We start from the raw sequence: 286,429 nt of genomic DNA on the forward strand, positions 1-286,429 counted from the left end.
AGGAAGGTAGGAAAATGCTTATTTTTTTAAAAGATATTTCTGACGTGGATCACTTTTAAAGTCTTTATTGAATTTGTTACAATATTGATTCTGTTTTTTTTTTTTGTATATATATATATATATATATATATATGCACGAAGTGAAGTGAAGTGAAATTCGCTAGTCATGTCCGACTCTTTGCGACCCCATACAGCCCATGGCATTCTCCAGGCCAGACTACTGGAGTGGGTAGCCTTTCCCTTCTCCTGGGGATCTTCCCAACCCAGGGGTTGAGCCCAGGTCTCCCGCATTGCAGGCAGATTCTTTATCAGCTGAGCCACAAGAGAAGCCCATATGTGTGTGTGTGTGTGTTTTCTTGGCCACGAGGCATGTGGGATTTTAGCTCCCCAACCAGGGATCAAACCTGCATCCCCTGCAGGGTGGAAGGTGAAGTGCTAACCACTGGACCACTAGGCAAGTCCCCAATTCTTATTTTTTTAATGCATTAATAACATAGCCTAAAATATTTAAGGCCAGAATAGAGAGATATAGCAGGGAATATGAAAGTCCAACATGATATGGGACAGTTAAAATTATTGCCTACAATAATCAATAAATCAAGTAGATAAAAATCAGAAAGTATTTAAAAGATTTAATGGTATATATCACAAACTTGGTCAAGAAGATATGCAGAGAACATTGTATCAAATACCCAACCAGAGGGGAATATTTATATTTTTCAAGGCACATGAATATTTATGAAAAATGACCACACGTTAGTTCATAAAGCTAGCTTCAACACATTTCAAAGGATGTGTATTGTAAGACTGTTCTAGAACCACAGTAAAATTAACTTACCAATAATAATAAGTAGATAATGAGAAAACTAGTATGCTTGAAAAAAAATTTTTTTAATGTCTTCAATTCATGTCAGTCAAAAATATCTATATTCATGGAATAAGATACTATGGGGAATAAAAACAAAGTAAATATAGTTACATAGGGGATTCCCCGATGGCTCAGCGGTAGAAAAACCACCTATCAGTGCAGGAGACTTGCATGCTATCTCTGGGTCGGGACTATCCCCTGGAGGAGGAAGCAGCAATCCAATTGAGTATTCTTTGCCTGGAAAAAGTCCATGGACAGAGGAGCCTGGCGGGCTACAGTCCATGGGGTTGCAAAGAGTTGGACATAACAGCGCACACATAGTTACACACATCAGTGTAAATAAAACTCTAAGCAATATTTGGCAAAAGAAGAAAGTCATAGAAACATGTATGCAGTACGAGTTCATTTAAGGTCATGGGCAAGCAAAATAAAAAACATACTATTTAGGGATACAGGTAGATGGTTTTGGCCTACATGTATCCCCTTGGCCACCTGATGCAAAGAACTGACTCACTGGAAAAGACCCTGATGCTGGGAAAGATTGGAGGCAGGAGGAGAAGAGGATGACAGAGGATGAGATGGGTGGATGGAATCACCGACTCAGTGGACATGAGTTTGAGTAAACTCCAAGCATTGGGGATGGATAGGGAAGCCTGGCATGCTGAAGTCTATGGGGTCGCAAAAAGTCAGACATGACTGAGCAACTGAACTGAACTGAACTGTAGGTGTTTTTAAAGGAAAGCAAGGGAGTAATTAAATGGAGGTTTAGAACAGTAGTTGCCCTCAAAGTCACACAGGGGGCTTCTAAGGTTCTTGTAATATTCTAGCTCTTAATCCAAGGAATAGGTACTTGGGTGTCAAGATCATGTTTATCATATAAACCATACCTATACATTTAATTTACTCTGTGTGAGCTGATACATTTCACAAGAAACGTCATTTAACCAAAAAGCCTTAGACGTGGAACTTCTCTGTGGTCATGAGCCCTCGTCTGGCTAAAGGACGGTCCAGCTCCTGGAAAGAAAGAGCTTCTTTCTAAACAGATAAATTGGAATGGGCACAAAACTTGACTTAGTTCATTAGTGGGGGGAAGAAATGAGTCCTGTTGAATTTGGTATTTTTTTCCCAGATGGTATTCATTTCAGAAGACAGCCTGGTCACCATCACTGTCTCTCATTTGCTGAAACAAACTCCCCACAAAGAAGGGCATGTTTCCATCTTGAGCTGCTGTTCCAGCAGCTGCTATTGCGGCATCTCCTTTCTTGCCTTGGGCCCTGTTTTGCTCTACCTTCCTTCACGTTGCTCCTGTCCTTCATCTCCTTTTCTTAGAATTTCAGGACTGGAGGATTCTCATCCCATGCAGGAATCCTGCCAACACCATCCCAGCTGGGTGGAGGCGCAGTCTCTACTTATACACCTCCCCTGTGGGGAACTCACTCCATCAAGTGGCTTCCTTATTTGAATACAACTCTGACCCATTGCTGCTGGCTCAGCCATCTGAGGTCCCAGACCAGTCAGACGACTTCTCTTTCTTGGGCATCTTCTGCAGACGTGTGCTGACAGCGGCCTGGTCTTCCCTGCCCTCCACCCCCATCTTCTCCTTCCAGGAAAACTTCTTGAGTGTCTCAGTTCATTCCCAGCATCATTGCTGATCTGTCTGAAAATCAGATCCACTCCCTTCTGTGCACATACCACTGTGGAAAGTGAAAGTGCTAATCACTCAGTTCAGTTCAGTTCAGTCGCTCAGTCATGTCCAACTCTTTGCAACCCCATGAATTGCAGCACGCCAGGCTTCCCTGTCCATCACCAACTCCTGGAGTTCACTCAGACTCACGTCCATTGAGTCTTCGGCGCTCAGCCTTCACAGTCCAACTCACATCCATACATGACCACTGGAAAAACCATAGCCTTGACTGGGCGGACCTTAGTCGGCAAAGTAATGTCTCTGCTTTTGAATATGTTATCTAGGTTGGTCATAACTTTTCTTCCAAGGAGTAAGCGTCTTTTAATTTCATGGCTGCAGTCACCATCTGCAGTGATTTTGGAGCCCCCAAAAATAAAGTCTGACACTCTTTCCACTGTTTCCCCATCTATTTCCCATGAAGTGATGGGACTGGATGCCATGATCTTCATTTTCTGAATGTTGAGCTTTAAGCCAACTTTTTCGTTCTCCTCTTTCACTTTCATCAAGAGGCTTTTTAGTTCCTCTTCACTTTCTGCCATAGGGGTGGTGTCATCTGCATATCTGAGGTTATTGATATTTCTCCCGGCAATCTTGATTCCAGCTTGTGTTTCTTCCAGTCCATCAGTCCTGTCCAATTCTTTGTGACCCCTTGCTCTGTAGCCCACCAGGTTCCTCTGTCCGTGGAATTTTCCAAGCAAGAATACTGTAATAGGTAGCCTTTCCCTTCTCCAGGAGGTCTTCCCGACCCAGGGATCAAACCCAGGTCTCCTGCATTGCACACAGATTCTTTACTATCTGAGTCAGCAGGGATGTGGGGCTGCAGATAAATGAGATCGCACAGTATCATAGTATGCCTGGTTCCTTTGCACTTGCATGACTGTGAGAGTCATCTGTGTGGTGCTGGGAACTGCTGGGCCATCCTTCCCAGTCTGGACGGGGAGTTCTCAGCCAGCGTGAACAGCCAAGACACCAGCACCCAGACAGAGGATGCATCCCCAGTGCCTCCAGGGATCACTGATTCACTGACTCTTCCCTGGTTTGTGATCTGTGTTATGCACCTGCTGTATGCCCTGCTCATGCTGGCCCCTGCAGAGGATATAAAGAATGGGTCGGTTGGGATTGGGTGGGGATTGGAACACAGAGAAAGGGCTAGTGGTCAGCTGGTGGTGGGATGATACATGACAAAGAACAGGTAAACCTTAGGCCACATCCTACAACATGGGACACATCCACGGGGGGAGGGAGCCATGTGGGCAAAGATAGGGCTTGGGTGCTGTGGCTCGGGGCTGGGAGCAGACAGGGGCTGTAGCTGCAGCGATGGCATACTGGGTCTTTTTCCTCTCTCTCTCTATGCCATTCATACCTAGGTGTGATGCCTTAGCCCGCAGCATCAATAGCAGTGGCTCTCACACTGGAAAGAGTTATCAGTCTGGGCCCCATTCCCAGTGTCTCTGATTCAGCAGATTGGGGTGGAGCCCGAGAATCGGCTTTTCTAGTAAGTTCCCAGTGCTGCCGATGCTGCTGGTCCAGGGAGGGCCCCACACCTCCCACAGTTCTGGGTCCAAGGCTTTGTGAAAAGACGTCAGGGTACTAGGATAGGGCCCTCGTTACCTCCTCTCCACGCCTTTGCTCAGGCTGTTTCTGCCATAAGGGATGCCTTTCCCAGCTTCTTCCTCTAATTCACGTGCTCTAATTCACATCTCTCCTCTAAGCCCCAGTGTAGTGCTTCCTCCTCTAGGAAGCCTGCCAAGGCTACCTCACCCATTGTGATTTTTCCTGCTTGAACTCTTTAAACATTTTTTTTGATGTGGACCATTTCTAAAGTATTGAATTATTCCTGCTTTGTGTTTTGGTTTTTTGGCCACGAGGCATGTGGGATTTTAGCTCCCTGACCAGGGGTCGAACATGTACCCCCCTGCATTAGAAGGCAAAGTCTTAAACACACTGGACCACCAAGGAAGGCCCCCTGACTGCCCTTTCTATCACTTATCCTCAGATTCACTGAAAACCCCTCTGGGCTGCTCCTTTCTCTTCTTTGATGAATCGAATCACCCAGGAGAATTGGAAACAGGCATCCACACAAAAACGTGTGCCCATACATTCACAGCAGCGTGATTCATAATAGTCCCAAAGCAGAAACAACTCAAATGTCCATCAGTGGGTGAATGGATAAGCTAAACATGGTGTATCCATACAATGGGGTTTTATGCAGCCATAAAAAGTAATGAAGTGCTGTTCAATACTACAACAGGGATGAACCTCAGAAACATCACGCCAAGTGAATGAAGGCAGTCGAAGACCAAGTACTGTAAGATTTCTTTTACATGAAATGTCCAGAGTTGGCAAATCCATAGGGACAGAAAATAGATTAGCAATTGGCAAGGGCTGGGGAAGGCTCAGGCAACCACGGGGAGGGCTTGAAGGGTAACTGCTAAAAAGTACAGAGTTTCTTTTGGGGGTGATAGAAATGATCTAAATTCAACTGTAGCAATGGTTGCCCAACAATGTGAATATACTGAAAGCCCTTGAATTTTACACTTTTTTAATGGGTGAATTGTATGGTATGTGAATTGTATCTCAATAAAGCTGTTACTTGGCCACCTGATGCGAAGAACCAACTCATTGGAAAAGAGCCTGATGCTGGGGAAGATTGAAGGCAACAGGAGAAGTGGGTAGCAGAGGATGGGATGGTTAGATAGCATCACTGACTCAGTGGACATGAATCTGAGCAAACTCCAGGAGATAGTGAAGGACAGAGGAGCTGGTGTGCTGCAGTCCATGGCAACTGAACAATAGCAACCAAAGCTGTTTTAAAAAAGGGATAGGATGTTGGATGGCATGAGCTGTGTCTCCCAGGCCCGCCCCACCCCCCACTCCCCTCAGAAAGTCCTGCTGTGGTCCAGCATCTCCCACAACCTTGATCTTAAAGAGCAAGTGGAAGCTCAGAGAAGGAGCCCTGGACCAGGAGTCAGCAACTTGCTGTGCATGCTGGGGTGAGCCTGTGGCATCTCTGAGCCTCACTCACTCCCCTGGTTCCTTGAAGAGTGATACAGGAGGCAGCAGGGGACAGAGGAGCCAGCGGTCCCCGTGGAAGAATTCTGTCTGAGGTCTGTAGCCCAGACCCTGGCAGGAATAGGGGTGGTGGTCGGACGCCCCACTCTCCCTGCCCTGAGGGATGGAGGCCACCCCACCACACTCTGTCTTTTAACATCCTAGAGCCCAGGTGTTTCGGTTCTGAGACTGCAGAACATGAGAGCAAATTACCGACAATGAAAAGCCCCAGGTTGTGGGTGGTAAGCAGGGCGTTCAGCTGTAACTTGTATCCAGAGCGATTTTACCAGTCTAAGATGGTGTTTTCCTAACAACCTACAGACCTTCAGTCTCCTCCCCTTCTAATCCCCTGCTTTGTACAAACATAAAATTAATCTTCTGAATACCCAAAGCAGTCCCCAAAAGAAGTGAGCAACGAGAAAGTGTGGGGGGTGGGCTGGGGCAGTGTGAGCCCCACCCTCCCATCCTCAGAGATCCCTCTCTTGTTTGACTCATAGCCCAGGAGGGGCAGATAGCTGAAAGGCCACCTGACGCTTCATAATATCCCCTGTACCAGACTCTCTAAGCATCCTTCTGGCCCTGCTTGCATATCTCCACTGACAGGGGCCTCATCACCTGTAAAAGCAGCTAGTTATATCTGAAATAGCTTTGCCTAGGGCAGAATTCTCCCTTAGAGTAAGCTCCCCTCGGCCCACTTTTGTGCCTCTTCCTCTGGCATAGCTCAGTTCCCTGGGGATTTAGGATGATTGTCTTATGCCCCATACCTATTATTGATTAGTCCAATCATTAACAGGAAAGCTGCATGCCCGGCCGTTAAAGGAAAATGGTCCTTTCCTCAGCACTGGCTACAGATGGGGAAGGCCATCCCTACAGGTACCTAGATACTCCTCACCCGACCTGGAATATATCTTCTTTCCCTACGCCCTGCCCAGCCTCCAAGAGCATCTTACATAAATTGGAAAAAGATGCCTCTGAATCCAGGTAAGTGCAGCTCCATGCTAGGGTCAGGGGTTCAGCCCCCATTGATCTCTCAGCCAAGCGCTCTTGAGCAGTGAGCAACAAGCACAGTCGCACCACGTGACCCTCCTGGAAGCCAGGTCTTAGCAAATGGTTCTGTCATTCCCTCGAGGTGGCTCATGCCAGGTCAGGTGGGTGGGAACCTTGTTTCCTGGAATCCTCTCCTCTCTAGTCAGCCTGAAGAGAAACGTGTGCTCTGAGACCATCAAGGCTGGAGTTGGGAATGCAAGCAGGTTCCAGTTCATCCCTGTCCCTTCTTCCGTCCTCCTCTTGTGGACTGCTGGCCCTTCTGGCTCACAACGACCTTGACCTTCCACCAGATGCTTGGCTATGACCTCAGAGCGGAGGCTGTGAAGACACTTCCATCAGTGTCTACACTGGCTCTGGCCTCCTACTCCAGCAGCCAGATGCACTTGGCTTCCAACTTTTTCTACAAGCTCCACCTGCACCCCTGCTTAAGGAGGGCTGGTTGGGGACAGTCCCCAGTCCCCATATAGCTCCCTACTTTGGACTTTCCTTCCAAGACCCTCCCCAGGGGTATGGAGGCTAGTTCCTACACTACAATACTCACCAGGGTTCTGCTTCCCTGACTGAGCTCAAATGGCACCCACCCCCTTACCCACATCAAAGAAAGTGGGGGACATCCCAGAGGCCCCTCCTCTTACATCAGGACCTCCATGAAGTGCTCTCTGGCCCCCAAGATGCCCAGAGCACCTGGTCAGGCCAAGGGGATGCTGAGTGACAGGGGTGACCAGGCTGTGCTGGAATCAGAAGCTGGCATCTCAGCCTTTTCTCTAAATTTAGTTCTCCTGCCATCTCTCTAGGGGAGCTGGGCAAGTCCCTTTTTTCCCCTGGGTCTCAGTCTCCCCCTTCACAAAATGGGAATAACAAAGCACAGCTCTGGGGTTTGCCAAGCGACCCACATAGGCAGTGACTGTGGGGTCACTTTGCATCTGTGCATCCACGTACTCGGGAAAGGATGGTGTTCCAGGCTGATGGATGGACACAAGGCTCTCTGTGGCTTCGTTTGGCTGGAATGCCCTCGCCTTCTCCCTCCCAGGAGCTATAGGAAGCCCCTGTGTGGGTAAACAGGATTCTCACAGGTGACCTGTCATGCTCATGTAGGGAGCCCTTTGCCCTGAGAAGCAAAGGAGTGAGGTGGACATTAGCTGTGGGGTGGGTGGGTGGGTGGTGGTGGTGGTAGGGGTCCTGGATTGCAGGGAGCATAGCCTGGCCTGTGGTGCCAGGGATGGGTGGCCAGAGCTGGAGGAGGATCCCGTGCACAGAGGGTGAGAGGAACAGACTGTAGCCAGACTGTTCTGCCTCACCCAGGCTCCTCCATGTCCTGGGCTATATGCCTCTACTTACCCCTCTGTGCAATGGGGTAATAGCAGCACCTCCTTCCAAGAGCCGCATGAGGATTACTTGAGTTTATATACTACAACCTCAGATCCACATTAGATATTATTCCTACAGGCTGCTGACCCTGGGACAGCAGAAATCCCCCCAGGAGGTTCTGGGGAGGGACTCTGCGTTCTGCAGTCCCGGCCTCCATGCAGCATCTTCTCTGGTCATGCAGGATGGGTTCCTGCTCTCGGAGCCTCAAGTTCCCATTTCAGGTAGCCACATGGGCTCACTGGGACCCTACCCACCAAGGTGCTTGGTGGCTGGAAGCCCCGTTCTGATAAAGCCAGTGGCAGAAGCAGATTCCGGACCATCTGACGCTTGACTCAGGGCTGTCATACGGGCTTTTATCAGAATAAACAGGTTTTGTTGTGCATTTCACAATCTTAGCATCTTTAATTTATCGTACAACAAATTGGAGAAGATTTAGCATGTATTTAATTAATTTGACGAAAATAGTTCAACAACTGTAAACAAGGCTGCAGAAACACGCTTGCGGGTAAGCAATGCCCCAACTCCTCCGAGGCTTAGGGAGCGCGGTGGCTTGAGGCCGTGCTGATGCTGCAGGAAGGAGAGTGACACAGCCTTGGCACCAGGGTGAGGGCTGTGCGCCAGGTGGAGGAGCTGAGTGGAGGCAAGCGGCCTGAGGGCAGCGTGGTCACAGACCCACTGGGAGCCTTGGTTTCTCGTGCTTATGAAAGGACAGTAACCCCTGCCCTGCTTCCCGCTCAGGGGATCTGAGGAGGATTTCCTAAAATGGGAATCAAAGAAAGTGAGAGCTTGTTATGGAGTCTTTGATGTGAAACTCCCAGTAGCAGGATGCTTGGGGTGTGTGTGGGTGTGTGTACATATGCATGTGTGTGTGTGTACACGTGAGCACAACCTTCTGGATACCTGACCGGTGACAACCCCACTGGGCTGGGGAGTGTCCCTCATCCTTCCTGGGGCACATCGGGCAAAGACTCTCCTATGACTCTCAATGATTTCCTCCTCCCGTTGTTCACCCTTTTGTGTAATCCCTTCCCCTGCGTGGGTCTCAGCAAATGGTTCTGTCATTCCTTTTTTTTGGTAACTTTTTTCTGTAACTTCCTTTTTTTAAAAAAAAAAAACATTTTGTTTTATATATTTATTCATTTTGACTGTGTTGGGTCTTAGTTGCAGAGAGCTAGGGCTCTCTATTTGTGCGTACGTACTTCAGACCACACAGGCTCAGTAGCACAGGCTTAGTTGTTCTGTGACATGGGGGATCTTAGTTCTCCGACCAGGGATCGAACTCACGTCTCCTGCATTGCAAGGCGGATTCTTAACCACTGGACTACCAAGGAAGTCCCTGTACTTAACTTTTCACAAGAACAGCAAAAAATACGGCAAACATGTTGAGACGTCACTCCCATGATTATGTTACGTTATGGAGGACGCCCTCTGAGCGGACTGGAGAGAGGGTCCCATTACTGGGCTCCTGAAGGAGTTACGCTGGAGAAGGCCAGGTATCAGGGAATGGCATGGAGCCACCAGAAGACAGCCTCAGTCAAAGACTCAGACAAAGTCCTCATACAGATGCCAAGAAATGCAATGAATTCTGCAACAACCAGAATAAGCGTGGGAGCAGATCCTTCCCCAGTCGAGCCTCCAGATGAGAACACGGCCAGGCTGACCGCTTGACTGTAAGGTGCTGAGCAGGTGACTCGGCCGGCTGTACCCAGACTCCTGTCCCAGGGAAACTGTCAGATAACAAATGTGTGTGCTATCTTAGGTCACTAACTCTCCAGTTATGTGTTTATGTAGCAACAGGAAACTAATCCAGGAGGCATCGTGGAAGGAGCTGCTCTTCAATGTAGCAGTCCCTGCCCCCTGGCAGGACTTATACTCCTTGAGGGTCAAGCCCCTCATCTGTGGGGACGGGTTGTTGGAGACACCTTGGGGTAGCTAAGATCTGAGATCCACTCAGCACAGAGTAGCTGTCGGGTCACTTTGTGAAACGCTGAATACCATCATCTCCAAGCAGCATGTGCTTTTGGGAAATAGTTTTACGTGTACATTTGACCTGAGTGTTGTAAGACTTGCTTCCATTATTAGGGGCCTTATAATTTACAAAGAACTTTCCCCATGGGCAGGGGGGCAGGAATTAGCCATCGGCCAATGGGAACCAGGGTGCGTGGGAAAAGGAGCCGAGTCTCTTTGTGGGTCTGCTCTGGGCTGCTGGGTCCTGGCTCCCCGGTTCCACTTGGCCCATCAGAGACATGAAGCCTCTGCTCTCTGTGTGCTGATGGAATGTGGAGAGTGGGGGGGCAGGGGGAGTCAGAACTGGTCCCAGCTCGCTGGCTTGGAAGTGTGAATGGATGGGTGTCAGTGATGGGGAAGCAGTCAGTGTGGCTGTGTGGTGGGAGTGCCAGACTCCCAGTTTCGGCTTTGAGGGGCTTCCAGGAAAGAGGGTGGGCTGGGGGTCTGCAGGGCGAGACTGCCCATCAGGAGATGGCTGCCAGCCTGTTTACCGACCTTCCACCTGCAGGCAGGGCAGATGCCCAGGAGACGGGACGGGTGCTGCAGTGGTTACAGCTCAGATCCTGGAGCTTCTCACTCTCTAGCCAGGTGACCTCAGGAAGTCACTTGGCCTCATCTGTAAATGGGGATCCTAACAGAACACTTTCTAGGGTCAGGTTGAAGGTGAAAAGAACCAGCCCCTAAAGCACTCGGCAGAGTGGTCTGGTCTGTGGTAAGCACCAGTGAGGTGTGGCCGCTAGGACGTATGCCCTAGGATGGCTGGTGTGCTTGTCTCCCCCCAGGAAGCCAGCATCACACAGGAGGCCTTCATCAGGGGCTTGTCAATTAATGGAAAGAAGTTCCAGGGACTTCTCCAGCCGTCCAGTGGTTAAGACTCTGCACATCCACTGTCGTGGGGTGTGGGTTGGATCCCTGGTCAGGAAACTAAGATCACATACCATGTGGCATGGCCAAAAAAATAAAAGAAGGAAAGAAAGGCAGCTCCAGGGTCCTCTTCCCCGTGCTGGTGCCTTCATCGAGGTTACATCCCGCAGAGGTCAGGATGCCCCTGCGTTTGGTGGAGGTGCCCCACCATCTGGGCAGGGCTAGTAATTCCTCCATTCCTGCCAGGCAGGGTGGAGAGTCCTGGGGTGGGGCCCCTCCTGCCGCCCCAGAGTGGGGTGGGGGTCCTGCCAGTATATCTCTGCTGACTTCTCACCCTCGGGGTTCGGGGGAGGGAACTCTGGCCTCCCTTGACCCCGCACTCTGACTCACACTGGCTTTGGAGCCCACCCAGAATGACTTTCCCAGGCTGGGCCCGCCCCCACTATTTACTCTTGGCAAATGGGACCTTCCTGTTTCTAAGAAAATGGTTTTAATTGGTAATTATCTCATGTCTTCAGATAGCATCTTTCATCCAGGTGCCTGCAGCACCCAGCTCATTAAACTGAATCCTTAGAAGGTACCGGGACTTCAAACAGTGCCCCTGGGTCACTCGGGCGCCTTGCAGGCTCCCCAGAGAATGAGCACCCCGGGGTCAGTGCCAGGCGTTTGCTGCCCTGCTGCGCCCCAGGGTTGGGTGACAGCCAGAGGGTGGCCCCGGGTGACTTCCCCAAGGACCTCGTTGTGCCCAGCCCTGCATGGGCTGCAGCAGGCCCAAGGCAGCCCTGCTCCCCACCCCATTCCCCTGAGGGTCCCCCGGGCCCCCGAGACTGGGGAGACCGAGGCCTACTCAACAGTACACACACACACACACACACACACACACACACACCATTTCCCACCCACCATCCTCCCAGTATCTCTGCGCTCCATTTCATCTAAGATGCTGACGCTTCCTTGATCTTTCCAGACTGTCTCTAAGAACAGTTGCCATACAGCTGGTGTGAGTTCAAAGCTACTCTGAGTCTAGAAGAGTGGAGAATGCAAGCCTGGCCTGTGGTCAAGCCAGCATTCATGGAAGGAATCAACGCAAATCCCAGTCCACAGCTGCCGAGAATAAAATGCCCAGTGAGTTCTGGGTCCCCTGCTTCGGGCTGGGGTACAAGTTAGTGTTGGGGTGATGCAGACACAGCCAATGTTCCCCTGCAAGTCCCCAGGGGACTGCAGGTACAGTGACATAACAGCTGGCATATATGCTGAGCTGGAGGACGATTAGACCACGCAGCCTTGAAATTGGGGGATCTCGTCACCAAGAGCCGTGTCTTCTGCTGTTGACCAGAGAGCCCCCATTGATGTGCGCCGATAATGTTCCAGCTTCAATGCTTTAATCCTCATAACAAGCTTTCCAGGTGGTGCTAGTGGTAAAGAACCCACTTGCCGAGGGAGGAGACATAAGAGATGCAAGTTCGATTCCTGGGTCAGAAAGATCCCCTCTGGAGGCGGGCACAGCAACCCACTCCAGTATTCTTGCCTGGAGAATCCCATGGACAGAGGAGCCTGGCAGGCTACGGTCCATAGGATTGCAGAGCTGGACACGACTGAAGCACCTGGGCATAAACATAACTAATTTCGTTAGCAGATGCAAATTCTCAAGTGTAGGATGGATAAGCAGCAAGGTCCTATTGTATAGCACAGGGAACTCTATTCAATATCCTGTGATAAACCATAATGGAAAAGAATATGATAAAGATTATGTATAGGTATAACTGAGTCACTTTGTTGTACAGCAGAAATTAACACAACATTGTAAATCAACTATATTTCAGTAAACTTTAAAAAATACAAACAATCTCAGGTTACAGGCAAAGAAACATAGACGTCAGTGTTAGTCGCTGAGTCATGTCCGACTCTTTGTGACCCCAAGGGTTATAGCCCACCAGGCTCCTCTGTCCATGGGATTTTCCAGGCTAGAATACTGGAGTGGGTAGCTAATTTCCTTCCCCAGGGGATCTTCCCAACACAGGGATCAAACTGAATCACAGGCAGATTCTTTACCGTCTGAGCTAGCAGGGAAGCCTGCTGGTAAGTGATGTGCCAGGGTTAGAGAGACGTCAGGTCCAGCAGGACCCAAACCCAAATTCAAGCTCTAGTCTGTCAGCCCCCAGACCCTGAGGAGATCATGGCTGTTCTGCCGGTCCCCCTGCAGGTCAACCACAAGCTGGGGCGCCGGGGAAGGGAGGGGACATCTTCCAAGGAGGGCTCTGCTCTACACTGTCTTCTCCACTGGCGGTGCTCCAACCAGTGGGGTTGGGAGCTGCCCTGTCTGAGATCTCTTTCATGGGAGAAGGAAGCCCCATTTTCAGGCTCTTTTCCTCGGGCAGGGGAGGGAGCGAGAGGGAGCATGAAAAAGTGGCCCACCCCACCCTCCCTGTCCCAGCTTCTGATTCACCCCATCCAGAGCCAGGCGGGGGTGGAAGCCGCTGGGTGCTCCACTGGGTGCTGGGCCACTTGGCTAATTGCTGAGCCAGGGCAGCAGGGCGTGGCCTGACATAATTATAGCTCATTCTGTTGCCTCTGGCTCGGCTCACAGGAGAGGGTGTGAGGAGGCCCCCAAGCAGCAGAAAGCACACATTAGTACAGCAAATTGGCCTGTTTGGCAGCCTCCAGGCCCCTGGGAGGGCCCCAAGTCCAAGCATCCCCTATGCCACCAGCTGCTGCCAGGATGCCCTGCATCTTGAAGAGTGTTAAAGTGTGGTAGTCACTCAGTCGAGTCTGACTCTTTGCGATCCCATGGACTATAGTCTGCCAGGCTTCTCTGTCTGTGGGATCCTCCAGGCAAGAATACTGGAGTGGGTTGCCATTCCTTTCTCCAGGGGATCTTCCCCACCCAGGGACAAAATACGGGTCTCCTGCATTGCAGGCAGATTCTGTAGCATCTGAGCCACCACGGAAGCCTGCATCTTGAAGAGGGGAGCACCCATCTGGACCTCCCCAGCTCGGCTCCCAGGTATCCCTTCCGAGGTGGGGAAAAAGTCTTCCAGTGGCACTCGAGCCAGCCCTTCTCTGCCCCAGGCCTCAGTTTTCTCAGCTGTCTGATGGGATGAGGCCTGTGGTTTGTGAACCTGGGCGCTGATCCCCACCATTCACCACTCGTCCCCCTCACCCTTTCCCGGCCCAGACTCCAAACCCACGCATGGTTAAACCTTCAGATATTTCCAATGCTAGCCATCCAGCCACCCCCAAACTTATTCCTAGACATTATAGAGACAAGCCTTCCTTGTTACTATGCCTTTTCTGAATTTCTGACCCATAGAAACTGTGAACACACCACTGTGATCGGAGTGATTCTTTACATAGCACTAGCTAATAATTCACGGAGAAGGCAATGGCACCCCACTCCAGTACTCTTGCCTGGAAAATCCCATGGACAGAGGAGCCTGGCAGGCTGCAGTCCAAGGGGTCGCTGAGGGTCGGACACAACTGAGCGACTTCACTTTCACCTTTCACTTTCATGCATTGGAGAAGGAAATGGCAGCCCACTCCAGTGTTCTTGCCTGGAGAATCTTAGGGATGGGGGAGCCTGGTGGGCTGCCGTCTATGGGGTCGCACAGAGTCGGACACGACTGAAGTGACTTAGCAGCAGCAGCAGCTAATAATTCAAATGGTGGAATTAAAATGGGACAATGGAAAGTTCTTTCTAAGGCACTGAACCTGGGGAAGGCCTATGAGACTGACTGCAAATACCAGGGGGAAAAAAGATAGAGGCCGGAGAACTGAGGCATGATTCCCATTGAGAGGGTATGGGCCATGCATGGCCAAGCTGATAAATTGCCACAATCATGTAACCCACCAGCTAACGCTGTTCCTCTCCAGCTAAGAGTTTCCAGCCCCTCAGCTACAATTCACGTGGCTCTTCAAAAATCCCTCCCCGCAAAGTACAGTACTAGGGCCAAACCTAAATCATCTATTGTTTGTGTGGATCAGCAGAGGGTGGCACTGTCATCTCCCTGGCTTGAGGACCTAGACCTCTGTTAATGCGCTCAAGAGGACAAAGTTCTGTATAGTCAAAGCTATGGTTTTTCCAGTAGTCATGTACAGATGTGAGAGTTGGACCATAAAGAAGGCTGAGCACAGAAGAATGGATGCTTTTGAACTGTGGAGAAGACTCTTGAGAGTCCCTTGGACTGCAAGGAGATCCAACCAGTCAGTCTAAAGGAAATCTGTTCTGAATATTCATTGGAAGGACTGATGCTGAAGCTGAAGCTCCAATTACTTTGGCCACCTGATGTGAAGAGCTGACTCAATGGAAAAAAAAAAAAAAAGAACCTGATGCTGGAAAAGACTGAGGGCAAGAGGGAAAGGGGACGACAGAGGATGAGATGGTCGGGTGGCATCATTGACTCAAGGGACATGAGTTTGAGCAAACTCCAGGCGATGGTAGAGGAGAAGGAAGCCTGGCGTGCTGTAGCTCATGGGGTTGCAAAGAGTCAGACACAACTTAGCAACTGAATAACAACAACAAAAAATAGTTGCACTTTTACACCCACGTGTCTGAATTGAACTGACTGTGAGCTACAATCCCTGGGTTGCTCCTATGCTGCTTTCAGTTCAGTTCAGTTCAGTCGCTCAGTCGTGTCTGACTCTGCGACCCTATGAATCGCAGCACGCCAGGCCTCCCTGTCCCTCACCAACTCCCGGAGTTCACTCAAACTCATGTCCATCGAGTCAGTGATGCCATCCAGCCATCTCATCCTCTGTCGTCCCCTTCTCCTCCTGCCCCCAATCCCTCCCAGCATCAGAGTCTTTTCCAATGAGTCAACTCTTCGCATGAGGTGGCCAAAGTACTGGAGTTTCAGCTTCAGCATCATTCCTTCCAAAGAAATCCCAGGGCTGATCTCCTTTAGGATGGACTGGTTGGATCTCCTTGTAGTCCAAGGGACTCTCAAGAGTCTTCTCCAACACCACAGTTCAAAAGCATCAATTCTTCGGTGCTCAGCTTTCTTCACAGTCCAACTCTCACAGCCATACATGACCACTGGAAAAACCATTGCCTTGACTAGACGGACCTTGGTTGGCAAAGTAATGTCTCTGCTTTTCAATATGCTATCTAGGTTGGTCATAACTTTTCTTCCAAGGAGTAAGCGTCTTCTAATTTCATGGCTGCACTCACCATCTGCAGTGATTTTGGAGCCCCCCAAAATAAAGTCTGACACTCTTTCCACTGTTTCCCCATCTATTTCCCATGAAGTGATGGGACCAGATGCCATGATCTTCATTTTCTGAATGTTGAGCTTTAAGCCAACTTTTTCGTTCTCCTCTTTCACTTTCATCAAGAGGCTTTTTAGTTCCTCTTCACTTTCTGCCATAGGGGTGGTGTCATCTGCATATCTGAGGTTATTGATATTTCTCCCAGCAATCTTGATTCCAGCTTGTGCTTCTTCCAGCCCAGCATTTCTCCTGATGTACTCTGCATATAAGTTAAATAAGCAGGGTGACAATATACAGCCTTGACGCACTCCTTTTCCTATTTGGAACCAATCTGTTGTTCCATGTCCAGTTCTAACTGTTGCTTCCTGACCTGCATACAGGTTTCTCAAGAGGCAGGTCAGGTGGTCTGGTATTCCCATCTCTCTCAGAATTATGCTGCTATGCGTCCCTGCAACTCCGCAGCACAAGTCAGAGCTAGGTCTGGCCTGCCTTGTTGCTGCTGCGGCTGGAAAGGTCAGTTACCCTCACTCTCAGCGGTGAGAGGCCCTGCCTTCCACCCGCAGATGCCTGGACCCTCCTGGCTGTGACCTGGCCACTAAGCTGCTGTCCACCCCTGCTGCCACTTAGCAATGTGAGCATGTGAGAAGGACCTTCCCTGGGAGCCCCAGAGGTGGGGTGACCAAGACGTCAGGACGTCTGGGTTCCTCTACCTGCTTTTCACAATCCCGCACCTCTCCATCCCATTCCCAGTCGTGAGATCAGAGATTGGGCAAAGGGGACGGTCCTCTACTCCAAGGTTGCTGCTGCTGCTACTGCTGCTAAGTCGCTTCAGTCATGTCCGACTCTGTGCGACCCTATAGACAGCAGCCCACCAGGCTCCCCTGTCCCTTGGATTCTCTAGGCAAGAATACTGGAGTGGGTTGCCATTTCTACTCCCAGGAGGCTCCCCTAATTATCTCTGGGAGGGAGGGCCCTAATACCAGGGAGCTGCATGCTTCCTGAGGACCACATTCCCCACTTAGGGTCCAGACCAGCAAATCCTGCCTTGGCCGAAGGACAGCCAACCCATGCTGCAGGCACAGTAGTCCCTGTGCAAATGCTTGAGGCATCCCAACGCCCCCACCAAGTGACCAGGGGCCAGACTCGGGCCACCATCCTGCAGTTCATATTTCAAGCAGAACCCAGACTTATAGCCAATTTCCCTTTGCCCCTTTTTATTTAGTTGCTAAGTTGTGTCCAATTCTTTGTGACCCCATAGACCATAGCCTGCCAGGCTCCTCTGTCCATGGGACTTCCCAGGCATGAATACTGGAGTGGGTTGCCATTTCTTTCTCCAGAGGATCTTCCCAACCCAGGGATTGAACCCCTGTCTCCTGCATTGGCAGGCGGGTTCTTGGCCACTGAGCCACCAGGGAAGCCCCCTTGCCCTTTCTTGCCCCTTCTTACCCCAAAGGAAGTTGCCTTGCACCTCCATCAGCTCTCTAATTACCAGACCGGAGACTAAGATCTTGAGGACAATTAGGGGAGGCCTGTCTTTTCCCAAACTCCCTGCTGTCCCCTCCTCCCCAGACCCACCCCTGTCTGGAGCCTTCCTCTCATTTGGAGCCACTTAGAAAAGACTAGGAAGCCTTCAAAGCAAAGAAGAATGTCTCCCGGGATGCCTCCTGCCTGTTTTATAGCTGTGGCCGAGAAGGCAGGCGAGCATGCTTGGTCTCCAGAAGCACGGGAGAGGCGCCCCATTCAAGGGGCCTGTGGCCACAGCATCCTGCTATAAAAATACCGAGGATTTGAAGGCTGCTGGAGGAGAAGGGGCAGGACTCCTCTGCTAAGTCAGCCAAGAGTCTCCCTAAACCAAGAGAGGAGGGAGCCCCAAGCCAGGTCTGGGGAGACTCTTTGCTGAGTTCTGCTTGGGCCCTGGAGGTCACCTCTTAATGGCTGGGATGTCACCACTGAGCAGCCCTGCCCCTTCTCCTCCCCTCTCCCACCGGACTCTGGCCCCTCCCACCGGACTCTGGCCCCTCCCACTCAGCGCCTTCATATCTGAGCTGCTCTGTGGGTGCCCTGAGACATCCACACCTTTATCTGCCCTCCTCCCAGAGCAATGCCCTCTGCCACTTTGCCCTCCTCATCCTTCATGGCCCAATTCACTGGGTTCCAGCCCAAAATGTCCCCTCTGAATGCATGGCTGGTGCCACTTTTTTTTTTTTTGGCCTCGTCTCCAACATCCACTCTGCAGAGCAAGAACCACCTGCCTCTGCCTCACCATGACTGCCCCCACCGAGAGGCTTCTAACCACCTGGCCTATCATAGCAGACGGGGGATCCATCAGTCCTCTGAGGCCAGCCCTGCTGGATGCTGAGCATCTTTTGTAACTTTCCCATTAAGTGGCTGCGACTTGCATACCACCTGTGATGGGGAACTCATCCCCCCACCAAGCAAAGGCAACTCAAATTGACAATCTCAATCTGACAACTAAAATCCCATATGCGGAATCCTAAAGCTTCCCTGGTGGCTCAGATGGTAAAGAATCTGCCTGCAGTGCAGGAGACCCGGATTCAATCCCTGGGTGGGGATGATCCCCTGGAGAAGGATTCCAGTATTCTTGCCTGGAGAATTCCATGGACAGAGGAGCCTGGTGGGCTACAGACCAGGGATCAAACTGGTGCCCCTTGAAGTGGAAGTGCAGAATCCCAACATACTGGCCCCCCAGGAAAGTATCAGTGGTGGCACTTTTTGTCTGGGTCCCCTCACTCTGGGAGCCACACATGTTTTGTTCAGTACTGTGCCCAGCACCCACTAAATAATTGATGAGTGAATGAATAAACTCAAGCATACACTGTCTGATTGGGTTACTACAAGTGCAGGGATTGTCAAAGACAAGTTCTTACTCCCCCGGAACATGCAGTGGAGGGCTACAGTAGACAGTCGATGAGTGTTTGTCAATTTGAGTTGCCTTTGCTTGGCGGTGGGAGATGAGTTCCCCATCACAGGTGGTATGCAAGTAACAGCCACTTGATGGGAAAGTTACAAAAGATGTTCAGGATCTGGCAGGGCTGGACTCAGAGGGCTGATGGATCCCCCTCATGCTCCGATAGGCCAGGTGGGCAGTCATGGTGAGGGAAATGCAGGTGGTCCTTCCTCTGCAGAGTGGAGGTTGGAGACAGTGATTCCATTGGGGGAGGGGAGATGTAACTTGGGCAAAGACAGAGGAAGAGAATGAAAGAAACATTTGGAAAACATCGGAAGTCAAGGCGATGGTCTGGAGCAGTGGGGGGTGGTGTCCTAGGGCTGTGGGCCTGGGAGGGCAGGGGACAGCCTGTTGATCATGGGGAGTTGGTGGCAAGAAGTTAGGGGTGAGGGTGACTGGTAAAGTTACCTGCTCCAGCTTGCTCTCATGTGGTCTTGGTGACAGCTGTCACCCTGCAGGACGGCGGGGTGGCAGGGGGTGGGGGTGGCGGGGTGCTGTGTTTTAAGGCAATTGGTCTCTTTCAATTTCCCATCCTGGCTTGGTTACCCTGGAGACCTCAGGGTAGATCTCTGGAAAGTGGGCTGCTCTTCACAAGTGGCTAAGTCCTCTGACTCCCTGGGGCCAAGCTGGAATTCCAGTTCCAAGGCTCATTGCCCCAGGAGGCACCAAGCCCCTCAGGGGTCTCTCTGACCCCAGCAACTGGCCATCTCCTGTGGTCAGCTGAGCTGAACAATGTGAGCCAGCAGTGGTCACAGACTGGCCCTGGCCCCATCAGGCTGAAGGGGGACTGAGACGGTGAGTTTCATCAACAATTCCACCCATGGCGAGGGGGAGGGGGAGGGCGAGCACTCTGCCAGCAACTCCAGAGCCACCGCCTTCCCATGGCACTGGACTGCCTGACGGCTGCTTCCAGGCGGCCAGGTTGCTGGCACCATTTCTCAGATGGGGAAAACTGAGGGTCTGTGTGTTGCTGAGTGAGGGTCCGCAGCTCGGGCAGAACTCAGAGCTTCTCTTACTCAGGACCGATGCATGCTCCTCACTTCTCCCGCTACTCCCCTACCCCGGGGACAAGTTTTTCCTGACCATCTGTCCCAAGGGTTTCCACGGTCTCCACCAGACTTCTGATCAGCTCTTCCTGCTTTCTTAATATGAAGGAGAAGGAGGCCGGGGGGGGGGGAAACTGTGGGGACTTGTTTGCTAAGCACTTGTAAGCTCTGCCGTCACTCCACTCCGCCTTTCATCACGATCCCCTCTTGGATGTCCCCCGTCCCGGCAGGCTGGGCGGCTCTCTGTGTGCTCAGGAGCTGTCCTGCGCCCTCAGGAGCCCCTGCGTGGTCCTGCGCAGTGACCCTTGGAGGCAGGAGCCCAGAGACATCCATAAAGACACCTCCGGCCAGCAGGAAGCAGGGGTGGTAGCCCCGGATGGCATCATCTCTGCGCTCAGCAAGTCCCGAGCCAGCAGCCTCCAGGGCAAGGCTCAGGGATGGGTCAGGAAGGGCTGCTCCCCTGAGGCTGGCACAAACAGTGGTCACCTGCCCCTCTGCTCAGGCCCAGAGAGGGACGGGCACCTGCCATGCTCACACCGCTCATCTCTCAGTGGGTCAAGGTGGGGCAGGGACTGGAATCCCACCTTCTGCGTCCAGAGCCGGTTTCCTTTCACCCTGACCTTCTGAACACCTGTGGCCTGTCTGGTTGGTCCCTGTCCAACCAGGGGACCAATATGGCAGTATGGCAGGGTCTGGCCTCAGCTCAGAGCAACAAATTCCATCAGAGGTGATGGAGAGGTCAAGGGTCTGGTCAGGCAGCCAGTCCGGGTCACTCAGGGAGGGGAGCACTGAGATCAGCCTGGGATGAGTGATTTAACTCCTGTGAGCCCATTTCCTCACCTGGAAAGTGGGGTAAAGGAGGCAGGGTGAACATACAGGCTTTTGAACGCAGCATGATTGTCGGTGTTTTACAAGTGTTAGCTTCTTGTTTTCTCTGTCATCACAGTCCCCCCCACCCCCAGGACGGGGGATCAGCCGTACCCGGGCCTGGCGGCCTACGGCCAGCTCTGGGGACAGTTAAGCTGTCCTGTGCCTGAGGGTGGGTGGGCTCACGGCCCGAGCCCAGCACTCCCGGGCCTGGCAGCTCATCAGACGTGGCGGTCCTGGGCGGGGGCCGACTTGGCAGGATGGACTGGGTAGCCGGGCGGCACTGGACACACGGGAGGCCTGCCAGGGGCAGGTGCAGGCTTGGCTTGGCACACAAACTGGAGAATTCTTGGACTGGCCCAGGCCTGGTGGGGACGGGCCCCATCCCAGTTTGTGCGTGTGGCCGGATGGATGGGGATGTGATTTCTCCGTTGTCCCTCTCCAGAGTCACCTCCATTCTTCTGGTTTGTCTCTTTCCTTTCTCAACTCCCTGGTAATGGTGGTGGTGGTCCTATTGGTTGAGGGGTCCCTGGGGGCCATGCTGATGCAGAAACCCCCCCACGGGCTGACCGGCGGGGGTGGGGCGTCACGTTCTCCCCACTTCTCATATAAGAGGACCGAGCCTTCTGGAGGGTGGTGTCCCACCCAGAGTCACACGGCTCAAGGGGTCGGCTCCCCAGTTGGCGTGGGTGGCCCTGCCTTGGGAGCTGTCCCGAACTTGCATGGTCCAAGGCCAAGTCTTCCCAGCTGGTTCCAGGCCTCACCTTACTGTGTGTCCTCGGCCAGGAGCCCCTTCTTGGGCCTTGGGCCCTTGGCTGCAGAGATCCGGTTGGCCCCCCACTGGTAGAGATCCTGTGGCTTGGATGGTCTCCGGAAGCCACAGTCCCACCCGCTCTGAATGGCCCCAACAGGTGCCTGGCAGGGCTGCCCCCGCCGTGTCCTCTGTCACCTTCCAAACTGTGGTCCGGCCCTGGAGCACTATTTAAAGAGCCGTCGCCGAGCTCCCCCAGCCCTGCCGGAGCTCGAGGGAGCCCTCCAGACCATGGTAGGCTGGCGCTGCCCTGCCTGCTGACCCTGACCTCATCCTGTGACCTTGACTTCATTTGTGATACTGACCTTCACCTCATTGCCTGAATTCACCCTGACCCTGAGCTTGTCCCTCTCACTGACATCCTTGACCTTTTCTTCTCCCTTGATGAGATCCTTGCTCCCAGCCAGTCCACCCATGGGTCTCTGCTTTCCTGGACTCAGTGGGGCCTGCTGACGAGGTGAAAGATGGGGAGGCAAGGAAGAGGAGGGTGGAGGGGGCCAGGGTGGGCCAGGTTCGGAGGTTTCAGGACAGAAGAGGGGCTCTGATCTCACTGAGAGAACATGCTTCTTAGTGGGGGTTGGGGTCGCTATTCTAGGACAGCTGGGGTCCTATGGAGCTTGGTATGGGGGCTGCTGGCCTTGCTGTGGGGTCCTTCAGGCCATGTGGGGCCTGCCCTGCCGCCCTCCCCTTGTCCCTGGGCTCCAGTCCCTTGGGGCTTCCTGTGGGCCTTCACTGGGGCTGTCCTTTCATGCTTCCATTTCACACACTCTCATCAGTCCTTCTTGACCTCAAAATGCTAACTCAGCCAAGCCTCAGTCTGAAAGTCACCCCCTCCAGGAGGTCTGCCCTTAGCACCCGGGAGTACAGTGGCTTCTCTGAAATCTCAGCATCTTCCCTCCCTCCATCACCCTCTACCAGTTGTCTGTCTCCTAGCTGGACTGTGAGCTCCTTGGGCACAAGAACCAGGTCTGATTTGGCTCCGGGTCCTGGGACTGGGCGCCGGGTCAGTGGATACCTGATAAATGTCCAGATGCTCTGAAAGCGGAAGTCTCTCAGTCATGCCCGACTCTTTGTGACGCCATGGACTGTAGCCTGCCGGACTCCTCTGTCCATGGGATTCTCCAGGCCATAATAATGCAGTGGGTAGCTGGTTCCTTCTCCAGGGGATCTTCCCAACCCAGGGATCGAACCCAGGTCTCTTGCATTGCCAGTGGATTCGTCACCATCTGAGCCACCAGGGAAGCCCAAGAATACTGGAGTGGGTAGCCTATCCCTCTTCCAGGGGAACTTTCCAGCTCAGGAATCGAGCGAGGGTCTCCTGCACGGCAGGCTGATTCTTTACCAGATGAGCTACCAGGGAAACTGCCCAGATGCTCTGAGGGAGGCGTGATATCCATTTTATAAAGGAGACTTGGGACAGAAAACTGATTTTCTTAATATCATAGAGGCTGTGAGCAGCAAAGCTGGGATTAGAATTCAGGTCTGGGTGACCCACCTTCTGCTCTGAGATATTTCCTTCAGAAACACATTATAAAAGGGAATTTCTAAGACAGCTGGGCTGGAAGAGGGGTCCCAGCTAGGAGATCAGAAAGCCGGTCAGGGCTCTGGGTCTCAGTTTTGTCTGTGCAATAGCAGAAAAACAACCTCTTCCTTCCTTCCGGGGTTCTAGAACAGGGTCTGGGACACAATAGGGTGACGTTTCCCCAGATGACACGAAAGGCTGGGGATAGACGGGCAGAACATGCCCTGGCCGATGGGGGAGGTCTGAGGAGAGCGAGGGCAAAATATGCCCCCCAGACGGAAGTGATCGCTTTTATTAATCAGAAGGAAATGTATCTGTAATTATGTGAGATGAATTCTGCAGGGAGGTTCCTTTCTTTATGATGTCTGAAGGGATTTATAAATATTACAGGGGTTTTACGGCATCAGAACGTCCTGGCTGCCCCTGCCAGCCCCCTTTCAAAGGATTAGTGGAGACAAAAGACCGAGTAAAAGCTAATTATAAGTCAGCCAGGCGCTGCGGCTCCTCAAGTGAGCCTGGGGACCCAGGGAGATGGAGGTGAGGGTGGGGGTGGGGACGTAGGGTGGGAGGACAGGAATGAGCTAGGGGAGGGAGGGGGGACCACACAGGCACTGAGGAGGGTACCAGTGAAGCTCTGGGGTGGGGTAGCAGGGGCTGGACACAGAGGGTGGTACAGGCCGGATGGAGTGGGCATGGGGGTTCTGTGAGGGCTCCCCTTCCACCTCCCCCTTTTGTGTGAAGTCCCGGCTGTCCTTTCCCCCATCGTGAGCCGAGTCTGGGGCTCCTTTGCACATGGGGGCCCTAGTGATGGCTGCTGAGGGAAAGGTGCCATGGAGGGCTTTGGGAACAGAGAGCAAAGGCCCAAGAGTGGACTCTCCAGCACCATGACATCGGAGAGAAACATGTGAAGACAGGAAGTCCAGCCAGAGACCCTCCACAAGGATGGTCACCTGCTCTACCCGCTGCCCTAAGATAGGCCCTGAGCTCCGGGGCCGTAGTTTCCAAACCGGCCCCCACTCGGAGCCAGACCCTGGGTGGGGGAAGGCAGCCCACGACTCCCTTCAATGGGACAGACCCAGGGAGGTGTGGCAGGACGGTGTGCTCTGGGTATGTGGTGTGGAAGCCCAAGACCGGTGGGAAGGCGAGCTGGGGAAGGCAGGAGCTCTTAGTTGGCCTGGGGTTGAGGTTGATCAGGGAAGGCTTCTCGGAGGCGGTGGTGGAGGAGTTGGGCCTGAAGGATGAAGCTACTTGCTGATGGAAGGCAGGGAAGGTGCCCCATGGAGTGGGAAGGGCAGGAGCAAATGATGGGAGAGCAGGGCACGCAGAGCAGGTGTGGGGGACCCAGGTCGGGGGGTGATGCTCTGGGAGGGGGGCAAGGGACAGACCTCACGGGACAGAGGGACCTGGGTGTTACCCTGAACACTGGGGAGGGTGGCAGGAAAGGAGGGGCCCTCCACGTGGGGGCTGGTGCTAGAAAAGACATTCCTCTCTGCTCCACATCCTGGGTGCTGACCACTTGCCTTCCAGATTTGGGGGCGGGGGTGGGGCGAGAAGTGGCAGGGTGACCCTGCAGGGTGGGCGCTCTGCAGGCTTCATGCTCTGCAGGCTTCTTGCTGGGGGCTGGGAAACACCCTGCTTCCCTGCAAGGCTTCAGGAGCCTGGTGTCTCTGCTGGGGTCCTGGCAGGGGCAGGGGGCAGTGTTGTTCAGGAGATGAGGCCTGAGGGTTGGGTGCCACGAACAGGGTACCTCCCGACAAAGGGTTGCTGCCTCACAGGCACCCAGAAGAGCCCGGAGAAAAGCAGAAGGAGGAGCCAGCTCCAACGTCTTCTCCATGTTCGATCAGTCCCAGATCCAGGAGTTTAAAGAGGTTGGTCAGCTGCCCCTGGGGCTTTGGGAGGTTACTGGGATGCACGGAAAGCCTTTAGATGTGGGGTCAGCCCTCAGTCCCTGGGGGGTGGTGATGTCACTCTTAGAGGCTGCCAGGCTGCAGCTTAGCCCCAGATGTGATGAGCTGTCCTCAGGCAGCCCCGCCCCTGAGTCTTTGCTGTGTGACCTCCAGCAAGCCTTTCCCCTCTCTTTGCCTCAGTTTCACTCTCTGTAAAATGAGGTTGCAGGGAGCATGAAATGAGGGATGGGCACGAAGCCCCAGGGGGTGCTGGTGCACAGTAGGAGCCCAGCTCCAGGTAGCCATCACTCTCATGATGGGATGGCCAGGTCCTGCACTGAGGTTGCTGAGATAACAATGGGCGGGAGGACCACCCCTCCCAGGGAGCAGGGACCTCTGGGGAGGGGTTGGGGCGGGGGGGCGGGAGGGCGGGTGGCTGCTCAGTGCCCGTGTCTCCGCCAGGCCTTCACCATCATGGACCAGAACAGGGACGGCTTCATTGACAAGGAGGACCTGAGGGATACCTTTGCTGCCCTGGGTGGGTGACCAGCAGCCAGAGGCCTGGGGCTTGGGGTGGAGCCAAGTCCAGGCCTTTCTGAAAGAATGGGCGGCTGCGGGCAGGTCAGGGTGGTTGGCGCAAGGGTGTGCTCTGGAGGCTGGTGTGCTCTGGGGGCTCCCAAGAGGGGCGGGCTCTGCCTGGAAGGTCAAGAGAGGACTCCCCAGTGCTAGAAGAGGACTGGTCAGGGGAGGGAAGTGGGTATTTCAGGGACAAGAGTGGCCCCTGCAGAGGCCTGGAGTGGGAGGGTTGGGGAGGAGTCAGCAGGGCAGTGGGGTTGGGGAAATGCTGGGGGTGAGGAAGAGGCTGGAGACATTCAGAGGTGGGACTCAGGGAATCCCAGAGTCCTTGCCTCTAGGCAGCCAGTGGATCCCTCCTGCAGCACATGAGCCCCTAGGACCCAGGTCTTCCACTCCAATGTGCTACAGCTTCTTTGGGCCTCAGTGGCCTCATCTGTAAAATGGGGATAACCACCAACTTGCTCTCATTTCCAGGGAGGCTGAGGTGGTGGCAGGGGGATGGTGAGGCTGGACGCAGCCCATGGCTAAATGTGCCCCCATCCTGAGACCACCCCCACCAAAAGTTGGGCAGGGCCTTAGGGCTGAGTGGAGGGATGGAAGAGACAGTAGAGTTGAGAGATTTTGCAAGACGCTGGGGTCCTGAGCTCTGGGCTCCTGGACTGCCTGCAGGCAGGGTCCCCTCTGACCCTCACTGTATGTGTGGGTGTCTCCACCCCTCCCCTCCCCCAGGCCGCATCAATGTAAAGAATGAGGAGCTGGAGGCCATGGTGAAGGAGGCCCCTGGGCCCATCAACTTCACCGTCTTCCTGACCATGTTTGGGGAGAAGCTGAAGGGTGAGTGAGGCCCCGGTGGGGGTTGCCAAGGAGGGGATGGGCGAGTGGGCATGGGTAGGTGCGGTCCCATGTGCCCACATGCCCCGCACCGACGCACACCCCAGCTGGGGGCATGGTGTAGCCCTGGACACCAACCCCCAGGGGCACACACCAGATCCTGCCTCAGTTTCCACCTCTACAGCACAGAGCAGGGTAATTGTCATGACTTCCGATTTGTGGGGCTGTGAGGGGCCCAAGGCTATGGTTCTTCCTGTGGTCATGTATGGATGTGAAAGTTGGACTGTGAAGAAGGCTGAGCGCTGAAGAATTGAATTGAACTGTGGTGTTGGAGAAGACTCTTGAGAGTCCCTTGGACTGCAAGGAGATCCAACCAGTCCATTCTGAAGGAAATCAGCCCTGGGATTTCTTTGGAAGGAACGATGGTAAAGCTGAAACTCCAGTACTTTGGCCACCTCATGTGAAGAGTTGACTCATTGGAAAAGACTCTGATGCTGGGAGGGGTTGGGGGCAGCAGCAGAAGGAGACGACAGAGGATGAGATGGCTGGATGGCATCATGGACTCGATGGACGTGAGTCTGAGTGAACTCTGGGAGTTGGTGATGGACAGGGAGGCCTGGCGTGCTGCGATTCATGGGGTCGCAAAGAGTCGGACACGACTGAGTGACTGAACTGAACTGAACTGAGGGGCCCAGGGGGACAGTTTGCAAGAAAGCCCTTTGCAGGACAGTGCTCCCGCCCTGGTCTCACCTTCCTGGCCCTGGGTTCATCTTGCATGTTCTGTCTTACCACCTGTGGCCAACAGGAGGCGGTGGTACTGGGGGTGGGTGGGCTGGGGGTCCCGGAAGCTGTCATGGCCCACCCCAGAGCAGGCTGTGCTTCTCCTCTGGGGAAGGATTCATAGGTGGGGAGGTCAAGGCTCAGATGGGCCACACCCCTGCCCAGGTGCCCCAGCATCGAAGTGGCAGGAATGGAGCCCTGACCCGTCTCCAGCTCTAACCACTGCGCTCCCCTGAGATGTGGCATCAGGCCCGGGCTGGGATTCTGTGGTCAGAAGGAAGGGCCAGCCGGGTCTGGGGCTGCCCTGAGGGGTGGGTCTTATCATCATCCCACTCTCAGGCTGTCCATGCCTGATACCCTCCCTGGGCCTCAGCTCCATCTGGGTTTAAGCCCAGGCCTCCTCGGACTTCCCCGGTGGTCCAGTAGTTAGGACTCTGCCCTTCCAAGGGGCGCAGGTTTGATCCTTGGTTGGGGTGCTAGGATCCCACACACTCTGTGGCATGGCCAAAAAATTGTAAAAATGTTTTTTAAATATAGAAAAAAAAGAAGAGCTGGCCCCCCGCTGGCCCTGAGAGTGGCCTTGGGCAAGGTTTATCTGCGTTTTGCACCGTGGTTCCCCGACTGTAAGACGTGCTTTGTGTTAGTTTCCTGAGGCCACGGAAACAGATGACCATGAACTTGAAGGCTCAAACACCAGCCGTGTGTTCCCTCAGTTCTGCAATCTGGAAGTCCGCAATCTGACAGGTCGCACTCCACTGAGTAGCTCCAGGAGAGAACGCCTTCCTATTCTTTTCTGGCTTCCGGTGGCCACTTTGCTCTCATCTCTGCCTCTGGGGGTCACACCGCCCCCTCCTCTTCTGGCTGTCTCTGTCTGTCTCACTCTCGTAAGGACACTTGTCACTGGTTTTACGGCCCATCTCGATGAACCAGGATGGTCACTCCATCTCGAGACCCTTTCTTTACATCTGCAAAGGCCCTTTTTCCAAGTGACATTTCCAGGTTCTTGGCATGAGGACCTGGGGGCCACTGCTGAACCCACGGCCACCTGGTGCTGTCCAATCGGCAGAGGAGTGCCACCGGGCCCCCCTCTGGCCAGCTGTGAGGGGTTATTCCTGGGACCACGGCCACCTCCTCGAGGGGTGCAGAAGTCCAGGGGGTGGGACTGGGGGCTCAGTCCCAGGGAAAGATGTGCGTGACTCCAGCCAGTGACTTCAAAGTGAGTCCCGGAACGCGTGTCGGTCTATGACTGAGCTAAGCGCTCTGACCCTAGACTGCACCTTTTTCTCATTTTCACAGGGGCGCCACGGCTGGGGCTCCAGCTGAGCCTGTCATGCAAACTTGGCCAAGCCTGCAGTAGGGACAGGGGCTGGGGGGCTGGGCAGGCACCGCTTCGTCCCTCTAATCGGGATGAGGACATTTTGCCACGAAGTGACCAGGGGAGGTGGCCTATCTGCCACCCACTGGATGAGGTTTGCAGTCGGCAGAGGGGAGGCCCTCTCTGAGAGGAGGGGAGGACTAGCAGGTGGTAAACGTCCAGCCATGGGGCCTGAACCCAGGGCAACGAGTTCACATACAGCTGGCCCTCAGGAAGGTGGGCTAGAGCCAGCCTGCCCCAGCAGAGAGGCCCCTCCAGAGACCCAGGGAGACCGAGACCAAATAGCAGGCCCCTTACCACAACCCCTTGGCCAGCCCCTCCTCCTGCAAGGCCAGGCTCCGATGCACCCTAGGCTGAGCCTGTGGCCTGGGCACACTGGCTTTCTGTCACCCTGCCTAGGAGAGGCCCACACCTCTGCTTCCAGGAGCTCCCAGGCCACCAGGCCAGCACTAAGCCCAGCCCAGTCACTCAGGGCCAGTCTCAGAAATGTTGAGAGACTCAGACATTGTCCTGTCCTGGACAATCCTAAAGAGGAGGCACAGACAGCCCTGACCCGGTCTGATGGGGGAGTCACGGATGACCTGACCCACTCTGAGAATCAGGAACACAAAGGGGCAGAACAAATAGGGGGACTTCGGAGGTTCAAACAGTTGTCTTCAAACCTCCCTCCCCTTACAACTGGAGACCTCAGGCCAGCAACAGAACCTCTCTGAGCCTCAGTGTCCTCTTTGACAAACTGGAGACATCAATATCTACCACATGTGGTGTGCTGGGGTTGCACAGGGTTACATGGTGACGCTGCAGGATGGACTTGGCACAGAGTACCTAGATATGTTTGCGGTCACGATAGAGTAATGTTTGGCAAGCCCTTTACCATTAAATGGCAACCCACTCTGGTACTCTTGCCTGGAAAATCCTATGGAAGGAGAAGCCTGGTAGGCTATAGTCCATGGGGTCGCAAAGAGTCAGACACGACTGAGAGACTTCACTTTACCATCAAGGACATGTTATCTTAACCAGTCCTGGGAGACAGGCAGCAAACCCCACCTTGGTCTCCATTTCAGCGATGATACAGCTGAGCCTTAAGAAGGAAGGGGACAGCCCTTGGTTCCCAGTGAACAGGGAGGGCAGTGTGACAGAGGGGAAAGAGCGCCAGGTAAGGGTTACCAGATCACCCGCTGCCATTCACACAGTCCCTGAGGCCTTGGATGAGACGCTTCCTCCCTCTGGGCCTCAGTTTCCCCATCTGTACCACCAGGGGGCTGGGTATTCAATCCCACTGTGTTAGCAGAACCAGGTCTTCTAATGACATCTGTCCCCAAAGCCCACACTATAAACGTGAGAAAACCAGAACTGCTCTGGTTGCCCTCTGCCTCTCCCAGTGCCCACCTCCACCCCACCTACCCTGTTGACCCACCTGCCCCCCCTCTGGCCTAAACAACCTCTCAGACTCCTCCAATGTCGCTGCCAGAGCCTACAGCCCCCAAGTAAGAGCTCTTTCTCCTTTACCCACAGCCTAATCACAGGGCATCAGTTATGAGAACTTGGACAAGTCACTTAACCTCCCTGAGCCTCAGTTTTTTCATCTGTAAAATGGGGCCAGTGGTCAGGAGGGTTAAGCAGGTAGTAAATGCCTAGTAAATGAACTTGGGCAAACTGCGGGAGATAGTGAAGGACAGGGAGGCCTGCTGCAGTCCATGGGGTTGTAAAGAGTCAGCCATGACTGAGCGGCTGAACGACAACCAGCGCTTAGCTGGGGACTCCAGGTAGAGTGCAGGCTGATTGGCTCTCAGCACAGCGTCCTTGGTGACTATTACTATTCCTTGGTTCTCAGAGAACTCCCTTCTCTCTGGCCTCACTGTGGACCAGAAGCTGGGGAAGAAGCTCCCTGAACCCTTGGCCTCTACAGGGGCCCTGGGACCCAGTGCCAACTGCTGACTGCCCTCTTTATCCTGTGTCTGCTGCTTCTAGGTACGGACCCCGAGGAGACCATTCTCCACGCCTTCAAGGTGTTCGACGCTGAAGGGAAAGGTTTCGTCAAGGCTGACTTGTAAGTTGTTCCGCCCTCTGCTTTGGCTGTTCTCTTCCCAGAGGCTCAGGGGAGAGATGGACTCGGGTAGGGACGTGGGGGTGGTGGCCCAGGCTCCTCTCCCGCCCAGAACTCAGGTAGGTTCCAGCCGGGAGCCAGGAGGCCGCTGCCCTGCCCAGGTTAGCCATCCCTCGATCTCCCTTCCACTTCCTGGGCCTCGGGGTCTCCGTTTGTGGGGAAGTGTGCCAGGAATGTGGGGTCCCCAGGGGATGGCTTCCCGGTGGCAAGGGAGGAAGTGGTGGGGGCAGAGGTGGGTGGTCCCTGAAGGATGACTGAGGATCGTCATGGCTGGAGCAGAGAACATTCTAGATGCAGGAATACAGCAAGAGAAGAGCCAGGCCTCGGCCTGTTTAGGAGGAGAGGGCTGTGTGTGCTGGGGGCTGGGTGGGTGGTAGGCAGGGCCCGTGTGCGGCAGCCCTGGACCCTGGGCGGCAGGGGCCAGTGGGGCACGGGAGAGCCTAAGAAGAGTTAGGCAGGAGCAACACGGAGGCCAGCCTGGAGGAGGAGAAAAGAGGGCTGCAGCTGCGCAAGGGTCTTGATTGACAGGGATAGAGAGAGGAGAGCAGCTGGGTGAATGAAATACAAGAGGCCAGCACTGATGGGATCCAGGGTGTTGGAAGAGGAATGGGCCAGATTTTGGCTCGAGTGGAGGCAGGGATGGAGGTGGAGCCACAGGAAGGACCCAACTCCTCTGGGGCTGCAGAGAGAGCAAGGAGGCCATCGTGGGCAGCTGTCCGGCCGTCGCTGGTCTGGCATCCTTGAACGTGGGAGCACTGATGCTTGCTATGCCCGGGAGCCTCAGCCTGGCGGGAGTACAGGGCAGAGAGCCAAGACTTGGGGGCAAGGCGGGCTGGGCAGAGGCAGCCTGTCCAGGGGCTGACACACTGAGCTGACCTCTGAGCCACCCCTTCAGGCCTCCACGGACTCTGTGGGCCTGTGGGTGGCCCTGGGCAGGCAAGATTTCTTCCTCAGTCACAGGCTTCCTGACCAATTACCAGGTTGCTTCAGGCATCGGCTAGAGGCTAATTGTGCTTTCTGTTAGCGTCAGCACGTGATGGAGGTGGGGCAGGAGAGGGCAGGGGGCCAGGGAGGAAGTGGGGAACAATGTCTTGTCCCCCAGACATTCTTACAGTCCCCCCGCCCCCCTAAGTTTTGAGTCACCCTCTCCTCAGGGGTGGGGGAGGTATTCCTGAGGGCTTCAGGCTGCAGCCCTCCCGTTACCCAGCTCTGAGAGTCCACGTTCCCACCCCAATCTTGGAGACCTCAGGAGGCACTGAGGGTACCGCTTGGAGTGGCCTCCACCCACCCCTCTCCTGTCACCCACCTTCACTCCCACCAGAGCAAAGTCAGGGCTGGGAGGAACCCTTGGGGGACCCCGTTTTTGGACCCAAAGCCACCATCCTCAGGCTATGGGGCCTGAAAGACATGGCTGCCCGCCAGGCAGGCCACAGAGAAGGCTCTGGTTGAGACAGAGTCTGTGAAAAATCCCCGGCGTGCAGAGCTGGAAACTGTGACTGTCCTGTACTAACATAAATAATGGAAAATGTGCGTCGGTCCTCAGGGGGAACGAGGCTGTGGCATCGCGGAGCACGTGGATCCCCACAGCCCAGGTCAGCCCTCTGGCCCTGCCCCTGCGCACTGCGGCCCTGCCCACCACGCCCCCCAACCCCAAGCTCCTGGGGGCACCAGGCCCTCCCCCACAGCTTCAAACATCCCACGTCGGGCCACTTCACCAGTTCCCCCGCCCCCCTCCCCCGGGCAGGCCTGACCCACCGTGGGCAGCTGCTCTCCCTAACCACTCAAGAGGACAGGGCCCCACCACTGCAAATCAGTACCCACCCTGAACCTCCGCTGACCTCTCTGCAAAAGCGGCATAAAAGTGCTCACTTCCCAGGGCTGGGAGGAGCAAAGGAGACTTGGGCTGGCCCAGGAAGACACGGAGCTGGGTCACCTTCCTGCCCCTTGGCTGAGTGCAAGCACCATCACGCTCCAAAGCACCTTACGGATGTCAGCAAAAATCACAAGCTGAAGAAGCAGTGTGTCTAGAACCAGGGCAAAGAGGCTCTCCTCTGTAACCTGGGAAGATCCCCTGGAGGAGGAAACGGCAACTGACCCGCTCCAGTATTCTTGCCTGGAGAATCCCATGGACAGAGGAGACTGGTGGGCTACTCGGTCCACAGGGCCGCAAAGAGTCAGACACGATGCGGCAGCCGCACACACAATCTGTACCTGCAGAGTGCACAGTGCAACATCGGAGTGGCCACCATGTCATGCTGGGGCCCCCAGGTTATTTCACTGGGCCCTCCCCCGATGCAAAGAGGAGAGTCCAGGTTACAGAGGAAGCTGCGCGCTGCAGTGGTCGCCTGAGGCCACACAGCCAGCTGGGGGCTGCAGGGCTGGCCCTGGCTGGTGTCCTCCTGGGCTGCCCCCTCAGGGTCTGTGTGTCCACACACAGAGTGGCCCTTTCCCTCCTTCCCCTGAAGGTGACCCTTTCTCTCCCTTGAGCAGCATCAAAGAGAAGCTCATGACGCAGGCAGACCGGTTCAGTGAGGAGGAGGTAAGAGCAAGCTTTTCAGGGCACTGCCCGCCCCTGCCAACCGAGCATTCCTGGGAAGTGTCCTGTTTTCAGGGGCCTGCTGACAGGGTTTCCCCTGACTCCTTGGAAGGGAACAAGGATGGGTGGGGGTGGCTGCCGGCCTGGCCTTAGTGCTCACCCCCCCACATCTGCTAAAAGGGGAGGGACATTCTGCATGACGCCCTTGGGTGACCCCTGGCTCTGTCCCCCATTCGGCCCTGGTCCAGGCTGACTCCCGGCCCCTTCCCCAGGTCAAGCAGATGTTTGCCGCTTTCCCGCCAGATGTGTGTGGCAATCTGGACTACAGGAACCTGTGTTACGTCATCACGCATGGCGAAGAGAAGGACTAGACGGAGACCACGGACCCTCCCCCCCGAAACCCCCCACACATTCAGACGGGAGGGGTGGCCTTTGAGGAGCCCCTGTGGTCAACATGTGCGAAGAGAAGACTCCCTGGCTTGTGGGTCAGGGGCAAAAGCAAGAATAAATAATGCTAACAAGGTCTGAGTTCTCGTGATTAATGCTCCAGTTGGGGAGAAAGCGAAACATTCCTATGCTGTTGGTTTTTCCAAAACTTTTTACTTCCTGGCTTTGCTCAAATGTTCCTGATGAGCTGATGTTTAGAACTAATTGACAGTTTTAATGATCCGCAGCTGGGGCCCAGGACACTGCCTTCATTTATGAAGCTTTTATTGAGCACCTAGTGCGGTGCCAGCCCTGGTACCAGTCCTGGGGACACGGAGAGGAGCCAGCCCTGTCCCGGGGCGGGAATATCGTGCAGTGAGGAGGACAAGAATTGGGGTGGGGACACAGTGGGGAGGAGGTGGGACTGGGCCAGCAGAGACCTGGCAGCTAGGAGCCAGACAGAGGCAGAGAAGGCGGAGAGGAGGAGGCGGCCTCCAGGGATGCTTAAGTGGGGGGCAAAGATTTCTTAAACATGGCATACATAGCACCCACCAAATAATAAAAGGGCAGAAATTGGACCTCCACCTGAAAACTTCCGTTCAGCAAAGGACACCGTGAAGAGCCTGTAAAGGCAAGGCCCACGCTGGAGAAGATACTGGCAAGAGACATCAATAAGGACTTCCCCGGTGGTCCAGTGGTTAAGACTCCTCGCTCCCAGTGCAGGAGGCCCAGGTTCCACTCCTGGTCAGAGAACTGGAGCCCACTTGCCTCTACTAAGAGTTCACATGCCGTAACTAAAATATCCCGAGTGCGGCAACTAAGACCCAGTTCAACCAAATACGTAAATAGAGAAATAAATAAATGTCCCCCAAAATAGATATCGACAAAGATCTTAAATCCCGAATATACTTGAAAAAAACATCCTACACGTCAATAAGGGAACGATAACAACCAAAACTGAGCTTCTCGGGTGGTTCGGGGTAAAGAATCCACCTGCCAATGCAGGAGACCTGGGTTCCATCCCTGGGTCAGGAAGATCCCCTGGAGGAAGAAATGGCAACCTACTCCAGTGTTCTTGCCTGGGAAATCCCACGGAGAGAGGAGCCTGGTGGGCTACAATCCATGGGGTCGCAAAAAATCAGATGCGACTTAGCGACTAAACGACAACAACCAAAATGGAAAACAAAAAGGAGGTAAGTGACAAGATCAGCGGCAGAGCTGGGGCCCGGACAGCATGGCTCCGAGCCTGCACCCGTAAGCTCTACCCCACCCTGCTACCCCATGCAGCAGGACATGGGGGCAGGGACTGAATTCGGGGTCTCAACAAGGAGGTCCTTTTCTTCGACCCTCCCCCACCTTCCCCCTGGGGGAGGTGGGCAGAGAGGTGACCCCCTATTAGCCTGGGACTCCCAGGAGCTGGACCCAAGGGGCAATGTCTGGGAGCACGAGTGGGGATGGCCCAGCTGGAGGGGGAGGAACATTCCAGAAAGTGCCCTTCTTCCACCAGGCCTTGCTCCCTCTGCTCTCGAAGAGTCTGACTTTCCTGGAAACCAAGGACTCAGCTGCCGCCACTGCCTGCCGAGGAACTCGTCAGACCTGTTTGTGTCCCCAGGAAGCAGGTCAGAGCCAAGCTTTGGGAGGGAGTGGGAGCCCTGGGCACCTGCTCTCCAGCCTGGCAGGCGCGGCTGCCCTGCTCCGTCACAGCAGGCCTGCGGGGCGCTGCACCGCCGGGTCTCCACGAGGATGTGGGGCGGCCACTGGGGAGGCCAGAGGGGCTCCACGCAGCTGGGGATGGGAGACTGGGAGCCACTGCTTTGCTCATCCATTCCTCCACCCTTCAGATAGCTGTCCACTTACACCCACTCTGTTCCAGGGCCCAGAGATGGGATTAGCAGCACCTGTAACACCCACCGGGGTTCAAGTGGAGGACCCACATAAAGCGGGGGGCTCCAGTGGCTTAGGGCAAAGAAGGTGGGAGGGACCAGTTGTGAGGCTGCTGGTGGCCCCAAGGCCCTGGTCTCTGCTTCCCTGGGCGTTTTCTCATGTTGCTTCCTCAGGGCCCCTCTCCCTCTAGCTGTGGGTCATTGGTGGTCTTGGCCACCCCTGACCTGGGCCCACCACCAGCTGCGTTCAGTCCCCACGACTCTCTATCTAGCTCCCAGGGGACCCCTGGCTTGGCTCTCCATGACCCCTTGATGGATTCCTCGAGGTCCTCCCATGGTCCAGGCCGTTGGGCTGATCTACAGAGCTGCCCCTTCCAAAGGTGGGGCCTGAGGTTGCTGAAAGCCAGAGACAAACGGACTCATCCCTCCCCAGTCATATCTGGGAATATTTTAAAGACACAAGAGGGGACTTTCCTAGTGGTCCAGTGGTTGAGAGTCTGCCATTCAATGTGGGGGATGTGGGTTCAATTCCTGGTCAGGGAACTAAGAGCCCATGAGCCGTGGGGGCAACTAACCCAGTGGCTGCCAACTATTGAGCCTGTGCACTCTTGGAGCTTGTGCTCCACAATGGAGAAAGGTCTCACGCCACGGCAAAGGTCCTGCATGCCACAACGGGGACCGGACGCAGCCAAACAAATAAATAAGTCATTGGTAAAAAATGTTAAAAAAAAAAAAAAGGCACAAGAACTACTTGTGGGGCTTCCCTGGTGGCTCAGGGGTAAAGAATCTGCCTGCCAGTGCAGGCGACACAGGTTCCATGCTGGGTCCGGGAAGATCCCACATGCTGAGGAGCAGCTAAGCCCATGCACCACGGCTGTTGCTCCAGAGACCAGGAACTGCAAATACTGAGCCCACGCACCGCAACGACCGAAGCCCTCAAGCCCAAAGCCCGCACTCTGCACCAAGAGAAGCCAGCTCAGTGAGAAGCTTGTGCACCCCAAAATAGAGATGAGCCCTGTTCTCCACCACTAGAGAAAAGCCTGTGCAGCAACAAAGACCCAGCAGAGCCAAAAATAAATAAATAGCTTTTTAAAAAGAAGATCACCTGTGACCTCCCCCACCTGCCCCTTCACTTGGATCTTCTTGGCCCTGTGCTTCCCCGGCACAGCTTCATCCAGTTCCTGGAGTACTTGCCCTTCCCTGCCACCATAGTGCCTTTGCACATGCAGCTTCTGTTACCTGGGACACATACCCACTCATTCTCCTGCTGGTGAAGCGCCCAGTTAGCCAAACTCAGCCTTCAGCTAGCTCTCAGCTCGTACCACATCCCCAGCCCTTGATCCCCTTCTGTATACTTTCATGGCCCCAAGCACTTCTACTGGGGAGATGGACACGTGTTTATCTTCCCCAACAGAGGGCTAAAACCCTGGGGGTGGGGTCGGATTTTGCCCATCGCTGTACCCCCAGCAACTTGCACTGGGCTGGCACAAAGCAGACTCTTGGGAGACATTTAACCAACTCCAGAAGGCCAGACAGCTGATCTCAAGCTGCATGAAGCCTCTGGAGGCAGCTTCCGGGGCCAGCACTGAGGTCTGGGCCTCCAGGATGGTACCATCGGCCAGAGGCTGTGGCCAGGGCCTGCAGCCGGGCCAGAGTCATGCCCGAGGCTCCACAGGACGTGCCCTAAGCTGTCTGGGCCTTAGTCTCCGCCCAAGCAGAATGGGACCCTGCGGCTCTCTGAGTCTCAGGGATCACCACCTCCTGGGCAGTAGCAAACCCTGAAGCTGTGGCCATCCCCAAAGGGGACTTGTCTCATCAGCTGGCCAGCCTGGCTCTCCTGGAACTCTCAGTGGCCTGAACGATGATGGGCAGCAAGCCCAGACCAGGCCATGGCAGGCCTCCGTGTCCCCCAGGAGCTGGGTGCAGGGATCCCGCCCTGCCCTCGACCCGCTGGCTCCCTGAGCCAGCTGGGTCTCATTGAGGGTAATTAGCCCAGTGAGACGCCTGGGTCTTGGCATTTCATTTTCCACTGTGATCCGTTAACCAGGGCCCTCGGACAGTGGCCCCCATATAAATCACAAGGGGGTCGCTGTTAAGAGAAACGGCAAATTCCTTCCACCCGTGTGGCTGGCTAAATTGACTCTGAGAGCAGATTCCTCCTGGCGTTCACTCAAGAATGGCCTTTGAAGGTCTTTCCAGGGTGGACCCGGGGCTTGGAGCCGGCGGGTGGGTAATCTCCCAGGAGCCTCTGCTGACCGCGGGAGAAGGGGGGGGGGCCCTCTAGGGCCTGGTGGCTGCTGGAGAGACCCTGCCTGACGTCTCTCCATCACCACTCAGCATCTCCGTGGCAACCCTGGGGGTGACTCTGCACCTTTCCACAGCCGGGAAGTGGCTGGGGCCGGGGCTGGGTGAGCCGATGTTGTCCTCAGCCAGGGATGCTCAGCCCTGGAGCACTAATGAAACATCCCGATGGAATTTTAGACCTCAGGGGTGGGAAGGCTGGCAGAGAGGTTCTGAGGGGGTGCCCAAGTAGCCATAGAGTCTGTCTGGTGGGAAAACTACTCGTTCCCATTGTGAGCTGAGCCCTGGGCTGGGCCAAGATTTCAGTCTGGCTGAGGGTTCGTTAGGGCCTCCAGGGCCTCCTGTCTGTCTCACACATTCAGCCCTCACGTCTCCCTTGACAAAGGCGAAGGGAAGCTGGAGGCAGGGAGGCCAGGATGGGGAGGTGAGGGAGTTGAGGAGTGTCCTTTGAGCCTGTGCCGGCAGGGGAGGAACCTTATCTTCAAGGCCCTGTGCCGGGGCAGAAGGTGAAACTGGCTTGGGTGTCCTGCAAGGCAAAACCGGGTAGGCATCTTGGAGCAACAGGGACCCAGCCCCCGGGATGGCTCTAGCTTTCTGAACCATCCCAGGGACAGGTGTGTTGGTAGGGAGTGAGCTACCCATGGCTGGAAGTATGCAAGCCAGAGACAGTTACACTGCAGGGTTGGGGCTGGCTAGCTCTTAGAACCTGAGTCACTCCTCAGGGCAGAAGGCTAGGGGTGCATAAATCAGCTACCTCACTGCCTGGTGCACAGTGGGGTAACCCTCCCCTTCACTTCTACCTGGCTTCAGTGTGGCCCCACCCAAACCACAGAACCCAGGGCAGACTGAGCCGGAAGGTGGGACCCTTGGTGAAGAGATGAGGGCACCGAGGCCCAGAGGGCGCACCCCCTTCCCAGCTCCAGGCTTCCAGGTTCATTCCCCCCTTTCACAAGCCTGAGCATGGTCAGCATCAAACTCCTGTCCACTACCTGCTATTAGGGTGACAGGTGCTGACCCGTGGGTGTCAGTGGGGCAGAGCTGGGGGGCCCGTTAACATGCAGACTCTCGGGTGATGATGGGGGCCATGAGTTGGGATTTGGGGCTGGTGGCAGGTCACGGGGGACTTGGGGCTCCTTGGTGAACAGGAAGAGGGTGTCCGGGAAGGGGCTGTGTCTTGCTGAGGAGGTCCTTCAGTCTCTGGGCCCCAGTCCTTTCAGTACCTCGAGGACACTGGACTGGGCTGGGGAGGCCAGTGGCGTGGGACCCGCAATGGGGCCGGGAGGAAGGCCAGCCTGGAGCCGCCGTAATCTGGGGCTTAGCTCTGACTTCAAAGCAGGAGGCTTCAGCTTCACTGGAATGTCCAGCCATGCTGGGGGTGGAGAGGGGACGCCTGGTTCCCATCAAGCTCCAGAGGCCCCCTGAAAGGGTGGGGTGCGTGGCGTGAGGACAGGGCTGAAAATCCCAACTGGGGCCTGTCGGGCAGGAGAGCCCCAGCTCCTTATGGCTGTGTGACCTCGGGCCAGCTCCTTATGGCTGTGTGACCTCGGGCCAAGGGCTTAACCACTCTGGGCCCTGTATTGCTCATCAGAGAAACAAGGCGAGTGGTACCTCCCTCTGAGGGTAGCACCTGGCGTAGGATCTGGCCACCGGTGGGGACGCAGTCTGCAAGACTTGGTGTGTGAACGCGCACTCCGGCTACAAGGGCGGCCCTTATGGCTCCACAGCGCCATCTACCGACGGCTGAGCAGCCTCACCCGGCTCCGTCTTCCCCAAGACTTTTGGGACTGGCATATTTTTGGGCAGCCCTGGATGCAAGGTTAAAATCACGATTTGGGAACAGACAAGCTTTTATGTGAGTCCTGGCTGCCTCACCTTAGTTTCTGGCTGAAAGCTCAACAACCGAGAGAAGTGGACCCACTTCTATCCCCTTTTACAGATAGGGAAGCTGAGACCAGAGTGGGTAAGACCCTGGCCCTAGGCTGTGCCGTAAGTAGCAGAGCTAGGATTTGAACCCAGGCAGTCCGGGTCTTCATCTTCTCCTTGTCACCACAGGCTAAGACATGCAGCATGCCTTGTGAGACCGCGAATAAGAATCGGTGCTGGGAACTGCCCGGCTGAGACTCCTGAGCTCAGGTGGTTCGTCACGGGGACTCCAGCACAGGAGTGGAGGTCACTCTGGGTTCTCTGGCCTGTCTCTGTTGTTCACTCACTGAGTCATGTCCAACTCTCTGCGACTCCGTGGATTGCCACACACCAGGCTTCCCTGTGGTGAAGGTTTAGTCGCTAAGTCGTATCCGACTCTTGTGACCCCATGGACTATAGCCCACCAGGCTCCTCTGTCCATGGGATTCTCCAGGCAAGAATACTGGAGTGAGCTGCTATTTCCTTGTCCAGGGCATCTTCCTGACCCCGGGAAAGCATCTGCATTGCAAGCAAGTTCTTTACGAACTGAGATACAACGGAAGCCCAGGCTTCCCTATCCTTCACTGTCTCCTGGAGTTTGTTCAGATTCATGTCCATTGAATCAGTGATGCTGTCTAACCATCTCATCCTCTGCCACCCTCTTCTCCTTTTGCCTTCAGTCTTTCCTAGCATCGGGGGTCTATGCCCATACCACCCTAAGTGTGCCCGAATTTGGGAATGCATCTGATCTTGGGAGGAGCCTGTCTCTGTGCAAACCTGAGGGGGTGAGCTCCCTGTCCCTGAGTGCTGAGGGGATGCTGAGTCTCCAAAACACTTGGACCCCTACTCTGAGGTTTAGGCCTGCCACCACCTGGAAGATGGGCCAGGCAGGCAGGAGAGCCCATTTTACAGATGAGAAAGCTGAGGCCCAGAGAGGAAAAGCAAACTTCCTTTGGATATGCAGGCAGGAAGTGGCAGAATAAACCCTAGAAGTCAGGACTCTGGGCCTAGTGCTCTCCCGATTTCCTGCCCAGGGGTCTAGCTGCTCCTCTGGGCTGCTTCCTGGGGGTCCCCAAAGAGTGCTCAGGGTTGGGACTGTCAAAGCATGGGAATGGGGCAGGTCCTGAGGCAGACAACAGGGAAAAGGTGAAGGTCGGAGAGGAAGGGGTGTTTTATTTGTATTTGTTTATTTTGGCCACACTGCTGCGTGTGTTATCTCAGCTCCCCAACCAGGGACCGAATCTGCCTTCCTGTGGTGGAAGCGTGGACTGTTAACCACTGGACCTCCAGGGAAGTCCCAGAAGGGCTGTTTTTGATGGTCCGGGGATGAAGCAAAGAGACGGGCTCTGAGAGGCAGGTGCCTGAGGAGGGAAAGGAACTAACACGTTTTGAACAGCTGGGTGCCAGGCCTGTGCCTTGGGCTCCACATGGTTAATGTCTCTGAACCTTTCATCAGCCCTGTGATAACGGACAATAGATCTTGATAAAGACATTACCTCCCAAATGCACTTAAAAAAAAATACTGCACGTTAATAATGGAAAGATAACCCCCAATTTACCAAAAACCCAGGTAGGTGACCAAAAAAAAAAAAAAAAAAGCCAAATGGTAAATAAAGATAAGATGCTCAATCATTCCTCATTAGGAAAATTCACATTAAAGTGTCAATAAGGTGCACACCTACCAGAAGGGCTGAAACGAAAAAGGTGGGTGTTAGTATCCCCATCCTGCTGCTGAGGAAACAGACTCAGAGACGCTGACACCTGTCCGACAGCCAGTGATGCTTGGGGCCGCCTGCCCTCCAAGCCCACCGTCTTCCTACGCTTGTGGGTGTCATCAGACTGCCTTCCGCTGACCGGAGACTTCCTGAAGGCATCAGGCACTTTGCAAACCATCAGGTTCTCTGGCCAAGTCTGTGCTCGGGGACTGGGAGGCGGGGCTGGCTCACCCAGGTCTTTGTTCTGGAGCAGCAGCGTCCAGGGAGCAGTGGGTGCAGCCAGAAACTGCTCACACATGGGCTGCACAGAGTCCTGGGGGGCCCAGAAGGGGGAGCAGCCAGGGCCAGGGGCAGAAGCCTGGGCACCACTGGGCCTGGCCTGCCAGAACAGGAGGAGCTTCCGGGGAGGGGCGGCCAGGGCAGCAGACGGCCAAGTTCCTGGGTGGTTGGAAGGCAGGCCCTGAGGCCCTCGGGGTCAGACAGCAGGGCCTTGGGCCTCCAGCCAGAGCTGGACACTTAGCCTGAGGGTGCGGGCACCACCCTCCAGGGCTTGGGGACCCGCATGGACACTGCGGCCTGGCCTTCCTTCTAAGGAATGGATGTCAGGCCGTGCTGCCGTCCACAAAGGTGGTGACAGAAGCCGCTGCTGCTCACGAGGCTGGGCTCAGGGACTGGTGTGCCTGCCCTGTCCTGGCCTCCTGCCCTGCAGGCACTGGGAGAAGCCGGAGGCAAGTAGGGGCCAAGTAGGCACGCCAGGAGGGCTGAGGGCTGTGGCTTCTTGGGCCATCTGAGTTCCATTTCTTCTGGGAGCGTTTTGGCTCCTGGGCCAGGCCCTGTGAGCTCACAGAAATGTAGGGCCTCCCGTAAGCTGCTGGCCCGGAAATTCTGGCAGATTCCCTCCAAGATGGAGTCAGCTGCTCTCCTTGGCTGGTCCCTCCCCTGCAGAGAGGTGGTGGCCATCAGGGGACAAAACCTAGATCCAAAATCCCTTTAGCTCCAGCCCTGAGCTGCGCTCAGTGTTTTGGGGCCACTGGTCCAGGGTGGTGTGTGTCTGCCTCGTGTTACCGGTCAGCTTTGTCAAAGTCAGCCAAACAGCAAACCGGCTGCCATGTCCCAGGGGGCAGTGCCCGGGGAGCTCGGCAGGGCTGAGCCCTGATGTGGCCTGGGCTTAGCGTCCAGAGGGGACGCCCTGCTGCCTGCTACACAGCCCATGGCCCCACCCGTCTGTGCCCCTTTCTGGACTGGAATGTGAGTCCATGGAGCGAGGTGTTGGCCAGGCCTAGAGGCCTGGGGGCCTGTGATTTGTGTCCTGCACATGGGTCATCAAAGGCTTTACGAGGCCCGCTGGCAGGCCTGCTGGGTTTCCGAGAGCTGAGATCATGCACCTGAAAGCAAGCCCGCCCGGCCCTGCGCCCTGAATGGGCTTCTTGTTCTCCAGATCCCGGTTGTCAGTCCCAGCTTGTGAATGGGAGGTGGTTCTGACGGCCGCTCCTGCCTGGCCTGAGGCCCTGCCAGAGGCCAGGCGAGGGTGGGTCAGGGCAGGTATGACCCTGAATGTGCCCGCCATTTGAAGGGCCCTTTTCTCTCTGTATCCTGGTCCCCGCAGGCTGGGGGTGGGGAGGCAGTACCTTCACTGTCTGGCCCTTTTAGCATCCTTGGGGCTTCTGATCCTCAGTGCTCAGTGAGGGCTCAGCAGAGTTCCTTTGTTCACCGGCTGGGCCCTGATGCCTCCCCTGGGATCCAGCCATTTGCCCTTGAGAGCTCCCAGCCCAAGAAGCAGAAGGACAAGTAAGTGGGTCTCAACAGTATGACCTGGCAAATGGGATCTTCAAGGGATAAGCTCAGAGAAGGGGGTGAAGCTGGCCTGTGGGTGGTGGAAGTCTTCATGGCTGAAGAGTAACTGTGGGGGCAGGTTTGCTGGCTGACTCAAAGGCCCACAGGGGCACCAGTGAAGGGCATGGAGGCAAGCTGGGGACAAGGAGGGGGACACCGCCTGTTGTGACCCTCCCAGAGAGAGATGTGAGTCCTGGAACACTGGCCTGGGTAGAATGCTGGGGGCAGGTGGGGAGAGGAGATGGAGGACACAGGCTGCCTCCATGTTTCAAAGGCCTTAAGGGGTGACCCTGTCCAGCTGGGCCCCCTTTTCAATTTTAATCTCTCTTCAAAATCCCCTGTCCCTCCCCATCATCAGAAAGTTTCATTTTGATCTTTCCTTGAATGCTTTCTCAGCATTCCACCCATAATTTGTTAAATTTTTGCACACTCTTTCACCATTTTTAGACTTCTTCAAGCTTTAAAATAAATAAATAAGCCCAAAAGTCCACTTTTTTTTTTTTTCTTAGCGGACTAAGGAAATAAATGCTTAGAAACACAGAGAAATCTTTTGATGCTGTGTTTTAAGTTCAAAATGGTGATGCATATTTAATGTTCTACAGCAGGGGTTGGTAAACTTCCTGTAAAGGGCCAGACAGTAAATCTTTTAGGCTTTGCCGCCACATGGTCTCTGCTGCACCACACAAGCTGGCCCTTGTCGTGCAAAAACAGCCATGGATGATACGCAGACAAATGAACCGTGCCTGTGCTCCAGTCACACTTTATTTATGGGCTGAAATTTGAATTTCATAGGACTTTCATGTACTGGTCACCGAATAATATTCTTCTTTTCATTTTCCAGCATTTAAAAATGTAAAACAAACAAACAAACCATTCTTTCCTTGCAGGCGGAACAAAAATAGGCAGCTGGCTGTTTTCTGTAGTTTTCCAACTCCTGTTCGAGAGTGTAGAATGGTTAATCTTCTGAAAAATAGTAGATAAATACTTAGACATGCATACCCATCTGGTCTACTATATGTTTTCGTTACCTATTGCTGCAACAGAGTGCCCCAAAACTCAGTCTCTTAAAACAGGAATGATCTTGGTAAAGCGTGATCCTGTGGATTGACTGTGTTCAGCTCAGAGGTTCTTCTGCAAGTGAGGTTCATTTGGGCTGCAGCCACCCAGGGGCTCTTGACTGGGCTGGAACATCCAGTGGCTCATTCAGTGACAGGCAGCTGATGTTGGATGTTGGCTGGTACTTTGGCTGGAGCTGTCCACCAGAGTGCCTGAAGGTGGCTTCTCCACCTGCTCAGCAGATGACGGCTAGATTCCAAGAGTGGGTGTACTACAAGGGAGGAAACAGAAGCAGCTAGTCTCTGTAAAGGCCGGGACTGGAACTAGCTCAGTGTCTCTTCCAGGCCATCCTATGGGTTAAGCATAACCCATCCATTCAAGCAGAAGCTGGCTGCCGCCCATTTAAGGCTGAAGCAAACCTGCTCCCTGGATTCGAGGAGTTCCTAGGGCAGCCAGCCCTTGAACAGTTTGACAGGATCAGGGCAGAAGTCTGGGTGGAGGGTGGAGGCCCCAGACATCCTGGGAGGTAGACTTTCTCTGGGTCAGGATTTCAGAGGCGGTGAGACAGGGATGAACCTCAAAGAAGGTGCTGGGGCTGGCCAGACAGAGAAAGAAAAGGTGGTTGATTCCAGGCCCAGGCTATTGCAGGGGACCCCAGGCCACAGCAGGTCTCCTGGGCAGCTGCAGAACTTCATGGGGTTTTGAACTCGGGCTGCAGAGCTGGGACCTTCTCCGAGGGACTGGGGAGATGCTGAAGGATGCGGATGTGAGGGGGTGTTGGCCTTCACCCAGATGGCCTCTAGGCCCCTCCCCGCCCTGGGTTCACCCTCAGCACCATGCCACTCCTGGACACCGTGACTTTGGCCAGGCCTGGACCCCAGAGCCACCTGCCTCGGGCAGCAGAAAAGCAAGCCAGCCAGGGGCCCACCCACGACTGCCCACCTGGAAGTGTGGCCTGGGCCGCCCAGGGGCCGCCAGCCGCACTGGGAGACCCCAGGGCTGGGTCTCGGAAGCTCAGCTCCTCCGAAACCGCCTCCAAGGGTGAGACTGCAACGCCAGGTGGGCCCGGCGCTCATTAGGCCCCGGTGTGCGGCCCAGGCTCTCAGCCTCTTTCTGAGAATCCCTGAAGAAGAAAGAAATCAAAGGCTGGGGATTGAAAAACAAGGATGAGAAGATATAAAACAAGATTTCTATCGAAATAATTTCCTCTAATTGCTGGTAAGAGACATTCATTTTCCTTTTGAAGCTCCCCGCGGCCCCAGGCGCCCCAGGACTTGCCAAGGTGGCAGCTCGTCTAGCCGGATTATCTCAGCGCCCGCCCGCAGGGCTGGCACGGCGCCCACCGCGGGGGCAGGCTGGGTGCTGCTCAGCTCGGGGGGTGGTAGAGGGTGGGGTGGGGGGGGGTAGGCAGGCAGGAAAGAAGCCCTTGACCTGGGGACTGAAGAACAAGGGGCAGAGGTTTCTGTATCTGGGGCAGGCTCCCTGGCCTGGCTCCAGCCTGGATGGACACAGAGATGTTGGGCCCCGGGAGGCCCGGGAAACTCTTCTTTGCTGTGGAACCACTGGGCTTTGGACAAAGGGCATCGGCAGGGTGGCAGCCTGAGAAACTACTTGCTCACTTCTTGTGCCCTTGACTTTCGCCCCCCAGAGGACAGGCGAGGCCACCAAGGGTGAGGCCAGGGTAACAGAGGCCCTAGCGAGGACCTGCCCGTCCACGGCTCTGCACAGCTCCCTTGGGGCAGGTGGGCCTCATGATTGTACCCATTTGACAGAGAAGAACACTGAGGTTCTAGGTCAGGGACAGGTCCCACTGGAAGAGGGAGGCTGAACAGAGCTTCTGTCCCTCAGAAGCTCCAGTGCTTTTCCCATCACAGCTGGGTCCTCAGAAAGCTGTGGGGGAAAGTGCAGGGAACAATCCAGACTCTTTGGCAGTGTGTTCAACGCAGTCCTTATCTGCCCCCGCCTCGCCCCCCGCCATCTGTTCTCTCGGTGTCCCTTCTCCTGTTCCCTCCGTCAACTGGGCTGGAGGCCTCCTCTGGGTCCCCCCTCCCCGCAGTGCCAGGTTTCCACCCCCATCACTGAGCACACACAGCCGCTAGCCGGCGGGTGCTCCCTCCCACCTGGAGCATCTCGGACCGTGTCTGGGCTGCGTCTGCGGTCCCTCCGCGTCCGCGCTTCCTCCGCGCCCCCGCCTTGGGGGTGCACCGGGGGACGCCCGGTGGAAGGAAGGCCCCGGGCTGCATGGCAGTGGTGTGGACGGTTTCAGCGGGTGGTGGATCTCATGTCGTCTTTTACCCTGAGAGATTTTTCCTTCCCTTTTGATCCCTCGCAATTTATGAAAAATAGAACGCATGTGTTCCTGATTAATTTCTACAAAATCACGGAAATGTTGACTTTTTTAAGAGAGTCATTTTATGTGGAGGCTCCTTTGAGATTCTTTCAAGACTGGTCTCTGCCAGGGAAGTCGAGTCTGGGGAGAAGAGTCACCCTGCCACCCCTACGCCCCCCAAACTTCCACCGACACAAGAAGTGACTGTGGCATAAAGACTGGCCCTGGTGGCCAGCTGTCCTGAAGTGTCCCCACCCCTCTCACATTCTTCCTCGGCTCCTCGTGGCCCTCAAAGTAAAGTCCAGGCTCCTTAGCCTGGCATTCAAGGCCTGTACAATGCAGCCCTCTCCGCCTCTCTTCCCTTGGGCACCCTAATATCTAGCCTCACTGAACTTCCACTCCCTTCCAGAACATTCCATTCCATTCCTCTCTCTATCCTTTCCCATATACTGTTCCCTCTGCTGGGAATGCTCTCCCTCATCTTTCTCCCCTTGATAAACTTCTGCTCATCCTTCAAAACCCAGGCTCCAAGTCTCCTCATCTGTTCGGCATTGGCTGCCTCACCCAGGCGGCCCCCGTGCTTACCCAAGCATTCTAAGAATTGAGTCCTCATTTGACCAAAGAGGCCCAGACACACCCCCCTTGGCCTGCCTCTCAGGGTGACCAACCTGGGCACACAAAGATGAAAGGCTTGAGTGTCATGGTAAGAAGTAATAAAAGGGGACAGACAAACCCTTCCCAAATGAAAGCCAGGCACAATGTTTATTTTTGGTGTTTTATGGGGTGCTTTTGGGAATGGGAGATGGAAAAAGAGGATTCCACTGGGAATAAGCAACAGATTTCACCCTTGGGCTGGGTGGAGGGAGAGAGGAGAAACAGCCCCCGCTCTACCTGGGTTTCAGAAGAGCTGATTCCAGCCCAGAGCTGGTCACAGGCAGGATTTTACATCCCAACAGAGGGTCCCCTGGCTCCCACACTCTCCATCCCAAGCTCACCCTCACTCTGAACCTCCATTTGCAAGTGCTTTGTAGCTGATTTTGTAAAGTGGGTAGAATGAATATGGATCCCCATTTTATAGATGAGCAAGCTGAGGCCCAGGAATGAAAGCGTTGGCTTGGGCTGCATGCTCAATTAGTAGCCAGGCAAGGATTAGGACACAGAATATCTGCCCCTACAGTTTAGCCTGATTCTTTCTAGCCCATCTGTCTCCAGTCTCAGGAGAGACAGCCTTGGGGGGGTCTCCAACCTCCTATCCTGATAGTGAAGGTCAGCAAATCAGTCTGTTTCCTGTAGCCACACCAGGCCCTGCCCTCCTGGACTTCTTCCTCTCAAGTCTTACAATGACCCACTGCTTCTATGCTTAAAGAAGGGGGACAGAAGGCTGAGGAGTTCCAGCTGTGAAACCACATGGCCCAGCTGTGGGAGGCTGTTCAGTGGGCAGGCAGGCTCTGAGACAAGGGGGACCCTCATATGTCTGGTCGCCTCCTTCCTAGCCAGTCAAACTCCAGAGGACCGCCCAGCCTCTCCCCAAACACAAGAGCCTGAGAAATCACAGAAGGCTGCCTGCAGGCGGGGCCCAGCTCTGGGTGGGAGCCAACCTCTCATCCTCTCGAGCAATGGGAGCCTGAAGCCACAGCGGAGGCTGGGAGGAAGCAGGGGTTAGGAGAGGAGTTGTTAAGTGCTGCTAGGAGGAGTGGGTGGTGGGAATGTGAGGGGAGAGAGCATGCAATATATCCCAGAAAACCATGTGACCTGGGGGAGCCCCACTTCCTGAGCACCTACAAGAAACCTGGCTCTGGGCCCTTCACAACCAAGCCCCAAGGGAGGTGTGATGGCAAAGGCTCTCCCCATGAGCAGGGACCACCACACACCATTTTGCAAGAGGGCTGGGTGTAAATCCTGCACCAGCCAAAACTGATCTAGGGTCATCTCTAACATCTTTTTTTTTTTTTTAATATTCATTTATGTGGCTGTGCTGGTGGGTCTTAGTTGTGGTAATGGGGATTCTCCATCATTGTTGCAGCATTCAGGATCTAGTTCCCTGAACAGGGATCCAACCCTGAGCCCTCTGTGTTGGGAGCATCTTAACCACTGGGCCACCAGGGAAGTCTCCGTCTCTGACATTTTGAGGTTCTACTAGAGCCCTTCCTTGCTCTCTCTAGTGAACTGCATTGAATTAAATATTCACAGGCCCTCTGGCAAGAAAGTAGATGCTCACCTATCAGCCACGTGCTTCTCCATTTCCCAGCATCCTCTGTGATTAGCCTGGGGCCACGTGACTGGTCCCGGCCAATAGGATGCGAGTGGAAGTGACCATGTCACTTCTGGGGCTGAAGCTATTATGAGCCAGTGAAGTCTCTCCATTTCTCTCTTCTCCATCTCTTGGAGGACCTCACATTCCAGATAATAAAGCTATGAGATGGACGAAGGCCTCCACGTTGGACTTTGCAGGGGGCAAAAGTTAAACTTTTGTATTGGGTTCAGCAAAAACCGAGGTTTGAGGCTTTCTCAAACGTTGGTTACCTGCATATTATTATCCTGAATAATACAGTCGTGGGAAATAAGGATTACTGTCCCCATCCTGCAGATGAGCACACTGAGGCCCAGATTCAGGGACTTGGCTGAATCTCTGTCAATAGAACCACTGTCAGCCCACTGAGTCTAACTCCAGACCCTGTGAGGTGTTCCCTGCCCCTGCATTGTCTGCTTGTTGACCGTAACCCGCAGAGAAGCTCAAGCCCAGGAGAGGGGAGAGGCGGAGAACAGCTACAGCCTGCTTTTAAAAAATTGCATGTTGTTAAACTCCATCAGGCTTGTGTAAACCACGATGTGCAGGGTGGCTCCTGTTCAGAAAAGCATAAAGGAAGCCTAAGACGCCTGGGTCCCTCAGGAGAGCGGCAGGATGCATGCGGGGCATGAGGGCAGTGTGTGGGGCCAGCTGCCAGACGCTCCACCTGCAGTGTGATGCATGGCAGGTAGGGGCTTCCAGGGTGACAGAGACGGAGGCAGAGATAGGGCCTGATTTACGGGCACCAGGGAAGAAAATGCAGCCAAGATTTATAGGGGCTCAAGTGACTCGTTGGAGTCGAGTTTATTATCCATCACGTGCATCTGAATGTGTATTTATGGCTTTCCAAATGATCCTGTCTCGCAGAAAATTATGTGCAAAGAACATCAACAGCAGTTCATCCGCACTGAGAAGAGCTGATCCAGAGTAGAGTTCAAGGCCTCTCCTAGTCGGCCAGGGAGGCTGGGGGCTGGTCTCCTTTGTGTCTGCACAGGTTCCTGAAGCAATGGATGCTCTGAACCTGGCCTTGCGCTGGCTCATCTCACAGGGCACTGCCCGCCCCGTGCTGTGCCAGGCACTGGGCCAGTGCTGGAGCTCACAGTTACACTAAGGAGGCCGAGGGAGGGAGAAAACACTAACTCTGTCACTTCAGTCCTGGGTGACCCTGGGTGCACTACTTAACCTCGCTGAGCCTCAGTTTCCTCACCAAGAAAATGGGACGAACAGGGCTACCCGTCCCACCCAACCCAGGCAATAAATTAGGAGGAAACAAGATATTGCCAGTGAAGAGCCCAGGTTTTCTAATCAGAGAGAAATTATTTTCTCTCAGAGATTTAAGGTGCATCTAGGTTTGCTGGCAGCCCAGGAATGCAGATTCAAAACTGGGGCTTGTTTCAGGGTAGAGACAGTTGAAAGGAAAAAAATATTGAGCGGCTTCCTTGATGGCTCAGTGGTAAAGAATCTGCCTGCCAATGCAGGAGAGATGAGTTCGACTCCTGATCTGGAAGATCCTACAGGCCAAGGAGCAACTAAACCCATGTGCCATGACAACTGAGACCGGGGTGGGGTGCAACTACAGAGCCCATGCGCCCTAGAGCCTGTGCTCTGCAACAAGAGAAGCCCCCACCACGAGGAGCCTAGCATGCTACTAGAGAGTAACCCCCACTCGCCACTAGAGAAACACCCACACAGCACTGAAGACCCAGTGCAGCCAAAATAAATAAATAAAATTATTTAAAAATAATAATGGTGCGACTGTTTATTAAAAAAAAAAAAACAGATCCCCACTCCCACCCCCCACCACTCCCCAGGCTCTCAGTCTTGCAAGATGTCCTGTTCCTAGTTGTCCTGTCAGAAGAAGAGGTTTTTCTTAGAACTTACTCCGTTTTCATTGACTTGACTGTTCTAAGACTTGTGTTGTACTAAAGTTTAAGCCAGGAGAGGTGGAGAAGTACAAACACACCAGACAACTCACAGCCATTTCGGTCATTCTTTGCGTTTGGATTTCCCTCTCCAGTCCACATCCTGTGATTTATTTTCCAGAGTCCGCAGACAGCTGCTCTATGGATTCTGTCCAAGCTTTTCAACTCTGATCAGTGGGAGAGGTGAGGTGGAGTGTGCCTACACTCTCTCAGCTGGATCCAGAAGTCCTAAAACTGGGTTTTGTTTAATACATTTGATGACCTCATTAAACTCACTTGTTTATGCTAACAGATTGTTCATAGATTTTAAAAAGCAATTTTTAAATTGGTACCTTCTACTTTATTTATTTTAAAAATTTATTTATCTGTGACTGAGTTGCAGCACGCAGGACCTTTCATTGTGGAATGCAGGCTTCTATAGTTGACGCATACGAGTTTAGTTGCTCCTCAGCGTGTGAGATCTTAGTTCCCTGACCAGGGATCAAATCCACTTCCCCTGCATTGGAAGGTGGATTCTTAACCACTGGACCACCAGGGAAATTCCCAAAATGGGACTTTGGGGACTAGACCCGTTACTAGACCTAGACACATTACGACATCAAGAGACCATTAGGGCAAAGGGGGTGCTGTTTCAAGGCTCCTTAGCATGTCCTTTGCAGGGGGAAGAAGCCCTTTGGTACCGCAGCACCAAGAGCAAAATGATTTTTAATGCAAAAAAGCAGCAATTTGCTTCCTCCAATCTTTATATAATTTTCTTGCCTTACCATAAGGGTTGGCAAACTTTTTCTGTAAGGGCCAGATAGTACACATTTTAGGCTTTGCTGGCCATATGGGTTCTGTTGCAACTATTCAGCTCTTCCATTGCAGTGTGAAAGCAGCTATAGATAATATAAATAAATGGGCGCGGCTGGGTTCCAATACAATTTTCTGTACACAAACAGGTGGAAAGGAAGCACTTCCAGGACAATAGAGTAAGGACTTCCAAAAATATGCTTCTTCATAGCAGCAATGACAGTGCTGGTAAAAATGGTCAAAATCAACTTTTCCGTGACTGGAAATTAAAGCTTTTAAAAACTTGAGGACTGTTTGTGTTTATTTATTTATTTTTTTTAATATATAGCCAAGGGACTTCCCCAGTGGTCCAGTGGTTAAGAGTCTGCCTTCCAACAAAGGCAACGTGGGTTCGATCCTTTCTAAAGGAACTGTAAGATCCTGCGTGTCAGGGCAACTAAACCTGAACACTGCAACTAGAGAAAGCCACACTCCCCAAAAAAGACCCAGTGCAGCCAAAAAGAAAATTAAGAATATATGGCTGAATTACAATCAGAATGGCAAGCTTTGTGAAGTTTTAACTTGCCTTATTCCCATTTCCCTTTCCACAATTCCATTGCAGATTTGAAAAGCAATAGCTCACAACTATGGTGGTTGTGAAACCCAGTAGCCCAGCAGCTATTAGAAGGGAAAGAACAGATTTGGAGCTGCCCCAAAAGCCCCATCCCCAGAGAACTGTCACTCTTTGACCTGTCTGGCAGCTCCCCCGGAAAAGCTGCATTCTCAGGGAGACAACTTTGAAAAGCTCCCACATATTCTCGTGATCCTAGAAGTCCATATGCATAGCTTTGCACATGCCCAGGAAAGTCTCATAATGGATCTGTTTTTTCTCACCTCTGGCTGACCTTTAGGCATTGCACAAGCAGGAAGTAAAAGTTAAAGCTATCAAATTGAAGGTATGCCCCATCACATATACAGAACCCCTTAACAAATCTGGGAGACGTAATGGTTTAAACAATTTAAGGAAATCTCTATCCAATCCTTAACTGACCACTAAGCTAACTGGGCAGAAGCTTCAGTGGCCAAAAACAACAAAGAACATAGATTTTTCAGAATTAGTCCAGGAAAGTCACTAAAGAAATAAACAGTAGCAGCAACAATACCAATAACAGCAAACCTTTGGGGAATGGTGGTGCATGGGAGAGAGGAGATCTGATTTCCAGATTTGCCTCATTATATTATTTTAAATATTCAGTTTTCAACAAAAATTTATGAGATATGCAAAGACACAAGAAAGAATGGCTCATTCACAGGAAACTGTCCCTGAGGAAGCCTAACACTGGACTTACTAGACAAAGACTTTAACTACACTCTCATAAATATTGCAAAGAACTAAAGGAAATCAGGTCTAAAGAATTAAAGGAACAACACTAGAAACCTTCTGAACCTAAACAGACAACTACAGAGCACTCCAAGCAACAGCAGAATAAGTATTCTTCTCAAATGCATATAGAACTTTCTGCAGTATAAATCATGTTATGCCATAAAATAAGACTCAATAAATTTAAAAGGATTGAAATCATATAGGATGTGTTCTCTTGTCTCAACAGAATGAAATTAGAAATCAATGGCAGAAGAATATTTGCCAATAGGTGGGAATTAAATAACATACTCTGAAATAACTAACAGGCCAAAGAAGAAATCACAAGGAAATTAGAAAGTATTTTGAGATGAACAAAAATAAAAACACAATATGCCCAAACTTGTAAGCTGCAGCTAAAACAGTGGTGATAGCTCTAATTGCCTATATTAAAAAAGAATAAAGATTTCAAACTAATAACCTAAATTTCTACCTTATAACAACACAATAGAGAAAAAACAAAACACAAAATTTGATTCTGTGAAAAGATCAGAAAATTTGACAAACTTTTATGTAGACTGATCAAGAAAAAAAGAGAGAAGACTCAGATTACTAAAATTAGAAGGTGGGAATATTATTACTGACTTTACAGAAATAACAAGGATTGTAAGAATACCAGGAAAAACTGTACGCCAAAAATTATCTAACCTAGATAAAATGGACAAATTCCTATCACCAATCTAGGTGACTTTATTTATTTTCTTGCCTAGTTACTCTGGGTATAATCTCCAGTAAAATGTTTAATATAAGTGGTCAGAGAGAGGAAAATATCATTGGTATTTCACTGGGCATTTCTTTGATTATCAGTGAAGCTGAATATTTTAAAATATGTTTATTGTTTATTTTAATCCCTTTTTTGTACATTTCTTTTTGGAAATTTCTATTGGAATGCTCATTTTTATTGATTGGTAATTACTTTTTATATATTAGAGGTGTTAATTCTTTGTCATATTTATTGCAACTATTTGAACCTTATTTGTAGTTGCCCAATAAATTTAATTAAATGATTGTTTAAAACACCAAGAGATTGATATTTTATGTATTAAATTCTACCTATCTTATTCTTTGTTACTTTTCCCCCACTACTTTTATGTTTAAGAGTCTTTAGCCACCCCAAGATCAAATATTTGTCTATAGTTTCTTCAAAGATTAAAAAAATAATAATAATTTCCCTTTTTACATCTAATTATTTAAATCCTCTGGAATATTTATTGAAGTATGATGTGAAGGAAAGAGCTAATTTTATTTCTTTCCAAATAGCTAAGCAAATATCCCAGCATCATTTATTGAATAATCTGTTCTTTCCCCACAGGTCTGCAATGCCACCTCAGTAAGCTGAGATGCAGTGATCACCATGGCAACAGGGCTGTGTTAAAAACATTTGTTCTCACCAAGAGGAGGGCTTGTGCCCAGCAGGGCTCAGTCTGGCCTCACTGCACATCTTCCCTAACTGCAATGCACCTTTTGGTTTTGTCTTTTTTTTTTTAAGTTCTTTTATAGTCATGATGCTGAAGAAAAGTTAAGGGCAAGTCCTTTCAAACCCAATCTGTTATGAGCTGAACCTGCCAGGGTGGTTGGAGCATGGAGGGCAGTGGGTGGTGGGGTGAGAAAGCAGACAGCGATGTGCTCCTGACGCGTCCTGAGGACCTGGATGGATGCAATCAAGGTCCTTGAACAGCTGGAGAGCAGGGCTGGAGTGGTCATGTTTGAGAATACAGCTCTGATGGAAATCAGAGACTGTTGTCCCACAGGAGCCCCGCTTAGGGCCCTAAGCATTCCTTCTCCTCTGGGATGGCAGCTTCTGCCACCAACAGGCAGCAAAGCCCACACTGCAGGTTCTCCAGGGCTTCCGGCCTAAGGTTCCCAGAGTCCTCCTTCCCTGCCAAGTACCTGTGTCCAGCCTGGAAGGCACAATACCTGGGCCTGAGTTCATCTTCCAAGAGCAGGAGTCCTCCTCCTTTAGGGAGGTGCCAGGGAGTCTGAGAGCTGTCAGGAAGATAGTGAAGATGTCTGACAACCACCTTGAATGTTGGGTGACTGCTAAGCCACCTACAGTGAGAGGAGAGTGAGCAAGGGGTCATGGCAAGCCATGGGGGGAAGAGGCAGGGACCAGCAGCAGGCAGAAGCCGTGAGGCCGGAGACAGAACAGTGGATCTCGAGGAGAGGAGGGATGGACACGCGACAGAGCCATGGGAATCAGCAACCTCCTCCTGCCGCAGAGGTCCCGGGGGCTGACTCAGATCCAGTGCTATTCCCTTGGGACCTGCCCTCTCCCACCCCTATCCCAGGGGTCCACTGTGTTTCCTGGAGCCTTGCGATTAGCCCTGTGACTCTTGGAAGCACTCGGCATGGGTTCATCTTGCTTACGACGAAAGCAACCTCATTGCAGTCAGCGTGAGGGGCCCCAGAGTGGTGCCCTTGACCTTTCACTTAGCATGGCTGAGGCAGTGCTGGTGGCCCTGGGTCTCCAGCCTTAACCACCCACCCCCTCCCTCTTCTCCCTGAGGACCCGGGTACCAAGGCCCGTAGAGGCCTGGTCCAGCCATCTCTCCTCTCATGCCCTCCCTCCCCCTCCTCAACCATTGACAGAGGGTGGTCTGAAGACCTGGCTGGTGAAGAGCCAGCACCTCCTCCTGCCTCCTACCCAGGAGGAGCATCCCTTGGGTGCAAGCCCTGACACCCGAGGTCAGAGCTTCCCAGGCCTGGACTGCAGCTGGGTTCTAGATAAGCTCAGATGGCAGTCCTTGGAGGCTACCAGGCAGGGGCTGGAGCAGCCAGACACCCCAAGCCGGGCACATTGCAGAGGGCAGCTCTGGCTGTTTACCCTGAGTGCCGTGCAATCGTATCCGGTGTTCTGTGAGCCGTGTCGTGGGAAAGACTAGGAAGGGCTGACCCAGGTGGGGTCAGAACAGGTGCACTTGGGGAGTGACCGGGCCTGATGGCTGGCATTCTGGCTCACCCACCACCCTCGCCAAGGTTCTCACTGTGCCAGGAATCCAGTCAAGAGAGAGGGCAGTGCCATGGGCAGAGGGGTGACAGAGTCCATGCCCCCAGTCCTACAGAATCTTGACAGATCAAACCTCAGGGTTGGACTGAGATTTCTGGATTGTGTCCATCTTACAGAGAAGTTTTCAGAGTGGCCAGGAACCTTACAAGTCATTGTAGTGGTTAATTGTATAGGCTCTTATTTGGCCACAAACTAAAATGAATCCCTGATGCACCCACGACATGGATGAACCTTGAAATCACCATAATGAAAGAAGCCAGATGCCAAAGTGTCTGATTCCATTTCTATGAGATGTCCAGAGCAGGTAACTTCATAGAGACAGAAAAAGCAGATTAGCGGTTGCCCAGGAATGGGAGAAATGGGAGATTGGGGGGTATTACTAAATGGTAAGGAGTTTCTTTCAGAGGGATGAAAATGTTTTAAAATTGATTGTGGTGATGGTTGTACAACTCTGAACACAGTAAAACCCCCTGAGTTGCACATTTGAAATGGGGGAGTTGAATGGTATGTGACCTATTGCTTAATTTTATAAAGCTCAATTACAAAAAAAGAGTGGGGGCTGTAGGTTATAGGGTGAGGTGAAAAAAGTGAAAGCGTTAGTCGATCAGTCGTGTCCGACGCTTTTGCAACCGCATGGACTTTTGTAACCCACCAGGCTCCTCTGTCCATGGAATTCTCCAGGCAAGAATACTGGAGTGGGTAGCCATTCCCTTCTCCAAGGGACCTTCCCGACCCAGGGATCGAACCCAGATCTCCTGCACTGCAGGCAGATTCTCTACCATCTGAGCCACAAGGGAAGCCCCACTTTCATCGTCAGGCTGCAGGGTGAGGTGGCCTGGTTCAAATCATGGCCCCACAACTTGGTACCTGGGGTGAGTCGCTATAACATCCTGGTGCCTGAATCTGCTCACCAGAAAAACGAAGATGCTAAAGCACCTGTTTCCTGAGGTTTGTGTGAAGATTAAATAAGTCAGTGCATGTGATGGGCTCAGAACGGTGCCTGACACGGAGTAGAAGCTGCTCTTACTAGTTCACTGAAGCAGCACTTTATTGGAAAAGGTGGGAATGGAAGCCCCAAGAGGTTACATGACTTGCCCAAGGTCACCATCATAGGCTGAAGAACACTCCCCTCCTCCTGCAAAATATATGTCCGAGTCCTAAACCTGGAGCCTCTGAGCATGACATTGTTTGGAAAAGAGGGTCTTTGTGGATGGGATTAAGTCAAGGATCTTGAGATGAAGAGGTCATTCTGGATGGCCCAGAGACAAGTGTCCTTATGAGAGAAACAGAGGACAAAACAGACACAGGAGAGAAGGTCGTGAAGACAGCGACAAAGGTTGGAGCAAGGCAAGCATGAGCCAAAGGGATGCCTGGGGCTTCTAGAAACTGGAAAAGGCAAGGAACGGATTCTCCCCTGGATAGAGCCTTCAGAGGGAGCATGACCCTGCCCACACCTTGATTTCATCTCCAGAAATTTGGGGGAAAGTTTTTGGCCATTTGTTACCCCAGCCTCGGGAGACTGGTACAGTCACTCAGCCCATGGGAGCAAAGAGTCAGACTGGTGGTTTTGTTTTTTCAGTATGTATTTATTTAGTGGTACCAGTCTTAGTTCTAAGTGACTTAGCAGCATTAGCAGCAGCAGCAGCAGCAGCAGCAGCAGGCTTAGTTGCGGCAAGTGGGATCTTCAATGTTCTTTGCAGTATATGCTATGGGCTCTTTAGTTGCGGCATGTGAACTCTTAGTTGTGACACGTGGAATCTAGTTTCCTGACCAGGGATCGAACCCGGGGCCCCCTGCATTGGAAGCATGGAGTCTTAGCCACTGGACCACCAGGGAATTCCCAGAGCCGGACTTTTAACTCCAATTATCACTTGAATCCCCTTCAGGTTGCATTTATGTGAATAGAAACCAGCTTCAACCTCAGATACCATGAGTTTTGGAGGCAGCTTCTATGATCACCTTTTACAATGACACTGAAGCCAGGTTGTCACTTGCTATCAAAATGTCACACATCCATCAGTATGGAGGAGGCGGGGACTGGCACATGTAAGCCTGGCTGTCTCCTTTGGGACACGTCGGCTCATTAGATGTACCAGTCCCCGCCTGAGAAAGCATTTAATTTGCCTTTTACAATGCACCCATTGCATGTTAATTAACTGGCAATTGAAAGTTATAGATGACGTTAGAATTTATTAATCACATTGGAAATAAATCTCCCTGTAATTCAAGTAATTGCAAATCTCGTGAAATTCTCTTTTTTATAATCCATAAACCAGGTCTGGAGGAGAGGTTCCAGAAACCTCAGGGTAGCTGGGATTGTGGGTGCAGGTTACTCAGAGTGAGGAGGGGGCTTTGGGTCTGACCGAGGCCCCCCTGCCACTACCTCGGTCACTGCCTCTGGAATCTGGGAGGGAGTCTCTCTTCTTTGTGACTCACTGCGGTGATCAGAGCTGGACACAAGTGTGACCCTCCCCACGAGAAGACCACAGCTGAATGACATGGGACGGGGCGGGGGGCTGGAGAACCTGAGGGTAACGTTTTGATCCAGGCAGGTGAGAGGTTGGGCTGGGGACCCCAGTGGCACCTGGACCACTTCTGGCTGGGGCTGAGCCAGAGTTGGGCGGTTCCCGGCCTGCAGGCAGAATAATTCCACAGCCCCTCTTGTGTCTCTGGGACACACCAAGTGCAGGATGAGAAGGAAGTGCCCCCCAGGCGCCCTTCCCACCCAGCCTGGGGGGGGCCAGCCTCACCCGGTGCATTCTGGGAAAGGAGATGCTCAGCGGTGACCCCTGAACCCCCGGGGGCAGGGATCAGGCGAATGTCTGATTAATTTCCAGCCTCACCCTGATTCCCTTCTGGTCCCAGAAAACAGGTCACCGTGTTCTCTTGAGTTCAAGTCCCAAGGGGGTGCCCCAGAAAATAGGGGTCCTATTGGCATGCCCCAAGTACCCTAGCGTGGGCTCACTGGGGCTTCTGGCCCACTTCCGGGTTTCTGACCATCCAAGCCCTCCTTCCAACTGCCCGTCCCAAGGCAGCATATGTGTGCGTGCTAAGTCACTCCATTCTGACTCTGTGTGACCCTATAGACAGCAACCCGCCAGGCTCCTCTGTCCATGGGATTCTCCAGGCAAGAATACTGAGGTGGGTTGCCATGCCCTCCTCCAGAGGATCTTCCCAACCCAGGGATCGAACCTGCATCTCTTGTCTCCTGCCTTGGCAGGCGAGTTCTTTACCATCCAAGCTACCAGGGAAGCCCCAAGGCAGCACATCAGCAATGAATTTCTGCCTGAGGCCATCATGTTCCCCCAGGCAGAGGCAAAAGTACCCTCTGGCCCCTAGCTCTGCCATCAGCTTCTCATTGCCTGTGTCAGGAGAGACACTAAAAATATTTTATGATCAGTGTAGCAGAGGAGTCCATGCATCACCATAGGTTCTGTCCCTGGCGCTGGAGCCAGGTCCTAGATTCCAGGGAGGCTAGAGGAGAGGTCGGGATGGCGGGGGCATGCGGGGAGCTGTGGTCAGTCAGCACAGGGGCCTTTGGATGTTTTAACCACAGGTGCCGCTGACCCGGTGGGAGCCGCTGAAGGTCAGCACAGCTGGAGTCCCTCCCACACTGTGGCCACCACATCCAGGCACTTGCCAAGAGTCACTGTCTGACCTGAAAGTGAAAGTGTTAGTTGTTCAGGCGTGTCTGACTCTTTGTGACCCCATGCACTGGAGCCCGCCAGGCTCCTCTGCCCATGGGATTCTCCAGGCAAGAATACTGGAGTGGCTTGCCGTGCCCTCCTCTGGGGGATCTTCCCAACCCAGGGATCGAACCCAGGTGTCAGATTCTTTACCAGCTGAGCCACCGTCTGACCTAGGGCATCCTGAATTTCTGCTTTGGCTGCTGGCTGACTAAGGTAGGGCTGGCAGGGATTCCTGGCTGTGAGTGGGGGAACTGCGTCCAGGCCCAGACTCCCAGCCCCACACCTGCCCTGCCCAGGAGACCCAGGGAGAGGGGGGTCCAAGTCAGGGCCCTGAGTCTGCGTCCTTCGGTGACTTGCTCCCCCAGGCTCAGCCAGGCTGGGGGGTGGGGAGAAGAGGGTCCCACCGACTAGGGCTGCTCAGGACCCTGCGGGAGTGGGCCTGGAAGGGAAGGTGTTAGTGAAGAGCTGTCCGCCCCATTCTGATTTGATCTGGACACCAGGGCACAGGAGGCAGTGCCTGGAGAGAGGGCGGGTGTGCCCTTAGGGTGGCAGGGATATGGCGAGCTGAGCCGGGGGAGAGGCTGAGCCAATTCTCCCTCCTTATCCCCCTGGGTGGACCCTGCAGGCAGGGGGGTGGGGTGGGGGCTCAGGGATGCCTGCCCCCTGCACTGGGCTGACCCTTAGGAACCCCCTCTCCAGGGGCTGTGGGGAGATGGGCAGAGGAAGGGGGCCTGCCCTGGAAGCCCCATCCCAGATCCCAGGGGCACTCCAGGTGACATGCCTCACTGTTCAAATCCATCGCGGGACCTGCAGGCTGAGCAGGTTAGGGCCTCCACACATCAGCATGGACACTCATGGTCACGACAGAACCAAGGACTAGAGGGACTGAGCCAGCTGAGGGGCAAGGGTGTCAGAGGAGGCGATGCGTCTGCGGCTCTCGCCCGAAGCCAAGAGCTGTGATCCCCATGGGTTGTGAGCCCCAGACACCCTGACCCCCTGTGTCCTGTTCTCTCCCACTCCCTGCAGGCACAAAGCTCCTTGCGGGGCACTTGCAACCACAGGCGTTACAGAGACAAGACCAGGTGGTGCTTCCGTGCGGCTAGCAGCCAGGAGGATGCAGGCTTGGATGACAGTGACAGCTCGTGAAGCAGGAACAAGGGGCCACCACTATTCATGAGTAAAGGGGTTGCTGCCCGCGTGCTCTTCAGAAAGGTCATGCCACCATCCAGGTGGAAGGGGGAGGCCGGAGTGACAGTGAGAAGCGGCCACAGCCGCCCGTCCCCTCTGGGTTGGCATCTCCCCCTCCAGTGTTTAGGGTCTTCCCAGACCGGGTCCCTGGCTCCTGCTTCAGCCGGACACTTCCAGCTGGAAACACACAGTCTTGCTGTGGGAAGGGGGCTGCCGTCAGAGCGTGTGCGGGGGCGGTGGGCCCAGCAAGGCCCTGAGTTCTGGTGGGACAGGGCCTGCAGGAAGCCCTGGGCAGCATTCAGCCAGTCCCCGACCTCGGCTGAGGACTCAGGGGACGGACCCAGGGCCACCACCTGAACTTGGGCCCAGGCAAAAAAGTCCAGGACCCCAGGCCCGAGGCAGGAGCGTGGCAGGTATGGGTCTCTCTGCCCAGGGCCCAGCACCCTCCCCACCTCACTCTCCCACTAGCAGAGCTGGCCCAGGGCCCAGCCTAGACTGGAGGGTGGGGTGGCCTCTGAAGAGCGCCCCTCGCTTTCCTAGCCCGCCTCATGGGGCTCCCAGGGGGCAGAGCCAGGCCACCCTGTCTCGGGGCCTTGTGTTCCCCTCGACTCCCAGGGGCTCCCGTCAGACCCCCCGGGGCTGGGCCTGGCCGAAGCTGGCCCGGCCTCCCCAACGGCCAGCTACCACGTGACACCGGACCACAGGGTGAGAGCACCTTTATTGTCAGAGGGTTGCCGCCCCTCCGTGAAGACAGGCTTGTGAGAAGCCACATCCTGGCCCCACCCAGCCAGCCCTGCCTCCCGAGGGGCAGTCCAGGCCTCGAGGGCAGGGAGAGGTTACCAGGACCCAGAGGGAGGGGGCACAGCCTCCCAGTAGCACCAAGGGCGGTGGGGACAAGTCACTCCTGCCACAAGGAGAGACCCCGGGGCGGCGCCAGCACCTGGGAATGTCTGCGTTTGCTGCTGAGGCCGATGGCAAGGGAGGAGCACCGGGGCGGGTCCAGGGCAGCGAGGACCCGACGCCCGGGAGGCCTCGAGGGCTGTGGTCTGAGCTGCTCTGGGGCACCGGGACCCGGGACCGGAGCCAGGCTGGGCCCGCAGGACCAAGTATGGAGTGTCTGGGGACCAGGTGGCAACCCCTCCTTCTCCTTGGGACACAGGACTTGCCTTGTAACTCAAAGAGGCCACTCTACCCCTAACCCTGCTGGTTCTCAGCAAGTCTGGGAGAGGCCGGGGCTGGAGGAACGCCCCCAGCGTGCACCGTCCCATTCAACCCTCCTCCTCGCTTCTCAGTGATGGGAGGCCCTGGCCGGGTGGGTGGGGTCAGAGGGATTAGGATGCGGCGGGGGGGGGGAGGGGGGGGGCGATGTCAGTTCAGTCTGAGGATCCTGGCACCCCCAACGCTCCTCTCTCATGGTCTCCAAGTCCGCTGACTGTCAGGGGTTTATTCAAGGTTTCCCTGGCCTCCAAGAGCAGCTACAGGCCAAGCTGCCCACCTCCCCACCTGTGAAGCAGACCCCCGAGCTCAGGGAGGGGTGTCAAGGAAGGAGGTCGGAGGGTCCCCAGGGTCTCGAGCAGGGCAGGGCCTGCCCTCCTTCCCGGCTGGAGCCTCCGGGACCGGCCGGCCCAGCGCCTGCCCCGTCTGAGTGTCCCCGTGAAGAGGGGAGCTGGCAGGTAGAGAGAACACAGGTTCAAATCCTGCCCCGGTCCTCCACAGTCCAGGGGCCTTGGGCAGGTGATCCTCTCCCAGCCTCTGCCCCCATGTAAAGTGGGGGGAACAAGCCTACGTCCTAAGGGTTAAATGAGACAATGTAGGGAAGTTCCTCGGATGGGCCCAGACGGCTCAGGGACCCAGTAAATGAGTATTATGACGATTCCTGCACCCCACCCAGCCACCAGACCCCGTCTCCAGCAGGGAGTGGGGGTGGGGAGGGCAGGGACCAGGGCAGGGCTCGGCCGGGGGCGCTGGGCCCCTCTGGCCCCCGCCTCTGGCGTTGCCATATGTCCCCAAGGCCCCCGGGAGCCAGTGTCCCTGACAGGCACCCAGGCCTGGAGCCCAGTCCCACTCGGGGCGTCCTCAGTGCCGACAGCAGCATCGGCCTCGGGGCGGGGTCTCTGGCGGAGCCGGGGCTCCTCTGGGAGAGCTGGCTTCTTACTTCCCGCCACTGGCCCGGCCAGCGCTCCTCTGCCCGGGGTTGGGCCCGAGCAGGGTGGCCAGGGAGCCATCGGGTGGGGGGCCTCCGCGCTTCATCTTGAGGTTGGCTCTCAGGGCAGCGTCCTGGCCAGAGCCCCCCTCAGGGGTGGCCTGGGGATCTGGAAGGAAAGCAGGAGGGTGGGCTCATGCAGGGCCTCCGGAGCCCGCGAAGCCCCTTCACTTCCAGTCCTGCCAGCCAGGGAAGCTCTGTGCCCAGTGAGGGCAGACAAAGCGGCTGCCAGCATCTAGTCTTCATGCATTCAATCCCTCACTCATTTATTCATCCATTCACTCATTCCTCCATTCATTCACCCATTCATTCACCCATTCATCCACTCATTCATCCATTCATCCATTCATTCACTCATCCATTCACCCATTCATTCACCCATTCGTTCACCCATTCATTCATTCATTCACCCATTCATTCATTCATTTACCCATTCATTCACCCATTCATTCACCCATTCACCCATTCATTCACCCATTCATCCATTCATTCACCCATTCATTCAGTCTCCCACTCACCTGTCTACTTATTCACCATTTACTCATTCATTCATTCTTCAAACAATGCTGACCAGGGCCAGGTTCCAGGCACTGCAGAGGTGCCAGAGATATAGACACCCCACCCCATAAGGAAACAGAAGGCTCAGCGGAGCACAGGGAGAAGACAGGAGGGCGGCTTCCCAGAGGAAGAAATCCTAGAGCAGGCCCTGAGGCTGGAGCTGGTGTTCAGGAGGCGGAGGGACCAGTCTGAGCAGAGGTGTGGAGGTGGGAGGGGCCCGGAGCGCCTGGATGAAGGCTGAGTCACCGGACACCAGGCTGTGCTAGGGAAGGGACTTTGGAGCTGTATGTTGGTCTCGGGCAGCAGGGAGCCACGGAGGGTTCTTGAGCAGGGGTGGGACAGGGGCAGACTGGCAGCCAAGTGCGGGGCCATCAGGGCAGGGAGAGAGGGGACCAGAGGCAGCACAGCGAGGGCAGCAGGGGAGGCGGGGCGGAGGGAGATGCTGGACTCGGCGGCCCGGGTCACCGCTCACCGTGGATCCCAATCATGTGTTCCAGGATGAGCACTCTCTCGGCCAAAATCTTCAGGGCCTCCCGCAGCTGCTGCACCCCCTCGCCCTGGGGTGGAGGAAGCCGTGGGGTCATGGCCGCCCTGCTCCAGAGTCCCAGCCCTCCACTTCCCTCTTGTCACCATCGTCAACACAACAGCCACCACAGATAAGAGACACCCCGGCACCAGGGCTGAGGTTCGAACTCTAGTTCACAGACGGAACTTGAAGCCCAGACAGGGTGACCAGAGTCCTGCGGCCCCACAGCCTGGAAGCGGACAAGCCGGAAATGGCCAAGCCCGGGGCTTCACACAGGCCTGTCTGCCTCCAGCCTGAGTTCGCCTGCTCCTGTGGCCGCCAGCTACCTCCCTGTGTGCCCTTCTTTCCAGAACATATCCTGCTGTGGGCAGAGCACCTCATACGGGCCCATGGTGGGAGGCGCTTTGCTGGTCTCCTTCCCGGTCCCACCCACCCGAGGGCAGAGCCCAGGCTTCCGGAAGGCCCGTGGGAGGGCACAAAGGTGGCGCCTCTGCGTTCCTGGGACCCGGCCTACACATGGCGAAGGGCCTCGTGTGTCAGGACACGTGAATAGGCTGATTAATGGAGGAGACAAGATGACAAGGTCACTTTGAAAAAAAAAAAAAAAAAGCGATGGTTGAGAGGCAAAGCCCCGCCCTGGCGTCAGCAGCAAACAGGAACCTTTTTGGCTGGTGGAGCAGGACAGCTCTGTCATGACACTCGGATTAATTGAGCTTAAAGCCGAAGAAAACCGGAGAGCGTGCTACTGTTACACAAGAGCGCTCTTCCCGTCAAAGACCACAAGAAGCTGGGCTCTGCGTAGTGTCTGGGATGGGGGTGTCCCCAGTGAGGAGCAGTGGCCACAGGAGGCACGCTGATGAAACTGGGCAGGGGGAAGTCGTGGGTACCCTCTCAGCCTTCCATCACAAGTGACCCCAGCATTCATTCCTCCCACTGCCTCTTGTGCCCACCATGGCTGCCATGGTTCCAGCCTCTTCCCCCTTCTCTAATCCCATAAGGACCTAATGTGTCAGGACACATTTTTTTCAAAGTGACCTTGTCATCTTGTCTCCTCCATTAATCTAATCCCATAAGGATCAGGAAGGTCCTCTGATCCCAGCTTCACCTGCTCCAGCTCAGCCTGCCTCAAACAGCTGCCCAACTCCAATGCCCACTGCCCGTCTCTCCAGACACCCCAACTCCCGGCTTAGCATCTCCCCAAGCTCACTCAGGGGGTGCTGCATGCTTGCTGTGCTGGATGTCTGGCTGAGCCCTGTCACACCAGGTGACTCATTCTCAGCTTGCCCCACCGGCCTCGCTCCCTTCTCATCATCCTGAGAAGGATGGGTAGCCAGCCATCCTGGGAAGCCAGCCTCCCCTCTGCTTCCCAGAAGGTATGGTCCCTACAGCCACGCTTGTGCTCCATCCATGCCCCCACCCTGCCCTGTCTTGCTCTGGCCGCTGTGTGCTCCCAACCTTCCTCTTCCATCCATCCTCTCCCACATCCACCAGCCAGCTCTCCACCTGCCCACACACCCTTCAGTCCACCAGCACTGTGACGCTGGGCACGTCCGTGCGCCAGGCACTGTCATGGGAGGGTCCTATCCCTGGAGAGAGACCCCACAGCCTGAGGCCTCCTTCAAACAGAGGGTCTCATCAGCAGGTCCGTGGCTCCTCCACCCTCTCCAGCGGGGTCACCCCCACCCTCAGGGCCTGGGCCAGTCATCCCATCTATGCTCCCCAACTGCAGCTGACTTTACTCCGGGCTGCAGTCACTATTCACTCCACTGCCTTCCCCGCCGGGTGGGCCCCCACACGTCCTGTGGCTGATGCCCCGCTCAGGAAGAGGTGTTGGTCTAGCCCTACTGGACTGTCCTGCAAGGACACAGCCAGGGGGCAGGAGGGAAGCACGGACCCAGGGGCACAGTTACCTCAGCGGCGGCTTTCTCCTCCTCTTCCCCCTTCCCGCCAGGTTCCCCCTGGGAAGAAAGTCACGCAGTCAATGATGGGTGCCCAGCTTCTCTACCCGGGACCTCTGCACAGGCCAGCATGGGCTTGACTTTAGGGGCTTAATTCTATTTCTAGGGAGGGAGGAGTCAGGTTGGAATTCAGGTTCTGGCCCTTTCAGGGATCAAGTGCCCTGCCCTTCCCCTCTGTTTCCCTGACTCTAAAATTGGGGCCAGGGACTTCCCTGGTTGGTCCAGTGGTTGAGAATCCACCTTCCAGTGCAGGAGGACGTGGGTTCAGTTCCTGGTCAAGGAACTAAGATCTCACAGGCCGCACTGCAATTAGAGAACTTATGCATTGCAGCAAAGACCCAGAGCAGCCAAAATAAATAAATAAAATGTAAAAAATTAAAATTTAAATAAATAAATAAAACGGGGCCAGTAATATCAGCCTCACAATAACACCTAGGAGGCCAGTTACTCTTATGTGACTTTACCTCTCTGTGCCTTAGTTTTTCCGTCTCCAAAATGGGGATAATAACAGTGCCTGCCTCACAGAGCTATTAGGAGGATTAAATAAATCACTCTCAATAACAAGGTTGGGGAAGGCCTGCCTTTGGAGGCTAACACTCCTGGGTTTAAATCTTGGCTCTACTTTGGTCTAGCTGTATGACCTTGGGCAAGCTGGTTAACCTCTCTGGGCCTCAGCTGCCAGTTCTGGCAAAGAGGGAAAATAAAGCACCACCTCGTGGGGGCACTGTGAAGCTTAAACCCACTATGGATGAAGAGGGCCTCCACATAGAAGACGCTCAGCAAAGAACTCACCTTCTCCCCCAGCCTCGTGCCTCTGACATAAGACTTGGGCACGTGCCCACTTCCTTGGCCCTGGAGTTAGGGGCTGAGTCTTATGACTTCTTATTTTTAAGATGGGAATTGAGTGGTCAGCTGTCTATATCTATTCCTGGGAAGTTCAGAGAAAGCAAGGGACTCTACCGGTCACAAAGCACATTAACCCAGGGGCCTGGGCTCCCCAGAAGAACCTCAGGACTCTCATCCGAGCCCTTCAACAGGAGGCTATTTCAGTCCTTACTTCATATGTCCGGGGGGGTGTTCCACTTCCCAAAGTCACCCCTTCCCAACTTGGGCAGCCAGCACTGCACCCAGGTTGCCCAATTCTCTCCCTCTGCTCCACCCTGGCTGGGCTGGATCTGGCCATGCCCGGGGAGGCTGGAGGCCTGAGCTCAGCCAGGCTGCCTGGGGCAGACACCCACCCAGTTGGTACCCTGCGCCTGCACCCAAGCCCATCACCCTGGGGGTGGCCCACACACACGGCCCCACACTTACAGACGGTCCCGTGGGACCCCGCTCTCCAGCCAGGCCCTGCAGAAAATCAGACAAAGCAAGTTAGGCTTTGCCCCTCACAACCCCTTAGTCCTCTGCATGCCCCCTCCCTGCAATGGGCTCCAGACAGCTGAAAAACAGGACAGGAGGAAGGTGGGCGGGAGAGGAAATGAGGGGTGCCACAGCGGGGGCCCGTCTGCTCCTGGAGCCCCCGCCACTGGCCAGTGGATGACCGTGGGCTTCCACCGAGTCCTCTGTCTTCTCGTCTGTGAAATGGGCCAATGCCAAGTATGGTCATCACTTGGAGAAGGCACGTGTGCGCGTGCATGCTCAGTCATGTCCGACTCTCTGCGAGAGAGCCCCCAGGCTCTGGACTGCAGCCCCCCAGGCTCCCCTGTCCATGGGATTCTCCAGGCAAGAACACTAGACGGGGTTGCCATCACCTTCTCCAGGGATCAGACTCAAGTCTCCTGTGTCTCCTGCACTGGCAGGCAGGTTCTTCACAGTTGGAGCCACCAGGGAGGCCCCTGGAGAAAGGGAGTGGATGGCCACGCACACAGCCCCCCAGCACTCGGAAAGGGCCTCCGCGAATGAGTGACAGCAGTGGGGTCTCAGGCTTCCCTGGTGGCTCAGACGGTAAAGAACCCACCTGCCAATGCAGGAGACCTGGGTTCAATCCCTGGGTCAGGAAGATCCCCTGGAGAAGGGAATGGCAACCCACTCCAGAATTCTTGCCTGGGAAGTCCCAGGGACAGAGGAGCCTGGAGGAGCCAGGCAGGCTACAGTCTATGGGGTTGCAAAGAATCAGACACAACTGAGCCACCAACGCTACTCCTACTAGTGGTGAAGGCGAGGGTCCCGGCGTGGGCTCCCGGTCAGCACTGAGGCCCAGTCAGAAAGCTCCCTGGAGCCCCAGACCTGCGCATCGAGCCGTCCTCCAGCACCCCGACCTGGCCGGCCAAGAGGCACCCCCACTCAACCTCTCCAGAGTGGAACTCCTGGTCTCCCCCGCGCCCAGCTGTGCGGCCCCCACCCTGCAGTCTCTCTTTTCCATGAAATGGCTCTGCGGTCCACAGCTGCTCCTGTAAGCACCTCGCAGTTAACCTTCCGCTTCCCGCCCTCACTGGATTTATTCCATCAGCCAGACCTGTCAGGCCCACTTTCTAGATACGTCTGTTTCCTCTGCGCTGCCCCAGCCTCCTCCCAGGTCTCCCTGCTCCACTCCCCCGCCCCCGCCTTCCACTCCTCAAGCCACAGCCAGAGGGGCCCTGGAAAGATTAAAATGGGGTCCTGGACGCTCCCTCCCTGACACTCGATAAGCCCCCCTTTCACTGTGACCCAGGGCCACGCATCAGCTCTGCAGGTATCCCCCTGCCCACTTCCCTCCCACCTCACCTCCCCCGACATGCGCCTTCGCTCAGGACCTGCCTGGCGTTTCCTGGCCCCAGGACCTTTGCACTTACGCTTCCCTTTACCTGCAATGCTCTTGGCATCTTTGCGTGACTGCTCCTTTCTGGTTCCTCGGGTCTCAGTCGAAGCCTCACGTTCTCCTGTCTGTCACCCCGCTCTGGCCACCCCTCTCCTGTCTCTGTAGGTCCCGCCCCAGTTACTCTCTATCACATCTGCCTCCGCTGTCAACTACCTGCTAGCAGAGGGCAGGGACCCCGAGAAAGCCAGAGTGGGACCTGGAGTGACCCCGGCCCTGCCGGGCCTCCGCTCTGCTCCCCTGCTGGGTGACTCTGGCAAACGACAGAACCTCTCTGAGCCTCCACGTCCCCGTCACTGCTGGAATAACATGATGGGGACCCTGAAAGGAGTTGGCACGAGCAGGTAGGTGGGGGAAGGGTCGGGCACACCATCCTCTCTGACCTTGCCTGTCGCTGTGGGCTTGGGCCTCTGGAGGGGGTCCTGCTGCCCCCAGCCCTTCTCACGAGAGCCTCTGTCAGCCTCACACCTGCTCCTGCCCTTTTGTCAGGGGTGAGCTGTCTAGCCTTGCAGTGGGAACCCCGCTTCTCAGTCACCCCCGCCCCGCAAGGAACCTGAAGCCCTCGGTCTGGATGAGCTGCCAGAAGCTCTGTGCAGACACCCCCAAACACAACCCTTCCTGCCTTGGTGTCCAAAGTCCCCGCCTCCTCTGTGTGACGCCCCCCCAGACCGCTGGGGCCCTGCAGCACAAAACACTCCCCCTGGCACTTCATTTCCCTTTCACTCCCTGTAACAACCCACCAGGGAGGCCCCTTCTTAGCAGCCAAGGAGCCGGAGCCCAGAGAGGCTGTCTTTCTGTCCACGGTCACACAGCTGAGGAGGCAAAGCAAGCTGAGGGTTGGGACTGCACCATCAGGCTTCAGAGTGCCCCCCTGACCACAGGCAATTCTCACTGAAGATTGGCCTTGGCTGTGATCCTGGCCCAGCTCCACACACTGCCTGCATGGCCTCAGGTTAGCTCATCTATGAAATGGGAATGATGCTAACTTCTCTGGAGCTCAGGTAGGGTGGGCAGCAAAGGGCTGTTGTTGCTAAGAAAACCATGATCCCATGCCTGCCTTCCCCTGGGGCCCACCTGGACCCAGGTAGGGACCAGTCAGGTGGGCTGGTTCCTTCCTGAGCAACTGTGCTGGTAAGAAGCCCGGTTACTCCCTTCCTGGGGAAACAGTGCCCTCACCCTCGCCAGAGGGCGAGACCTTACCTGGGATCCAGGCGCACCCGGGGGTCCAGGGGGGCCGTGTGGTCCAGGAGGCCCTGCCGGCAGAGTCACAGATGGTCACCTGGAGCCGGAGACGTCCCCTGCCCCCTCATCAGCTCTGGAGAGGGGCCCTCCCACCCTCCCACCCCGGGCCCCGCCCTGGGTCTGTCTCCTTGGGCAGCACAGAAAGGGGAGGTGAATAAATGGTGAGGGAGGGGGCGTGGCTTCCCCGGCCCCCTGCCCAACCCCAGAGCAAAGAGCCCACTGCAAGCCCCTCTCCCCACCAGCAACCCCTACACCACAACCTGCTCCTGTTCCCACAGCTTCATCCACGCGGTGGGGGCGGGGGCTCCCTGCAGCCCCTCCCCAGCCGGTCAGTCCTCAGGCCAATCTCCCTCGAGGCTGCTCCGCCTCGGGACCTCAGACCTCACCTCCCTGAGCCTGTCCTTGCCTGGGTTACTACAACTGCTGCCTGTCATCCAGAGTGGTGGTCACCCATCCACACAGCAGCCCCCACCAAGTGGCTTTTCAGACAGGTCTCTCTCAGCCCAGCCTCCTCCACCTTCATCAGTCAAACACTTTCCTGGAAAGTCCCTCTGGGTCCATGCCTTTGTGGTGGCTGTTCCTTCCTCCTGGAGTGTCCCCATCCCCTCCACATCCCAGCAAACTCCCACGAGTCTCAGGCTGAGCGTCACCTCTTCCAGGAAGCCTTCCAGGCACCTACCCCTGCCTCTTCTTTAGGCAAATCCCTGACAGTGACCAGCCGCTGCCTCTGGCCACTACTGGTTTGAACGGCAGCCTCCCCTCTGGGCCAGGGAGCCCCCAGAGGATCGGGTGCAGTACAGGATGTGGTGTTCGTGACTAAATGCCCCGAATATTTGGAAGAGTGAGGTCTCTGTGCCCCCTGGGCTGCTAGCCTGTACCAGAGTGCCCCCTGGCATGCCTAGGGAGGACCTACAGGAAAGTGACCCCTGGGTGGGGTGGTGGCCTGGACGCGGTCTAAGGCAAACCCCCTCCCAGTGCCCTCCTCAATGCTGCCTTTGACATGGGGCCACCCTGGCCCAGCCGTGATCCCAGCCCTGCTTTCTGGGACTCTACGGGATTCACTGAGGGTACCGCCACCTTCTCCACTAGAATGTAAGTACCATGAGGACAGAAATCTTTTGTTTATCTAAGGATCCCAGGAACCCAGAACATGGGCCAGCTCGTAGGAGGTGCTCAGTGGGTATTTCCTGACTGCGTGAGACACTGAACCACTGGAATGAGTGCCCGGCCTGGAGCCGAATCAAGGGCGCCCCCACCCCCGTGGGTGCCCAGGACCTCTGTTGCTCATTCATTCAGGGGTAGAACCTGTCAGAGGAGATGGCCACATATCTGGGCTCTGGCTCTGCCCCAACACCCCACCTCCCCCAGTGAGGGTCCCATCCCCTCTCCCAGGACCCTGCTTTCTGCCTGAAGGCCCGGGGCCTCTTGTCTCTCCCAGGCACCTGCGCCACCAGCTCCCTCAGTCTCCCCACCCACCATCACCTGTGCAGACCTCCTGGACCTAGGCCTCCGGCACCCAGAGACCCCTGCTCTGGCTCACTCGAGGGCGGCCCGGGGCTGCTTCATGTGGGTGTCAGGCCACCCAGAAACATGGTGCCCAGCCCCAGGGGAGCTGCCACTGACGAGCAGCAGGCCCCCCCACTCAAGCCACTGCTGGCTGGAGCAGACCCAATGCCCTGCCAAGGCCGAGAGCCCCCAACCGGCCCCCTCAAGACCGCCGGCCCAGGTGAAGCCCAGGAGTGGGTACCAGTGGAGAACAGCTGCTGCTGCTGCCCTCTGCACTCACCTGGGGGGCCAGGGGGACCCCGGGGCCCTGGGACACCCGCCAACACTGTGTCCACAGCCGCGGAGGCCAGCTGCACGTCTCCACCTGCGGGAAGGGCAGAGTGGCCTGTGACCCACGGGACAGGGCCGGCAGGGCTGGGGGGCTAGAGCTGAGTCCCCCAGAGTCTGGAAGAGCAGCCCCGACCCTGCTGGGCCTCACGCAGCTACTGCTCCCTCGGCTCAGAGGAGATCCCTCGTGTGTAGTCACTCAGCCGTGTCCGACTCTTTGTGACCCCCAGAGACTGGGGCCCGCCAGGTTCCTCTGTCCATGGGATTCTCCAGGCAAAAGTGTTGGAACGGGTTGCCATTTCCTTCGCCAGGCGATCTTCCCGACCCAGGGATAGAACCCGGGTCTCCTGCATTGCAGGCAGATTCTTTACTGTCAAGCCATCAACACGGAGGCCAAATCAGAGCGCGGGGGAAACTCTGTGGGCTCTGTTTAGAGTACAAACCTCTTCCTGAAAATTCCAGGTCCTGAGACTCCCACCCCGCCTTGCTCACCTCTCCGCCGTCCAGGCCAGACTCTGTTCCTGGCTTCACTCCACGTGCCCATCCTGAAACACCTGACTAGCTCACTCTTGTGGGGCCTCCTCCAGGAAGTCCTCCCTGACCACTTGTCTGAGCTGCGGGGCCCTGGGGCCAGGTGGGGTCTGTCTTGTGGCCTGGGTCCCTCCAGGGTGAGCCCCATGTGACCTCAGACCCAGAAGCAGACAGCCAGGCTTGGAAACATCTGGGCTGGGGGTGGCTGCCTCTGCCTTTTCCCCGCCTACCCCCATCACAGAAGCCTGGGCAGCCCTTCCATAGGCCTCCTGGCCGGTGGGCCTGCTACAGCTGCTCAGTGCTGGCTAACCAGGTGCCTCCACCGGGTCACCACCTCCCCACCCCACCCCCCCACTCTTCCTAAACGTTCACATCTGCGCCCTCCAGGCAGTCTGCCCTCTCTTGGGGACCCCTCCGTCAGGATGTGTTACCACTCTTGCTCTAGGGATGGGGAGACGGAGGCTCGGAGCGGGCCCCTGTGATCCAGACGTAGGTCTAACTGCGGCGCTGCCCGGGGAGCGGGGCGGACGGGGCGGAGGGGGGCGGGGGACGCGGAGCGGGAGAGGGGGAGGGTTTCTCTGACGGCTGACCAAGAGGCCCCTGTGCCCCCGCGGTGCCCGGGATGCCACCCACTCAGAACCCCAAGTCAATCTCATCACCCGCTTCTTAAAACCTTTCTCTTTTCCCAGGGCCCTTAAACAAAGCCACGCCCTTCATGGGCCGCAGGCCCCACCCCCGCCCCATCTCTGGGTGCCCTCCCTGGACCCGCCCTTCCCCCATGCTCAGGCGGCGGGTTCTGTGTGTGCTCAAGGGCGCCCTCTTGTGCTAGACTGTGGCCCCGGCAGGCAGGAGACTCGTTTTGCTCACTGCTGTATCCCGGAGGTTAAAACACACAGTCCCACACGTGGGAGGTGCTCCATCCATCAGCGCCTGTTCAGGACATCAGGGGGTCAGACCCCAGGGGCAGGAGCTGAGCACAGAGGCAGGGACAGGCCCCTGGGGCCAACCTGGGGTTGGGGAGGACCACCCCCCACCTAGGCTACCCTGTCCCCCCGCCTGGCAAAGCCGAGGCCCCACTCACGGACAGTCTGCTTCACGGGGTTCTTTTGGGGCAGTGGACCCTCCCAACTCTGGCCCTCCTTCCCACCCCAGCCCTCAAGCGTGACACTCACTGTCCTTGTCCGTCGGTGGCTGCAGGGAGTAGAGGACGCCTTGGGGGCTGTTTGGAGGGAGCCCCGGGCTGCCTGCTGGGCCAGGGGGGCCGGGGGGTCCAGGGCGCCCCATCTCTCCAGGAAGCCCACGGGGCCCTGGCGGCCCCAAGAGGCCTGTGGGGGGAAAAGAGGAGTCACAGGAGGGCCGGGCCTCATGACTGACATTACAGAGATGAGAAATAGACCCGGGAGGGCAAGGTGGTGGCCCCTAGTCCCAGAGCCTCCCTGGAGGGCTCTCCTGGGATGTAATGAAATGACTTCCCCTCCACAGCCAGTGCAGAGGGGACTCGGGGCAGCCAGGCGGCAGGTCAGGGAGGTCAGGTCAGGTCAGTGAAGTCAGCGGGCGCTGTGGCCAGATGACCTCAGCCCTGGGGTAGGGGCAGCTAGGGTGGTTGCCAGCCTGGCCCAGCCCCGTACCTGACCCCGACAGCGTCCAGGAGCAGCTGCGTGACCTCTCGGCGTTGTTTACATGTCGGAGCACAACCTCCAGCCCTCAGCAGCCCCACCCCCGCAGCTGGAGCCTTCTCTTCCCATAGCCCCTGGTGAGACCAGGCCCCAAAGTGCTTGGAAGGAGGCTGCCCTGGGAGGTGGCGGTGGGAGGAAGGGAACCTGGAGCCCTGCTAGATGGCAGTCATCAGCCCCAACAAGAAAGAGGCTGTCTGGGATGCCTCACCTGCTTGGACAGGGGAGAAACCCCAACCCCCTTCCCCCACTGGACGAAGTCACATCAGGGTATGTGTGTGGGTGGGTGTCCTTACCAGGAGGCCCCGCTGGGCCCTTTTCTCCTGCCTGACCCCGGTCACCTTTGGATCCTGGGGGACCCGCAGGCCCTGGTGGTCCCGTCTGTCCAGGGGGCCCTGTGGATAGAATGAAATGAGGCCTGAGAACACTGTGGGCTGAGCTGCCTCCACTGGCTCCAGGCTAGATGACATTGCTGTCTGGTCAGACCTGCCCCCTCACCTGCCATGGGCAAAGGGACCACATCATTCATCACAGTATACAAACCAGTTTTGCTCCTGTTCACTTCTATGATCTCAAGAGCTACTTGTGTTCCCATTTGACAGGTGGGGTAAACTGAGGCTCAAAAAGACATGGCCCCTTGCTCAAGGTAGCAGCACCAGGCTGTAAACGAGTCAGAACCCTCTCTCCACGTCCTGCTGTCTCTTTGCTCAGGCTCGGGGACTGGGATTCAGGCAAAGATCATCCCAATAAGGCCTCCTGAGAGACCCCAGGAAGTCCTGGAGGGGTCGCCTGACCCCTGGGGATCTCCAGGTCCCAAGGGTGGGCAAGAGTAGATGGAGAGACAGGAGGCCCACTGTGTGGTCTGCAGACAGCCCCTTCTCCCTAAGGAAGGCCTAGGCCTGGGGAGGATGCTCAAAAATTGCTTCCTGAACAGATGAAGGGCTCTTTGGGGACCCCCCTGGGGCTGCCAGTTTCCAGAGATTCCCACTTGGTCTCTAGGATTCCAGGATGCACCCAGGTGTAACCATTTGTAGGGTTTGTGCTCCACCTGGTGGCCATATTGGGAACTACATGCCCCCCATAGGAAGAAAGTTGCCTTGGGAGAACAGAAGCCCCTCCCAGCTTCCTCGCTCCCCTCCAGGGGGCACTGAGGCCTGGGTCCTTCAGAAGAGGAGAAACCCCCTTACTTCCCCCTGACTTCTGCTCCCTCTTCAGTCCCAGAAGAAGGATTTAAAGAAGACAGGCATAGGATTTGAAGAAGACAGGCCTTCTGGGAGTGAGACTTTGGGGAGAGTGGCTAGACAGGTGGACCCAGGGCAAGTAAGATGCCCCCTCCTCCCATAGCAGCCCGAGCTCCCCCTCCACACAGCCTCCAGGCCCTTCAGAAGCCTGCAGAGTATCTGCTGCCTCCCTGGCCTTGGGACTGGCCAATGACGGTCAGTTCTCCCATTGCTGGGGGTCTGCAGGCAGGGGAGGGGTCAGAGTTGGGTCTGGGCAGGATTGCTAAGAAACTGGGGGCTCAACTGGGGGACAGCAGGAGGAACGGCGTCCCCTGCAAAGAGCTCCGGTGAGGCTGTGAATTATTGAGTCAAAACGGCACTGGATCGCTGGGTGACCACAGGGGTCACTTCTCTGAGCCTCAGTTCTCCTGTAACCTGAGCTTTACGAGCTCACTGGAATGATTAGCCATGATATCTGTACAGACTAGAGTGATATAAAAATCCTGAATAACTGGCACAGCACAGATCCTGACCAGTCAGATGAGACCTCAGCCTTAAACCCTGGAGTTCAGCCACATGGACGGTGGCGGCTACACCGCCACTCAGGGTAAAGTCCCAGCACAGTGCCTGGCATGCAGCAGGCATTCAACAATCCTGACTATGGTATTACAGTTACTATTACTGTTCTGCAGTCCCAGAGAGCAGAGCTCAGTCCAGTGGAGAGAGACTGCAGAGAGACTTCACAATGTGGTGGGAAGAGTGAGAGCAATAGGCCAGTGGGTGTCCTCCAACTCTGGCCAGAGAATTCTGGGCCAGAGGGGGTCCCCCAGAAGGCTGGGGGAGGCAGTAAGCCCCCACCGCTGGTGGTGTGCAGACAGGGGCTGCTGTAAAATTGAGCCAGTCAAGGATGAGCTGGGCTGGGGGCCTACGTGTAGATGCTAAGCGGCAGCAGGGCAGCCAGTGCAGACAGTAGCTGGACTGCGAGACAGTAGGGAGTGGTGAGAACTGTGGCAGACTGCAGAGTTTGAATGAGATCTGTGGGGGCAGCCATGACTTAGCTGCAGCCAACTGTTCCTTTTTTTTTTTCCATTATTTTTTGGCCACATCACAAGGCATGTGGGATCTTAGGGACTGAATCTTATCCCTTGCACTCGAAACACCAGGTAAGTCCCAGCCAATTGTTTCTGTAAGGGACTGCCAACCCCAATGGCCAGCTCTTCCATTTTTCTAAGAGAAATGAGAAATCCTGACTTTCCTGTGAAACCCCCCAGGTTTTAAACGTTAGCTCAGTTTTCTAAAATGCCCTTTGGGTGTGTATGACCCACTGGTGGAGACCCTGGGAGGCCTTCCCCCCAGCCAACTCCTTGCCCCCTGCAGGCCTCACTCACCGGCCGGGCCTGTGGGCCTTCTCTGGGGCCCAGGGTGGGCAAGCGGGATGGCGTCAGGGAGGAGACCCTCGTTCCAGGGCGGTGGGGTGTTCTGGGGCGTCGGCAGGTCATTGTCTGGGCCCAAGGGCCGCTCCGCTGCTTCCAGAAGGAGAACCTGGGCCGGAGAAGGGCAGAAGGTCAGGCCCGGGGCACGGGTAAGCAGGGACGTGAGCGCCAGGGGACCAGCACCGCCCGCTGCTCGTGCGACCACCAACCCCCTACTGGGATGTCCTCCCGCCCCCACCTCAGGAAGCCCTCCGGCCCTCCAGCTCAGGCAGGGCCCCTGCGGACACGTTCAGAGCCACCATACTTTTCTCCTGGAGTTGCCGCCACTGGGATTAGACTGTGCTTGTCTGAATAAAGACCATGGTCACTCCCACTTCACTGGTTCTTCCCTAGAGAGGGGCCGGGCAGGCTTGTCCCCCACACTGTCTGGTTCAGGGCGCAAACAGTGTGGTCAGGGAATGTTTGTGGCTGGCTGGATGGGTGCGAGCAGGGAGAGATGGACAGAGGCAAAGAAAGAAAAGAAAAAGAAGGAAAGAAGAGGAGAAAAGAAAAAAAAAAGAGGAGAAAGAAAGAATAAGTGGGCCCTGCTCAGGGCCTGAGTTTAGCAGGAGCTCCAGGGAAACAAAGATGGCCACAGTCACTCAGGGTCCACCTGGAAAGCAGCCCATCTTCTCCCCAAGAGGAAAGCAGAGGTTAAAACCCAAAAGGACACAGAGCCTCAGTAGGGAGACACTTCCTAATTCACAGCACCTGGGAGCCAGGAGGGCTTCCCTGGTAGCTCAGCTGGTAAAGACTCTGCCTGCAGTGCAGGAGACCACAGCTCGATTCCTGGGTCAGGAAGATCCCCTGGAGAAGGGATAGGCTACCCACTCCAGTCCTCTTGGGCTTCCCTTGTGGCTCAAACGGTAAAGAATCTGCCTGCAGTGCAGGAGCCACAGGAGATGTGTGTTCAATCCCTGTGTGGGGAAGATCCCCTAGAGGAGGGCATGGCAACCGACTCTCCAGTATTCTTGCCTGGAGAACCCCACGGACAGAGGAGCCTGGCGGGCTACAGTCCACGGGGTCGCAAAGAGTCAGACATGACTGAGTGACTAACACTTTCACTTATCAAAATTGTACTTGGGGCTTCCCAGGCGGCACAGTGGTAAAGAATCCACCTGCCAATGCAGGAGAGGTGAGTTCGATCTCTGGATTGGGAAGATTCCCTGGAGAAAGAAATAACCCACTCCAGTATTCTTTCCTGAAGAATCCCATGGACACAGGAACCTGGTGGGCTCCAGTCCATGGGGTCACAAAAAGCTGGATAGGACCGGAGCCGCTTAGCGCACGGCACAGCGCAGGGAGCCAGGAGGTCCGGCTGTTCCCAATGAGGCCAGCAGGGGGCGCCGCACACCGGGATCCGCGCAGGGCCGGCGGGCAGGTGGTAACCCACGTGGACCCACCCACCCCAGAAAAGGGGGGCACTGGGGTTCCCCCGCCATATCAGATGGAGCCTGGTTTCCCGTCCCGATCTGCCAGACAGGAAGGAAGAAATCCAGTGTCTCATGTCTCCCCCAACCCCGCCCCCCGCCTTAGAAATCCGAACCCCACATCTAGCTAGATTCTCAGACTCAGCGCCGCCGGGAGATGAAAGCGCTCCGAGCCTGTCTGGGGGCCGCTGGGAGTGGAATCGCTGGCGTCTAATTCTGCAGATGCTGCTGCCTGAAGGCGTCCAAGCTCCAGCCCCGGTTTATACCCCACCCAACCCTACCTGCACCCACCCCAACCACCAGAGTCCTGGGGCACCTTAATTCCAGGAGGACCCGATGGGCCCCCGGGGCTCTCCCAGGGGCCTTCGGCCTGTCTGTGGTCCTCGCTAGCCCGCCTGCCTAGAGCCCGCTGCCCCTCCCCTCCACCTGCCCCCGTCCCCTCCTGCAGCCCTCCACAACGGCCGTGGGTGAGGACCTCATGCAAGGTAAACCCGGCCGAGCTCCCCCCGCAAAAACCACCAGAGACGCCACACAGTGCGTTCACAGGTGGCCACTTCGGCCTCCACCGGCCTCCCCCGCGTCTCCTCCACCGGCTGCGCTCCAGCCGCCCTGAAGGCGCCAAGCCGCTGAGACCGAGACCTCCCCACCCCTCCAAGCCGGGGCTCCAGCAGCACCCTCCAGCAGCGCTGTCCCTGCCCCCAGCCCCTGGAGGATTCTGAGACTCCGGAGAGCTGTCCCCTCCTCCCTGAGTCTGTATGACTCTCTGGAGGAAGCGGTGTACCCCCAGCCCCTGTACAGTCATCCTGGAGCAACACCACCGGCCCTGCCTTTGGGTGTCAGGACCACCTGGGGAGGGGCGCCCTCCTCGCTCTCGGTCCCCAGGCCCCTGCACACATTAAGTACCATGTGATGGGGGAGGAGGCTCAGGCCCTGCCACCAGCCAGGCTGGTTCGAATTCTGCCTCTCCCACTAGATAGCCATGATATGCAAGCATCGTGACCTTTGTGGGCCTCAGTTTTCCCGTCAGCAAAATGGGGGTGATAACACTGACCCTGCAGGGCCACAGAAGATCAGGGGCACAGCACGTGGGCACCCAGTTACTCCTGCTGATGCTGGGGTGGTGTGCGGGGGCGAGTCACGGGAACAAATGGCTGCCTTCACAGCGCCCAGGCCTGGGCTGGGCTGTGGTTTCCTGGGCGCACAGAAAGGGTCCTTCTGAGCATCTCCTCCCTCCAGCTCTGCAGCGTCCCCGGGGCCTGGGTGATGAAGTTCCCCGAGACCCTTGGGAACAAAGTGGCACCCCAGATCTCAGGCCCCCATCTGTATTGGGTGGGTGGGCTCCTGCCCCATGAGGCTCTGGCAACCCCCAGGGCCCCTGTCTCTCAGCCCCTCCCCCTCCTGGTCCTTACAAGGGCTCATGACACAGAAAGGCCACTGCAGCCACGCCAGAGGCGAGGTGGAAAGAGAGGCTCAGAGACCGCAAGGGACTTGCCCAAGGTCACCCAGCCAGTCGGCGGTGGGGCCAGGACCCCGTGTGGTGCCTCGTCCACCTCTCCACAGCTGGGCTGCAGCCCTGGCCTCAGTGGAGCTTCACGGAGGCCCTGAGAAGTGGAGCGGCGGGCTCAGGCCATACAGTGGCTTCGGGGTGGAACCTCCTCGTGGAGGGGAAGGTTACAATTCCTGGCCCAGCCCCCGAGCGGACGTCCACTGGGAAGCTGACCGGCCGTGGCCAAGGGGTGGAGCTGGGGGGATAGGCCAAGGAGACTTGGCTGTCGGTGTGTGGGATGGGGGCCCCGGGGCCATGCGCGAGAGGCTGGGGGTGGAAACTGTCAGGACCTGGTGGCCAGGACTTGGGGGCAGGACGTCAAGGCAGGGGTGGCCCTGTCTCTAGCCTGGCTCGGGGGATGGTAGGGTCGCCACCATTCAAACAGCGGCACAGGAGAGGCCAGGTTTGGGGGTGAAGGTCACCAGTCGGGGGGACGAGTTGGATACAGCATCTTGGTGGGTTGGGGAGGACTCCTCCAGGTGAACAAATGTAACGGGAAGGAGCCAGGAGCAAGGGGAGTGTGACTTGGAGGGATCAGGGTGGGGGGCACCCAGACTGGGCTCCTGGGCTCCTTTCGTGGTAGGGCTCCCGGGCCCCCCGAAGGGACCCTCTGCCTGCAACCTCGCCCCTGCAAAAAAGACCAAGCTCACTTCTTCCTGGGGCACCTCCCTCACAGACACCAAGGCCCACAGAGCCCGTGGACCCAGGCAGAGGAGCCACGGGCACCATCAAGTTAGAAGCAGCCTACTCCGGAGTTCAAGCCCCCATGGTCTGGCCATGGCGAACCTCCTGGAGAAACTGAGCTGTCTCTGCTGGGCTGAGCTCACCGGGGAGGGCAGCAGTGGGCGGTGTGGGGACTCAGCTGAGAAAACCAGACTCCAGCCAGCCTTCCATCTCAGGGGCTCTGATGACGTCACTGTGGCCTGGCTGATTGGCCAGGACACCACCCTCCTGCACCAGACACCAGTCCTCACCCAGGGAAATCCCCTCGGGCTCCCTCCCACTCGGTCTGGTCCTTGGAGTCAGAGTGTAAACTGAGGAGGAGGGGAGGAAGGAAGGCAGGAAACTTTTTTTCTGCTGGCTTTCTACCCCACGATCCCCAACAGCTGCTCTAGCCTATCCCAGGAAGGGGGTGGGAGGAATCTAGATCAGATCCTAGGTTAGGATCCTTAGGCAACTTGGGCGCTGCAGGGAGTGAAGATGGAGCAGTCATTTGCGGTTGCCTGGCCTCCAGCCATTTTCTCTTCCTTGGCTCTAGAACCCTTACTGTGAGCCAGTAAGTATGCCCCAGAGAAGGAATCATCACTGGCCAATTACTCATTTTCCCAGCTCCCTTGTACCTAGGAGGTGGGCACATAGCCTAGTGTTGGCCAATGAGACATAGTGAATTTCTTGAGATACTTAGCTTCACCCTCTACTTCCTGCCTTTGAACAATGTATAAGGATGGAGGCTTTGAGCTGCAGCAGCCACTTTGTAACCATGAGGCACTGACCATGAGGCACTCTGGTGGCTCAGATAGTAAAGAGTCTGTCTGCAGTGCAGGAGACCAGGGTTCAATCCCTGGGTCAGGAAGATCCCCTGGAGAAGGACATGGCAACCTACTCCAGTATTCTTGCCTGGAGAATTCCATGGACAGAGGAGCCTGGCAGGCTACAGTTCTTGGGGTCGCAAAGAGTTGGACATGACTGAGTGACTAACCCTTTAGTACTGACTGACAAGAGGACAAAAGCCAATTCACTAAGAAGGTGGAGAGGAAGGCTGTGGAGGGAGTCTGGTTTCTTGAGTCACCAAGCCAATCCCAAGACCACTAAGTCTGGACTTCTTATTGAACTAACAATAAATGCTAAGAAATAAGCTGCCAATGGCTGGGTTCACATTGCTTGCCACTGAATGTATCCCTCTTGATATGTCAAAACAGGGTCTTGAGGAAGCAGAAGTCAAAGTTTCCAGGCCTTGGACTTATTGCTAGCTGCCCAGGTTCTAACTCCCCGTCGAGGATCTGCCTGCCCGCTTCTGCCTTCACCCACCTGACCCCAGCCCCCGACCCCAGCTCCATGCTCTCTCTGACCCCTGTGGGCTCCCCTGACCTCACCCACCCCTGAGGCTACGGGGCTGGCCTGGCTGCTAGCCTGGCCTGTGTCCCCCGCCCTCTCCAGGCTGCTGCCCCTCAGGGCCCTCTGATGGGGCGGGTGAAGCTCCCAGGGGCCCTGCTTCTCCAGGGGACACGGGCACAAAGCAGGCAGGTGGGCAGCTGGAAGGTGACCCAAAGAGGACACGGGCTGAGACAGGAGTCTCCCATCACCGTTTGGAAATCCAGAAGGGACCCCACAGCTGCCACCTCTCTGGACACCTGTCTCAAGCTACCTTGTCTATCTCCCCACCCAAGAGCCACCTGAGGTCATCTCTGTGTATGAGCCAGGGAGGGGCTGGGAAGTGACCCCTTCCGTTTCCACCTTACAGGGCAGCAGGCTGAGGCCCAGAGCTGAGAAGGGCCCTGTTATCACTGGGTTATTACTGGGACAGCCTGACCCCCACAGAGTCTGCGGAGGAGACCCCCTGAGGTCTGCAGAGGAGTCACGACCCTCACCCTCAGGGCCAGAGTAAGCCCACCTCCAGCCTGCTGCTCTGGCCAGGCTGGGGTGCTGCATCCCCAGGCAGAGGGCGGCGCAGGGTGGGGGCATCAAGGGAGGGGTTGCTCATGGCAGGAGGGCACGGGTGAGGGCCAGGGGGCGGGGGGCAGTTGGCATGGTGTTGGTCCTGCCTCAGAGCTGTGACTTGTAACACCCCGAGGTGCTGGGCCAGGGCCAGGCCAGGCCGTCAGCCAACGCTCTGCCAAACCACGCAGAGGTTTCAGGTGCCTGGAAAATGTCCGTCAGGCCAGTGAGCCTGAGGAGCCTGCCTTTTCTAGAGTCTCGGGTGCCACGAGTTCCTTCTAGCATCTTCCCCAGCATCTCTCATCCCTGCCAGGGCTGCCCCAGCCCCAGCTTGGCTCATGTGGCAGCATCTGCTCCCCGAAGCCTTCTGCCCCCACCCCGCAGAGCCGTGACCCAGGGAGCACACGGGTCTCCACCCCCGGCCTGTGCCCAGGTACCTGGGCTGCTGGGGGGACCCTCCTGCCTGCCGGGACAAGGGAGGCCATTCACGCTTCTGCCATGGGGCTTCTCCCATGTACCTGTACCTCCATCAGGAAGATGCCACAGCGACAAGGCATAAATGATAACAGAGCCTCACACCTGTCCAGCATGGGTTCCCCCACTGTGTCACCTGAGGCCCCGAGCGGTCCTGTGAGGCTGGCACCTCAGCTCACTCCACAGAGGAGGAGGAAGTGGGGTTCAGTGAGTCACCCCGCTGGTGGGGGGTGGTCCCACACGTGGGGGGTGGTCCCACACGTGCCTGCCTCCAGCTGCCGGTCACCACAGCCCCCATCGTGCCGGGCTGGTGTCCCCACAGTCAGGCTTCCAAGGCAGGCGGCCCGGCCGAAGAGTGATACAGCGTTGGCCAGGGCAGCGAGTGTCTGTGTGCGTCTGTATGTAAGTATGTGTGTCTCTGTGATTTCGTGTGTGTTTATACGTGTGTTCATGTATGTGTCTCTGTGTGTGTGCTTACAGGGAGGCCCTTCCTGTCAGGCTCCCCTGGGCTGGGGTCCAACCTCTGGGTCTGCTCCGTGTTCTCGCAGTGGGGGTCTCGCAGCCCACCTCGGCACTCTGTCCTCACTCTGGCCTCCCTGCCAGCCGGCCATGCTCACAGCGCCCTCCCAGGCAGCACCCAGCGCCGGATGTTGTAGTCTGCCCTTGAGAGAGTGCTGCCTCCGCTCGGGTCAGTCCAGCCTCCTGGTGCTGGCTCTGCCCTGGGCCAGGAGCCCTGGCAGTCCCGCTGCCCCCAGAGGCTCCTTGGAGGTTGGAAGTACAGCAGCCTCAGCCCTAAGCTTGCCTCCACCAGACCCAGACCTTCCAGCCAATTGCTCTGCTCCTGCTTTCCAGGTGAAGGAGGTGGGGCTTGCCCGCAGGGCACGTGGTGACGGGGAGCGCGGCGCAGAAGCACGTCCCAGCGAGGGCCAGGCCGGCTCTGAGGTGGGCTCTGCACTGTCTCCCGGGCGCCAGGTGGGACAGAGCCCCAGGTGCCCCCACGGGGCAGCTTCCCCGACACACCTGCACCTCACACATCCTCCCCTTCTCTGAGTCCTGTCCTCGCCGCTGCTGCCTGGGGCCACTCCCAGATAAATGACCAGGCTTTTACTGAGCCCCTCTGCCTCTGGGGTGAGCTGCTCCACCCCTCTGCCCCCTGATGTAGACGATGCCAGGCAGCTCCTCCTCCATCAGCTCCTGAGCCCAGCTCCGAGCAAGACCAGGAAGGAGGAGCCCGAGTTGGGGCCAGCAGCCCTAGGGGGACAGCGACTTCCCTCCTCTTTCCACCGAGGGGTCAGCATCTGGGCTTCCGCTCTCCCAGACATCGAGGCCCACACCCACACCAGCCTGCTGTCTGGGATCTTCAGGTTTCTTACTCATCCCACTCCCCTCTCCCACCCCAGGAGGCTGGCCCAGCCTACAGAAAATTACCCAGAGCCACTGAGGCCCCAAACAGCACACAACCCCGGGGACCAGGCTGCTCAGGCCTGCTGGGCTCCCTGGGGCTGACACCAGCTCCTCCCTCTCCAACTCCCTAGGCCCAGGATCCCCAGACCATCTGACCTTGGCCTCCAGCGTGGTCAGCCGCTCACTCATGTCACTGAGCCGGGTACAGTTCATGCATTCTGAAAGAGAAGAGGTGAGAGTGGTGTGGATGCTGGGGAGAGAGCAGCCCGGCCAGGCAGGATAGCCTCTGCTCAGGCAGGCAGGGCAATCTCTGAGTTGCTGCCTGGAGAACTCGAGCCTTATCTTTAGTGCCCCCTCCTCCAGGCAGCCTGCCTGACCTCCGAGCCTCCTTTCTGGGCATCCACAGCACAGAGTATTGCGGATCGTCTGAGCCAGCACCTGGGGTGCCTCGTCAGCCTGCGAGTGTCATATGCGCGGGGTCGTTATCTATTTTGTTTGTTCATGAATTTCGCTGCCTGGCCACAGAGTAGAGGGTCAAAAAATATCTGAAGACTTCCCTGGTGGTGCAGTGGATGGGACTCCCCTTGACAGTACAGGGGGCCTGGTTTGATCCCTGTTCTGGGAGGACTCCACATGCCACGAGCAACTAAGCCTGCAGGCCCCAACTACTGAAGCCTGCACGCTCTAAGGCCCTCAAGCTGTAACTAATGTGCTCCTGTGCTAAAGCTACCGAAGCCCGTGCCCTGGGGCCGGCAAGTCGCAACTACTGAGCCTGCGTGCTGCAGCTGCTGAAACCCACACGCCTAGAGCGTGTGCTCCACAACAAGAGAAGCCGCTGCAATGCGAGGCCCGTGCACCGCCACTAGAGTAGACCCTGCTTGCCACAACTAGAGACAAGCCCGCGCAGCAGCAAAAACCCAGAGCAGCCAAGGATAAATAGTAAATAAATAAATATAGCAGTGTACACACGTCAAAATTTTTTTTAATAAACTCTGCCATTAAAAAAAAATCTGATAGTTAATGACTGGGTAGTAAATGAGACACAATCCTTGACTTTGAGAACTACAGTCTGAGGAAGGGGACAGGCAAAAAGACACAGGTTGGTAAGGGCTGTAAGACCAGAACATGCAAAAGAGCAACAGAAAAAAGTGAAAGTGAGAGTCACTCAGTTGTGTCTGACTCTTTGAGACCCCGTGGATATATAGTCCATGGGATTCTCCAGGCCAGAATACTGGAGTGGGTAGCCTTTCCCCTCTCCAAGGGATCTTTCCAACGCAAGGATCGAACCCAGGTGCCCCGCATTGCAGGGGGATTCTTAACCAGCTGAGCCACCAGGGGAGTCCAAGAATACTGCAGTGAGTAGCCTATCTGGGGTTGCCAAAGCCCATCTCGGCTGGGGGTGGCCCAGGAGGGCTTCCTGGAGGCAGTGGCATCTAAGGTGAGGACTGCGGGATGCACAGTGATTGGTCAGATTCCACAGAAGGAAGAATTAGTGCTGACGCCAGAGGAGAACAGAACCGGGGACAGTCTTCCAGCAGCCTAGTGGACAGGTGCACACCTGGGGACCACCAAGGCTGGAGCAGGAAGCCTACGGGGAGGAGCCTGGCAGTGTCCTGAGACCAATGGGCAGCTGTTGGAGGGGGTAAAAGCCAAGGTCAGATTTTCATTTTTAAAAGCACACTCTGGCAGCAGAGTGTATCGTGGGAGGCTGCGGGAGGGCCCCGGAGCCGGAAGGCCAATTAGGAGACCAGTAATGTTTAACCTCCCAGGCACATATCTCCCTGGGCTGTAATCATCTATTTATGTCTGTCTCCTCCAGAGACCCGGAGCTTTAATGAGGAAATAGATGGTTCAAAGCTGTTCCTAAGAGCTTTTATTGCTCTGGAAGTCAAGAGATGCTTAGATTCCTCCCTCGGTTCAAAGCCTGACCCCACAGGCACCCCATTCTGGTCAAGCAGACACACGAGAGGTATTAGGGTAACTTGGCACAACCCATTTGGTGTTCAGAGGCCCCCTGGCTGCAGCAAGGCCCCCATGCTCACCAGCGGGGTCCCCGTCCCCCATCATCAGCCTTGTCTGTCTTTGGAGAAGTCCTGCATCTTTGTCACTGAACGCAAACCACCTTGGAAACGTCCCTGTTTTAAAATAATGACTGTCCTGTGAGAGATGCAACGAGACTCCCAGCATCTTGGGACCTTGGGAACAGGTGGTTCAGGCTGTGATTTCCCCAGGGGTGCCCAGCCTTGGGGCCACGGGGGCTGACAGCCCCTTACTTTCTGCTCACCAGCCCTACCTGGGTTTCTGTGGGCTGGCAGGGGCCCCCTCATCCTCATCGCCTTCCCCATCCACCCTGGGCTGTGCCCAGTCTGTGGCTTATAAGCCTTTTTTTTTTAGAAACAGAATTCTTTTTCTTCCCCCAATAAAACCTTCTCAGTAACCCTGATACATAAAAGAGATTAAAGACTGAGGTATAAACACTGAAACTTTAAAACAACTAGAAGAATGTATACAGTTGTCTGACTCGGGGATGGGGCAGGACTTCACAAAGGACCGGCAGGAAAGGAGGTGGTTTTCTGGTTAGACGCGGGGGATTGAACACACATGTTTCCCTCCAACTCCTCCCAGCAAAAGGGACGGTAAACAAAGAAAGAGGTACAAAGCACAGAGTGGAGAGACGGGCAGGGAGGCTTCTCAGGGATGAGTCACCAGGGGAAAGGCACAGCGTGACCACGTCCCAGGAGACCCTGGAGGGCTTGGAGAGCAACGAGGGCTGATGGTCCTCTCTGGGTTCCGGGATCCACCCGAGGGGGAAAGCCCATGGGGACTGAGATCTGGGGAGGCCCCCTGAACAATTTGGCATGGAAAGGGCGGCTCTCTGGAATGGCTCTGCGGGTAAAGAATCCACCTGCCCTGCAAGCAGGCATTGCAGGAGACGCAGGCTCAATCCTAGGTTGGGAAGGTGCCCTGCAGGAGGAAGTGGCAACTCGCTATAGTATTCTTGCCTAAAACATCCCATGGACAGAGAAGCCTGGTGAGCTAGAGTCCAAAGGGTCGCAAAGAGTCGGATACAACTGAGCGCGCATGCGTACCCTATAGAATGGCCAGGCACCCAAAGGCCCCCAGTCAACAAGGCCAGACACACGGGAGGACTCCCAGGGGCCACTCACTGCCCCTTCCTAAATACTGCAGGATCCTGGTGCCTCTGAAAGCGGCCTTTCGTGGGAAAGACAGACAGTGAAACAAAACAAGGGTCCCATGTGTCATGCCACCCACCCCACCTCTCCCCATCTACCCACCCACTCATCCGTCCTCCACCCGACATTCACACCCCACCCCGTCCCCTACCCACCCCTGGCCACCCCCTCCTCCACCTGGAGGCCCGGTGGGTGCCCGTGAGCCCCTTGGTGACCCTGTGCTCGTATAGTTTTGTTTTAGATGTGGACTATTTTTTAAAGTCTTCATCAAATCTGTTACAACATTTCTTCGCTTTTCATATCTTGCTTGGCATTTCGGCCACGAGGCATGTGGGATCTTAGCCCCTCCACCAGGGATCGAACCGGCACCCCCTGCATGGGAAAACAAAGTCTTAACCAACCACCAGATCGCCAAGGGAGCCCCACCCTGTGCCAATACTGATGGGCAAGGGGTAGGGTAGTGGGAATGGGGTGACTGCCCTTGCAGCAGAGGCCCAAGAGCATCTTATGGGGCAAAAAGGGAGTTGACTCTGGAAGCGGGCTGGCCTGGAGAACTTTCCAGCTTGAGCTTCATCACCTGCACACGCAAGAGGGCATCTCCCCACCCTGGGGACCCCCCTCCCGAAGGAAGAAGGTGGGGCAGGATGGCCATGGGTGAGGTGTCAGTCGGGCCTCAAATCCACGCAGTGAACGTTCCCAAGGTGTTCGTGGGCCATGAACATATTTCCAGGATCTGAGGCAACACACAGGATGCCCTGCAGGGGGGACGGTCAGCAGAGCGAGGGGCGAGCCTGGGCTTGCACGGGAACCTGTTTCTGGAAAGCGGGCAGGGCCCCGGGCCTAGTCTGCGCTGGCACTGGGCATCCTGGTCGGCCGGCAGGGAGCGGCTTGGCTGTCAGCCGGTATGGGGAGGGCTGGGAAGGGGTCCGGCGCCCCAGCCGCAGAGAGAGGCCCAACCAGTGGGCAGGGCCCTAGGCTGCCAGCCCGGCCTCCCGTGCCACCTGCCTGGGCAGGCACTCTGAGGCTGGGCGGGTTTTATGGCTCCCCTGGCATCCTGTCATCGACAAGCAATTAAATTATGCATGTTTAACTTTCTCTAATTATTCCTCGGGGCAGTGGAACTATGGAAACGGGCCTGGCAGGGCAATGCTGGCTGTGTGACCAGCCAAGGCCCTGCCCGCCTGGCTCCGGGCCTTGGTTTCCCCTCCCTGAGAGGCAGACTCTTCACTTTCTGGGGTTCTGAGGATTCCCACGTTCCTAACACACGCGGGCCTGCGAGCGTTTCCTTGCAGCTAGGACACAGGCAGAACTTGAGCTTGGAGATCTTTGCCAGTCTATGTGGATTGGAAGTGAGGGGGTGTGTGGGTGAGAGAGAGACAGAGGAACTGACTGCTCACTGTGGTCAGTAGAGAGAGAGCTAGAGAGGCGGCTAACTCACTGTGTGGCTTGAGGCCCGCTTTCTCTCTGTACCTCAGTTTCTCCATCTGTAAAAGAGGTCTATATTTTTTAAGTTAGTTTTATTTCTGTATTTATTTTTGACTGTGCGGGGGTCTTCGTTGCTGCATGAGGGCTTTCTCCAGTCGCAGGAAGCGGGAGCTACTCTCACTGCAGTGCACGGGCTTCCCCTCACGGTGGCTTTTCTCATCGTGGAGCACAGGCTCTAGGATGAGGGGGCTTCAGTAGCTGTGGTTCCCGGGCTTTCAAGCACAGGCTCACTAGTTGTAAGGCACGGGCTTAGTTGCTCCGAGGCATGTGGGATCTTCCTGGACCAGGGATCGAACCCGTGTCTCCTGCATCAGCAAGCAGATTCTTTACCACTGAGCCACCAGGGAAGCCCCAAAGGGATTTACACTGACCAGCTCCAGGGGTCTTAGGCTCTTTGCTCCTGCCCTCTGCCCCCTTGGCCTCAGACTACCCACTGCAGAGCGTGATTGCCAGTCTACCCACCACGTGCCTTTGGCCAGCACTGCTTCCGGTCATGGCTCTGAATCTTGAAGTCAGGACCCTCCCCCTGAATGAGATCAGACTCCCAAGGTCTGGGCTTTGCTGACAGGGCAGGAATTGGCTGCTGCAGAGACTCCTGAAGAGGCAGAGTCGGTCCACTGTGCAGCTGAGATGCCGATAGCGGCAGCCAGGGTGGCCCTCCCCCAGAGGCCCATCTACCCTCTCAGAGGTGGTCTGCAGGCAGGGGGCATACACAGGGTGGGTGTCACCCGCAGCCCATCCAGTGGGGCCCGGCTGGAGGAGACCCCCACATCCCCTGGGAGACCCTTGACCCTAGCCAAGACTCCAAGGGGAAGACGGTTCCAAGGAGGTCAATAGGGTAAGATGCTGCGGGGACAGGGGTGGGGCAGGCCAGCTAGACTAACCATGAGTACCCACAGGGCACCGCAGGAAAAGAGGGTCCTGAGCTGCCTCAATTTCCCTAATGTGATGAGAACAATGGAGGTAAGCTTTCCACTCCCACCCAAAAAAGCCTGACTATAGGGAATGAAAGCTGGTGGTAAAGAGGGGTACTGAGAACGCTTTCTCATGGTAAGCCTTGAAGGGCTATTGGCCTTTTCAAAACAATATACATATTGAATATATTGAATACATGCGTGCATTCTCGTCACTTCAGTCGTGTCCGACTCTTTGCAAACCTATAGGTTGTAGCCCGCCAGCCTCCTCCGTCCCTGGGATTCTCCAGGCAAGAATACTGGAGGGGGTTGCCCTGCCCTTCTCTAGGGGATCTTTAATTTAAATGTTTAACTGGGTAAAAACACAGAAGGTGCTTAAGATGGTGCGTGGAAAATATACAAAATTGTATCTCTTCATGAGCCGGCGGGAAACAAGCCAGCTGCAGGCTGGAGTTCCAGGGTCTCTAGGGACCCCCAGACTCCTGGGGCCACCAAGACATGATCATTCTAGATTTTTCCAATCCTGATGTTTCCAATTCAGCCTGAAGCTCTTAACCGCCCTCTGGTGCTCTGAGCCTAGCCTCGTGGGGAGCAGAGAGGCCCTGATGGGAATTTTGTAAAATATCAATACCTCCCCTGGGCCTGGGAAGTCACCTCTCCAGTTAACTTGTAGAGAGCTGCTTGCCCAGGTAACTGCAGACAGATGGGACTTTTCTAAGACACAGACCCCAAAAGGAAGGGTGAAAAGGGCAAGGCCAGGCTGAAGTTGGGGCCCTGCCCTAGGTCTCCCCTGTGTTCCCTCACACATGCCAGAGCAATGAACCCCAGCGGGGGTGGGGAGCCTGCTGGTCGGACAGAGCAGTGGCTGCATGCCAGGCCCAGCCATGGGGCTCGTGGACAGGACAGAATAATTAAATTCCATCCTTTTCTATATCAGGGATCACAGAGAAGGCCAGAGTTTTTCAGGAACTTCTGCCAAGAGTTTTTATTGAAAAGTAATTTGAGTTCCTTCTTGAAGAGGGGCAGCCTTACATGGGTGTCCTTGCCATGGAAATAAAAATCCCCAAAGGACCAGCTGCACTGAAGCTGCTCAGAGCACAGTGGGAGCTGGCCACCTACCCCACCCCCCACCCTCCCACACACACCAGCATCCTCTGGACTGCAGAAATTTCCAGCAATGTTCAGAAAACCCCCATGGGGAAAAGAGACAACACAGGTGAGTGAAAACTATTCACCAAGGTTCATCAGTCACCTATGAGGTGAGAGGCAGAAATACCCCGGCATGCGTCCCTCCTTTTGTGAGTGAGGAAGATGAGACTCAAGAGAGGTTTAACAACGTAGTCAAGGTCCCCCAGCTTGTTGATTAAAGGCGGCCTTCCCTTCCCATACGGCCATGGTGGGCTAGGCTAGGTGCCCTGGCTGGGGAAGAACTCTCCATGCGATGTGCCAACAGCACCTGGACCGCGACTAGACATGGGGGAAGTCAGTGGTCTTTGCATCCCCCCAGCTTTCCAGGCAAGAGACATAAAAGACATGGGTTTGATCCTTGGGAAGATCCCCTGGAGGAGGGCAAGGCAACCCACTTCAGCATTCTTCCCTGGACAATGCCACGGACAGAGGAGCCTGGCGGGCTCACCATAGGGTCACAAAGAGTCAGACACGACTGGAGCGACTTAGCACGCGTGCATGGCCCTACAGACTCTGCCAATCTGACTGGTCAAGTCCATCTTCTTCTCTCTCAACCTCCAAATCCAGCCCAGAGTTCAAGATTGTTGGGTCTTATACCACGGCTGGACCACACCCCAAAACATCTTTGCCCTAGAAAAATCTAAAGAGGAATTATTGGAATTACTAAATTAATTTAGCAAGGATTATAGAGTTTTCAAAAATCAACCATATTCCTATACATTGACAATAACTATGTAGAAAGTGAAATTTTAAAATACCAGTCACACAGCATCAAATTATCTAGGAATAAGCCTACTAAAAATTATAAAACATCACTGAGAGAAATTAAAGCAGATTCAAATAAATGAAAAGATATACTATACTCATGGCTTGGAAGGTGCCATACTATGTACGTTAAGTCTCTCCCAATTGATCTATCCATTCAATGCAATCCCATTCAAAATCTCAGAAGGCTTTTTTGTATGTTGTGTGTGTGAATTCTCAGGTTCTTTCTAAAATATATACAAAAACGCAAAGGTCCAAGAACAGCCAAATGCGAAGATGAAATAGAACAGAAGTGGAAGACTTATACAACCAGAACTGAGATCTATTATAAAACTACAGTAATTAAGATGCGGCATTATTGGTGCAAAGACAGACAAATAGATTCACACTTACCGCAGTCACCTGGTTTATAAAAAAGGTATATATGAGTACAAGAAAGGAAGGACTTCAGTAAAGAGTACTGGGTCAATTGGATATCAAAATGGAAAAGTAAAATAAAAGAATCTGATCCCCCAACCTACGCCACACACGAAAGTCGATTCCAGATACATTGTAGATCTAACTGTTAAAAGAGAAACAACAGTTTTTTTTGGAAATTCCCTGGTGGTCCAGCGGTTAGGACTCCTTGCTTTCACTGTGGAGGGCACAGGTTCAATCCCTGGTTGGGGAAATAAGATCTCGCACACCATGCAGCCAAAACAAAAACACAAAACAGACAAAATAACACCCGACACAGTTTTTATAAAATATAGGTAACTTACCTTCATGACCTCAGAATAGACAAAGATTTCTTCTAATACAAAAAGCACTAACATTAAGGAAAGCTTTGATAAGATGAACTGCATTAAATGTAAGAATTTCTTTTCATTAGAAGACAGCATTAAGAGAATGAAAAAGCCTATCATCAAGTAGAAAGGTCCTTGGAAAACATAAAACCACAAAATAAGATGCCAAATGGCTGAGTCATATGTAGAGGGGCGCAACTCCTTAGCTCTATCAGGAAACGCAAATTAAACTACACCCACCAGGACAGCTGAAAAGGCAAGACTAACAATGCAAGTATCTAAGTATCCAAGAGGGTGTGGCCCACTGGAACTCTAAGACAGTATCCATGCAATGTCCATGGAATAACCACATCTTAAAAATGTGGCTGTTTCTAATAGGGATGAGCAATTTCATCTAATAGGAGCAATTCTATCTCTAGGTACAAAAATAATAAATAATTTCACCAAAAGCCTTGTGTAAGAATAAGCAGTGTTGCTCAAAATAACCAAAAATTTTAATTCCCATTGGTGGCTGACGGGATAAACTAAATATTCACAAAATGGAATACTACACAGAAACCATATGCCACCCAGTGGATGAGCTCACAGAGATGACAGACCCCAAAGAGCACACACGCATGTGAGTCCATTTCTTGAAAGTTCCATCACAGGCAGGACAGCTCGAAGGCAGTGGCCTGTCCGTCAGTGGTTACCTTGAGGAGGGCAGTTATCAGAAGAGGCAGGGGGAGGACTTCTAAGATGATGAAAATGGTCTCTTTCTTGACGATGATGCTGGTACACAGGCGTGGTCTGTGTAAAACATGTCTAACCCTGACCTTGCTCACCCTAAACCACCAATCTGACATGTCACCCTCCGTGCTCCCCATCGCCCTGAGGAAAGCCCCCGTCCCCCCGAATGGGCTGCTTGCCATGATCTGAGAACCCCTCACTCTTCTAGTTTTTTGGCCTTTGCCTGTCTTGTTATCGTATCCAGAAATAGATTCTAACCCACTCCAATGATTAGTAAATTCCTACTGAAGCGCCACTTCCTCCAGGGAGCCTTCCTTGACCACTCCAGGTGGACCCAGGCAGCCACCTTCCTATTCATTGCCAAGAGTGCAATATACACCTTGCTTAGAGCACTCAGCAGCCTGGCTGGGGAACATCTTGTGCATCCCTCTTCCCTGTGGGTCCATGTCTCATCCATTCTTGTATTCTGAAAAGTGGGGCAGCCATATCCCTCTGTCACATGGGGCTGCAAAGAAGCTCATGCATCCTCTCGGACAGAGGCAGTGCACCTTGGGGGAGGGGGTGAGCCTAAAAGGAGACCCTCAGCTCATTGTCCACATGGCCCACCTTGGAGGATCTCAGGGAACTTGGGCAGGGGAGGGAAGGGACCGTCCTCCTCCTTCAGGGGGCAGGGGTCATGTGTCCCAAGCGAGCCCTGGCAACTCTGTCCCTGGAGCTTCCTTCCTGCCCCCGCAAACAGCTGGTTTCCATTTCCACCAAGGCCAGGAGAAGTGGAAGGGGCTTAAGGTAGAGATAAGAAAGCCGTTTGGACGCTGAAGTTCATTACCTTCTGGCTCATGTCTCGGTGGGAGGGGAAGAAGGGAGGAAACGCTCTCTTCCGATTTCACAATAGCAGAGAGGGTCGGGCCCGTGTGGAGCCACGCAGGCCATAATAATGATCAAAAGAAGAAAAAGCAACTCGCATTCATGGAGCACTCACTCTGTGCCAGATGCTAACAGAAAGGCGAGACCCAATATACCACTTTTCACGTATACTTGTCTAATTCTTACAACAACCCAATGAGGGAAGAACCTTTATTATCTGTTTTGCAGATGAAGCAACCCAGGCTTCCTGACAGAGAGGCTTACCTAACAGAGAGGTTAGGTAATTTGCCCCAAAGTCACACAGCTACTAAGTGCCAGCGGCTGGATTCAAAGCAGGTGGTCGGGTGACGGCGGTGGGGGTGGGGGTACCGCTGGCTCTTAGCCAGCTTAGTTGCTCCTCGCGTTCTGGATCTAAGTTCCCCAACCAGGGACTGAACCCACGTTTGTTTGATGCAATGTCTTTCTCATCAGCACTGTTTCCAGTCACTGCGGAGTGACTTCCCTTCAGACTGACTGGCACAGCTGGGAGAAGTCTCCAGAAATCCATGAGTATGCAGCAGCCAGAATTCTCCAAGGTCAAGGACTTCTTGGTCCTTCTCAGAATTCTCCTGGAGTGGGGGTCCCCACAGTTGGGGGTACTTGGATTAAAGGGGTTGTGTGCCCGTTTGCTCAGTGGAGGGATCTCCAGACTCCTAGGACTGTCCCACAGGACTCGAGAGGGGGTTTATCCAGAAATAAGAGAGTCAGAGGCTATCTTGATGGCTCAATGGTAAAGAATCTGCCTGCCAGTGTGGAGACATGGGTTCGATCCCTGATCTGGGAAGATCCCCTACGCCTCGGAGCGACTAAGCCCGTGCCCCACTACTGAGCCTGTGCTCTGGAGTCCGGGAGCCACAGCCACTGAGCCCACGTGCCCTGGAGCTTGTGCTCCGAAAAAAGAGAAGCCGCTGCAATGAGAAGCCCCCACACTGCAAATTCAGAGCAGCCCTGACTCGCCGCGACTAGAGAAAATCCCGCTCGGCGACGAAGACCCAGGGCAGCCAAATAAATTTAAAACAAATTTTTAAAGAAGTAAGAGATCTAGTCTCTGCAGTCATTTGGGGGGTTGAGAAAGGGGAGGACACCCCTGCATACGTTTTATTTTTCAGGGTTCACCGATCCGGTTGCTTCTCTTGGGTGGATTTCTGAGCTTTGCGTTGTTAATCTGAAGTTATTGTTTGAAGTGCTGTCTCTCTTTTTTCCTCATCCAGAAAGAAATCATAAATATCTCCAGGGTCCCAGGACGCTGGCAGGCGGCCCTGCCTGGGTCTGAAAGATGACACCAGGCGCAGCCCAGGGAGACCAGCTCTGACTCCCCACCCCCTGGACATGTGGTGTCACTGTTGCCACTATCGTCCTGTGTCAGTGGGAAAGGATCCTTTTTAACAGGGTTCCGAGCTCCAGGTCAACGTTCAGGAGCCCTAAAGCAAAGCGGGCTGAACAAGGGCCTCCAGAATATGGGAGAGGCTGCCTGATTCTGCTGGGCAGATCACCCATGGCACTGGACCCGAGGCAGGGCCTCCCCATCCTGCATCACTGGTCCAGGCTCAGGCAGGTGCTGAGCTCTAATCTTAGGGAAACGGACGAGGTGCCCCAAAGACAGCCAGAAGTGGGCAGAGTCACTTGGGTTTGGAGCTTTCGGAGGAAAACGGTGGTAGAGTTCAAAGTCTCCGGGCGGGAGGTCTGGGGGACCCCCAGGCATCGGAGGACCTCCTGGGAGCAGCTCTGATCTTTCCCTGCGTGCACTTGGGCAGACCCCTTCCCCTCTCAGGGTCTCTACTCCTCCAAAGGTACGGGAAGGCCCAAGGTGGCTTCAGCTTTAATTCATGGATCAGCTGGGCTCCAGGAAAGCCCTTGGTCTCTTAACAGCATCATCTACCTCTTGAACGTTGTTCAGGGGAGCTGGGATGTGAGTGTGGGGTGCTTCCTCTAACCCCAGTCTCCCAAGCTCTCTCTCTCTCTTTCTTTCGGTTGCACCACATGGCTCGTGGGATCTTAGTTCCCCAACCAAGGACTGAACCTGCACCCTCGGCAGTGAAAGCACGGAGTCCTAACCACTGGACCACCAAGGACGTCCCAAAGGCTCCCAAGTACTTTATCAGAGGAAGAATCCCAGGCTGGAGAGATCACAGGCCTGACATCCTACCAAAGAAGGGCTCAGAGCAGCAGTTTTCAAATGCTCTTTTTATAAAATAATAATAATAATTTTCTTTAGTTTGACTGTGCCAGGTCTTAGTTGCGGCATGTGGGATCTAGTTCCCTGACCAGGGATCGAACCCACACCCCCTGCATTGGGAGTGTGGAGTCTTAGCCACTGGACCACCAGGGAAGTCCCTCAAATACCTTTTTAAAAAGAAGAGGTGGTTTTCTTCCCCTATACACATGGCTTCTGGGGCCGTCAAAGGATAACAAGTCAAAGAGACGCTGCTCTGACTGCATGGGGTGGGAGCCCAGAACCCCAATGTCAGGCACCACCTACCCCGGGGCTCAAGGTGGACAAGAGGGAGACGCGTCTTGGTGCCCACACCCCCAATTCTCAGCCACTCAAGGGAACAGCACGTGATGAGGCCCATCCCATGTCCAGTGGGGGATATAGTGACCACACAGAAGTTTCCTGCCTCGTGACATGGGGCAGTCTGGGCTCAGCTCCCCTAGGCAATGTCTGGGGTTTATGTTCTTTCAGGTCTGACTTGCTTGCTCCCTGCATACCCATCTCTCAGGGACCACCTTGCACTAGCCAGCTACCCCCCCTCCTAGCCCAGGCCACCTGGCCTCCTGTCGAGACAGGGGGTGAGGGAAACCAGGAAGGAGGAGGAGTGGGCAGGTGACAAAACTCCAGATTCCCAGGGTCACACCTGGACTACATCCTTCCCCACTGGAGGAGGTTGTCATGGCAACTAAAGGACCACTTGACGGAGCCAGTCCCCACATCAGACACAGACCTTCACTGAGGGTGGATTTTTCTGCTAATTGCCTGTATTTTTCAGCCTGGACAATCACTCGAACACAATCTGGCTCTTTCTTAGAGACATTTCCCCTCCCCCTACTGACCCGATAGTTTAAAACACATTTGAACAACAGAGAGGCATCTGTTCAGGATTTACAGTGTCTGCCTAATAGCTCAAGGCTTAGTCTTCTCTCTGGGCCCTCCACCTCAACAAGCTGTGTGACCTTGGGGAAGTGACTTAACTCTCTGAACTTCAGCTGCTTTGGCCCAGAGGATGAGGGTAATCAAGGCCACCTCCTCGGGCAGAGAAGGGGCAGATATATTTATACCCATACTAGAAAACAAACCTCCCATACAATTGTAAAGACCAGAAGGGTCTCAGGCCTACCTCAATGGGCCTTTTCTTTTAACAGGTGAGAAAATAGATCTGAGGTGGTATGTCGTTTGTGGCCACAGTCACACATTTGAGGTGATGGTCCACCCAGGGCTAAAACTCAGTCCTGGGTATGCACCTTCTCACCATCCCAGGGCAGGCACCCCATTACTCCCCCTTAGTCATTTACACTATAGTAAGAGTGAATCCATACAGCACTATTGGAAGCCCAATACCTTACAGAGTTCTGCTGTCCCTTTCTCCTGCCAGGAGAGCCTCCCAGGGAGATAATGTTATCCCCATAATTAAGAAGGGGCGAGAGATGGTTCAGCCCCCAAAGGTAAAACGTGGCCCAAGATCTGGAAATGCCAAGCCCCATGGTCACCTGCTCCACATGCGTGCAGATTAGAGGAAGGGGCAAGAAACCTTCTGCTCAGGCACCAAGGGTGGTCCCTGGATCGGGCTCCTACTGGCCCCACATCCAGATGCTAGGCTAGAGCCGCGGGAGAAGCTTCTGTTCCATGAGCAGGGCTCTCATCCACACCGGTCCTACCCCAGGCTCCTGGGAGCCCAGCTGGACTCACCAAGTGGCAGATGCAAGAAGGCTCGGGCCACTGCAGGGGAGGTGAGGGGACAGCCCCAGGAGGGCCTCGGAGTCTGATGCTTGCTCCCTGCTCTCAGCTGGGCTGCCCTGTGAGGGGGAAGGAGAGCCCCGCCCTCCTCCCTCCAGCCCCTCCGAGCTTTAGAGATGCGGTGGTGGGGTCTGGGGCGCAGATTCCCTCAGCGGAGGGGTCAGTCCAAGTGCCGGGGAGGGGCGGTCTAACCCAGTTACCCCCAGTTCCCTTCTCCCTCTCTTCTTCCACTCAGCTCTGCACGCCAGACTCGGGCGCTGCAGCCAGAGACACATCTGGCTGCCTGGGAAGGGGCCTTGATGCCAGCAGAGTCCAAGGAAACAGTCTTGGAGACCCCAAGGGCCTGGGGTGGGGGGATGAGCTGGGGTAGGACCCAAACAGCTAGGGACCCCTTGGTGGCACAGCCTCAGCCAAGTCCTGAAGGACAACAGGAGTCCAGAAATGAGCCTCCCTATTAGTGGGGGCATTCGGTCCCCCTTCCTGCAACACCACCCTCTCAGCCCTGCACCCCGGAGCCCCGAGAGGCAGCGATCCAAGACTACAGAAGTCTGCCAGTCCGGTGGGCGTGCAACACCCTCGCGCTGTGGTTTGGATCTGCATTTTCCACACTGCTAATGAGGCTGAACATCTTTTCATAAGTTTTTAAGCCATTTGTCCCCACCACCTCCCCTCCAGCCTGTGAAAGTCCTGTCCATGTTCTTGAACCATTTCTCTATTGGCTGTTTCTTATTGATTCAGGGGAGTTCTTTATTTCTGATGCCAACGTGTTGCCAGTTTTCTGCACTACAAATATCTCCTCCTAGTCGTGGCTTGTGAGGCTTTTTTTTTTTTTGCATTTGGTAACACTGCCTTTTCTCAGACAGAAGTTTCCCAAACCATTTGCTTTTAATTCCTTTAAAGGTATGGTGTGGAGTTGTGATAGGTACCTCTGTATCCCACTCACAACTTTCAAAGGGGGGCAAGTCTACTGACACTCACACCAGCACGTGATGTTGGCCGTCGAATCGGTGGCGGAGGTCTATGCAGTCCTAAGTTCCTTCCTCTGTCTTGTTTGCCAGGAGTTTCCATCATGAAGAGGTGTTGAATTGTATCCTTAAACTGTTTGTGAGCTGAATCACATGAATAGATTTTCTAAATTCTCCTTGGTCACGATCTATTTCTTTTCGTGCATGGCTGGATTTAAAATAACTAATATTTGGGATTTTTCACTTGACTCATCTATAGTTCCAACCAACCTGGTGGTCCCAGATGGAGGGTAAATTTCAGTCTTGAATTTGGGGGAGCTTGAGGCCCAAGGCTTTGATTTCTCAGGCTTATTTTTTCCTTTCCTGAGTCCAGACATGCAAGCTTCCTTGTTGTCATGAGCCAGGGGTAGACTTTTCCGGTCTCCTCTTTCACCACGTCTCAGCTATCACTTAACACAGGAGCCCACCCATCGCCCTCTTCTGGTTCAGGTATAAACCTTGGTCCACATCCCCACCTACCAAATGGCAACCACAGCCATAGGGTCAGAACCCTCTGCTTCTTTGGCTTACTGGCCACTGGAACTTCAGGGGGGTTACAGAGCCTGGGTAAGTCCTGGGGGCCCCCACTTGGTCCCTGCCCTGGAGGGGAGGTACAGAAGGATTGACAACTTCTTCCCTGATTTTTTTCCAAGTTGAAGTTCAATTTAAAATGTAAAAGAAATGGTTTTTGAACATGCTGATGAAAAAGGCAAAAGGATACCATCTTCCTACTGGTCCAAGCACTGCTGCTGCTGCTGCTAAGTCGCTTCAGTCGTGTCCGACTCTGTGCGACCCCATAGACGGCAGCCCACCAGGCTCCCCTGTCCCTGGGATTCTCCAGGCAAGAACACTGGAGTGGGTTGCCATTTCCTTCTCCAGTGCATGAAAGTGAAAAGTGAAAGTGAAGTCGCTCAGTCGTGTCTGACTCTTCGAGACCCCATGGACTGCAGCCCACCAGGCTCCGTGGGATTTTCCAGGCAAGAGTACTGGAGTGGGCTGCCATTGCCTTCTCCAGATCCAAGCACAGGGTAATAATAATACATGGTGCGTAAGTGCTGGTGGAACTCATAGTGTTCTAAGGCCAAGAGATCATCTGGGGGGCTTCCTCAGCTGTTCAGTGGTTATGACTACACCTTGCAGTGAAGGGAGCACAGGTTCGATCCCCAGTCGGGGAACTAGATCCTGCATGCATGCAAAGGAGTCGCAGGCTGCAACTGAGACTTAGCACAGCCAAAATTGATTAACTATTTTTAAAAAAGATAGAGTCCCACAAAAAGACCCTCAGAGTGGCCTCTGGACCCTCCAGTCCGTCTCCCTCACCTCTCCCCTCTCCACAGCCTCCCTCTGCACCACATCACATGGCCTGTGGTCCCCCAAACAGACCTTGCCCTTCTCTGGCTCCTGAACTGTGCACATCATCTCTGTGACAGGGGCCTCCTTGTCCCCACTGACAGACTCCTCCATCGCAGCCAAGCAATGGGCAAGGAAGGACTGGGGGCCCATGTGGGGAGGTTGGAGGCCCCGGGGGACTTCGAGGAATCCATTGTTCCTTGATGCTCTGGGCAGGGCTGGACTGTGCCCATATTTAGCACCACTGTTCATGAGCCAACTGCAGCCCCACCCTGGGACAGGATATGGAGACTGCAGGTTTGATCAAAGGCTACAGAACCCAGTGAGTGAGTGAAGTCACTCAGTCATGTCCAACTCTTTGCGACCCCATGGACTGTAGCCTACAAGGCTCCTCTGTCCATGGAATTTTCCGGGCAAGAGTACTGGAGTGGGTTGCCATTTCCTTTTCCAGGGGATCTTCCTAACCCAGGGATCAAACCCGGGTCTCCCGTATTGCAGGCAGACGCTTTACCATCTGAGGCACCCCAGCCAAGTGCAAATGCCAGGAGGGAGCAAAGCATCCTTTCCTTTGTGAAAAAGGACTGTTTATCTTGAATAAAGATAAAGAGATGGACTCAGATAGAAGGTGTAAACTATTATATATATATATGATGGATAAACAACAAGGTCCCACTGCATAGCCCTGGCTTCCCCAGTGGCTCAGCAGGTAAAGAATCCGCTTGCAATGCAAGAGACAGAGGAGACTTGGGTTTGATTCTTAGGTTGGGAGGATCCCTTGGAGGAGGAAATGGCAGCCCACTCCAGTATTCTTGCCTGGAGAATCCCATGGACAGAGGAGCCTGGTAGGCTGCAGTCCAAAGAGTCACAAAGAGTCGGACATGACTGAATGACTAAGCATGCACTGTTTAGCCCAGGGAATGATATTCAATATCCTGTGATAAACCATAATGGAAAAGAATATGAAAAGGAATACATATTCACGTATGTGTACCCGAATCACTTTGCTGTACAGCAGACATTCACGCAACATCATAAATCAACTATATTTTAATAAAATAAGATTTAAAGAAAGAAATGGACACAGAGACTCAGACAGGAGATGGGAGTTAGACAAGATCACCTAAAAGGAGCCAGGGCAGGGTGGCCAAAAATAAATGAACTCATTTTTTAAAAGTTGCTGTTGGAAGGTGGTGCCGGGCTGAGTATGGGAGGTGGACGGGGTCCATTTTCTTAGAAGAGGATCCTGCCTGCTTTTTCTGGACCCACAGTAGGGTATTCTGGGAAAGCTTGCTAATGGAGTGAGAACTGCCCCTTCCCTTTGGGAAAACCTTTCCTGGCCTGCCCTGAGTGGGTTCCAAATGCTGAGGGCACTTCCTATGGAGAAGCAAGACTCCCATCACTTGTAGCCTCAGCACCACTTGTGGCTGGTGACCCTGACATCTCCCAGGCCCACACAGGACCCCCCTGGGACGGGGCAGCTGCAGGGAGCTAGTGGCAGAGCCCGGCCTGGGAAGACCAATGGCATCTAATATTCAATCTGACATCATCTGGCCATGGTTTCCAGATACTAAAATTAGGCCGAGGAAATTTAGGATGCTGCTTCGAATTTCCAAAAAAAACAGGGGTGGGGGCCAGAAAATGGATCATAAAAGAATTTTTGTGACTCAGTCCCAGCTAGGGAAAACAGACATGAGCTCCACTTATGGGAAGAGGCAGAGGAACCTTTGATCCATTCACTATAAAGGGAGACCCAAACTCTCTGAGCTAGTACGCTCCCAGTAGGGGTTTCCTGGTTTAGCCCCCTTTCATCAATGGCCTCCTAAGTGGCTCAGATGGTAAAGAATCTGCCTGCAATGCAGGAGACCTGGGTTCGATCCCTGGATTGGGACTATCCCCTGGAGAAGGGAATGGCTACCCATTCCAGTATTCTTGCCTGGAGAATCCATCCTATGGACAGAGAAGCCTAGCAGGCCACAGTCCATGGGGTCACAAAGCGTCGGATACAACTGAGACTACATTTCCACCTTTTCATTAATGGATCAGACAGACGCCAGGCCCTGTCCCAGGTCACCCAGCAGCTGGCGGGGCTCCATCTTGAGCCCAACTCCTTGATACAATTCTCTGTCCCCCAAGGACATTCGGTTTCTTCCCCAGTTATGAGGGATGAGGAGGGTCCCCAAAGTCCTACTGCTCCATTAGAATAAAGTCTTTATGCCCAAGGATCCGCTGAGAAAGGTGCAGGCCACTCTGGACCTGAGAAAATGACTCCCGTCCCATGTGGAATGGGATCTGGCAAGGATTAGGGGGTGTCTCCTCGTTTTTCCACTGAAGCTGAAGGACCTTGGATACAGGTTTCTTACTGAGAGATCAGGGAACCCTTGGAAACTAGAAGCAGGATGATCGTCCTGAGCATGTTTTAGGAGAAACTGTCTGAAGTTTTGTCCAGTTCTTAGAGTTGGGGATCCATGACTCCTCTAAATGTCAAGACCACTGTCTTGACTGGGCAGTTCAGTTCCACCCCTGACAGATGAGGAGCGAGGGAAGAGTGGCTGGAGATGCTGACACATACACGCAGTGCAGCAAGTCAGAAATGGGGGGAGAGATGGAGGAGGGGAAATTCTTGGGCAGAAAGGCCAAGAAACCAGAGATAGGCTTCTGTGATGGTCCAGAATCCACCTTGATGGTTAAGAATCCACCTGCCAGTGTGGGGGACTAGGGTTCAATCCCTGGTCCAGGAAGATCCCACATGCCTCAGGGTCACTAAGCCTGTGCACCACAATTCCTGAGCCCATGCTCTGCAACAAGGGAAGCCACCTCCATGCAAAGCCCACTCACCACAACTAGAGAGTAGCCCCTGCTCAGCTACCGAGTGCAGCCAAAAAAAGAGAGAGAGAGAGAGAAAGCAGGGGTGAGTGAGCGGATGAAGAAATGGAACTGGGAAGATTGCCACAACTGCCAAACATCCGATACAAATGGGGCGCTAGGCTTTTTAAAAGGAGAGGCAGAGAATCACATCCTTAGAATAGAAACCACTAGCTGCTGGAGGAAAAATGGAACTTGTGCTTCTGGCAAAAGTCTGAGGAGCTCCTTCAGGGGCCTCCTAAAAAGAAGGGTAAGTGGAAACGTGATGTTCCCAACACCTCCACAGCAGAAAACCACATCAGCGCACAAGGAGCCTCTCCTAGGGACTTCCCGGGGCTTCCAAGAGCAAGCCTGGGAGAGGCAGCGCCCTTACCTGTCGTGTGGGCCATTATACTGCCCTCACATGGCTGTGGTGGGAATTACAGGAGCAAGCTGGCATGAACCCCTGCTCCACCCTACACAGAGCCAGGCCTAGAGTAGGCAGGAACTCTACACAGATGTGAATTTTCTTCCTTGAAATGAAAAGAACAGGACAGTGACCTGAAGGGATAGGAAATCCAAAAAAGAGGGGATATATGTACACGGATAGTTGATTCACTTTGCTGTACAGTAGAAACACAATGCTATAAAGCAACTATACTGCAATAAAAATTAACTTAAAAAAAGAAAGAAAATAACAGGACAAGTCACCATTAAGAACTGTTGAGAGGGAGGGAGATGCTGGGTGGGCATCGGTCACGAATTTTCTTGTATCTTCAGGATCGCGGTATTCTGAGTGTACCCCTGGCAACACAGCAAAGACTTGGGTCTGGTTTGGGGATTTCATTTCTGACGTGCTGGGCAAATGCTTTCAGAGTTGCAGAATAAATAAACAGGAATCTGGATGAGAAAACTAGCATCTCCCAGTCACTACCCGCCCCCCCAAATAGAAGGTTGAAAGCCTGACTCCAACTCGAGGGTGCTGGGAGGCTGTGCAGACCAGGAAGATTTGCAGCAGCTCCACCCACAGGAAAGAGAAGCCACAGAGAGATTGGCAAGGCATGGGGGCCAGGAGAGGGAGACCCCTGTGTGGCACAGGCAGAGCCAGCCCAGAACTGGCCTGCCCACGGCGATTACGACTCAGAACACGGAGCCCTTGGGGCTGCCAGGCCACCTCAGGGCTGAGCAAACCCAAGGATTCATCTCACAAACAAGGAAACAGAGGCTCAGAGAGCGACAGGCCTTCCCCACAGCACGCACCAGGAAGTGGCAGAGCCAAGGAAGGAACCCAGGCTTTTAAAAATGCCAGAACTGGGACTTCCCTGTGGTCCAGTGGCTGAGCCTCTGCACTCCCAATGCAGGGGTAGGGGCGAGGTTCAATCCCTGGCCAGGGAACTAGATCCCACGTGCTGCAATGAAGAATTTGTGTGCCACACCAAAGCCTCCGCATGCAGTGACTGAGACCAGGTGCCGCCAAATAAATAATTTTTTTTTTTAAAGTCTGATGATCATTCAATGGAGAGAGAAGAGTCTTTTCCACAAATGGTGCTGGGAACACTGGATATCTATATGCAAAGAATGAAGTTAGACCCCTACCTCACACTATATACAAAAGTTAACCTGAAATGGGTCAACAACCTAAATGTAAAGCTGAAATCATAAAACTCATAGAAGAAAACACAGGATAAGCCTTTGTGACCTTCAGTTCAGTTTACTTCATTTCAGTTGTTCAGTCGTGTCCGACTCTTTGCGACCCCGTGGACTATACAGTCCATGGAATTCTCCAGGCCAGAATACTGGAGTGGGTAGCGTTTCCCTTCTCGAGGTGATCTTCCCAACCCGGGGATCGAACTCCAGTCTCCCACATTGCAGGTGGATTCTTTACCAGCTGAGCCACAAAGGAAGTCCCTTGTGACCTTAGATTTGGCAATTAATTAGAAAGTACACCAAGAGCATAAACAGCAGAAGAAAAATAGATAAATTGGATTTCATCACAATTAAAACAGTTTGTGCATCAAAGGGCATTATCAAGAAAATGAAAAGGCTACCGACAGAATGGGGAAAATATTTGCAAATCCCGAAAAGGGTCTAATGTCCAACATATCTTACAGAACGACAACAGAAAGACAAACAACTCAATTTGAAAAGAGCAAAGAACTTGAATAGATAATTCTCTATTCTGTGTATAGAGAATTGCTACAAAGGAAGCCCAAGAATACTGGAGTGGGGTGCCTATCCCTTCTGTAGTGTATCTTCTCGAGCCAGGAATCAAACCAGGGTCTCCCGCATTGCAGGCGGATTCTTTACCAACTGAGCCATCAGGGCAGCCTATTTTCTGTATAAGAATGGCCAACAAGCACACGAAAAGATTCTCAGCATCACGAGTTGTTAGGAAAATGTGCATCAGAACCGCAGGGAGCTGCCTCTGCACACCCTCTATGACAGTTAACAAAAATGATTTTTTTGGAAAAAAAAAAAGAAAAGAGCAAGTATGTATGAGGATGTGGAGAAATATGGAACCCTTGTATATTGCTGCTGGGACTGAACAAATGGTCCAGTTGCTATGGAAAACAGTTTGGTGGTTATTCACTAAGGTAAACATTGAACTACCCTATGACTTCGCAATTCTACCCTTAGATAATGCCGAGAACCGAAAACAGGTCCTCAAACAACCACGCATACATACTGGCGATTCATAGCAGCACTACTTCCAAAAGGTAGAAATAGCTTAAATATTCATCAACAGATGTGTGGATAAACAAAGGATGGAATACTATTCAGCAATAAAAAGGCTGGAATAATGTGGACAAACTCCAAAACATTATGCTAAGTGAAAGAAGCCAGATAGAAAAGGTTACATATTATGTGATTCTATTTATAGGAATAAATATGATAAATCCTCAGAGACAAAACATAGATTGGTGGTTGCCAGAGGCAGGTAGAAGGGGGCGGTGCAAGGCAGAAAATAATTGGTTAAGGGGGCACAGGTTCAATCCCTGATCAGCGAACTAAGATCTCACATCCCACATGCTACAGGGCACGGCCAAAAAACAATACACGCACACACACACAAAAAAACCCAGTATGGAACAGCAAAATGCTCAAAATGAGCTGGAAGTGATTTTCAGGAAAAACTCCGGGAAGTTCCTGCTCTGAAGCCAACACTGAGCCGGGACCTCAACATTCATGGCCTAGGAAGACCTCATTCCTGCTGGCAAGGAGCTCACAGCTCAAGGACATCTAAGGGATAAGGGTTATGCCTGAGGGTCACTCAGGGGCTGGGGGAGCCTGAAGCAGGGAAGGGAGGGGGCTTGCCTGGCCTTGCTCAGGAAAGGCTTTCTAAGCCTTGAAGGATGAGTAGCTGAATGAAGGATAAGTAGCTGACCAAGCAAAGAAGGGCATAGTGCGGTGGGAGAGAGGCCCTCTCCCAGCAGAAGAATGCATGCGAGGGACAGAGATGTGAGACAACCATGATGCTGGGGATGATGATGACAAACAATACTAATAGAACATTTCCATGCACCAAGCCTTATTGTAAACATTTTACAAATATTAACTCACTTAATCCTCCCCAAAACCCAATGATGACGGTCTTCCTCTTATCCCCATTTTCCAGACAAGGAAACTGATTGGATGCAGAGGTTAAGGAACTTTACAGCAGGTGCGTGGTTGAGCTGTATCCTGTCTGCCTAATTATCTTTAACCACCTTGCATTTGGAGCCTCAGACAGCTCAATCTCCTTGGAGGGTAAGATGTGAGAGGGTCAGAGGCACGGGACATAGGAAGGCCCTTAGATGTCTGGATTCGGGACACTGTGCGTGCACAACCCTAGGGGGTGCCATCACTACCCAGTCAGCCGAGATTTGTATATTCATTACCACCATTTCCCAGCAGATGGCGGACAAGTGCCTTGAGAAAGAAGCACCTTTTCCTAAGCTGCACAAAGACACGTCTAGTGGTGGTGCCATTTGGCTTCTGTCCAGAAGGATTTCAAACAGGGAAGAGGGGAATGTTCAGTTTCCAGCTTGGACTGGAAGCTGCTGGGGCGGTCCAGGTGATAGGTGGGTGAGGTCTAACCAGGGGCCAGAGAAGATGGGTTCAAGGGCTGTGAATACACAGGACTTGGGGATCCCTGGAACTGTTGCAAAGGAAAGTATTGGGGTTTTGAGGTTTCTGGACTCAACAGTCAATAGAGTAACATTCACCCTTAAGCAAGAAGAATCTGGGATTTCCCTGGTGGTCCAGTGGTTGAGCCTCTGAGCTTCCAATCCAAGGGGGTTGGGTTTGATCCCTGGTTAGGAAACGAAGATCCCTCGTGCTGTGCAGTGCAGCCAAGAAATTACATTTAAAAAAAAAAAAAGAGGAGAGAGAACTTGAAGTGGTTCTAGGGAGTGTTGATGAGTTGGGTTTTGGACATGTAGGGGATGAGGGGATCGTGTGAATCTAAGCAGGACGTCCAGAGGGTGGTTGGACGAAAAGGAGTGAATCTCAGCGCTGCTGCTGCTGCTAAATCACTTCAGTCGTGTCCAACTCTGTGCGACCCCATAGACGGCAGCCCACCAGGCTCCCCCGTCCCTGGGATTCTCCAGGCAGGAACACTGGAGTGGGTTGCCATTTCCTTCTCCAATGCATGAAAGTGAAAAGTGAAAGTGAAGTCGCTCAGTCGTGTCCGACTCCTAGCGACCCCATGGACTGCAGCCTACCAAGCTCCTCCATCCATAGGATTTTCCAGGCAAGAGTAATGGAGTGGGGTGCCATCGCCTTCTCTGAATCTCAGCACATGACCCATCAATTTGAGATGCTAGCCCTCTGGCTGGAAATCCCATCTGGTCTTAACCATCTTGCAGAGTTATCGCGGGTAACCTGGGAGGGAGCGGGATCTTTCTAGGGTCTTGGAGCAAGTCAAGGTAAAGCCAGGGTTACACTTCTGTCCCACCCGAGTGGGACCCTGGGTCATTATCACCCCTCCTGTGCCAAGAAGATCCTTAAACATACTCTCTCGATGAGGGCTGCAGAACCCACTTACTAATAGGAAGGAGTCCGTGTTTCTGGGAACACACAGAGTCCAGACACCCCTGCTGCAGCTGAACCGAAAGAACAAAGCGATCCAGAGACCCACAGCCTGGATGCAGCAGACACAGGCTGGCACCGAGGACCCACCCCCAACGCCTGGCCTGCCCGAGGTCTGGGGTCCCCTTCTCAGGTCCCTCGAGCCTGACCCACTGTCACTGTCTGTGGGGGCCGGGAGGGCAGATCTGGCCTGGGATGGGTTTGGTTTCTGCTAAGAGGCCCCCACAGCTCTTTGATTAGCAGCCAAGACATGCTTCTTTCCAAGTCAAAAATAAAATAAAAGAAAGCATGTTACAAAGTGACTCCCTCGCCCAGGCTCATTTTAATGTGGTTTTCGGCATTGGCTTATTAGGGAACATGTGTGTGCAATATGGCTGTCACAGCCGGGATCCCGGGAGGCCGCCGGGCCGCACAATCAGGACCGGCAGGAAGGAAGTCGAAGGCATGTCTTTGAGGATCAGGTAATTGGTGACCCTCAACTATTTGTCCTCGAGGCTCTGAACGGGTCCGCCTTCACCGTGTCCTTTCCCCTTATAAAACCAAGGCTTTCTGGAGCCTGGCAGAGGGGAGGGGAAAGACAGGGAGGTGGGGGCATGGTCCCGGGTCTGGCTCCTCCTGTCTTCGGGTCCTCAGACGTGGACAAGGTGGGGAGGGAAGAGCGCTCCAGCAGGTGATCAGGAGACGGAAGGTGTAGCCTCTAACGACACTGTGTTATCTTGGACGAGTGCCTGTTCGACTCTGGGCTCCGCTGGGCCTCGGTCTCCTCATCCACTAAGAGAAGGCGGGACTTCCTGGTGGTCCAGTGGTTAAGAATCCGCCTGCTAATGCAGGGGACACAGGTTCGATCCCTGGTTTGGGAACTAAAATCCCACATGCCGAGAGGCAACCAAGCCTGAGCGTCACAACTCCTGAGACTGCACTCTAGAGCCCAGGAGCCTCTACTGAAGCCCATGTGCCCTAGAGCCAGTGCTCTGCAGCAGGAGAAGCCCGCACGCGCAACGAGAGAGTAGCCCCCACTCGCCGCAGAGAGAGGAAGCCCGAGCGCAGCAACAAAGACCCACAGCAGCCACAAGGAAATGTTATCAAGAGAAGGTGCCTGACCTAGATGTCAAAAGGTGACTTCCATCTCTGACGTTCCCCGGGTTCTCTTGGTTTGAAGGGGATGCAGGGAGGGAGGAGGGTGAAGCAGAGCTGGAGGTGTGGCCCCATCCTGATTGGACCTTGGCGGGGGCGGGGGCGGGGGGAGTCCCTGCAATTCTGTAGAGTCAGAAGGTGACTTAAATACAATGGAACCCACCCTGTTGTGGCACATGACTCTTGCCTCAGTGTCCCTCCACCAAGAGGAAGTCCACTGCCTCTCTGGGAACCTACCAGCGGGTCATCCCTCCCTCTCTGCCCCCTGGTCCCGGCTGTGCTCTCTGGTCCTCCTTCCCGATCCATGACGCAGCCCTTCCGATGTCAGGCGAGCAAGGACGAGTCTCCCCTGAACCCGTATCCTTGGCCCAGCAGCCCCCTCTCTCTGCCCTCCACCTGCAGGTCTGGTGCCCACCTGGGGCAGGCTCATGCAGACAACAGCCTGTTCTGCTAACAGCCGCCCCACCTAGTGGGCGCATCTAGAGAGATGAGGCGGTGGAGGGCAGCGCATCCCTCGAGCACCTGGGATGTGCCAGGCACCCTTCCGGGCCCCTGTTTTATAGTCTCGTGACTTGCCCAAAGTCACCTGATCCATCTGTAGCACTCAGAAGTCTCAGGCGGCAGTGGAGCCTAGTGGTTAGAACCCAAGTCCAAGTCTGGCCTCACCTCTATTCAGCTGGGTGAGTCCAGGCAGGTCGCTTAGCTTCTCTGAGCCTCAGTGGCCTCACGTGTAAGAAAGGAGCCACTTCCTTGGGCTGTGGTGGGATCCAGTTCATGTAAAGCATAGCATTGCACAGGGCATGTCAGCGCCATGCTGAGGCACCACGTGACCCCGGCTCCATCGGACTCGACTAGATCGCTGGGGGACCCCCAGCCACCTTGCAAAAGACCCCTCTGGGGGAGGGGGTGAAAGTTGCATTTGCTTCTCTGAGAAATGACAGATCCCTACAGATTCTAGAAGGCTTCCAAGAATCGGAAGCACGGATTCATCATCAGAGCCCCTGTTCCCCCGGCTCTCAGCCACGCCCCACACTCCCCACCTGGGAGGCTCAGCCCAGCAGTGGGGTGGGCCCCAGTCACAGGTCCGGTCCTTTCTCCTTGCTCGCCTCTTCTTTGTTCTCCCGACGCCCTGCCCCAGCTTAGAGACCCTTTGGAGGCCTGGCTCCAAGGGAGCCGCACTTGCCGTGGCTGTCAAAAGGGTTCCAGGGTGGGATGCAAGTAAAAAGAAAAGCAAATAGTGCACAGTTGGTGGCGTTCTCGTGATTACCTCCTGTCCCCGGGCCATTTCTTCATGGCCGGGGAAGGACAATGCCACACACGCGCTGTGTACAAACACTCACACATACATGCACACACACACACGCACTCAGACACACACACGCACTCAGGCACACACACAGCAGGCTCACACGCACGGCCACTTCCAGACCCACTCAGGCCCATCCACACGAGATTGGACACACAAGTACACACACAGGCCACACACACACACACACACACACACACACACACAGTGGGCAGGGCTGGAGTCAGAGAATCTGAACAACAATTAAGAGCCCAGTCTGTGCCACTTGGTGGAGGGGGCTGTGCACCAGTCGCTGAATTCCTCAGAGCTCCGGTGCCTCATGGGTGTAACATAAAAGATCGTAAAACCCCTCTGTGCCCTGATGGCTTCTCAGGACCCAGGGAGAAGGTAGCAGACGGGGACGTTTTATGAATCACAGATTCCAGCACACACAGCAGCGCCCAGCATCGACGTCGCCCAGACAGACAGACAGACAGAAACACTGGCATCTCAGACGTGGAGGGGAGCGTGGTGGAACCCCCCCTCCTCCACCAAACGAAGGAGGGCACACAGCCTGGATTCCTAAATCTTAAAGCGTGATGAGGGGCCAGATGGAAACAAGGAGGGGGCCCTGGCTCAGTCGGGCTTCCCTGGTGGCTCAGACAGTAAAGAATCTGCCTGCAATGCAGGAGACCTGGGTTCGACCCCTGGGTCGAGAAGATCTGGTTCACGCCTGATTTTCCAGCCGCGGTTTCTGAGATTAAAAAAACCAGGAACAGGGAGACATCAGGGTGGTGACAGCTGTGCCGCCACCAATGCCCTGCATCCCCGAGGCTGCAGGAAGGAAAGCGTTGCAGGAACAAAGCAGAAGGGGAGCCCCGCAGAGCCTCTGCTCCTAGGACCCTGGGCCCTGGGATGAAGTCCCATCGCTGATGAGAGAAGAAGAAATAAAATAGGTGCATGACAGGAAGGACCGAGGACATATAACCCAGGCCTGATTCTTTGGGGCTGATGGGCAAATTTGGGTAGTTCTAGAGGGGAGCAGGCAAGCGGGGTCCTAGGGAGCACCGGGCCAGTTCACCCTGGGGGAACGAGACGGCACGGGCCAGCAGATGGATGCTGGGGACAACCAGAGTGAGTGTGCAGACACCATGCAGGGTCCCAGCCCCATCGAGGAGATGCGCCCCGCAGAGGGCTGGGGCTGTGCCAGGAGGGAGGGGGGAGTGCCCATCCCTAGAAGTGCCCGGGAAGAGGGTAGACAGCCATTGGAGGGCATGCCCAGGGGAGGACTGTTTTCCCAAGAATGCATGGGCTGAGCCACACCCCCACAGGAGGCCAGGGAAGAGGGCTTCCAGCCAAGCCACCCTCCCAGGCTGCAGCTGCCAGGCCCTGTTCATGGGTCCCCATGGATGGTGGGGCTCCTGCTCAACTCCTTCCCAAACCCCATCTCCTCCCTGGCAGCCTCCAGCCCATTAGAAGGCTCAGCCTCCAGTTTTGAAGGCGTTTTGGAATCAGGGCCAGTTCATGTGGAATGCCCAACCACCTCCTCTGAACCTCAGTTTCTCCACCTGAACACAAAGTAGGTTGGGCCAAATGACCTCTGAGGCTTTTCAGGGATAATACGTCCCACGTGTATTTTTCTAAAGAGCTGTTTGAACTAAGATTGCAGAACCAGGTACACAGCTCACACACAAGCTCACACAGAGCTTGTATGTGTACACACATCCCAAGGTCACACACCTCCCAAGCAGGCATACACTAGGCACACAGCCCAGGCTTGCACAAGAGGCACAGGTACACACCTGGCTTATGCACACACATCTGCACACACACCTAGAATCTGAGTACCAGTGTGGACCAGGGCCTGTGGCAGGCCCTGTGGGGATGAACCCAAGGAAATACAAGATGTGCCAAAATGGAGCATGTGGCTGAGCAGGGATCCAGACCTGGGTCAGAAATAACAGGCAGAGAGTGAAAGAGCCAAAAAGACAACTGCTAGAGAGAGCTGGGCTTCCACCTGGAGAGACCCAGGTAGGTGTCTTGCAGGAGGTACCCAGTGAATGTGAAAGAAAGAGGGGATGATCTGGGGCCCAAAGAGATGGGCTATCTCCAAGGGGAGTCACCTCTGAGCTCACAGCCCCTCCTGGCCTCACCCCCACTGCCACTGCCACCTCCAGACCCAATGGGGCAGCAGTGAGGGATGGAGCAGGGCCGGCCAGGAGGGCCGCAGCTCCAACGGCCACCAACCCATTTCCTCCCTAATACTGCAGGCTTATTTCAGTTGGCAAGTCCCTGCGTGATATTTAACGGCCGTGTTTAAATGATCGGGGTGATTTTCTTTTTAATAAGAATAAAAATAAAACACCTCTGGATACGAGCCCCAACTCCCGAGCCCTGCAGTGAGGATCTGGTTCTAATGAAGCTGATGGCCCCACCCCAGAGGCCTGGCTTCATCCCAGAACCGATGCTGCTGGACCAGTGTGAGCAGATGGTCGGCTGACACGGAGGATGTTAAAGATGCATGTCAGTGACACGGGATGACCCTGGACGCCTGTCATCGTAGGGTTTGTCTGAAGACCCCCTTCTACCCCGGATCAGGGGGTGTCTGCATAAGACCCGGTGCAGCACACTCCTTGGGCCTCACTGTGATCTGGAAGAGATGCCACCAGCTCACCAGGCCCGGTTCCATGCCCACGGGGCTGTCTATCTACTACGTGGTTCTCAGAACCTCTGATACCTAAGCCCTGACACCGGGCATGTCAGCCAGTGGAAAGAAAGCCCCCACTGGGCATTTTATTTTTGTACCCAAATGCTCACAACGGCTTCATTCACAATGACCAAAACCTGGAAATAACCCAAAGGTAAATGTTCATCATAGATAAACCGTGGTTCCTTCATACAATGGAATGTCACTCAGTAAGAACAAAAATAAACTTCTAAATGCATGCAGCAACATGGACACAGACACCGAATGAATTAAGTCCTATATGAAAGACGACATATTGTAAAATTCCAATTATGTATGATAGTTTAGAAACTGCAATGGCAACCCACTCCCGTATTCTTGCCTGCAGAATCCCCGGGACAGCAGAGCCCGGCAGGTTGTGGTCCATAGTGTCGCAAAGAGTTGGACACGACCGAAGCGACTTAGCACTAGAACTTGCAAAGTCAATCTGTAGTTTTAGAAGTCAGGATAGTGATTCCCTTTGTGGGGTAGTGAGTGGAGAGGAGCACACAGAGATCTTGTGGGAGGACCGGAAGCATCTTATCAATATTTCTCGAAGTGTTGTTGATTTGTCTGTCCTTTTATGTAAGCGTGCGTGCCCAGTCACTCAGTCCTGTCAGACTTTTTGCGACCCCATGGACGTAGCCCGCCAGGCTCCTCTGTCCATGGGATTCTCCAGGCAATAATATTGGAGTGGGTTGCCATTTCCTACTTCACCCACTGGGCATTTTTACACACCAACTTCCAGCAGAGCCTGAGATGCTCAGATACTAAGGAGGGAAGAGAGAGGCTTGCAAGAACAGCCCTGCTCCTTCTGGCAAGGTGCAGGTCAGCCGCTCAGCTGTGCTAGTATCTCCAGGCTGCCTCATGGGCATGAGCGGGTTCCTGCGTGTGAACTATGGAAAGAGGCAGATTTCCTCCTGGCCCTCACACCTGGATCGAGGCAGACAAGCCCGGTGGGTAAACAAAGGCCTGGCAGCGACTGGCCACGTGCTAGCTGTGTAGACTGTGGCAAGTTACTTGATTTCTCTGAGTCTCAGTTTTGTCATCAATAAATGGGGATAACAATTATATGATAGGGACTTCCCTGGCAGTCCAATGGTTAAGACTCTGTGCTTCCAATACAGAGGGCATGGGTTTGATCCCTGGTTGGGAAACTAATGCCATATGCTGTGCGGCCTGGCCAAAAATCAATAGGCAAATAAAATGAAAGGTTTAAAAAAATTTATTAATAAATAATAATATATATTGTTATGTTGGGGCTTCCCTGCTGGCTCAGATGGTAAAGAATCTGTCTGCAATGCAGGAGGTTCAGGTTCGACCCCTGGGTTGGGAAGATCTCCTGGAGAAGGGAATGACTATGCACTCCAGCATTCTTGCCTGGAGAATTCCATGGACAAAGGAGCCTGGCAGGCTACAGCCCATGGGGTCGCAAAGAGTCGGACAAGATTGAGCAACTAACACTTTCATTGTTAGGTTATGTAATTACACATATATTAATGGGATGAAATGATATAACATACATAAGATAGAATGGCCTGCTTCATGGAATTGTTGGGAGGGTTTCGTGAGAGAATCTCAGCAGAGTGCTTTGCACGGTGGCTGGCAGTGAGAAAGAATTCACTCACTGTGGTGATGTTTCCACTGTGAATATTCCCACTGGAAGTCCCACTAAACCCCCAAGCTGTCAAACACCAAAGTGAATTTACAAACAATCATGTACAACGCTCAAAGCGGGTGATGGAGAGCTTCTCAGCAAGGGTTGAGAAGGTTTTTGAAGTTTCATTCAGAGAAGATGGGATGTGCGGGGGGCACCCAGAGGTGCTCACCTCTCACTCAAGACTGGTGAGTAGGCTTCCACAGGACCGCTGGTTTGGCCATGTGAAGAGTTCAAGGGGGGGGTTCCCTGTCACCACAGGACGCTGAGGCTGTTGGACAGTCTTTGCCCTGGAAATCTAGAAGGCTGGTTGGCTGGCTGGTTGCTTTGGTGGCGGCACCACCAGGAATTGTATCAGCCTGTGTGGGCATCATTTCAGCTCTTATCCATCCATCGTGGATGACCAAACCTCAGCAGAAGTCAGAAGTGGCTTCCGAATGCCTGGCCTTTGCAAAAGGCAGCAGCAGCTGCCAGCAGAGAGTGGATCTGTCCAGGTGATGGAATGGGGGCACGCCCCTCCAAAGAGAGAGGCCACTCCAAGCATGGTGACCCCACACAAAGAAGCCACAAGGAGTATCCCACAGGGAGCCACTCTCCTGCCCTTCTGGCTTTGCCTCCACCCTGCACCCCTGTTTCTGCCCCACCCTGGAGAGGCTGAGAGAGGTTGGGGCGTGGCAATGAGGCAGAGAAGGTGAGAATGCCTAATTCACTCTGAGCTGCTCAAGAGACCGGACAGAACTCTCACTTTGAATACATTCTAAAGGGAGTATGGGGACTTCCCTGCAGTCTACCAGCTAAGACTTTACGCTTCCAATGTAGGGGAGGTGGGATCCATCCCTGGTCGGAGTACTAAGATCCCACGTGCCTCGCTGTGTGGCCAATAAAATAAAAACAGCAAAAACAAACAAAAAATTGTTATCTGTAAAAAACTTGAAAACATCAATGATGGAGCATGCATGCACGCTCAGTTGCTCAGTTGTGTCCAACTCTTTGCAACCCTATAGACTGTGTAGCCCTCCAGGCTCCTCAGTCCATGGGATTCTCCAGGCAAGAATACTGGAGTGAGTTGCCAGGCCCTCCTCCAGGGATCTTCCTGACCCAGGAATCAATCTGGCATCTCCTATGTCTCTTGCTTTACAGGCAGATTCTTTACCACTGAGTTCCCGGGGAAACCCAGGATGGAGCATGGGAGACAATAATCAAGGCGCTCCCTGACCCAGAAGTCCCGCTTCTCACACCTTCCAGGATAAAGGCGTCTGCCCCACGGGAGGGCATGTCCACCGCTTGTTTTCCAGCATCCCTAGAGGGATGATCAACATTCCAGTGGAGAAAGAGAATTAGCAAGATAATTAATTACTACTTAATAATAGTCAATTATGTGGCACACAACATATGTTGGGGGGTGATACACACCACGGGGAGAAATAAAGCAGAGTGAAAGAGAAGGTGAGCTGGGGCAGAGGCCACTCTCATTAGATAGCTTAGATGCGAGAGTGTCCTGGCTAGAAGTAACTGTAAGTGCAAAGGCCCTGAGGTGGAAGTAGGCTTGTGGTGTTAAGGTAAAACCAGGGGGTCAGTGGGGCTGAGATGGAGGGAGCAAGGCGGGCTGAGAGGTGGGGTGGGGAGTAGGAGGCAGATGCCAGAAGTTGCCCTGTTCCATGGCTGATTCCCAGGGTAGGCGGAGGCCAATTGGAGAAAGGCCTCCACGTACCTGACAACAGATCACACAAGAGTTGGGCTCTGCGAGGCATTTCCTGAAGCATTCCTAGGGCCAGAAGTGAGGGGCCCGGGAGGAGACAGGAGCCCCCAGTCTGTCACCACTCAGTCTGTGACCCAGACCCCCGCAAGGTCCATCACCGCCATGGCTCAGCCATAAACCCAGTCCTAAATAAAGCCCACCTTCCAGGATGGCTGGGAGGGCGCAGAGACCACAGCTGGGGATGCCAGGTCTTGGGGTCAACCAGTGGCCCTGCATCCATGCAGGGAGAGGGGCTCCCCCTCCCCAGCCCAACCTTCCCAGAAACAAGCATACCTCTGCTCCCCCAATCTGGAAAGCATTGAGACCTATGGCTCCATTTCAAGTGCAATTATTGCAAACCCTTCAGGGAATGTGAGTTCCAAAATGAAATCTCTCTGTCAAAACTTTCATTAATGCAACGTCGCTGTGTGCAGATCAGCTTACACCCGTGCCTGCGAGCGCTCGATGGAGACCAGATCCTCGGGGGTGCCACGTGCAGGGAGCCAGCGCCCGGCCTCTCAGTCCCCCTTGAGTTTGCAAACCCCAGAGAATCCATCTCCAGTCTGTGTCTCTTAAATAGCCTTCGCCCTGGGAACATGTCCACTGGGGATCTCACCAAAGCCGGTGACAAGCAAGTCAAAGAAAACACGCTACTGCTCATTAGCCTCCAAGAGCCCTCGGTGAACTCAAACTGGCATCAGGAGGGAACTCCTGGGTGGGCAGTGTGTGGAGGACACCATGCATGTTGCAGACACACACGTGAAGCTTCATGGCGTAGGATGCTTCCCAAGGCACGCCAGGTCCCTCAGAGCCAGTGTGAGAATCCAGAGCTCCCAACCCCATGCCCAGTTCTCACACCTGGATTTCTTCTCTCCATCACTCTGATGCAACTTGGATGGTCCCCGAGGATGGATGTCCTGGGAAGCACCAGGGAACCCAGCCCAGGAGACAGCCCCGGGGTTTAGTTTTCCTATAAATCAATCTGAGGGCTTTAGTTTGCAGCAATTTCTAGACTAGAAGCTTTCTTCCACTACATGGCTCTTTTCACATGGATGTGCTAAGGGAGGAAAAGAGCAGAGCAGTGACTCCCACTCTCCCTGAATCCCCTCCCCCATCTGGAATCCTCCTCTTGGAACTCCATGGCTTCTTTCTGAAACGTGGGTCTGAGTTCCGCTCAGTCCCTGCTCATTGGTCTTGAATGGCTCCCCATCTCCGACAGTGCAAGTCAGCCTGGGCAGGCGGCATGCCAGTGTGTGGCCATGCCCTCCACACACCCAGAGAACCACTCACTTCTCCCGGAATCTGCGTCCATATTTCTGCATTCACTGTCCCCCCACCAAGAGGACTTTCCCAAAGCATCTCACCTGGCCAATTCCTCCCCAGCTTTCCAGGTCCACCTCCTCAAGGAACCCCTGTCAGGTCCCTGGGGAAGCTGGCCGCCCCACCCCACGGCCTGTGTCCTCCTCTGTTACTGTACCTATAAAGCTATAAAGGGCTTCTGTGATGGCTCAAGACGTAAAGAATCCGCTCCTGCAAAGCAGGAGACATAGTTTCGATGCCTGATTCGGGAAGATCCCCTGGAGAAGGAAATGGCAACCCACTCCAGTATTTTTGCCAGGGAAATCTCACGGACAGATGAGCCTGGTGGGCCACAGTCCACGGGGTCACAAGGAGTCGCACACGACTGGGCATTCACGCACGGAAAGCCGTGTGTAGTTTACCCGTTTCTGTGCCTGTCTCCTTACTGACTGCCTTGAGCTCCCCAAGGACAGGGACTGAGTCTTATTTTCCTAATTTCCTACTTACTACCTTCGTGCTTTGGGCCATATAGATCATGACAGGTTATGAGTTCAGGTCCTGGCCCTGGCGCTTAGGTGCTGGGTGAGCTCAAGCAAAACTATTCAACTTCTCTCGGCCTTGAGAGATGAGCTTCCCTGGCTACAAAGTGGTGTCAGCCTCTCACGGTAGCTGCAGGGATTCAGTGAAGATTCAATGTCTTTATAAGGCTGAGCCCGGTTCCTCGCATGCGAGGTGCTCGGCACAGGACAGCCGGAATGAGAGGAACCTGAAATAGGATGAACTTTCCGCCGCCCTTGCCACAGAGCGCAGCTCGAAACCCTGGGAGTGCGGAGCGATCACCTGTCTTGCCAGCCAGCAGCCACACTGTCAATCCCCAACTTTGCTTCCCAAATGCTGCAGACCCATTTTGGTAACAAACTAGATCAAGAAGAAGAGAGAGAGAGAGAGAGAAAATGAAAGCTAAAGATGATGAAAATTTTCCAGACAGCCAAACAGCATGCTGTGAGCCATGAGTACCGACCCCTTGGGGGCATCTTACTCTGATGAGGCCACACTGCTTCTGGTACCCAGCAGGTATACGTTGTGTGTGTGTGTGCTTACCCACTCAGTCATGTCTGATTGTGACCCCGTAGAGTGTAGTCTGCCAGGCGCCTTTGTCCTTGGGGATTCTCCAGGCAAGAATGCTGGAGTGGGTTGCCATGCCCTCCTCCAGGGGATCTTCCCAACCCAGGGACTGAACCCAGGTCTCCTGCATTACAGGTGGATTCTTTACCGTCTGAGTCACCAGGGAAGCCCAAGAATACTGGAGTGGGTAGCCTATCCCTTCTCTAGGGGAACTTGCTGACCCAGGAGTTGACCTGGGTCTCCTGGATCGTAGGTGGGCTCTTTACCAGCTGAGCTACCAGTGTATACGTTCCTTCCCGCTATCCCCTGACAGAAGTCAACAGCCGAAGCCACTCTGCTCCTGAGACCTGAATGGCTCCTGCCAGACGGGACGTGGCCTGCCATGAGACCCATGGCCCTGGTTACAGCCTACGGGTCCAGGAGTCAGCTGGTTTAAGACCCTGCTCCATTCCAGACAGTAGCAAATGATCTTGGAAAGTGTAATGTCAATTCTGCCCAGAGACACAGGGCTGATGGGAGCCGGGTCACATCAAGGGACGTCGAGCCACTTCTGGTTTATGCAGGGGACCTTGGAAGGCCCCGGGCCCAGAGTGTCTGGGTCGGGTGCTCAGCACCCCCGAGGCTGTCCACAGAGCCTGCCTGTGCCCTTGCGCTGAATCCCATGGCCAGAAGTCCCCTGAGAACTTGGAGAGCTGGACAGCTTCTCTTGGGGAAAAAGGGAAATTGAGGCCACGTGCTTTGCAACACCGCGAACTGTGAGAGCTCGGGTAACATTGTGGCCTGGTGCTGCGTGCCGGTGACAGCAAGGGGTGACGGCTCCTCTTTCCAGGCAGCTCCCTGACAGTCTGACATTCTCAGTGGATAGTGTAATGCCTCTTTAAGACAGCCTTCAAAATCTTTTCTTCTCTGGGCCAGAAGAGTATCAGGTCAATTAATTTCTCCAACCACAGCAGCTCCTTCAGCCTGTGCTTGCCAGGGGGCAGGTTTAGAGGCAGCAGGGAAGCTGGGGCATGATGAGCGCAGCCCCCCTCCCCCAGAGATAAGATGAATCACAGCCAGTGTGGGACGGCAAGTGACAAGTTCTGATTCAGAGAGGGGGTCTTGCTTGCAACCTGCGGTGATCCGGGCAGCCAGCGTATGCTCCCCATCAGGGAGCGGGGCCAAGCCAAGTCACGTTCACGCCATTAAACCAGTGCAGCTGGGGAACCAGAGCCTGGGGAGGAGTGAGGCCTGGCCCCCTGCCACGCCTCTCTTCGCTTAATTCGCTCACTCACTCATTCAACAAACCTGCCGTTTGCTAGATTTGACTCGAGTGCACAGTCCAAATCAGGCACAACTCAACGTCCTGGAAATTACAGACAATCTTGGCCCTCAAGGAACCCCGACTCTGGAGCACAGGTTCTTAGCCAGGGTCTAAGGATAGAAATCAGGAATTTGTGAACTATGATGGGAAATAGAATTACATCTTAAAAAAATTTTTTTTTTAATTTATTTTTGGCTGTGCTGGGTCCTTGTTGTTGCACAGGCTTTTCTCCATTTGCGGCGAGTGAGGGCTAGACCCTAGCTGTGTGCTCGGGCTTCTCACTGCCATGGTTTCTCTTATGGGGAGCATGGGATCTAGGTTGCGTGGGCTTCAGAAGTTGCAGCACGTGGGCTCAGTAGCTATGGCTCCCGGGCTCTAGAGCACAGGCTCAGTAGTTGTGGCTCATGGGCTTAGTTGCTCTACGGCATGTGGGATCCTCCCGGATCAGGGATTGAACCTGTGTCTCCTGCATTGCAGGCTGATTCTTTACCACTGAGCCACCAGGAAAGCCTTTTCACCAACCTCTAACTGAAATTCAGCATTTCGTTTCACAGTGATCACATTAACAGCAATATGAACAATGCAGAGTTGGAAATATCTGTATTTTATATAAATATATATATATATACTTACTTATTTGGCCGGGCTGGGTCTTAGTTGAGATATATGGGATCTAGTTCCCTGACCATGGATGAAACCGGGCCCCCTGCACTGGGAGCACGGAGGCTTGGCCGTTGAACCACCAGGGAAGTCCTTGTTTTTGTTCTTAAGAAAAAACAAAGAAGGCTTTTCCTAGAAGGTCCCACTGTCTGAGCAAGAAGAGAGAGAAAGAAATGTCACTGCGACAAAAGTTCAATTCTTATCCTCTCAAGGGCTTCCCTGGTGGCTCAGACGGTAAAGAATCTCCCCACAATGTAGGAGACCCAGGGTTCTGTCCCTGCGTCGGGAAGATCCCCTGGAGAAGGGAATGGCAGCAAGCTCGAGTATTCTTGCCTGGAGAACCCCCATGGACAGAGGAGCCTGGCGGGTTACCATCCACGGAGGTGCAAAGAGTTGGACATGACCAAGTGATTGAGCTTGCACACACACGCACACACACACACACACACGTGGTGGAAATACTCCCCCTGTGCCCCAAGCCACCAAAACGACATCACTGAACGCAAAGGTGGGAGGGGAAGTGAACAATCGGCCCTTTTGAGCAAGCAGGCAGGGGCTCCGGAGCACAGCTGACAAGACCACACAGGGGGAAAAGCACAGCTGCCCCGTTTTACAGATGAGGAAACTGAGGCTCAAAGAGCTTCCCTGGAGACTTCCCTGGAATTGATGTCTTTCTCCTTTACCACGAGGCCTCCAGGAAAAGCGCCTTCTTCTCAGAAGCACCCTGGAGAGCTGGCAGAGGAGACTGACAGACTGTGGGGGACGCTGTGACAGCCAGGAGCCAGCTGCAAGGGGAGCTCCACCATCCGCAGGCCCCCAGGCACAGGGGCCAGCCCGCCCCCACCGCACACCGCCCCCTGCAGCCCTGGGCCCCAGGTGACCTGCCGGCTCACACAGCTGCGGAAGGGACCAGCCTGCAATTCCCCTCAGTGACAGATACATTTTTTTTAATCACATGAGCAGCCACCCAGCAGGCGGTATTTACATTTCCCCTGCAAATGCTTTTTATTGTTTTGGTTTTTTCTTTAACAACCGCCTTTCTTCTGAACCAAACAAAAGCTCTTTTGTTCGAGCAGTCCCAGGCACCCTGGAATGTTGTCTGCTCCCCTGGGGACCACATGGGTCCCTCTGCCTCTGGACAGTCAGTGGAAGGACAGAGCTGGAGGCTGGGACCTGACCGTCCTTGGGATGTTCATCCCCACACCTCACAGGGATGCCCAAGGGTCAGTGAGAGCAGACGAGATGGGCTCAGAGTGGGCGCTGGCAGACGGGGAAGTGCTCGGAGCCAGGCAGGGTCCAAAGTGGCCCTGGAGCCTTGGCAGGGACACGAGCAAGTTGGCAGGTGACTTGGTCTCAGGGTCCCGTTGAGCTCTGGTGGCTGACTGAGTAGTTACTGTCATTTCCTCCCAGGGTGACAAAGGATGGGATGTACCTGGCATCTCTTTCCCCAGCTCTGACAGCTGAGAAGACCCCTGGCCTCCTACAGCTGGGTCAAGGCTCACACCCCACAGCACCTCCACCCCCACGTGACTTTCTCACCTGTCAGACCTGAGCTCACAGGTTCCCAGTGAGGCTACAACAGAGAACATCCCCAGCCCAGCTGAGTGTCCATACGTTCCAACTCCATGAGGAAACGTGACTTTGGCTGAGAAATTCCAAGGTTTAAACCACAGCGCCCCTGGCTCCGCAGACTAAGATCTTATTGCTAAAGGATCCACTCTAACGAAAGGGGGGAAAAATATGGTTCTTGTACAAACATTAAATGAGCATGTGTCAAAGATTTTATTTAACACATTAATTAAAGAGGGACAAACCATTAAGACACTACAAGCAGTTCAAAGGAAAGCTCTTTAGAGCCATAAGACCATGTAGGCAAATAAGGGATACTGGGATGAATTTACAAAGAAATGCAGACTGGCCCATCCCGAGGGCGATAACCAGCTGCATTCCACTGGACTCCATTAATTTACGTTAAAGGACTGTTTGCGTTATTCCTGGTGTAGTACAGTTTCAAGGGCTGTAAAATACCTCAGAGACATTGAGAGGTGGAGATCACCCAGAAGAACACGCTGGACAGGAGACCTGGTCAACTTTTTCCCCCTTTCAAAGTCTATAGTTTCACTGGGATGATGGAAAAGCTCTGGAGACCAATGCTGGGCGATGGTTGCACAACAAACGTGAACAGACTTAATATCCCTGCCCTGTGTGCTTAAAACTAGTTAAAATGGTCAATTTGTTCTTATGTACATTTTTGCCACAATTTTTTTTAAAAAAGGCGTCCATGCAAAAGATACGGTACCCGCCGCATCTGTGACATGGTGGGTTCACTTTGTGGCCAAAGAGACCAGAGTTGCGAAGGGCTTTGACCTGCCCCAGGGGCTCCTTTCTGCCCAGAACCCCTCCATACCCATCTTTAGAGGGTAGGCGTCCCTCACAGGGTGTGGGCAACCCAAGGGCTAGGGTGTCGGCTGGAGGCCTCAGGCCTGCACATGAATTTGACCATCCTGGAGGAGGGAGGGGAGCCCTGGACTCCACTCTCCTTGAAGTCCCTCAAAGCATATCCCCAGGCAGGGCGGCTGGTCCTAGCCCCTCCCTTTCTTATCAAGTGTACCCAAGAAGGTATCCAGGTTGGTGGGGAAGAGCATCGAATGCTTGCTCAGAAGGGAAAAGGTGAAGGTCACATGGAGGACACTCCCCCATCCCACCCCCAGGTGCCAGGTCAACCTCTAGCCTGGCAGCAGCAGTAGGCAGATGGAGCAGGCATGGCTGGGGAGCCCATCATGGGGTTGGGGCACTCAGACTACAGCCCAGGCTACCTGGTGAGGAGAGGGCTCAGGATGCAGAGAACTGCCTCCTCCTCGGCCTCCCGGGTACCAACTACCCTGGGGATGGGAAAGCCCCAGAGATCTGGCGAGCTGTGTACCCCTGGGCTGAAAGTCTGGACTGTGTGTAGCCCTGAGGCACCGGGTACCAAAGAGACCTTTGGGTCTCCTCCACTCCCAGAGCCTGGAGGGAGAGAAGTCCCCAGAGCCCATGCTCCTAGAGGCTCTTTCCCTGAGTCACAGAAGGCACCCTGGGCGCAGGGGACCTGGTGGAGCTGGGACAGGCTGCCCTGTGCCCTGGACACACTCTGCCTTCAGGAGCGAGATCCACAGGCTTGTCCAGGTCTTGCACTTGCCTGCAACACCTCTGCTGTCTCTCTAGGGCTCAATGATGGTGCTGGGCAGAGAATGCCAGGCTCAGCGAGGAGCAGTCACCATCCCAGGGTCAGCCATGAGCAAGAGGACTCAGGTCACCAAGCTCAGCCTCAGGTCCAGGCCCAGTGGCTCCCAGGGCAGTGTTCCTGCTCATGTGGCCTTGCCCTCTTCCAGGAGACACCTCCTTGGGGCTTCATCCCTCCTGAATGTCCAGAGTCCAAGTTCTCTTCCCCAGGGGCTCAAAAATCATGGTCCAGTGTCTGTGACCAGCCCCACAGAGATTCTGCTCATCTCTGGGTTTTTCGAACATCTGTGCCTCCTCCTCCCAGCCCTGCATCCTTTCGGCTCCCTTCGTCTGTCTCCCCCAGCACCCTCTGGCCTCCTCTCCCACGCCTGCCTGGAATTCCCTTAATTGGGAGCTGTCGCCCTGGGTTCCCCCCCTCCAGCCCCTGGACTGTGTTGAGTTCCCAGTGCCTGTCTGATGACCACAGGGGCAAACAGAGAACTCCGGCCTCCCTGGAGATTGCCCAAAGGCTTTAGAATTAATAGTACAGAGTCTGATTCCAAAATAGCATAAATTACATCCTGGAATCCATTACATTCTGATCTGTTAGGCAGGAGGAAACGTGGTCTGTAGCAAAATAAAAGACATCCTGGAACCCATTATGGACTCTGATAGAAGACAAAGGCAGCAAAAAAAAAAAAAAAGGGACATTATGGGATCGACGTGCCTTATAAACGACGTGTTGGCATCCCCCTTCCACCGGGACATGGATTAACAACAGATGTACTACACTAATGTCGATTTGTATGCTAATCTAAAACAACTGCATGGCCTTTGCAGACAGAAATGCTATAAATGCAGCCGGGGTCTTGTCCCCCACAGCTGCTGGGGACAGAGGCAGCAGTCGGCTGGAGGGGTGGGGGTCTGGCTCCAGCTCTTCCCTGCAGAATCGCCTGTGGGGGACCCCCAGCTCAGGGTCAGAGCCCCCAGCCTCCTCCTATCTCCAGGTCTCTGCTGAGCCTGGTCTGTGAACCCCGAGGCCCAAGGCAAACCCCAAGACTGTGGTAAGGTAGATACAGGCAGGCTTGGGCTCTGGAGGAGACTCGGAATCAAGAATTCATTAAGGTCCTCTGCAGGGTTTGATCCCTAACCAAACCTTTCCCAAGTTCAAGCATGCTGGAAGGTGAGGACAGATGCCAGAACCTCAGAGAATCTCAGATCTGCTGGGATGTCTTTGCTGCCCACACCACCATCCGGGATGGGAGTCAGAGGCTAAGCGAGAGCATGGAGCCATCCCAGAGTCACACGAACGCAGCAGCCAGGAGTGGACCCTAGCCTCCCCTGCCCACTCCCTGACAGCCTAGGCAATACAGCTTTGTAACAGCCTGCTCGCAAGAGTGTCAGAACAGTCAGTTCTGTCCCACCAAAGAGCCTTTCCCGAGCCCTCTTCAAGGTCAGGCCCTGTCCTAGATACTGGGATAAACCAGATGATGATACCAGCATCCTGGCCAAAGCAGTCATGCAAAAACAGGTCAGGGGACAGAGGCTGGGACCACAAGGACCCTGTCCGTGCTGGTCCATGAGCTCCTAAGTGTATGTCTCAGTGGAGTCTGGGCATCCTCTGATAGCACAGTAGCCTATGGCACAAAGGACCTGAACTCACACTTATCACAGAGCACTCACACTCGACTTTAGAATGTGTCTACAGCTACACACGTGTCTGGTACGGCATGACATGACTAGCCCTTGAAGCCAAGGGGAGTACCCCTCACACAGGGGAGCTGAAAGGCTAACCAGGCTCCCCTGCTGCTGGGGCTCCGGCAGAGGCAGCATCACCTCTCAGGGCCAATGTGTCCAGAGCTGACCTCTGGCTGCCTCCCACCTCCCTGCGTGTCTCTCGCCCTTTTCCTCCCCTGGTAGAAACAGACAATATGGAGTCAGAAGGCAGAATCCAAATCTTGGCTCTACCAGATGAGAAGTGGCATCTCACATGAATTCCTTAATGTCTCCAGCTCCTGTTTCTTCACATGCAATGCTACCTTGAAGCATTGCTGAGAACTGAGAAAGTAGGACAGGCTTCACAGTGACTCAGATGGTAAAGAAGCTGCCTGCAATGCAGGAGACCCTGGTTAAAGATCCCCTAGAGAAGGAAATGGCTATCTACTCCAGTATTCTTGCCGGGAGAATTCCATGAACATAGGAGCCTGGTGGGCTATATAGTCCATGGGGTTGCAAAGAGTCGGACATGACTGAGCAACCAACACTTTCTTTTTTTCAAGAAATAGGACACTTTCATGGCGTACTGCCGGACACTTAGAAGGTGTCTGAGAAAAGTTCCTGCCTTTCTATTCTGCCTGAGGCAGAGACAGATGTAATCACCCCAAATCCCTCCATTTCCTTGACCCTTTGGAGTTGACCAGGGCCACACGACTAGCTTCGGACATTAAGTTATAAGAGGTTGAGGCAGTGAAAAGTCCATGGCTTTTCAGTTCCCCACTTATACTGGGGGCAGGTGCAAGAAGGTGGAACTTCTGTCAACCTGGAGCCCTTAGGAGCTCTGACATGCGGCTTGAGCAAGAAAGTAACTTTTGTTGGATCAACTCCCCTCTAAAATCATGGGGCTGTTTGTTACCAAGTGTAACCTGGTCTATCCTGACTGTCACAATATCCCATGTCATGGGGTTATTATATGGATAATATGAAATAATATGTATTATTGTAACTAGCATACCTTTGAAAACAAAGATCTGTATAGTCAAAGCTATGATTTTTCCCCTAGATATGTAAGGATGTGAGAGTTGGACCATAAAGAAGGCTGAGCACCAAAGAACTGATGTTTTCAAACTATGGTGCTGGAGCAGACCCTTGAGAGTCCCTTGGACAGCAAAGAGATCGAACCAATCAATCCTAAAGGAAATCAACCCTGAATATTCACTGGAAGGACTGATGCTGAAGCTGAAGCTCCAATACTTTGGCCACCTGATGGGAAGAGCTGACTCATTGGAAAAAACCCTGATGCTGGGAAAGATTGAAGGCAGGAGGAGAAGGGGACAACAGAGGATGAGATGGTTGGATGGCATCACCGACTTGATGAACATGAGTTTGAGCAAGCCCCAGGAGATAGTGAAAGACAGAGAAGCCTGGTGTGCTGCAGTCCATGGGGTCACAAAGGGTCAGACAGGACTTAGCAACTGAACAACAAACAACTAGCATACCATGTGAACACTAACTTTTAGTTTATTGTTTCTTCCTTAATTTATTCCCTCTTAGAATAAATTTAGCAAAACTAAAGATTACAATCTGCACTGGGAGAAAATTAGTTATTTTATTTTCAAAGACCTCCAACTAGGTTACCCACAAATATCAAAAAGAAAAAACACATATGGTTTCAATGTAACAGTAATAATTACTGCTAGCATTTATTGAGCACTTACTCACTCTATGGCTAGATCAATTATGTAAATCCTTACCTGATTCTGATTACTCTTTATAGAAGGCAACATTATTCCTGCATTCTAAGTGGAGAAATTGAGACAAAAGGAAATTAAGAATAGATTTCAAGTCTTAATAGATGGTGTATAAGAAAATCAGAAACACTTCTTTCTATAAACATTTAGAAATACTGGATTAAAGAAGAAATGCTGGATAAAATAATATGAAAATTATTTTAAATGCATAACTGAGTTCCAAAGAAAGAAAGGAAGTATTCACAAGAATAAAGAGGAAACTGAAAATAGAGTAGATACTATATGAGCAGATGCTCTAACTGGACTTGGGGAACGAGGGAGGGGTTATTGCTATTGTGACATTGGCTGCTTCACTGTGACGTTTACATGCCATTCTGCTTTGAGTGTCCATGAAGGGGGAAAGGGCAGCATGCCCCGTGAGAGGTTTTCTAGAAGACTATCTGTCAGTCAGCACAGGGAGGGAACAGTGAAGCTTCTCTCTTTTCCCTAGATTTAAACAGAAAATCTCTCCTGACGCAGCCAAATCTCAAGCCTGTGCCTTGTGTGGATCTGGGGTTTGAACTGAGATTATAAACCCAGAACAATTTACCAGAAATCCACAAACCAAGAAATTAACATAAAAATCTATTCCTAGCTAGTGATATTCTGGAGTGCCTTATAACACTCTGTGGAAGAATGGTTCCACAAACCAGGTTACAGGGGATTCTTACAAAAAGAAAAAAGCTGTAACAAAGAAGAGCTCACTATTAAAAAAAGATACATAAAAAACAAGGAAAACAGCAACCATAAGTGAGAGAGCAAAGAAGACAACCAGGAAGATTAAATCCCAACAACAGGAGAAAATAAAATTCCAATAATAAAGAAAATATGAAATGGCTGATTCATGTTGAAGTTTGACAGAAAACAACAAAATTCTGTAAAGCAATTATCTTTCAATTGAAAAATAAGTAAAGAATATTTTAAAATAAATAAATAAAATTTTAATGTAAAAAAAGAAAATATATGTTTTAAAATAGTGTAAAGTGGGGACTTTGGTGGTCCAGTGGTTAAAATTCTGCACTTCCAAAGCAAGGGGCATGGGTCTGATCCCTAGTCAGGGGACTAAGATGCCCCATGTTGCATAGTGCCCCAGCTAAAAATAAATAAGATTTTTAAAAAACAAAATATTAGAGAGCTAAAAGGAAAATGCTAAAAATTGGATAGAAATAGAAAAGAACAAAATATAACCTATGGAAATTTAAAAATATGCTATTAAAAATAAAAATGAAATAGACAGGTAAAAAGGCATATTGGATATTGCTGCTACTGCTAAGTCAGTTCAGTCGTGTCTGACTCTGTGCGATCCCACAGATGGCAGCCCACCAGGCTCCCCCATCCCTGGGATTCTCCAGGCAGGAACACTGGAGTGGGTTGCCATTTCCTTCTCCAATGCATGAAAGTGAAAAGTGAAAGTGAAGTCGCTCAGTCATGTCTGACCCTCAGCGACCCCATGGACTGTAGCCTTCCAGGCTCCTCTGTCCATGGGATTTTCCAGGCAAGAGTACTGGAGTGGGGTGCCATTGCCTTCTCTGGGACACTGCTGAGGAGAATATTAATAAAAGTTGTATCAGAGGAAATTTTGTCCAAAGTGCAAAGGTGAAACACCACAAAGAATGAGTGGTTAAGAGACACGGAGGACAGAATGAGGATCTTATCTTTCTAAAAAGCATTCAAGAAGCAGCAAATGGAGAAAATGATAAAGAAGAAAAATCTGGAAAGATTACGACAGAATTTTCTAGAACTGATTTTAAAATATATGGATCCTCATATATCAAGGATTCAAGGATTACAAGGAATCACAAACAAAAATAAGCTGATCTGTACCTAGACAAATCACAGTGAATCTGCAGATAAAATCTTATAACCAGCCAAAGCAAAAAGACAAACTTATCTCCAAAGACATCTTCAGTAGACCTCTCAACAGCAACAATAGTCCAGAAAATAATGGTATAGTATCTCCAAAGTACAGGGGAAATGTGAGTATCAACCTAGAATTTTATACCCAACTAAACTATCATTCAAGAGTCAGGACAACATACAAACATTTTTGGACAAACAAAAACTGAAAGAAGCTGAAACTAAGATGTACTAGGGGAATGAAGATCTTTCAATCAATATACAATTTCTCGTCTACCAGAGTACAAAAAAAATCGCATTTGACAACACCAAATATTGGTAAAAATATAGAGCAATGGGGAACTTTCATACTGATGCTGTGGAGTAGAATGGAAAGAATGGGATTGGAGAACAATTCAACACTATCTAGGGGCCTGCTCTAGTTTGAGCAAGCTCCAGGAGCTGGTGATGGAAAGGGAAGCCTGGTGTGCTTCAGTCCATGGAGTCGCAAAGAGTTAGACTGAACTGAACTGAACTGAGGGGCTTCTCTGGCGGCTCAGATAGTAAAGAATCTGCCTGCAATGCAGGAGACCCAGGTTCAAACTCTGGCTCAGGAACATCCACTGGAGAGGGAAAATGGCAAACCACCCTGTATTTTTGCCTGGGAAATCCTACGGACAGAGGAGGCTGGTGGGCTACAGTCCATGGGGTTGCAAGAGTCAGACACAACTGAGCAACTAAACCAGCATCATCACAGAAGAGTTAAAGATCAGCATTCTCAGTCTGGGCAAGCTCTTGCCTGTGTGCAGAAGGATCTGAGGGAATTCTCTGTAGTCCTATCTGCATTTGTGAAAAAGTGAAAGCAATATGTCTTTCAGTGGAAGAATAATAAATAAACTGTAGTACATTCATGCAAGAGACCCCTAGAAAGTAATAAATGAACTAGAGGTTAAAAGGTCATCATGGGGACTTCCCTGGTGGTCCAGCAGACAAGAGTCCAAGCTCCCAATGCAGGGGGTATTGGTTCAATCCCTGGTCAGGGAACTAGATCCCACATACCGCAACTAAGAGTTTGCATGCAGCAACTAAAGATTTCACATGCCACAACAAAGACCCAGTGCAGCCAAATAAATAAGTAAAGATCATTACAAACTGAGCTCACAGATATTTTAAGTAAAAAAGCTAACTGTAAAAGCATGCATTCAGGAGAACATCATGTATGCAAAATTTAAAACACACAATCATATATACTATGATACATATATACATATCATAGTCACCTAGTCATGTCTGACTCTTTGTGGCCCCATGGACTATGTAGCCCACCAGGCTCCTCTGTCCATGGAATTCTCCAGGCAAGAATACTGGAGTGGGTAGCCATTCCCTTCTTCAAGGGATTTTCCTGACTCAGGGATCAAACCTGGGTCTCCTGCATTGCAGGCAGATTCTTTACCATCTGAGCCGGGAGGGAAGTATAAACATGTAAAATAATAATACAGAAATTTGCCTCAGAAGGGCACACACCAATTTGAGGTTAGTGTTTTGCCTGGGAAGGGAAAAGCAAAAAGGCATGGATGGTGGGACTTCAGTTGTACCTGGCTTTAGTCATACCTGTTAACATTTCATGTCTTTAAGACACTGTTTTGAATTATTTTAAAATGAAAAATATTTAAGTTCAAAAAAGTTGTTTAGAGGCAAATAGGACATAATGCTGACTGCCACTGTTAAATCTCAGTAGTGGGTACCTATGTCTCTTATGGGGTACTTTTTATGCACCTTTTAGTTAGTTTGAAACAGTTCCTATGTATAATTTTTAAATTCAGAGTTTAACTTGACTATTTGGATGGTAAGAGGTACTGAGGGTTACTAAGCCAGGTTCACCTGCCTCCACAGAGGAACAGTGTGCCATTTTCCTTGGCTTATGTGTTTTCTGCAGAGATGGGAAGTACACACTTATCAACACTCTCTGAGGACTTCTTTGGTGGTTTGGTGGCTAAGACTCCACGTTCCCAGTGCAGGGGGCCCAGGTTTGATCCTTGGTCAGGGAAGGAGATCCCACATGCTGCAACTAAGAGTTTGCCTGCCTCAACAAAAAGATGCCCTGTGCCACAACTAAGACCTGGTACAGCCAAAAAACAAACAAATAAATAAACACTCTCCTGAAACCCCACTGAAGTGACAGGAAGCATTCTGGGGGTTTGGTTTTTTTTAAGATATAAATTGACAAGGATGAAGAAAATAGGAGAGAAAGTGACTGCAGCAGAAATGTGAAAACTGCAAAACAAATGCAGAAATGGGAGCTGCCTTTGCTGACCCAAGTGTTGCCTCTTGAGTCAGCAGGGAGACGGGCCGAGAAAAGCCCGTCTCCCTTCCTCAGACAGCGGTGGATCAGGTACTGAAAAAAGGGAAGTTCTACAGAGGTGCTAAAAATAGGACAGAAGTGAAGTCTAGAAGGAGGAAGAAGTTTCAAGGTACTCACATCCCCTCAGGCAGAAAATTGGAAACTTATTCTCCGGAGAGAAAAAAAAAGAATCTTGTGATGGAACGATACCAGGTGTGAAGGAGGGTGAGGGAGCCATTCTGAAAGCCCGTGGGTTAAGTGCAAGTTAACACCAAAGGGTCAGACCCGCCCCACCCATCCCTCTGCTCCCCACACTGCCCCGCCTCAGCTTCCATTGTGCAGGTGGCCAGACGTACACCCTCCAAGTTCAAGATTAGACAGATTATCTCACGGGAATCTAACCAGTCCACGAGAACATCACAGAGGGTTTATTACACACTCACTGCACATCTGCACACTCACACACAAACCTCACACACTAACACACTCATGTGCACAGACTTTCCACATATCACTACACACACAGCACCCATATACCATATAGACGCACAGTCTACTCACCAACACACAAATCCCCCATGTGCTCACAGGCCTCACAGGCACCCACCACGCACAGACAGCACAGCTACCCCTCACACACGCCTGCACTTGCACCAGGGCTACACATGCACGGACCATATGCACAGTCACCACACACATCCCACACTCACGAGGCACACGCACGCATCATGAACACAACACAGAGGCAAACAGCCCTGCTCTGTGAGCCCACCCTGTGACCTTGACCCTGGCCCTTGGTCTCTGAATGAGGCCTCTGGAGACCCACCCTTCTGCAAAAGCAACCCAGCTGGCGACCTGCTTTTCTTCACCCTGCCCAGGGCTTCTCCCTCACAGCTCGGGGATCCCAGAGCTGGCGACAGCCATGGAGCAACCCTGTATATAATCATTCATTCATTCATTCATTCATGCCTTACTGAGTGTGGAGTAAGTCCAAAGGCAGGACCTGGTTGTGATTTGCTCTTGGAGCAAAGTGACTTGCTCCAAGATCAATCACTTACTAACCATGTGGCCTTCATCTACCCACTTAAGCACGTAGCCTCACCTTTCTCATCTGTAAAATGGGAGCATCGTGATGCCTGCCTGTTCCATGGGGTTACCAGGACAGTAAAAGGAAATCATGTCCCAGGGCCAGGTGCCAGGCAGCACGTGTTTCTCACGGGTCAGGCCCTGGTCTGATTCCCTGGGTGCTCCCAGGAGCTGAGCACTTCTCAGGAGCCTCTAGAACCTCCTAAGACCCCTGCAGAGTAAGCGTCAATTTTCTCATTTCATTGATAGGGAAAGTGAGGCTCCAAGAAATCATTTGGTTGTCCAGCATCTCGTAGCTAGGAAGTGGCGGGGCCAGATTTGACTGTAGGTGAAATCCCATTTTTTTCTCCTTAGGGGAGGCATCCTTGCAAACCAAAAAGCAGCAGAGAAAGACGCAACCCCCAGGCAGCTCAGAGAAAAGTTGGAAAGATGGACAGGTAGGCAACTGAGAGGAGGAGAAGAAAGGTGGGAGGGAGAGAGCGGGGACGAGCGGGAGGAGGAAACCCCGAGCCTGGGAGAGAAGCGCTGAAGGAGAGGCCCAGGCAATAAATAACTGTTCAAAGCAGAGCGAGGCATGGGGGTTCTGGAACATTCCAACCCAAGTCAGGAAATACAGCCCCCTCTGAGGGGAAGTTCAGGCAACGCTTGGTCCTAAAGAACATGTGAGAGGTTCTTGTGGGAACAGGGGGCCCAGGGCCAAATGCACTCCCTCTGCAGAGCCCAAAGGTCCCAGGGAGGCCTCTCCTGCCCACGTACTTCAGTGGGAAAGAGTGAGGGTTTGCGCATGGACTCCAGTGTTCATGGGCTCCGCAGAGCAGGTGGGCACTTCATAAATGAGACAAGGTGGTGAAACAGTTGGCTGAGGACAGACTGTCCTCATCCCAGCTGCTCCGTGGTCCCTTGGGGGTCATTCTCCTGTGAGACGATGAACATGACCGTGGTCCACGCATCCTGGGATCACAGAGCCTGTATCCTTCGCTCATGTGGTATATACTGGCCTGTGGCACCGATGTCTTCCGAGACTGAATGGCTCCACCCACACGGCAAAGGCCTGAGCGTCCTGCAATGCCAAGCGCCCCGTGCAAATGCTCGGTCATTCCTCTGCCATGTGTGTGACTGAAGCGGAGCCCTCCTGCCATGATGCACACTGGGGCATCTGGAAACAGCCTCCTGCGTTGTGCCCCATGGCTGCTGGAGCCGTGGTATGCCAGGGCCTCCCCGCCTCAGATCTAGGGACCAAGGTAGGCATCCTCAGTGTACTCAGTACCACCAGCTTACAGAGGCGGTATTATAAAATGTTTATGTTTGACCTTCATCCCCAGTTCCTGGAATCGAGCTCCTAAAACCTTTGGAATTTCCAGAGTGATGGGAGCCTGTTTTTTATTATTCATAAAGAGCTCCTTTTAAGCACACCTGAGTTCATGCTAATAAGGTGGCTCCAGGTGGGTCCTTAGAGGGCTTTAGGTTGGGCGCTGGTGACCGAAGGAACCAACCATTTGATTAGGAGGTTGGAATGTTCAGCCCCAGGCAAGCCCTCCGGGGAGGGGAGAGGGGTTAGAGACTGGCTTCAGTCACCAGTGGCCATGATTAAATCAACCGTGTCTATGTAATGGAACTTCCATAAAGATCCCAGAGGATGGGGTTTAGAGAGCTGGGTGGGTGAACAGACAGAGGTGCTGGGAGGGCGGTACACGCCAGAGGGTGCGGAAGCTCAGCACCCTCCCCATCCCTCAACCTGCGGCTGTTCCATTTGGCTGTTCCTGAGTTGTGTCCTTTATGATAAAACTGTAATGGTAAGTACAGTGCTTTCCTGAGTTCTGTGAGTCACTCTAGTGAATTATCGCACTTGAGGGGGTGTCATGGGAACCCACAGATATGTAGTCAGCAGGGTGGCAGAGAAGGCCATGTAACCTAGGGACCTCAGTGCAGCTGGCACCTGAAGTGGGCAGCAGCCTTTTGGGACAGAGCCTTTCACGTGTGGGGTGTCCACTAACTCCGGGTAGTTGGTATCAGAACAGGAACTGGAGTGTCGAACCCCTGGTTGCGGTCAGAGAATTGGAGGACTTGTGTTGGAACAATGTATTTGGTGTCAGAAAGAAAAAAACAAAAGCACAACAGTGTCCATCGTTTACAAAGATGTCCCCTCAATTGTTGTTCAGTCGCTCAGTCGTGTCTGACTCTGCATCCCCATGGATTGCAGCATGCCAGGCCTCCCTGTCTGTCACCAACTCCCGGAGTTTGCTCAAACTCATGTCCATTGAGTCGGTGATGCCATCCAACCATCTCACCCTCTGTTGTCCCCTTCCCCTCAATTGCTACAGGCTTAACTTTCAGCCCTTTTCAGAGGAGACCCTAGGATCTCCAGGCCAGGCCCCCCTCTCGACAGCATGGCACTTCACAGCCTCTGAAGCTGCTCCTTTGCCTTGCCACATTTCTCATCACCAAAGCCACAGGAGGTAGGTCTTAAAATGCAAAAAGGCATTCCTTCTGCTCGACACACGTGTCTACTGCTTTGCTCTGCCAGGTCCTTAAGGATCAGGAGATGGAAACGTTTGTGCTGTGATGTTCTCTCTCTCTCTTCCACCCCCATTTTACAGATAAGGAAACTGAGGCCCTGTGAGGTTGAGATTTGCCCCAGGTCCACCCAGCTCAGCTACCAGGTCTCTGGAAACCAGCACTGGTCACTTCCTGTGCTGGAGGAAGCCGCCACCTGGGACCAGCGTCTCCATGAGTCCTGAGGGCCTTGCCCCAAGCATAGATTCCGGAAAGGAAGTGAAAAAGGAAGAAAGGGCCTCTCCTCCTTCTCCTCCTCCGAAAGCAGTCTTCCCCAGCACATGTTGGAGTCACAGAAATCTCTCGTTAAAGTTTTACAGTCTAACCACTGAACATGCTACTTTGTCTCCATAATTTATACCTGACCTGGGTGTCTAGACATGACATCATGGTAAGGTATGCCTCGTTCTGCGGGAAGTTTACAATAACCAGAGCTCAGCCTCCTTGTTACAACAGCCTTGCTTCTGCGGAGGAGAGCCCAGAACCACAGGCTTGCAGACCTCAAAGGCTCACCCCTCGCCAGCAGAGCAACCCCGTTTCCAGAGGAGAAACTGAGGGGCAGGTGACTTAACGAAGGTCACATACCCAGGAACAGTCTCGGCTTCTGGCCTCACACTCCCAGCTCTGTCCACACCGCCTGCCACCTCCCAGCTTCCATTCCTAGCATCCTTGGTGCTGATCAGCTGCCTTGAAGCAGAATCTGGTTGGAGCCCAGCCCCTGGCTGCAGACCTCCTCTCCCTCAAGGAGAAGAGCACCTCGGCGGGTGAGATCATACGTGGCAGTTGACGCAGGAGGACTAAGGACCCTGAGGCCCTTTCCCTCTCGGGGCTGCTTAGCATCTCTGGCAGCTGAGTGAACCCCACTTCCGTGGCCCCTGGTGCCTGGGAATCTATGGGTTAAATCTCACGCTGTGCTCAGACCTCAGTCACGTTCAAAAACAGCAAAGATTAAATCAACCTCCTCCCCCCACCTTTCTCTCTCTCACACACACACATGCACGCACACACACATAAGGCCCTAATAGAGATTTTCAGGTCCATTTCAGCCCTAAGCACCCATCTGCAGAAGGAAAAGACACCATGCTCAGTTGATGTATATTTCTGATACCTAGCACTTGGCATTGTACCCAACACTGGGCAAGTTGAGAGAACAATAATAGTAACAAGAGCCACTTATTAAGGGCTGCTTGTGCCCATTAGATACTTTTTAATTCATCTCATTTGATGTGCAATAGAATTAATAAGTCTGTAAGACAGGTGTCATTGAGCCCACTTTACAGATGAGGAAACTGAGGTTCAGAGATAGGAAGTGACTTGCCCACAGAGCGAGGTGTGGAGACAGCATTTCAGCTCCTGGCCTGGGTTGACGTCTGTGGTATTTCCACTGTACAGGAGAGTGAGAGATATGGAATCCTTCTACAGGGATAGACAGATTGTTTCATGGTGCCGGGCACCAAACCCAGACCCCCTGTCTGTGAGCTCTAACTGGGAAATGGCCACCCTGGGCAAAGCAGGACCACGGGAAGCATGGTATGTGTGTGACCAACCCTTCCTTTCCTCCAGCATGGGTGGAAAGCCATCGTCCCACACTGCCCAGGGTACCCTTGCCCTCAGCCAGCTGGCCTGGCTCACCCCACACTCCAGGGGATCATGGGTGGGCCCTTGGGGAGGTGAGACATTGTTCTCCACTCTGCTTGTCCTGTTGTAACATGACCACACTCTGCCCATGGGTTTCTGGTTACATGGGAAGGGTCCTGATGCTTTTATCACTGCAAGGCACTTCCTCACATCTGTGTGGGCTGGGGCTCTCCCCTCCCCTCCCCAGCCCAAGCCTAGGAGCTAACTCTGTTAAAATGGTTCAGAGAGAACCTTCCTGAGCTCCCAGTGGACCCCAAGCTGGCCTTTGTTGGTCACGTGGCACTGGAAGAAAAAAATTTAAATGGAGCCCATAAAGCCCCACCCACTGATTCTAGTTTGGTTCATCCACCACCGTCCCCAGGGACAGGAGAACCAGGCAGGGCAGCGAGGATGGCGGCCAGGGTGGCCTGTCTGATCTGGAGGAGGATTCAGGAAACCGAGTCTGCTCAGCAAGAGAGGCAGAGATACTGTATGATGGGAAGCTGAAAGTACACAGCAGGGCTCACTCACAGACACAGGCCCTGGATGAGACGCAGTATGTATGTATGTGCGCATGCTCAGTCACGCTGGACTCTGCGATCCCATGGACTGCAGGCCGGCTGGTTTCTCTGTCCATGGGATTCTCCAGGCACGAATGCTGGAGTGGGTTCGCAAATCCCTGCTCCAGGGTATCTTTCTGATTCAGGCATCAAACCTGAGTCTCTTGATTCTCCTGCATTGGCAGGCAGGTTCTTTATCACTGTGCCACCTGGGAAGCCTGGGGTGAGGTGCAGATGAGATATTAAAGAAGCTGCCTCTCAAGACTTCCCTGGTGGTCAGTGGTAAGACTCTGCATCCCCAGTGCAGGGGGCCCCGGTTTGACACCTGGTCAAGGAACCAGATTCCACATGCTGCAACGAAGACTCCGTGTGCCGCAACTAGGAGCTTACATGCCGAAAGCAAAGATCCTGCACGCAGGATCCTGCTGCACCAAATAAATAAATAAATATTTTAAAAGAAGAAGAAGCTATCTCTCTGAGCCCATCCACCCAGGACATGAGGACCTCGGTACCAAAAAGTAAGATGGAGAGAGGGATAGAGGAATGGATAGATACATCACCAAGCAAATTTTGGGGGTGGGCCCCATGATGGGATTAGTGTGTGCCTTTACAAGAAGAGGGGCTTCCCTGGTGGCTCAGATGGTAAAGAATCTGCCTTCAATGCAGGAATCCAGGTTCAATCCCTGGGTTGGGAAGATCCCTGGAGAAGGGAATGGCTACCCACTCCAGTATTCTTGCCTGGGAAATCCCATGGACAGAGAATCCTGGCGGGCTACAGTCCATGGGGTCGCAAAACAGGACACGACTGAGTAACTAATGAGTGAGTGAGTGAAGTCGCTCAGTCGTGTCCGACTCTTTGCGACCCCATGGACTGTAGCCTACAAGGCTCCTCTGTCCATGAAATTTTCCAGGCAAGAGTACTGGAGTGGGTTGCCATTTCCTTCTCCTGAGTAACTAATAACTTCCACCTAAAGAGACACCAGAGAGCTCTCTCCTTGTCCCTGTGTCGGACACAGCAAGGTGACCAGGAAGACAGCTTTCACTGAAAACCGAATCTGCCAGTATCTTTATCTTGGACTGCACGGCTTCCAGAACATTTGCAAAACAAATGTCTGTGGTTTAAGTCCCCTTGCTTCCCTGGTGGCTCAGACAGTAAAGAATCCGCCTGCAATGCAGGAGACCTGGGTTCAGTCCCTGGGTTGGGAAGATCCCCTGGAGAAGGGAATGGCTACCCACTCCAGTATTCTGGCCTGGAAAACTCCATGGACGGAGGAGCCAGGTGGGCTTCAGTCCATGGGGTCGCAAAGAGTCGGACCCGACTGAGAGACTTTCACTTTCACTAAGGCCCCCAGTCTGTGGAATTCTGTTACAATAGCCTGAGCTAAGCAAGCAGGTGCAATGAGCCCGTCATCGAGGACATGAGAATACACAGTGTGCTGCCACCTCGTGCAGGCAAAGTGGGTCCAGCTTACCCCCAGGACACTAGCGCAGGCCAAGGGTGGCTGCCTGGAGGACAGCCTGGCCACAGCTCACAGAACAGTGCCTGGGAGGTGGGAAGAGTGAGGCTGGAGATGCCAGGCAGGACTCCGGCATCCGCACCACCTCCTGCCACGGCTCCAGCGTGACCGGTGAGGGTTACAGCAGGCACTGAGAGCACAGGCTCCTGCACGCTCTGCCGAGTGCTTTGCACAGCTGCTCCCGCGATTCCAGGAGACTCAGCTCCCACCACCCTTTCCTCTCCAGGAAGGCTCTTAGCCTCCCATCCTGAGAGCTGGCCCCTCTTGGCCCCACCTTAGGAGCAACTGTAAGAAAATGTCCTGTCCACTCTTCAGAAGGGCTGGATCCCACCCACCTCCATTCTTTTTCGAGAAAAAAACTGAGCTGAGAATCAGGATGGCAACAGGTTTCAGCAGAGAAAGCCTAGTCCAGGGAACCCATTTCTGCCTGTCAATCCTGGTCTGTCCTTGCTGTCTGCTGAGATGTCCAGTCCACTCTTCTGGGGAAGGAGAGGATGGTAGCAGAGTCATGTCACTCCTTAAGGTCCTGGGTCACGTGGGATGCTGTCCCTGGAAGCCCCTCCTCGGCAGTAGGCTCCTGGTTGGCTTTGCTCCATCTCACTCTGCAGACGCCTGTGTTCTCCAGTCCTCAGTACATCCCGGTTCTAGGACTGTCATGATGGGTCCAGACTTCCCCCAACCCTCCCCGTTTGTCACCTGGGGTCAAGACACAGAGGCCCCCGAAGAGAACATGAGGAGCTGTTGATGACACTGCAGTCCTGGAGGTCCCAGGAAGAGAAGCAGAAGTATCTAGAAGACGAGGCTGTCGAGTTGAAAAGGCTCCCTGAATGGGGTCTGTCCAGCACCACCCACCATGACAGGCCAAGGCTTCAAGCGCAGGCACGTCCCAAACAGTCAGCTGTATAGACCTTGGTGGGTGAGACTGGGGTAGACCAGTCGCCTCTGCCAGCCACTGGCTCCACCCAGTCTGAGACAGTATCATCTGGGTGAGCTTACGGTTGATTGGCCAAGGCCCTCTTCCCCTCTCCCGGCCACAGCGTGGGTGTGATGTGCTCAGTCCCTGGGACCCTGGCCCCAGCTGGAAGGTTCTGGAAATGCTTCCCTGCAGCAGGCTGACGGCCCACCCCACTCCTCTCCAGTGCACCGGAGCTGACCCCAGCTACCCAAAGTCGAAGTATGTGACCTTGAGCCCTGGCGTGTGAACTTGGCCCCACAGAGGATCCTAACATGAAGCAGGAGGAAGAGGAAGACCAGCTCCCGGATCTGCTGAATTCATGAGACTCCTCCTCTCTTTATACTTTCCCCTCTTCTAACATCAGCACCCACCCCCACAGCCGACATCTCCCCGCCAACATGCAGGCCATGTGCTAGACAGCCCTTCCACTCCTTTCCTGAGTGCTCTGGAGAGAAGTCCACTGGCATCTCGCAGGTCGCTTAGGGGATGGACATGTTCTCCCTGGAGCCTCAGACACTAATTGAGGGACCCGGTCCTCCCCACACCCCCCAAAGGCTGTGCTTGGTGGGTGGAACGCACATCTGCTGTCCTTTGCTCAGCCCCTCCTCCTCACCCATGCACAGCCCCCTCTACCCTGACATTTCACCGCAGCGTGTTTGTGCCATTCCAGGCACATGTGGTCCGGCCCCTGGTCTCTGGGCTGGCCGATACTCACCTCTTGAGGAGGTGACTGACTACAGAGAGACAGAGCCTGACTCTCCTGGGCTCTACCAGCCTTTCCTAGATCTCAGTGGAGGCCCCCATCTCCCTCCTCGTGTTCAGCACATCAGAGGGTGTGACAGGAGAGCCTTGTCTTGCACCTGGAGCCTCCGCCCTGGAGAGACCCTGGATCCCAGTGGGAAACATCCGGGTTCCCCCAGAGGTCATGTAACTCTGGCCAGGAGAGTCTCAGAAAATTAACCAGCTTAGCAACCATCTCCGGTGGCACCACGGTGGCCCCAGCCATGCCCTGAGAAATGCCCGCGAATGAAGCAGCAGTGGCCACAGGGAGTGCTGGGAGCCCTCTGGATGTGCAGACAGCCCAGCAGCTGAGCGCTGCGCCTGTGACCTGGGCCAGCCCCCGTGCAAGCTCTTTCCAGAAAAAGAACAGGCAGGTGACATCTGTGGATATTTACAGCCCCACACAGCATGACGGGAGGTGCCGAAAGATGCTCGCCTGACAGCAAAACCCATCTCGACGGCTGGAACCACTCCAGGCTGGGACGGAGTATCAAAGGGCCCAGAATCTCATCAGTGAGGCCACGTTGTCTGTTGAGGCTGTGAGCAGGAGCAGATGCTGAACAGAACAGATTCTCAGCTCACTCTCCCCAACAGGCCAGGGTCAGAAGTCTACCAAAGATGCCAGCAAAGAAGCAGGTGTTAGAAGCGGCCCAAGCAATTCTCTCCAGCTCAGCCAGTCAGAAAGCAATGGCCCTTTATTCTTCCCATCACTTGGTCTCCTGCTCCTCCATGGGCTCCAGCAAGGCCTCACATAGACAATAACGTTTCTCTAAGCCTCAGTTAGTTGTCTCTACAATGGGGAGAATCAGCCATCCGTCATCTGAACCTCTTATCACACACCTGTGAAAACTGCCTTTATAATCTTTCATTCATTCATTCAAGAAATGTATTGGGTTCCAGCTCTTGGCCAGTGAATAGTGAAAAGATCCTCTGAGTGGTAAGTGGGGCAAAGGCTTTACCTTGCAAGTTGCCAGAAGACCCTGGAAGCAAGGAAGCTGAGGCGGGGAAGGTAGTTCTCCCAAAAGGCTTGTCCAAGAAAGGAAGCCCAAAATGGGATGGTGGCTAAAGGATGACGCAGAGTCAATAAGACTGTTTTCTCAAAGATGAGAGATGCTTTGTGTGACGATGGGAAGAAACCAGTGGGTGAGAAGATGGAGCTTATGAGGGTGAAGGGATGCTCGGGGGAGTGCAGATCTGAGAAAGTGAGATGAGCCGGACGTGGAGGGCGAGGTCATGAACTGGAGGAAGAGCCCTTCCCAATCTCTGCCCTCTGTGGGCCACACAGCACCTCTAACTTGCTTTTTGTTGCTGTTCTTTAGTCGGGTTCCACTCTTCTGTGCCCGCATGGACTGTAGTCAGCCAGGCTCCTCTGTCCATGGGGTTTCCCAGGCAAGAATACTGGAGTGGGTTGTTCTTTCCTCCTCCACGGGATCTTCCCAACCCAGGGATCGAACCAGCGTCTCCTACATTGGCAGATGGATTCTTTACCACTGAACCACCAGGGAAGTTCCTAACATGCCTTTAGCAAAGCCCTTTACTTGGCAGTATTATGATTATCTGCTCACACCTCTATCCCCGGCACCCTCCAACACACTCCTACCCCTTCTATTTAGGAGCTCCTGAGGTCTCCTTTTCATCAGTGTGACCCAAGCATCTTGCACAGCATCCAGAACCTCCAGGCTAATTTGAATATATGGTTCTACTGGCTTGTCCCCCTCCCTTTAATGGCAGCCGTGGTAGCAAGTCTCAGAAACCTCATCAGATTCACTAAGAATCATTTCCCTAAAATGCTGAGCTCTGCAGAGGAGGCTACAGCCTCCTCCCAGGAGAACTCCTTCTGGCTTTGAACACTCAGCCATTTAAAACACAAACACACTCATACACAGAGCTCTAGCCAGAGGTGAAATGTCAGCATCATCTTGGACTCAAATCAATCAGTTCAGTGCTTGGATGCACTAGCTGAGCTACCTCGCCCCAGGCCTGCCCTTGCCCATATGGAGGCCCAGAGGATTCATTTCCTGTCCTGGCCAGGACTCCAGTGCACGCACGCGCACACACACACAACACACAGGAAGTATCCCCCGGTTGAATGAAACTTATCATCTCCTGATGAGTTTGTGCAAAGCTCCTCCATGACACCAAAGCAACATGAGATCTTGCTTCTAAGACACCAGGGACCACATCACAGCAGGTATTCCATGAAGGAGCCAGGTGAGAGTCCAGCTAATCTGTCCTTTGTGGTGGGGAAACTTTGAGTGTGATTTCCCAATACCTTAAAGGTCGCCGGTAATTTAGAATAAGGAGCATTTAATCAGGAGCAAGAGATTCAGGTTTCAGCTCTGCATCAGCAATTTCTCAGCTGGATGACCTTGGCCAAGTTCCTGGTTCACAGGCATCTGTCTTCTTCACATGTCCTCACATGGCAGAAAGGATGAGGGAGCTCTCTGGAGTCTCTTATAAGGTCTCTAATCCCATTCACAGGGCATCCCAGGTGGCTCAGCAGTAAAGAATACTCCTACCAATGCAGGAGACATGGGTTCGATCCCTGGGTCAGGAAGATCCCCTGGAAAACGAAATGGCAACCCACTCCGTATTCTTGCTTGGGAAATCCCATGGACAGAGGAGCCTGGTGAGCTACAGTCTGTGGGGTTGCAAAAGAGTCAGGCACAACTTAGCAACTCAACAACCAACAACAATCCCATTCATAAGAGCTCCACCTTCATGACCTAATTACCTCCCATGCTAAGTTGCTTCAGTGGTGTCTGACTTTCTGCAACCCTATAGACTGAAGCCCACCAGGCTTCTCTCAATTACCTTCCAAAGGCCCCTAATATACCTATATCTTGAGGAATAGATTTCAACATATACGTCTGGGCGGTGGACATAGATAGTCTGTAGCAGCATCTGTACTGCGGAAATATAAAATAACGTGACTGAAAGACCTCCTGAAAGTACAAAATTTCAGACGTGAGGAATACCGACATAATTATATGATGTTGATAAAGGTGTTAGTATCATCTCTGCTGCCAGCCAGCTGAACTCACTGAAGGGACATCTGCTGGCAGAAGGTGGCTGAAGGAACACTTTCAAATGTAGCTCTAGTGATGAAGTAGTGGTCCTCTGTCCCAGGATTAAAGCCGACTCTGATCAGCACCGGCAGCAATTGTATTCCAGGTACAGTCAGTCAACAGCCTTCACAGATACTAAGTACCAGCACTGTGTCAGGTACCAAATTGGGAAGTCAGTCATGACAACACTCTATCCTCCAGAATTTCTCAACCTGCCCACAACACTGTAACAAGCGACCTTTCTAGGGACTTGTTTGGCAGTATGATTCATAATCCTTGATGTGGTGTATATGCTCCTTGACCCAATAATTCTGCTTAGGAATTTATTCTAAGGAAATCACTAAAGGTGTGGACAAAGATCTAACTAAAAAGATGGTCACAAAGTTCGAGTGCCAGTAGGATGGAGTAGCTTGTGTCAGACTAATTCCACTTAAGATAAAAATAACAAACTCTAGATAAAATTTTTAAACAACTATTTGAAGGCACTAAAGAATAACAAAAAGCCAGCAGAAACTGGTGGGAATTCAAAACTTACAAAAAAAAAGAGAATAGCACTGAGTGAATACCACATTACATGGCTTTTCCCTCAAGGGCATACCCCAGTTCAGGCAATGCAGGGTTGGCCAGAATGCAAATCAAAAACTGCAGTTGTTTAGTCTTAAGGCTGCCAGAGAACCTGGAAACTGGGGAAAGAAATCTAATTAGAGAAGAACAACATGGAGCTGAGAGCCTTAAACTCTGTGTACAAACTACCCTGAAATCCTTGGCTGACCCCTGAACTGTGCATGTACAGGGGAGATTCCAATGAGCTTAGCAGAGAACAACAGTGGGGAAGCTACAAAAGCTGAGCAGATGTATCAGCTGCTGTCTAATAAAAGGAAGATGACCTAGAGCTTGAGTCTCTCCAAGTTAGGGGGCTTAATAAACACCTTAGTTAGGTGTTTATTATTATAGTGTGCCTTTGAAACCACAGAAAGGCTACGCCTTAGGTAAAAAAGCTGTATCCCAGGTCTAAGAGCTTTACATATCCACCCCAATAAAGTATAAAAACCAAGCCTTCACAAAAGTACAGTGATTTAACTGTTTGCTACACAAAAGTCAACACTCTCCCCCAAAATCTGAATCTCTGCAGCATATCGTTTAAAGTGTCCAGTAGACAAGCAAAAGCTATTATCACGGAAGGAAGGAAGGGGAATGAAAGAGAGAGATAGAGAAAGAAGTAAATGCTACCCAAGTCAAAAGTGTCAATACAAACAAACCATATGATGACCCAGATGTTGGAAATTGAAGACAGGACTTAAAAGCAACTATTACACACACATTCTTGGATACAAAAATAAGTTATGGTCACAATGAGTGAACAGATGGGGAAAGCTTATCAGGGAAATATAAACAAAACAAAAAACCACACAAATATACCCACATGGAAATTTCAGAACTGAAAAGTATAATATCTGAAGTGAAAATTTCACTGGAGGGCTTGGCAGCAGCTTGTAAAGTCATAAGAGTCGATGAACTGGATGACAGATCAATAGAAATTATCCGACCTGAAGAAAGGAGGGGAGAAAACAGAGCCTCAATGACAATTTCAAGCAATCTAACATGGATGCAAATGGAATCTTAAGAGGAGGGGAGAGAATAAGGCAGAAAAATACATTTGAAGAAATAATGGACAAGATTTTCCACATATGCTCAAAAACACTCTCACAGATCCAAGAGGTTCAAAGAAACCCAAGCAAGATTTTTAAAATCTCACTTGGTAACATCATAGTCAAACTGCTGAAAGGCAAAGATAAAGAAAAATCTTAAAAACAACCGAAGGACACATTCTTAGTGGGGAAACAACATGATAACAGCAGACTTCTCACCTGAAATAATGGATGCAGAAAGACAATAGAATGACCAAGCTGTTTAAAATAACAGAAAGAAAAAAGAAAAATCAATCCACAGTTATAAACTCAATAAAAATATTCAAAAAGTTAATGGAAAATGAAGTATTGTAGATAAAGTGGAGAAACTACAGCCCTTGTACAATGCAGGTGGAAATGTGAAATGATGCAGCCACTATAAAAACAGCCTTACAGTCCCTCAGCTAGTTAAACAGAAAATTACCATGTGGCTCAGAAACCCCAACCCTAAGTATACATCAAAAAGAATCGAAAACAGGTGTTCAAACAAAAACTTGTATGTGAATGTGCATAGCAGCACTAATCACAATAGTCGAAAGGTGGAAACAGTCCAAATTGTCCATCAACTGATGGATGAGTAAACAAAAGTAGTGTATCCATCTAATGGAATATTATTCATTATTCAGATACATGCCATGACTTGGATGAAGCTTCAAAACATTATGTTAAGTAAAAGAAGCCAGACACAAAGGCCTCATATTGAATGATTCCACTTATATGAAATATCTAGAATAGGTAAATCAGTAGAGACAGAAAGCAGATTCGTGGTTGCCAAGCGCTAAGGGAAGGAGAGAATGAGGAATGACTGCTTAATGGGTATAGGGTTTCCCTTTGGGGTGATAAAAAATTCTGGAATTAGATAGCATGATGGTGGCAAAACACTGTGAATATATTTAATACCACTGAATCACATGCTTTAAAATGGCTGAAATGGTAAATTTTATGTTAAGTCATTGACTCAATGGACATGAATCTGAGCAAACTCTGGGAGATGGTCGAGGACAGAGGAACCTGGCATGCTACAGGCGATGGGGTCACAAAGAATTGAACATGGCTTAGCAACTGAATGACAAATGTATGTTTCTATAGATACAAATATCTATAGATTTACAGACAGATAGATGATAGATAGATAAACATTAACACAAAGTAGATACTAAAAAATTCTTTTTGAGTTCAGCGAATTCACTATAAGTAGATCTGTACTATAAGTAATGCTGGCGCTGAGGAAAAGGGATTCTAGAAGAAAGGTCAGAGCTCCAGGAAGAAAGAAAGATCACGGAAATGATAACTACAGAATAAAGGGAAGACTGTCTTTCCTTCTCTTCACTTCTTAAATAGTCATCTGACTGTCAATGCAAAAAGTATAATGTTGAATTGTAAAATTTCTAACACATTCATATTTAAAGCATATGACAACAATAGCACAAAGAATGGAGGGAGTAGATAAATGAACTGTTAAAATGTTCTTTCATTTTACATGGAAGAGTCCCATATTTAAGTTTGCTATGATAAGTTAAGGATACAGATTGTAACCCTTTGGAGTACTAGTATATCATATGGAGAAGTATAACTAAAAGGCCAATAAAGGAAAATATGTAACTTCTGATTTCAGTCGTGATAGACTAAGTCATATTGAACTTGCCCTCCCATCATAAACAACTAGAAAATGAGATGAAATTTATGAAACGAATGTTTACAGACATTGAACCATGTGGAGCAGTGATTCCTGAGAGAAGGAAAACAAACAGGGTGTTTCCTGGAAGCACTCTCCAGACTGGGGCACGTGGTGGTGGCACCAAGCAGAACACAGCCATCTGTCTGAAGGAAGACAGAGAAATCAGAGTACAGGGAGGCTAAGGCAAATTTGGTGGGCAGAATACCAGAGAAGAGAATTACATAGAAAATTATTCATTCATGGGGTCAAAAGTTATTGAACTGTATACTTCTGGTGTATGTAAATTAAATACATGCAATGAGTTGTATGTAAATTACACTTCTATAAAGATTAAAAATGTGCAAATAATTATTAACATTAAGAAATAGAAAACATGTGTGGCCCTATATAGATGAAAGAGAATGAATTTGTTATCAAAAATTTCCCCACAAATAAAACTACAGGTCCAGATGGTTTCCCTGTGATTTCAAAGTTTTAATTAAACACTTAAAGAAAAAGCAATACAATCTTCAAAAAAAAAAGAGTTTTCAGAAAACAGAGGAGGAAAAATTTCCCAGTTCTTTTTATGAGAACAGCTTAACCCACATAATTAAAAACTGATAGATAGTAGAAGGAAAGAAAACTACAGATAGACATCAAACACGGAAATATAAAAAAGAATAAAGTATCCAAATGAACTTCATTCCAGTAATAATAAGGCTACTCCCAGGAACAAAGATTGGTTTAGTATTCCAAATCAATCAATGAGTTGCATTAACATAACAAAGGATAAAAGTATTATTACTTGAATATAGATGCAGAAAAAGCATTTGATAAGATTTAGCACCTATTCCTATTCCTGATGAATACTCTCAACCAACTTAGAAGTGACTGTCCTCATCTGATAAATAGCACACATAGAAAGTGTTAGTCGCTCAGTCGTGTCCAACTCTTTGTGACCCCATGGATAGCAAGCCAGGCTCCTCCATCCATGGAAGTCTCCAGGCAAGAGTACTAGAGTGTGTTGCCATTTCCTTCGCCAATACAAAGAAAACCTACTGCTAATAACATATTTAATAATAAATTTTGAAATATTGAGAACTTCTCCCCTATGATCAGGAACAAGTGTATCTGTTCTCACAACTTCTATTAAACATTTTACTAGACATTCTAGTCAGTCCAATAAGGCAAGAAAAAGAAATTAAAAGCAAAATATTTGAAAAGAAAAAGCAAAAATGTTTTTAGTCACAGAAAACATGATAGTTTATGTAGAAAATCCAAACAAATCAATATATAAGCTATAATCAATATATAAGAATTAAAAAATGGATTTAGCATGGGTTTCAGACACAAAGTCAATAATCAAAAATCAAATATATTTCTATATACTATCAGCAAAATAATTATAACATGAAAACTTTAATCCCACTTTCTAGAAGCACCAAAAAAAAAAAAGAAATATAAATACATCTAATAAAAGATAAGAAAGCTGTCTACTGTGAAAACTACAAAATATTGCTGAGAAAAATTAAAGCCTTATATAAATGCAGAGCAATATCATGTTCATGAATCAGAAGATTCACCATTGAGATCCATTCTCCCCAAACTGGGTCTGCATATTCATCACAATCCTAATCTCAACCCAATAGACATTTTTGTAGACGTTAATAAATGGACTGTAAAATTTTTATGGAAATGCAAAAGAACTAGAGAGGTCAAACCAGACTTTAAAAAGAAGAAAACTAGATTTACATATCATTCCATCCTTACTAGAACAGTTCAAGTGAAAAAAACTAACAACACCAAATATTGGTGAGAATGGGGAACAGCTGGAACACACTCTGCTCGTGGGAGTACAAAATGTTAACACTTCTTTGGAAACAGTTTGGCTGGGTTTATTATTATTATTAAACAATTCAAAAATGAGCAAAAGTCTTGAACAGACACAAAAGAAGATATAAGAATGGTTAGTAAGCACTCAGATAGGCATACAGAAAGATGCTCAACATCTTAAGTCAACAGGTGAGAGCCAATTAGAAAGCATGTCATACCCATTGCTGCTGCGGCTTAGTCGCTTCAGTCACGTCCGACTCCGTGTGAACACATGGACTGCAGCCCGCCAGGCTCCTCTGTCCGTGGGGATTCTCCAGGCAAGAATACTGGAGTGGGTTGCCATGCCCTCCTCCAGGGGATCTTCCCAACCCAGCAATAGAACCAGGGTCTCCTGCATTGTAGGTAGATTCTTTACCAGCTGAGCTACCAGGGAAGTCTCACTTCATACCCACTACAATGGCTACAATTAAATGCAGACAACACCAACTGTTGACAAGGATGTGGAGCAATTAGAAAGTACTTTGCTGATAAGAGTGTAACATGGTAAAACCACTTTAGAAAACAGTTTGACTCTTAAAAAGTTAAACATACATCACAACCTAGCAATTCTACTTCTAGGGATTTACCCAAGGGAAATAAAAACAGACATGTTGATAGAAAGACATAAACAAGACTGTTCACAGAAGCTTTCTTCATAAAGGCAAAAACTATAAACAACGCAAACATCTATCCACAGGAAAACGGGTGAATAAAACTGGTTATTTTTACAATTGGATGGGCTTCCCAGGTGGCAGTACTGGTAAAGAATCTGCCTGCCAGTGCAGGAGACATAAGAGACGTGGGTTCGATACCTGGGTCAGAAAGATCCCCTGGAGAAGGGAATGGCAACCCACTCCAGTATTCTTGCCTGGAGAATCCCATGGTCAGAGGAGCCTGATGGGCTACCATTCACAGGGTTACAAAGAGTCGGACATGACTGAAGCGACTTAGCACATACGTATGCATACAATGGAACAATTCTCAGTAACAAAGAAACTACTGATACACATATAAGGACATGAATAAATCTCAAAAACATCCTAAGTGAAAGAAAGCACGCACAAAAGAGTATATACTGTATGACTCCTTTTACGTGAAGTTCAAGCATGGATAAAACTGATCTATGATGTTAGAAATCAGAATGCAGGTTGTTAAGGGGTAGGGATTTTCTGTGAGGTGACATATGCATGTATCAAAATTCACCAAATTGTACACTTAAAATGGGTGTCCGCTGGTATATGTAAATTTTTTGTCAGTTAAAGAAAGACGTTTGCACCAAGATTATTAAAAATTTTTTAAGGGAAACAAGTTAAATATTTTCTAGTAGGGGGTTAGTTAATAAAGTGTGTACCCAAATTCCACAGCCATTGAAAATGATACTAGAGAAAGCAATCTATTGACAAGGAGAGGTGTTCATGACAGTCAACGTGAAAAAGAAAGTTATTGAATGGTGTGCAGAGTGTAAGAGACACGAAAGCACAAAGGAAGGTCTGTGGCTCTCCCCTGGCGGTCCAGTGGCTGAGATCCGCCTTCCAATGCAGGGGGTGTGGGACCCAGGGTGTTCCCCTGGTCAGGGAACTAAGATCTCACAAGCCACTGGGCAGCTAAGCCCACACCACAACTAGAGAGCCCTGCTCTGCAATAAGAGAAGTCTGTCTGCCACAAAGAGAGAAAGCCTGCGTGCCACAGCACAGACCCAGTGCAGCCCTTCCCCAACTAGATAAAGGGTCTGGGGGTTTTTCTTCAAAGTGAGACCGGAGGTGACCCTGAGAGGTAAAATTCTGGATGTTTTCACTTTTCTACACCCAACACGTACTTGCTTGTGCAATAAGGAAAAAAATATTTCTAGATAGATGCAGATATTACAGTTAATTCTCCTTATTCAGGGTAGCCACATTTCATCAAGTCCCCAGGAGAATCCTGAATCAGTGACTATTGAACCATCGCTTGTAGGGGAAATACAGGATTAGATTCCTGTGAGTATCAGGTCACAGCAACTGATCAATACAATCAATACATAACCTTGTTTTATGTGGGCTTCCATCTAAGGACATCTTATTGAATATACATTGTAGATTCATTAACATTTAACCCACAGCCAATAGCAGCCCTATATACTCAGGCCAAACAAAGCTTACTTAACACACGTTATTTTCTCAGGAAGTCACATCAGAGTCTTTTTGCACTAAGAGCATTGGCCGGCGCTATGCTTGAGGATATTTTAGACCAGGATATCACTGCCCCCGCCAAAAAAAAAAAAGAAAAGCACAAAAATGCGAAAAACACGGCACTAAACAGACTGTGAAAAGGATGCTTGTTTGCATGAGAACTGAAACCAGGAAGCAGGGGGCCATCTGGTTCAACCTCCTAACATGGGAACACACAGGAGGCGACTCAAATTTTTTTATCACTCTGCACACAGCTCTGAATAGCCACAAAAATGCTTCAGGTATTAATTTGGGTTACAAATAAATTTTAGTAAAATTCACAAATGCAGAATCCTCAGATAATTAGGATGGGGGACTTCCCTCGTGGTCTGGGTGGCTAAGGCTCCATGCTCCCAAAGAAGGGGGCCTGGGTTCAATTCTTGGTAAGGGAACTAGATCCCACATGCCACAAGTGAGAGTCTGCATGCTCCAACTAAAGATCCTGCATGCTGAAACTAAGATCCGGCACAGGCAAATAATTAAATAAAAACATATTTTTTAAATGATTAGGATAGACGGTATATAGACGTGAGGCTTCCCTGATGGTTCAGTTGGTAAAGACTCTGCCTGCAATGCAGGAGACGCGTCTATGAAGGAGAGCATTCCCAAGCCTCGGGCTAGCACTCCTGGGGCATCCAGGGAGGAAATAGAAGGGGAGACGGTGCAGAGGGAAACAGGTCCAGAGACAGGCTATCTGGGAGGTGGGAACCACCTACCCAGGCAATCCCAGCCCAAGTCGTAAAACCAGAGACCTGACAACTTGGAAGGAAGGCCAGACACATCAGAAAAAAAAAAAAAAAAAAGGCACTTCTCCTGGGGAATCTCATCTGAGGCAAAGTGAAACCACAGAGGAGGGCACCTCTGACCTGCGAGCTTTCCAGAGAGGTTGGCCTGGGAACCGAGTGGGAGTTCACAGTCCAGGCCCCTCCACAACCATCTCAGGAATGTGTCTGAAGTCACAGACACCGCTCTGACTTCACCTTCTGACATTATGGGTTTATCCTTGGGAATGTAAAGTCGTTACCAAGGCTTCCAGAAGCCAGTCCCAACCTCAGCCGAGGGCCTCCTGCTCCCAGGAATCCCTCGAGCCCATAGGATTCCCAGGACCCTCATGCTCACAGCTGGATAGGGACCGCTCAACCCCAAGTCTCCCTGAAAGAGGCAAACCTCATCCCAAGCCCTAAGATGCACACACGTCCTCATCGAGGCGGGCAAGTCTGGAAGATCCTTCCAGAGGGGAGGGCTGGCAGAGGCTCTGAGGCTGAGTGTCTTGTGATGTGCTGACACCTCTCACTAATTAGCCCAGGACGCCCAGATGTTTCTGGTGAGTGTGCTGATAACCCACATCAGTGCGGTTGACCAGGGATGACCTTTCTTCTGGAGGGGAGGTACCACGCACTCTCAAGGGCAGGTACCTCTGGGGGCATTTGACCAGGTCAGAGTTACCCCATCTCCTCTCCCAGGAAGGGTGTGCCTCCGGTCCTGCTTGAACCTACTGCTGTCCTGGTGGGCAGAACCTCCCTGAGAACAGAGCTTGACCCCCAAACACCCCTGGCCTGATGCTGCTTGCCAAATGCTGTGCTTTGTCTGTGCAGTCTACAAGAATTACCCAAAACACGTGTGTGGGCCCAAAAGGTGATGGCCCAACCTTTCAATGTCATGGAGCCCACTTCAGGGCATGGGTTATCCTGGGAGAAGGTCATCTTGTTTCCTTGCCATTCATCACAGGTTACAGCTCAGGTTCTGTGAAGTTGGAGGTTAACTTGTACAAAACTGCAGAGATGTAAATAATTTCTCGGTAGAGAGGGCAACCCCAAAGGTTTTGTTTTTATTGTTCTGTAGGATCTAACTTGGGCTTCCCAGATGGCTTGGTGGTAAAGAACCCACTTGCCAGTGGAGAGAGACAGAGGAACTTGGCAAGCTACAGTCCATGGGGTCACAAAGAGTCAGACACGACTTAGCGACTAAACAACAGCAAATAGTATTTTAACATACATATAACTAAAATCAGGCTTCCCGGTGGCTCAGTGGGTAAAGAATCCACCTACAATGCAAGAGATGCAAGAGACTCGGGTTCAATCCCTGGGTCAGGAAGATCCCCTGGAGGAGGGCATGGCCATCCACTTCAGTATTCTTGCCTAGAGAACACCCAGGGACAGAGAAGCCGGGCGGGCTACAGTCCACAGGGCCACAAAGAGCCAGACATGACTGGGGGGACTGTCATACACACATAACTAAAATCAGCAAGTCAGGGAATAAAAAAAAAGAAGAGGAAGGATCATGTTGTCAGAAAGTCAAGGTTGAGGACAGCTACTGTTTCCAAATACAAAACCGACTCCTGAGCTGGGACGGCCCAGCTCTTCTGGAGAACCGGGTGAGCTGCAAACCTGTTTGTTCATCAGGCTGGACGTGAGCGGGGTAGCAGTGGGCTCTGACATCCCCTCTGATTCCCGCCTGAGCGCAGCTTTCTGGCCCCTTTGGGCTGCAGAGCCAGACTGAGCCCAGGGCCCGGGGCTCGGAAGGGATACCTGGCCCTGGGCCTCGCCCTCTCTCTGAGCACCAACTGGGCAGAGGAGCTGCCGGGGTGAGGCCCTCATGCTCCTTCCACCTACCAGGCCCATCTGCCTTATCCTACAACAGGTGCGGCTTCAAGGCTCACAGGTCCTCATCTGCATCTACTCAGAGCCCACATACCCAGCTCTGCCTGCCCCAGCTCCTGTGTGAGTCGGAGCCAGAGCAGAAGAAATAGGCTGTGCGTTGAATCTCCTCCCCAGGCCGGGGCTTATGATTCTCCTCCAGGCCTGGCCTGAGCAGTGCACACACGGACCCCACCTCGGTGCCCCCCAGGCAGGGTGTCAGGCTCACCCCAGCTGGCCAGTCCTGAGCATTTAGTTCAGAGATGCTTGGGAGAAAGAAAGAATGTGAAAAAGAGAGGAACGCTTCCCAGAAAGAGGGCAGGCGGGAGAGGAGCGTCCAGAGACTCTGAGGACCGGCCTGGCCAGCAGCCATCCCCTGACCCCCTTATTTAAAATTAATAAAATGATAAACACAGTTACAGGTAAATGACAATTCAGTACATTTATCTGGATAATATAAAAATTTACATATTCACAAGCACATAGCTCCTTCATCAACATTGATCATTTTAGTCCGTGTAGTCAAAGTCTTCTGGCATCCCAGAATTTTTATCGATTTTATTTTCTCCAAACCCAAATTTTCCCCAGAGACTCACCCTCATCACAGTTGCTCCCGGTAAAGCCAGGGCAGCACCTCCATTCCAGCGCCGTCACCGTGCGGTAGGACACTCTGTATGTGGGTCTGATCAGAGTCCTGTAACTAACACAAGGGCAGCATCAGGACAGTGTGAGGGCCTCCCTCCGCCCACCGCAGACCCTACTCCTGCAGAGACCACCCAGCCCAACCAGACACAGAAACACAAATATCATATGATATCGCTTTTATATGGAATCTAACAAAAATGAACTTATTTATAAAACAGAAACAGACCCCACACGCATAGCAACTAAATTTATGGTTGGCTCAGATGGTAAAGAATCTGCCTGAAATGTGGGAGACCCAGGTTCGATCCCTGGGTTGGGAAGATCCCCTGGAGAAGGATCTGGCAACCCCTCCAGTATTCTTGCCTGGAGAATCCCATGGACAGAGGAACCTGGTGGGCTACAGTCCACGGGGTCACAAAGAGTTGGACACAACAAAGCAACTAAAACACACACACACACACAAAGGGGATGGGGGGATAAATTAGGAGTTTAGGATTAACAGATACACACTACTACAAATAAAATAGATAACCAACAAGGAGCTACCGCATAGCACAGGGAACTACACTCAATATTTTGTAATAACTTCTAAGGGAAAAGAATCTGGAAGAGAATATATGTACGGGCTTCCCAAGTAGCACAGCAGTAAAGACTTCGCCTGGCAATGGAGGAGACAAAGGAGACAGGGGGTTCAATCCGTGGGTTGGGAAGATCCCACAGAGCAGGAAATGGCAATCCACACCAGTATTCCCGCCTGGGAAATCCTATGGACAAAGAAGCCTTGCGGGCTACAATGGGATTGCAGAGTCGGACACAACTGAGCACCCTCACGTACGTATAAAGCTGAATCACTTTGCTGCACACCTGAAGCTAACAGTGTAATTTACGCACTGGAAATCAACTATAATTTAAAAAAGGAAAACATACATATGACTGATTTGCACAAGGGGCAAAAGTCCAGCTTTATGATTCAATTTCCATCCCGGCTTGATCAAGTCTGCACAGCTTCCTCTTGAAAGCAAAACTGCGTGACTTCACAGAACTTGCATCTGCTGACACCAAGCAACTTAATCATGAATGGGAAAATTATGAATTAATTGAGAGCAGCAGGCATGATGTTTTTAGGCACACTGTTGACAGGAAAACACATAAGTCAAGTTTCGAATTTCAGAAATAGTGCGCTAAATCTGAAAAATCCTGTTACACAAATTTTTCTTTGAAAAAAAAAATAAATCCTCTCCCTGGTGTTTCATAAACATTCCAGCAAAGGCCCTTCCCCCTGGATCTCTAAGCTGGGGATAGGGGAGGAGGAAGTGTTGGCAGGGCGCAGCCAGGCAGGGGCTGGAACCTTCGAAGTGAGGGGACGGGAGTCTGCAGGGAGAGGTGCCCAGGGGCAAACCCAGGCCTTGGGGACTCTCAGATCCATGGCAGGAAGATCTCAGGAAGCAGCTGGTATAGGCCACTGGGGTAGGGGGTGGGAGGGCAGAGGACCAGTCAATGTCACCCCTCCTCGCAGCAAGGGACCTGATGAGACACAGAGGGGTAGGTGAGCCTGGGTCCAAGGAGTCCAAATAGACTGTCTGCATAAGAAATATGGTATCACTGCCTCAACGGACATGAGTTTGATTAGACTGTGGGAGTCAGTGATGGACAGGGAGGCCTAGTGTGCTGCAGTCCATGGGGTTGCAAAGAGTCAGACACGACTGAGCAACTGAACTGATAAGAAACATACACCATTTCTCACCCACGCGTTCACTCACATGCTCACACACACACATGCTCACACATACACACACACACATACACACTCACACTCTCACAGCTGCTTCTTGCCGCAGATCTCCCAGCCAGAAACAGGCCCATCTGGGAAAAAGAAGATGCTTTAATTTCAATTTAAAATGTCATTTTTTTTTTAGTTGGAGTATATAGTTGCTTTGGGGCTTCCCTGATAGCTCAGTAGGTAAAGAATCTGCCTGCAATGCAGGAGACCCAGGTTTGATTCCTGGGTCAGGAAGATCCCTTGGAGAAGGAAATGGCAACCCACTCCAGTATTCATGCCTGGAGAATCCCACGGACAGAGGAGCCTGGTAGGCTACAGTCCATGGGGTCACAAGAGTCAGACACGACTTAGCTACTAAACGACCACCATAGCTGCTTCACAATGTACAGCAAAGTGAATCAGCCACACTGATTCATATATGTGTAAGCATACATCCCCCCTTGCTTGGATTTCCTTCCCATTTGGGTCATGACAGAACATTGAGTAGAGTTCCCTGGGCTACACAATTGGTTCTCCTTTTTTGTGGCCACACTGCCTGGCATATGGGATCTTAGTTCCCTGACCATGTTCCCCACATTGAAAGGGCAGAGTCTTAACCACTGAACTGCCAGGGAAGTCCCTCAGTTCTCATCAGTTATCTATTTTACACATTAATAGTGTATTTATGCCAATGTCCCCAGGAGGAGGGCATGGTAACCCACTCCAGTATTCTTGCCTGGAGAATCCCACGGACAGAGGAGCCTGGTGGGCTATGGTCCATAGGGTCTCAAACAGTCGGACACGATTGAAGTGACTTGGCACACACGCCTGCATGCCAATCCCCATCTCAGTTCTAAAATTAATTCTTAAAGGCAGATTGTTGCTCTGGCTAAGAGGGGCTGGGAAAGCGACGGAACTCCTCCCATAACCGCAGCACCGTGGGGTAGATGGAGCCCCAGGTGGAGGGGGCACCAGCTGAGAATTTGGGGTCCTGACCCTAATTCACGATGGGAATGGCACACGTTCCAGAACCTCCCTGAGCCTGTTTCCTGGTTTGCATGCTGAGGACCAGGATGATGGGCATGAGGCTCAATGGAAGGGCACATGTGAGAGCAGAAAGGGATGTGTAGATGCTAGGTTTGCAAAATACAGACCTGACCTCATTCCTCCTGGCCCACACCTTTTGGTCATCCCCACTGTGGTCAGGAGACAGTCTGAGCTGTTTAGCCCCAGGGACCAGCCCTTCTCCAGCTGCCACAGGCTGCCCCTCGGCCTCCAGCCCGGGAGCCCTCCAAAGGGCTCTTCACTATGTGACTTGAGTGATGATGGTGACAAAGTGATAGCAGATACAATGAGAGCTTTGAGTGCTTGCCATGTACCAGGCACTGTTCTGACACATAACAACCCTAACGGGGGTGCTATCACCATTCCTAATTCACAGATAAGGAAAACAAGGCATTGAGAGCTTCAGTAATTCTACAAGGTCACACTGCTAGAAGGTGGTGGAACTAGATTCCAAACCCAGGCAGCACTGGCAGAACTTAGGAATGCCTACGTGTGCATGCCGTACCAGGTCACCCTGTTCCTCTCTGCATCTGGTCAAGGTACTGAGGCATGGCCCCTGAGCCAGAGGGAGAGCTCAGTCCCCAGAGAAGGTCTTGTTCTGCCCCTCATTCCGAGCGAGGGCCATGGGCTGGTCTGTCCCATGTGGGACCAGAAGCATCTGGGTGGCTGTGAAGTCCAGGAGCAGGGCCCGCCAGTAGGTGGCGCTGCTTCACCAGCCCAGCAGGCCAGGGCTCAGCCCCTCCACCCTCCCCTGAATGCCCAGGGCAGGTGCAGGTGTCCCTGGGCTTATTCCCATCACTTTGCCCTCCTACGTCCATGAAGAACTCCCAGCGCTTCCATTGGGGTCTAGTTCACAGATCCACTGATCTTTATAAAATGATTCTGTTTTGTGGCTGAAGTGAAGTCGCTCATTCGTGTCCGACTCTGCGACCCCGTGGACTGTAGCCCACCAGGCTCCTCCGTCCATGAGATTCTCCAGGCAAGAATACTGGAGTGGGTTGCCATTTCCTTCTCCAGGGGATCTTCCCGACCCAGGGATCGAACCAGGCTGACCTCTCTCAAAACTTTCCACGGCTCCCATAGACCAAAGACCACACTCTCCAGGTCAGGGAATAAGGCCCCACCTAGCATCCTCCCCTCCCCTCCCCTCCTTGTACAACCACCAGCCAAGGCTCCTCCCACCACAGCACAACAAGCAGCTCTTCCTGCCTCCTGGCCTTTGCACGTGCAGGCTCTTCTGCCTATTGGCCCATCTTCCTGTACTCCGCAGAGAAAAGCCCCCAAGAGCCTTCAGGGTATGATGCCAACATCCTCTTCCCTGTGAAACACCCCCAGTCCTGGCCAGAGTGGATGGTCTCCTTCCTCAGCACCTCCACACCCTGCACAGAGCTTGGCTTTACATGCGGGGTGCCTGCTGTATACCAAGCGCTGGGATTACAAGAATGAAGGAGGCAGCAAGAGCTCTCCCTGTGCGAGAGCTGGCGGCACAAATTCTGTATCATAGGTGTGAATATGTACCTGCGCGTGGTGCTTCCCTGGTGGCTCAGATAGTAAAGAATCTGCCTGCAATTCAGGAGATCCAGGTTCAATCCTTGGGTAGGGAGGACCCCCCCTGGAGAAGGAAATGGCAACTCGCTCCAGTATTCTCGCCTGGAGAATTCCACAGGCAGAAGAGCCTGGCAGGTACTGTCCATGGGGTTGCAAAGAGTCGGACACAGCTGAGCGACTAACACACACGATGGTAAGTGCCAGGGAAGAAAGCACTTAGTTCACTCCTCGCATTGCAATGGATTTGTTTCCTTTTTTTTTTTTTAATTAAAATATAATTTACAGGGACTTCCCTGGTGGTCCAGTGTGGGTAAGACTCCAAGCTCCCAAAGAAGGAGCCCAGGTTCCATCTCTAATCAGGCAACTAGTTCCCTTATGCTGCAACAAAGATCAAAGATACTGCACGATGCAACTAAGACCTGGCGCAGCCAAATAAACAAATGAATATTTAAAAAGGAAAGAAAGAAAAATAGCTTGCCATGTGGATGGAAGACCAGGTTCAGAAGCTCATACCACTTAGCCAACTGACAATCCAGGCTAAGGCAAGACGTCTCTCAATACACTAAAAAAGCATGCCCATGATCCTACAAGTAACGCACATGTTTATACCAAGTCATGGCTGGTTCCAACACTTCAAAAGGTATCATAATTTTCATAATGTGAAAGTCAGCGGTGAGGCAACGAGTGCCAATACTGAAGGTGCCAAAGCTTTCAAAGAAGAGCTACAGAGGATAATTGTGGATGAGAAATATTTGCCAGAACAAATATTGAATGTCGATGAAATGAGCTTGTTCTGGAAGTGTGTGCCGGAGAGAACATACATTCATCAGGAGTCCAGGACAATGCCAGGATTCAAGGCTTTCAGACACCGCGTGGAAGGCTGCTTTGGGGGTGGAAAAGTCACAGGGCTCGAATGAAAGTTTTTCCTAATCTACCAGTGGGAGAACCTCAGAGCATTCAAGTATGTGAACCAGGCGTTCACTTCCCGTTTGTTATCGCCATAACAAGAAAGCCTGGATGACATTAACATTGTTTGAAGCCTGGCTTTTGAAGTGTTTTATCCCTCAGGCAAGAGAATATTGGAGGCAAAACAACATCCCATTCAAGATTCGGCTGATCTCAGACAAGGCTCCGGGGCATCCACAGCATATCAGGACAGGCATCCTGATGTCAAGGTTGTGTAGTTGCCACTGAACACAAGTGTACTCAATTCCACCCAAGGACCAAGGCGCCACAGCTACATTCAAAGCATACTCTTGACACCAAATATCTGTGCAGGCCCTTGAAGCAACAGGAACTGGTCGAACGCTCTGAGAGTTTTGGAAAGGTTTTAACATTAAACATGCTACCCAGACCATCCATCGCTGCCCATGGAAAGAAGTCACACAGCAATGAGTGAACAGTGAACTGCATTTTGCAGAGAGTTTTAAAGACACATGTGAACATGTTCAAATGTTTTAACCAAGATTCTGTTGTGGATGAAACAGTCCCGAGATATGAGTACTTGGGAAACACCTAGAATTGGACATTTGAAGAAGAGGATATTCGTGAGCTTGTTGGTACTGAGGGTGAAGAACTTTCCAATGAGGAGCTATTCAAACTGGAGAAAGAAAGAGGGAGAGAAGCTGAGGCAGAGGAAGAAGTTATGCCCAGGGCACCAGGAAAGTTCACAGCAAAGAAACTGGCAGAGACGTTTGCTGCCATCAGCAATGGTGGAAGGATGTTAGAAGAAATGGATGTCAATTACGGGAGGTCCACAGGAGCTGACAGGCATATACAAGATGTTCTAGCTTGCTGTAGAGAAATATACAATGGAGAGAAGACACACACCGTATAGTCAAAACTTGGTATCTTCCCCAAGAGCACGGCACCTGCTAAACCATCAGGTGTTGATGACCCGGTGCCTTCTCCCAAGCTATTCTGGAGCCTCATCCGAAGAGAGGAATGGACCACCTGTCTCTGTAGCTTCCGCATCATCCAGCGTAATCTTAGCTGAGTGCAGCCGTCATTCTTCGAAGTGCTTTCAGCTGCTGCTGCTAAGTCACTTTAGTCGTGTCCGACTCTGTGCGACCCCACAGATGGCAGCCTAGCAGGCTCCGCCGTCCCTGGGATTCTCCAGGCAAGAACACTGGAGTGGGTTGCCATTTCCTTCTCCAGTGCATGAAAGTGAAAAGTGAAAGTGAGGTCGCTCAGTCGAGTCGGACTCTTCATGACCGACTCTTCACTCTTCCGACTCTTCATGGACTGTAGCCTACCAGGCTTTTCCGCCCATGGGATTTTCCAGGCAAGAGTACTGGAGTGGGATGCCATCGCCTTCTCCGTGCTTTCAGCGGTATATGCTAACGGTGAGTACCCTCCATTCTATTTCTCACTTTTCACCTTCTCGCCAACATTTCATTATAAAACAGGCTTTGTGTTATGTGAGTTTGCCCAACTGTAGGCTAGCAGAAGTGTCCTCAGCATGCTTAAGGTAGGCTAGGCAAAGCTACAACATTCAATAGGTTAGGTGCGACTAATGCATTTTTGACTTAAGGTATTTTCAACTTGCAATGGGTCTGTGGTGATGTAACTCCATTGTGAGTCAAGGAAGATCTGTAGATAAATCTAGTGTTTAGCTCAATGAACTCTGAACTTATGTACACACCAACATTCCCATTGCTCCAAAGTCCTTTTGAACGCCTTCCAAGTTGATTCTCTAGCCCCCAGGCATAACCATTCTTCTGACTTCTCACTAGAGATTAGCTTTGCCTGTTGTAGAATTTCCTATAAATGGAATCATACAGCATGCACTCATTTGTCTGCATTCTTTCTCTCAACCATCAGATCTGAGAGGTTCATCTGTATTGTTAAGGGTAGCATCTTTTGTTTCTTTTTATTCCTAAATAATATTTCATTACATAAACATACCACAGTGTATGTTTGTTCTCCTGTTCATGGACTCTGGGGTTATTTCCAGTTTCACTGGTGATGAATAAACATGTGATGAGTGTTTTTATACAAGTCTTTATGGACAAATTTCTACTTCTCTAAGGTATGTGCCTAGAAATAGAATTGATGGGACATAGGACGGATATATGTTTAACTTCAGTAGAGGCTACAAACACATGTCCCAAACCTATTTGGATGAACAAGGTTCACACGCCCAGCAACAGTGTATGAGTTCCAGTTTCTCCATAACCTTGCTAACATTCGATACTGTCAGTCATTTTCATTTCAGTCGTTCTAAGGTGTATGCAGAACTCTTTCATTATAGTTTTAACCAAAGTTGAACACTTTTTCATGTTTGCCACTTAGTTATCTCCTTTTGTGAAGTATCTGCTCAGGTTTTTTGCCCACTTTTAAATTGGGTTTTGGGTCTTATCGGTTTGTAAGATATACAAGAGAGACCTTTTTCAAATGTATGTATTCTGAATGTTTTTTCCCAACCCGTGGTTTGCCTTTTCATTTTCTTAAAGTATATCTTTACTGATCAGTTGTAAGTTTTTATCAAGTTCAATTATCATTTTTTAAATTTTACTATCTGCTGGGCAGGAGTTAAAGTTCATCATTTTCCATTTGAACATCCACTTGCTACAGCACCAATTGTTGAAAAGACCTTTTTGCCTAAATTTTCCCACTAAAATGAAATTATCTTAGTGCCTTGTTGTGGAGAAGGCAATGGCAACCCACTCCAGTACTCTTGCCTGGAAAATCTCATGGATGGAGGAGGCTGGTAGGCTGCAGTCCACGGGGTCGCAAAGAGTCGGACACGACTGAGTGACTAAACTTTCACTTTTCACTTTCATGCATTGGAGAAGGAAACGGCAGCCTACTTCAGTGTTCTTGCCTGGAGAATCCCAGGGACGGCAGAGCCTGGTGGGCTGCCGTCTATGGGGTCACACAGAGTCAGACATGACTGAAGCAACTTAGCAGCAGCAGCAGTGCCTTGTTGAAAAAAATTAAATGAGTGTTTAAATATGAGTATATTTCTTGACTCTATTCTGTTCCATTGATCCATTTGTCCATTCTTACACCCAAACCACACTGTCTAAATTAATGTAGCTTACTAATAAGTCTTGAAATATGGTCATGTAAATCCTCCAATCTTGTTCTCCTTCAAGGTTGTCTTGGCACCTAGGTCCTTTATATTCCCATTGCCTTTTTAAATTGTCTTTATCAATTTCTGCACAAAAAAAAAACCACTATAATGTAATAAAATTATATAGAATCTATAGATCAATTTGTAGAGAATTGGCATCTTAATAATTCCAGGCTTCTTATCCATAAATATAGCAGATGCTGTGCTGTGCTTAGTCGATCAGTCATGTTTGACTCTTTGCAACCCCATAGACTCTAGCCCTCCAGGCTCCTCTGTCCATGGAATTCTCCAGGCAAGAACACTGGAGTGGGATGCCATGTCCTCTTCCAGGGGATCTTCCCAACCCAGGGATCGAACCCAGGTCTCCTGCATTGCAGGTGGATTCTTCATCCAAGTCACAAGAGAAGCCCAAACACAGCATAAGTTTCCATTAATATGTCTTCTTATAATTTTTCTCAGCAGAGTGCCATCTTTTGTTAAATTTATCCCTAGGTATTTGTACTCCTCTGCTCAGGCTGCCATATTGAAATATAGTAGACTGGATGGTTTAAAACATCCTCACCAACACTTGATCCCAATGCATCCCTGCCCATCTGTGAGCCACTGATTGAGCAAGTCCTGCCTCTGTGAGCCCCCTGTAAATCTGACCTTGTCTCTCTGAGCCCGCTGTGAAGTCTGGGCTAAGATGCAGCGGCATACAGATCTCTTGCTACCCTGGGACTCTCCAAATATGATGTGGAGTCTCCCGTCTATGTCTCACTAACCCTGGTTGTTGCTGTTGCTGTTTTTTCCCAAGACAGACTAATTCTAGGGACTTCTGATCTCTCTGTTTTAGCTCTCTCCGTAGGGCAGATACGGAGAGTTCCTTCACTGCCACTCGGCACATTCAGGGACATATATTCCCCAGGGGGTGGTTATTCACTCAACAAATATCCATGGAAACCTGGACCCTACCCTTCTCTGGCCCCTCCTATCAACGAGTCCAGGGAGATCAGTTCCACCAAGTAGATCCTACCTGCCCACTGCACTTCCTCACCCTGCCCTGGTCCAGCCTCCATCAACACCCTCCCAGACAGCAGCAATGGGCCTTGACTGATGCCCCAGTTTTCACCCCCATCCCTGGTATTCCATCCTCCACTCAGCAGCTGGCTCCAGTGATGTTTTCAAAGCAGAGGTCTCCTCCATGAACCCTTTCCAGCTTCCATTCAATCTCAGGACAAAAACCAAATCCTTAGGATGACCACTTAGACTTCTAAGATCTGGCCACTGTCCTTCCTGGCTGCCCACCCTTGCTCATGCCCACATTCACCACCTCCCCAACCTGCCCCCAGCCCCAGAACTCCAGCAGTCACTAGCTTTTGAATTTCTGAACCCACAGGGCTCCTTCCCATATCAGGGCTCATCATCCACTGTTCCCTCTGCCCAAGACACCCACTAATACCAATGCAGCCCCCAGTGCCGCCTCCTCTGAGAAGCCCTCCTTGATCAGCCCATCCCTCAGTTCCGCCCACTCCACCACAGTCTTTGACTTCACTGTCATAGAAACTTCATAGAACCCTGACTTCTCTCTTAAACTCTTATCACCCTTATAAGTATATACCCACCTGGGCGATCATTTGTCTGACATCTGTCTCCTCCACTAACCCCCAGGCCTAGTTCAGGGTTTGGCATATCATACGTGCTCAGTAAAAATTGATGGAATGAATGAAACAATCCATGAATAATTTGCACCAGATGGAGTCCCAGGCTGGGAACTTCAGTGCTAACTGACAGGGTAGCTCCCAGGAGGAGCTCAGGGTGACATTAGTGGAAACTGATGGATGCAGGGATGGGGAGCTGGGCATGGCCACTTCCACCCACCAGGAGGGCCCAGAAAAGACTGCCCATGTGAGGAGAGACTGGAGGGAGGCCTGCTGAACTGACAAGATGAGGAGGCAGCCAGCACCAGGAGAACTAGGAGATTTGGATGGTGTTCGGGGGCAGAATGCTTTAACAGGCAAACAGCACTCGGGGCGGCTGTGAAAGCCTGGAGTGCAGGCAAAGAGTCTGGACTGCGTCCCTGGAGACTGGCTGTGCTCTCCAGGCATCCACGGATGCTGATCAGTAAAATATTTCTGAGCCTGCATGAGATCATATTAATTTATACATGTATATAAACACATATTATTTACCATCTTTGCATACATAAAAAAATCAGTAAAGCTTAATTTCTCTCTTATTTTGTAGATTAAAAAATAAACAGGAGATTTGATGTGGTTTTTCCACCCCTCGACAAGAGAGTCTCGTGTACCCACTGGGAGACCACCCTTCCCAGCCGTGGGGAAGCCACCCAGGCACTGTGGCTCAGAGAAACATCATGATCAGATCTGCTATCAAGAGAGACCCCACTTACGTTGGCATGGAGGCTGGATGGGACAGAAGAGATGGGAGGTGGGGAGGTGAGCCAGGAGGGTGCTGGCTGAGAAAGGGGGTGGGGCGGGCAGGGATGAATGGCTGCAGGTGACAGAGGGGAAACTGAGGCCAAAGAGGAGCACGGGGTCAGATTCCAGGTTATAAAGTGGCAGAGGTTGGACCGAACCTGATCTCCTGAAGGGACCCCATGTTCTCTGCCAGGAACTGGAGGAGGGCCTTGCCCTCTGCAGCCCCCTGGGACCCACTCAGTGAGCAGAGCAGCCATGAGGTCCTTGGAGACGCCTGGCCACAGTCCTCCAGCAGCCGCTCAAAGACTGTCCTGGTTGGGGGCAGATGAGTCCTGTGTGTCCCCAGAGGCGGCCCTGGGTGCCCAGGACCACATGAGAGGGAATATGAAGGAAGAGCTCCGGAGAGAGACGCCCGTCACTGGAGGTATGCAAGCCAAGGTCATGGCTCTCTGGCCTCCAAAGGCGATGTCCCTACAGCACCGTGAGGTCCTTGAGTGGGTGCCATCGTCCTGGGCAGGGTCTGCTGGGAATGACTCTGCCAGGCCAATGACCTCATCTGGGGAAGGCAGGCGCCCCCTCCCTCACTGGGCACCGCGGCTCCTGCCCCGACCCCGCTTCGACACCGGGGACCACCACGAGGAGGACCAGACTGGGAGGTACCGAGACAGACTGGAGACTCAACAGGAAACGGGAGTGGGGGTTTCAGAAAGGGAGGCAGGAGATTATTAATCTCTTGATTAATAGCAGCGGGCCGGCGGGGAGGGGGCGGGGCAGGGGCGGTCCCACCGCAGTTCTTCGGCAGGAGGCAGGGTCCTCCGGGCGCTGGCCTCCCCACAGTCCACGCCAAGGCGTTCTCAAGGAACAGCAGGCCCAGAGGGCACTGTCCCCCACCCAGGTAGTCGCTCTCACTAAAGCCCGGGACCAGAGTCTACTGGTGGGGGACGGGGAGATGGGGGGGTAGGGATAGGGTTGCGGGGGAGGAGCGCCGAGGCGGGGGAGGTGGACACATCCAAGCTTCTAGACCCACCCAGGCTGGCTGAGGAGGGGCAGGAAAGAAGGCCACGTTCTAAGAAAGCACTAAGTCCAGGACTTCCTGTGGCCTTGTGGGCTGCAGGCAACCCAGCCCGAGGTGGGAGGCTGGCTGGCAGGGGGCCGTCTGGCGGAGAGGAATGAAGGAGGCAGAAGTTCCGGCAAACCCCTCGGCTCAGCACATCTGGAAGAGGTTGGCTCTAATGCCATCAAAGAGCTCGGAGGGGCCAGGCAGAGAGCTGAGGGCAGGGAAACCAGGCCGAGGAAAACTTAACCCCCGCAGCCCCGGGGTTCTTCCTTCCGAATCTGTCTGGCCCTGCGATCACCGCGTCCAGCCGCTGACCGGGGGCTCTGGAGGGCGGAAGCGCAGTGGGTGACAACACGCCGACATCTGGCTGCAGGCCAGGGCTGTGGTTCCCACCCCGGAGCAAGATGGGGCCATTTATCCCCATTTCCCAGGTAGGGAAACTGAGGCACGGGGAGCAGGCAGCACCCCTCATTCTCTGGACTGGTTCTGAGGGCCCTCCGGGCAAGGGTCCGGGTCCAGCCCCCTCACTACAAGCCAGAGGAGAGGCCACTAGGGAGGAGGCTGCCCCCGTCCAGGGGCTTCGGTCCTGCTGTTCCCTCTCTCACCCTGCTTCCCCAGATCTCAGCTCAAGTGTCCCCCACGGAAGCCCCAGAACCAGGGCTGACAGCAGAGACACCCTTCCCCCCATTGGCTGTGAGTCTTGGATGGACATGGCCCTCACGCCCCCGCCCCACTCCCATCTCTGAGAGGGAGGGGTCCTGATCTTTATGCACACTAGTGCCTGGCACTTAAGTGCTCACTCAGAACTAAACAGCTAAACAGACCAAACACTGGCTCAGAGAAACCTGAGTCAGGGCTGCAGGTCCTGAAGCCAGAGCAAGCATCACAGGACCCAGCTCCACACTAGTGTGGATAGACTGGGCCCCACAGGTTCAGTCCTCCAGGTCTCATTTTTATCTGTGAACATTAGTTTTGGGTGCCATCACCCCCCCGCCACACACACACACACATTACAAAAATCCTACATAAAAAAATCATAGAATGGGAAAATCCACACCGGACACAGTTGTAATACAATTTTTTTTTCTTTATTAAAGAGGATGGATATGTTTCCCTAATGAACATTTGTGTTGAGCACCTTCAAGTGCCCAGGCTCTGGGATGAGGACACTGTGGTCCTGCCACAGTGATGTGTTCGTGGGTGGCTGGAGAGTCAGCACTGAAATCAGACCGCCTGGCTGTCCCGTGCTTGGACCTGCAGAGGGGATGGGTGCCCCCGCCCCGGCCTTCCCTCCTAGTGCTGCTCTGACAAGGCGCCCCCACTCCCGTCTGGGGTCCAAAGTCCAGTCGCCCCACTCCCTCATTTCCCACCTCCCCCGCTGCCACCCACACCCAGCCCGGGCTCCCCAGCCCTTTACTCCTATGGCTGGCCTCCGCCCATCTTCAGCAGCTGCCTCCCCACTCTCCCACCTCATTGCTGGCAGTTTACAAACATGCTCCTGTGTCGCCTGTCTTCAAAACCAACCAAAACACCTCCCTGGGCCTCGTGCTGCACCTCCAGCATCCAAGCCCCATTTCTTGCTTCCCTCACAGCAAAACTTCTGGAAAGAGTGTTCTATTCTCCAGTCTTCATTCCCTCGCCCCTCATTTTTCTCCTCCACCCATGCCATCTCAGCATCCATCCTCACCACTCCCGAAAACTGCCCTTGCCAGGGTCCCCAGTGACTCCATGTTGCCAAACCCAATGGTCACTCCTTGGCCCTCATCCCACTGGCCACCCAGAAGCCCTGAGAGACTCCTACTCTCCCTCCCAAAACTCTTCTCCCAGGACGCTGGGCTTTCTGATGCCCCTTCTGACCTGGCTGCTGCTTCTCATCTCCTTAGCCCTACCTCCCAGACTGTTCTGGGATCAGCACCCCTCCTCCATCTACTCATCCCCAAGTTCACTTCCAGCCCCATAGCTTTAAATACCATCCGAATGCTTGTGATTCTCAATCACATCATGTTTACACGCACAGACCATTGCACAGACCATTGCTAAGTCCCTTCAGTCGTGTCCAACCAACTCTGTGCAACCCCAGGGACTATAGCCCCCCAGGCTCCTCTGTCCATGGGACTCTCCAGGCAAGAAAACTAGAGTGGGTTGCCATGCTTCCTGACCCAGCAGTTGAACCCACACCCACGTGTCCTGTAGCTCCTCCACTGGCAGGCAGATTCCTTACCACTGAGCCAGGAGGGAAGCTTGCACATACTGTTACATTTTAACATCTCTGATACTGAAATTCATGGAACAGTTGATGGTGTGCTATGGCTTAATTTGAAGCATTCTTAGAGGCCACAGTATAATGCACTTCTTCCTACCCAGGGCATATGAGAATCCATGAAATTCAACATGGCCCCAGGGTCTTCCTGGAACTCCACGCTTCCTTACTCAACCACTTACCTGATACGCTGCTCCCTATGGATACCCCGCAGGCATCGCAGACTTCACTTGGCCCAAGTAGAGCTGTTGGTTTCTACCTCCTGGGGATGATCCCTGGCCAGTGTCCCCAGTTCAATGAACAGCATGCCCAACCAGCAAGCCTCTCACACCTAAAATTTAGGGTTATCCCTAGTTGCTTCCACCCATAAGTGATCAGACACTCTGGTCATCTCAGCTTCTCTCACCTACTTTCATCTTGAGCCCGTGTCCACTTTCCCCTCAGCAGCGAGTGATCTTTTCAAAACCTAAATTAGCCCATCTCAGGGACCTCCAAAAAGCAGAGAAACTATAAACCCAAAGCAAGCACAAGGAAAGGAAATAGTGACCGACTGTATTTTCTTGGGGTCCAAAGTCACTCGGATGTGAAATTAAAAAACGCTTGCTTCTCGGAAGGAAAGCTATGACAAACCTAGACAGCCTATGAAAAAGCAGAAACATCACTGTGCCAACAAAGGTCCATATAGTTAAAGCTATGGTGGTTTTTCCCATAGTCACGTATGGATGTGAGAGTTGGACCATAAAGAAGGCTGGATGCATCAATGAAGAACTGATGCTTTCAAATTATGGTGCCAGAGAAGACTCTTGAGAGTCCGTTGGACAGCAAGGGGACCAAACCAGTCAGTCCTAAAGGAGATCAACCCTGAAGATTCACTGGAAAGACTGATGCTAAAGCTGAAGCTCCAATACTTTGGTCACCTGAAGCGAAGAGCCAACTCATTGAAAAAGACCCTGACGCTGGGTAAGATTGAAGACAAAAGGAGAAGGGGACGACAGAGGATGAGATGGTTGGATAGCATCACTGACTCAGTGGATATGAGTTTGAACAAACTCTGGGAGACAGAAGGACAGGGAAGCCTGGCGTGCTGCAGTTCATGGAGTCGCAAAGAGCTAGACAAGACTGAGCAACTGGACAGCAAGCACAAGGAAAGACAAAGTCTACAGAAGAGCAGGAATCAAATTGAAAAGAGAAAAACAATAGAGAAAAATCAATGAAACCAAAAAGCTGGTTTTCCGTAAAGATCACAAAAATGACAAGCCTCTAGCAAGACTGACAAAGAAAAAAGGAAAGAAGACACAAATTATCAATATCAGGAATGACATAGGGAAGAGCACGACACACATCAATTTAACAACTTCGAAAAAAGGGACCAATTCATCAAAAAACACAAATTACCCCAACTGACTCAATATGAAATAGATCATTTGAATAGCGCCATAACTATTAAGGAAATTGAATTTGTAGCTGAAAAACTCCCCATAAAGAAAGCTCCAGGCCCAGATGTTCACTGGAGACTTTTTTCCAAATGTTTCAGAAGAATTAATAGCAATTGTACATAATCTCTTCCAGAAAATAAAAGAGGAGGGAGCACTTCCCAACTTATCATATGAGACCTTGATACCAATGTCAGACAAAGACAGTACAAAACCAGAAATCTGCAGACCAATATCCATCGTGAAGACAGACACAAAGACCCTTAGCAAAATATTAGCAAACGGAATTTGTATTACATTTTTAAAAGTTACACATCACGGCCAACCAGAGTTTATTCCAGGGATGCGACGTTGGTTCAACATTCCAAACCCATTCAATGTAATCACCATATTCACAAGCTAAAGACATCCCATGACCATGTCAATCAATGGAAAAAAAAATTTTTTTGACCAAACTCAGTGCCCATGATTAAAAACCCTGAGAAAAACAGTAATAGAGAGAACTCCCTCAATCTGATGAACATGGATAATACAAAAATTTTACAGTTGATATTACAGTTGAAGGTGAAATGCTTTCCCTCTATAATTGGGAACAAAGCATTCTCTCCACTCTTATTTATGAGTTCTGGAAGTTCTAGCCAGTGAAAGGTCAAGAAAAGGAAATAACAGACATACAGGTTAGAAAGGAATAAACAGGAAGTTTCTGTTTACAGATGGCATGATTGTCTTTGTAGAAAATCTCAGTCAATCTATACCCAAACTCCCAGAACTAATGCATGGGTTCAGCAAGGTCATAAGATCCTAGAAGATCAATTGTGTTTCTATGTACTAGCCATGAACACATGGATATCAAAATTAAAAACTCAATTTTACCAATTGTATTAAAAAAAACCCTATTTACAATCATTCCAAAAAAAATAAAGAGAATTTATATGCCAAAAACTATAAAATATCCAAGAAATCAATGAAGAAAGGTGAAAGAAATCAAAGAATTATCTAAATAAATGAAATTCATATTTCTGGGTTGGAACAGTCAACATAGTAAAGATATCAATTTTCCTCATGTGGATATACAGGCTTAATGCAATTTTTATTAAAATCTCATCAAGATTTTTGGTTGATAGAGACAAAATTAGTCTAAAGTTTATATGAAAAGACATAGGAACTACAGTAGCTAAAACAGTTCCAAAAGAGAAGAATGGGGACTTCCCTGGCGTCCAGTGGTTAAGACTCCAAGCTTCCAACGCAAGGGGCGCAGGTTCCATCCCTGGCTGGGGAACTAAGATTCCACAAGGCCCATGGTACAGCCCCCACAAAAAAAAAAAATTTAAAAGAGAGAGAAGAAGAAAGTGGGAAAAACCAGTCGACCTGATTCCAAGTCTTACACAGCTACAGAAATCGAGACTCTGTCGTATTGGCAGAACTATAGACACGTATCAACAGAACAGAAGAGAGAACTTAGAAAGAGCTGGACGCGACTGTGCCCAAATGATTTTTGACAAACATGCAAAAGCAGTTCGATGAAGGAAGGATGTTTTCAACAAATGGTACCAAAATAGCTGGGACATTACATCGACCAATAAAATGAACCTTGCCCTAAATTACACACCTCGTGCAAAAATCAACCTAACCCAGACCACAGATTTGTGTGCCAAATAAAAAAACTATAAAATTTTTAGAAAAAAAACACAGGGGAAAATCTTCTTAGACTTGACACCAAAAGCACAGTCCATAAAATGAAAGACTGATCCACTGAACTTCGTTGAAATTAAAAACTTTTGCTCTGCAAAAGACTCATAAGAGGATGAAAAGGCAAGTCACAGAGAGGGAGAAAATATTTGCAAACCATATACCTGACACTGGGTTAGCATCTAGAATATATAAAGACACCTCAAACCTCTACAGTAAAGGAAAAAATCCAGCTAGAAAATGGGCAAGCGACATGAAGAGACAGTTAATGAAAAAAGATATACAGATGGCAAATAAGCACACGAAAAGATGTTCAACATTATTAGCCCCTAGGGAAACGCAAATTAAAACCACAGTGAAACAGACTACGCAGAATGCCTAAAATAAAATATAGTGACAACACCAAATGCTGGCCAGGATACACGAAACTGGATCACTCAGACATTGCTGGTCGGAATGTAAAATGGTACAGTCACTCTGGAAACAGTCTGGCAGTTTCTTTTTTTTTTTTTTTGGCAGTTTCTTTAAAACCCAAACATGCAAGTACCATATGACCCAACAATTGCACTCCTGGGCATTTACCTAGAGAAATAAAAACCGATGTTCACACAAAAACTTGAATGTACACAAATGTTTATAGCAGCTTTATTCACTACAGCCCCAAACTGGAAACGACCCAGTTGTTTTTAAATTAACAGACAAATGGTTAAACTAACTGTGGCACATCCATACTACAAAATACTACTCAGCTATAAAAAGGAAGAAGTCCTTTTTGTGTGTGTACTGAGCACAGCATGTGGGATCTTGACACAATAGTATAGATACTGTGTACAAATACTTCTGACTGTACACTTAAAATGGTTCAGATGGCAAACTTTATGTATATCTTAACACAATGTGAATTTACAATGGCCTTGAAATAAAGTTGAATTTAAAAAGAAATCCTAAAGCAAGGCATTTATCATCGGTACCTAAACCTTTCAATGGGGACTTCCCTGGTAGGTCAGTAGTTAAGAATCCATCTTCCAATGCATAGGATGCAGGTTCGATCCCAGGTCAGGGAACGGAACTAAAATCCCACATGCCGCGGAGCATCTAAGCCCGTGCACTGCAACAATTTGAGCCCAAGCATCACAAGTATAGAGTCCAGGCTGCAAGCAAAGAGACTGCGCGACACGACAAAGATCCTGCATGCCACAACTAAGACCAGACACAGCCAAATAAACACATATTTTAAAAATAAAACCTTCAATGGCTCCCCAACACTCTCTTACAATAAATTCCAAACTGACCCTTGCTGAGATCAGTCTCTGCCTCTGTACTGTCCTCACCTGCTCTGCTTCTGGACACGGACCTTTCTCTCTCAAGGTCCTTTATCCAGGACCTTGCTGCCTTAGGGCCTTTGCACCAACTGTCTCCACCCCATCTTCACACAGAGGCTCTTTCTCCCCATTCATGACTCAGCATCCAAGTCATCTCTTCAAAGAATCTCTCTCATGTTCTCTAAAGTTCCTGAGTCTTACTCAGTCACGTTACCCTTTTAAAATTTCCTGATCGCATTAGGAGGGTATATTTTCTTTTCTTGTTTTCATATTTAGGTGAACATAAACTCCACTGGGGGACTTCCCTGGTGGCTCAGACAGTGAAGAATCTGCCCTCAATGCAAGAGACCCAGGTTTGATCCCTGGGTTGGGAAGATCCCCTGGAGAAGGGCATGGCAACCCACTCGAATATTCTTGCTGGGAGAATTCCATGGACAGAGGAGCCTGGCAGCTACAGTCCGTGGGGTCACAAAGAGTCGGATATGACTGAGTGACTTTCGCTTTCACTTTTTCAAACTCCATCAGAGAGAAGATTTAGTCTTATTCACCATCATATTCCACTTCTGCCCCCATGGCACAAAGTAGGTTGCTTTATAAACATTTGCTGAGACCCTTGAGTTCAAGAACAAACACAGAGAAAGAGGCCTACGTGGGGCTCCTGGGGGAGAGGGTGGGGGCACAGAGAGGGACTGGGGACACACGCCAGCCCCCCAGTGCATTCCAACTCGGCCTCACTGTGCCCAGATTCGGTTACACTCATGTTTTCACAACCACACCCTCCCTTCCCCCACCTGCGCAGTTTTGTCATAAAAATGTCATCAGGGTGTAATGAAATAATGTGATGACTTCATAGTGCTCAGCAAAGAGAGGCCCCACCAAGGATTATGGCCCTGCTGATCCCCAAATCTCACTCTGCAGACATGCAGAGACCCCTCCTCCCTGCCGTGGCCCCAGCCCAGACTTCACACGGAGCCGGGTGGGCGGCAGGAGCTAGTGCAGGTGCCCCAAGCGCTCGGCAGCAAAACAGCTTCGCATCAGCTCATGAGTCACTGGGTATTTACAGCTCTTCTCTGAGAGTCGGAGCCAACGTACCGAGGGCGTACCACCAGCAAGACACTGGCCTGGACGTGCCGTCACCCCAACGCCAAATCCCCCCAGGAACTTCATACGACGCATCATTTTTACAGAAGAAACAAGCCAGACCCCAACCCCCTTCCCTTCTCTTCCTCCCTGTGTGGGCCCAGCCCACATGTACCAGTTCCATTCGTGCTCCAACCATGCTTCTCATTCCCACAAAGAGCCATCCTTCAGCACCACCCTAAAGGCTTGCAGTGCACCCACCATAGGCACTGTCCCCCAGATTCAAGGGAGAGGCCAGTGGATGCCTGGAAGCCAGTCAAGGCTATTTAGCCAGGTGCCCAGAGAATGGTCTAGGAGAAGGGGCATGGGCTCCAGATGACAATCCTCCTGGCCTCAAGGACTCTACTCTGAGAGGATGGGCATGGCTGGAGGACCAGAGTGGCCTTACTAAAGAGTCTCCTTGACCTGAGTGGAAAGGCCATCTTCCCTAGGCACTCTGCTCTGCAGGGTGGCAGAGGGGTGCAGGCAGGCCCCTCCTTCATGCCTGTCCATCTCTTATGGTTCCACAGGCGCTAGAGAACATGGCGAGACTGCTGCTCTGAAAAAAAACCCAGAGCTCTGAGCCAGCAAGACACTCCCCAGGCACAAAGTGATGGGTGGAGGGCTCCTCACTCAGCTCACCCTCCTTTCTGCCTCCTGCCTCCTGCTTTGGGTCCTCACTGCCCAAAGTGCTCCCATCAAAGAGAAAGAAATGCCTTAGCCAGTTGTCTTGGCGGGAAGGATAGGGGAGATAAATCTATTTAACTGAAGGCTCCTGGACTAGACGCTGCAAAATCTATGGAAGGACCAGCTAAGCCCCAACTCCTCAGCTGTGTGACAGCGCAGAGGTCCCTTCTGTCATCACCCAGCCCCACGCAGGGGTCTGGAGCCCTTGAGATCTTCCCATCATGACCACTAGCTGTTACTGCTTCTTTGCTGTGAGTCCCTCCCTCAGCTCTGACGTCACCTCATCCCAGGAGACTTCCTGATCCCCCACCCCCCCCACCCCCCCCCCACCGCCCCGCCATCAGGATGAGTTGCCTGGCAAAAAGGAAGTCAAAGGAGGCCAAGATCTTCAGCATATTGTCGGCCCCACGTGGAAGCACCTCTTCCAGATTGCTGTGAGGTTAATAGGCTCCCGTTATCGAAGACTCTTTTGGCAAACGCTGCAAACGCTGTCTCCTGGGTTCAACCCAAGATGTCGTGAGACACGGGAGAACACACACATAAGACACAGAGCCTGCCCCAGAGGGCCCCCAGGAACCTCCCAAGCTCCTCCTGCCCTGAGGCTCTGCTGAGGGTAACCAGCCCAGCGAACAATTTTTGAAGCATGCAGACTCTTAAGAAAACTATAAAATGATGCTTTTCAGGACTTCCCTGGTGGTCCAGTGATTAAGAATCTACCTGCCAATGCAGGGGACACCGGTTCGATCCCTGGTCCGGGAAGATCCCACGTGCCGAGGAGCAACTAAGTCCACATACCCCTACTCCTGAAGCCCGAGCTCCACAATGAGAGAGGCCACCATAATGAAAGGCCCTTGCATCACAGCCTCCACTCACTGCAACCAGAGAAAGCCCACGCCGCAATGAAGACTCAGAGCAGCCTAAATAAATAAATAAATAAAATTTGTAAGCTATTTAAAAAGTAGGCTTTAAAAAATCAGACTAAGAAATAATAAGCACACTGAGACAGAACAATACAATCTGGAGCTTTTTCTTTTTTCTAATTTTTTGGCCACACTATGCAGCATATGGGATCTTACCTCCCCAACCAGGGATTGAACACACACACACCCCAAATTGGAAGCTCAGAGTCGTAACCACTGGGCCACCAGGGACATGCCTGGAGCTTCTTCTTACCTCGGTAATGCCCCTTGCAGAAAGCCCCAGCTCAGGAAAGCCCTCCCCTCGGGTCTGGGCCCCCACACGTATCCACACAGCATCAGTGACAGATGTAACTGCACTTGTTACTTGTTACGGTGCTTTGACTAACGTCCCCTCTTCCCACCCCTCTGTCATCACCCCAAGTCAAGGACTGGTCTGCGTTCTCACCTGCATTCTCCTGGGAACTTTGGGGTGTGTACAAAGGAGGAGGTCCACAAATGTTCATTTGGAGGTAAAGGTGAGCTGGGCCTTGAAACCTCAGGAGCATCCCAATGGGGCCTGTTTGATGGGCCGGAGTCAAATCCATCCCAGCCCCTGTGACTCCCTGTGACCGTGGGCAAGTCACTTTGCCTCTCTGAGCCTCCATCGCCTCATTCCAAGTTTGTAGATCGGTTTATCAGACAAGAACTTTGCTCCATAATGATGTGTTCACAGCTCACCATCACGAGCTCGCTGTGCATGAATTCTACGTGTCCTGACAACTCTGATCTCATTTCATCCTCCCGATATCACATCATTGATTCAGTGATGTTTCTTGAGCCCCTGAACAGCAGGCACTGGGAGCCTAGAGGGACTGAGACAGCCTCCTCTCCTGTGGCCCCCAGGCTGGTAGGCCGGGCAGACGATGACCAGGCTGACCATGGAATGAATGCTGTGGGTCAGAGAGCAGCAAGTGCTAAGAATGAGATTAAGTGGGATAAAGGGCTGGAGAGTTACAGGGAGAGAAAGAGAAGAGAGACCATGGAACAGAGGATGGAATCCCGTAAGGCAACCCAGCATTTCCAGCTGCCGCAGCGTGAAAACAGTCCAGGTGAAAGGATGGCAAAGGTGATGCCCCGGGGAGAGTCTGAGCCTCTAGGACAGCCTGGTCCATGTGCCCAGAGCCCAGGGAGCAAGATCGTTCATGGGGTCAGGAAGAGAATGGTCAGCCACAGAGAGAGGGGTGGGCTTTTAAGTGAGATGGAAGCTCCTGGAAGATTTGGAGGAGGGCCATGCCATGATCAGCCAGAAGGAGCTAGAAGGGGACCGGAGGGATACGGGAACACAAGCGTGGTGCTGCAGCCAGGACAATGCCTCTTAGATGCAAAAACTGCAGAACTGGGACCTGAACGCAGGTTGCACTTGGTTCCCCAGGTCACCAGGCAGCGACCCGCCACCCAACCTGCCCGGCCAGCAGCCTGAGGTCACAGAGGGCATGCACCCCAGTTCTAACTCAGACGAGTTACTGGCAAGGAAAAAAAGGGGGTTAACCCCTCCCTCCTTAACAAACAACAGTAACAGAAGTAGCAAGGACAATTACATCAGAAACGCAGTATTCCTTGAAAGAATGGGGATTGAGTTTTACTTCACAAAGCTCCTGCTGGCTGAAGTTTTGAAGGCAGAGGGCAGGCTCATGACAGACACATGACTGAACATTCTGTTCTCGACTCCTGATGCCAAGGGGAGGGAGAGACCTCCCTGAAAGGCCTGTAAACACCCATTCCAAAGACAAGGCCCCGATGCTCCTGAACCATTGTTCTCGTTATTTCTTCAGTCATAAAGCAAAGGGCCCTTGTGAAAATCAATGAACATTTGACATTTTTTCAGTTGAGGTCAGTGATTCAGTACTTAGCTCATTTGGCTTTTCTTAAAGATGCCTTACTGTATTTAGAAAATATAAAAACCTCGAGCTGTAATTTTGACATTAAGTAAGCCGGCCCACTGCTCCCTTCCTTCCAAGGTTTTCTAGTAAAGGGAATCCTGACAGTTCATTCTCTAAACCCAAATCCAACACAGTGGAGAGGGTGTGTGTGCCTGCATGCAGGAGCTGCTTTGTTCCATCTTCTGTGCTTTGTGTTTGTCCAGATTTCCTGATGTATAGCCCACTCGTGCTCAGCCATGTCTGATTCTTTGAGGCCCCATGGACTGTAGCCCGCCAGGCTCCACTGTCTGTGGAATTTTCCAAGCAAGAAATACTGGAGTGGGTTGCCATGTCCTACTCCGTGGGATCTTCCCGACCCAGGGATTGAACCTCTGTCTCTGGGGTCTCCTGCATTGGCAGGTGGATTCTTCACCACCAGTGCCACTTTGGAAGCCCTTGTTTCCACCTTGGAAGCTGACCATGGAGTGTACCCAACACACAGGACTGCAGTTAAAGCCCAATTTGGAAAAACAAAAATACAACTGCTCATGTTTATGCCTCAACTCCGAAGACATAGATATGAGTTTACTGAAGTCAAATCCTGTGTCTTGTAGAGAGCCGTTTCTGAGCTGGGCTCCCTACTTGCACAAATCGAGACTGGTGGGATTGGAACTGTGAGACAGATATAGCCTCACTCCTCATGGCCTGAATTCCAGCCCCAACCAGTAGCTTCCCTGTTGGAGCGGTCATTCCTCACACTGAGCAAGACCCACACGGTCAGGGTCACTTATAGACCCGACTCCAAAGACCCTTCTTCTCAGAAGATGCTCCTAGGATCAGATGATGATGACCTGGTCCTCTGATGACCCCTGATGATGAGAAAAGCAGAAGAGTCTTGGAATTTGGGTCCTGGGACATGATAGAGGTAGGGAAAATGGGGTCTCTGTCCCCTCTGCTGAAAAGGAAAGGGAGTTAGGGGTAACTTCCCTGGTGGTCCAGTGGGTAAGACTCTGTGCTCCCAATGCAGGGGGCCCGGGTTTGATCCCTGGTCAGGGAACTAGATCCCACATGCCACAGCTAAGACCCAGTGCAACCAAGTAAATAAATAATAGTTTAAAAGAGGAAAGGGGGGCTAGCATCTTTTCTTCATTATCAATCCATTGGTCACCCTCTAGCACAGCATTTAAAAGTAGCCTTTTGCCTTCAATTTTTAATGGATGTATCCATTTACTTGGGCTTCCCAGGTGGCTCAGTGGTAAAGAATCCACCTGCCAAGCAGCAGATGCAGGTTCGATCCTTGAGTCGGGAAGATTCCCCTGGAGAAGGAAATGGCTACCCACTCCAGGATTCTTGCCTGGGAAATCCCATGGATAGAGGAGCCTGGTGGGATACAGTCCATGGGGTCTCAAAGAGCTGGACAAGACTGACCGACTAAGGAGCAGCAGCAGAATCCATTTCCTTACCATTCCTCCTGCAGAATGAGTATATCAAAACACGTGTATACAATGCAGACCCCAACTAAAGAACATCCACTACTAAAAAAAATGATGAAAATCAAAAGTCGCTATTTGGCAAACACCATAATAATAATTATGGCAAGCAAGAATCATCAATGGATGCTAAAATTACTGGGAGAAAGGAGGAGGAGGAACAGCATATCTGTCTAGACTCCAAATGTCTCCCCACAATATACTCATAAATGGCAAAAGGGAGAAATAATTACACAACAGTGGAGAAACCTGGCTGAGACACCACCTTAACCAAGTGATCAAAGTTAACATCAGCAGTATTGATTCTATGTACCTCTTCATATGTGCCCCAAGAAAGGTACAACATGCCTTTCACAATCTCCTCCCCAAAAATGCATAATCTCCATCAAATAACTGGCTAGTACTTTTACAAGTGCTGAGGTCGTGAAAGACAAAGTAAGACCAAGAAATGGCCCCAGACTGGAGGAGACTAAGGAGACAACTTAAATGTAAAATGGGGAAAATAAAACCAGGAAAATGACATGAGTAGGATGGTTGGTAAAATTTAAATAATGTCTTAGTTTAGAGTATTATATCATTGCTAATTTCCTGGCTTGGATAATTGTACTATTCAATGTCTGCGTTTCCCCCATCCCCCACCTCTAAATTCTTATGTTGAAACCTAATCACCAGTGTGATGGTATTTGAAGGTGGGGTCTCAGGGAAGTGATTAGGTCATAAAGGTGGAGCCCTCATGAATGGGATTAGCACCCTTTTAAAGACCCCAGGGAAGATACATTGAGAAGAGGACTGTCTATGAACAAGGAAGAGAGCTCTCTCCAGATAATGAATTTGGCAGCACATTGACCTTGGACTTCTCAGCCTCCAGAACTGTGAGAAATAAATGTTTGTCATTTAAGCCCCCCAGTCTATGGTGGTTTGATACAACAGCCCCCAAAATGGACTAAGACAGGGAAGTTGATGAAAGGAAAAGCTACACAGAAACTCTGTTTACTAGTTTTTGCAACACTTATGTAAATATAAAATTAAACTTTTAAAAAGTTTGAAAAAACACTTGTAAAATTGTTAACATATATATATGATAATGCGATTGAAACATGGTCTGGAGTGGCTAAATTAGGCAACCACTTAAATACCCATGAATTGAGGGAATGGGAAATAACTGATGATGCTCTTCTACAGTGGAATACTACACAGCTGTTAAAAATGAGGTGTCTCTATGGGAATAGACTGCAGAATATTTTTCCTGGGGGAAAATCAAGTTATAGAACAAAATAACATCACTTAATATTTGTTTAAGAAAATATGTTTACAATCAGGGACAAAGAGAATAGATTGGTAGCAGCCAAGGGTGCGGAGCCTTGGGAGTTTGGCATTAGCAGATGCAAACTGGCATATACAGAAAGGATAAACAACAAGGTTCTACTGTTTAGCATAGGGAACTATATTCAATATCCTGTGATAAACCAAAATGCAAAAGAATATGAAAAAGAATATATGTATATGTACAACTGAGTCACTTTGCTGCACAGCAGTAATGAACACATTGCAATTCAACTATACTTCAATAAAACACAAATTTAAAAAGAAAAAAAATACATATGTATGTGGAGAAAAAATCTGGAATGACATTTTAACAATGGGTTATGGAAGTGACACTGGAAGAGGAGAGAATATTCATTTTTTACTTTACTCAGTTAGTACCAAATGTTTGAACTTCTTTTTAGCAGTAAGGATATATCACTATCTTCATAATAAAAACAAACAATAATAATTTTGGCCTAGGAGCATTCTCCTGTGGGTCCCACCAACTCATGCTGCAGGCTGATTCTGGGGTCAGCTCCATGCTGAGCCCTATAGTGGGCAGCACTGTGTGGGCACAGGTCCCAACTCAGGGGCTCACTCTTCATCTTTGGTGATGAAAACATATCCAACTCATGATGACTCTATGATGGTTAATTTTATGTGTCAACTTGGCCGAGCCACAGTACCTAGCTCTATGGTCAAATATGAATGGATGTTGCCATGAAAGTATTTCTTTAGATGAGATTGAGGGAGTGAACTTTGAGTAAAGCAGATTCAGTTCAGTTCAGTTCAGTCGCTCAGTCGTGTCCGACTCTTTGCGACCCCAAGAATCACAGCACGCCAGGCCTCCCTGTACCCCTCCATAATATGGTGGGCCTCATTCAATCAGGTGAAGGCCTTCAGAAAAAGACTGCCCTCCCTTGAAGAGGAGGAAATTCTGCCAGCGGATTGCCTTCTGACCCCAGCTGCAACAGCAATTCTTCCCTGGGTCTCTGGAGCCTACCCTGTAGCTTTTGGAAGTCCCAACCCCCACCACCACATGAGCCAATTCCTTAAAAATCTGTCCATCTCCCATATATATATCTACTACCACACACTACTGGTTCTGCTTCTCTGAAGAACCTTGCCAAAAACAAACCCCCCATGCAAATGTCCTCTTAGTGGAGGGCACAAAGTGTTCTCTTAACACAGAAGGGAGAGGGATTTGGAGTTTGAGGAGGGTGGTTGATGAGGAAGGGTCTTTGAAACAGAAACCTAGAGCTGGAGACGAGTAGGGGTCACGGGGTAAGGTGTCCAGTTCCTGGAGCTGGAGCAAGACCTGAAGGGGCAGAGGACAAGGAAGCAGGCAAGGCTGGGTCTCAGAGTCCCTGGATGTCTAGTCACCCATTTAGACAGAGCTGTCACTCTGTGAATGCCAAGGAGCTCCTGAGAGCTGGGAGTGGAGGACACTGGAGACGGACGCAAGGCTGTGGAGGGGGGCGGGGCTTGTGGGGGGCGGGGCCATGAAAGGGGCAGGGCTGTGGTGGGCGGGGCTGGGCAGAGGCGGGGCTTGGGTAGGTGTGGCTTGAAAGGAGGCGGGGGCTGTGGTGTGGTGGGACTTGAGGGGCGGGGCTGTGCGGTGGGTGGGGCTGTGAGGGGTGGGGCTTGAGGTGGGCAGCTCTTGAGAAGAGGGGCTTGTGGGGTTGTGTGTGTATGTGTGTGTGTGTGTGAATGGCCTCGCCTGGCCCTTTTGCTCATCAAATATCCACTGGATTATGAGGATCTTTCAGCAGGGGAGCAAGTCCCTTTCATCTTGGCACACACATTGTCCCCATACTCCATACACAAAAGGGAAAGGGAAAGGGAAGTCGCTCAGTCGTGTCCGACTCTTCACGACCCCGTGGACTGCAGCCTACCAGGCTCCTCCGTCCATGGGATTTTCCAGGCAAGAGTACTGAAGTGGGGTGCCATTGCCTTCTCCACCATACACAAAAGGTGCTCCATAAATGCACGCCTGACTGTTTCCAGGCGTCAGCCCTCCTACCCCAGCAGCTCTGCTAGAGCTGGGTTCACCCAGAGGAAGTGTAAGGAAAGGCAGAGCTGGCCAGCCCTGCGGCCGTTACCTCACGAGGTTGGCGCAGGGCCCGGGCCACCGGCAGCTCTGGTACACGCGCTGCACCACCGTCTCCGAGCCGTTCTGCACCTGGCAGGACACCGTCCGTGTCACAGTGTGATGGCACCAGTGCCTGTGGGGAGAGCGACAGTCACATCAGTCCCGCCCGTTGGTGGGGCATCTGACTGTGGATCAAGGCCGGCCGAGGCCAGAAGGGGCCCCTCCACACTCCTGCAGCGCCACCACTGCTGGCCAAGAGGCCACTGAGACCCTCTGCCTCGGTCAAAGGGAGAGAGTAGCCACACCCCGTAGCCATCAAGCCCCCAGCCTCATTCCAGTCTTCCAACAACTCCGTGTGAAATCAGGATGGGGCTGTACCCCTGCCAGGAAATCCCCCTCTGGAAGGGAAGACTGTCGGGGAGATGATCAGAACACACTGGAACGTGGGGTCATAAGGACAATCACAGGATGAGCATGGGGCTGTGAAACTGTGGGAACCCAGCAGGGCCCCCAACCCAGGTCCTAAGAAAGGGGAAAGATCAGAGTCAGCCAACCCTAAGTGTAGGGGCAAAGAGTGGAGACAGTCCACAGAAGAGACAGCAGAGTGAGCAAAGGCAAGGAGCTGAGACCGACCGTCGTGGGTTCAGAGACCTGCCTGCGGCCAGCCGACTGGAGGAAGGGGAGGAGCCAGGACACAGGAAGAGGCCTGGAACCTGCCAGGCTAGAAGTGGGTCTTATCCTGACTTTGGTGGGAACCACTGAAAGACTCTGAGCTGTGGGCAATGACTCAGATGGCTCTGATTTCAGAAAAGCCCCTCTGGTGCAGTGTGTAAGAGCTGAGGAGGCCTGAGCTGGGACCCAGGGGGGTGGAGGTGCAGAACATGTGCAAACAATATGGTGATTGGATCAAGATGGCAGACACCTCCCCCCTCCCATCTCCAGATCCTAGAAATTGAGAATCTAAAAGTAAGTCCCCCATGAACTCATCAAGATGGTGGCAGAGGAGGTCCCTTACTCAATACCTCCCAGTAACAATAATTTGGCAGTAGTCCTCAGACAAAAATGCCTTTGTGGGAGCTTTGGGACTTTTGCAAACTATTTATTTGATAAGGACTGATATCGAAATATATAAGGAACTCATAAAACTCAATAGTAAAATTTAATAATAATCCAATAAAAAATGGCCAATGAATCTGAATAGACATTTTCCTAAAGAATACATGTAGAATACATACAGATGGCCAACAGACACATGAAAAGGTACTCAACATCAGTGTGTGAAAGTCGCTCAGTCATGTCTGACTCTTTGTGAAACGACCCCATGGACTATACAGTCCATGGAATTCTCCAGGGAAGAATACTGGAGTTGGTAGCAGTTTCCTTCTTCAGGGGATCATCCCAACCCAGGTCTCCTGCATTGCAGGCAGATTCTTTATCGGGTGAGCCACCAGGGAAGTCAAAGAATACTGGAGTGGGGGGCCTATCCCTTTGCCAGGGTGTCTTCCCAACCCAGGAATCGAACCGGGGTCTCCTGCATTGCAGCTGATTCTTTACCAGCTGAGGTACCAGGGAAGCCTCACCAGGGAAATGCAAATCAAAATATCACCTCACACCTGTTAGGACGGCTGTTATCAAAAAGACACGAGACAACAAGGGTTGTTGAAGGTGGAGAAAATAGGGAACCACGGTTACAGTATTGGTAGAAGGTAAATTGGTGCACCCATTATGGCAGGTTCCTCAAAAAAATTAAAAGTAGAATTATTATATGATCCAGGAATCTCACTTTTGGTTTATCTATCCAAAGGAAACAAAACCAGCATCCCAAAGAAATATCTGCGTCTCCACGTTCATTGGCGCATTATTCACAATAGCCAAGAAGGAAGCAACCAAACGTCCATCAACAGATAAATGGATAAAGAAAATGCAGCGTATAGACACAATGGAATGCAATTATTCAACCATAAAAAAGAAAGGAAACCTTACCATTTGTGACAACATGGATGAATCTAGAGGACATTATGCTAAGGGTATAAGTCAGACAGAGAAAGACAAATCTGTATGATCTCCTTTATAAGAAGAATCTGAAAATGTCAAACTCATAGAACCAGAGAGTGGAACAGTGGTTGTCAGGGGAGAGGGGGATGGGAGAGATGGGGAGATGTTGGTCAAAGGATACAAAATTCCAGTTATAAGATGAATAAGTTCTGGGGATCTAATGTACAGTTTAGATCTGTACAGGGTGATTATGGTTCATAATACCATACTGTACACTTGAAATTTGCTAAGAGTAGATCTTCAAGTGTTCTTACTTGTGTTCTTTTGCACATAAAGAAGGTAGCTATGTGAAATGATAGATGTGTTAATAATCCATGGTAACCATTTCACAATGTATATGCAATTAAATCATCACATTGTAAACCAAAAAAAAACTCAAGTTGTACAATCTAAACAAACACTTTTTAAATTTGTCATTCAGAATTCAATAAAGCAGATAATATAAATAAAAGAGTCCCTAGGAGCATTGGAAAAAAAAAGCAGTGGGACAGGTACTTTGAGGAATTTGAGGAGCTAAAAGCACCAGGGACTTAACTGAAGGAGGAAGCACAGTCCAAAACACACAGGGAAGACTGGGTTCAAGGTGGGTGCACTATAGGAGCAGCAAATGTGGCCAGTGGGATAGGGGAGGGGCACAGAGGCGACTGTCAGAGGACCACAGTAGAAGGAGCCAGACGGGCAGGACCAGGATGCCTATCCTTGCTGGTCTCAAGAGTCAGGCATTGGTGTCACACAGATGAAGTTAGAAAGAGAAAAACAAATATGTATATTAACACATATATGTGGAATCTAGAAAAATGGTATATCGATGATCTTATTTGCAAAGCAGAAAGACATAGACATGCAGAGCAAATATATGGATACCTACCAGGGGGGAAAGCGGGGGACAGGGGTGGCATTGGGAGATTGGAATTGACACAAATACACTATTGCTGCTATGTATAAAATAGATAACTAATGAAAGCATACTGTAAATCACAGGGAACTCTAATGCACTGTGGCGACCTGAATGGGAAGGAAGTCCAGAAAGGAGGGGATAGACGTATAAATAAGGCTGATTCATTTTGCTGTACAGTAGGAACTAACACAACATTGTGAAGCAACACTTCAATAAAAAATTAACTAACAAAAAAAAAAGAATCGGGCATTGAACTGTCCTGTTTCGTGGCAGGTGTGATCAGAATGGGTGCCTCAAAGGCAGATGACCTCCAGGAAAAACTGGGACTCTCTCAAGGTCAGACAGCTGAATTCTTGAACATTCTTTATCCTCTACCTATCCCACCAATCCACCAAGAAGCAAAGCAGCAATGAACAGAGAAACAGAAACAGCTAATGGAAAACCCCAAATGCCAAGAATTTCAAACTATTTAAGAAAAAAAGGCCAATACCCTGAAAGGCACTGACTCAACAGAGAATAAATCACGATTCAAGAAAAAACAACAAGTAAAGCAATTGGAGATACTTCCTTATGGAGATGGTTGTCTCCAGTGTAATTAATGTCCTCAAGGAGACATCATTTTTCACACATAAGAAATACTATGAAATGAAAAAGTTAGATACCTTGGAAATGAAATATGACTGGGAAAAGAAGAAAGGCTCAACAGATGGGCTGAAAATTCAGAGCAGACAAATTAAGGAATGAGCTGATGAGTGGATGTGAGCCATGACCTCTCCAAGGATGCACTGCCAAGGGACACAGAGATGGAGCAAAGGTGAGGTACCCAAAGGACATACCAAGTTCCAACACACATCTATTACGGGAGACCAGAGAGAGCACAGGAATGTATAGACTTGAAGCAATAATAAAGACTACTTCCCAGAGCTGAAGAAAGACATGAATTCTTTTGTGTGTGTGAATAATTTTTTCATTTTTAAATATTTTTATTGAAGTACAGTTGATTTACAATGTTTCAGGTTTACAGCAAAGTGATTCAGTGTTTTAAATATATATATACATACATATATATATTATTTTTCAGATTCTTTTCCATGATAGATCATTACAAGATATTGAATATAGTTCCCTGTGCTATACAGTAGGTCTTTATTGTTTAGTTCATTTATGTATAGTAGTGTGTATCTGTTAATTCAGATTCTAAATTTATCCCCCTCCCAACTTTCCCCTTTGATAACCACAAGTTTGTTTTCTATCTCTGTGAGTCTATTACTGTTTTGTTAAGAAGTTCATTTGTATATTTTTAGATTCTACATATGAGTGATATCCTATGATATTTGTAAGACATGAGTTCTTAATTCGAAAGGGCCCACTGAGTGCTAAGCAAGATGAACAAAGAAATGAATGAAAATAGAGTACATGCAAAAGTGGATCAACAAAATCAAACACAGGCTTTTAAAAAATCAAATAGACAAAATTCAGATAATTATTACTGAGAAACAACAAAATACATAAGTAGACATTGAGAACAAGAAAAAAAATCCATATAGAGATTAGACATTGTAAACAAATATTGTGTCTGATCGTGACATCAAAATTTTTCAAAGTCTCGACAACTGGACAATTTTCTAGGAAAACATATTGGCACCGTCAAAAATACCATGAAAGAACATGAAAACGTAGTCAGAAGTCGATCCCTCTCCCCAAAGGCACCAAGCAACCTGGTTCTGTTATCAGTCTACTGCATGAAGCAAGCCTCAGTGAAATAGGAAAGTCTACCTCTCAGGGTTATTGTGAGGATTAAATGCACAGGTCCAGGCTACTGGTGTGTGAACGACACGGCACTACCTACCCCAAGGTGTCATGGCTGGTTAGCTGGCCACTTGAACCCCACAATGTGCATAGAAGTGTAAAAATTGTCCTTCCTGTTTTTACAGATGGGAAAATAAGTAGTGGGAGATGAATTCCCACTGCCCATGACTCAAATCAAAGGCCGAGTTGGGAAGGGAATCCGGCTCTCCTGCCCAGGGTTGTACCTATGCAATACAAACCACTGTCTCTGCCAGTTACTCAGGGAAACCGGGCCTGGACCCTTCCTCCATCTCTACCTGGGAGCATCAGCAAGAATCTTGAGGGTTGAACTGCTGCCCAATCCAAGGACCATGCTCCACCCTAAGAGTTGCCCCTGGCGATCTGGAACAAAGTCCAGCCACTCCTGGGTCAGCGCTTTCTATAGGGAAATGAGCTATGAATTGGAAAACATTTTCAAATGCCTCGATTCATCATCTCCAGACATTTGATCTTTTAATGGGCTGTAAATGGCTTCCCAAAATCAAAACCTAGCCAAAAACAACCAAGAAGGCAGGCAGAGACAAGAAAGGAGGGCTCCGGGTCTTTCCAGATGGAATTCTAAACCCTGTTCATCTCCAGGCTCCCGAGGTTCTGGGGAATCTTGGGAGGACACACTCTGCCCTCCCACGGGGTCCCCCTTAGGATCCCCAGGTCCTGAGTATCACACCTATTTGGTAGGTGGCATCGCACCACCGCCCACCCTCGCCCCCACCCCCTGACCATGATGAGTGCACGATGGTGGGTGAACAAGGCTGTATGGGCTACAGAATGACTCCACCCAGAGACCAGCTTGACAGCGGAAGTACAACTCATGACTGCACCGGAAGGACTGGCCCAGGGGCACAGAATTTGGGAGTGGCAGGGCTGGTCTTCAAACTGCCTAGGAAGTGAGGGTGGCCTCAGCAGTCTCCATCAGGATCGGGGGAGGGAGGATGACTGGCATTATTTGGGGACATCATCTCAGCAATATCTGTTCATCATTGCTATCCACCCTCCAGTTGAGCTTTCGTGGAGGGTCCAGGAAGGGAAACTGACTCCCAGCTTTGGGGACAAACCTGCTCTCCTCCAGGCTTGTTTCCTTAGGAGGAGAGGCCCAGGGCTACAGTCTATAGGATCACACAGAGTAGGACACAACTGAAGCAAATTAGCATGCATGCACACACACACACACACACACATACCCCACCTCTGATGTGTGTTAGTCTCTCAGTCGTGTCCGACTCTTTGTGATCCCATAGACTGTAGCCCACCAGGCTCCTCTGTCCATGGGGATTCTCCAGGCAAGAATACTGGAGTGGGTTGCCATGCCCTCCTCCAGGGGATCTTCCCAACCCAGGGATCGAACCCAGGTCTCTCACATTGCAGGAGGATTCTTTACCATCTGTGCCACCAGGGAAGCCCAATCTACCCCTGATGGAGAAGAGCAATTGACTTGGCCCTGCTCCACCTGGCCCCCAGAGGGGCTGCTCCCAAGCAGCTTTCGCCACGCTAAGTGTCTGGCTCTCTTGACTTGGTGAATTGTGAAATCCTTCGTTGAGTCCTTTGGGAAAAATCAGTGCTAAGTGGCTTTAGGAAACCATGTCATGATGAAACGGAGAGGTCTTTAGAATACCCCCAGCCCATGCCCTCCTCTTAACAGGACTAACCAACCCATCTCTGATGCTGTTTTACCCGGGAGAGGCCACTGCGGTAGTTCTCCCCGCCTTAGCCCTGGGACCCCCTCCCCGAGCGACCTCTGAGCCCCCGTCCTGTCTGAGCTTTGCTTTGGGACCTGATCTCACCTCCCCCACCGACCCCTGAGCCTGACCCAAGCCTGGGGCATTGACAGTGCCCTCCTTCCCACAAGGACCACCCGGTCTGCCCCCATGTTCCTGCCCCACACTCTGCTCCACCTCCATGTGACATCACCTCAATGCTTCCTCTTGAACCCCCAACATACATGCCCCACTTGCACGGACACACCTCGTCACAGCCCATGAAACACCTCAAGACACGCCACTGCGATCTGTCCACGACTGAGACCATTGCCCTCCAACCCCTTCTCGCTCCATCTTGGTGACCAGCTGCACTAAGCTTCCAGTCCCCTTACCCAGAATCCCCAGGGGGAAGCTGCCCCACCCTCCACCTTCTCCCTCCCTCATGCTCCATGGCTGACCAGCCCTACATCGGGAGAGTTCTGCCTGCACCCCGACCCTGGGCCGGGGGTCCTGATTCCCACAGTCCAGCCCCTGCTGGTCTGCCAGTCTCCCTGCAGTCTCCCCAAGGTGCCACCAGAGGGCGCTCCCTAAATCACAAATCTGGCCCCGTCACCTCCTCTCTGGAAATCCTTTCTTAGCTCCCCACCCCTATGGTTCCCGCCCACCTCCAGGGTGTTACCTCCAACCACGCTCCATCTTGCCATTTACCCTGTCTCTCTGTCCTCCCTGGCATGCCATCCCACCTTCCTTCATTCAGCCAACTCTTACCCTACCAGCCTGCAGTCAGGCTCCATCCCCTCGGGGAAGCCCTCTCTGATCCTCTGCCCCACAGGGCCCCCTGAACGCCTTTATCTTAGCCTTCATTGTACCTGAGGACTACAGACTCCCAAGGACAGTGGGCTCAGGGCAGGCCTTGTAAAGGTGTCCTCATCTATGTGACTCCAAGCCCCACATCCTAGAGAGACCCTTTCCCGTCCACATTCACTCACTCTGAGCTGCTTCTCCGGCTCAGCCCTGTGGGGTCTGCTCCCGTGGCTGCAGCCACCTACCTCGAGGCTGGGGGTGTCCTGTTTCAGGCCCTTCTCCACCTGGCCCTCACTGTTCTAGTTACCTGACCACACCCTGCCTGATCAATTCCAGGGGGGACCAATGCTGGGGGGCGGGGTTGCCTGCCAGCTGGGCTCAAGAAACTCTGTGAGAACTGAAGTTTGTAACCTGAAGGCCACGGCCAGATGGATAGGTGATTTGGATGATGCTGAGGCCACATTCGTGACAGAGCCCACAGGGCCTGGGCTGGTCCCCAGAGAGTTGCGGGCAGAGGAACCAGCTCCCAGCCCCTCCCAGGGGCAGAAAGAACAACTCTGGCCCAAACAGAGTCAGCCCAAGGGTCCTGAGCACATGGAGACCTTCTCCTGCAGACAGAGTCGGGCCCAGTCCCTCAAGACTTGTTTCATGGCTGACAAAGCAGTTTCACACACTGTCGTAGGCTGACTTGTATCCCCACAAATTCATATGCTGAAACCCTAACCCTAGTTATCTCAAAATCTAACTGTATTAGAGATAGGATCTTTTAAAGAGACAATTACATTAAAGTGAGGTCCTTACAGTGAGTTCTAATCCATATGACTGGTGCCTCTATAAAAAGAGGAAATATGTGATATGAACAGAGGGGGGCTTCTCTGGTGGCTCAGATGGTAAAGAATCTGCCTGCAATGCAGGAGACCCAGGTTCGATCCCTGGGTCAGGAAGACCCCCGGGAGAAGGGAACGGCAACCCACTCCAGTGTTCTTGCCTGGAGAACCCCATGGACAGAGGGGCCTGGTAGGCTACAGTCCACGGGGTCTCAAAGAGTTGGATATAACTGTTGACTTTCATGAACAGAGGGAAGATGACTGAAGACACAGGGAGAAGGTAGTCATATGCGAGGCCTCAGGAGAAAGCACCTTTGCCAGCACCTTGACCTTGGACTTCCAGCTTCCAGAACCATAAGGAAAAGTAATTTCTGTTGTTTTAGCGGCTCCCGTGTGGTACTTGGTTATGGCCATCAGGGTCAACTCACTCACATACATGACCTTGTTTAACTTCTCAACAAGTCTCAGGTAGGAATTCTACCAAGAAGGAACCCAGACTGCAGGGGAGATTCAAGGTCACACAGTGATAAGTGATCAGTGTAGGTTCTTTTTTTTTTAAATTGAACTATAATTAACCTACAATAGTGTGTGTTTCTGGTGTACAACACAGTGGTTCAATATTTCTACACCTCACAAAATGATCACCATAATAAGTCTCGTGACCATCTGTCACCATACAAAGTTTTCACGATATCATGGACTATATTTCCCAGACTGCACATTCTATCCCCGAGATTCATTTATTTTGTAACTGTAAGTTTATCCCTTTTATCTTGGGTCTTGAAGGGCAGCTTTCTAATTCCAAACCTCATGAGGTGTCCACGTGGCCACGAAGGACAGCGGAGAGTTAGCAAATACTGCATACTCCAGCAGGCCCTCCGGGGACCACCTCACACACCAAGCAGCAGGCAGAGGGGCCAGCCCCTGCCTCTCATGTGAAACCATCGGGACAACTGCTGAGGGTGATTCAGTCCACAACAGGGCTCAGAGGGTGGGCTCCAAGCGGGTCCTGTCCCCTGCCCCCTCCCCGCTGCAGTTACCTAATCAAGACCTCCTCACAAAACCCTGGGCAGTCAGAACTTCTATCATGCCAGTTTTCCAGGTAAGGAAGCCAAGGCATATCCTAGGCCACCCAACAAGCCAACGGACAACCCAGATTCAAGCCCAGCCCTTTGCCACCTGGCTACCCTGCTGGCTTGACCTGAAGCTCACCCTGAGAGCCTGCCTGGGTCTCTGCATACAGGGGTCTGTCCACCTGGGGCCATGCTGCCAGGAGGGGACGGGGCCGCACACCATGATGGACGGAGGCAGCAGGGTGCGCGGGGGGCGGGGATGGGCGTACTGCTGCTGAAGGAAACTGCGGAAGCCCGGGAGTTGGCAGATGCAGAGGCCTCGGTCCTGGGAGGGAGTCGGGATCCAAGCTAGGTCTCCCCAGGCCACAGCGAGGAGCCAAATCTAACAAGAGGAAACACGACCAGGCAAACGTGGAGTCCGGCATTGTGGGCCCCAAAACCCAGCGGACGAGCCCCAGATGGGGTGCAGTGGTTCTCGCCAACAATAAGTTCACTGTGAGTCAGCAGAGTGTGCGGTCTACAGGAAGCAAAGGCGATCTCAGGCCATCTGAACAGCAGAATAATGGCAAGAACATCCCTGCTTGCCTCTGCACTGGCCCAAATACGGCGGACCCTGGGCTGCACCACCCAGAGCCCCTCAATGCAGGGCCTTCAGCCCCAGGTGCTAGAAACACTGCCAGGGGTCATTCAGCCTCGGCTGCCCAGAACCACCTCCCCCAGGTCCCAGGTCTTGCCAGGGCCCTGTCCAGGGTCTGGTCCCTGCACGAGATGAAAGGCCCAGCCATATGGACCGTGGGACAAGTGGGAGGGCCATTGGAGGCACAGGGTCCACATCACAGCTCAACTTCTCCCTCTAACTCCTGCTTCTGCCCCACTCCATGCCCCGCCCCAGCTTCCACGGCCATCAATCTTAAGAGCCACCCCCAATACACATCCTCCTTCTTGGACCCCATCTCAGAATCTGCTTCCTGGGGACCCCACCTGGTGTCTGCTGGAGCCCCAACAGGAGAGGAACAAACTGAGAGGAGGTGTGCTGGGAGGAGAGGGCTGCTGGCCGCTGTCCTGTGAGCAGGGGACAACAGGGCTGGGAGCACGGCGGGGCTGAGGACCAGTGAGCATCCACGGGAAGGCCACAGGTCAGAAACCCATGATTTGGGGAGGGAGAGGGGAAGCCCCTGCCCCTCGGATTCCCACCTGCCCTCTCCAGTAGGTGAGACCTGTTGGCAACGGACCATTCAGACATATTCAGATATATGGGCTTCCCTGGTGGTTCAGTTGGTAAAGAATCTGCCTGCAATGCAGGAGACCTGGGTTCAATCCCTGGGTCGCAAAGATCTCCTGGAGAAGGGAATGGCAACCCACTCCAGTGTTCTTGCCTGGAGAATCCCTTGGACAGAGGAGCCTGGCAGGCTGTAGTCCATGGGGTTGCAAAGAGTCAGACTGGACTGAGCAACTAACACTTCAGATATATTGAGTAGAAATAAGCTGAGGGCCACAGTGGGGTGGGGCATCTTGGGAGCCCAAATCTCCCCCCAGAGATAAGTACAGGGGAGCCAGATGACCCTTGCTCGTGGGGCCACCAAGGGCCCAGAGCAGGGTCAGAATATGGAGACCATCAGAAGGTAGACTTCCACGGAGGCTGGGGAGGTGTCCCCTCCCAGAAGGGTGGGCCACGGTGCAATGAGCTGCCCATATGGTTGTAGTGGGTGCCCCATCCTGGGAGGTGATGGGTGAGCAGAGGCAGGACACCCACTCAGTGGATGGAGGGTGAACATACACAGCTGGCCCTCACAGAGCTTGGAGGAGATTCACCCTATTGGAAAAGAGGGGGTAAGACACAGAAGATTTTTAAATGAGATGGGAACCCGGTCAGTGGGGTTCCAGGAGGACCAGCTGGTGGCAGAGGCCAGAGGCTGAGCCCATTCGGGATAAACAGGCACAGTCCTGGAAAGCATCAGCCAAGGCCCCACAGAAGCCTCCTGAAATGGCCTTTACCACCTAGGTCGAAACTGGACCCATCCATGGGCCACCATGTGGCATCTCGCAACAAAGTTAATCGTCCAAGAAACCAGCTGACATTTCTCTCCATCTCTCATCTCTCATCCACCGAAACCACTGTCCAGAGTTAGGGCTTTGTTTATGTAAGGATCACTGAGTGTGTGTTACGCTAAGGCCTGATGGGTTTTCAGGGCAAAAAATCAATAGGAGTGTTTGGATAAGCAGATCGATTTGCCTGCATCTCCTCCCAATCGTTTTTACTGGAACTCTCCCTTTCAAGGCAACACTGGGGAGGAATTTAAGTACATGTGAGGTCACTGACTTTCAGAGGGAAAGGATGCTGATCGGAAAGCCCCGTGGCAACTGACCAAATGTTTTTGCAAGAAAGGAGCGTGCTGGCACAGACTCCAGGGTGCCGAATGGAGACTTCGAGGGGTAATTCGGATTCGTGGGCGGGTGGGGGGTGTGCTGGAGAGCCGACAGACCCCAGGGATCTCGGCTGTGCTGCAGGCAGCCTCTGGGCTTCCTCCCACTTCATTATTGTCTGCACTCATCCTCTAGCACCTTCCACAGCGGGGAATTCTTGAGGCCTCCCCCACCAGAAAGGAGGCTGGAGAGAGCCCTGCACGGAACATCAGCTACTTAGGAGTTGAATTTCTCATTCAGAGGAGGGCAGCTAAGGGAGTATATGATTTGGCCGAGCTGACCATGTGGTTTTTGAGCATTTATATCGATCCACATCTACTCCCCTTAATGGGAGCACCAGAGTCAGCGAGTTGTGAGAAGATGGGGCCAAATGCGTTGTGTGGGATCAGCGTTCCCGCACACGTTTAGGGGGACTACATGCTGAGACGCTCTCTGGCCACAAAGGCCGCCCCTCTCATGACCAGCACTGGAACTGACCAGCACTTTCCTGAGCGCCAACGGTGCGTCAACAAGGTGCTGTGCATTCCTTCTGGACCTCCCAATGGTCCTCGGTGTCCACAGGGGACCAGGATGCATTTGGTCAGTGAGTGATCCCTGTGGGAAATGGAGCCTTCTTGTGTCCGATCAGGACGGGTCCAGCAGTGTTTTTCTCAGAAGTCATGGTCCTTTGAAGTCTTTCTCAAGTGCGTCATCTCTCAGAACCACCTCCTGACTCAGATCCTGTGGGGACGGGCCCAGGAACAGGCAGGTGTAATGCGTTCCCAGGAGGTGCTGAGTAGGGAGGAGGGGCACTAATGAGAAAGTGTCCTTTCTCCCCCAGGTCTCTTTCCTGAGTTGGAGAGAGACGGGTTGGCCCAGCTTCTTCACCCACACCAGGCCCCAGTAGGTCTAGTTGCTTTGGGTCAGATGCTCACTCCTAGGTGGCTGTAAGGGAGGGGGAGTCACATGGTACAGTTCCCCAGGACCCCTGCAGCAGGTACTCTGGGGAACTGTGGCCTTTAGAACAGACTGTGAGACAGGCCGGCCCAAGCTGACCTCTCATAGATGACACGTGCGTCCCCAGTAATCATCTCCTCCTCCTACCTTAGGCATAGACCTCTGGGTTTCTTCAGGCTCTGGGCATTAGTAAGAAAAGTAGGCAAAATCATAATCTCATTGGTTGAGGCACAGGCAAGTTCACCCAGTTCTGGTCAATGACAAGAGGAAGTTGGCTAAAGGGCTTCTGGAAAACATTATCCCCCATGGGAGAAAGCAGGAAGTGCAAGAAAGGAAGCTTACCCTTATTTCAAGACAGAGTTGTATGAGAGTGTGATGTCTGGAGCTGTGGCAGCCATATTAGAGCCATGAGGAAAGATAGCCCAAGGAAGGTAGAGTGAAGGACAGGGCCCTTGAGCATATGATGCTGTTGAATCAGCTAACCTTGGAGCCACCCACTTCCTAATATGCAAAATATTAAATCACCTTGTTGTGTAACCCCATACCAGTAGGTTTTTACAACCATCTATGGCTGGATGGCATCACTGACTCGATGGACGTGAGTCTGAGTGAACTCCGGGAGTTGGTGATGGACAGGGAGGCCTGGCATGCTGCGATTCATGGGGTCGCAAAGAGTCAGACACGACTGAGCGACTGAACTGAACTGAAAATCAACCTAATGGAAACCTGCTATCATACAACACTGTTGAGACACAAGAATGTGAGACCAGGAGGCCCAGTTTGTGTTCAACCTGCACCACTTACCACCTGCATGACCTTGGGCAAATCTCAACTTCAGAGTCTCAGTTTCTCATCTGCAAATGGGAGCCCACCTTCCAAGGACTGCCAGAAGTCTCAAGAGAGATAACATCTGTATGAATGTAATCTGCAGACTGCAAACCTCTAGGGAGATATTAGGCATTACTTTCAAACTGTAAAGATTTACTTCATAATGTAAATCACGGTCCTGAACTAGCTTGATATTTTCTGGGATGAAAGAGGACTTTGCTCTTTACCCAGTGGTATCTGCATTTTAAAAATATTTCTGTACTTATTTTTTGGCTGTGCTGAGTTTTCGCTGGGACACATAGACTTAGTTGCCCTTCGGCATGTGGGATCTTATTTCCCCGACCAAGGAGCGAACCCATGTCTCCTGCATTGGAAGACAGATCCTTTTTGTTTTTTTAACTTCCTATTTTGTACTGAGGTATAGCCGATTAACAAACAATACTGTGATAGTTTCAGGTGAATAGCGAAGGGACTCAGCCACGCATATACACGTATCCACTCTCCCCCAGACTCCTCTCCCAACGGAAGGTGAATTCTTCGGGAAGTCCCTAGAATCTGCATCTTTTTTCCTCCACTAGATGATGAACAGTCTCAGAGGCTGTGTCTGGGGCTGTGAGGGTTACATTGCTGTGGCTTGACCAACCTTGGTTTGGGGTCTTAGGATCCCTGGTATGTAAAGGCTTCACTTCCATAAACATCAGCGTAGCATGTGCCCCAAGATTCCCACAGCTGAGTGCCAACCACAGCACTGACTCTGCCTGGTGGGCCCAAGCGGGCATCACTCACTGATCCCACCAATGTCCATGAAGCCCCCTTGCCTCATGCAAGGTCCCCCGATGAGCTGTGGGTGGCCCTGCACACTCCAGGATGCAGAAAACGCCCAGGTCCTGGGGGGTCAGGAGAGGCTACAGTCCTGGTTCTGTTGCACCTCGCTGAACGGGCTTCACGGCATCCGAGCCTCTGTGACTTCCTTTATAAAACGGGAATAATAACATGCTACCCAGGATCCACAAAAAATAAACAAATGTGAGAGCCATCTGTCACTTGCTAAGGAGCATCAGTGATAGTGACTGCCGTGGTTATTATCGCCATCAGGTATGGCCAGTGGCCATACAGCAGACTGCTGGGGAGATGGGGGGGTGCAGACTCACTGGAGCATTCCCTGACAGCCCAGCCCCTTGGAACTCAAGAGTGTTTGAGAATCCCTGAGAATCTCTGAGAATCCCTGCTGCAACGTTCAGGGGGAGGAATGGCACCCCACGAGGAAGGGGACACGTGGAAAGCCCACCTCTCCTCAGCCCCCGCCACTGTAGATGTGCTGGAAGGTTCTCGCGCTTGGTCACGCAGTCGGGATGTGATTTAGGTGTGTTTTCTGGACAGCATCTTGCTATGGACTTAGATGGAGGATTATGAAAGATTTGTACCCCCCAAGAAGTTTTGCAAAGATCATCCTGTCCCTACCCCGACTCTTTACAGGTGAGAAGAGAAGGGAAGGACCCAAGGTGGATGGCAAGCTGGTGGCAGAGTCCAGACAAAAGCCAGGACTCCTGTTTTTAATTTTCTCCCATCCTCCTACAATCAGCCAGGCTAGTGGTTCCCAGTGTTCACTTGAGGGGAAAAAAAAAAAAGCTGATAAGAATCTGAAGAATGTGACGGCTGAAAGCGACTGACTGGAATCTGGCATTTGATACCCGCCCGAGGATCACACACAATCACGACCAAGCGACTCTCCTGTGAACCAAACACCTTCTGGACCTGCGTCCAGTTCCAAAGGAACAGAGTTCCAGCTCTCAACACCGGGCCCAGCTGGGTGGCCCATGACACCCCAGAATCCTGCAGCTGTCGGAGCCTCTAAGGGCTTCCTCAATTCCCCTGCAAAGGGCAGAATTCGGGAGAATGAACGTCGCCTTCCGAATTAAATCCTGCTGTTCGTGAACTCTGCCTTTTCTTTGGGATCCCCACTTCTCAAGCCTGTCTTTGTTTCCTAACCTCTTAGCGGCCTCTTGCCCTCAGCACCCTTCACTGGCAGCTCATCAACCCCTCCAGCAGGTATCAGGGAAACATGGGTTAAAACCGATGGATCCTGCACTTTTCATCCAAGACGAGCCAGTGGGTTCCAGGGACCTTTCTCACAGGAGCTTCCAGAGCCCTGAACTGGGGGTCCAGCTGCAGGAATTGCCATGTGACTTTGTTCGGACCTCATCCCTCTCTGGGCTGCCACCTCCTCCTCAGCAGCAGATGGAACAGACAAGACAGCATCAGAGCTGAGGGACTGTTATCGAGACCATCACCCTCCACTTCGGCAGAAGGGCCCGAGAAACACTGCCCCTCGCCTAGAAGTCAGACAGCCGGGAAACCAGACTGGCCCAGTGAGGTCTCACGTCCTCCAGCTGGCCAGGGCCAGGCTTCTGCCGCCCACGGGGCTGGCAGCGTCGGGGAAAGCCCTGCCCTACACCCTCTCCGGGCAGGCGGTTCGGCAAAGACCTGCGTCTGCAGAATCATCCCCCAGCCAGGGGCTCGGGGAGAATTTCCAGCAAAGCCTGTGTGGGGCACGTCAGGTGAGCCGCTATCCACCTGCCCCATCTAACAGGCACTCTGAGCTCCTGACGGTGGATCTGAGCCATTTGGTCCATTCACATTTACTAAGCTCCCTCCTGGCACTAGCCCCTGGCATGGTCACTGGCTGACAGAGCAGGAAGGGGGAGCTGCAACCCGGGAGGAGGCCACAGAAGAACCACAGAAATAGGAGGCAGGTGATGAGAACAGGTGAGGACCTGGGATGCCCTGAGGAGGAGATGTCTGGCTCTGCCCGGGAGAGACAGGAAGGTCAACCCCCTCTCCTCACCCTACACCACCACTCTGATCCCCTCGAACCACGCCCACCTGGGCGGGGGCCCTCCTGCCGGTGGCAGTTCAGTCTTCCCTGGTTACCCCCCCAAGATGTTCCGCTGGCCCCCCCTTCCCCTCCTCTCCTTCCCCCCCACCGCAGGCTGCCCACCTCCCAATCCACGGAGAACGCTGAGCCCCCAGGTGCATTCTCCCTAGGATTCTCTCCCCGCCTCCTCCGGGCTTACCTGGCTCATCCTCCCCCTCCCCCTCCCACTCACCTGGAAGAGGTGGCCTCTCCGCCTGTCAGCTCACTGGGATCAGGAGGCCGTGCCAGCTGTCCCCCTGCCTCCCAAGCCCTATACAGTCCAGGCTTTCACACCCATCCTCCACTGGATCTTCGACCAGCAACCCACACGCTCCAGGCTCTCGCATCAGATCCCGGTCCCCACGCCCAGGCTCACCCTTCTCTCTCCTCTGCTTCTTCGGGGACACAGTTCTCAAAAGAGGAGTCCTCATGCCCCAGCCTCCCAAGTCTCCACTCCAGACCCTCTGAGCCCCATCAACACCTCCTCTTCCTCCTTCCTCTCTGAGCCTCATCTAGACGTTGGGGTCCCCCAGGTCCCATGAACCCTTCCTGCTCCCTCTATGCCCGCCTTGAGGGAGCTCATCCACTCCAGGTGTCTACAGGGAAGGCCCCCAGTCATCTTCTCCAGGCCGTCCGGGCACTGCACCGTCCCCAAGCTCAAAAACAAACTCAGCATCCTGCACGCCAAACCGGCTCCCCTTCCCCATGACTCGGCCCTCAGCCCTTTGCTCAGCAAATGTCCCCCAGCATCTCGGCCACCGCGCCTGCACCAGGGCTTTATGCTGTCTCCTTAGCACCCACTGGGCCTCCCCTTCTCACTCCTGCTGCCATTGGTCCCCGCCTCATGATCCCTCCCAGGACACAGTTTGGCTTCCTCCAGTGCCCCCGACCCCCATACCAGAGCGGGAAATGATCCTTAGCATCCAGCATCAGCATCACTCAGGCCTGAGGGATGTTCGTGAGGAGGACTCTGGGCATTTGCAAAAAGCCTGGAGGTTCTAGGACGGCCAGAGAAACGGCTGCATGGGGCTAGAGGGGCCATGCGGTTCCAGCCTTGGCCTGAGGACAGGGGAGCCCTCGGAACAGTCTATAAGCCAGGGCAGGATGTAAACACAGCTAAGTTTCAGAAGGTTTTCTCCAGCAGCCCCTGTGTACACGACCCCAGGGCTGAGACCCCACCCCAAGGCGGCAGCCTCCAGAGAAGCCAGGTGGAAGGCAATCCCTCAGCCCTGCTTTGTTCTCCACTATGATTGAAGGCAGATGTCCCCCTCATCGTGCAGCTCACCTTCCCCTCACCTTTCCCCTCTCATGCTGCTGCTCTGCCCAAGTCCTCCAGGCACCGCAGGGTCGGCCACAAAAAAAGAGACAGGATCACCGGAGAAGAACTGCCCCTCTCCCCTGGCACCCAGCAGAGAGATGCTCTTTCAAGTTCTTGGTTTGTTTCTGCAGAGCCATTCCCCCAGTGTCCCGCTGATGAAAGGCCTTTCCTCCCAGGAACCTCTGCAGACAGGCGATTCCCACAGAGCCCCCCAGGAGGGCCCTTCCATCTGTACCTTGTCTGTCCCGGGAGCACGGCGCAGGGCTGGCCTGGCTCATGCCCTCCTACAGGTGGACTTCACCATGAGATCGCGACAGAAAATTAAAGCCATCACAAGCTGCAGGATGCTATGAAGCAGCCCACCCAACGGTCGGTCACACGAGACAAAGCTGAAAACTAATGACTTGCAGTCTTCCTGCTAGAAAGGTTTCTTTTCATCAGGTCTGTGGTGGGATGGCTGAGCTTTTGGTTAGAATTCCTTGGAATAAGGTTTTCTCCTCTCCAGAAGAGACCTCACAACAGGACACCGGGGATCAAATGACGGTGAGGCCTGTAGACCCACCACTTTTCTTTTCTTTAACCCATTTTACTGAGGTATGATGGACATACGAAAAGCTGTACATATCTAATGGATACGACTTGATGAATTCAGAGACAAGTATACGCTAGGGAAACGATCACTACAATCTCTGCCACAAATACATCCATCACTTCTTCCTGTGCCTCAGTTTCCCCACCTAAACAATGGAGACAATACCAGCACCTAACCTGTGGGTCTTTCCAGGCAGCGCTGGTAGTAAAGAAGCCACCTGTCAATGCAGGAGACGAAAGAAGATACAGGCTTGGTTCCTGGGTCAGGAAGATCCCCTGGAAGAGGGCATGGCAACCCACTCCAGTATTCTTGCCTGGAGAATCCCCATGGACAGATAAGCCTGGTGCACTACAGTCCACAGGGTCGCAAAGAGTTGGACACAACTGAAGCAACTTAGCACAGCACACCCTGTAGGTCACTGTGGGGAATAAATGAGTTGATATACAGGTAGAAGATCAGCTGGCACAGAATAAGCACGAATGAAGGCTTTGCCATTGTAACTGGTCGTCAAGGATGTTCCAGGAACTGCAGTGGGCAGGAGAGACCGTGTCTAAGCTCTCAGGCTTCTAGAATTGGGTCCAAATGCAGAGACGGCTCCCTGCCCCAGAGAGCCTTAGAGGAGACCTGCAGAGTACTGCCGAGGAGGACGGCAAGGAAGACACAGACTCTCCTGTCCTCCAGTCTCCTGGGTCCATCTGTCACTCAGCCGGATGGGTGGACACACACCCAGGATATGCAGGGCCTCGGGCGGGGGGTGTCACAGCCCCTGCTAGGGATGAGCTCATGGCTCAGATACAGTCAGCCCTTCAGGAAGGTAGGCAACAACCAGGATCCCCAGCAGGCCCCAGCACTTCCAGCACAAAGGGGGTGACCCACACACACATTCCCACATGGGCTTGTATGTAAGCAAACACCCAAGACTGGAGAAGCTCCCATCTTGTGCTGGAAACAGACGCCCCCGGCAAGGCAAACAAGCTTCTTTTCTTCGCCATCTGCTCCAGCTTGGAGGGCTGGGGCCCTCCCCCTCCCCCTCCCTCTTTCCTTCCGCTGCCCCATCCCCCATGTGGCTTCTGTTACCACCACCAGGCAGCGCTGACCTCCAGGCAGCGCTGACCTCCGCACAGAAGGCTTTGGTTAGTGGGTCAGGCAGGAGACCAAGGGCGGGGGGCAAAGGGCACAGGCCCAAGAGGAGACCTATGGAGGGGGATGCTGTGGGAGGGAACCCTGGAGCCACAAGGGAGGAGAGAAGGGCGAGGAGCTCTGGGGGGGGTTGGGGGACCCCCAGCTGGCTAGGCCCTTCCCCCCAGCCCCATCAGTACCCCCCTCCACCCCAGAACAGCCCCCTGCAGCTTCCCAGCCCTAGAGAAGCAGTTCCCAGTTCCGGAGACCTCACCAGATATTTATACTGAGGCTGCCACAAAGAATTTTCTGGAAAAGTCCTCCTCCGCCCACTCCCACTTCAAAGGAAGAAGCCAGACCCCTAAAGCTGGTGGCCTCTGCGGCTCCTTTAAAGTGGCTTCTGGAAAGCAGGTCTGGTGGGAACAAAGCGCAGAAGAGGCCTCTGCTCCAGGACCCCTCTGAATTACAGACCCGCCTTAGAGGAGGGGGAGGCCAGTGCCTCAGTTTCCCGCAAGAGGATGGATCAGGCGCTTGCTCGTGGGTTCACATTTGTCCCTTACTTTTGTCCCCAGTTACCTGCACCGGTGACTGGGCTGAAGGTTGGGTCTTTGTTCCCAGGGCGGTGTCTGACCCATATGAGCCCCCAGACCAGGCAAGGCTGACTTTGCCTCAGTCGACTGCACAGTTCCTGGCACTCACAGACCCACTCAGAGCGTCTGAGTGTGAATTGTCCACAGTCTTCTCTCTGCACTGGGGACTCTGGAGAAAGGCTCTGGTTCTCATCTTCCCTGAATGGTCCACTTTCCCTTCCTCACCCGAGGCCCTTCTCTTGCTCACAAAATCCTTTCCAGTTCAGGACAACTGATCAGACTGGCTAAAATATCAAAAATATGTATTATATTATTGAATGCAGAATGTGAAGTCAAGTCGGCCTTAGGAAGCATCACTACGAACAAAGCTAGTGGAGGTGATGGAATTCCAGTTGAGTTATTTCAAATCCTGAAAGATGATGCTGTGAAAGTGCCACACTCAATATGCCAGCGAATTTGGAAAACTCAGCAGTGGCCACAGGACTGGAAAAGGTCAGTTTTCATTCCAATCCCAAAGAAAAGCAATGCCAAAGAATGCTCAAACTACTGCACAATTGCACTCATCTCACATGCTAGTAAAGTAATGCTCAAAATTCTCCAAGCCAGGCTTCAGCAATACGTGAACCGTGAATTTCCAGATGTTCAAGCTGATTTTCGAAAAGGCAGAGGAACCAAAGATCAAATTGCCAACATCCGCTGGATCATTGAAAAAGCAAGAGAGTTCCAGAAAAACATCTATTTCTGCTTTATTGACTATGCCAAAGCCTTTGACTGTGTGGATCACAATAAACTGTGGAAAATTCTGAAAGAGATGGGAATACCAGACCACCTGACCTGCCTCTTGAGAAACCTATATGCAGGTCAGGAAGCAGCAGTTAGAACTGGACACGGAACAACAGACTGGTTCCAAATAGGAAAAGGAGTACATCAAGGCTGTATATTGTCACCCTGCTTATTTAACTTCTATGCAGAGTACATCATGAGAAACGCTGGGCTGGATGAAGCACATGCTGGAGTCAAGATTGCCAGGAGAAATAGGAAATGGCAATCCACTCCAGTATTCTTGCCTGGAGAATCCCACAGACGGAGAAGCCTAGTAGGTTACAGTCCATGGGGTTGCAAAGAGTCAGACACGACTGAGCGACTTCACCTTTACCACCTTTACCCTCAGATATGCAGATGACACCACTCTTATGGCAGAAAGTGAAGAGGAACTAAAAAGCCTCTTGATGAAAGTGAAAGAGGAGAGTGAAAAATTTGGCTTAAAGCTCAACATTCAGAAAACTAAGATCATGTCATCCGGTTCCATCACTTCATGGGAAATAGATGGGGAAACAGTGGAAACAGTGTCAGACTTTATTTTTTGGGGCTCCAAAATCACTGCAGATGGTGGTTGCAGCCATGAAATTAAAAGACACTTACTCCTTGGAAGGAGGGTTATGACCAACCCAGATAGCATATTCAAAAGCAGAGACATTACTTTGCCAACAAAGGTCTGTCTAGTCAAGGCTATGGTTTTTCCAGTAGTCATGTATGGATGTGAGAGTTGGACTGTGAAGAAAGCTGAGAGCCAAAGAATGATGCTTTTGAACTGTGGTGTTGGAGAAGACTCTTGAGAGTCCCTTGGACTGCAAGGAGGTCCAACCAGTCCATTCTAAAGGAGATCGGTCCTGGGTGTTCTTTGGTAGGACTGATGCTAAAGCTGAAACTCCAGTACTTTGGCCACCACATGCAAGGAGGTGACTCATTGGAAAAGACTCTGATGCTGGGAGGGATTGGGAGCAGGGGGAGAAGGGAACAACTGAGGATGAGATGGCTGGATGGCATCACTGACTTGATGGATGTGAGTCTGAGTGAACTCCGGGAGTTGATGATGGACAGGGAGGCCTGGCGTGCTGCGATTCATGGGGTCACAAAGAGTTGGACACAACTGAGCAACTGAACTGAACTGATGGCTAAGTTGGAGAGAAAGGAAAGGGATTTGTCTAAGAGGTGAGAAACTAATCGCTACAGATGGTGACTGCAGCCATGAAATGGAAAGACGCTTGCTCCTTGGAAGAAAAGTTATGACCAACCCTGACAGCATATGAAAAAGCAGAGACATTACTTTGCCAACAAAGGTCCATCTAGTCAAAGCTATGGTTTTTCCAGTAGTCATGTATGGATGTGAGAGTTGGCCTGTGAAGAAAGCTGAGCTGACTGTGAAGAACTGATGCTTTTGAACTGTGGTATTGGAGAAGACTCTTGAGAGTCCCTTGGACTGCAAGATCAGACCAGTCAATCCTAAAGGAAATCAGTCCTGAATAGTCAATGGAAGGACTGGTGCTGAAGCTGAAACTCCAATATTTTGGCCATCTGATGCAAAGAACTCCTTAGAAAAGACCCTGAAGCTGGGAAAGATTGAGGGCAGGAGGAGAAGGGGACGACAGAAGATAAGATGGTTGGATGGCGTCACCAACTCGATGGACATGAGTTTGAGCAAGCTCTGGGAGCTGGCGATAGCCAGGGAAGCCCCGTGTGCTGCAGTCCATGGGGTCGCAAAGAGTCAGACCCTACTAAGTGACTGAACTGAACTGAACTGAGAAACTAATAGAAAGCACAAGCTTGCAAGAATAACAGATGACAGCGGGTCAGAGGTTCCAGGAGCGGCTGCTCCCAGAAGATGAGAGTTGTGGAGCATCTCGTACGGCGTCAGGAGGAAATCTGCCCAAAGTGGGAGAGAGTTTGGAGATGAATTGGTAAAAACTCAGAAAAGCTAAGGGAACAAAAATAACAGTGAGAAACATGATTCAAAATTGGGCAAATGGGACTGCCCTGGTGGTCTAGTGGTTAAAACTCCATGCTCCCCAGGCAGGGGGCTGAAATTAGGTCTCTGGTCAGGGAACTAGATCCCACATGCATTAACTCAGAGTTCGCATGCTGCAACTAAGACCCAGCACAGGCAAATACATAAATAAATATCTTTAAAAGAAAAAAAAGGAAAAAGATTTCTGCAAAGGACTTAGACATGTCTCTACAGTTGACAAACAAATGGACAATAAGCACATGAAGAGATGCTAACAGTCACTAATCATTGGAGAAATAAAAACTAAAACCACAATGAGATGCTATTTCACACCCATTAGGATAACTATTATCCAAAAAAAAAAAAAAATTACAAAATAACAAGTGTTGGCGAGGGTGTGGAGAAATTGGAACCCTTTCACACTGTTGTTGGGAATGTAAAATGGTGCAGCCACTATGGAAAACAGTATGATATTTCCTCAGAAAAGTTAAAAATAGAACCACCATATGACCCAGCAATTCTACTTCCAAGTATCTAGCCAAAAGAATTCTGTACACCCATGTCCCTCAAGCATTATTTACAACAGCCAGAAGGTTTGGAAGAAACCCAAATGTCCATCAACAGGTAAATGGATACACAAAATATGGTCCATCTATACAATGGAATATTTTTGTCTTTAAAAAATGAAGAAATTTTGGCACTTGCTACAACACAGATGAGCTTTGAGGACATTAAAAATAATAATAATAATAATGGGGTCTCCTGCATTGCACGCAGATTCTCTGCTGTCTGAGCCACCACAGAAGCCTGAGTGAAATAAGTCAGTCGCCAAAGGAACAATTACACAAGGAACCCGGAGTAGTCAAAACCATGGACACAGAAAGCAGAATGGCAGACGCCAAGGGCTGGGGGTGCGGGCAGGAGGAAACGGGGAGTCAGTGTCTAGGGGGTGTACAGTCTCTGTCCTGCAAGATGAAAAGGGTCTGGAGACGGATGGCCGAACTGTACACTTAAACGTGGTTAAGGTGGTTAAGTTTTAAGTTGTGTGAATTCCAGCACAATATAAAGAATTAAAAATTCAAAACCTAGAAGAAAAAAAGAGGAGCTATAAATGATTTCTTTCTTTCTGCTTTTCCATATTTCCCAAATGATCTATGATAAATATAATCAGGGGGAAAAAAATAAACCTTTTTTGAAAGAAGATGTGTCAGGCTCCTTTCACCTAAACATCTGTGTTGGCCACCGGAGCCCCAACCCCTGCTGCTCCCAGGCCTGCCAGGCCCCGGGCTTCCATCAGCTCCCTCTACCTGACACCAACATTTGGTTTCCATTCTCAACTCTTCACATAATTCTTAGAGATCGGCTCCTGCCGGTTTCAGGTCCAGCGGAAAGAAAGCGGCCCTTGGGAGGGTCAGCTTGCATCCCATGGGGGTGCATTTGGCTGGGCCAGCCCTGAGTTGTCTTGCCCAGACACCCCCTGAGCCCCCAGAGCCCATCCATCCTGCCGGGCTACCCACCCACTGTCAGCGGGGCAGGCGAATTTCCTGGTGCGTGGTAACCCAAGCCCCTCTCTGCTCCCCACGGGCATGGCCCAGGCTCTGTTATTAATCTTGGGGCAGATCCTATGTCCAAAGCTGAGACAGCTGTCCCCACGTGCAGCTGCCCCAGGCCTGCAGGCAGACAACTTCCAGCCCTCCCACCTCCCTGCCAACACCCAGGCAGGGAATTGATCTTTTTCCTGCCAAACCCCTTGCTCATGCAATGCCTGGACCCTCACACCGCATCAGAGTCCACCCGCCCCTCCCTGTTCACTCCCTGGTTCATTCCAGGCTAGAATGTAACTCCAGGATCCTGAGTTCCAGAGCGACTTAAACTTCTCAGCCTGGAAAGTAAACACTGCAATGTCCAAGTTGGGCTTGCCACGGCTGAATCAATGCTCAGCCATGGGTTACTTGCTGGGGCAGACAAAGCCATCAGGGATGGGGCTCCTGACCCCAAGAGGCTCACAGCCCAGGTGCAGAACAAGAGCATGAAATAAGAATAAAGCAAGCCAGACAGGACCTGGGGAAAACAGCCCATGGCAGACTCGTGGCCAGGTGCTCCGCTAATCAGAAGGCAGCACGACCCACCCAGGGGCCACTGCTCACGCTAGATTCCAAGCGGAACACACGGCCCCAATTCAAACTCACTGAAAGCTTCCACGGGAACTGGTTAGGTCCCATTTCACAGATGTGTAAACTGATGTAAGGTAACTGGAACTTGCCCACAGCTAGATGAGGAGCCGAGGTTCTGACACCAATTTGCCTTTCTCCAAAGTACTGAGCATCCACCACAGTCCAACTTGGCTGAAACTTTATAAACTGACCTGCCCAACTACTCACAGATGGCCGATGCCCACCCAGCCTGAACCTAGTTGGCTTTATCACCTATTTCTGATGCTAAATGGACAGGTTCCAGGCATATTGTGATAACCAAGGCAGACAATCCCAGGCTCCAAGAAGCTTCCCTGCTAGGGCATGCCAAGATCTGAGGCATTGATGATTTGGCCTTCTGTATTACCTGAGACACAGTTGTGACTCAGTCTTACATGTCCCTGTGATTTCATCACCAGTGGGCATGGAGGGACCAGAGCTGGCACACACAGCCAGTCCCCAGACCATATGAAGCAACTGGACAGGGACTAAAATACAGCTGGCACCGGTCTGTAACAGAATGTCATGCCAGTCTGAAACACTGCTCTCTGGTCCTTAGGAATGCTTTGGGACACCTGAGGTTTGGGGCGGGGGGAGTGGACACCATCTACCTGGGATATCTGTGTGGAAGGACATAGGTTCATGTTCTTGCCTCTGTTAATCAAGATGGCCTTTGGTTTTCCTTTTAACCAAATTTCCCAGCACAGGACAAGTTGGGCAGGGGAAGGGAGAAATTCACACACTCTCCACCCCCAGCTCAGCATTCACCTCCTCTCCCATTTCAAACAGATGCTGGCTTTGTTAGACAGAAAGAGAAAGACCAAACAGAAGCTGACAGTTCACAGTCTAGGACCAGGGCTGTCTTCAGGAAGAGTAAGTGGTTGCTGATGGGGGAGGAAAGGACAGATGGGTGATTATGGCAGAGTAATTTAGCCTCAAATCAGAATGATTGACCCTACAAGGAGTTGAGAAACCACAGTCCATTATTAGGCTGTTTGTTTAATAAATGGGGGGATGGAGGGGAGGGAAAGGTAGGTGGATCCTAGGTCCTCTGACTCCAAAAATATTCTACCTATAAACCAGGGGTGAGGTGAACATATCATCATCTTTGTAGACAAGGAGGAGAAGAGGGAGCAGAGAAGATGATTCTGGGTGAGACCAAACCACACAGCCCGCTTTCTTTTCTCTCTCCTCAGAGCCCTCTACCTCATCATCCTTCGTAAGAAAGATGAAACCCCATTCTTCCAACTCAACCAAGATGCTGACTTATACAATGACCAGCACACAAATACACACACATACACATTGGAAGACAACAGGGTTCTCTACCTCAAAAATCCTAGAGAATCAGCTGAAAAGCCATTAAAACATATTTTAATGCCTGAAGGTAGCAGTATATAAAACCAACCTGCTCCAAATCAAGTTTTCCTATTTGCCAGATATAAACATTTACAAGTGTCAGGGAACAAACAGAACACATTCATGACCGCAATAAAAACTACAAAATGCCTAGGAATAAATCTAACAAGGTCTGGATAAATGGAGCAGTGTTCCTTGTTCCTGAAAAACATGCAGTATTATAAACATTGAATTCTATTAATCCACTAAGTCAACACAGTCTAGATCAAAACCCCAACAGCAGGTTTTATAGAACTAGACAAGATGATTCTAAAATTCACCCAAAAGAAAAATGTACAACACATGCTAAGAATATTTTGATAAAGATGAACAGCGAAAGAGGAATTGCTCTATCAACTAACAAAACAACGGATAAAGATACAGTAATTAAAATAGTGTAATTTCTGGCACCAGATCAGATTAAGAGTTCAGAAAAAAAAAAAAAGAAAGCTGTGTATATAGCAAAATTTAGTATGCAACTTAAAAAAAAGCATTTCAAATTATTGGGAATAGATGGATTATTCAGTAGAAGTATAAGGGGAGATTTGGGGGAAAAAAAACTAAAGTTAAATCCCTACCTCACAACCTATGTAAAAACTTAGGTGGGAAGTCATGTCTTCCCACAAGCCTGAGTCTTAACAGGCTTTTGAAGCTCAAAGACACTTTCAATCTTAATACTGTCTGAAATCTAGGATCAATACAACTCTCCAAGGCTCCAACTGTCTGTCGTATCATTCTCTTTGCATTTCCATTTGAGTGATAGGGGGCAAAATAATGCCCAGTCCCAAAAAATGTACTTATCTTAACCCTGGGAACCTGCAAATATGTTATCTCACGTGGTGGAAGAGACTTCGCAGTTGTGATGAAATTGAGGATCTTGAAGTGGGGAGCTGAGCCTCAGTTATCCAGGTGGGCCCAACCTAATCACAAGGGTGTTATAAAACGGAGGCAGGAGAGTCAGAACCAGAGAGGGGGCTGGAGAATGCCCTTTGAAGATGGAGGAAGGAGCCAGAAGTCAAGGAATGCCAGAAGCCTCTAGAACTGAGGCAGGAGGCAGACGGGCCCCACCCCCACCACTACCACCAGCGTAAAGGCACTGGAGATTCACTTCCTGTGGCCTTAAACTCCCTTGGACTGGGGACTGGCTCTGTGTGCCAACTCTGGTCCCTCCATGCCTACTGGTGATGAGAACACCAGGACAGTTAAGGGAGGTGGCTGGGCCCTGCCCAGACCACGTGATTCTCATTCTCCAAGTCAGGAGATCTCCCCAACCACACATATGCGGAAAAGGCTCCTTGGAGGTCAAAAGGGGAGTGATGCCAAGGCGTGTCCTACCCAGACGCCTTTTTGGTAAAATCCATCTTAGCTAACAGACACATGTGCACACATGGTAGGATCCTGGGATGAACCAAATATGGGCTGTGAACCAGGCAAATCAAAATGATTGGCCAAAGGAAAACCGGAAGAAATGCCCCATAACAGTAATTCAAACTGCCATGAGGGCACAGCTCAGCAACTCTCTCTCTCTGAATCCACCCATGCATCCATGCACACGTGCTGTACCTGTTTCCCCTTGTAATAAATACTTTACTTGTTTCACTACTTTCTGTCTTTGTGGGAATTCTTTTCTGCAAAGTCCAAGAGCCAGGGCCCTTGTCACTGACCACTGGTCTAGTGGTTAAGATTTGGCATTCTCAGCACCTCAACCCAGCCTCAGTCTTTGGCTAGGAACTTGAGCCCTGCTCCAAGGTGCTGCAGGCTGAGGCCACCTGAGATCAGAAACTGGAAAAAGCAAGGAAATGGATTCTTTTCCAGAAGGACCAATCCTGCGAATACCTTTCATCCCAGTGAGACCCACTTCAGACGTCTAACCTTGAGAACTGTAAGATAATACATTTGGGCTGTTTTAAGTCACAAAGTTCACGGTCATTTGTTACATCAACCGTAAGAAACTAGTACAGCTTGCAAAGTGGTTAGTCCTTTCCTGGATGCTCTCTGTAATCCAGGCACTCTGCAAGAACCTACAGATACAGCAGGGACTCCTGTCCTCAGAGGACTTGTAGTCTTGGACAGCTATTAACTAATTATCAATCAATTAATTATAGGATTGACTTACAGTTATCATGAAATTCTAAGTATGAGAGTAAGCTCTGAGGGCATTTAACAAAGGACCTTTGTTGCAGGAAGGTGGACCCATTCCAGGGCCTGAAACTGGGCTCTTGTCTAACACTCGGAAGTGAATTGTCCGAGGAGACACATGTGCTGACAAAGCGAGAGATTTTATTGGGAAAGGATACCCGGGTGGAGAGCAGTAGGGTAAAAGAACCCAGGAGAACTGCTCTGCTGCATAGCTCGCAATCTCGGGTTTTATGGTGACGGGATTAGTTTCCAGGTGGTCTTTGGCCAATCATTCTAATTCAGCGTCTTTCCTAGTGGCGCACACATCGCTCAGCCAAGATGGATGCTAGCGAGAGGAATTCCGGGAAGTGGACGGACATTCGGTGTCTCCTTTAGACCTTTCCCGAACTCTTCCGGTTGGTGGTGGCTTATTAGTTCCGTATTCCTTATCAGGATCTCCTGTCATAAAACAACTCATGCAAACGGTTACTATGGTGCCTGGCCGGGGTGGGCAGTTCCAATCAGTGTGCTTCACCTAACACCTTGAGGGGGTGGCAGCAAAAGGTTCCCTGAAGATGTGATGTTTAAGCTGATCTCTAAGCTTTGAGTAGGAACTAACTAGGCTAAGAGAAAGCAAAGACTGGTCAAGGCAGTGCAAAGGCCCTGGGGCATGAAGCAGCTTGAGATTAAAGGGTAGCCAGAGATGAGCAGAGCACCCAGAGAGATAAGAAGCAGGCTAGGCGGAGTCAGACTGTGCTCCCTCCAAGCCCCTGATACAGGGGTCTCTCCCATTTGTTCAGCTGCCTCTCCAGGAAGGCACACTTTCATACTTCTTACATGAAGACTTTCAGGATCTGAGCTAATTGTTATCATCACCCAAGGGACAAAAGAGAGAAGGAGCCTGGCAAAGCCCGAAGAGACCCAGGAACTCATGACTCCCCAAATAGAGGGTGTCTGGGCAGGTTGAGACCTCTCAGAAGGGCGAATCAGCCACATAGCCAAGTCCATCACAGAGGGACAGGAAGAGGTACGTGCGGACTCCCCAGATAAGCCCTTGCAGGAATGACAAAAATGTCAGATGCCAGAGGCAACTGGTGGGGGTGCAGACAGCTGGAGCCAAATCAGAAGGAAACTGCCACCCTTCTCCCCAAAGGCCCTGGCGCCTCCGGGGGGCCAGCAGCAGTGGCAGGGTCAGTGGGCAGCCTGAAGCCTGCAGCAGGGCCTGATTCCAGAAGCTACTTTCTGGGGAAGAGGAAAGCCTGAGCCTTCACGAGGGCTCCAAAGCAGAGCAGCCCTTCAGCTGGGCCTCCCTGAGTGCTAGGAACTAGGGCGCTTCCTGGTAAATGCCACAGAGTCCCATACCTTCCAGAATGAGGAAAGGGGAGGGGACCACACCTTCAAAGACAAAAGACGTTTCCACTGCAAACCGCAGCCAGGCATGGCCGCAAACACCACATGGGTGCGCGCGCGCGCACGCACACACACACACACACACACACACACACAGTAAACATACATCCTTCTGCAAGTGTTGGTGCCCCTGGTCTTATTCAGAGGGTGGACTTGGGCCAAACAGAGGTGCAGAGCTGGGGCCCTTGGCCAGTAAGCAGGCCACACTGAGTAATAATTAGTCTGCATATTTCACAAACACGTTCCTCATTTGATCTCAGCCCAATCCTGTTAGTTTCACGTTACACGTGAGGCACTGAGTCCATGAAGGGAAGGGCCGGCTTGACTGTGGATCCCCTGGTCCCTTCTCCCCCATCCTGGGGCCACATGAGGCCCCCTCAGCTGTCACATTCCCGGGACATGAAGCTCCTCAGAACTCCTCTGCCTCTGACTCACCATGGGCATCTCCAGACTCCAGACCCTCCAACCTGCTCCCCAGTCATATTCCAAGAGCGACCCTCAGTGCTCACTCCCTACCAGTGGCTGAGGTTCTGCTGGGAGTGAGGATGGGCCCCCATCCTTCACTTTTGGCCATGAAGGCCTGAGCGAGGTCTAAGGGATTCAGAAAAACCAACTGGCCTCTCCCTTCTGTATTTCTCTGGCTCCCCTACAGCACCAGTGGGGGCAGCTGCAGGGTGAGGTTGCAAATGACTCTCAGAAAGAAAGAGGTCCTCTGCAAAAGGTGGAAGCTGCCATAACCACTGAGGCATTTAACCTTGACCCACTAGGCCAGCCTTCCCCAGAGCACAGCATCTGGGACCCCACCCAAACAACATGCTCCCCAAAAAAGGATCTGGTGGCCATAGACGTCTGCAAACCCCTGCTTCTTCCCAATCTCTGCAAGGCCCAGCAGCCCGCTGCCTGCTCTGGGAAAGCCTTTATCACTTCATGGGGCTGAACAGAGTGTTTACTAGATATCGTTCCAAGCCCTTTGTGAATATAAACTCATTGAAGCCCCAGAACAACCCGAGGAGGAAAACACTGTGACTGTGCCCATTTTACAGATATGGAGACTGAGGCACAGAGAGGTCAGATGACTCGGTCAGGGCCACCCAGAGCCGAAATTCAGAGCCAGGCTGCCTGGCTTCAGAGCCTGCTCTTCACTCCCTCCCTCATTCTGAAGGAAACTCTTAGTTTGGTTCACGAGCACTTCCCAGGCTGCTTCTCATAACGTCCATTAACACCTGACGGAACAAGCTTGGCAACATCAGTCCAGGCGGCAGGGGAGCTGGCAGAGGTCAGCAGTCAGCGAGGCCAGCTCTGACCTTCCCACCCATCACTCTGGAAGTGGCTAGGGGTGGGGCAGACGGAGGCCCAGGAGGTGGGGGCCCCCCTGCCTCTCACCCAAGTGTTACAAAATTAACCTGGACTGGATCCAGCTCCTCTCAAGGTGGTCTCGTCCAGGCCACCAAAGAACCATTTCGACCCTGGGATGTTTCTGGGAGGCAGAGCAAGGAAGAACCAGGCCAGGAGGCCGGGGACCCCCTGATTCTTCAGAAAGGAGAACAGTGTGCTGTGTGTCTCCTGCCCAAGGATCCGCTGCAGGATTCCCGAAAATCCTCTAACAGTTAGTTATTGTTACTCGATTCCCCCGCCCCAGGCAGAGTTGGTCCGTGTCCAGCTCGCACACTCGAAGCGGCAATGAAGTGTCGGACCAGTTCAAGCCAAGAGAAGCCTGGAGTCGTGTTCTTATTGCCATAGGAATTGTTTCTCTGGGAATGGATTTTAAAATAACAGAGAGGCTGGCGGGGCGGGGGGCAGTGAGGGGTGTCGGAGGGAGAGGGGACAGCGAGATGAAGGGCAAGGAGGTGCAGAAAATCCGGGGCCCTGAGGGGAAGGCCTCACCAGATATTCACATTCAGGCCATTCTGTGTGATTTCCACCCACTCCTACTTCAAAGCTGGCTCAGATGGTAAAGAATCTGCCTGCAATGCAGGAGACCCAGGTTGGATCCCTGGGTTGGGAAGATCCCTTGGTGAAGAGACTGGCAACCCATTCCAATATTCTTGCCTGGAGAATCCCAGGGACAGAGGATCCAGGCGGGCTACTGTCCCTGAGGTGGCAGAGAGTTGGACACGACTGAGTGACTAGCACTTTCACTTTTTCACTTTCCTACTTCAAAGGAAGAAGCAGGAGCCCCTAGAGCAGGGTGGCCTCTGTGGCCCCCCTAAACACAGCTTCTAGAGCTGGTCGGCAGGGGCAAAGCGCAGACAAGGACCTCACGCCAGGACCTCTTAGAATGACAGAGCTTAGAATGACGGGGGCAGAGGCCACCCCCTCAGCTTCCCGAAGGTCGGAGATCAAGCCACTTGTTCATTCACTTGCTCAAAAAAGCAACCGTGGAACACCTGATACGCGCAAGCCTGCCCTAGATGTTAAAAATACAAGTATCTGACAAAAACACAAGGTGTGTGAACGCCATGCCGCGTTGCTTTTCAAAGCTGAGAAAACACCGTGGAGCCTCTGCCAGGTTCCCGGGAGCCAAAGAGCCAGCTACCGGCCCTCTCGGGCTCTGGGCAAGGCCAGGAGCTCGAGGCTACAATCCGCTCCCGCTGGTCCTCCATCCACCGAGGGGCTCGATGCTGCCAGCCGCACAGACTCTGAGCACTCCTGTTTCAACTGCATCCCTACCGCCCCAGCCTTGTTTCGGGGTTCCTGACGCGGCCCGTTAGCTGCTCCTCTCCTCTGGCTCTCTTTCTTCTGTCCCGTCTCCTCCACACCAGTAAAGCTGGAATGGGACCCTCTGTGGCCAAGTCTTGTTACAAAGCCCAGGTTCCTTAGGGTGGCAGAAAAGAGGCTTCGCTCTCAGATTCCGAAAGGCCCCACCTGCTCCGCACTCCCAGCCCTCAGGCAGCTGTTTCGTTACCCGATAACGCCCTTTCCAGTCACTGCAGAGAACACCTCCGCTCACCCTACAAGACCCACTTCAAAGGTGACTCTTCTAAAAAGACCTTGGCATATAGCCTTGGTCCACCAGGCCAGTGTCTTCCAAGGTATGGAGTCTGGAATGGGCTTCCCCGATGACTCAAGTAGTTAAGAATCTGCCTGCATTGCAGGAGACACAGGTTCAATCCCTGGTTGGGGAAGATCCCCTGGAGGAGGGCATGGCAACCCACTCAGGTATTCTTGCCTGGGAAATCCCACGGACAGAGAAACCTGGTGGGCCACAGTCCATGGGGTGGGAGCACACACACACAAGCAGAGTCTGGAACATCATCCCAGCCAAAGGATTCTGTGGCCTCCTAGGTTTGTGAAACTGCCCCCCTTCTTGGCACTCTTTGCAAGGTTAGCACACTACACATCACAAGCATGAACAGAATGTTTATGACATATTTCTCAAAGCACTTTTAATTTTCACTCACCTAAGCCTAACAGCCTGACAAAGTAGATCTGATCACTCCCACTTTACAGAGGAGAAAACTTAGACATAAAGATGCCCAAACACCCATACACCTAGCTTCCCTAAACGGGCACTTGCTCATGTGCCCCTTGCCTACCTGACCCACTTTGCACACATCTGTGTCACAGCAAATTCCACTACTTGCTCTGGGGGCTTCCCCAACCAGCCTCTAAACTCATCAAGGGCAGAGGCCAAGTCTGAATCAGCAGTCACCTCACTACCCCAGCACTAAGCATGCAGTAGGTGCTTGTTAGTGGCTTTTTGAAGGTAAGGCTCCAGGCACCGTGGATCCAGTGGCAGGGACAGGGCCCATGAGCAGGCAGAAAGGACCATCCACTCCTGTGGAATCAGCAGAGAGCCTCTCCCATTCAAGGCTCAGGGTAGAGAGCCCCTGCCCCCAAGGCTCAGCGTCCAACTCCAGCCTGCTGACTGACCCCGACCATGGGCTGAGAAGGCTGGGTGGTTAAACTCCCAGCTTGGATAAGTTCACATGGGTGGGTGACAGACAGCTCGGCTTGGGGCACAGGCTGGCTCATGCACTCAGCTCCCTGGTGGGCCAGTCAGAGCCATGCTCGGGAGGAAACAGGTAAGAGAAAGGATTCTATCTTCAGGAAAGAAGAACAGGAAGTGAGTTCTTGGTACAAAGCCCACAGGTAATCACAGATACAGGAGGCATATGAAACTGCCCAAAGAGAGGGAACAGAGCAATCCTGGAAGACTTCCTGAAGGAGGGGGGTTTGTGACCGCCCCAGAAGAGGGTAGAGCCGAGATATGGGGTAGGGAGCAGACAGGCCAAGCGCCTCAGCTCAGCAGAAACAAGAAAGAGACTTCAGAGTCAGAGCTGAGCCTAGAGGATGAGGCACAGGAACTGGGAAGAGGGGGGTGGGAAGCTAAAAGACCCCTGCATTTCCCCAGAGCAAGGGGTCTCTCATTGCAGGAATCAATTTTCTGAGTCTTGGCAAGCATTTTTTTATGAACTAGATAGAATACAATAAAAAAGAAAGGATCACATATGGTAATAGTAAGCACGATTTTGTGAAACTTATTTCAAGGGGGTGTCTGTGTGTGTGTGCGTGTGTAAGTGCACACGCACAGACTCAAGCACCATATAAAAGGTATTTTCTACTATGGGTCATGATGAAAGAATCTAAAAAAAAACTCTGTTCTCCATGCAGTGCTCCTCAAACCTGGCTGCATCAAAAAAAAAAACAAAACACTTGGGGAGGCCATTAGATACAGCTCTCCAGGCCTTAGACTTCTTGAGTCTGCATGGGTCTGGTTATCCAATTCTTCAATCTCCCCAGTTCATCCTGATGAGCCAGTCAGTGCCCTGCTGGTTAGGGGATGCTGTATCGAAGACCAGCTAAATACTCTGTGGGACACAGTGCAAACTGAAGGGGGGGCCCCTCATTCAAAGAGCTGAGTCAGTAAAGATAGTATCTGTCTCTTTCTCAACCTGTCATTTGTTCAGTGTTTCGCGTGTGTCCCTTTATGCACAGAGACCCTCGTGGTTAGCAAGGGCAGACCCCTCCCTGCAACTCCACGGGGTGTAAGTGCACACGCACGCCACCCTTCCCGCTAGCCAGCGGGCTGTAGCATCGCCCAGGTCAGGGGCAGGGAAGTCAAACCAGGCATCTCCCCCTCCCAAAGGCCCATCATTATACAGCAGATGGGCACCCTTTCAGGGTATTACCATCTCTCCCCAGGACATGCCAGGATCAGGGTGGCCAGAGGCTCTGCCCTGCTGAGTCGCCCGCTAAGCACACTATGGCACTGCCAGCCCAGGGTGGGGACTCCAGCTGCCACGCCCCACCCCAGGGTGCCACGGCGTGCACGCACCCAATCCCAGCCCTCTCGGGGCGCACATCCAGGCTCCAGCCAGAGGCAAAGGGTGGCAGTGGTCACTGGGCAGGGGTGGAGAGGGGGAGGCCAGGTGGACCTGCGGTGCCAGAGGGTGGGGAGTGAGTAGCGGAGGTGGTGGGAGGTGTTAAGAGGTGGCTCACGGTCAATGTTAAGGATCAAGTCCCTGGTGCGTCACGGTCCCATCAGACTTCCCTTACAAAGCACGCATTCAAGGCTATGAGCATCAAGAAGTGGGAGACAGTACTGGAGACAAAGCCCTGAACTCCAAGCGTGGGCCCTGCTGAGCACTGCACCTTGGTCCCTGCACAGGTCCAAGGGTCCTGCCTGGGAAGCCGGGGGAGGGAGGCAGGTGGGAGGCCCGGAGGAAGAAGGAAGAAATAGCCCGGGTCCAGCACTGTCAGCATATCAGGGATCAGACCCTTTCCAAAATCTTGACTGGCCAGAGAGTTTCTAAACGGAAAACCAAAAGCAGTCGCAAGTTCTCAACTCCATCCTGTCACTTCTTAGAACAGTGTGAAAATCAGTAAAAGCTGTGAAGGTCAGGCCAGAATACAGATGTGTTTCTAAAGGACCCAGAACAAAATCCCTGCGAGCCACCTTGGACCCTCCTTCCCCAAAGCTCCCCGTCATCTCTGAAAAGGATCTCTTCATCCCCAGCCCCTGCATGTCCCATGCCACTAGCCTGCAAAGTGACCCCTGGCAGGACCCGCATCCGCTCTGAATTCGCAGCCTCAGTGGGTCCTTGGTGGATACATCTGGTTCACTCCACACAACTGGCAGGGCCCGACTCTATTCCTGGCCCTGGGCCAGGCCCCCAACAGGCAGGTGACATCCCCTGTGGTCCTCACAGTCTAACAGGGGACCAGGAAGAGAGGACACGGGATGGGAACATCTGGACACAGACGGCTTAGCTCAGTCACCACGACCTTTTGTGGCCATGGTCTTCTGGGGAAAGGCCATCCAACTTTTGAGGATTTGGGGTACATGCATCCTTTCTCCATCCCCAAGGTTCACTCCACATCCCCCCAAAACTGCCTTAAACCTGGGCAAGAGGAGCCCCATCCTAGGCGGTGAGCTATTGCGGCCCCAGTCTGGCCCCCTCTGGCCACATCCCACCCCACAGAGCAAGGAGACCATGGGGCTGAGGGGATATGACCCTCAGAGCCCAGCCCCGCTGAGAGCAAGTGTGGGTACCCAGGGGCCCAGAACTCCCTCCCCAACACACTCAGGCAGGAGATACGGCCAGGTGGCAGTGGTTGGGTGAGGAGCGGGTGGTGGGCTGGATGGGAGTGTCCAGGCTGTGTGGGTGAGGCCGGACCAGGCGAGCTGTCCGGGGCACAAGGAGGGAAGAGAAGGGGGGTTCTTCCTGCATCGCCAAGTCCCCGCACAAAATTCACGGAGGCAAGATTTCTAAAAGTGAGCCTCAACCCCCCACCCCCAGGTCATTAGGAGGGTGTGTTTGTCAAGGTCAGTGACAGAATTTATTTTAATAGTTTATAGCAAAGAGTCAAACACGACTGAGCGACTGAACTGAACTGATAGTGTTAGACCCTCAGTGTCCAACTCTTTGCAATCCCATGGACTGTAGCCTGCTAGGCTCCTCTGTCCATGGGATTCTCCAGGCAAGAATACTGGAGTGGGTAGCCCTTCCCTTCTCCAGGGGATCTTCCTGACCCAGGGATCAAACCCAGGTCTCTTGCATTGCAGGCAGATTCTTTACCATACATACGTACATACAATGTTCATACCAGAGATACAATGTTCAGCTCTCCATCTGTGACCTCACAAATGTGAGGGGTGGGCAGAACTGACAGGTGGCATTGGCCAGAGAAGGCTGTTTTCATCCCCTCCCCAAGGCCATTTTGACCGAGCATCACTGAAATATCATCTTCAAATACACCCCAAGAAAAACCTGCTGATAGGAATACAAAACAGTATAACTTCTATGATACTATCTGGCTGAATTACGCACGTATTTACCTTCTCACTCTGAAAGCCCACTTTTTAAAATGCATCTTAAAGAGGCATTGGCAAAAATATGAAATGAGGGGCTTCCCTAGTGGCTCAGTGGTAAGGAATCCACCTGCCCATGCAGGAGACACAGGTTCGATCCCTGGTCCGCAAAGATTCCACATGCCGAGGAGCTACTCAGCCCGTGCCTTAGGGCTTGGGAGCCACAGCGACTGAGTCCACACACCCTAGAGTTTGTGCTCCGCATCTAGAGAGGCCACCATAATGAGAAGTCCTCGCCCTACAACTCAAGAGCAGCCTCCGCTCGCCACAAGTAGAGAAAAGCCTGTGCGGCAGTCAAGACCCAGCACAGCCAAAAACAAAGGTTTTAAAAAAATTTAAAAACGTGAAATGAATAACTCACAAGGCTGTTTACCGTGGCATTACACGCGACACAAAAGGTTAGAATAACACAATGTCTATTAGTAGGGGCTCGCTGAAAAAAACTACAGTCGTTGGCACCACCAAGCACTATAGAGCCACAAACATGGACGCAGGCGAGATGAACATTCTGGAGACGGATGGGGGTGACAGGTAGGCCACACTCAGCGTATTTAACACCCCTGAACTCTATACTTAAAGAGGCTTAAGATGGTAAATTTTATGGTTTATGTAGCTAAAAAAAATTTTAACCACAAATTTTTAAATTGTGAAAACCAAAATAAATGCAGAAAGCTACCTATGCCTTGATCTAGCTCAGTCTCCACAGTCCATCGTGAAACAACAAAGCTAAGTGCAGAACAGTATAGCTAGTACACCACCTCTGTGTAAGACTTAGTTGCTCAGTTGTGTCCTCCTCTTTGTCATCCCATGGACTTATAGCCCACCAGGCTCCTCTGTCCATGGAGATTTCCAGGCAAGAATACTGGAGTGGGTTGCCATTTTCTTCACCGGAGGATCTTCCTGACCCAGGGATTGAACCCTCGTCTCCCACAAGTCTCTTGCATTGCAGGCAGATTTTTTTTTTTTACTGCTGAGCCGGGGAAAGCCCTATAATCAACAAAACCTTAAACAAGGAGAATGCTATCAAGGCCTAGTTTCTTCAAAATGAATTGAGAAGAAAAGAGAGAGGAGGAAGTAGGAACCTGTAGACAGTGGTATTCTGGTGGAGGTTTAAAACCCAACGCTCCAGGAGAAAAAAAAAAAGTCATGTCCACCAGTACTAGTCAGCTTGGGCTGCCTTATCAAATGCCACAGACTGACTGGCTTAGACTCCAGACATTTATTTCTCAGATCGGGAGGCGGGGAAGTCCAAGATCAAGGTGCCGATTCAGTTCCTGATAAGGACTATCTTTTTGGCTTGCAGACAGCTGACTCTGGGGTCTACACATGGGAAGGGAGAGTGAGAGAGGACGCTCTAGTCTCTCTTCCTCGTCTTATAAGGACACTATTCCCATCATGGGGACCTGACCCTCATGACCTCATCTAAATCTTCATCTTCATAATTATCTTCCAAAGGCCCCATCTCTAAATGCCATCACACTGAAAGTTAGGGCTTCAACATACGAATTAGGGGGTGGAGGGAACATAAACATTCAATCCATAACACATGATCTTACAAGATCCACTGGACCAACTATGAAACATTCTTACCCTCCCCCACTCTCCCAAATAAAAGATCCTAAATCTAATCAAACATTCACACCTAATCTCTAATATAGATGAGATACAGGGGATAGTGGATCAAATTATTTACACCACTTGGGAGTAGCCAGCTAAATCTAGAACTTGGGACCCTACAAGACAACTGGCCTTCTTCACCAAGTTAATGGCAGAAGGGGGAAAGCCTTCTTTTAAAGAAGAGGATGATTTTGGTCACTGCCTCCTGTAAGAACTGGACATGGGACAACTGACTGGTTCAAAACTGCAAAAAGAGTATATTGTCAGCCTGCTTATTTAACTTATATGCAGAGTAAATCATGCCAAATGCCAGGCTGGATGAATCACAAGCTGGAATCAAGACTGCCAGGAGAAATATCAACCACTTCACATAGGCAAATGATCCCACTCTAATGGAAGAAAGTGAAGAGGAACTAAAGAGTCTCTTGATGACTGTGAAAGAGGAGAGTGAAAAAGCTGATTTGAAACTCAGCATTAAAAAAACTAAGATCATAGCATTCGGTCCCATTACTTCGTGACAAACAGAAGGGGGGAAAAGTGGAAGCAGTGACAGATTTTATTTTCTTGGGCTTCAAAATCACTGAGGATGGTGACTGCAGCCATGAAACTAGAAGACATTTGCTCCTTGGAAGAAAAGCTATGACAAACCTAGACAGCATATTAAAAAGCAGAGACATCACTTTGCTGACAAAGACCCATCGAGTCAAAAGCTATGGTTTTTCCAGTAGTCATGTACGGTAAGAGAGTTGGTCCATAAAAAAGGCTGAATGCCGAAGAATTGATGCTTTTGAGTTGTGGTGCTGGAGAAGACTCTTGAGAGTCCCTTGGACAGCAATGGAATCAAACAGGTCAATCCTAAAGGAAATTAACCCTGAATATTCATTGGAAAGACTGTTGCTGAAGTTGAAGCTCCAATACTTTGATCACCTGATGTGAAGAGCCGACTCATTAGAAAAGACCCTCCTGCTGGGAAAGGTTGAACCAAAAGGAGAAGGGCGTGGCACAGCATCACTAACTCAATGGACATGAATTTGAGCAAACTCCGGGAGACAGTGGAAGACAGAGGAGCCTGGCATGCTGCAATCCATGACCTCGAAAACAGTTGGATATGACTTAGTGACTAAACGACAACAAAGAAGAGGTTGTTCTGTCTCACAGTCCTGTCTGACTCTCTCTGACCCCACGGATTGCCACACGCCAGGCTTCCCTGCCAAAAAAATTAAGACAAAAAAAGCAGTGAAGACAGTTGGTCCATGCGAAGCCTTCCTCCCCCTACCACCATTTTCCAGAGCAGCGAATTCTAAAGTATCTGAGAATTCTTCTTAGGACTTGGCTTTCCACATTGATTTCCTTCAGGATTACCTGGTTTGATCTCCTTGTAGACCAAGGAACTCTCAAGAGTTTTCTCCAGCACCACAATTCAAAAGCATCAATTCTTCGGTGCTCAGCCTTCTTTATGGACCAACTCTCACATCTGTACATGACTACTGGAAAAACCATAGCTTTGACTATCCGGACCTTTGAGTATATGGAGCAATTACTCATCAAGGTTGGAAGATCAAACCTACTTATTTAACCATCCATTAGCTTACTGTATAACCTATAAACACTCAGCCCTGCAGCACGTGGTCTCCCTTTGTCCTCAAGCCTCACACCCTGTACAGGAGGAACAGGTTTATGGGATGCAAGCCATTCTTCAGGGCAGAAGCAAAAGCAACTCTGTCCCTAGCCCCTGCCCCATGACCCCACCATGTGGGTGTATTCATTCCTTCCTCTGCTTAAAATCTGGGCAGATCTTCACCACTCTTCTGGTTTCTCTTAGCAGAACATTCTCACTCCAAGAATTAATATTAAAACTCTTATTCAAATTAAAACCTCTCCCTCCCCAGCTGAGAATTGTGCACCCAGAATGGGGTGGAGGGGCCTTTCTCTGGTTTTCACTCCTCATGCTCTGGTCACTCACTGCTGTGCTGGACCCTTTAGAGTTGGATACAGAGATGAGGAGATGATAACAGATGAGACGTCTAATCACCACCTGTGAAAGGGAGGGAGGGAATGATCGGGGGAGGGAGACAGGAAGGAGACTGAAATACACAGGCTGGCGGCTCACATGGTAAAGAAACCGCCTGCCGTGCCAGAGACCTGGGTTCAGTCCCTGAGTTGGGAAGATAGCCTGGAGAAGGGAACAGGTACCCACTCTAGTATTCTGGCCTGGAGAATTCTTAAACTGTATAGCCCATGGGGTCATGAAGAGGCAGACATGACTGAGCGACTTTCACTTTCACTTCAAAGAGCTTCACCAATGTGTTAGCCTTATTCAGGTCCAATGGAAGGACAAGGGTGTGGAGCTGGGGGCTCCATCCTTATGCAAGCCTCCTGGTCAATTAATGTTACATTTCTCTTTAGCTTTTACTTGGCATCTGAACCCTCTGTGGCTGACAAAAGTCATTAGTGGCCCAAACACAGGGCTGCAAGATTTTACTGGAAATGGGTCTCTAAGGAATTGATATCCTCTTCTTTCTGCCAAAATAGCTTCACCCAAGGGGCCCATGCTGGGCTTGTGATGGAGGTGACCAGAACTGAGCACCCCTGCATAAAAAGCAAGATGCACCCAGAACATGTCAGACCCAGACGCCCGGTCCAGGGGGGCAGGCACAGGCACATACACACACAGAGAAAAGAGAACACGGGACCAATAACCGTGAAATAAGAGAAGACCATTTGTCAAGAAACAGCCCTGTCACCCTGCCCATCAACTGAAACCAAGCCACTGTAAACATATGTATGGAGCCAAGCAGAGGCCAATGCTGTGAAGAGCCCGGTGCCAAACGCTGTCCCCAACCTTCTGCTGCTGGAGTGAATCAGACTCAGGAACATGTGACACCCGCCCACAACTCGCCCAGACCCGAATCTAGTGCCTGCAGTGCCCGCGCGGGCCTTCGGGGGGGAAAGGCTCAGTCAGGCTCCAAAGCGACTATCTCAACCTGTCCCAGGCCTCCTTAACACCTCCCAGTAGCCCATTTGGAAACCCATTTTCCACAGTCATCCAGTTCCTCCCTGAATGTAATACACCTTCTCCCTGCTCCCATCCTGGTGGAAAGAGTTCTGCGAGATGACGTTTGTTTAGGACTCTTTTTATTGGTGCCAAAACCATCCTTTCCAAATTATCTCTGGAAGTCCCTGAGTTCCAATCTACCAAACGCCAGAACCCATATCCGCCATTCACCGGCTCCCTGCATGGACTTCTCATCTGGTCCCTCTCAGCACGCACAGTCCAGGCTGCAGGAGCCTTTTACATCTCCCCTCCCCAACCCCAATACACACACACACACACTTTTGAATTACAAAAGTAATACCTGGGTATACGCTCCTTGTAAAATATGCAAACAGGACACAAGCAGACAGAGCGGGGGCGGGGGTGGAGGGAATGGTAGTTCCCTTTCGCTCTTTCTTCTGACCTGGTCAAGCCCAGGTCTCTCCATACGGGAAACTGCCAAAAAAGGTTTCCTACCAACTTGATACGCGCTCCCCAGGTGGCACAGTAAAGGATCCACCTGCCAAAGCAGGAGACACAGGAGAAATGAGTTCAGTCCCTGGGTCGGGAAAATCCCCTGGAGGAGGACATGGCAACCCACTCCACTATACTTGCCTGAAAAAATCCCACAGACAGAGAAGCCTGACAGGCTACAGTCCATGGAGTCGCAAAGAGTCAGACATGACTGAGCACACACACTATTATTATTACCAACTGTATACATACATACATATATATACACCTACATATAGATTGAATTTTTCATAAGTGAGAGATCTTAAAAATATCATTTTTCAACTTGAAAACCTTAGTTTTTAAAATATTCTCCTATGGAAGTGTGCAGACTCCACACTACTCTGGGTGTTTGGAGAATAATACTAATAGAAGCCTTGGGGGAGCATTTCCAAGCAAAATGAAGGAAATTAAATTGCATGCAAAATTTTCCAGAAGTACTTTTACATGCTCTTCTGAGAACCGCTTGAATCAGGCATGCAGTGTATTGACACAAAACATCCCGGTCTCCTCAACACAGGGCTCTGCCGGAATTCACCTTGGCAGCCCTGCCAGGCTTGGCAAACACCAAGGAGGACAAAAGAACCGGGACTTGTCGCTTCTTGCCTTGCTGCCTAAACAATAAGCCCCGTGGTACCCTAGAAAGCACAGGATTTGGAGAGAAAAGACAGGAGGTGAGTCCTGAGTTGCCACTGAACCTGGGGACCTCTCTCGGAGCCCACGTTTCCTCTGTTAAAGAAAAGACAATATTGTACTGTAATCGCTAACCCTGGGGTGGTTTTAGGATCAAAAGAGATGTGGCACCAACGCAGGAGGTGTTCAAGACCGGTAACACAGCTGTGTGAGTCGGAATTACTATTAAACGCGAAAGGCTAAATTCGGCGAGTGGCGCAAACGAAACGACTTGGCAACTTCTACCCGCGGGCTCACGCGTTTTCTGGGGGGATCCAATCACGGATTGAGGAGACGCTGCCCGAACCGTCCTGGGGTGGCCAGCGCGCCACCTGCCGGCAGAGGAGGTGGCTGCGGGTGGGTCCCAGCACCGCGGGCTCGGGCACCCAGCTCCCTCTCCCAGGCCGCCGCGGACTCTTGCGATCCGAGCCGGGTCCCCGTTCCCCGGTGTCTGGGGAGTCGCAGACCAGGCTGCTCCGCGGGCCCAGCCCCAAAGGCCGGACGGAGTCGCCCCTCCGGTGTCTCTGGCGGCCGGCGTGTGAGTGGGGGGCCCGGATGCAAGGCCTTGACGTCGCGGGAACCTGCTCCCCAACACAAAGCCGCGGCCGCGCAGGTGAGCGCAGCAGAGCCACGTGAGCCGGTGAACTTGCAGAAACTGGGCCACCGAGCCCCAGCCAGCCACGGTCGCCCCGCTCCGCGCACCCCCGCCGCAGGTTTGAGCCGCCTCCGCTCGGATTCGGGAGCCGAAGGGGCGAAGGTTCGGAGAGCAAGGAAACGAAGGGGGGTGGGCGCGGCCAGAGACCACCCCAGTCTCAGCCCCGCACCTCCGGTCCCGCGGCCCCGCGCCCTCAGCCCCCACAGTCGGTGCCCCTAGCACGCGATCACCCTTGTCCCTACGCCAGTCCTCGACCGTCCTGCGCCCCCAGCCCCCAACCCCATGATCTGCAGCCCCTAAGTCCCCACCCCCGCGCGCCTCCAGACCCCGGCTTCCCCGAGTCCCCCGGGCCCGCCGCCCGCCCCCCCCCCCACCCCGCACCCCCGCGCCCGGCTACTCACCGGCGGCCCCCGTAGCCGCTGCTGGGGGAGCCGGCGCCCGGGTCAGGATAGCCGTGCTGCTGCAGGGCCGCGGCCGGGAAGGGGTAGAGGAAGCCGGTGGCCAGCGCCGACCCGCAGAGGCAGCAGCACGCCCAGGGCAGGAGCAGAGCCAGCTTCATCTTGCGCGGCCGCCCGCGGGGACCCGGAGTCCCGGGCGGGAGGACGGTCGGGAGCGCACCGGCGGCCCCCGGCGGAGCCGAGCGAGCGCGCCGACAAGAGAGCGGAGCCGGGGTCCGAGCTTGAAGTGCCTGGGGGGCGCCCACGCCTCTCAGGGCCGCCTTTTCAAATTCGGCGAGGTGGGCTCTGCGCCGTCAAAGGGGGCGTGGGGCTTTCTCATTAACCCTCGGCGGTCCGGGGCCGAGGAGGCGCCAGTGGAGGCCGAGCCGGGCGAGAGGGTGTTCCTGCTCCGCTGGGGGTCCCGGGAGCCGCGCGCCCCGAAAGCCAGACCTTGTGCCTGGGTCCCTGCACACAAGCTCTTTAGAAACCTCTCAGCCAAACCTTCAGGTCGCAAACCTTCTGGAGCACCCACCCTGTTCCTCGCGTGCTCACCTGGGCAGTGTGGTTTAATCCCTACAGCATGGTTGTCTGTATTAGGTGGTGCCATTCCCATTTTTCAGAGGTACAAACTGATGCTCAAAAATGTTAAGCAGGAAAGATACACGCTCCTTGTCCACGCTCTTTGAACTAAATCTTTTCACATCCAGATGTGTGCAGAATCATCTCCCATTTTTACCTCCAGACTCTGTCACCTGCCAGCTATCTAAGCCAAAAAGATACTTTGGAGGAAGGAGGCATTCCGTATGGGGTGCAAAGTTGTCCCTAGACTCACAGATTTGTGAAGCATCATATCTGGGAAGGAGCTGGGGGAAGACATGATACAATCCCACCTTTTACAGGTGTGAGAACTGGGTCCCAGATCACACACTGAGCCCAAGGCCAGTGTGACCCCAAGTTGGTGTTTTCTGGACTGTGTTATCACCTCGGGGCTTGTACCCAGCACAAAGGGCCAGTGGGAGCTGAAATCCAGCCTGTGCCCCACTCCCCAGGTTGACATCTTTTTCCAGTTCTCCCCACAGCATCCTAGGGGTTGGCAGAGGCCCTGAAGCTGGCTCTAAGCCTGCTAACAGTGGGAAGCTCCTAGTTCCTAAAATGCAGGTAGGACTGGAGAGAAGCCATCAAGTATGGAAATGCTTGGTGGACTGTGACCCATTTTACAGAAGAACTGTGGGACTGTTGTTAGAAGAAGAACAGGAAGATGCTGTTGAAAATGTGGAGGGAACGTGCAGGTTCGATGACTCTTACCCTCCCGTTACATATCTCAGTGTGTCTCCATATATACAATTCCTATATGTACCTTCTTGAGGGATTCCCCAGCTCAGTTGGTAAAGACTCTGCCTGCAATGCAGGAGACCCGGGTTCAATTCCTGGGTTGGGAAGATCCTCTGGAGAAGGAAATGGCAACCCACTCCAGTATTCTCGCCTGGAGAATCCCATGGACAGAGGAGCCTGGTGGGCAACAGCCCATTGGATGGCAAGAGTCAGACACAAGTTAGTGACTAAATCACCACCACCACCACTCTCATAAGTACAAGCCCCAAGATTTCACATCCCGTCCTCTTCACCCTTTCCCTAAACTGCCCATCCTTACCCACTCAATTCCCTCAAATCCTGCCTGGGCTTTTTGTCTTATTTTTTTTACTATTTCGTTCAATTCAGTCACTCATTCATGTCCAACTTTTGGCGACCCCATGGACTGCAGCACGCCAGGCTTCCTGTCCATCTCCAGCTCCTGGAATCTACTCAAACTCATGTCCATTGCGTTGGTGATGCCATCCAACCGTCTCATCCTCTGTCATCCCCTTCTCCTCCTGCCTTCAATCTTTCCCAGCATCAGGGTCTTTTCCAATGAGTTGGTTCTTCGAATCAGGTGGCCACAGTATTGAAGTTTCAGCTTCAGCATCAGTCCTTTCAATGAATATTCAGGACTGATTTCCTTTAGGATGGACTGGTTGGATCTCCTTGCAGTCCAAGGGACTCTCAAGAGTCTTCTCCAACACCATAGTTCAAAAGCATCAATTCTTTGGTGCTCAGCTTTCTTTATAATCCAACTCTCACATCCGTACATGATTACTGGTAAAACCATAGCTTTGACTAGATGGACCTTTGTTGGTAAAGTAATGTCTCTGCTATTTAATATGCTGTCTAGGTTGGTTATAGCTTTTCTTCCAAGGAGCAAACGTCTTTTAATTTCATGGCTGCAATCACCATCTGCAGTGATTTTGGAGCCCCCCAAAATAAAGAAGATTTTAAATCTACTCTCACTGTTTCCATTGTTTCCCCATCTATTTGCCATGAATTGATGTGACTGGATGCCATGATCTTAGTTTTCTGAATGTTGAGCTTTAAGCCAACTTTTTCACTCTCCTCTTTCACTTTCACCAAGAGGCTCTTTAGTTCTTCACCTTTTGCCATAAGGGTGGTGTCATCTGCATATCTGAGGTTATTGATATTTCTCCCAGCAATCTTGATTCCAGCTTGTACTTCATCCAGCCCAGCATTTCACATGATATACTCTGCATTTAAGTTTAAAAAGCAGGGTGACAATATACAGCCTCGATGTACTCCTTTCCCAATTTGGAACCAGTCTGTTGTTCCATGTCCAGTTCCAACCATTGCTTCTCGACCTATACACAGATCTGTTTTTTTTATTTCCTTGGCTGCATCAGGTCTTACTTGTGGCACATGAGCTTCCCTAGTTGCAGCACATGGGCTTAGTTGCCCCACACTTGTGGGGTCTTAGTTCCCCAACTAGGGATCAAACCCATGTCCCCTGTATTGGAAGGTGGATTCTTAACACTGGGCCACCAGGGAAGTCCTATGCCTCAGCCTTTCAAATGGGACTTCCACACTTCCCAAGTCCCGAGTTTCCACCTAGGAATAAGGATGCACAGGGTCCATCTCTGAGTGGACAGCCCCCTAATGGGAAACATCACTTGGACCGAGGACCACTTTCTTCATCTTGCCCTCAATCCCTTTCTCAAGGCCTAAAAGATTTGGAGAATTTGGGTTATCAGGGGATGTTCAGTGCCTCCCCCAAATGGAATCTGAACTGTGTTCCTTGGGCTGTTTTCCAACACCCAATAAATGATGAGGTCATCCCTGCCCCCCGCCAGGAATTTGTGAGCATCTGTCTTCCTCTCTCTCCTTCACTTGCATAATGAGACCTTAAAGACCAGAGGAATTCCACATTGCTATAAATTGGCTTTATGCTGTAGGCATTGCAGTAGAGGAACAAGAGTTCACTTTTTATCTTAAACTCATTTTTCCAGTGCCATGGGCGGCACCCAAGCTAGAGGGACCAAGGAGAGAAAGGGGTAACACTCTTCCATAACTGCATGATTCTTTTAGGATGAAAAGCTTTAGGGAAAGGATTAATACATCCCAGAAACCTCAGGAGTAAGGCGGTTGGTTGAGTTTGGTCCTCTGTTTCACCTCTAAGACAAAAAGTTCACTCTGGCCCCATGAAGGTATATTGAGAAACTTTTGCATGCCCAGCACTCTGCTGGGTGTAGTGAATGCTCTAAGAGAAGCAAGTACCCTCAGGGTGCTTACGTTAGTTTTTAGGAAGAGTTAAAATAACTTTTTTTTCCCTTCAACAGCATGGACTTCCCTGGTGGTCTAGTGGTTGATAATCTGCCTGCTAATGCAGAGGACACAGATTCAATTCCTAGTCCAGGAAGATCCCACATGCCACGGATCAACTAAGCCCATGTGCCCTAGAGCCCGTGCTCCACAACAAGAGAAGCCACCACGATGAGAAGCCCATGCACCGCAACTGGAGAGGAGCCCGCACCCGCAGCAACTAATGAAAGCCCAAGAGCAGCAACAAAGATCCAGCACAGCCATGAGTAAATAAATAACTTTGTTTAAACCAGCTGGAAGTCTGGACAAATGCTCTGATAACAAGAGGAGATTCCATTTAGATGGCAAGGGATAAAAATGCAAAGATGCTGAAAATCAAGAAATGTGATATCCCACAGGTCACTCAGACCCAGAAGCTCCAGGTCTGCTCCTGGTGCCCCTGCTGACTTGCTGGGTGACCTAGAGTAAACCCCTTCCCTCTCTGGTCCTTCATTTGGAAAATGAAGAGTGGACTGGCTTGTCTCTAAAGTCTTTTCCAGTACCCACTCCTCCCTGCTCCAAAGAGGGCATGGGAGCCAAGATGAATGGAGAAGAATTCTCCATTCTTAGAATGTGTGGTATCACATGGAATGTGTGGTATCACATTCTAACCCCTCCCCCACCTCCAGAGGACACCAGGTAATAGGGTTCAATTCCAAAGGGTACCAGCTGTGTGACCTTGGACAAATTACTTAACCTCTCTGAGCTTCTACATCTGTAAAATCAGAATAACAGTACCCAATGTATGGATTTGCTAAAAGTATTCAGTGAATTATTCACACAAAGTTCTTGGAATCATGTGCCTAATGCATTGTAATGTTCAATAAATGTTAATGGTTATTATTTGCAGAGCCTTGGTGAGGGATTAAAATTAAACTATGCCCCCCTCTTCCCTTCTCAAACCCCCAAGTGGGCTCATAACCCAGGAGTGCTTGGAGCTTTCTTAGAAGAATCTGGAGCCTGGGATAAATCTGGTGTATCTTTCTCTGTGGTCAATAATTTAAAGCAAAACTTCATTTTAAAACAAATACGAGAACATCATTGAGTAGAATGTGCCATTTGCATTATTTTTCAAGATTAAACATAATTGGGGGTGGCAGCAAGAGTGGGGAAGTTTGAGCAGCCTTGAAGTAAAGGGCCTTCTTGTGTCCTCAGAAAGATCCAGGGACTCCTCAGAGTCTAGCCACCCCAGCGGGTCTCTGGTTCACGCTCCACACAAGTACTCATCTCTGTATTTCTAAACTATGCCCACAGCACTCACCGAATACGTGTTAAAGCCTCACGAGAGGCAGAAGCCACTGTTCCCAAGAGTCCAAGAAGTCAAGCATTAAAGCCTTGGAGTTGGTATCCAGCTCATACTGCTGGCTCCCTCTCCCTAGTTCCATGGCAATCTTGGGGCATCACCTAGCCCCTCGCCCCAGGACCTCAATAAAATGGAAACTGGACAGATAAGGGTCATCAGGGTGCCACTGAGCCCTTAACTCCTTGACCACTCACCACAACTCTGACACAGACCATCAGGCTTCTCATAATCTCCCCATTTTTCATATGAGGAGACGAGAGAAGTGATTGGTCTGTGATTTTGTGCTCTCTCGCCGGTCTGTAAGTTCAAAAGAGCCTTAGAAACGGGCTTGTTTGTACAAAGAGGGATCAGATTTCTTGGTGGAAGTAGACAAGCCCCCCAACACACACACACACACACACACACACACCCTTGAGAAGTGGGCTCCTCTGCAACTGTTTCCAGGCCTTTCTGATAAGAAAATATCAGTCAGCATCCTCTTGGACAGACAAAAAGCAGATCTTCGCTTCTGCTGAAGTCAGCAAAGAGAACAACTGAACAGAGAAGTAAATACTCATCAAGCTGAAGCCAAGGTAAATATTGACCTTCTGGCATGATAAATCCTCATGTTAATCTAAAACAGAAATCTCCCCCTCCCCCACCAGTCCCCTCCTAGGACACAGATCCTGTAATTCTCCCAGAAGTTCAGGGAAGCAATAGTAGAGACCGGCTGGTTTTCATACTGATTGCTCCAACAGCCCTCCCTCCCAGCTGTTCCAGATCCCAGACCCGCACAGGAGCAGGCTGGATTGACTCAAGGTGGCTATACAGTCGCAACGAAGGGGCTTCTTTGTTTGGTTCCAAGCTCTCTGTACTTGGCCAGGGGCAAAATACCAGCAGAGCATGGATAGAATGGAAGATGCTGACTCTGTTTTCTTCTTTACCTGGACACCCGTAAAATTCCACCCACTCCCATAAAAGGGAACCCCTCCTTGCTCAGCATACGTACAAGTGTAAGCTTACCAGTTTCCCTAAACACTGGCAGTGAAACAGACGTTTAGGAGACAACTGCAGGCGTCTAGGTCTTTTCAGCATTGTTAACATTCACATATGGCTTTAGCAAGTCAACTCTCTCTGTGTTCTCTTATAAGGAATAAAAAAAATAATCAAACACACAAAGACAACAGCAAATTAGACGGCTACCACAGTAGTCCAGGATCTTAAACAAACACAAGTTAGAAAGGGGAAAAAGTAGTATCAAAAGTGAAAGTTGGGTCTTCCCTGGTGGTCCAGTCGTTAAGACTCCACACTTCCACTGCAAGGAAGCGCGGGTGCCGTCCCTGGTCCACATGCCACCGTGCAATGCAGCCAAAAAAAAAAAAGCAAAACCTAAAATACACTTCCCTAGTGAGCAACTAACACAACAGCAATGACAAAATACTTAAAAACATGGAGTCTGCCCAGCTGCCAACACCAAAGGCCCAACTCAAATATGGTGATAAAAAGAAACTGCAGACCAAGATAGATACAGCTAAATAAATGCTCCCCTAAAAACTTAATGAGATTGTGTGTGTGTGTGTGTGTGTGTGTGTGTGCATGCTCAGTCATGTCCAACTCTTTGCGACCCCATGGACTATAGCCCTCCAGGCTCCTCTGTCCATGAGGATTCTCCAGGCAAGAATACTGGAGTGGGTTGCCATGCCTTCCTCCAGGGGATCTTCCCAACTCAGGGATCAAACCTGGGTCTCCCACATTGCAGGCAGATTCTTTACCATCTGAGTCACCAGGGAAGCCCCCTTTAATGAGATTACTAGGTGAAGAAATGAAGAAAGGGAATGTCTTAGTTTGTCTCCAGTCAGTCCTAATGGAAATCAGCCCTGACTATTCATTGGAAAGACTGTTGCTGAAGCTGAAACTCCAATACTTTGGCCACCTGATGCAAAGAGCTAACTCATTGGGAAACACCCTGATGCTGGGAAAGATTGATGGCAAGAGGAGAAAAGGGCAACAGAGGATGAGATGTTGGATGGCATCACCAACTCAATGAACCTGAATTTGAGCAAACTCCAGGAGATAGTGAAGGACAGGGAAGCCTGGCATGCAGCAGTCCAGGGGGTCGTAAAGAGTCAGACATGACTGAGCAACTGAACATCAGCAATATGATGATATTTAGAGGTGGAGACTTTGGGAGATGATTAGGTCATGAGGATGGAGCCCTCACGAATGGGATTAGTGCCCTAATAAAGAGACCCCAGAGAGTTTCCTCCCCTCTTTGGCCATGTAAGGACACAGCAAGAAGATGACCCTCTATGAATCAAGAATCAGGCCCTCACCAGACACTAAATCTGCTGGCTCCTAGATCTTTGGACTTCCCAGCCTCCAGAAACCATGAGAAACACGCTTCTGTTGCTTGTAAACCCACCTCAATTCATGGTATTATCTCAGCACAAATGAACAAAGACACTCTTCCCTCCCCACCCAGTCTCCTCCTGGTGAGCGTTCTTCAGGACACAGCCCTTCACCAAATCCCCCAACTAGGATTGATACCCATGCTGTGCTCCCAGAGATCCTTCTATGTCCACACCCACTTCCACCTGCCGTGCTTACCTCTTAACCTGTTTTTTATTTCCCACACCACACACTCTAAGAACAAGGGGAGTTTCCCACCCATTTCTGTCTCCCTGGATCTAACAACATCACATTCAGTCTGAGCTTAATAAATATTGGCTGGACTTCTGAGTAAATCAGTGAACCACTTGGTTCATTCTCCAAAGTCCCCAGGAAGAGAACAGAGAACAAAGCTGCCCTCCAAGGGGTGGTTTCTGGAGGACATTCATTAAAGTTGGGGACCTGAGCAACACAACTGTTTACTCTGTATTCTTCCTTCCTCATAGGTGACAAAGCAAAGGAGAGAACCACAAATAGGGGCTTTTCTGGTGGTCCAGTGGCTAAAACTCCATACTTCCAATGCAGGGGGCCTGGGCTCGATCCTTGATCAGGGAACTAGATCTCACCTGCTGCAACAAAGGTTGAAGATCTCACATGCCACAGCTGTGAGATCCAGCACAGTCCAATACATTTTTTTTTTAAGAAAAGTTGAAAATAAAAAGAGAGAACCATAAATGAAAATGCCAGGTGAGTCCTATAGATGGCCAGACCAAAGAAGGAACTTGACATTCATTTCAAGAGAGATTGATACCTTTCCTACTCATATCTCTATCCAAAATTGAGTTTAGTACTTTAGAAAGGGCTGTCAGGCGCAAGCTTCAAACCAAAAGGCTCCAGATAACCCCATAAACACCAGCCTGCCAACGTCTTATAAGGATTTACCAACATCTTATAAGGTCTTTGTTGTACATAATCAAAAACACCTTCCCCATGCTTCTCAGAAGGCATGCTTTGCTGAAAAGCAGAGAGCAAGGCAGACCATGTGCCCTAAAGGAGGTTTTGCACCAATACCAAGACCCAAAAGAAAGAGAATGAAAAGGTTGTTCCACTTGATAAAACCTCATTGCAATTTACTATCATGAAGTGTCTGTTTGAAGTCGGGACAAGTTCTAGATAAGCTCTTCATTGAGAAACCAGGATAAAGGGGGGAGTGGGGAGAGAAGGCAACTGGAGTGGAATTCTGATTACAGAGCCATTAATTAAGACCATGAAAGGCCATGGAGCTGCCTTTGATTGGAAAAATAGATGAGTGCAGAATTAAAGGCTTTGGGGGAAAATCTTTTCATGCTTAAGGAGAGCCAAAAATTATTTCAAGGGTTTTAACATTAAGACACTATTAAAGCTAAGGCGTTGGTGGTGACCAGATGACCCTGTCAATTTAATCAAAATCTTATGGGGAGGAGGGGGACAAAGTAAGTGACCCGTTTTGTTTCAAAGCCTGCGTGGCTGTCTGATTCCATGCATGGGCATTTTTCAGGCTGGCCTGGGCCCCCTCACAGAGCCACCCAGAGGGGCTCTGCCATGGGGAAGCAGCCCCCGAGTCTAGTATGCATCCCTCAGTGCTCCCCAGTTGGTGTGGGGGTGGGGCTCAGACTGGGCTCCCCCCAAGTCTGGCCTCACTGGAATCTCTCGCTGATGTTCCCACTGCTGCCTCCCGACCCTCCAGTGAGCATCCAGGCCTAACAGAACCCCAACTCACACACTGACTACAGGGTGCCTCAGGCAACTTTCTTCACCCCCCTGAACTTCAGTTTCCTTCTCTGTCTGTGAGGCGGAAAGAATATTCCCACCGAGGGTCAATAGAAACATATATACCTATTTACATTCAAACATATAATACGATGGCTCAGCAGGTAAAGAATTTGACTGCAACGCAGGAGACACAGGAGATGCAGATTCAGTCCCTGGGTTGGGAAGATCCTCTAGAGGAGGAAATATCGACCCACTCCAGTATTCTTGCCTGGAGAATCCCATGCAGAGAGGAGACTGGTGGCCTACAGTTCATGGGGTTGCAAAGAATCGGACACAACGGAGCACACACATACACATGGGTCTATCGAAGCTTCATGTCTGTTGGTTCTCTTCCTCACTTGATCTCCAATTCTTCCCTAAGTGACCTTCAGTAAAGATGGTTCTAGAATACAGATCATATCATTGCCCTTCAGGACTTTGAAGAGAGTGTCAAGGATTTAGATTGGACCTCACTTTGAGCCTGACACTCAGCGCTAAAGGCCCTCTTGGCCTCAGCCCTTGCCCTGGCTGCTCTCCCTCAAACACCTGCTGTGGCTCCCCACTGCCTACGGAACAAAGTCTGAACTCTCTTTGAACTGGCATTCAAAGCCCTTCATGAACTGGCCTCACTACCCTTCTGGAATCATCTCTCACTGCTTACTTCCTTACATGCACATATCCCAGAGCAAGCCATATATACACAGTGTCGGGAAATTGCATGAGCTAAGATGGATTGTGCATGGTTTGGTGCCCAGGACCCAGAAGACTTGAGTAGACAAGTGAACCCACAGGTACAAGCATTGTGACACCTTCACGGGGTGTATAGGGAGTCCCAAGAGAAGGACTGATGGCCAGAGCAGCCTGTGGGAGTTAAAGATGTCACAGGTCACAGAAGAGCCCTTCGAGAGCTAAGACCAAGAGATGAGTAGGAGTCTGCCAGAGAGAAAGTGGGGGCAGTGTCCAGAAGGGAAAAGAAGGAGAAGGAGCAGAAGTGGGCTGAACAGAGAGGAGGCGGGCGAGGGCAGATGAGGCCAGGACAGCTGGACTGCCACAGACGTGTCATGAAGGCTTTGAATGCCAGTTCAGAGGGCCTTCTTGCCGTTGACAGTGTGTGTGCACTCAGTCGCGTCTGACTCTGTGACCCCATGGACGTAGCCTGCCAAGCTCCTCTGTCCATGGAATTTTCCAGGCAAGGATAACGGAGTGGGTTGCCAGTTCCTCCTCTGGGGGATCTTCCTGACCCAGGGATCGAACTTGCATCTGCTGCATTGGCAGGCAGATTCTTTATCACTGAGCCACCTGGGAAGTCCATTGACAATGAGGAGAACCTTAAGGGTAGAATGACTAGCACTGATACTCTGCCTCTGGTGAGAGCTGGTTAGAAAAACATCTTGAGACAGTGTGAAAAAAAGAAAGAAAGAAAGTCTGTCTAGGAATTTCCCAGGTGGTCCAGTGGTTAAGACTTCACCTTCCAATGCAGGGCATGTGGGTTTGACCCCTGGTCAGGGGCTAAGATCCCACATGTCTTTCAGCCAAAAAACCAAAACATAAAAAAGAAGCAATATTGTAATTAATTCAATAAAGACTTTTAAAAAAAAGAGAAGAAACTCTATCTAATGCAAATGATACTAATCCAAAGAGAGCAAATAGGCTTTTTTGAAAAAGTGAGTTGAAAAATAAAGTAAATATGCTAGGCAGGTTCAAAAAGCTCGTCCAAAAATCACCAAAAGTGGGACCTCCAGTCATTATGTGCCTCATAAGATGATGCAATGGGAAATACACAGCATCATCCACGAAGAAGCCCTATCTTGAAAAGACATGGAACCTCAGTCTAACGAAGCCTCAATATCTAATCACGAATTTATAGGAAATATGGGACAGAGGAACAATACGAGAGCAGGACTTTCCTGGTGGTCCAGTGGCTAAGACTCTGGCACTCTCAATCCAGGGTGCCCAGGTTCGATCCTTGGTCAGGGAGCAAGATTCTACATGCTGCAACTAAGATTGAAGATCCTGCGTGTCACAACTAAGACTCACCACAGCTAAACAAATAAATAAAAATCAATATGTTTTTTAAAAGGGGTGGATTTCACTTGATGTAAATTACAGCTCAGTTCAACTGCTTTCAATATAAAGAAATATGGAAAAAAAATCATTTGTGGACTTCTCTGGTGGTCCAGCACCAGTTAAGAGTCTTCTACTGCAGGGAGCCTGAGTTTGATCCCTGGTCAGGGAACTAGATCCTGCATACCACAACTAAGTGACGTAAATAAATTAAATTAAAATAAATATTTTTAAAAAACACCAGAGGCAATCAGTCAAGTACAAATGCAGGACATTCCCCAGGTCAATTAATCTGCTTTCTTCCCAATATAATTGGCATGAGAAGGAAAAAAAATGAGGTGATTAAATTAGATCAAAATTTAGATTAGATTAAAGAGACTTGCCAAATGCAATATGGTATCTTGGATTGGATCCTGGGGCAGAAAAAAAAAAGATGTTAGTGGGGGGAAAATGATGAAATCTTAATTAACTCTGAGATTTAATAGTAATGTATTCATGTTAATTTACTTTAGACAAATGCACCATGGTTGCCTAAGAGATTAACATTAAGCAAAATGATGTGAGGGATATACAGGAACTCTTATACAAGCTTTTTAACTTTGTTATAAACCTAAAATTTTTCCAAAATAAAAAGGTTAGGACTTCCCTGGCAGCCCAGTGGTTTAGAATCCACCTTGCAAGGCAGAGGGTACAGGGTCGATCCCTGGTTGGGGAACTAGGATCCTTGGAGCAGGGCAGACAAATAAACAAATATATTTAAAAGAGAGAGAGAGGCTTTGAAAGTTCAAGAGCCAAATACAATGGATGGCCCTTGTTTGGATCCTGGTTTGAACAAATCCATTGTAAAAAAAAAAAAAAAAGTCTTTAAGATAATAGAGGAAAATTGAATATGAACTGGAGATTAGATGATGTTTTCAGGATTAATTGTTCATTTTATTAGGTGTGATAATGACATAGTGGTTATGCTTTTTAAAAAGCCCCTATCTGTTAAACATATGTATGTACTGGTGAAATGATATGATTTCTGGGATTTAGTGTAAAATATCCCAGGAAAAAAAAAAAGTGATGATGGTAGATACAATGAGGCCGAAAATGGTTGATAATGGTTAAAGCAGATGACGAGTATGCATTTTAAGTTGTCCATACTGACAAGTTAAGAAGAGGAAGGAAGGGGAAAGGAGGGGCAGGGAAGGAAGACACATGGGTTGGGGGAGGAGGTGAGGGGAGGATGTCTGTACCCTCTCTTCCCTGTTAATGGGTTTAGAAGCATCCCCCTGAAATGCAAGTCTGGTCACCAACTTGCTTTGTTTCCCTGATCAAGGGAAATGATCAAGAAATGGTCAATGATCAAGATTCCTTGCCAAGGGACTTCCCTGGTGGCCCAGTGGCTAAGACTCTGAACCCCCAACGCAGGGGGCCCAGGTTCGATCCCTGGTCAGGGAACTAGATCCCACATGCCACAACTAAGAGTTCACATGCAGCGACTAAAAGATCATGTAGATCCCAAAAGCTGCAATGAAGATAGAAGATCCCGTGTGCTGCAACTAAGACCTGGCACGTCCAAATAAATAAATACTACAAAAAAGACTCATTGCGAAGCCATCAAGTGAGACACATCCCACCATAATGATGGCACCAGCAAGGTAGCAGGCCAGGGTAGTGGCAGGGAGTTGGGTCCCAGTCTCACACAACCTTCATTCAAATCCTGGATGACTCCTAACAGGTCAGTCTCTGTGTCTTAGAAATGAAGTTAAAAGTAGTACCTACCTATGAGGTTGCTGTTAGTGGCTCCCCAGGTGGTGCTAGTGGTAAAGAACTCACCTGCCAGTGCAGGAGAGTCATAAGAGATCCAGATTTGATCCCTAGGTGGGGAAGATTCCCTGAAGGAGGGCATGGCAACCCACTCCAATATTCCCGCCTGGAGAATCCCATGGACAGAGGAGTCTGGTGGGTTACAGTCCATACAGTTGCAAAGAGTCAGACATGAATAAAGCAACTTAGCATGCACATACCTATGAGGCTGTTGAGAATTTTAAAGGAGCTGATATGTGTAAAGTGCTTCAGGTTGGATGTGACACTCAGTATGGGCTTCCCTGACAGCTCAGTTGGTAAAGAATCCGCCTGCAATGCAGGAGACCCTGGTTTGATTCCTGGGTTGGGAAGATCCCCTGGAGAAGGGATAGACTACCCACTCCAGTATTTTTGGGCTTCCCCTGTGGCACTTTGTAAGGACTCAGCACACATTAGGTGATTTCATTGCCATTAATATGCATTCCCCAGCCATGATAACTTGGTGACCATCATGTTCCTGCTTCCTGCTCCGCAGCCTTTCCTGGACTTCGTAACGTAATCCATATGAATGCTGAGAATTGCCTCAAATTGTTTGGCTCGAACTGTGCCTTTTAGTTTTCACATGCTCCTAATTTTCAAATTAAATTCTCTTGTTTTCATGGTCTTTGTCAGAAACAATTTGATTAATCCCCTTCACCATTTTGAGAGTCTTCAGATGGGCCAAAGAGATCTCTTTTCAAGTAAGAATTTGCCAAACTCTCTGACCTTTCCTTATAACTAGCTGATGACAGAAGCGATGTGATGGTTGATTCTTGATACTTCATTTTCCTGGGGGAACGGGGACTTCACGTCCTGTGGCACCAGGCCCTCCCGCCGTCTGTGTAGGAGAGAGCATGCCTTTGATTTATGATCTGCTCTGCTATTCTACAGCCCAGCTTCCTGTCCAGCCTTTGCATGACTGCTGTGCTATGAGCTGAAAGCCCATGAAAGACATTGAAAGGAGTCTTCTGCTGACCCATTGGTCCTCATCTGCGCATACCAGCTCTTTGCAGGACAGATACATAACTAGCCGGTTTACATTTGATGGCATTACACAACACAGTCAAGCCTCTTCCTGGCTCTTCTTGTGGTCCTAATTCGTAGTAATCTTAACTGCCTTTCTTAGCAATTTTTCATGCTATGAATAAAGACCAGTCCACGAAACAGCGTTACCCTGGAGCTGGGCCAACCTTTCACAGTTCTAAAATCGGATGGTGATGGAGCTCAACAAGGGCAGGTACCAGGAACTGAGCTGAGTGCCTGGGGTGAGTTAGCCCATTTATCGTCACAGGAGTCCTACAAAGCAGGTAACTATTATTATGGCCATTTTACAGGCAAGGATACTGGAGCACAAAGCAGTTAAGTAACTTTTCCAAGGTCACCCACCCAGGAAGTAGTGGAGCCAAGCTTTGAACTCAGACCAGCCAGCTGCAGAGCCCAAACTCCTTGTATCCCAGCTTCGCATAGTGACTCACCCAATAGGTACAGCCAGGGACTGTAAAGGTCCCATCTGATTGGCTGGGATGTTTTTCTGAGGGCTACTGTACTGATTCGATCAAATCCTTATGTTGTTGATGATGATAATGATGGTGTTTGCTTATTTGGTTGGTTGGTCGGTTATTTTCCCTGACAATGAATCCTGGCTATGATATGCCAAGCAGCTTCATGTGCATGATCTCATTTTATCTTCCCAATTATCCCGTGACATGCAGACTACTATTCCTATCTAACAGAGCCTCAAAGACTTATGCTTACCCAAAGTCATCTTACTAGCATTTAGACAGAATTCACAAAGTTGAGTTGCCACCAGCAGTGGGAGAGGGCCTTCAGTTCATGGAGTAGGTCAGGGGTTCCCAGCCCCCAGGCCACAGACTGCTACCGGTCCATGGCCTGTTAGGAACCAGGCCACATAGCAGATAAGCAGCAGGCCAGTGAGAGAAGCTTCATCTGTATTTGCAGCCACTCCCCATCACTCTAATTACCACCTGAGCTTCTCCTCTTTGTCAGATCAGTGGCGGCATTAGATTCTCATAGGAGCACGGACCCTACTGTGAATTGTGCGTGCGAGGATCTCAGTTGCCTGTTCGTTATGAGAATCATCCTGAACCATTCCCCGCCCGCCCCCCCCCAGTTCACAGAAAAACAGTTTCCCACAAAACTGCTCCCTCGTGCCAAAAAGGTTGGGGACCACTTGACTAGAGAACATGTCTGAGCCCCAAACATCCACCCAGAGACAGAGAAGGTAGAAGTCGACACAGAACAGGGCTCTCCCAGAGGCCCCGAAGGGAGGACAGTTACAGGAAACCCGCCTTCTTCTCCTCCTGCTTCCGGACTTGCAGTCCCCATGACAGGAGGAAAACCATCTTCCTTTCCAAAACCTGCTATGAAGATTGATTAGATAATAGGAGCAAAGAACTTTGAAGGGAAGCAAAGCAGGAAACATCCTAGATTTGTGTTTGGGTTGATTCCCAAAGGATTTTAGACAGTGTTTAAGGCCAGTGAATGGATCTGTTCTGGTGGCTGGGCTGTTTCTTGTAGGAAAGAAACTGTTTCCCCAAACACGTCTCCTGGAGGGACTGCCAAAATCACCCGGCTCAGCTCCACACCCTAGACAAGTCTTCCTCCAGCCTGGCCATCACCCGAGGAAAAGGAAACTCATACGGTCAGGTCCACCATGGGCTTGTATGTGAAATGTTGACGCGTAGTTAAGATATCAAAGTAAGCCTTTGGAGGAAACAATTACCAAATGTTTTTAGAACATGACTCCAATATGTAAGTTTTATTGGGAGGAAAGAAGATGAGATGAATGGATGAGACTGGGCATCAGACCAGATAATTAGGATGGAAGGAGCATCTCAGGACATTTAGTCCAACCCCGTGCTTGGACTCAGTCGCTTCAGTCATGTCGACTCTTTGTGACCCGCCAGGCTCTTCTGTCCATGGGATTCTCCAGGCAAGAATCCTGGAGTGAGTTCCCATGCCTCCTCTAGGGAATCTTCCTGACCCTGAGATGGAACCCGCGTCTCCTATTTCTCCTGCATTGCAGGCAATTCTTTGCTGCTGAGCCCCCGGGTGAAGCCCTAGTCCAACCCCATCCATGGTCTATTCCCTTCTTCCATGTCAAGTAATCACCAGCCCACTGAACACCTTGCCCACTGAGCAGGTGGTATATGTATTACTACCTGATGAAAAGTAAGAGAAGAAACACATCATAGAAATTAGCTGATGTTTTCAACATAAATATCCCTATTCCCAAGCCACAGGCATCATTAATGTGGGAACTTTGAAAACTAACTTTATAATATACTCTGTGGTTGACACTGAAGGAAAACAGAGGCTGTTATACATTGCTGATGGAAATACAAAGTGGCACAGTCTATGTAAAGGTCAAATTAGGTCTATTTATTCAATTCAAAAGTGCATATACCCTTTGAGCAGTAATCACACTTCTGGGAATTTATCCTAGAGCATGTTTCAGAAATGAGATGCACACAGTGTTAGTCATTGCAACTCAGTTTGCAACAATATCCCGCTGGAAACCTCCAGGTATACATCAAAATGGATCTGGTTAATCAAAGTATGGTACATCTATATGGCAGAATACTATGCACCCATGGAAAGGAGATGAAAGCTCTCACTACACTGACACGGAAAGCTCTCCAGGCTATTCTGCTAAGTGAAGAAGAGGAAGGAATAGAGGAGGATATATAGAGCTTAATGCCTTTTTGCAATAAAGGGAGAAATAAGGCCACATGCTATTGATAATATTTGCTTATACAATACATGAAAAACCATGAAAGGTGGTTCTTTATTTGGGGGAGGAGGCACAGAATGGGGTGGATGAGAACAGGTGGGAGAGAGACTTCCTCAGGAATTTTCTTTTTCTAACATTCTTATTTTTAACCATGTGAATTTGTTACCTGTTTAAACACACAAATAAGCACAAATAAAACAAAAGCTGGCCTTGAGTTTTTTTGGAAGAAAGTTGGTGAGCAGGTAGCAGAGTATCCCATTTAAGGCAAGGTCTCCTGAGCTTTCTCTTCTCCATCCCCCTCCACCCACCAGCCTTTAGAATGAACAGTAGCCTTCATTTTCAGAAAACATACAGAATTTGGAAGAAAAAAAGCAGGAAACTAGCTAAGTTCAGCAAGAGTGAAGTAACTGTCTAAGAAGAAATTTTAACAGAAGTATATCTGAAGGTTAAGCACATGAATGCTCTTTCCTCCAAAATACAGGGGCAGAGGGGGGCTCAGCAAAGGAAGATCAATGTTCAAAAGGTACAATCCGTGTAGTGGGAAAACTCTTGTGATCAATGGGGATGGAAAGAGTGCATCAAAAGTATCACAAGGGACTTTCTCGGTGGTCCAGTGGCTAAGGCTCTGGTGCTCCCAAAGCTGGGGGCCCGGGTTCGCTCCCTGGTCAGGGAACTAGAGCCTACATTCCAAAACTAAAATATCTCATATGCCCCAACTAAGACCCAGCACAATTCTGAAAGAGATGGGAATACCAGACCACCTAACCTGCCTCTTGAGAAATCTGTATGCAGGTCAGGAAGCAACAGTTAGAACTGGACATGGAACAACAGACTGGTTCCAAATAGGAAAAGGAGTATGTCAAGGCTGTATATTGTCACCCTGCTTATTTAACTTCTATGCAGAGTACATCATGAGAAATGCTGGACTGGAAGAAGCACAAGCTGGAATCAAGATTGCCAGCAGAAGTATCAATAACCTCAGACATGCAGATGATACTACCATCCTTATGGCAGAAAGTGAAGAGGAGCTAAAAAGTCTCTTGATGAAAGTGAAAGAGGAGAGTGAAAAAGTTGGCTTAAAGCTCAACATTTAGAAAACGAAGATTATGGCATCCGGTCCCATCACTTCATGGGAAATAGATGGGGAAACAGTAGAAACAGTGTCAGACTTTATTTTTTGGGGCTCCAAAATCACTGCAGATGGTGACTGCAGCCATGAAATTAAAAGACGCTTACTCCTTGGAAGAAAAGTTATGACCAACCTAGATAGCATATTCAAAAGCAGAGACATTACTTTGCCGACTAAGGTCCATCTAGTCAAGGCTATGGTTTTTCCTGTGGTCATGTATGGATGTGAGAGTTGGACTGTGAAGAAGGCTGAGAGCCGAAGGACTGATGCTTTTGAACTGTGGTATTGGAGAAGACTCTTGAGAGTCCCTTGGACTGCAAGGAGATCCAAGCAGTCCATTCTGAAGGAGATCAACCCTGGGATTTCTTTGGAAGGAATGATGCTAAAGCTGAAGCTCCAGTACTTTGGCCACCTCATGCGAAGAGTTGACTCATTGGAAAAGACTCTGACGCTGGTAGGGATTGGGGGCAGGAGGAGAAGGGGACGACCAAGGATGAGATGGCTGGATGGCATTATGGACTCGATGGATGTGAGTCTGAGTGAACTCCGGGAGATGGTGATGGACAGGGAGGCCTGGCGTGCTGCGATTCATACTGGATTGCTTGTATGTCTCATCTCATTTCAATCCTAACAACCTTATCAGGGCTTCCCTGATAGTTCAGTTGGTAAAGAATCCACTTGTGACCCCGGTTTGATTCCTGGGTCGGGAAGACCCCCTGGAGAAGGGATAGGCTACCCACTCCAGTATTCTTGGGCTTCCCTTGTGGCTCAGCTGGTAAAGAATCTGCCTGCAATGCAGGAGACCCCGGTTCGATTCCTGGGTCGGGAAGATCCCTTGGAGGAGGGAAAGGTTACCCACTCTAGTATTCTGGCCTGGAGAATTCCACGGACTGTATAATCCATGGGGTCGCAAAGAGTCAGACACAAGTGAGCGACTTTCACTTTCAACAACCCTAGAGGATTGGTCTAGAATCCTTTCACTGGGTGAGACACTAAGGTTCTCTGTTATCTATTGCTACATGACAAATTACCCCAAAACTTTAGCACCTTAGAACAACAGTAAACACTTGCTATCTAGGTTTCTGCGGGTTGGGAATTTGAGAATAGCTTAGCTGGGTGGTTCTGGTTCAGAATCTCTCAGGAGGTTGTAGGCAAGATGTTGGCTAGGTTGCAAGTCATCTGAAGGCTTGATCGGAGCTGGGGGACCCACCCAGGATGGTGGGTCACTCACAGTGGCTGGCAGGTTGATGCCAGTCGGTAGACAGGAGGCTTCAGTTTCTTACCCCATGAGGTTCTGCATAGGGTGGCTTGTGTCCTTAGGACATGGCAGCTGATCTGCCCCAGAATGACTGATCAACAAGAGTGGAGGGCAGAAGTTATGATGTCTCTTTTTATGACCCAGTTTCAGAGAGTCACATATCCCTCACTATCCTGTTGGTTACATAGGTCAGCCCAATTCAGTGCCAGAGGAACTACACAAGAGTATGAAAACCAAGAAGTGAAAGTCATGGGGCCATCTTGAATGTTGGCTCCCACTAAGCCCAAGAGTATAAGTAATATTCTTAAGATCAGTCAGCTAATTTCAAATTCCACCCTACTTCAAAATCATCGCTCTTTCCATCACACAACTGCCTCCCCAAAGCCTGCATGCAGGACATTGCCAAATGAAGACAAAAGGTCCTAGTTAAGCCACATCCTTGTTTCATTGTTTTTGCCAAAAGTTTTATCTTCAACCCGCTGGGAAATACTTTTTTATATTGAAAGCATAGCTCAGGCTTTCTAATGGGGATTGATGAAAAATAATTTTATTTTATTGATCTTGCCCTAAACCAAACTTGCTGAACCTTATCCTTGGCTAGAGCTTTTTAAAAGACAATAATAAAAATAAGGGATGCCTGCATTCATAGAAGACAAAATACTTCCAGATTACAATCCATTTTGTGATCATTCCTATCTTTTAGAGTTGAACCGAACATGTTCAGATCTCTGTGTTGTAGGAGGAGGTGATTGAAGGGCATTTTTATTCCCTCGAATAACAGGAAATCCATCATTTACTCTTTAGTAATAAAAACTGCATGTGTAAGAATTGGGACCATGGAAGGTCAAGTCAAATTAAAGATTTTATGACTGGCGGTTATATTAAATCTTTTCAACAATTTATAGAAAGGATTTGAAGTATGTCAAGTGTATTTCTTTAAGTTTTTTCAACTGAGAGGTTTTATTGCATCAAGTCACAGAATCAGGAGAAAAATTACTCTTAGGTCATCCAGGCCTGGCCCCTGCCAATGTCATATTGCTCCCTTCAGGACCAAAGACCAGATATTAAGCCGTCTGAAGTCAACCTCCCCTAATTAAAATGAAAGTCATAAAGCAAAGCATTTCAATAATCTACCATAATAATAATAATCCCAAATTTATATAGTACTTATACCCAAAAAATGTAAAGCAGTTCACATTTTTTATTTCTCTCACCTGGAAACAGAAACTAAAGCCCCCCAAGGCAAGTATAAGGGAACTTTCATTAACTTACATATTTATAGAGTAAATGAACGTGTGTTTGTATGTGTGTCTGCATGCATGTGCCAAGAGAGAGGGAGACAGAGCTGAAATTTATTGAGTACCTACTGGGTACCAGGCTTTGAACTGGGTCCAGTGGACCCACATGTGAAGAAGACTCTTCAGAGAAGTCATGGGCTATAAAGGGATGGAGCACCTCCCAGAGAGGCTCAGGAAACACAGAGGCTGAGGAAGCCCTGGCTCAGGACCCGACACAGCTGGTGCAGACGGAGAGGCAAGGCCATTTCTGCGCACAGAGGAGGCATAGAGTCTCTTCACACAGAAAGCAGAACTGCTGTAAAGCCTCGTAGTTCCTGCCTCCTCCCCAACATCAGTTTAGGGCGTGGACTCACCACTTGCCTTTTAATACTGGCTCCAGTCGTGAATTAAAATGAGATGATTATATTTGGTAAAGAACAAGATAAAAAGCACTAGACAGGACGGTCTCTGTACCTAGACTGGGGCTCCCTGGGTGGGGAGGTACGGTACAGAGGCATCCCTGAAACTCAGCGCCTACCCAAGTGCTGGGCATTGGTTCTCCCAAAGCCCCACCCAGAGATCTAAGGCATGTCCCCAAAAGCCAGGAGGGTGGTCCAATATTGCCCTCAATTTTTCAGGTGCAAAAAGCAACAACTCTTTTGAGGTTCCCTGGACTTTTAATTTTTTTTTAATACACACAAAAGAATGTGTGTAATATTTGGTGGTTATGAAGTAGTATTAGCAAAATAAGCACTAGGGAACATGTCATGGTGCTAAAATAGTAAGGCAGAGCTCAGAGAAGGAGAGAGGTAGTCCAAAGGGCCCCAGTTTCATGCGGCCCCCAGTGACCAAATGAAGGACAACTGGAACATCAAAATTAAACAATAATAATAACAGAGTATAACCAACTGAATAAAACAGGAAATCAGCAATGTTATGTGACAGCCTGGATGGGAAGGGAGTTTGGGGGTGAATGGATACGTAGATACTGTATGGCTGAGTCCTTATGCTGTACACCTGAAACTGTCACAACACTGTTAATTGGCTATACTCCAATATAAGAGAAAAAGTTAAAAAAGAGAAAAACAGGAAACCAGGTACCAAGAGAGACTATGTGTGTGCGAGATGTAGACACAGACACCGATACAGACATAGATACAGACATATAAATACAAATATATATCCATATTACACAGCAATTCCACTCCTAAGTATTCACCCAACATATATATAAACATGTGTCCACACAAAGTTCTATTTCTAGCAGTTATGTTTATAATAGGCTCAAATTAGAAACAGCCCAACCCAAATTCACCATCAACAGGTGAATAGATTCAGAAGTCCTGGTATAATTATACATGAAATACAACTCAGCCATAAAAAGGAATGAACTATTCATACCCACAATATGGATAAATATAAAAAATATTATCCTAAGTGAAAGAAACCAGACACAAAAGAGTAAATGTTCTGTGATTTTGTTTGTATAAAATTCTAGAACAGGCAAACTAATTTATAGTGACAAAAAGTATAACAGTTTTCTGGGGACCAGGGATAGGAAAGAATCAACTTCAGAGAACCATGAGGGGACTTTCGGGGTAATGGAAATGCTCAGTAACTTGAGTAGGTGGTAGGATGGTAAATGTATATGAGTCTATGCATTGTCCAAAACTCAAAGACCTACAATCTATTATAGTTAAATTATAATCAAATAATATTAACTTTTTTAAAGAGTGCAGACTCAACTAGAAAACCACCATCATCTTGCTACCTGAATACCTTCCTAATTGCCATTTGCTCTTCCTTCTTCTTCTTTCTTTAATTGTGAGCATAATGCCTGGAGGCACAGCAGCCACCTTGTGACTATGAGGTAACAAGCATGAGGACAAAGACTAAACCTTAGGAAAGCAGAGACATAAAGTTATAAAGATCCTGGTCCATGAGGCCATTTTTCAGCTACCATACCATCACTAGACTGTCAACTTTCATACTGTCTTGTTGCCATTAGAATAAGATTTTGTTATTTCAACCAAATTAATTCACACCCAGAATACAAAGTCCTTCCATCCAGGTTATTTTCACTTCATCTTCATTTTTTCATCAACTGAGAATACATTCCTCCTCCTCCTCCAGAACCCCAAACTAAGAATTCAAGCACATCATCTCCAAAGGTGCACTTTTAAAACGAGGGCTGGACTTGTCTGGTGGTCCAGTGGTTGAGAGTCTGCCTGCCAACACAGGGAACAGGAAGGGGTTCAATCCCTGGTCCAGAAAGATTCCACATGCCTTGGGGCAACTAAGCCCATGTGCCACAAATACTGACACCCAAGAGCCCAGAGCAATGAGAAGCCCTCCCACGGCATCTAGGCAGTAGAGTTGCTCATCGCAACTGGAGAAAGTCCGTACACAGCAACAAAGACAGCGTTGCCAAAAACAAATAAATAAATAATTTTTAAAAGGAAAGAAAACAAGGGCTGTCCAAATGCCAGGGAACAAGTTCTCTGAAGCCCCATCTCTCACTTGACCCGAGATGAGCAAACAGCAGGCTCTCCAAAGAAATTCTCCCTCTCTCCCTCTGCAACCTCATGACACTTTGATAACTTCCAGGTGACATGTTAAGTTCTACAGAATGGACTAGACTCCAGGAGACACTCAACACCTGCTGTCAGACTTTAAAGCCTCAGCCAAAATTGGAGTCACCTTTTAGCAACCTGTTATGGATCTCTATGTACTTAGAGTCTTGTAGAATGGGGATGTATGAGATGTATGGAGAAAAACAGTGACGGATACCCCCAGGGTGCAATCACGGCCTCTCCATTGGGAGTTTACTCTTTGTCTATCTCTTCATTAGAATGAAAAGTTCAAGAGGAATGGAGGGAAGAGGGGAGGTCAAAGGTGAGGTAAGGGAGCCAAAGTATTCGTCGCTCAGTTGTGTCCAACTCTTTTTGACTCCATGGACTACAGCCCACCAGGCTCCCCTGTCCATGGGATTTCCCAGGCAAGAATACTGGAGTGGGTTGCCATTTCCTTCTCTAGGGGATCTTCCTGACCCAGGGATCAAATCCAGGTCTCCTGCATTGCAGGCAGATTCTTTACCATCTGAGCCACCAGGGAAGCTCAAGGGAGCCAAACAAAGAAAAAAAAAGGTTACCTCAAATGAAAGGAAATACATGATCACATTTAGCCATTTTGATAAAAGTATATGTGTGTGTGTTCACATGTTCAAAGATATTAAGTGAAAAGAAGCTTTAAAAAGTGATCCATGACTGTCACTACATCTAATGGTCAGTTCTTCACCTTCCTTGACTTCCCTGGATCTCTTGCCAGCACCAGACAAAATGGATCACTCCCCGCCTTGCAATACAGTCCTGACGTGGCTTGCACGATGTCATGCCCTCCTAGTTTTCTTCCTGCCTCTCTGGACATTCTTTTTCAGCTTTCTTTACTAGAGTCTCCTCTAAATAGCAGAGTGTCCAGGGGAACTCTCCGTCTACCCTTATCTGCTCTGCTGACACTTACCCCCTACTTGTTCTCATCCAGCCCGTGGCTTCAATGGCATTCCACATGCTGACTGATATCTCATCAGATTCAAGCTCCAGTCCTCACCTCACCTACTGGGTACAGAATCTTATCTCCCATTTTCCCCTCAACAACTAACGGGCATCTCAAAACTAACACAACCAAAACAGAACTTTTAATCTCCCACCACAAATCCTCCCCCAGCCTTCCCAAGTCTGGAAATGGCACATTATTCACGTAACCACATGAATAAATGTCCTGGGACTCATTCTGAACTCCTCTTTCCCTGACATCTAATCTGTCAGCAGCTCCTGTTAGTTCTACCTTCAAAACGTGTTGCAGATTCAACCACCACTGCTACCCTAGCCAAACCACCATCATCTCACTCTTAAGCTACCTGAATACCCTCCTAATTGTTATCTGTGCAGTCACACTTGACCCCTTTGCTCCACACGGCAGCCAGTGATCACTTTTAAAACATAAATCAGATCATGTCAACCCACTGCTCAGAATCCTCCATGATGACTTTTTTGGCTGGCCAGTTTACTAGCCAATACCAACCCCACATCCTCATGCCCACCCTCACTCCCATCCTGTGCCCCACATCTTGGGAAGAGATATATGCAAAGCTACAACCTCTATTTCCCAGTTTCCTTTGCAGTGAGGGAGGCCACATGACACAGTTCTGACCAATGAGACATAAGAAATTACTGGATAGGGATTCTAAGGAAGCCACTATTTTCCTTAGAAAAGTAGAGTCTGTTGTCCTCTGTATCTTTTTTTTTTTTTTAAGTTCACTTGGCTTTAACTTTATTTGATATGTACACACTGCTGTTCTATTTACTATTTATTTATTTTTAGCTGCACTGGGTCTTTGATGCTGCACGTGGACTTTCTCTAGTTGCAGAGAGCAGGGTCTACTCTCTAGTTGCGCTGCTCGGGCTTCTCTTGCTGTGGAGCACAGGCTCTAGGTGCATGGGTTTCAGTAGTGGCAGCACGCAGGCTCAGTAGTTGCAACTTGATGACTCCAGGGCACATGGGTTTCAGTCCTTGTGGCATAGGGGCTCAGCAGTTGCAGAATGCAGGCTCTAGAGCATGGGCTCAATAGTTGGGGCTCTAGGGTCTAGTTGCTCCAAGGCATGTGGGATCCTCCTGGACCAGAGAGTGATCCCGTGTCCCCCGCACTGCAGGCGGATTCCCGTCCACTGCTTTACAGGGAAGTCCCACTCTGTATCTTTCGACCTTTGCTCTTCTTTGTTCCTGCCTAGAAAGCAAATACACAACAGGAGAGCAGCCACAACAAAGATGTCAGGCAAGCAATGAGAAGGCAGCTGCCTCAGCCCCTGTATGCCCATCCTTGGACTCCTGGTTATGTGAGAAAATAATAAATCCCTTATTTGGTTAAGTCGCTGTGGTGAAGTTTCTATGACATGGAGCCAAATACAACCCTGGCTCAGGCTTCCAATCATCCTTAGAATGAATGCCCAAAGTCTGACACGGTCTCTCCAAAAGCTTCTCCTACCACTCTCCCCCTGTTTCTTCCTGCACTGGGGTCCTGGCCAGGTTCCTGGCTATTTTTGGAACATGCCAAATGTGTTTCCACCTCAGTGGCTTTGCCCTTGTTCTTCTGCTGGAGTGTTCCTACCCTAGATCTTTCACATGCTTCATTTGAGACCTCTTCACCTAGTTTTCTGTTCTAATGTCACCTCTGCACCAAGGTCTTGCCTTGACTACTCCATCCAAAACTGGCTCCTTCACACCCTTTAACTCCTTTGTTGTTGCTGATGAGTTGCTACTGAGTTGCTACATCTTGTCCGACTGTTTGCAATCCCATAGACTGTAGCCTGCCAGGCTTCTCTGTCCATGGTAAGAATACTGGAGTGAGTTGCCATTTCCCCCTCCAAGGGGTTTTCCCGACCCAGGGATCGAGTCCATGTCTCCTGCATCTCTGGCTTGGCAGGCAGATTCTTTATCACTGAGCCACACTTGGAAAGTTTAACTCTTTAGTGATTTATTTTTATTTATAGCACTTGTCAGTATCTACAATTGTCTCTACCTGAGAGTAGACAGTTTTGTTTTACTTAATATCCATCTACTCCACTAGAATCAAAGCTTCAAGACGTACAGGCACACCTCCAATATCTAGAAGACAGCAGGCATTCAAAAGGTATTTATTGAATGACATCTTTTTGAGTTTTTTTTTTTTTCTTTCCAGTTGTAGCACTTGGGATCTTCAATCTTCCTGGCGGCATGTGGAATCTTTAGCTGATCCTTAGTTGCAGCATGTGGGATCCAACTGTTGGACCAGGGATGAAACTCAGGCCCCTGCCTTGAGAGCATGGAGTCTTAGCCACTGGACCGCCAAGGAAGACCTGTACCACATCTTAAAGTTAAGGTAGACTCTTCTCTACATTTTACCCTGTATTACAAAAGAAGGCAGTTTGGTATTGGACTTATTTTGGCTTTATTGTTGTTGTTGTCATACTATTAACAGCACTTTCGGGGGACTAGCATATTTTGTATTGGCGCTCTCCCCATATAGACACAATTTCATGGCCTCACTCAAAATTCTGGAGGGCTCTGTAATTTAAAACTGCCCTAAGGGGCTTCCCTAGTAGCTAAGTGTAAAGACTTCACCTGCCAAGGCAGGAGACGTGGGTTCAATCCCTGAACTGAGAAGATCCCACATGCAGCCGAGCAACTAAGCCCTGAGCTCCACAACTATTGAGCCTGTGCTCTGGAGTCTTGGAGCTGAAACTACTGAAGCGGAGACCCTAGAGCCTATGTTTCATGATAAGAGAAGCCACCCCAATGAGACGCTATCCCACTGCAAGAAAGAGTAAACAACCCCTGCTCACAGAAAAGAGAGGAAAAATTGCGCAGAAACAAAGACCCAGCACAGACAAAAATACACTGACCTAAAACAAACCTTACCAAAAATAAACTGAATGTGGCAGCCATGCCTTCAGACCCCTGCACTATCAGTCAGGCCAGGGCCTTTTGGTTTCTTCCAGATCATCCAAATGACATTGAGTGATGGACCCCTAGAGATTCGTTTTTTTTCCCTGACCTTTCCTAGACTGGGCTAGGGATATGATAAATCCATTCTCAATATGGACAGTATCATGCCAGAGCGATACAGGCGTCAGATACCTGGTTCCAATCCCACCTCACCAGCTACTTGACCCGTTTGAGCTCGGGGGGGGTTACAGGGAGGAATAAAGGAGATCGGGGACCTGCAGTCAACCTCCTCCCCACAAGCAGAGGTCAGACTCGCAAGCTCTACGGGCTTCCCCACTCCGAAGCGAACCTGCATCCGGGTTTTCTGCTTCTCTCCTACCTTCTTGCCTTGTTGCCCACTTCCAACCCAAAGCCCACGCCTCGCATCAGCCGGGCAGGGGACCACCCCAGAGCCCTCTGGGAGCCCCGCCCCCGGCAAGAACCCGCCCACTCCCGTCGGCCCCCGCGGCCGCTCCCGTCTCCATGGGAACGAAGGTAGCCAACCCGCGCAGTGACTTCCGCTCCGCCCAGACTACGACGCGGGCTCGAGCGGCGCCTGAGTGGGCCCAAGACAGAGATGCTGAAGGCCAAGATCCTCTTTGTGGGGCCCTGCGAGGTGAGGCCGGGGCCGGCGGGGCGGCAAGCAGGGCCTGTGGGGGCGCAAGATCGCCCCTGGGGTTGTGCCTGGCACCCGGAGCCCCCTGGAGCTGGGAGCCCATTCCCACCGCGCCCATCCTGTTGTGTGACGCTGGCGTCACCAGGAACTCGGCGTTCCCAGACCTTGACCCTGTTGGACTGAGGCTCAAAGGCCCATGTAGTGAGTGGCGTTTGTGATCAGAGCCTAGATCTCACGACTTTCCTTTGCACCTGTGGCTTTCCCTAATGAAATACATCAACAGAGCAAGAAAACCAGGAGGAAGGATTGAACTATTACCTGGTCTTGGAACAATTAGCCTTTAACGTGGGTGGTGGTGGCGGGAGATTAAATCTATTTGTGTAGGTCACATCGTACACAAGAATAAAATTAAGATGGACTGAAAAGCGAAATGTGTAAAACAACTGTGGAAGTTGTAAATAAATAACTCTCCAACTTCAGCACCCATCAGAATTGCCTGGTAGGCCTGTTACAAGTACAACTTGCTGGACCTATCCCAGAGTCTTGATTCAGTAGGTCTGGGAGGGACCTGAGAATTTGCATTTTGTGGATGCTGGTTGTCAAGGGACCACTTGCTGGGAACATGGTTCCCAGATGAATATATGGAAAGACCTGTTTTTAATCTGGAGTCAGGGAAGGTCATCTTAAACACAACACAAACATGAAGAAACTGTAGAAGAAATGACAGCAAAGGTAAAGCCAGGGGAACATATTAGCAAAATGCTTGACAAAAAAAGGATTCATAGGCAGAACATACAGGAAAGTTTAAGAATCGGTAAAGAAAGTAAGAAGCAACTCAATAGATCTAGCAAAGTCTGTGTATAAGAAATGCAACTGGCTGAGAAGTATGAAAAGACTTGAGTCACAAGAACACAAAATAAAAAGATGACACTTGTTTGCCCGTCAGGCTCCTTAGGTAGTGCTAGTGGTAAAGAACCTGCCTGCTAATGCAGGTTTGATCCCTGGGTCAGGAAGATCCCCTGGAGGAGGGCTTGACAACCCACTCCAGGATTCTTACGGGGAGAATCACCATGGACAGAGGAGCCTGGTGGGTTCCAGTCCATGAGGTCGCAGGGAGTCGGACATAACTGAAGCAACCGAGCATGCAGGCACGCAACATGCAGTCTTAGGGCACTTTGAGGGAAAGGAGTATTCTAGGATTCTGTAGATGGGACTATAAATTGATAACACCTTTTTCTCTGAGATCAAATTATTAAGGTTTAAAATGTGCATAGCTTATAGTTTAGTAGTTATATTTCTCAAACCCTGAAGCTAAAGGTCCATCCACATTCCCCATGAATCTATACAATATTGAACAGGTGGAAACTCCCCAGGTGCCCATCAATCAGAGAATGTCTAAATAAACTAAGGTACATTCTTACTTCAGAAGATACTGCAAGAGTGAAACAAAATAAGGCAAATAAACTGACAAAGAGAACTCTCCAAGACATCAACTATTAAATAGACAAGTCACAACAATATGCTCAGAATTATGAAAAACAAAACAAGCATAGATGCATCTTTTTTTTAAAGGAAATTCCCAAACATATACAAGGGGAGAAAGAATGACGAGTCCTAGTACCCATCATCTTGCTTCAACCACAAAATATATTTCTGCTTTTATGTATCTCCTTCTCCCTTGCTGTTCTTCAAATTTACCAGCCTTTCTATTGCTTAAACATGTCACATCCATTCCTGCCCTGGTGCCTTTAAACCAGCTATTCCCCCTGCTTGGAAGTGAGTAAAGTCACCCAGCAACAGAGCCAGTACTGAAATCTGTGCTCCCCACAATCCAGAGTGGGCCATGCCCGCCCAATCAGAGAGAGCCCCTTGCCCTGGGTGATCTCAGGGTGGCCATGGCCTCTACTCCATCCCACCTGGGTCCAAGCTGGCTATTGGAGTCCTTATTTATGGTTGGCTTTTCTGCTCTTCTTTTACTGTCTGAGATCTTTTACTGTCTTTGTTTTCATAGAGTGGAAAAACTGTTTTGGCCAACTTTCTGACAGAATCTTCTGACATCACTGAATACAACCCAACCCAAGGAGTGAGGTGAGCCCTGAAAAACCCATGTCCTACACAGTCCCTGCTCCTCGCCCGCCTCCTGACTTCGGTGCCAGTGGCATCCCCAAAGCACAGTGTTGCTAAGGAGAGGTGCTGCTCTTATCTTATCTCTAGGATCCTGGAATTCGAGAACCCACATGTTACCAGCAACAACAAAGGCACGGGGTGTGAATTTGAGCTCTGGGATTGTGGCGGCGATCCAAAGTACGTTTCCTTTAGAGCACTGGCTCCATCAAATGATTCAAAAATCAGCTGGCCACCAGGCACCTTGGACTCAGGCCTAGCGCCCTTCCTAGCATGTGTCTGGGGCTTGATCAATGACTGGTGACATGCATTGCTCTTGAAATGTCAGTGACTGGGTTATGATACAGTGAGAGGTCATCTCTCCATGATTAGTGCTTAGACATTATTTTCAAAGTCCATGATTAGAAACTCGAACTGCCGTTTATATGTGCAATCTTACCAAAAACAAAGGTACAAATGAACTTATTTACAAAATAGAATCACATATGTAAAAAAGCAAACTTATGGTTACCAGGTGGGGAAAGAGGGGTGGATAAGTTGAGAGATGGGGATTGACATACACACACTAAAATGGGGCTTCTCAGGTGGCACTAGTAGTAAAGAACCCTCCTGCCAATGCAGGAGACACAAGAGACTCGGGTTCCATCCCTAGTTGTGAAGATCCCCTGGAGGAGGGCATGGCAACGCACTTCACTATTCTTGCCTGGAGAATCCCAGGCAGGTTACAGTCCATAGGGTCACAAAGAGTCGGACACAGCTAAAGCGACTTAACATGCATATATAAAATAGATCAACTAATAAGGACCTACTGTATTAGCGCAGGGAACTCAATATTCTGTAATGATCTATATGGGAAAAGGATCTAAAAAAAGTGGACATGCGTATATGTATTACTGATTTACTTCGCTGTACAGCAGAAACTTAACAGTGTAAATTAACTAGATTCCAATAAAAAATTAAAAACAAGACACAGAAACCAGAGCCACCTACCCTTCACGCCATGCAGGTTCGAGTCTTGCTGGCCAGCCCTGATGAAGGACTCTCACGGAGTGGTGATCGTCTTCAACATAGACATCCCAAGTCACCTGAAGGAAATTGAGACGTGGTATTCCTGCTTCGTCCAGCAGCAGTTCTTACAGAATACTCAGTGTCTGTTAATTGCACACCACAAACCAGGCTCTGGAAGTGACAAAGAAAACCCAGCTTTGGGTAAGGAGCCAGGAGTTCTGGCTTTTGTCTGAAATGCTCTGGGCATTTGTATGTTGCTCTGTGCCTTAGAAGCCAACAGCTCTGTGCAGCTTGTGAGCACCTGCTATGGCCTCGCCATTTGTTTTCCTCACCACGTAAATCAGAATTGCCGGGTTAGGAGATCCACCCAGGCCAGGCTGCAGACCCCGTAAAAGTTAGTTAGTACCACCCAGCCCAGGATGCAGACACTGTAAAAGCAGACAGACACTAAGAGGGGGGAAAAAAACCCTGGCTTTAACCTCTCATCCATACTATTAGGGATACTCTTTCCTGACTTGCCTTTAAGCTCCAATCTGCATGCAACAGACCATTAGAGAGGTGTCAAAGTAATCATGGAAAACAACTCAGAAAATTCAGAAATGCCTTCCTCTCTGGTGTAAGAACCAAGAAGGCCTGAAAGTGGCTTGCAGAGCTGTGAGCCTATTGCTGGAGGTAGTGAAACCTTTCTCTGTGAAAATGTGTCATGGAGGCCCCACTTTATTTTTGGACTTGGGAAAGTTAAATAAATTGGCTCCTGGAAGAGTCAGGTCCTTTGGAGCTAGAGATAGCCCCTCATTTAAAGCTCATGGCCTAGGGACTTCCCTGGTGGTCCAGTGGCTAAGACTCCATGCTCCCAATGCAGAGGGCCCAGGTTCGATGCCTGGTCAGGGCACTAGAGATCCCACATGCTGCAAGAAAGATCAAAGATCCCCCATACTGCAACTAAGACCTGGTGCGGCTAAATTAATTAATTCATTTTTTAAAAGTTCATGCCTAATTACATTATTTTCCTTTTTAAGCACCACCCTTGAACAAGCTGAAGCTGGTGCACTCCAATCTCGAGGACGACCCGGAAGAGATCAGGATGGAATTCATAAAGTATTTAAGAAGCATAATCAACTCAGTGTCCGAGAGCAGAGACCGGGAAGAGATGTCCATTATTACCTGACCGGCCTTCATCTGGAAGCTCCCACATCCCAAAAGAAGTTAATGTCAGTGCAGAGCCTGAAGTCCATCCACCAAAGAAGGTTCTCCTCGCCCTTTGGCTGTAGAAGGCATTTTCCTTGTTTGCCCCAAAGACCAGTCAGCCAGGGAGTTGACTCCATACCATCTGTTCTCCATCCTTAGTTCAGCTGAGGAAATCCTATTGTTGAATTCTGATTCCTTTGCCCCAGATCCCTCCAAAGAGCTGAAAAACTGAGGTGGTTTCTTCTTCTTCTTTTTTTTTTGGCCTCCTTCCATATGTCATGTCATTAAAGTTGTGGAATTGTACCTGTCATAACCCAGTGGTATGACCATAGTTTAATTCATGTGGATTGGTTTAAATATGATTTTCATTCCTTAATCTGCACAATTGCCTAGGACATTTTAGAAAAATACTAGCATTTAACCTCTCCAAGATTATTTTTACTTTGATGTCCTTGCTATCTGGACACCATATCACATTGGATGGTAGAATACATATACAGTCTCTAAAAAGTTTTTTATTTTCTTAGGGGAATTTACTTCTTAAATATTACTTTGTGTAATACAGGGGAAAACTATGTTATACTGTCATAACACCTAATCTATAAAAATGGTTAAAAGAGTTAATGCTCAGAATAACCAAATACGGCGAGTTTACAGTTTATTGTACCAGTGAGTGTGTTTTAGTGATCTTGGGAATTACTGTTCTTTCATAATTTTTACTTCCTGAATTTTTTAATATTGCCAACCTAAAAATAAGTAGATCAAAAGTGAAATCTATGTCATTTCAACTCAAAGTGGAAGAAAAGTAGAGACACTTAAGAGAGATGAATAAATATGCTTGGCTGCATTTCACTTTTACAATGAAGAGGGATAAAATGTAGCCATGTGGGCAGTCTGGTGAGAGTGGTATTGGCAGAAAATGACAGTTCCGGTAAATCAGGGCTTTCCCTAGTGGTTCCGTGGTAAAAATTCCGCCTACCAGTGCAGGAGATGTGGGTTCGCTCCCTGGATGGGGAAGATCCCCTGGAGAAGGAAATGGCAACTCACTTTTTTGCCTGGGAAATCCATGGACAGAGGTGCCTGGCGGGCTGCAGTCCATGGGGTCACAAAAGAGTCCGACAAGACTTAGTGACTGAACAACAACAAAACTTTTAGTAAACTGCCTGGATCATCCATGAGCACATTTTAAGCCTAGCTTGAATTTCTTCTTCCTGGCCTGCTCTCAGTTGGAACTTTTGCAAGGAACACAAACAGGGGATTGCACTAACTCAAACTGTAGTAAATCTTTACATAACAGCTGCAATAATACTAACTGATCAGAACTTCTCTGAAGGTCCAGTGGTTAAAAATCCACCTCCCAGTGCGGGGGATGCAGGACTGATCCCTGGTCAGGGAACTAATCCCCAGGTGCCGCCACTCAGCCCCACATGCAGCAATGAGAGATCCTGCAAGTAAGATCTGACGTGGCCAAAAATAAATAAATACTGTTAAAGAAAGATCCCTTTCTCTGTATCACAGATGTGAGGAGCCACAGATGCGTGAAACAGCCTAGACGTGTGGGAGCATCACTCAACGGATGGAGAAGGGAGCGTGTGAGTGAGGTGGAGTGTATGGAGATGGCTGCGTGTACGTGTATGGGTGAGCAGACAAGGGGTCAGATGGTGAAGGGATTCTCAGACCCGACCAAGGAGTCAGGCTTTGAGGCACCACTGAAGGATGATCACTGCAGATGGATGTAGGATCTCCATGGTAGAAAAGCCCCTCCGACCACAGCATGAGGGCTGGATCAGAAGGCAGACAAGTGTAGAGGTGGCTGCCGTCGTTCCTTGGTTTGTAGCTGCCGTCACTCCAGTCTTTAAGGCCAGCATCTTCAAATCTCTCTCGGCTCCTTCTTCACATCGCCTAATCCCCTGTGTACCTGACTCAGATCTCCCTCTTCTGTACTCTTATTAGGACACTTCTAATTGCATTTAGGGCCCACCCACGAAATCCAGGATAATCTCCCCACCTAAAGATCCTTAATTTAGTCACTTCTACAAAGATGCTTTTTCTAAGGAAAGTATCATTTACAGGATATGTGCGTTACAGGGAGTCACGTCTGATATTTTGGGGGCCATTACTCAGACTACCACCTATGCTGTTCACTGGGGCATTATGGGAGCTTCCCTGGTGGTTCAGATGGTAAAGAATCGCCTGCAATACAGGAGACCCGGCATCCCTAGATCTGGAAGATCCCCTGGAGAAGGGCATGGCAACCCACTCCACTTATCTGGAAAAATCCCACAGACAGAGGAGCCTGGTAGACTACAATCCATGGGGTCACACAGAGTTGGACTTGACTGAGCAACTAAAGAGGAGGCATTATGGAAGAAAAGGAGTAGGTTTGAGGGGAATGACAAATGACTGGGTCAAGGTGACTTAGCAAGTGACTCAGAACTGGACCCCATGCCCCAGCTCTTTCCACTGTCCCATGTAACTGGGCAGATGAGTTCCACAAGTGGACCTGGCCAAGAGCAGGTCCACTTTTTTTTTTTGCAGATAAGAGAAGAGATTTATTGGTTCATATAGCTGGGAAATGGGGTATATGAGCTTCAGGTGAGACTCGATCAGGGCGCCAGCTCCATTTCCCAGCTGTACTTTGAAACTGTACTTGGTAAAGCAACAACAACTACAGCAACAACAGCAGGGCAAATAACCACCCAGAAAATGGTTTGCAAGTATGTGGCACATAGATCTAGCATCATATTTCTTGAAACCAATCAAATGACCGAGTCGCATTCTGAAGCTTTCTTGGTTGTAAAGAAAACTACAACTCACATTGTAACCTGAATGTCCATATCTTGAAATTGTTCAGGAATGTTCCTGGACATTATATGTTTTCTGGAACACCAGAAGACCCTTATATCCATGGTGTAGGCTAAATTGCTATAACAACAGGTAGAATTTTGCTGGCAACTGAGAACATGTAAAAGTTCATAAGAGAGCAGTGCTCCAATATCCATGGAAAAGGTAACTAACTGCATTTGCACCACTCAAAATCATTCTGAATTATGGTTCTTTTAGATCTTGACTTCAGCCTTCCCCATCTGATTCCTGAGAAGTACATGAACATCTTGGCCTTGTTGCTGTTTAGTCGCTAAGTCGTGTCCGACTCTTAGTGACCCGGTGATCTGCAGCACGCCAGGCTTCCCTGTCCTTCCCTCTCTGTCAGAGTTTGCTCAAACTTATGTCCATTGAGCCAGCGATGCCATCCGACTGTCTCATCTTCTGTCACCCCGTTCTCCTTCTGCCCTCAATCTTTCCCAGCATCATTCTGGCCTTGGCTGATGCTTTTGCAACAAATGTACTCTTTCGTCAGGCAAGAAATGAAGGCATCTATGTTTTAAAAACCAAAACCAAAGAAATTAAATAAATGAGGAAGGAGGAAACTCTCTGCTTTCGAATGTTAAGGAGAGATTACATATTTTTGACTGTGACTTCTAAATTGCTTTATCAGGTAAATAGTTCTCTACATTTATGATCTGAGCCATTCTTCCTACCAAAGTTAAAAGCTAATGGAAATATTGTGTCTGCCAAGTATTCCCACTTCAAAAGGCAAGTTCTTGGTGCTTTGATGTGAGCAACACCTCATCTGTCATTTTACACCACAGAGTTCATTCCTATCTAGGCTTTCTGATAGCCTTTAAAAGTATGCCTCCTTTCTCTAAAGCCTCAGGCAGATTTACTCCACATTTACAGCTCTTTGGATCAAGCGTAAATATAGAACCTAAGACTTTCAAAATGTTGTGGGAAAAAAAAAAAACAACTCATCGATTTTATATTTAGAGTCTTATCAGAGCTTTGTAATAAGTAATTTATGTAAGAACTGTCGTGTTTTCTTTCTTTTTTTAAATAAATCTTTCAGGTGACTTTACAAGACTTGGAAAATATCTAGGTGTGAGTTAATCAGATTATGTAATAAAATATTTTGTTCGGAAAAATAAAATTCTAATTTTATCAAAGTATGAGGAACTTGGTTTCTACTGATAGAAACCTACTCAAGTACTTTTTTCAAGAACATTTTGCAAATCCAGCCACTCTTGGAATTTATCACCCTCTTTGGGAGGGCAACTGTTAAAAGCAAGAAGTTGTGCTCTGCATTAAAAAAAAAAAAAGTGGCAGTGGCGTTAAGATATCAACACAAATGAGATGAACAATCTAAAGAGAAGAGTTCTTATCTATGAGGAGACTTGTGGGAAACAATAGGTGAGAGGTCAAATATATCATGCCAGCCGGTTAACATAGACTTGATTGTATTAGCTCTGTAAGAGCCCTAAGCAGAGCAGGGACAATCACTTTGGTGGCCGCGCGGAGCATAGACTTAAGGGTGTGTCTAAAATACAGCACTGAGGGTTCGCACGTAGAGAAAGGGAAAGATTCTGTAAGTACTGGGCAGACAAACATTGTGTTTGAGCGGAAACGGGAGAGGCAGGGAGGATTCAGTCCCATTCCCTCGACTGTAGGCGCTCCAGGTAGTGGCTGTTAATTAATTACTACGTTTCCCATAGTCCTTAAGGCAGCATCGCCTACATTTCCCAGAGGGCTGTGCGACGCTCGCGTTGACCCTGAGCATCCGTGGACAATAAAAAGGTAAACAGGACGGAGTGTACTTTATGTTGCCTTATACCTAACTTTCCCATCCTCCTCCTTTCTTTTGTCCTTCTCTGTCTCCAGCTCCTCTGTCCACGGACTTCAGAGGCCCGAATGTCCCCGGACCGGTCTCCTTGACAACTCCTTGTTATCTTTTCGGCAGCCCGCGACCGGAAGCGGGGTATGCCCGGAGACTCCTGGGAAATGTAGTTCAGCCTGCCGACGGCCCGGGCCCAGCCAAATGGCTCGGCCTTCTCGGGCATCAGAACCAAGGGGTGGGGGCGCGCGACCAGTCCGTTTAGAAGCCATGGGGAGTGGAGGCTCATCTGCCCGCGATCACCGCAGGCCCAGACCCCCGACGGTTGCGGAACCGACGAGCCCAGTCTGTCTCCGTGGTAACCGGCTGGCCGCAGAGGGCTCTGGGAAGTGTAGTTGGGCAGGACCCGCCAGTGCTCGAGGTCCGAGGGGTTGCCGTTATACCGCCGGCCACCCGGGGCAGAACGATTTTGCGGCGTCCGGGCGTCGTCGTCCTGCCGTCACTTTGGCCTCTAATCACCCAGGCAGGTGGGCGGCCGCCCCCTGGGAATGTTTGGCTGAGATTTGCGTAGACTCACCCAGTGGATCATGGTGATGAGAGGGGGGATCCGAGTGGATCAGATTGGAGCCTTTAGAGAGCATCTAGTCCCATCCTCTTTACTGTTAGAGAAGGGGGTACCCGAGTCCGGAGAGTGTCAAGTGATTTGCCCCAGATCTGCTCACGCCTTTATTTCCAGCACAAGCACAGTGCCTGGCACAGGGTTGGTGCTCGAGCGTTTAAGTGTCACTTCGTACTAAGGACAAACTGCTGAAATACTTCAACAAATTACAAGATAAAAGGGGGGAAAATTATGAGGGAAGAGAACCTTAAGAGACTGTCAACTAAATGCAACCTGTAGACCTTATTTGGGTCATGATTCTAACAACCAATTGAAGATTTTTTTTTTTAATCAAGGAAATGTGAACATTAAGATATTAAGGAATTACTGTTTAAAAATTTTAGTGGTGATAATGCTATTGGGGTTTATGCTTTACAAAGAAAAAGACACATACTGCAGATCTTATGAGTGAAATGATGCCTGAGATTTGCTTGAAAAACATCCAGTGTGGTGGGGTAGGGAAGAGTAGACGAAAGGAGATTGGCATGGTTACTTCCCTTCTAGCTCAGTTGGTTAAGAATCTGCCTGCAGTGCAGGAGACCGGGGTTAAGTTCCTGGGTGGGGAAGATCCCCTGGAGAAGGAAGTGGCTACCCACCCCAGTATTCTTGCCTGGAGAATTCCATGGACAGAGGAGCTTCGCAGGCTCTATGTAGTCCATGGAGTCACAAGAGGCAGATGCAACTTCGAGACTAAACCACCATATAATTACTGGGGATGGAAATGGGTCCAGGAGATTACTATTCTGTTATCACATATACTCCCCAAAACATCAAGTGTAATTTAATTCGAATCTACTAGAGATACATACTGAGTTATATATCAGGGGGAAAAAAAGATATACTGTCTAAGATTTATTTTTAAAATACTCCATAGGGACTTACCAGTGGCCCAGTAGCTAAAACCAGGATCCCAATGCAAGGGGCCTAAGTTCAATTCCTGGTCAGGGAAGTAGATCTCTAAGTTCAAATGCCGCAACTAAAACAAATCTCTCATGCTGCAGTCAAGATCAAAGATCCTGCATGCTGCAACTAAGACCCGGCACAGCCAAATAAATAAATATTGAAAGGGAAAAAAAATACTACACACATCCACAAAAGTATGGTGGGGTGAGCTAGAAACAGGAATGGCAGGAAATGAATAGCTACGGGGGTTGGGTGATGGGAACATGAGAGTTTGCTGTATTCTTTCTAGTGGGATTGAAAATTTCCATAATCAAGGGACTTTGATTTTTTTCAAAAAACTTGTGTATTTCAGAACATTTCTGAAATTAAAGAAGCTCATGAAGAATTTATCTGAAACATAATTCTCTCACGGCACAAGTTAAGGCTCCCTGGGGACTTCTTCAGTCAAGAATGACCCCAGCAATGGTGGGGGCTGCATCCTTGGCCTCCACCCAGATCCAGTCCCATAGACTGGCGTCCAGGGAACCTCCCAGAGGGGCAGTTGAGCAGCTGGCCTGCCCCAGAGAAGAGTTTCGAGCAGGAGAGAGAAGAGAGGAGCCAGGAAGGTGACCAGAGTGACCAGAACTGCCAGCCAGGTGAGCTCCTTGCCCCCGGCGGGAAAAGGCATCCTAGCACAGACCCCGTGGATGGAACAGGTGTGTGGCTCTGTAGTTTCTGAGCAGACCCAGCCCTCATCCTGTGTCAGAGCTCACGAAGCAGAGAATCATCTAGGGTGAGCCTGTGGAATATGCTTCCGGGTCACCCAGAACCTGGCGGTTGGGGCCATTGTGAGACCAGGCTGGAAGGGTGCTACCCTGATGGGAGAAGGGCGAGCACATGAGACAAAGACAGAGGGGCAGGGACCCCGAGCCCAGGTCTGTGTGAGCTGAAGAGCTCAGCTAGACAGAAACCGCTGGGAGGGCAGCTCCCAGGCAGCCTGGTCCCCGCGTGGCTCTGTGAGCAGCCACGTTGGTGCTTTGCAGCTGCGGAAAGACACAGGGCTGCCAGGGCGGTGGCTCATCACCAGGCCAGTCGGCTCTCACATCAGCCACCTGGCCTCCACTTCAGCCCCCCTCTTAGGGCACTTTTCTGTCACTTCTGCTCTTTTTAAAAACAACAAAACATTTTTTCCCCTCTTATCAACAAAAGTAGTACACGTCCAAGTTTTAAAATACATATAAACACATTGAAAAATTCTTAGTCACGTATTCCAGAATCACTGATAACGCTGTCCTTCTAGCGTTTTCTTTCTAAGCATATATATATATATGCACATTTTAAGCATATATAAGCATATATATATATATACACATTTTCTCCACCGTTCAGGTTTCTCATTTAAAAAACAAAACAAAAACAAACAAAAAAAGGTTTCAGGTGGGAAACCTCCCGGAGTCCACAGCTCGGTGCAGCCGCCGCGGCCTCATTTCCGGGGCTTCCCCAGGGAGAACCTAGAGGCGGGCCTGTATGGGAACACGGGTGCAGTACCCACTTCGGCCACAAGAGGGGAGTGCCCACCCACGCACGTCTTCCCGGAAGATCCTGTGGAACCCTCAGGTCCGCCCTTCACGCACCAAAGGTTTCCTCCTTGGGATCAAGGCACTGGCACTTCGTCCGAGCTTTATCGCTCACTCTGCTAGCCGCGCCTCTTGGAAAACCTCCTTAGTTAGGAAAAGGACAGAACTCACACAGCGACTCTATCTGCCCTGGCGTGACAAATCCTTGGACAGCCCTCTCCGGGCTTCCAGGGAAGGGATGGACTAAGACTGCCCAGGGCCTCTCCAAGATGAACATTCTCCGCGGCTTCCTATTGTTGGCAGGGTGCAGTCTGAGCTCCTTCTAGGAGCCCTGATGACCTGGCCCCTCCTTCCCGCCCTCCTCGCCTCCCTCCCTCCACGTCAGGCACGGTTCTCCTCACATAGGCAGCGCTCCTTCCCGCTCTGCTCTGCTCCTCACCCACAGACCTGCCATCGTGGTTCTCTGGAAGGCGCTCGCCAGCATACACCAGGTTGATGCTTATCTTTGAGGTCTTCCCTGACATGTCGCCCCTTCCCAGAAGTCAGCCTCAGTGATGTGAGGCAGGGTCAGGATTCTCCTCTGTGCTCCCCCTTTCAAAACAAGTAGGCTGTTGGATCGCCTGCCTCCTTCTAGAAGTCCCATGAGGGCAGGAGTGTGTTCACCTTGCTCGCTCGCATCCCCAGCACCAAAGCACAGCACCTGGCCCTCCATAGGGTTCAGTGAAGATTTTCCTGATGGATGAGCAGAGGAGTGAGTGGATGAACGTCTTCCCCTGCCCACTAGAGTCTGCAAAAGCCAATGCCCTTCTCCCCTTCAGTCCTCTTTTTTTCCTGTTTCACCAGGGGCCTCTCACTCTCCTGAAAGCCTCTGGAAACATTACCCAAGGAACAGCGGTCTAAAAGACCCTTTCTTTCCCAGTGCTGATGGAAAGACAGGGGCATCAGGAGCGAGACAGACCTAGAACGGCTGTGCCGCTTGCAGGCTGTGCACTCATCTTATTTTCTGTACAAAGTAAAGATAATGGGTGCCACACAGGCAGGGGGCTGAGAAAGCTCATGCTAGCCTGTCGTGTGGGCGGCAGTCATTAGATCAGAGTTCTTCCTCCCTGCCTCCCCAGCACTCTCTCCAAAGCCCTGTCTGAAACCAGGACGCAGACACCCCTGCAGTCTCGAAGGTGCTCCTGTTTTCTTCATTCCCCTCTCCCCCTGGGTAGCCAAAGCCCCTTGTGACTGACACTTCCTTCTCCCCTGTCCTTGATCCCAGCACAAACAATGTGCCAGCTACAGAGTTGAGGAGGTGCCCGAAAGATATCTGTTGGATGGATGGATGAATGGTCCAGTCACAGCAGTATCCCTGGGGCATATTCGTGAGTTGTCAAAGGTAATGGTGGTCACCTGCCTCTGCGTGGGCAGGTGGCCTCCTGTCCCCTGGGCAACACCAGAGTCAGGTGGGCACATGGCAGACACAAGGACAGGACTTGCCTGCCTGCCGGAAGAGGCAGGAGGCGGGACCGTGAAGAAATGTGGACAGGGAGCCCTGTGGGAAAGTGTACTGCTGAGCGCTCGGGAGCCTCTGTGCTCGTCTCCTGCAAGGCCCCAGGTCCCTCAGGGGCAAGTGGATCCCACGGGCGGCAGGTGCATGACCTTGTCACGAAACCGGACGCCCCCACAGGGTGTTTGCGTTCCTTCCAGCCCAAGCCTGTCGGCATTACAGGTGCTGAAAGTCCAAGTTCCAACAAAATCGTTATCTAAATTGGCCCTTTCACCGTGTTTTTCTCTTCCATGTCCGTTTTATCCGACTTGTGCTCTGAGGTCTTTCTGACTGTCCTCCCAGGGGCCCCGCCTGGCTCCCAGTTTCCCGAGGCCAGAGGACTCCCAAGAGCCCCCTCATTCACGAGGAGCGTCTGCCCTCTGGCCAGCCCGACCCCTCAGGTGATGAATGAGGCCTGATTTCCCCTGAAATGATCATCACCCCCGATTCAGCACCTGTGAAAGACAGCTCCAGAATGGCTCGGCCAAGTTGTGCTTTCTCAAAGCGCCACTGCGCTAATGAAGATGCAGATTTTTCGGTGTGTTGGGCTCCAGGCTGAGCTCTTTGTTAACTCTCTCTCTGCGTCCCGTGCCCCCGGCCCTCCCCCATGAGTTCTCTGATAGCTGCTGCCTCGCTCGGAGGATTTTCCTGCATTGATGCCATTCATGGGGGAATCTCTCTAGTAAGAATTATGAGATGAATGGAAATTTCCCCGTATTCAGAATGTTCAAAGATTTCCTCTGCCGTATGAATTCTTTGATCTTCTGCCAGAATAGGATGCAAGTGTTTAGCCACGTGTGTTGTGCCAGGCTTAGAGTCTGTGGCGCCCCAGAGTGCTACCCTCCATGTAAAGTTTCCAGATCCTGGCCTCTGAGGAGCAGTGGTCCCCCCAGGACGGCCCTCACCGTGCTGCTCTGGCAGAATGGCTGGGCATAGCATGCCCGTGGCCCTGGCCTCGCACTGTGATGTCGCCATCAGAAATAAGAGTATCACAGGCAGCCCTGTTCAGGCAAACCAAGCTCTGAGGCTCTGTGCCTACATGAACCCTTGAGCCTCTGGCTGTTGGGATTACAGCAGCCAGCAGAGGAACCACTGGTTGGATCCTCTGTTTCCCAAGGGGGCAATAAAGGCACCGTGTTTGGAGCACTCACGGTCCTGGCTCACGAGAAGCTCTGCCAGGAGTGCTTCCCACCCACCAAACATGGCCCAAAGCCCACCTCTTCCATGAAGGCTTCATGGGACCCTGCAGGCCTGTGGTTGGGCTCCCAGCCTGCACTCGGCTCACTGGGTCCACTGCCCCTGAGCCCCATCTCGCACCCTGCAACGCCCTGGTCCTTCCTGACCTTCTCATGCATTTTTCTCCTCAGACAGATATAAACCTCTTTGAGGAAGAACCACCCCGTGTCCCTTGGACTCACAGCACCTCTGAGCATCGAGGGACTCGGGATGACGTGGGGATCGGTGACTGTATACAGCTGTGGACGCAGACAGATGGATTTGTGACTCTGGGTCATCACGCATGGAGACACGCTTACCCCTGCCTGAAGACATGACCTGCCTTCTCGGGGATGGTTGTCGGCCATTCTCTTCCGGGTCACACAGGAGGAAGGTGATCTCATCTTTACTGCCACCTCTTCCCCCACCCCGACCTGAAAGCTGGATTAGCCCTGATGTCCATAAGGTGGCAGAGGCCCTTGGCTCTGTCTGGGAGGCTATCATGTGTTGCGCTAACCTTGGGAGTGACCTTGATTGGGGAGGCAGGGAACAAGCAAGAAACTAGTATGTTGGAGAGCTGGCCAGTGTCCCGGTTAAGGATGGCTGGCTCAGGTTCCACCCCCAAGATGAACTTGGAGCTCTTTGAGAGCAAGACCCACGTCTGAAGCATCTCTGTATTCATAGTGTATTCATGTAGCAGGTGTTCATCCAACACTGGGCGCTCCTGTAGTTGCCAGCAACCAAAGTTACCAGCAAGGAGGTAACAGGAAAAGAGATGTTAACGACTGTTCTGAAAAGTCCCACCTGTGCTGGCCGCCACAAGTGCATCATCCTTTGCTATACAGCAGAGTTCTGGGTCCCAAGCACAGAATGCAGGAACAGCTCTTGTCTTTTGTTAACTGCAAAATCTCTATCTCCCCTACAAAAAAAAAAAAAAAGGACAGACTCTATGTATATATCCATGGATTTATATAGCCATGGCGTGCTCTTCTAAATGTCTTTAAAATCTAGTAAGTTAGAAATGTTGGAGGTGGGGATGATAAGAGCTAGTCCCTAGATGTGGCATTGCCCATCAGAACTGCATTTCCTGGAAAGCCAAGGCTGCTTCTGAACAGCTGAACCTTGAACCCAGTAAAGCCTTGAGCCCGGTGAAAGGATGAGTAGATGGTGGAGCGTCGAGGAGAAAAAGGGAGGGTCCTTGCCAGCCGCCTCTTTGCCTGCTTACCACAGGCTCACGAGCTCACATGGCGGTCTCCGGGCAGGAGGACAGCTGGTCACTGGGTTTCTGTGCTCCTGGGAGTTTAGAGCTGGAACGTCACTTACAGTGGATCTCCAGATTCCCTCTCAGATCACTCCTCGACGGGTCTATCCCAGGAACAAATCGAGCAGGAAGTGATAGAAACAGGCAGAGGAGTTTGAAATGGCTAAACCAGGGAAGGCTGTTGGGGGAGAGGGGATTGGAGGGACAGGGAGTAAGCTCAGCGAAGTTAGAGACTCTTTAACTCTTGGGAGGCTGGGTGAAGGCTGTTCCAAAGGTCTCTAGGAAATCACTCAAGAAACTAGAAGGAAAGCCGTCAAGTGCTTCGAGGGGTGCAAAGTCACCCCCAGCCCCTCACCACCGTGGGGGGCTCCAGTGGAGCCCCCCATCAGAACCGCCATGCCACGCCAGCTCTTCCGATGGGCACTGGCCAGAGGGCTCTCACCTGGGGCTCAGCTCCACCTGAGCATGTGATAGGCTCTGATGACCAGTCACTCACATGCGTTTAGTGCCTCACGCACAGGGTTTCATTTAATCCTCCCAACAACGCTTGAAATGGGGTGTTTCTATCCTCACGTTACAAATGAAGAAACTAAGGCCTGGAGAGGTGCCCAAAGTCATGCAACTAAGTAGAAGAGCGAGGCTTAGAATCCAGGACTTACACGTTCTCATTTTCACGCTGTGGGATTTTTCATTCCCTTTGCTGGAATCACCAGCCTGTTTTCTGTCCCCGTTTCGTTAGTCCCGCTTCTCCAGTCTCTTCTGTGGCCTGCCAAAGCCACAAAATAGTTTCTAAGCTCCAAGTCCAGTGGGTACCTGATGCTGCCAGGCCCTATTAAAGCCATGTTCATGAGAAAGCCCAGCTTCCTACTAGCAGTCCCTGGAATTTCTCCTGTGGGAATTCGGGGGATATTCCAAGTCAGGGCAGACTCAAGAAACTGATTATGCTGTTTATTCTGTAAGTCAAGTAATAGGCCCTCAGAGTGAGTGACTGAACAGCTGGATCCAGTGGGGCAGGTTCAGCTGCAGTCACAGGTCAAGGGCCTTGGTTCATCTGCCAGCCGGATTCCTCTCTTCTCCACTTGGCATCCACTGAAACGGGACTGAATTGTGCAAAATGGCCTTTTCCCTCCTGTGTCCACCTGGCGTCTCTCTAGTAGACTGGCCTAATTTCCTTATCTTGTTGCCCTGGGCTCCAGGAGCCACCTTCCACGCCCTCTGTCCTGCCCCACCCCCATATCCCCCACCTCATTCAGCCCAGGTGGCTGTGTTGTATCACGTGACTCTGTCTCTGTCCTCCTCGCACCACACACACACACTCACACACTCACACACTCATGCGGGTCAGTGATCCAGGATCTGTGTACACTGGTCAACAACTTTTGAAGTCCCCTGGCTCAGGGAATATTTGGAAAGCCAGTCAGGCCAAGCAGATTCCTCTTTTAGGAAATTTGAACCTCCAAATCAGACTGCATGGGCAGTGTGTGACAGGAGGTCGTGAGGACAAGTAGGGCCAGGTGCTGGCCGGAAGTACACTGAGGTGGAAGCTTGGAAATTGAAGAAAGGCAAAACAATACTTATCACTGGGGGATTAATGAGCCTCTTTGGGAAGAAGATAAAGGATGTCGAGATTAGAGGCAGAACTCCAGGAAAGGCAGAGAGAGGAGCCAGCCCTAGAGCCTCCCCAGGGCTCGCCAGGCCTGCCTCGCCCGTGCGTCACTGCGGCAGGCTCCTTACTTCGTCCCTCTGCTGTCTGTCGGCTCAGAATTGGCCATGTGACAGTTCTGCCAGCATAACTTATGGGGAAATGGCTGGGGGACCTTCTGGGAAGATTTTGATTTCTGATTAAAGGAGAATGAAGAGGCCCATCTCTTCCTCCTGCTTTGAACAAGGATGTTTGAGATGTGATACTTGAAGCTGTGGCAACAATTTTGAGACCAGGTAGCAACAAAACCAAGGGAGAAAACCAACATACCAAGGTTGGCCGAGTAGACAGACAAACAAAGCCTAGGTCCTCAATGATACCGTTGAGCCACCATTCATATCCTGGAACCACCTACTTCCAGTCTTACTGATCTTTAAATTGAACTGTCTTTATTTCCACTATTTGCAGCCTAAGCCATTCTTAGCCAGCCAATACAGCACTCCTCCACGGAGTACAGCTTGGTACAGCTCCAGATGGAAAATCAGCCCAATTAAGACACTGGAAACCTTAATTGTATAGTAGGAAATACAGGTCAAGATTGGTCATAGCCCACACAGGCAAGCAGCTTGAGCACTTGGTTCCGATTCCTGGAGCCTACAGGGCACTGATGAGGAAAGAAAGATTCAGGACAGTTCCCGATGCATGAGCCTGGGCTTCTAAATTGGGGCTCCATGAGGAGCTTTAGAACAAATCAGCGAGGAATGGGTGGGGGTTAGGTGTTAGTCCCTGGATGCAGAGCCTGAGCATGGACCAGAAGGCTGTGGCAGAAGGAGAAGCAAGTTGGAGTCGGCAAATGGTGAGTTAGGTTGGATGAATTCTGGAGGAAGCCAGTGTCACACAGCAGGGTTTTATGAGCCCCATATACTAGATGAAGGAAATGTATGGCAGCTAGAACTTAACTGATGGAAAACTAGGCTTTTTAGTTACTCTCCAGCCAGCCTAAGTGACATTTCATATCCTTTGGGGAACAGGGTACCCTGACTTGAGGCCACTTCCCGCTTTCTCCATGCTTTGTCCCTTTGCCATCTGGCCCTTCTTTCTTTACCTTTCCTTCCCACTTCTCTAAGCAAAGCCAGGAGCCAGAAACGCACAGGACCTGAATCTCTTCTTCCTCAACTGGGGAATGGATATAGTGGCAAGCAAGGATGTCTCCTAGAAGACTTAGAATCCCAGGCTAAGGGATAAGGAGTTCGGTTGGGAGGTGAAAATGCAATCGGTGGACAGGACAAGATGAAGCTTTCTTCTGATCCAATTTTCATCACATAATGTGGTTTTTGTGTTGCTTCAACAGAAGAAAATGTGCCTGACCCTTGCTTCATGAAAAGAGTAATTGAACGTAGGAACTCTAGCCCTTCCTCTTTAAATGTCTCATTTTAAATATAAAACAAAGTGAAACTGGTATCCTTCTCATGTAGCTGTCAGATGCATTCAGAACTGGAGAAAACTTGCCCCCCACTTTTCCCAACTCAAAATAGTCTTCAGCAGTAAAGAGACGTGGCCCATAGAAGTTCTGCAAGCTAATGGAGGCTGAAGACGAATGTTTTGCAATTAGGGTAGAATTTGCAACCTCCAGATCCTGCCAGTAAGCCTCGCCCCCTCAACACAGTCCTTTCACACCCTCCACAATTTATGGAGTCCTGCGCTTGGAGGTTCAGACTAGGCTGACTCTGTTTGCCTGTTGTATTACTTCATTCATTCAGCAAAATTGGACTGAATACCTACCGGGAATAGAAGTTAAGCTTATAAAAGCAAGTGTGTAAGCTTATCTTCCTAAGTCATTAGAGATAAATATATATATATATATTCTATGAGACAGAGAAAGAAATGGAAATCTTGGTTGCAGTGGAAGAAGCAATAAAGTTTAAGCCCCTACTTAATGCAATTCATGCTTTAATTGACAATAAACCCTGAACCCCCTCCCCTCCTCAAAGTTACCCCATATATCACTAAAGATTCTCTGAAACCCAGTAAGGAAAACAACTGAATGGTTTTCCCTCATTCTCCACAATCAAGGCTTTTCTCCAGAATGAATTAGCCTGATTACTGGCTAAAAGCTCTCCCACAATCTTTCCAATGAGAGGGTTTCTTTCCTGTAAATTCTCCAACGATGATGCTCCACGTTGGGCCCACTCACAGGCTGCTCTCCAGTGTGAATGAGTTCAGTGTGCCCCACGCCTCCCCCATTGAGCACACACGCCTGCTTCCTGTCCTGGTGAATCAGCCCACACTGTCCAAGGCTAGAACTCTGATTGAAGGTTCTTCCTCATCCCTTCTGCTCCCAGGGCTTCTATCCACTCTGAAATCCCAGATGTCTAATTAGCTCTCAGCACCGTCTAAAAGCGCTTTCACAGCTATGACGCGCATGTGGTTTTTCTCCAGTGTGAATTCTCTGACGTTGAATGAGCTTTGCTTTTCCCGAAAGCCCGTACAGTTACGGCATTTGTAGAGTTTCTGCTGCATGCGAATTAGCTGGTATCAGGATGCTGCCGGATGCCTCCTGCAAACAGATTCTCTCCAAGATGAACGTTAGGGAGGCGGGGTGTCCGGAGAAAAGTGGCCTCTGTTTCATAACAAAGATGTTTTCTCCAAGATGTATACTATAATAAGGAATAAATTCTGAATTCTGTTCTAAGATTTGGCCACACCTATCTTACTTGTGGGTTTTCTCACCTCTTAAAAAATGTGTATGAATTGCAAATGTTCTCATGTTCATCCCATTCATGGGGCGGGTTCTCCAGGATGCCTCTGTATTCACGGATACCTCAAAACTCAGACCTGCTCAGTGTCCCCCAGGGACCATCTCAATGCAGCTGCCTATGAATCTGTTACTGCAGAAAGTTCCCATTTGGACCAGGTGTTCCTGGTAGCAGGCTCACATTATGAAATTACAGGAAATGTAAATTTCAGCCATTGTCTCTTAAAATATAAAATTTCTCCGACTGAGAATAAAAGATTTGAGCAAATCGATGAGTGCCTTTGGGGTGAATATATAAAGTGAAGGGTGTAACAGACTGCTGGTCTCTGATATTCTCTTGTTCTTTCTTAACCCAATTTTGGCCACAGTGAGAAGGTGCCCATTAAAAATGCTCACCTTCTCTAGTGACTGGGAAAGAGCATGTGGGCAGTTGCAAGGAGCCACTGTTTCTTGATCTGGGTGCTGGTCAGACAGGTGTGTTCACCTAGTGAAAATCCCCAAGTGGTATACTTTTTAGTATAAAATTTAAAAAAAAAATCACTTTCCCATCCTTCCAGGCAGCCCCAGGACAGTTCTAGCAAAGGAGATAGGATCAGAATTGGGTTTCCAAGAAAAACATGTGACAGGGAGCAGACTCTGGAGCAAGAACCTTTGGCCTTTTCCCTACCTGCCCCCTTGTTTCTGCTGGATCCTGGTCGTGATGCCTGGAGGTATAGCAGCCATTCTGTAAGCACGTGGAGGAAGATTGCCACATGCAAAAGAGGGCACAGTGAACCTAAAGAAGCTGCCTGGTCCTGGTGGCTTTGAACGTCTCACCTCCAGAATTTTCATTGTTTTTAGCCTGCTGCTGCTAAATCGCTTCAGTCATGTCCAACTCTGTGCGACCCCATAGACAGCAGCCCACCAGGCTCCCTCATCCCTGGGTTTTTAGCCTAGTGGGACAGAAATGATTTACATTTGATTGTGAGTAAGGTTAGGCATCTTCTCCTATGCTTTTGGCCTTTTGTTTTATTTTCCCCACTCAAAGAATATCTGTACTCTGAAAATGTTAGCCCTTCAAGTATGAAATGGTTGCAGAGTCTTTCAGATTTGGCATTTGTCTTTTGAGTTGGTGTGTGTGCGTGCATGTGTGTGTGTCTTTAAATCAAACAGAGGTTACTGCATTTTTGTTCTTTAGCTTCTAAATTTTGCATAATTTTATACTTTTTCCATTCTGGAACTGTTAAAAATGCTAACTCTTTATAATAGTACCTTATGGTTTAATTTTATTAAGTTTAAATTTTGGATCCAAGTGGAATTCAATACAATGTAAGGAATTAGGTCAAGATCCAGGTTTCTCTTTCCCACAACCTCTCAACACTGTCTAGAGAATAACCGTCTTTCCCCAGCTATTTTGAAATGCTACCTTTATCATGTGTCAAATTCCACTTGAATTGGAGTTCTTTCTTGAATCTCTATTTATCGGTCTGTATCTCCACCAATACATCATTATCGTAATCATTTTGCTTTATAAGTTGTTTCAATATCTGATAAGGTTACTTCCCTCATTACTCTTCTTTTTCAAACTGCTCATGGGTAAAAATAAGCTGGGTAAGTTGGAGCTGGTGAGAGTCACTCAGAGATGGAACACTGTCCTCAAGAGATGTTGGACTCAATGTGGCCAGTCGTGTATATGACTGTGGCATTCGATCAAAGGGAAAAGGGCAAAAGGAGAATAATGGAACTTCCTCACAAACTGTCCTATTTATTATGAAGTCAGGGATTGCACAAAGGTTTCTCAACACAGGGAGCATTTTAACAATATATTTTAAACACTTATCCTTTTCCCCTACCATGTATTCCTGGAACCATTTTGTTAAAAAAAAGTCATATTTTCTCTTAATAACTACTGATGTCCAGAAACTCAGCATCAAACAAGTCATGGTTCTAATAAGTAGGTCATAAGAGCAAAAATAGAAAACTTCAGATGGTCTTCAGTACTACACAAGGGTAACATCATGTTTCAAGTCCTATTACCTGGCCACATGTGCACTCAGGGTGATTCTTCCACAGCCCGCAATGTACTGTGAAGTCGGCACAAAGCACAGATCATTCTATCTAGTCTGAAAATAGCCCTGTCTATGACAAAGGAACAAATATAACATTAACAATCATGCTTCCCTTTTTGGAACTTCAGAGAGTCGTGAGGAAATTATATTTAAGATCCAAGACTCTTCTTAAAATAAGCTTTCCAAAGAGAACTGAAATGATCCTATTTCTTCTAATAACTTTCCTTGAGACAAAGGGAAGCATTCAGAATAATTCTGTTGGTCTTACAGCTGCATATGGTTTTAAGGTTTTCCTAAAAATGGCTATTATGGCATTTAAAGGCCTTCTTAGGACATTAGTTTTGAGTTCTTGGAAGTATTAAGAGAACTAGTCTCTCAAATCATGCCTTTTTAAATTCATCTTTGCTATATAAATGCTTGGTATTGGTGTAAAGAACATTAAAATTAATTGTTTGGAAAACTATGGACTCAGTAGAAATTAATGCCTCTACTAAGAATTTATAAGAGGAAAAGCAAGATCTGATGTGTTAAAAAGGATACTATACAGGCTGCACATCATGACTTCCTTCCCAAAAGCACAGTATGGAAATGGGACAGGTTGGGGGACTTCATAGTGGAGAAGCTGGACATATATTACCTCAGCCAGGTGACAGCCAACATCACCAGTGATTCAACATGTTGAGAGTAGATATGCCCTTGATATGATGTGATGGCAGCGGTACTTTGCCTCTGTCTGTGGCCTTTATCCCCCAAGGCCATAGACCCAGTCTTATCATGAGAAAAATTTCAGACAAACCCCAGGTGAGGACATTCTACAAAGTGTCTTGAGTCCTCAGCTGTCAAGGTCATCAAAAACAAGAAAAGTCTGAGAAACTGTCATATCTAAGAAGAGCCTGAGAAACATGAAGGAAGGTAATTACTCTGGATGGCATCTTGGAACATAGGGTAAAAACTAAGGAAGTCTAGATGAAGTATGAACTTTATTTAATAATGTGTTAGTATTGGTTCATTGGAGTTTCCCAGGTGGTGCTAGTGGTAAAGAACCTGCCTGCCGATACAGAAGACATAAGACATGTGGGTTTGATCCCTGGGTTGGGAAGATCCCCTGGAGAAGGGCATGGCAACCCACTCCAGGAGTCTTGTCTGGAGAATACCATGGACAGAGGAGCCTGGCGGGCTATAGTCCACAAGTCACAAAGAGTCGGACATGACTGAAGCGACTTAGCACAGCACAGCACATTGTTTCATTAATATGACAAGTGTAGCATAAAATGTTAATAATAGGGGAAACTACGAGTGGCTATATGGGAATTCTCTTTGCAACTTTTCTATAAACCTACAGCTATTATTAAAAATTTTATTTTAAAAAGAAGCTAGGGAGGGACTTCCTTGGTGGTCCAGTGGTTAAGAATTCACCTTGCAGTGTGGGACATGGGTTCCATCCCTGGTCAGGAAACTAGATTCCACAGGCTGCAACAAGAGTTTGCACGCCACAACTGAAAAAAAGATCCCACGTGCCCCAACTAAGACCTGGCACAGTCAAATAAATAGACATAAATATTTTTTAAAAATAAAGAATAAAACACTGGGGACTTCCTTGACAATCCAAGGGTTAAGACTCCACTCTTGTGCTGTAGGGGGCATGGGTTCAATCCCATATGCCACGCAGCATGGCCAAAAACTTTTTCTTTTAATAAAAGAACAAGATATTGGATGGATGGTGGATCCTGGACAAGCAAGCAGGCATGTGAGAGTCCAGGCAGGAAGACTCACACTGACTCTCTTCCGGGTTCTACGACGTTTCTAAGTTCCTATGTCAAGGCCTACCCACCAGGGAACCAGAAATCCTCATCAGAGAAGAGACTGATGAATGAAGAGATTGATGAACCACATCCAACGCTGGCCTACCATCTGCCAAAAGAGATGGCTGAATGTGTAGCCAGAGAAGCAGCAGATTGGGACCTACAACTAGATGGTGTCAAGCTAATGGCCCCCTGACAATACACACAACAAGCCATACAGTACCCTGGTAAGAATGCCTGCAGGGTAGTAGTGGAAAGTTTGTTAGGTCACATGTCCCGCTTCCAGCAATTTCAGAAGAATTAGCCCCATTCTCCCAGAGCCAGGATTCCAGCAAAACGGTCTCACTCAGTTTTTTGGTAGAGAAAATCTAAAATAAAATAACACTTGTCAGTGCTGGAGTGATGGTCTTAGGGCTGCCCTTCACCTTGTGTGGGAAAGAAGATCCACAAATCTTTTCTAAACAACCTACCTACTTACTTCTACCCCTTGAGAGAAATTCCTGATTAATTCTCATCACCGGTCCACCCTGGTGGTCCAGTGGTTAAGAATCTGCCTGCCAAAGTAAATAAATAAAATAACAACAACAACAAAGAATCTGCCTGCCAATGCACGGGACACAGGTTTGATCTGTGGTCCGGGAAGACTCCACATGTTGAGGGGCAATTCATCTCATACACCACAAGTACTGAAGCCCAGGCACCCTAGAATCCGTGCTCTGAAAGCGAAGCCACTGCAATGAGAAGCCCAGCACACAGCCATTAGAGTAGCCCTCGCTCGCCGCAACTATAGAAAGCCCCCACAAAGCAATGAAGACCCAGTAGAGCCAAAAATTTTAATTGAAAAATTCTTATCATTTCACCAGTGCCAAGATCGGGAAATCAATGCCCCACACTTCTGGGCACCCACGCCAAACTCAGCACAGAGCCGACCACAGTGTGGAGGAAAGCGGAAGACATCTGTCTAGATAGTTCTCCAGCCATCGTCACCCTGGTCAGTCATCATCTCATCCAAGTTGTACCGAACCAGGTCATTTGCAAAGCACACACACGAGAATCACAGCCACAAAACCCAGCAGTAAAAACATAAGCACCAGGGAGCTGATGCTGGACAAGCAGTAGACTGCCAGTATTCGGGGAAAGAAACCATCCCCACCATCATCATGACGCCTGTCACTCCAGCACTCCACTGAAGCCTCAGGCCAGCATGTGGGCGAGGCTGTGACCCACCCAGGCTGTTGGGTTTGACGTCCCACACCGAGATCCTGGCAACTATAGTTCAGTCTCCGTGGAATTCTAAAGAGGTTCAAAGCCCTATCCTTTGGCTGTGTGGCAAGAAGCCACTCCCCTCCATGCAACCCACAAAGCCATGGATTGTCAAGTCATTCAAGTCATTCACCACAAATTCAAAGCCATACAGCCTTGATTGGCCTGGCACAACTGCTCTAACTACAAAGAGCTGGTCCGGACTCAGACACGGCCTCCCCAGGCATAGGCTTAAGGTAGGGCTGCTTCACTTTGGCACTGCTGACACTGTTGGCTGGATAATTCCCTCTCATGGAGGGCTGACTTGTGCGTGGTAGGATATTTAACAGCACCTCTGGCCTCTTACCATTAAATGCCAATAGTAACTTGCAGTTATCACAGTCAAAAATGCCTCCAGGGACTTCTCTGGTGGTCCAGCGGTTAAGACTCTGAGCTTTCAGTGCGGGGGGCATGGGTTTGATCCCTGCTCGGGGAACTAGGATCCCACATGCCACTCAAGTAGCCAAAAAGATATTTTTTAAAATATCTCCAAGCACTGCCCAGTATCCCTTGAGGGGGACAAATCTCCCCCTGTTGAGAACCACTGGGTTAGACATTAGGACTCTGGGTCTCCAAAAAGAGCAAGTTATGATTTGACCTAGAGAGAGGAGAGGGCCAGGAGTAAGAAGGTCTGGAAAAGAATAAGGAAAAGATCCCTAAAATAGGATTTGGTTTAAAAAAAAAAAGAAAAAGAAAAGCATGACATAGCAAGTTAGGTGGAGAATAAAACAGCCAGTTAAGCAAGAGCTGAGAGGTCGGTATGGAAGGAAACAGAACTCCTTGGGAGTGATATCTGGACCTTATTATCAACAGAGAAAGTTGGAGACAGGAACCCTGGGCTGTAACATTAACTCTGCAATTCCCTATCCACACAGTCTTCCTACAGGAACAGACCCATAGATACAGAGAACAAACTGGTGGTTGTCCACAGAGAGGAGGGTGGGAGGTTGGGCAAAATAGGTGAAGGGGATTAAGAGAAACCAACTTCCGGTTTTAAAATAGTCACAGGGAGGGAATATATAACATAAGGAATATAATCAATAATACTACAATAACTGTTTAGTAACAGATGGTTCCTAGGCTTATCGTGGTAATCACTTTTATAATATTTAAATGTTGAATCATTATGTTTCACACCTAAAACGAACATAATATTGTATGTCAACTATATTTCAGTTTTGTTTTTTTTTCAAGTATATTTCTTGCACTTCCCTGGTGGCTCAGTGGAGAAGAATCTGTCTGCCAATGCAGGGGACATGGGTTCAATCCCTGGTTCAGGAAGATTCCACATGCCTCAGAGCAACTAAGCCTGTGCAGCACAACTGCTGAGCTCACACTCTGAAGCCTGCATGAGACAACTACCGAAGCCCACAAGCCTAGAGCCCATGCTCCGCAACAAGAGACGCCACCACAGTGAGGAGTCTGTGCACCGCAGCTAGAGAGTAGCCCCCGGTCACCAAACTAGAGCAAGCCTGTGTGCAGCAATGAAGACCCAGTGCAGCCATAAATACATGATTTTTTAAAAACCTCGTTAACAATTTAAAAAATTGAATTTGTAGTTTAAAAAAAAAAAAGCAGCTTCCTGTCTCAGTGCCCCCACAACTAGTTTGGTTACTCATTGAACAGATTCCCAGGATGCCATATAAAGTTATATTCAAGGTTAAGATTTATTATATATTATATATATATATATAGCAGAAATTAACACAACATTGAAATCAACTATACTTCAATTTTAAAAATTTAATCTACCACATTAACAGGCTAAAGAAGAAAAGCCATATGATCATATCAACCAGTGCAGAAAAGTGTTTGACAAAATTCAACACCTATTCATGATTTAAAAAAATAACCTCTCCACAAACTAGGAATAGAAGGGAACTTCTTCAACCCAAAAAGTAGCATCTACTAAAGACCTACAGTTAATATTATAGTAAGTAGTGAAATGTTGAATGCTTTCCTCCTCATACTGGGAACAAAGCAAAGATTTCTGCTTTCACCACTCTTATTCAACATACTATAAGCCATAACCAATGTAATAAGGCAAGAAAAGGAAATTAAAAGCATACAGACTGGAAAACAAGAAATTAAATTATACCTATTTTCAGATGACATGACTGTCTTACCAAAAAAAAAAAACCTCAAAAAATCAACAATTTAAAAAAATTTCTAGAATAGTGACTTCAACAAGATCTCAGGATACAAGATCAACATACAAAATTACAATACATGTATGCAATGATATCAAATAATAACATCTATTAGAATGACTAAAATGAAAAGTACTGATAGCAAATACTGGCAAGAATGCAAAGAAACTAGATTTCTCCTACTTTTCCAATAGAACATTCCCTTTTGCCAGATATCTGGGGCACTATCAAAACCAGAACCACTTTCAGCTAAATTTCCTGCTTGAGGTTTCTTGTACCATCTCTGAAATGCAAATTTAGTCTACTATTTCTCAGAGAGGCTAGGTTTGGTTTATCATCTCACAAGAATCTTACCCCTGTATTGAAAGAACATAGGTTTACATCTCCTCTAGCTAACCTGACCTTGAGTACATGAGTTGGATTAGGGAGAGTTGGCTTTTTCTTATCTCTCACCTTAGATGTCCCTTGGACTTTTACTTCTGTCCCTCTCAAGCCATGAGGTAATCGAAACTGTAATCAGTTTCATAACAGTTCCCTGCTGAGTTGGTAAATGGCTTCAGGGCAAAAGCAGTTTTAAGAGCTCATTCACACACTAAAGCAAAGGCAGTGAGTGAGAGCAAAAATAAACAAGACTACATCAAAGTAAAAAGTTGCTGCACAACAACGGAAATCATTATCAAAATGAAAAGGCAACCTACGGGACGGAAGAAAATATTTGCAAATCATATATCTTATAAGGGGTTAATGCCCCAAATATATAAATTACTTATACACCTCAACTGCAAAAAGCAAACAATCTGATCAAAAAATGGGCAAAGGACCTGATCAGACATTTTCCCAAACAAGAGAACAATGGCCAATGGGTACATGAAAAACCTCTCAATGTTACTAATCATCAGGAAAATGCAAATCAAAACTACAATGAGATATTACTCGACACCTGTCAGAATAGTTATGATTAAAAAGATGAGAGACAACAAATGCTGGCAAGGATGTGGAGAAAAGTGAACAGCCAGGCACCATTATGGAGAATGTAAATGGTGCAGCCACTATGGAAAACAGTACGGTGGTTCCTCAAAAAATTAAAACGAAAGCTACCATATTATCCAGCGATTCCACTTCTGGGTCTTTCTTTATCTGGAAAAAAAAACAACACTAACCTGAAAATATGTCTACACCCCCACGTTCATTGCAGCATTGTTTACAACGGCCAAGACGTGGAAACAACCAAAGCGTCTCTTGATGGATGAATGGATAGAGAAGCTGTGATACCTGTGTGCGTGCGTGCGCTTAGTCACTCAGTTGTATCCAACTCTTTGAAACCTCATGGACAAGAACCTGCCAGGCTCCTCTGTCCATAGGATTCTCCCAGCAAGAATACTGGCATGGGTTGCCATTTCCTTCTCCAAGGGATCCTCCCGACTCAGGGATCAAACCCATGTCTTCTAAGAAGAGTTCCCAAAGCACTGCACACACTCCACCATTAGAGGCTTTGTCTTTATTGTCTTTACTGTCTTTATTGAGTCTCAAGAAGTGCAGTCTGTGTCTTCTTCATTCACAAAATATTTCTTGTGTGCCGGCACACATTAGGCACTGGATTTGGTCAAGGACATATAAACATGAGCTTTGGTCCCGGACCTCAAAGAAGTCACAACTTTTAAGGGAGAAATAGGTTTATAATTATACACAATAAGAGCCAGGAGGGTTGAGAGCAGAAGAGGCTGCCAAAATCCACAGGAGAGACACTTCACTGAAACCAAAAGGGTCTAGGAGAAGGTGCTTGAGCTGAATCTAGGAATACGTCTATGAGTTAACAGGCTAAAGAGGGAATTGAGCATTTTCAGCAATGGGAGCCATCCATGCAAAGGTCCAGAAGATCTTGGTGTAAGAAGCATAGCTGTGAGAGGTGAGACAGGACCAAGAAAATCTTAAACTGCTTTGTGTCAGGAACTGGTCTGCCATGGAGACTTTTCTGATAGCAGGGAGCAGACAGCCCAAGGTACGGCAGGAAGGGATCCAAGACAAAGACCAAGTTGATAGCAGAAGTGCCGTGGAAGTTATTAATCATTTCTGTCCTGTATGCCACTCTCCCCTCTGCTGCCACCTTCCCAGCTGGGACTTAACTGTGTGCAGGTCTTCTCAATTACTTATTAATTATATTAATCAACTAACTATAATAAATACATACACAAACCTATAACCACGTGTCCTTCCACCTATCTCATTTCTCCTATCTCGTTTGTCACCTGTCTCATTTCTCCACAGCGTGTGATAATATAGACCCTTCCCTTCTTTTTACTTGTTTATTTACTTGGCTGAGCCAGGTCTTAGTTGCAGTACGTGGGATCTAGTTCCCCGACCAGGGATCAAAACAGGGCTCCCTGAACTGGGAGTAGCCACTGGACCTCCAGGGAAGTCTTCTGCCCTTCTTAAAACTCTCTTTCCTTAGCATAGGCATACATCTTCCTTGTTCTCCTCCCACCTCTTGGGCTATTCTTCAACCTTCCCTTAAATGGGTATTTAAGGGAAGGGTATTTAATATTTAAATATTTACAGTATTTAATATTTACCCATATTAAATGGGTATTTCCTATTTCTGAGTATTTCCCTAAGCTCCCCTTTTCCTCACTCTCCAGTCCAAGGGAGCAACTGCTTCCTCGCCCATCCTGATGCTGATGCCCCTCAGATGCCCACACCCTGCACAGCACATCCTCCTGACCTCTAAGCCTACCATCCTCAGCAGTGGGCCTCTTGCTCTTCTTCCTCTGTTCATTCTCCTCCCTAGCTCTCTGCATCCATTCTATTTAGCAGGCCTGGTGATCCTATCATCAAATATCCCTGGCATCCATTCTTCATCCCCTGCTTAATCCAGACCCTCCCTAAATCATGCCTCACCAAGATCAAAGCATCTCCTGGTCTTTCCCTCAATATCATTCTCCCTTGTGCTGCCAGAGTGAGATCTGATCATGCTATCCTCCTGCTTAAAACTTTCAACAGTTCCCCACCGCCCATGGGATGAAGGCCCAGCTCCTTTAACTTAGCACACAGGCCCTGCATTCTCTGGACTTTGCTGCCTTTTAGCTTCATCCCTCATCCCCTGCCATACCCCTATAACAGTCCTTTATGGAAATCCTTTATGATTTATTGAGCACCTTTTTTTTTTTTCTCGGGCTTTCTTGGTGGCTCAGATGATAAAGAATCTCCCTGCAATGTGGGAGACCCGGGTTCAAACCCTGGGTTGGGAAGATCCCCTGGAGAAGGGAATAGCAATCCACTCCAGTATTCTTGCCTGGAGAATTCCATGGACAGAGGAACCTGGCGGGCTACAGTCCATGGGAT

At 50.8% G+C, this 286,429-nt stretch overlaps 3 protein-coding genes, 2 long non-coding RNA genes and 2 other non-coding genes across 9 annotated transcripts; 5 read left to right on the forward strand and 2 right to left on the reverse strand.

The window, feature by feature from the left end:
• The first annotated feature begins 21,982 nt into the window (after positions 1 to 21,982).
• MYL10 (myosin light chain 10) lies at positions 21,983 to 33,918 on the forward strand. Its single transcript, XM_040261815.1, has 7 exons — positions 21,983 to 22,020; positions 25,084 to 25,176; positions 25,657 to 25,732; positions 26,500 to 26,604; positions 30,728 to 30,806; positions 33,354 to 33,402; positions 33,672 to 33,918. The coding sequence occupies exons 1-7, from the start codon at positions 22,018 to 22,020 to the stop codon at positions 33,768 to 33,770; spliced, it is 504 nt and encodes a 167-aa protein (XP_040117749.1). The 5' UTR covers positions 21,983 to 22,017; the 3' UTR covers positions 33,771 to 33,918.
• Positions 33,919 to 61,827: 27,909 nt separating this feature from the next.
• Positions 61,828 to 227,811, reverse strand: COL26A1 (collagen type XXVI alpha 1 chain). Of its 2 annotated transcripts, none has more exons than XM_040261834.1 (13): positions 227,654 to 227,811; positions 183,631 to 183,753; positions 155,430 to 155,527; positions 84,804 to 84,865; positions 77,055 to 77,208; positions 74,743 to 74,841; positions 73,946 to 74,098; positions 72,196 to 72,279; positions 70,368 to 70,420; positions 67,685 to 67,720; positions 66,326 to 66,373; positions 64,362 to 64,446; positions 61,828 to 63,440 (listed from the first exon to the last, which is right to left on the reverse strand). In XM_040261834.1, the coding sequence occupies exons 1-13, from the start codon at positions 227,809 to 227,811 to the stop codon at positions 63,280 to 63,282; spliced, it is 1,314 nt and encodes a 437-aa protein (XP_040117768.1). In that variant the 3' UTR covers positions 61,828 to 63,279. The 2 variants fall into 2 exon arrangements, with proteins under 2 accessions (XP_040117768.1, XP_040117759.1); XM_040261825.1 differs by having other exon boundaries at positions 155,430 to 155,533.
• TRNAE-UUC lies at positions 92,791 to 92,863 on the forward strand. The gene has a single exon. It is a non-coding gene; the product is annotated as a tRNA-Glu (tRNA).
• On the forward strand, positions 179,718 to 179,790 carry TRNAG-CCC. Its single transcript has one exon. It is a non-coding gene; the product is annotated as a tRNA-Gly (tRNA).
• On the forward strand, positions 226,447 to 232,216 carry LOC120878924. The gene is made up of 2 exons (XR_005724664.1): positions 226,447 to 226,599; positions 231,352 to 232,216. It is a non-coding gene; the product is annotated as an uncharacterized LOC120878924 (long non-coding RNA).
• Positions 232,217 to 253,659: 21,443 nt separating this feature from the next.
• On the reverse strand, positions 253,660 to 255,105 carry LOC120878928. The gene is made up of 2 exons (XR_005724665.1): positions 255,006 to 255,105; positions 253,660 to 254,084 (listed from the first exon to the last, which is right to left on the reverse strand). It is a non-coding gene; the product is annotated as an uncharacterized LOC120878928 (long non-coding RNA).
• A 7-nt stretch (positions 255,106 to 255,112) lies between these two features.
• IFT22 (intraflagellar transport 22) lies at positions 255,113 to 259,909 on the forward strand. 2 transcript variants are annotated; one of them, XM_040261861.1, is made up of 5 exons: positions 255,115 to 255,281; positions 257,293 to 257,369; positions 257,496 to 257,585; positions 258,412 to 258,614; positions 259,433 to 259,909. In XM_040261861.1, the coding sequence occupies exons 1-5, from the start codon at positions 255,243 to 255,245 to the stop codon at positions 259,579 to 259,581; spliced, it is 558 nt and encodes a 185-aa protein (XP_040117795.1). In that variant the 5' UTR covers positions 255,115 to 255,242; the 3' UTR covers positions 259,582 to 259,909. The 2 variants fall into 2 exon arrangements, with proteins under 2 accessions (XP_040117803.1, XP_040117795.1); XM_040261869.1 differs by lacking the exon at positions 257,496 to 257,585 and having other exon boundaries at positions 255,113 to 255,281.
• The last annotated feature ends 26,520 nt before the right edge of the window (positions 259,910 to 286,429 follow it).

Source organism: Oryx dammah, unplaced genomic scaffold, assembly GCF_014754425.2.
Source record: "Oryx dammah isolate SB20612 unplaced genomic scaffold, SCBI_Odam_1.1 HiC_scaffold_2, whole genome shotgun sequence".
Taxonomy (NCBI): Eukaryota; Metazoa; Chordata; class Mammalia; order Artiodactyla; family Bovidae; genus Oryx; species Oryx dammah.

What these genes read in the sequence shown, in the direction of transcription:
- IFT22 (XM_040261861.1), top strand. Translation starts at nt 255,243, where the DNA reads ATGCTGAAGGCCAAGATCCTCTTTGTGGGGCCCTGCGAG. An exon ending in TCTTTGTGGGGCCCTGCGAG is followed by an intron (nt 255,282 to 257,292) that starts GTGAGGCCGGGG and finishes TTGTTTTCATAG; the next exon opens with AGTGGAAAAACTGTTTTGGC. An exon ending in AACCCAACCCAAGGAGTGAG is followed by an intron (nt 257,370 to 257,495) that starts GTGAGCCCTGAA and finishes TCTTATCTCTAG; the next exon opens with GATCCTGGAATTCGAGAACC.
- MYL10 (XM_040261815.1), top strand. An exon ending in AGATCCAGGAGTTTAAAGAG is followed by an intron (nt 25,177 to 25,656) that starts GTTGGTCAGCTG and finishes TGTCTCCGCCAG; the next exon opens with GCCTTCACCATCATGGACCA. An exon ending in GTTTGGGGAGAAGCTGAAGG is followed by an intron (nt 26,605 to 30,727) that starts GTGAGTGAGGCC and finishes TGCTGCTTCTAG; the next exon opens with GTACGGACCCCGAGGAGACC.
- COL26A1 (XM_040261825.1), bottom strand. Translation starts at nt 227,811, where the DNA reads ATGAAGCTGGCTCTGCTCCTGCCCTGGGCGTGCTGCTGCCTCTGCGGG. An exon ending in GGGCCCAGCGGGGCCTCCTG is followed by an intron (nt 74,099 to 74,742) that starts GTAAGGACACCC and finishes TTCCCCCCACAG; the next exon opens with GCCTCTTGGGGCCGCCAGGG. An exon ending in CGGGTGCGCCTGGATCCCAG is followed by an intron (nt 67,721 to 70,367) that starts GTAAGGTCTCGC and finishes GATTTTCTGCAG; the next exon opens with GGCCTGGCTGGAGAGCGGGG.